This window comes from Salvelinus namaycush, chromosome 1, assembly GCF_016432855.1.
Source record: "Salvelinus namaycush isolate Seneca chromosome 1, SaNama_1.0, whole genome shotgun sequence".
NCBI lineage: Eukaryota > Metazoa > Chordata > Actinopteri > Salmoniformes > Salmonidae > Salvelinus > Salvelinus namaycush.
In genome coordinates this window covers 54,930,386-55,196,250 of record NC_052307.1, presented here as the reverse complement: position 1 = coordinate 55,196,250, position 265,865 = coordinate 54,930,386, and the positions used below count along the sequence as shown (strand labels likewise).

Here is a 265,865-nt window from a genome sequence, read left to right as displayed (position 1 = left end):
TCACTTGTCTTGTGACAAGGTAGGGGTGATATACAGAGCATAGCCCTATTTGGTAAAATACCAAGTCCATATTATGATAAGAATAGCTCAAATAAGCAAAGAGAAACGACAGTTCATCATTACTTTAAGACATGAAGGTCAGTCAATCCGGAATATGTCAAGAACGTTGAAAGTTTCTTCAAGTACAGTCGCAAAAACCATCAAGCGCTATGATGAAACTGGCTCTCATGAGGACCGCCAGAGGAAAGGAAGACCCAGAGTTACCTCTGCTGCAGAGGATAAGTTCATTAGAGTTACCAGCCTCAGAAATTGCAGCCCAAATGCTTCAAAGAGTTCAAGTAACAGACACATCTCAACATAAACTGCTCAGAGGAGACTGAGTGAATCAGGCCTTCATGTCACGCCCTGGCCTTAGTATTCTTTGTTTTCTTTATTATTTTAGTTAGGTCAGGGTGTGACATGGGGAATGTTTGTGTTTTGTCGTTTTGGGTGGTTATATGGTAAAGGGGGTGTTGGGTGTAGTGTATGAGTTTGTGTTGAGTGAATGTTTCTAGGTATGTCTATGGTTGAGTGAATGTGTCTAGGTATGTCTATGGTTGCCTGAGTGGTTCTCAATCAGAGACAGATGTCTTTCATTTGTCTCTGATTGGGAGCCATATTTAAGGCAGCCATGGGCATCATGCATTTGTGGGTAATTGTCTATGTGTAGTGTTTGTGTCAGCACTATTTATATGTATAGCTTCACGGTCGTCAGTTTGTTATTTTGTTAGTTTTTGTATAGTTGTTCGTTTCTTGTTTTTTCTCTCTTCTGAAATAAAAGAAGATGTATTTTGAACACGCTGCATTTTGGTCCTCACTCTCTTCGCAAGACGATCGTGACACTTCATGGTCGAATTGCTGCAAAGAAACCACTACTAAAGGACACCAATAAGAAGAAGAGACTTGCTTAGGCCAAGAAACACGAGCAATGGACATTAGACCGGTGGGAATCTGGGTTGGGGTTGGACGGAGGATGAGGGGGTGTTCAGAAAGGAATCTGTCCAGAGAGAGACTGGTGCCGCTGAGTTGATAAGCGTCTGTGATAATTCTGACAGGGGACAGAAGACAGACACCAGGGCATGCACTGACAGCCTCTGTCTGCTCACACACACAAGCATGCAAGCAGGCAGACTTGTGCATGCACACACACACATACACACAAAACACACACATACACACACACACAGCACAAAAACAAACACACAGACAGTGCCGACGACGTCGTCCCCACAGTGACTGTACGTACATATCCCAACCAGAAGTAATGGATTACAGGCAACATCCGCATCAAGCTAAAGGCTAGAGCTGCCGCTTTCAAGGAGCAGGACGCTAATCCGGACGCTTATAAGAAATCCCGCTATGCCCTCCGACGAACCATCAAACTTGCAAAGCATCAATACAGGATTAAGATTGCATCCTACTACACCGGCTCTGACGCTTGTCGGATGTGGCAGGACTTAAATAACATTACGGACTACAAAGGGAAACCCAGATGCGAGCTGCCAAGTGACGCGAGCCTACCAGACGAGCTAAATGCCTTTTATGCTCGCTTCGAGGCAAGCAACACTGAAGCATGCACGAGAGCACCAGCTGTTCTGGATGACTGTGTGATAATGCTCTCAGTAGCCGATGTGAGCAAGACCTTTAAACATGTCAACAATCACAAGACCGCAGGGCCATATGAATTACCAGGATGTGTACTGCGAGCTTGTGCTGACCAACTGGCAAGTGTCTTCACTGACATTTTCAACCTCTCCCTGTCCAAGTCTGTAATACCAACATGTTTTAAGCAGACCACCACAGTCCCTGTGCCCAAGGACACTAAGGTAACCTGCCTAAATGACTACCGACCCGTAGCACTCACGTCTGTAGCCATGAAGTGCTTTGATCCTCAACACAGGGGCCCGTCAGGGGTGCGTGCTTAGTCCCCTCCTGTACTCCCTGTTCACTCATGACTGCACGGCCAGGCATGACTCCAACACCATCATTAAGTTTGCAGATGACACAACAGTGGTAGGCCTGATCACCAACAACGACGAGTTAGCCTATAGGGAGGGGGTCAGAGACCTGGCCATGTGGTGCCAGGGTAACAACCTCTCCCTCAACGTGATCAAGACAAAGGAGATGATTGTGGACTACAGGAAAAAGAGGACCGAGCACGCCCCCACTCTCATCGACGAGGCTGTAGTGGAGCCGGTTGGGCCAAGAAACATGAGCAATGGACATTAAACCGGTGGAAATCTGTCCTTTGGTCTGATGAGTCCAAATTTGAGATTTTTGGTTCCAACCACTGTGTCTTTGTGAGACGCAGAGTAGGTGAACAGATGATCTCCACGTGTGTGGTTCCCACCATGAAGCATGGAGGAGGAGGTGTGATAGTGTGGGGGTGCTTCGCTGGTGACACTGTCTGTGATTTATTTAGAATTCAAGGCACACTTAACCAGCATGGCTACCACAGCATTCTACACCGATACGCCATCCCATCTGGTTTGCGCTTAGTAGAACTATCATTTGTTTTTCAACAGGACAATGACCCAGCATACCTCCAGGCTGTGTAAGGGCTAATTGACCAAGAAGGAGATTGCTGGAGTGCTGCATCAGATGACCTTGCCTCCACAATCACCCTACCTCAACCCAATTGAGATGGTTTGAGATGAGTTGGATCGCAGAGTGAAGGAAAAGCAGCCAAAAAGTGCTCAACATATGTGGGAACTCCTTCAAGACTGTTTGAAAAGCATTCCAGGTGAAGCTGGTTGGGAGAATAGCAAGATATGCAAAGCTGTCATCAAGGCAAAGGGTGACTACTTTGAAGAATCTCAAATACAAAATATATTTTGATTTGTTTAACACTTTTTTGGTTACTACATGATTCCATATGTGTTATTTCATAGTTTTGATGACACAACAGTGGTAGGCCTGATCAACAACAATGACGAGTCAGCCTATAGGAAGGAGGTCAGAGACCTGGCCGTGTGGTGCCAGGGTAACAACATCTCCCTCAATGTAATCAAGACAAAGGAGATGATTGTGGACTACAGGAAAAAGAGGACCGAGCACGCCCCCACTCTCATCGACGGGGCTGTAGTAGAGCAGGTTGAGAGCTTCAAGTTCCTTCGTGTCCACATCACCAACAAACTAACATGGTCCAAGCACACCAACACAGTTGTGAAGAGGGCACGACAAAACCCATTCCCCCTCAGGAGACTGAAAAGATTTGGCATGGGTCCTCAGATCCTCAAAAGGTTCTACAGCTGCACCACCGAGAGCATCCTGACCTGGTTGCATCACTGCCTGGTATGGCAACTGCTCGGCCTCCGACCGCAAGGCACTACAGAGGGAAGTGCGTACGGCCCAGTACATCACTGGGGCAAAGCTTCCTGCCATCCAGGACCTCTATACCAGGCGGTGTGTAACGGGGTGAGTGACTGGTTGCCGGGAAGTCAGGCGCAGGAGAGCAGAGATGGGTGATAACAGGAGAACTTTAATATACACCCTGGCCCAAAGGCACAGGCGAGGCAGCACAAAGCACAACCACTTTGACTTTGGCGGAAGTCGTGACACGGTGTCAGAGGAAGGCCCTAAAAATTGTCAAAGACTCAGCCACCCTAGTCATAGACTGTTCTCTCTGCTACCGCACGGCAAGCGGTACAGGAGTGCCAAGTCTAGGTCCAAGAGACTCCTAAACAGCTTCTACCCCCAAGCCATAAGACTCCTGAACATCTAATCAAATGGCTACCCAGACTATTTGCATTGCACCCCCCCTCTCTTTTACACCGCTGCCACTCTCTGTTGTTATCATCTATGGGTAGTCACTTTAATAACGCTACCTGCATGTACATATGACCTCAATTACCTCGACTAACCGGTGCCCCCCACACATTGACTCTGTACCGGTACCCACCTGTATATAGTCTCGCTATTGTCATTTTACTGCTGCTCTTTAATTACTTGCTACTTTTATTTCTTATTCTTATTTGTACTGCATTGTTGGTTAGTGGCTCGTAAGTAAGCATTTCACTGTAAGGTCTACACCTGTTGTATTCGGCGCATGTGACTAATAACATTTGATTTGATTTGCCGCCAACAAACAAGCTTTTTTTTACGCCAGCCTTTAAAATGGGCCTTGATGTGTACCTCACGTGAAGCATTATTTAGTTTCTGTTTGTGTTCATTAATCTTCATCCCAGTCTGTTGTAGGAAGCCTTCAGCTATGTCTGATACTGACAGAACCACAGCTGGTTCTGCCTTCTCCTTCTAGTGGTCTAGAGAGGCCAGCTCAGGCTCTGTTTAAAGAGAGTGAGTGGGACGGCCCATTCTTTCATCTATATTAGCAAAAGCAACCTCATAGACAACCTCAGGGTACTAGTACACGTTTCTCCCTCTGTAACCTTTAAAGAGGAAAACACGCACGCACGCACGCACGCACGCACGCACGCACGCACGCACGCACGCACGCACGCACGCACGCACGCACGCACGCACGCACGCACGCACGCACGCACGCACGCACGCACGCACGCACGCACGCACGCACGCACGCACGCACGCACGCACGCACGCACGCACGCACGCACGCACGCACGCACGCACGCACGCACGCACGCACGCACGCACACACACACACACACACACACACACACACACACACACACACACACACACACACACACACACACACTCTTCTAATTGAGTGCAGAGGACAAACACTTTGGAGATGCAGCAGCAGACTAAGCATCCAGTGTGGGGGGGGGGGGGGGGGGGCTTTCATAAATGAGTTTAATCGGGGCCATATGGCAGCATTTGAGAGCTAGTGTCTGGGAGAAATATGACTCGATGCTCCACATTTCACACGCCACTGCATTATCGCCCCCCCCCCGCCAACCCCATCACCATCTCCATCCCCTACGGGGTTAAAGACGCTATTTTCCCGACAGAGGCTGTGTGCGTGGTGTTTATGTTAATTTAAACATCCAAGCTGAAGCCAGGCAGTGAGACACACAACTGTTTATTTCACACAGAGAGGGAGAGAGAGAGAGGGGGGAGGGAGTGAGAAAGACAAAGACATAGTTCTGATTTTATAGAGAAGAACACCATGTTTGCAAATCTCTTTTTCTCTCGTAATGTCATTTGTTTTTTTTCTCCACTGTGTCTGGGAACCTTATCAGGTTATTGCGTGCATGCGTTTGTTATGGAATATGAGAAGGCTGCTCCTTGATTTGGCAGTAGTGCGGGGGCAAATGTCACTTGTATTGATGACTGGAGTGGAGTATAAACATGTCAGCAAAATACAGAAACAACATCCCCAGATGTTTTATACAAATCCTTCTGTCTGTCTGTTACACTATCAAAGAATAGCCCACCCAGTGTCCTCTCCACAGACCACACGGCTGATATTGCAATGTCCCTGTGTGTGTGTGTGTGTGTGTGTGTGTGTGTGTGTGTGTGTGTGTGTGTGTGTGTGTGTGTGTGTGTGTTTAGTCATTCATTGTGTTCTCCCTCCGACGTCCAACTCTACCGAGAGGAAAATAAGAGCAAATTGAACGCGCACACAGAATTAAAATAATAAACCAAAATGGCAGACAATTTGTGACCGCATTAAAATCCGCCATCTCAATAGGAAGGCTATTTTCACAAAATAATTATTTATTTCATCTCCCGTTGGGAACAAAAGCACCCGTTCAGCACGAGGCCCTACAACAGCAGCAATGTCACGTCATCTGATTGTAACTCTGGAACTTTCCTCTCTCTTCTCTCTCAGAATCACACCGCTCCTGCAAAGGCTCAGAGGGGGCCAGTGTCTGGAGTGTTCTAGATCTGCTCTTTCACACCTCTATGCTTCAAAATACATATTGGATTTCAATGCAGGTCAAATGCACATAAAACATCTAGTATGTCCAGGAGTATTCCAGCATGACTCGGGATGGAATGGGAGGTGGACTCTCCTTGGAACTATAAATCAAACAGTCCCTTGCCCTTCATATTGTCACATTAAATGCTACAGCTTACATAAAGGGCCTGCCTTCATTTTTCAGTAGGCTATAGAATAAAGTTTTGTAAGTGTAATGGAGAAAAGTATCGATTCCAGACTCACTGTCGGATATTAATACTGTGTACTCCAACAGTGCAGTGCTCATTTAGTCAAAAAAGATTGTATTGTATATCTGATATTTGTTCACATGATCAATTCCTACTCCCACACACTCAACCAACCGTTGCATCCTTTTCCTCCTTTAACTGTCCCTCTTCCCATCCCTCCATCTATCCCTCTCTCCCTCTCCATCTGGCTGTGTGTGTATCTCTCCTGGGCTCCCTAGACCAACAGTAGTTAATCACCTCTGGAGAAGAACATTCCCACGAGAGACAATGCTCCAAAAGTCTTTACTTTACCACCACTCCTCCCAGTTATTCCTTAAGCCATCCCTCCTCCTCCGTCTCTCCTCTTCCTCCTCCTCCTCCTCCTCCTCCCCTTTTTAAATACTGATTAACACCCTGCAGTGAATCAAGAGAGAACATCAGCCAAGTGTTTAAAGTCAGCCTTGCATTGGTAATTTGTGTTTTCAGAGCCACCAGTAACATGGTGATGGCTTGCTAAGTAGGCAGAGTAGAAGACTGGGTCACTATAGTTCTTCTGTTTTAATGAGTTAATGGGACTGTTTGTTTGGATGAAGGACCGATTCATTGGTTTTAAGTGGTTGATGGAATGTGGAATTGGAGAAGTGATCGATTTTGGATCTATGTTATAAGAGTGGGTGTCTGGGTGAGAGCGACTTGTCAATAAGTCACATTTAACAAAGTCCAAATTAAGTCTCAATATGTTGAGTCTCAAGTGAGTTTCGGTTAAGTCATCAGTGACTGGTGTGTCAGGTCTCTCTCTCCTCCCTTAGCTCATTCTGTTGCAGAGCCAGAGCTGCATATCATGTTGCCATGACAATGCAGCTTGATGTGAAAGAACTAAACTACACCGGAATGGCAGATTTAACTCTTCAAAAATCATCACTCTCCAAATCATTCACAACGGGAACATTCTCGTTTCGGCAATGACTTCTTCCAGAACATTTTATGACATCATGCACCAATTCAGTAGAGCTCATGTCCAAGTCGCTGATGCAAGTCTTCATTTCTGAGTTGAAGGACTATGAAATTGCTAATATGTCCTATCCGTAGCCTGGTAGAGTTTGTAGTACAGTATGTACTTTATGGAAGCTTGTGCGTTAGAGATATGTTGTAGAGTGCCAGAGAGGGGATACAGTGGAACCGTGCGAGTGGTGTGAATGAATTGCAAATAGATACAGATAAAGAAATAAACAGACCCCACAGTCACTCGTGTGGAAAAGCCGTAGACAGCCTGCGCGCGTGTACGCCAGCGCGCACATGCACACGGAAACAAAGTGCGACATGAGGTATTCATGACTCACTACCCGAGACATCATCTCATTTCTTTTTCGTTCCTCTCGCCTATCGTTACCAACAGTCCTCATCTTCACAGACTACTCTCTCGGCATGGGAAATGAGGGTGCTAGGTCATGTTTTCATGTGTTTAGAGTGACATGCGTGTGTGTGTGTCTGTGTGTGTGTGTGTGTGTGTGTGTGTGTGCGCGCGCGCGTGTGTGTGTGATTAACATATAGATCAGGACGTACTGGTATGTTAATGTCTGTGTTTTAGTGGCTAACAACAGTGACTGCAAACACTGTTGATTTACTGAGGAAGAGGTAAACATGGTCATTCTTTCCTCTGCACAGATAGTCTCATAAGTGACGTTGACGCGTCCATTACAATCTATAAAGAAAGCATTTCTGTGGCACAGCTCTGTAATAAATGTTTTATGCTCCTGTCGCTATCCTGGCTAAGTGACATCAGTAGTTTCACGATCCCATAACTCAACTCTGTGAAGACATTTAAGCCAAAAGTGTAAAACACATCATGCGATTGCCACTCACGATCAGCCTGCCACATGTACACGGTTTAGTGAAGGACTGTGCAACATGCTTTAGGTTCACAAACACTAACTGGAATTGTTATTACCGTTTTAGTTTCCTGTCTAGGTAGGGAAAACATAGCATTTATGCAAAAGGTGTGTACAATTCTGTGAGAGTGGCTGAGATGGAGTTTCCCAATATTACCCACTCACTGAAGCTGCATCACTGCAAATGGGCGTAGGGATCTGATCAATACTGAGAAAATGGATCTCTCTCGCCTTGCTGCCGTGTTTTCTTTATGGTCTGGTTTCTCCAGATGGCCAGATGGTAAATGCTGCCATTGCACTTATCAGGTCACTTGATGAACGGTCAAAATGGAAGCCTGCTCGCCAAAAAGTATTAGGTATTTTTCTTACCTTTGTGGAATGCCGCTATCTTTTTTTTTTGGTAAACTTGTATCAACAATGAGAGTCTTGTTTTGTGGTAATAACCACATCTATTATCTGTGTGGCATGATGGATGGCAAAGAGGAGGAAAGCAACTCCTGCAGCATTATGAATTAAAGTGCTTTTGGCTTCAGAGCAAGATCCGCTTTCTGGCACTGACTCTATCGCTCTCTCTTTCTCTCGCTCTCTCTCTCCCCCATCACCTCTCCGAAAAGCAAACCGCTATTCTGCACTGTTAGAAAAAACGATCATGCAGAGATACATCCACACATCCTAGTAGTCATTGGCTTTGAGCAGTGTGTGCAGTCCGTGCATGCGGACGTCGTTATAAGAATGGTTAACTGGTTGGTTGATAGCAATAACACTGTGAATAATAACCCTGTCACTAAAACAGGTTGTGGGTAATTGTCGTTTTAATTATCAACAACTATTCTCCCACTGGCGCCTTTAATCCCGGGCAGCCCTGAGGGTAACTGAAGAGTGTGTGTTCAAACTTCATGTTTAAACCTGCAGCAAAACGTTTAATCCATAGGTTTGAAATTAGAAGGGCACGACAGTCAAGTGCACAAGTGAGCGTATGGTATTACTAAAAGCTATAGCAGGTCGGGCAACATAATCTAACCCAATAAAACAATGACTGTTTCTGTTATTATATAGCTTCTATGAGAAGCTGAAAGGCCAACAGCACAGCAGGCGCCCCAGCATTCATTAGTTGTGATAACAGTAAGAGGGTCAGTGAACCGGTCTGTTCTGAGATCAGGGCTGTGACCACAACACGGCAGATAAACATCTGAGAAATCAGCTTACGCCCTGAAACAACACACATGGTGAGGGGTCAATACACACCCAGAGAGAGAGAGAGAGTGAGAAAGAGAGAGGGGGGGGGGGGGGACAGAGCAGAAGAAAGGGACTTTCTATCCCAGCTGGATGTCCCCACCAGCCAAACAGAGCAGCTTCAGTGTGTCATCTTCTCTACCTGAGATGACAGCCTGCTCCAAGCATATCTCCTCCTCTCCTCTCTGCTCCTCTTACCCCTGCTGTGTCCCTGTTTGTCACCCCCTAAAGCCTCTTCTAGCTTTGCGCCCTTCTTTTCCTCTCTGAAAACAGTCTCACTGACTACTACCCATCTTGATGTTCTGTGTTGCCTCCCTACTCTTTTCGGCAGAGAAAAGAGAACTTTGTGATACCATTCACGTCTTCACTGGCCTGTTCCACTGCCCATCTTCTGACCTTCACTATTGCTGTATGACGGTTACTCATTATTTCGTATTATCATTCAGGCCAAACGTTTCTCCTGTTAGTCAGGAGATGGAGTTGGGTAGCGTAATAGTTCATCCTCCACTCCTCCTCTCTCTCCCCCCCCTCCTCTCTCGTCTCTTCTGTGTGGTGAGAAGTGATGTTCTGATTGACAAGTAGAGTCAGGGACATATGGAATTCTGGTTGTGGGCAGCAGGAGCGTGTGTGCTTTTGTGTGTGTGTGTGTGTGTGTGTGTGTGTGTGTGTGTGTGTGTGTGTGTGTGTGTGTGTGTGTGTGTGTGTGTGTGTGTGTGTGTGTGTGTGTGTGTGTGTGTGTGTGTGTCAAATGGCAGTGCCCCAGGCGCAGGTGAAGTGATTAATCTGAATCAGGAGTAGCTCTTTTGGCCTTCCCAAACATCAGTCTGATATTTGGACTGGCTAACAGGTCCCACAGAGTCCAGAACGCCGAAACACAAACCCAACGCAGAGACCACGGGAACAGTCATCGGGGGCAACCGCAGACTGACAGTGACATCATTACAGCTTGTACTGATGTCGCTGTGTCTTTTAGCACTTTTGTTATTATGCGTTTCCCTTTCCTAGAATTTATCTATTTTCTTTCTCTGCATTGTGGGAAAGGACCCGTATGTCAGCATTTCACTGTTAGTCCACACCTGTTGTTTACGAAGCATGACGAATAACATTTTATTTGATTTAGAGGAGGTTTAATTTACCTGTCACATGCACGTGAGTGCACACACATGCATGCACACACACGCACGCACGCACGCACGCACACACACACACACACACACACACACACAAAGAACTGTATTGACACATACACACAGCAGTGTGTGAATGGACCTCCTCACAACAAAGACAAATGTAAACAGACGCCAAGCTCAGAAACACAGAGGCCACAGAGGACAAAAATGATACGGTGAATGTTCTCTGTGATGTTCAGCTTGCCTCAGGCTGGTTTGGGTGTACAGTGTGTAAGCAGATTACTCTCTGAAATCCTCTCGGTTGACATGGAGATTTATAGGAAGGAAAGGGGACCATGAAATCCCAAAATGTTTTGGCGAGTGGTGTATTGCAATTTTTAAACTCCCTGTTACATGCCATTCCACTATATGACTCAACTGGCCACTGCCTGCTTATCCACTCCTGGCATTCAGTACCATCACCCATCCACTGCTGGTAAACATTCAGATGCTGCAAGACCTATGAGATATCAACTATCCCTCCTTTCCTCCTCAACCACAGAATAAAAATGGAATAAAGTAGCGTGCTTCATCTCTGCGCCCCCAGAAACGGTCTGAGGTGGGATTGGTTTCCTCGTTTTCGATTAGAGGGAGTTTTAGCATGAAGGAGGCATTGAATATTTAATGGGCTCAACTCTGCAACGGTCATACTATTCTCTTCTCACTGTTAATGATCACTCTGAGCTGGGCTGGCTGCGGGGGGGGAAGGACACGGCAGGGAGAGGAGAGGAGAGGAGAGGAGAGGAGAGGAGAGGGGAGGGGAGGGGAGGGGAGGGGAGGGGAGGGGAGAGGAGAGGAGAGGAGAGGAGAGGAGAGGAGAGGAGAGGAGAGGAGAGGAGAGGAGAGGAGAGGAGAGGAGAGGGGAGGGGAGGGGAGGGGAGGGGAGAGGAGAGGAGAGGAGAGGAGAGGAGAGGAGAGGAGAGGAGAGGAGAGGAGAGGGAGAATAAGTGAGAGAATACCGGTGTGAAAGAGAAAGAGTGGCATATAGCGAGAGTTAACTCAGCACTTGTTGAAGGCAAGATGGCACAGACCTTTTCTTTGACATATATTGCCTATTTTTATTATAGTCACAGGGAGAAAGGACAGGTGTTTGATTAGTGTCTTGTGGAATGAAGATGGGAGTGAAGAGAGGTGTTAAGAAATATATATTCGTAATATATGCCATTTAGCAGACACTTTCACCCGAAGCGACTTACAGACATGTCTGCGTTCATTTTTCGTATGAGTGGCTCCAGCGGGAATCAAACCCGCGTTACCTGGCATTGCAAGTGCCAAACTCTACCAACTGAAAAGTGCACAGGACCACAAACATCACATTAGCAGTGACAGAACAAGATGTTCCTCCTTTGAGATGCTATAGTACCAGAGTGTGTATTTGAGTCTGTTTCAATTTTTAACCCCGAGAAACATCAAATCCTCTCCCAGCGCTGGAACAAACACCTTGATCGATACATCACGTTTCATATCGCAGAAGCGTTCCGTTTATCAGAGGGAGAGAAAGAGGAAGCCAAAAGAGATTTCAGTACACTGCTCAGAGGCACACTGAACTCATGCAACGGTGGCGGTCTGGCAGTGTTGTTGTTGTGCTTTGAGAAGATGAGTCAGAGAAACAACAGATAAATGACAGACCAGACTGAGGGATCACTAATGTCCAGGCTCTGAGGCAGGGGAAGACCATGGCTGGAGAGCCTGACACCACCGAGAAATTACAGAGGAGGACAAGAGGGAGAGGAAGGAAAGACAGGGAGATGAAAAGTAAACAGACAAGGGACGTGAAATAGGGAGGGAGAGAAGGAGAGAGGGGGGGGGGGGGGGGGGTTGAGAATAATCAGGGGTGAACGCCATCGTAGAATAGCCAGGGATCTGCCACAGCCTGCGGGCTTCGCCACCGAAGACAAGGCAATCTCCCACAAACATTGTGTGTGTGTGTACTACTGCCTACACAGACACTGACTGACAGGGAGAAAAGGTAAACCATCCACAGCAGCAGCAGCCACGTGAAATCCCCAAAAAAATTCACCGGGTCCACGACATCTATCTCTCTCAGTCCCCTTGTGTCTGTAAGTGGTGGACGGCATCAGAATTAAGAAAAAAACGTTGCCTACGCAAATAAAGTTATGGACAAATGGACAGCGGCTGTGTGTGGGGGAGAGAAAGAGAGGAGAGACAGAGGAAGATAAGAGGAGAGAAGTGGGAGGCTGCAGTGGTATTTAACCTAAGAGTCCGTTTAAACGGACAAAATAGGAAAATTTGCCTTTTTCTGTGTGCAGGAGATTTGTTTTAGCTCATCAGCACACTCGTGACCACTTTCTTCCCTTCCATAATCCGCTGGAGGAAGTTTCCTTGGCTAAATGGAAAAAGTACAGCTTGGCAGTGTGTGCGGGTGAATGAGGGCCCGGGGGACAAAGGCACAGGCTTAAATGGAAGTGGCACACGCCTCCCTGCTCCGCCGCGACATGGAACGAATATCAATAAACTCCCCAACCTTCCAGACAGCAAATATGTAAGCATTTCCCACAGGAAGTCTTCAGAGACATGAAAGTGCCATCTAACGGTAGCCAGGGTTGTTCATAGGGAACAGAGGAAACAGTAATACCTGTTCTGCTGTCAACAACATCAACTCGTTCTTCAATATTACATTCTCCATTACGTTCCTGCGGTCTTTGCCTTTCCTGCAAGTCTGTATTTGTCTTTACTTTCCCAGTGTATAACTGCTTTGAGGCTTTCACTCACCGTCCACTCGCTTCCTCCAGCCTGTCAGCACAGTGCCAGGGAGCAAGCGACCTCAAAGCACACTTAAAATGCATTTTTATCTCTGGACACGGTGCCGTGGTAATGTTTTTATTTCCATAACAAACAGTGAATTTTCTTACTGTCTGTCTGTCTGTCTGTCTGTCTGTCTGTCTGTCTGTCTGTCTGTCTGTGTCTGTATATCTATTTGTCTCTGTCTATCTGTCTATCTGTCTCTCTGTTTGTCTCTATCTATCTATCTATCTATCTGTCTGTCTGTCTGTCTGTCTGTCTGTCTGTCTGTCTGTCTGCCTGCCTGCCTGCCTGCCTGCCTGCCTGCCTGCCTGCCTGCCTGCCTGCCTCTGTCTGTCTGTGTATATCTGTTTGTCTCTGTCTATCTGTCTATCTGTCTCTCTATCTGTCTCTCTGTTTGTCTCTATCTGTCTGTCTGTCTGTCTCTATCTGTCTGTCTGTCTGTCTGTCTGTCTGTCTGTCTGTCTGTCTGTCTGTCTGTCTGTCTGTCTGTCTGTCTGTCTGTCTGTCTGTCTGTGTATCTCTCTGTCTGTCTGTCTTTGTCTGTGTTTTTGTCTCTGTCTGTCTCTGTCTGTCTATCTGTTTGTCTCTGTCTGCCTGTCTGTGTCTCTCTCTGTCTCTGTCTGTCTGTCTGTGTCTGTGCATGTGTCTGTCTGTGTCAGTCTGTCTGCCTGTCTGTTTTGTGATTCTCTGCTCTCAGTCCAATACTTTTTTGTATTTTGGAGAAATCTCCTTGCCTGTAAACCTTTCGGCCTTTCAAAAGACGCAAGACGTATATTTAATCACTCATCGATTTTTTCCTGAGAGAGGTGTTGAGGGGCCGTGAGAACGCTGACAGCCCTGATTCATGACCTGAGAACCTTACCTGAAACCCTGGGCCGGCCGGCCAAACATCTCCTCCTACTCCTACCACCACCCGGCTATGTTTAGGCTGAACTCCATGTTTGGGCTGGACTCTGCTCATTTCTAAGAAAAAGCGATGATGAGAGTGGGAGATACTGTACATGAATGTACTGTAAATCGCTCAGTGTATTGTCAGACTGATGTTAGATGTGACTCATGTGGCTTGGTATTGAACTATTCCTGTGTGTCAATGCTACTGTGCTGTTGGATCCTCCATGCATGTAGAATCTGCACCAGCAAGCACACCACTAAGACACTACATAGCCCACTCCTTGACTCCTCGAATCAATACTACATGGCATGGTACTCAGTATATAGAGATGGGGTAGGGCCCTCATATGCCCGTTGGTGCTACGTGTTATGTTCGTCACAAATATTAGACCGGTAAGGACACATTTTGCAGAGTTGTTCCGTATGCTAGTTTGCAACATTGCAGAAAATGTAAGAAAAACTGGAGGAAAAACTGGTTTCTGCTTTGCAAGAAGTGTGCTGTATACACAAAATTGATATACAGTACCAATCAAGAGTTTGTACACACCTACTCATTCAAGGGTTTTTCTTTATTTTTACTATTTTCTATGTTGTAGAATAATAGTGAAGACATCAAAACTATGAAATAACACATACTGAATAATTTAGGTCTTAAAAAAGTGTTAAACAAATCAAAATATGTTTTAGATTCTTCAAAGTAGTCACCCTTTGCCTTGATGACAGCTTTCATGACTGTCCTGTGATGATCCAAATAGGTCAGATCAGGTATGCAATGAATAACGTCAACCAGACCCCCTCTAAACCACAGAGGGGGAAGGAGGGAACTGGTGGGGGTTAACAACGTACGCCCTGTTGTAAATCAAGGAGAGAATATTCAGGTCTCCCTCACCAATGTTCACCACAAGAATGTGCCTTTGTTTCACAGACTTTCCCGCCTAAACTCTAATACGTTCTAAAGCGAACTAATGGAACAATATTTCTAACATAGAACGTGGGGAATGTTCAGAGGTGATCTAAAGAACACGAATGACATTGTATTTGTTATTTTGTGATGTCATTAAACATGTTATAAAGGAAATACTGTAACTTGGAAAGTATACCCACTACATGTGTGAAGTGTCCATCCTGTGTCCAATTGTTTCTATAACTGTGCACAGTGAAGTAGTCACCGCCCCCTTGAGTGAGGTCAGAGAGCATGTCAGCCTGAAGGAACCACCGCTTTCTAACAAACTGTGTAAAATGATGGGTTAAGAATTAACCTATCAGACCAGAGAGACGTAGAGCTGCAGCTCACGTTTAAAGTGGTTTGAACTCTGAATCTCAACACGAGGTAGAGACGATAAACTCACCTCCTGAACGATCACTGGTACAGCTGATTAGCTGTCTTAAGTAAAGTATCTAGAAAAGTGAATTTAAGCGGGACTATTCTACTACTCTTTTCAAACCATTGTATTATGCTACTCTCATCACCCCACTGGGAACCATCGACACGGCTGGCTAGCCTATCTTCAAAGTAGCATCTTTCAGGAGCGAAAGGAAGGAAAATCAACTCTGTAAGTTCAGGACTACACAACAAGTCACTGGATACCAGACAACTACAAAGAAGGACAACAGTATAAGACTTGTTGGAACCATTTTGGACAATCAGTGTAATCGTGCCTTACAATTGTGCCGCAAAAAGGCTCAACCCCCTTTCCAAGGTGGCCCGGTTCCGGAGAGAGATACGGCCTTTCAAGTAAATACATGCATGATTTCTTATTCCAAGCAGGCGGTGGTTCTTATGCAAAGTATAGGAGTACCATAAGTGAGAGTAGTTTCTAAACGTACCAATGTTAAGTGTCTCTGTGTCTCTGTCCCGCTCTCTCTCTCTCTCTCGCCCTCTCCATGTCTTTTGTAACAAGCAGCCATGTTGTTGTCAGTCCTGTTTTTAACATATTAAGTGTGTATGTTTATCCTGTGTTACCATTTAGTTAGCTAGTAAATCAATAATTAAACCAATTTGTGTAGTACTGAATCATAAGTAAGGCTCAGGTTTTTGCAGATGCAAGGAGGTTACGACTGTTCAGAATGATGATATTATATGAGATTATGGTAACTCTTTAAAGAACCACTCTCGTGGTAACTATTAAACATAGTTAGTTGATTTGATAAAGCCCAGTCTTCAGATTAATGTTATAAGACAAGTGACGACACAGCTTTGCACACTCTTGGCATTCTCTCAACCAACTTCACCTGGAATGCTTTTCCAACAGTCTTGAAGGAGTTCCTATCTGAGTTCATATGCTGAGCACTTGTTGGCTGCATTTTCCAACTCATCCCAAACCGTCTCAATTGGGTTGAAGTCGGGTGATTGTTGAAGCCAGGTCATCTGGAGCAACACTACATCACTCTCCTTCTTGGTCAAATAGCCCTTACACAGCCTGGAGGTGTGTTGGGTCATTGTCCTGTTGAAAAACAAATGATGGTCCCACAAACTAGATGGGAAGGCGTATCTCTGCAGAATGCTGTGGTAGCCATGCTGGTTAAGTGTGCCTTGAATTCTAAATAAATCACAGACAGTGTCACTAGCGAAGCACTCCCACACCATCACACCTCCTCCTCCATGCTTCACGGTGGGAAACACACATGCGGAGATCACCCGTTCACCTACTCTGCGTCTCACAAAGACATGGCAGTTGGAACCAAAAATCTCAGATTTGGACTCATCAGACCAAAGGACAAATTTCCACTGGTCTAATGTCCATTGCTCGTGTTTCTTGGCGCAAACAAGTCTCTTCTTCTTATTGGTCTCCCTTAGTAGTGTAATGCGATGCTACTGGCGGCAGAGAAGTCAGGCGCAGGAGAGCGGAAACTGATTTACAACGGTTGTGTTTAATAACCATAAACCACCGTCAACAGAACAATACAATAAATGGGTCAAACAAAACCCGGTAAATACCAGCATGTCGTGCACAAGCACTACAACAAACAATTACGGACAAGGACATAGGGGGGAACAGAGGGTTAAATACACAACATGTAATTGATGGAATTGGAACCAGGTGTGATGGAAGACAAGACAAAACCAATGGAAAATGAAAAGTGGATCGGCGATGGCTAAAAGGTCGGTGACGTCGACCGCCGCCCGAACAAGGAGAAGGACCAACTTCGGCGGAAGTCGTGACAAGTAATGGTTCCTTTGCCGCAATTAGACCATGAAGGCCTGATTCACGCAGTCTCCTCTGAACAGTTGATGTTGAGATGTGACTGTTACTTGAACTCTGTGAAGAATTTATTTTGGGCTGCAATTTCTGATGAATTTCTGATGAACTTATCCTCTCCAGTAGAGGTAACTCTGGGTCTTCCTTTCGTGTGGCGGTCCTCATGAGAGCCAGTTTCATCATAGCGGTTGATGGTTTTTGCGACTGCACTTGAAGAAACTTTCAAAGTTCTTGAAATTTTCCATAGTGACTGAACTTCATGTCTTAAAGTAATGATGGACTGTAGATTCTCTTTGTTTATTTGAGCTGTTCTTGTCATAATATGGACTTGGTCTTTTACCAAATAGGGCTATCTTCTGTATACCTTGGCACACCACAACTGATTAGTATTGAGTAGCTTGGATGAAAGGTGCACAGAGGTGCACATAGTAAACTGCCTGCTCCTCAGTCCCAGTTGCTAATATATGCATATTATTATTCGTATTGGATAGAACACACTCTGAAGTTTCTAAAACTGTTTAAATTATGTCTGTGAGTATAACAGAACTCATATGGCAGGCAAAAACCTGAGAAGTTCCACTTCCTGTTTGAATTTTTTCTGAGGTGGCAGATTTTCAACCAAGCTCTCATTGAAATTACAGCGAGATATTGAAGACTAGATGTCAACAGTCAATAGAACATTGTCTGATGACTCTAATGTGAAGGGGGGCCGAAGGAGACAGGAATTAGTCACCACTGCCACGAGCTGACCATGCTTTCACATGCGCGTTCACATGAGGAGGACCTCCGTTCCACCGCTCTTCTGAAGTCAATCTAAATCTCCGGTAGGAATGTTATTCAAGATGTATGTTAACAACATTCTAAAGATTGATTCAGTACATCGTTTGACATGTTTCTACTGACTGTTACGGAACTTTTGGACATTTCGTCACGTTATAGTGGACGCGCTATGTGACTTTGGAATTATTTACCAAACGCGCTAACCAAAGTAGCTAATTGGACATAAATAACGGACATTAAGGAGAGGTATATCTATAATTCCATGTGTATAACTTGTATTATCATCTACATTTATGATGAGTATTTCTGTTGAAACGATGTGGCTATGCAAAATCACTTGATGTTTTTGGAACTAGTGAATGTAACACGCCAATGTAAACTCAGATTTTTTGTTATAAATATTAACTTTATCAAACAAAACATGCATGTATTGTGTAACATGAAGTCCAATGAGTGTCATCTGATGAAGATAATCAAAGGTTAGTGATTAATTTTATCTCTATTTCTGTTTTTTGTGAAAGCTATATTTCGCTGGAAAAATGGCTGTGCTTATTGTGGTTTGGTGGTGACCTAACATAATCGTTTGTAGTGCTTTCGCTGAAAAGCATATTTGAAATCGGACACTTTGGTGGGATTAACAACAATATTACCTTTAAAATGATATAAGACACATGTATGTTTGAGGAATTTTAATTATGAGATTTCTGTTGTTTGAATTTGGCGCCCTGCACTTTCACTGGCTGTTGTCATATCGATCCCGGTAGCGGGATGCAGCCATAAGAAGTTATTAAGCCAGAGAGGCCTTGAAGTGTACAGTAAAGCATGCTTGTACAGTAGGTGTGTGTGTCCTTCATCCCACCAGGACCTTGAGTCTCCTGCCTTCCTGTCCTTGGAACCTGACATCAAGGCTTAGAGTTGAATTCCCCAATGGATAAGCACTGAGATCGCTTATATATTTATGCATTTATGTACAGTAAATGCACGAAGGGCACTGACATGGGCAAATGAAACAGCCTAACCCATTTTCCCCCAGCCTATAGTGTGAATGTGCTAAATCTGCATACTACTCTTCCTAAGCAAGAGAGAGGGCAAGAGAGGGAGAGGGAGAGAGCAAGAGAGAGAGAGAGGGAGAGGGATAGAGAGGAAGGGAGGCAAGAGTAAAGCAAGCAGGGGTGGGAATAAATCTAAGTAGGAGAAAACAGTCTTATATTGCCTAAAAAAACAGAAAGAAGTTGAAATAAGGACATGGCAGGACATTATTATGCAGCAGGCTGTCCCTGCCTCTGGGCTGGGGTGCTGGGACTAGGAAAATGGACACAGTGTGGAAGTTTCTGGGCCTGGGGCTGGAGGGTGGGGAGCTAGTGGCTGGGAGAGTGATGGAGATATAATGAGGAGGAAAGAGTGAGGTTCATTGTTACCATGCAGACATACACTACCGTTCAAAAGTTTGGGATCACTTAGAAATGTCCTTGTTTTTGAAAGAAAAGTAAAACAATTTGACAGAGGAACTCTGCCAGCATTCCGGAGTCGCCTCTTCACTGTTGACGTTGAGACTGGTGTTTTGCGAGTACTATTTTTAAAATGATAAACTTGGATTAGCTAACACAACGTGCCATTGGAACACAGGAGTGATGGTTGTTGATAATAGGCCTCTGTACGCCTACGTAGATATTCCATAAAACATCTGCCGTTTCCAGCTAAAATAGTAATTTACAACATTAACAATGTCTACAATGTATTTCTGATCAATTTGATGTTATTTTAATGGACTTGAATCTTTCAAAAACAAGGACATTTCTAAGTCACCCCAAACTTTTGAACGGTAGTGTACATTGTGCAGGGAGAGTAGGCCGTACGGCCTATATGAACCATAGGGTCCACTCACACAGTTCCCCTAGACCCACTTCTGAAATATTGAGTGACGTTGTGGCCTGCTGAGCCTTCTGGACCGTGAGCCTTTTGTAGGCCCTTGGGCTGAGAAATAATTGGCTTGATTTCCAGATGAGCATCCTTCCCCTCTCTTTTTCCCTCCCTCCATCCTTCCATCTATCCCTGTCTTACTGTCTGCTCTCTCCTTGCCTTTGCCTTGTTAACAGTGGCCTTGCTCTGTCTACAGTTGCCTATTTAGAATCTCCCCAGTCACATTTAATAACATTTACCTTGAACACAAGAGTTCTCCCTAAGAGAGGAGTTGCCAAACTTTTTGACTTTGTGACCCAGCAATTTGTCTTTTGAGGCGCGGCCCACCATAAGGGTTGAGTGGTGAAAAAACAAACACAGACCAAAGAATAAGTAAGAAAATATCATCTTGGCAGCAGAGAGAAAACGTTGCAGTTTTTAAGCTAATTCACTGCAATTCTACACATTTTGACATGGCTAATGCTGTGTTATTTTGCTCAAACATTATAACAACATCAATGGGGGCCTCGCTTTTAACTTGTTTATTGTAAATTCTCAAAGATTATAGGCTATTATAAAAATATATATAGGTCCGTTATCTTTTCTACATACTTTCTATTTGGTTTTAGTCATTTAAGTTTACACTGAAAGCGTCTTTCAATCACCCCACACCACCCACCCCCCCAAAATACACAGTACAAGTCACACATACTCATTCAAGGGTTTTTCTTTATTTTTACTATTTTCTACATTGTAGAAAAGTTGTGAATACAACAAACATATTAAATAAGACATATGGAATCATGTCGTAACCAAAAACAGTGTTAAACAAATCCAAATATAATTTCATATTTTAGATTCTTCAAAGTAGCCACCCCTTGCCTTGATGACAGGTTTACACACTTGTCGTGTCTTTGGCATCATTAAACTGAAGACTTATTTTTAGTTTATCAAATCAATTCTCTGTAATTATTATTACGTGATTAGTTAATCAGGTAGATGTAATTAATTAGGAAGTCGGGGCACCAAGGAAAATATTCAGATTACAAAGTTATAATTGTCTTATTATAACTGGGCTGGGAACGTGGGGTCCAGTCTTTTCATCTTTCGCCATGACGCAAGACAGACCTCTGGATGGCCTTCTGGAAAGCTACCGTTATAGGCCTTAGATATATCCGGCTCTGATTTTATTCGATATAGGTGTTAAAGACATCATAATGTTGTTATTTTAAACCGAGTTATATCAGTTTATATCAGTATATTGCGATTTTCGGTATTTTATTTGTGCTGCGTTATGGTGAGTTGGACACGTCTTCGCCACATGGCTAATGTTTACTGCTAATTCCAAAGTTGAAGGCGACAATCTACAACCGAGCAACGATTCCTCTGGACAAAGGACAACTTGCCCAAGATTCTGATGGGAGCTCATCAAAAAGTAAGAACTATTTATGATGTTAATTCGTTGTTCTGTTGAAAAATGTAAAACTCATATTCCGCCATTAATTTCGGTGCGGTCTCGCTTTAACGCACGCTGTATGTTGTAGTAACGTTAATTTTAAAAATCTAACACAGCGGTTGCATTAAGAACTAATGTATCTTTCATTTGCTGTCCAACCTGTATTTTTTAGTCAAGTTTATGATTAGTTACTGATTAGATTAGGTGCCTCTCCCAAGATTTCTCCCGACATATTGTTGGCAGCTTGGCTACTATTCTCATTGTATAACCACGATTTGTGCCGCTAAATATGCACATTTTCGAACAAACTCTATATGTATTGTGTAATATGATGTTATTGGACTGTCATCTGAAGAAGTTTGAGAAGGTTAGTGAAAAAATTAATATCTTTTGCTGGTTTATTCGTTATCGCTATTGTTGGCTTGAATCAATGCTGTTGTGTGGTTGGCTATTGTAGTAAGCTAATATAATGCTATATTGTGTTTTCGCTGTAAAACACTTAAAAATCTGAAATATTGGCTGGATTCACAAGATCTTTGTCTTTCATTTGCTGTACGCTGTGTATTTTTCATAAATGTTTTATGATGAGTATTTAGGTAATTCACGTTGGTCTCTGTAGTTATTCTAGTTGCTTTGGTGAGAGTTGTGATGGTGGCTGCAATGTAAAACTATGATTTATACCTGAAATATGCACATTTTTCTAACAAAACATATGCTATACAATAAATATGTTATCAGACTGTCATCTGATGAAGTTGTTTCTTGGTTAATGACTATTTATATCTTTATTTGGTCGAAATTGTGATAGCTACCTATGCAGGAAAAAAATGGTGGGAAAAAAAAGTTGTGTCTTTTGCTATCGTGGTTAGCTCATAGAAATACATATTGTGTCTTCCCTGTAAAACATTTTAAAAATCAGAAATGATGGCTGGATTCACAAGATGTGTATCTTTCATCTGGTGTCTTGGACTTGTGATTTAATGATATTTAGATGCTAGTATTTACTTGTGACGCTATGCTAGGCTATGCTAGTCAGCTTTTTTACTGATGGGGGTGCTCCCGGATCCGGGATTGTGACCAAGTAGAAGTTAAAGAAACTTTAAAAATTCAGGAAAATTTCCCGGATTGACTGAACCTCATGTCTTAAAGTAATGATGAACTGTCGTTTCTCTTCGCTTATTTGAGCTGTTCCTGCCATAATATGGACTTGGTCTTTTACCAAATAGGGCTATCTTCTGTATACCACCCCTACCTTGTCACAACACAACTGATTGGCTCAAACGCATTAAGAAGGAAAGAAATTCCCCAAATTAACTTTTAACAATGCACACCTGTTAATTGAAATGCATTCCAGGTGACTACCTTGTGAAGCTGGTTGAGAGAATGCCAAGAGTGTGCAAAGCTGTCATCAAAGCAAAGGGTGGATAATTTGAAGAATCTAAAATCTAAAATATATTTTTATTTGTTTAATACTTTTTTGGTTACTACATGTGTTATTTCATAGTTTTGATGTCTTCACTATTATTCTACAATGTAGAAAAAATTACAAATAAATAAAAACCATTGAATGAGTAGGTGTGTCCAAACTTTTGACTGGTACTGTATGTATAAATATATATATATATATATATATTTATATTAAATGTTTTGCAATGCACAAAAAAATGTAATCCAGCGACACACCTGGACCCCTACAGCGACCCAGAGTTCAGAAGTGTTTCCAGACCCATAGTTTTGAGAACCACTGCCCTAAGAGACAGGCTTACTCATAGGCGTGTAGTCTGCAGATCAGTTGCAGAAACAGAAAATACTCCTGATACTCCAGAACGTGTTATGTTATCTGCATGTCATACCTGTAAACAAAGAGCATGCACGTACGCATGCACACACGGGTGTGCACACGCACATTCACACACAGTTAACTATCAAAACAAGCAAGTAAAAGAGGAGGCAGTGAACAGGGAAATTAGTATCATAATGCAAAATGTATTAATTTATAATGACATAAAACAAAGGGAAATCACCCCTGCTGTGAAATACACTCCTGCGGTGGAGAGACAGACAGAATGGCACAGCTTCATTAGCATGGAGCTCCCATTCGGCAGGCCATTAAATGTGCAAATTAAGAGTAAGCACAGAAACAAATGCTATTTTACATGCATCGGGGGCAATAAAAGTGAAGTTTTTCAAATCCGAACTGTGTATTTCACATAACAGATGGCAAAACAGCATCATTTCTTCAAGCTCGGATGGAGAATATACTTGTGCCTTCCAGCTCAAAGACGTCTCCTGTTAAACACTCCTATGAGATACATTCTCATCCTTTGTTTTATGCAGAATTTGGCTCTCTCAAATACAAAACCAGGTTCTCTCTACCTCTTCCACAGCTCTATCTCTAAAATGTCACATCATCTCATAGCAACTAATATTTCCCAATTGAGTGATAACAAACGCATCTGTCACTTCTTGGCACACATCGTCTGCCATTCCACAAAGTCAGGAGCATAGCATCGGTAACGTTACCCAAACAATGTGTTCCTGCACATTCAGTACTTTACCTTGAACATTAGCCTTAAAATCAACAAGACGAGATTTGGAAGGATGACACAATACATTTCAAATGTGACAACCCATGGACCAATTCAGGTTTTGTATTAATACGCACCATGAGAGTCTGCTTTTGTCTGTTACCTTCCAGGAAAGGTAAGAAACCCCTCTCCTGTAGATAAGAGCCAATCATAAAGGATGTTTCCTTGACAAACATGGAGACCACGCCACTTAACTGCACTGCTGAACTGATTGGCCTTTTAAGCAAGTGCAAGTGATTCAGTGCTTGATCAAGACTACCGGGAAGGATAATTGGTATAGACCAAGAATCACAAGACTCATCCTCCAAAAATGTGACTCGTTTCAGGAAACTAGGCTTATGTTGCGCGTCACCACTTCACATTTTTATCAAAATGCATTTTTGGGCAGAAATGCCTTCTGGAACATGTGAACTTTCATGTGCCTTAATAACAAACTTGTATGCCATCTGTAAATATGAATAAATTGTTAAATTACGAGCCTAGTTGGTTTAGCCATGGGAAAAGGGAGCAACCGTCCTGCTAGCCATGATTGGCTGAGGTAATGAGTGGGCTGGTCATGCCGAGAGATGAGTTTGGATTGGTCTGCCATGTAGCCCGCTTCTGTCTATAATATGAGCTGGTCAGTATGTGTAAGTAATCCTTTCTGACGTGGCTTTTTTGAAAGATGTCACGTAGTACAACTGCATGTGTTGCTCTCCACTCTCTGGAGGACCAAGTTTTGAAATCAGTGGAATTAGAGTATAATAGCTAAGGACATGGAGAAAATTCTGGCCTTTGATTGCAAATATGCAGACGGAGTCGAAAAGAGAACACACAGAAGCCTCCGGATTACATCTTCAAACTAAGGTCAACCATGGCATCTGTGACAGAGAGGGAGAAGCGTCCATCCATGTATACAGGTAAGAGAGTCTAGCTAGCAAAATTTTCAGATATTACATGTTTCTAATTGTCAGAAAGTTGTTTTCATTTCAAGTTCTGTCACGACTTCCGCCAAAGTCGGCTCCCCTCCTTGTTCGGGCGGCGTTCGGCGGTCGACGTCACCGGTCTTCCATCGCCGCTCCATTTTTCATTGTTCCATTTGTTTTGTCTTGTTCCCCGCACACCTGGTTTACATTCCCTGATCAACTGCATTTAAAAAAATATATTCCTCTGTTCCCCCCATGTCTTTGTGTGGGATTGTTTTGTTACATGTTTTGTATTGACGCGCCTAGCTGGTTTTTCCCTGGGTACTATGTTTCAACCCGGAGTATGTTTAATTGTTAAACAATTGTTAAACAATTTTTGCTTATTTGTGACTTTGTCGCGCTTTGCACTTTTGCCTTTGGCTGGAAGTTTATTGAACACTGTTGTGTCTGTCCGTTGTTTGCTTCTGCTGAATAAAGTGTGCGCCTGATCACAACTCTCTGCTCTCCTGTACCTGACTTCAACACCAGTAGCGCATATGCTGAGAAGTTCAAGTTAACTGTTAGCTAGCTGGCTGGCTGGCTGGCTGGCTGGCTGGCTGGCTAGCTAGCTAACGTTACGTGTGTGATCTGTGTAGTAAAATTATTCGCATTTCAAAGTTATTTGCATTGCTAGTCATAGTGTAATGTTAGCTAGCTAACATTGAACCATTTGGTTAGCTACATTCATGCAGGGTAGTAACGTTATGAGTTGGGATTATGGGTCATTGTTTAGCTAGCTAGCTACATGTCTAAACAAAAGACTCCACTATGCAAACAACTATTTCAATAGAATGTTTATGATGTCACTGCAACAACTATCAATAGACGTAGCTGGTATTCGCTCTGGCTATCTACTCCGATTTCAGAGCACTCTTGTCTGAGCGTGCCAGAGCGCAGAATAACTGACTTATTTACAAACGCTCAACACCCGTTGAATACGGCCGGTGTCAGTAAACTTTGGCAAACAAAGTGTAAAATACTGTTGCCAGCAGCACAGTTGCAGTCACCAACGCTATGGATAACATAAAAGAGCTTAACCAGCTCTGCTAGTGAGAGTAAAATGGTCAGAGAGAGCAGTTCTCTCATTTGTGTCTGGAAGGAGCTACCAAGCTAGCCAACGTTAGCCAGTTAGCTTAGGTGCTTGACTGCTGTAGTAAGGTCAGAACGCTCGGATCAACCTTACTTTTCAGCCAGAGCGTCCAGTATGCGCTCCGAAAGCGAAACGCTCTGAATTTACAAATGGCCAATATGACAACACTGAGTTTACGAACGACCAGGGCACACTCTGGCACTCCAGATTACATTTACGAACACACCCGTAGTATAAACCAGCCTCTAGTCTTGAAATATTTGGTTGGTTTAGTACATAGACTCACATGTGAATCCTTAAAGAGATGGGTGGGGCTAAAGCTTAAAAGGGTGTGAACGATGCTGAATGGGTGTAGACAAAGAAGATCTCTCCAGTACAGTAGGTACCAAAAAATTCAAGGGTCATTTTCTCAAAAGTGAGGTTACAAGTTTATCAACTTTCAAATCAGAATTACTTTCCCATTGTTCCTCAACTGTAGTGTATGATATATCATTTTTTAGCTCTGAGTCTAATTTTATCCAATGTAAAAACTTTTACAATTTTGCTACGTAAGACCGAATCGAGCCGGGTGGTCGCAAAGTGAAAGCATTATACAAGACAGTACCTATCCCCTTCACTCAAAACACAGACATCTTGAAAAGAAGATCAGAACGGGGATGGGGGACTTTTATTCCAACAGCCATTAGGATGTACAGTGGATAGATAGTCTATTGGTCCCTTAACTTAAGGATCGGACCCTTTTTTTCATTTTCGCCAAAAATGGCATACCCAAATCTAACTGCCTGTAGCTCAGGACCTGAAGCAAGGATATGCATATTCTTGATACCAGTTGAAAGGAAACACTTTGAAGTTTGTGGAAATGTGTTTTCTTTTTTTTTAAATCATCTTTGAAATACAAGAGAAAGGCCAATATATAACTTAGGAATCTAGGCGCAATTTAGATTTTGGCCACTCGATGGCAGCAGTGTATGTGCAAAGTTTCAGACTGATTCAATGAACCATTGCATTTCTGTTCAAAATGTTGTATTAAGACTGCCCAAATGTGCCTAATTGGTTTATTAATACATTTTCAAGTTCATAACTCTGCACTATCCTCAAACAATAGCGTGGTATTATTTCACTGTAGTAGCTACTGTAAATTGGACAGTGCAGTTAGATTAACAAGAATTTAAGCTTTCTACCCATATCAGATATGTCTATGTCCTTGGAACTGCTCTTGTTACTTACAACCTCATGCTAATCACATTAGCCTACCTTAGCTCAACCGTCCTGTGGGGGGGGGGGGGGGGGGGGGGGACACCGATCCAGTAGAGGTTAAGTGTACAGCATATTACACTTTCACTGTAAATATGTAGGCTATTGCACTTTCAAATACATTTTTATTGTGTATTATTCTGTTTTTATGTTTTATGTACTGTATTTTTAAGCACATGACCAAATGAATTTCCCCCTGGTGGGATAATAAAGTTGATCTGTACTCTGTAGAAGTGCTCAACCCAACACCTGGTCACGCTATTATTTGAGTGTGCGCACACAACTGAAAGGAGAGGAGGAGGAATAAGAGGATGAGGGTCTGTAGAGCAGACCAAGAGACAAGAACAGTCAGCTCCATACATCAAGAAACACACACCACTACGCAACAAATAGTGGAGCTTGGACTGTGCGTGTCTATCACTGAACTCCAGCAGAGCATGCAGTCTGAACTTTACCTGCTCTCCTGGTGTGGAGGAAAAAGAACACCAGGCCACAGTACACGCAGACAGTCTGGACACAGCAACCTGTTTGTAAGCCACTTAGACACGGAGACACAATAAGTCATCTAACCTGAACCTTGACAGGCCCTTCAACAAGTTGTGACCGACCGCATTACACTGTACCGGCACCTTTTGTTCAGTGGAAACTGAACTCACATCAACTCTATTACCACACATCGCTTCTGAACTCTCAATCAATAGGAGGAGAGGAGGGTGGGGGGATGGGGAGGGGTGAGGAGGGGGGTGTTGGGTGTACACTATGACAGCCTGTGTCGTCTCTAATGGAGGGGTAGAATGGAGTCAAGTGACAGGACCTGTAATTACTGTCACTGAGACCAGACACTCTGTCTTCGTCTCCTCTCTCCGGGAGAACAAAAAGCAGCTGAGCGCTCTCCTCTCACATGCTCTGTGTCGTCACATGACTCACGGAGGTGTAGACAGTCTGCCCGCCAGTGTCCCAGGGGAGAGGAGAGCCAGAGGGGCAGGAGGGAGAAATGCTTTGTGCCTCTTAATCCTCCTAACACAGCTCTATGTGTGGCCAAACTGGGTCACCATGAGAAAGGACTTTTTTCATTTTTTTTTTCAAGCATTGTTTCAAGTACACTCTTTGTCCCTATAGGATAACCCTTTTTGGTTCCAGGTAGAACCCTTTGGTGGTGAAAAAGGTTATACGTTGAACCTTTTTGTGGTGAAAGGGTTACACATAGAACATTGTAGTAGTGAAAGGGTTACGACTTGGAACCAACATTTTTTTATTTTCAGAGGGGTCGCCAAGGGGGACAATTGAAGAACCCATTATGGTTTTATGTAGCATTTATTTTTCTAAGAGTGTAGTGGAAGTCTGCAAATCTTAATCAGGTGACTGTAGCCACCCTAAGTGCCTCTCCGTCATGCGCTGGCCTTGGTGCTATAAACCAAAGAGACAGACCTAAGATAGTCACACAAAGCCCGTATCCACAAAGCATCTCAGAGTTGGAGTGCGAATCTAGCATCAGTTTTGACTTTGAGATCATAATGAATAGGATTGTATGGACAGATCCTAGATCAGCAGTCGTACTCTGAGACACTTTGTGGATATAGGCCCAGGACTCACTGTGCACTGGATACAGGAGACTCAGCATCGACCGTTTTTTGTTTAACAGAGAAAACTGTAGACCAGAAGGCTCGTTTTTTATTTGAACACAAATAGCCGCTTGTTGACAGAAATACTATGTGACACAGAGCAAGCACAATTGATTTGTGTCTCTTACCCAGAGGTAAGGAACACAGCGCCAGTCAGTCTAAAGGCAGGTTGAGCCCTGAAAGTGGTCATGTACATAGTTTCCTGTCAACCATAATGTATCAACACTACACATTTATCAAATTGTTATGACAGTTGATAAGGTTACAGATTCTACCAAAAATATATTTTTTAAATCATTGATACCCCTACTACTAGTGCTAGTAAAGTGCCAAGTACTCAGTACTTCAGCAGAAAATAGAGCTATTCATTTCATGGGTGTTTTAATAATTCCTATTTTGGGGGGTATGGTCATTGGGGATATACAGTACATGGCATGAGGGCCATGTGACACAGTGTCTGAGAGAAAGCAAAAAAGACATGTGGAGAAATTAAATCTGCTCTGTGAGAAATCCCAGATGGAATGTCTTTCTGTTGGATATGTCTGTGTTGAGACAGAGCTTTGTGATGCTTGGAAGGGAAGCCAAGAACATGACGAGAAAAACGCGGCAGGACTTTGATGTACGACAAGCACATTAGAGGCAAAGTTAAAAAAAATTATGAAAGGAAAAGGGATGGAGTCTTTTGTTGCCAGTGAGGCAATAATGTCTATTTTTCCTTTATTTGCTGTCTGTTACTTTCTGGAATCCAGCACACAATTTTTTTCCCACTCTGACAGCAGTGAGGACTTAAAAAAAAAAAATCTTGTTCCTTTCTCTAGAAATCCCAACTGATTGTCCTGTCACCATTTCCTAGCTGCCTCCTCACTCTGTCGGGACAGATCTCTCACAAAATGGAATAAGAAATGACATATTTAAACTCACCAGATTGCCCCGGTTTTATTAAAATTGAAGATTAGAATTTAAAGCTATCAAATGAAATTTGGGATAAAGAAGATCAATTGATGTTTTCTCCATGCCTATGCACTTACTGTGTGTAGCCTTGTGATGATAACACATTACGTCACAGCTTTGAAGTACTGATAAAATCCTGTTCAAAATGATCACCTCAACCAATCCTTATACTGTTTGACCCCTCTTGACCCCTAACTAGCTCCCTGTTCTCAACAGTACCTGAGATGTCCAGTATATTCTCTCACAGATGCACGGGCAGATCTCACAGCGCATCTACACCAGTGTCAAACTCTCTCATTTTACAACATCTGCCATATTTCATCAAGCAGTAAAGGCAATATTTTTTAAGAGGCCTGAACTCTGGATTAGCTCCATCTCCTTCGCACAGCCAAATTGCCATTTGTGTGGGTGTGTGAGTCTCTAGCAAGTGGGGAAATAGATTAAAGACACATTCGAAAAATCAAACCTCTCAGTTTCATTATTCATTCGTCAAATCCAAGAGAAACAACTTCCCTGTCGACAATGTCTAAATTACAAATGACCTTTCAATCACATCCAAGTTATGAAACAAACTTCTGGCCACCAGCCAACTCCAACAACGTGTGTTGAGGACACAGTATGTTGATCTCACCTGTCAGTCTCATCGTCTCAATGGCAAGTACCAGCCCTACAAGAGTCAAAATACTGGATTGTGTGCGTGCGTGTGTGAGCGTGTGTGTGCCCCTACCAGTGGGCATCTGGATGTCACCTGGAGGAGTGTAGCTCCAGCTGTAATACCATCACCCTCTCAGAACACGCCTGGCACAGAGTAGCTGTGCTGTGATGTAGTGGGATGGCTGCTAGTCCCACACCTATGATTCAAATGTTAAACCTGTTAAAAACCTGTTAAAAACATAATGAAACAGTGAAAATAGAACAGGGAGGAAAATAACATGTAAAAGAGAAAATAATGCACCTCAAGGCCAGTTGCTTGTTATGCAGCTAAAAGTGAATGACACGGGCTATTTAAACATTGAAAGTCAAACATTCTCACACAGTAAGGGAAAATAAAAACGATAAAATATTCATGTTTGTGCACATGGCTTGGAGCAGAATAGCTAAATGTAACATAATATACTATACTGTACATATGCCGCACATAATGTCCACACACACACACACACACACACACACACACACACACACACACACACACACACACACACACGCACACACAAACACAGAGAGACAGACACACAGACACAGACACACGCGCATGCACGTACACACACACACGCACACACGCACGCACGCACGCACGCACACACACACACACACACACACATCCCCAGACAAAGGCGTGTGCTCTCACACATCCAGAGATTAAAGTGAATATCCGCTGGTCCCCAAGCATAATTATGCTCCGATCAATTTAATCTACTTCTTTCCTGCCTCAAACCCATTAGCTTCTTAATGAGAAAGGCTGAGTGATTACACAATGGACTAAAGGAACATAACGAACTATGGTCTGGGCTACAAACACTGACAGCTCTGCGATGACACATAGGACAGGTCTGTGGAGAGGGGGGGGGGGGCAATACACACTGCACAGAATACCCAGGCCTATTGTGAAATACCAAGACAAGGAGGGAGAGAGGGAGAGAGAGAGAGGGAGGGAGAGAGAGGGGGGGAGACAAAAGAGGCCGAGAGAAAATGAAAAGTGATATGAAATGATATAAAATGAACAAGTCCTCTGTCACATAATTGTGTGTCTGCTGAACACTCCCAGAAATGGAGCACTTACACACCTAGATGTACACACACATGCAGTGCCTTCAGAAAGTATTCACACCCCTTGATTTTTTACACATTTTGTTGTGTTACAAAGTGGGATTCAAATGGATTTATATCATTGTAATTTGTTGTCAACGATCTACACAAAATACTATATAATGTCAAAGTGGAAGAAAAATTCTAACATTTGTCAAATAAAATCAAAATAAACACTAATACAGTGGCTTGCGAAAGTATTCACCCCCTTGGCATTTTTCCTATTTTGTTGCCTTACAACCTGGAATTAAAATAGATTTCTGGGGGGGTTGTATCATTTGATATACACAACATGCCTACCACTTTGAAGATAGACAACAACAAAAAAAAAAAAACTTGAGCGTGCATACCTATTCAGCCCCCCAAGGTCAATACTTTGTAGAGCCACCTTTTGCAGAAATTACAGCTGCAAGTCTCTTGGGGTATGTTTCTATAGGCTTGGCACATCTAGCCACTGGGATCTTTGCCCAGTCTTCAAGGCAAAACTGCTCTAGCACCTTCAAGTTGGATGGGTTCCGCTGGTATACAGCAATCTTTAAGTCATACCACAGATTGTCAATTGGATTGAGGTCTGGGCTTTGATTAGGCCATTCTAAGACATTTAAATGTTTCCCCTTAAACCACTCGAGTGTTGCTTTAGCATTATGCATAAGGTCATTATCCTGCTGGAAGGTGAACCTCCATCCCAGTCTTAAATCACTGGAAGACTGAAACAGGTTTCCCTCAAGAATGTCCCTGTATTTAGCACCATCCATCATTCCTTCAATTTTGACCAGTTTCCCAGTCCCTGCTGATGATAAAACATCCCCACAGCATGATGCTGCCACCACCATGCTTCACTGTTGGGGTGGTGTTCTCGGGGTGATGGGAGGTATTGGGTTTGCGCCAGACATAGCGTTTTCCTTGATGGCCAAAAAGGAACGTTTTAGTCTCATCTGACCAGAGTACCTTCTTCCATATGTTTGGGGAGTCTCCCACATGCCTTTGGCGAACACCAAACACGTTTGCTTATTTTTTTCTGGACACCCTTCCGTAAAGCCCAGCTCTGTGGAGTGTACGGCTTAAAGTGGTCCTATGGACAGATACTCCAATCTCCGCTGTGAAGCTTTGCAGCTCCTTCAGGGTTATCTTTGGTCTCTTTGTTGCCTCTCTAATTAATGCCCTCCTTGCCTGGTCCGAGGGTTTTGGTGGGCGGCCCTCTCTTAGCAGGTTTGTTGTGGTGCCATATTCTTTCAATTTTTTAATAATGGATTTAATGGTGCTCCGTGGGATGTTCAAAGTTTCTGATATTTTTTTATAACCCAACCCTGATCTGTACTTCTCCACAACTTTGTCCCTGACCTGTTTGGAGAGCTCCTTGGTCTTCATGGTGTCGCTTGCTTGGTGGTGCCCCATGCTTAGTAGCGTTGCAGACTCTGGGGCCTTTCAGAACAGGTGTATATATACTGAGATCATGTGACAGATCATGTGACACTTAGATTGCACACAGGTGGACTTTATTTAACTAATTATGTGACTTCTGAAGGTAATTGGTTGCACCAGATCTTATTTAGGGGCTTCATAGCAAAGGGGGTGAATACATATGCACGCACCACTTTTCTGTAAAAAATAAATAAAAATAAAATAAAGTTATTTTTAAAATTTCACTTCACCAATTTGGACTATCTTGTGTATGTCCATTACATGAAATCCAAATAAAAATCTATTCAAATTACAGGTTGAAAAACGCCAAGGGGGGTGAATACTTTTGCAAGGCACTGTATATCTTCATTACATAAGTATTCAGCCCCCTGAGATAATACATGTTAGATTTAACTTTGTCAGCGATTGCAGCTGCAAGTCTTTCTGGGTAAGTCTCTAAGAGCTTTCCACACCTGGATTGTGTAACATTTGCCCATTATTCTTTTTCGAAATTCTTGAAGCTTTGTCAAATTGGTTGTTGATCATTGCTAGACAACTATTTTCAGGTCTTGCCATAGATTTTCCAGCAGATTTAAGTCAAAACTGTAACTTAGTCATTCAAAAATCATGTTAAACACTATTATTGCACACAGTGTTTCCATGCAACTTATTATGTGACTTGTTAAAAAAAAAATTACTCCTGAACTTACTTAGGCTTGTCATACCAAAGGGGTTGAACACTTATTAACTCAAGACATTTCAGCTTTTCATTTGTAATACATTTTTAACATTATGGGGTAATATGTGTAGGCCAGTGACAAAAAAAATCTAAATTTAATAAATGTTCAATTCAGGCTGTAACACAACAAAATGTGGAAAAACTCACAGTACAGTATTATATGGTTGTAGCATCCATGCTCACCGTACACCGTTATTACTTCCCTCCTCCACTGACAAACACCCATGGAAGCGAGCTGAGATCGCACATTCAACTACCTGTTGTTAGCAGATTGTGTGCGTGGGTGTGTTGTATGTGAAACTATGTGGATGTGCCTATCTGTCATTATACCTTTCCATAGTTATGTTACATGTGTATAATGTACACTGAGTATGCCAAACATTAGGAACACCTTCCTAGTATTGAGTTGCACCCCCTCCCTCAGAACAGCCTCAATTCGTCAGGACTCTACAAGGTGTCGAACGTTTTCCACAGGGAATGCTGACTCATGTCGACTCCAATGCTTCTCACAGTCGTGTCAAGTTGGCTGGATGGTGGACAATTTGGACCATTTGCATAGTGGAACATTCACACAGGAAACTGTTGAGCGTGAAAAACCCAGCAACGTTGCAGTCCAACCCACAATCCATGTCTCAAGGCTTACAAATCCTTTAACCTGTCTCCTCCCCTTCATCTACACTGATCGAAGTGGATTTAACAAGTGACATCAATAAGGCGTCGTAGCTTTCGCCTGGTCAGTCCATGTCATGGAAAGAGCCGGTGTTCCTAACGTTTTGTACACTCGGCGTATATTGGAATGAGGTGGGAATAGACACGAGGACGAAGAGATTCCGTCGCGTTTTTCAACTCAGTATCCAATCACATTTTGGTGCAACCAACTGAAGTGAACAGCATGTCAATAGGAGGAAGAATGCGGCGCCCTCATACATGACGGAGTGATATTTTGCCGTTGGGAGCAGACCAGGGGCTGGTGTGGTTGCAGAAGGGTTCATCTATATCCAGATGGGCGTCAGTAGCATGCAGCAGTGGGCAGGTAGGAGGAGAAACAGTGGGTTGGACACATTGGTTGAGTGAGTAGCCTGAAGACTGAGAATCAGAGATCTGCTTGAAGCTATGAAGAACGTTCCCTCTATGAACACTCTCTAGTCATGCAGCCTGGTATCAGTTCATCACAATGTCGTAATACCGAAGAACAGTCAAACACAGTCAGGGCATGGATGCCGTGTCAGTCTATCCCACCGCACTGTCCCTTTTCACACTTCTGCGGAGCCCGTTGTACTCGAGGGTGTTGAGAGCGTCTTGCTGAACAAAGACGGCGTGAGAGAAGAGAGAAGGGAGAGAAGAGTGAGTACCAGAGACAGATGCAGTCAGAGCAACCCACAATGGTGTGGTACTGTACCATGCCAGTCATCCCAGTGGAGGGAACAGTGTGGCCGCTCTCGGGAATAACAATGCAGCATATCAACAGGCACATTTGGGTACAGTTTCCATTTTGACATAAACAACGGAACGCGCACACCCACACATACGAATGCACGCACTCCCTCTCTTTCATTCGTCATACACACTGGCACACACTTGCTACACATTACACACACATAGGGACTAATGCAACAAATAGCCTTGCAGGCTCCATCAAAAGGAGGAAATGGTATTTGAGGCTGATCTATGATTTAGTCCTTTAACCTACATGGAGCGTTAATCAGAGTAGTATAAAATATTCATGAAGCTTCCCTGTCTGAGGGGGTTCATATCACACACTATAATTACTATCATGTCTGCCAGAGGAGAGCCAGAGCACACCATAGCCTAGTATTGTTGGCTGAGGGCTAAAAGTCAGGCAGAGTTACCATTGGTCTGTCTCCATCTCATTCAAGTTGCCACTGAACACTAGAGAGCCAGTGGAGAGATTCACCCAAGCGTGAGTGAGTGTGTAGGAGAGAGAGAGAGGGGGAGATACAGAGAGTGCACATGTACGGTACAAATATAGATTCCTATAGAATACATATAGGGATTATAATAACATGGATTTAGGCCTACATTATTTCTTACAGTATTCATACAGTACAAGCCATGCAGTAATACGGGATACTGAATTATTAGTGCGTGCCGGTAAAGCCTCTGAAAAAGTACGTGCAGGTCTTGCTTCAGTTGAACAGGGAAAGACAAAACCCAGCGTCAGCTTTGGTAACACTCAAGCAGGCATGGTGCAGCGAGGGCAGAGAAAGAGAGGAGACTTCAACAAAGAGAGAGGGACAGAGGAGGAGGAGGAAAGAGGAGCGTTGTCTCTCTCGCTCTCTGCGGTGTAATCTGGGTCCTCCTCCTGCTGTCGTTCATGCTAATGGTCTCTGACCGGGAGGGAAGCCACACAGCAGAGTAGAGCAGAGAATAGCAGAGCTGGGACTCTGACTGACGCAGGGACTGAGTGACTGGGGCCTCCTCAGTAATGGCCCAGCAACCAATGGGCCTGAACAGAACCTGACGCAGCATGAAGCTCAGACAGCCCCAGAAACACAGCCCCAGTGTGCTTAGAGAGAACACAACACACAGACTCAAACCCATACAATTACACTCGCATGAATGTGACCACACAAATGTATACAACATAGACTGGGCATAGAATTAGACAGAAGCAAAACAATCCCTGTTCTGCTTACTAACTGACAACAATGCCCAACCTGCAAATGGTTGGTATTGATGAACAGTCTGAAGCCTAATTCCAATGATCTGATCAAAGCTGTTAGACAGAACTCTCCCCTTCTCATCCTTTTCGGTCTGCTTGCTTCTATCTCTCTCTCTGTCCTTATGCACTGGGCTTAATGAGATGTAATGAATTGTCTTCAGTACACTGGACATCAGAGAGCCATCCCAGAGCCCTGGTCACATGAGAGAGGACAGAGAGAAGAGGCCAGAGAGGATAGGCCAGAGAGGAGGAGAGAGAAGAGAGGACAGAGAGGAGACGGCAGAGAAGAGAGGACAGAGAGGAGAGGACAGAGTGAAAAGGCCAAAGTGAAGAGAACCAGAGGTCTGCCCTGTCAATACCTCAGTGTCAGACATCAAAACATGAACAACCATACAGGTTTGAGGAAGAGGCGAATATACACTGATTGTATAAAACATTAGGAACACCTTCCTAATATTGAGTTGAACCCCCTTTTGCCCTCAGAACAGCCTCAATTTGCTGGGGCATGGCCTCAACAAGGTGTCAAAAGCGTTCCACAGGGATGCTGGCCGATGTTGACTCAATTGCTTCCCACAGTTTTGTCAAGTTGGCTGGATGTTCTTTGGGTGGTGGACCATTCTTGATACACACAGAAAACTGTTGAGCGTGAAAAACCCAGCAGCGTTGCAGTTCTTGACACACTCAAACAGGTGTGCCTGGCACCTACTACCACACCCCATTCAAAGGCACTTCAATCTTTTGTCTTGCCTATTCACCGTCTGAACGGCACACATACAGAATCCATGTCTCAAGGCTTTAAAAAAAAAAAATCATTCTTTAACCCGTCTCCTCCCCTTCATCTACACTGATTGAAGTGGATTTAACAGGTGACATCAATAAGGGATCATAGCTTTCTCCTGGATTCACCTGGGCAGTCCATGTCACGGAAATAGCAGGTGTTCCTAATGTGTTGTACACTCAGTGTACAATCCTATCATATGACTCATTACAGAGTTTGGGTGAATGTCACTTTATGTTACAGTACAACAGCCAAGGGGTGTTCAAGTCAATCCACTGGCACAAATAGAACAATGACACAAAATGTACGCCATGTTGCACTGTCGTACAGTAGCAACACGTTTGTCTGTGTGTGCTGGAGTAGAGTTGAGAGTCCTCCTGAAGCACTGGTGGCTTGTTTCGGGTCTCTGAAGAGAGGGATTACATTACCAAAGCCTGGCAAACCTCCCCTAAGTGACTGTACTGCATCATTATTCATCACCTAGAGGGAGAGGAAAGGAAGGAGATAAAAACAGGCTTGAAAGTTTAATGTGGGAGAACGCGAGAGTCCTGAGGAGGACGACAAGACCATGGGAGGGAAGAACAGGTCCTGTTCGGGGAGCTTCCTGTTTCGATACTACGCTGCTGACAGAGGGCTGGGAGATCCATTAGATCCAGACCTTTAAGAGGCTAGGTGTCGTAAGGCTGATGGAACTACGGGAAACGTCCCCGCAGTAGGCTGGACAACACCGCGTCCGTTGAGCAGATTCCCAATGAAATAACACAAGGAAGTAAACGACATCAATGGCGTTTCTCTTCTACCCCGAGACGAGGAAGATATCACATCCTGAGATAGACGTGTCTTGTTTTTGAGGGAAACACATCTGTCTGTCTTTCATTTCATGATTCACCTCCGACCTTGGCCCGAAGGTAATACTGAGCTTCTTTCATGGCACAGTAAGCATTCAAACGCTTACCCCCCCTCCACGCATGTTGAGTTCATGACGGCTCTGATGTTCAGATGACCCTCTGTCAAGATATTACGCAGTCTTACACGTACACACACACACATCTGAGACAATGCTCACGAAGAGAGACAAACAGCGCAAGGTTTATACGTACACTTAACATTTATAGAGCTAAATACAAAAAAAAACACTGTGGTTCACAGTACAGATCAATTATCAAAAACATCAACATAAATAATTTTCATGACCGTTACAAATAACTTGGTCCCCGTAGTAGCAGATGAGTAAGTGGGAGTGATAGCCGATGTCTTATTGCTTTCAGAATGAACTGAACAGAAAAGGCCTGCACACTGAATATGCTCCCAATTACCACATCGTTGACAACGTTTCGATCCATAAGGGTCTTGGCCTGACGAAGATCCTTCCGGATCAAAACCGTGCAGTGTGCAGGCCCTTTTCTGTTCTTTTCTAGTATATACTTAATTAGCCCGGCACCTACGCTTTATTTAAGGATGTGTGTGTTGACCACAAACGTCTCTTTCAGAATGAACAACCCACTAATGTCGAGAAGTTAATACTGTAGGTCTAACGGACCCGTCCTCTACACAAGCACCTTGTCCCTTAGTGGTTACGGTGAGGGGACAAGGGGACATAGAAGTGAAAGGCCTTCATATCCAGTCCCAGTCTCTCCCAAGAATACTGGGAGGATTTAGCTGTCTGACGCTGAGCCCAAAACACTGATGAACTAACGACGACCCCAGGTGCCAGGCGCCGAGCACACACCCATAGCACAGTGACCCGAGGGCTAAACTCCCTTACTGTACTGAACTGTATGTACAGCTAACGACACTAATCCAAACGCATTACATAACATTACCAGAACACTGCTGGAACGTCACAGCTAGGTCAACACCCCTTTCTTGAGTGTTTTTTTTTTTTTATACATCAGGAAGGATACTGTACAACATTCGCTGGGTGAAGTAACTCGGGACGCAAAGAGAAAGGGACGGAAGGGTGAAAGAGGAGGCGTGAGCTTTCGCCTGAGGAGTGCGACAGAGAGCGTTTTTCTTACACCGCGGGTGTTGAAGATATGGGAGCGATAGTAATGACGGTTGAGCTGTAGGCTCAGGCTGTAGTGGCTTGTAACCGCAGTGCACTGTGGGTTGTACTGGAGTGTGGTAGTGTAGTGTACTTTCAGTCGTAGTGTAGCAAGGGCTCCCTCTGGAACCCTGCTGGTAGCGCTGTAGTTCACAGGTGCAGGTGGGGACAGGTGTCCATGGCAACCATGTGCCAGTGTTAGTCTCTAACAGGCTGAGCCAGGTCAATGGAGATGAGTAGCCGTCAAGATCAAATCCGTCCAACTATCAGTCTGTCTGTCTGCGGGACTCGCACGGTGGGAAATGAAGAGGCCCTAAGTCAGAGTCCGTGTGTCCTTCCTTTGTTCATGGGATCTGGATCTGTAGCTCCTCCTCCTCTTCGTCTGGGTCGCTGGGCGGTCCGTCTGGGTTCTCCGGGCTGAACCGAGCTGACCTCATCTTCCCAAACAGGCCCGGGCTCTTCTGCCGCCGCAGTCTAGAACAGAGGAACACAGAGGAGAGGAAGAGTGAGTGGACTTGAGTGAGAAGGCTACTTCAGGTTTTGATCTCGATTTTTCACAACTGGCACTTAAAGGCCCAGCGCTGTCAAAATTCTGTTTTTCCTGTAAAAGTCTGATTATTCCCTCAACAACTAAGGTATAGCTCTTGCAGAAAATCGCTGTGGAGATCTCAACAGTGACCGAGTAAACAAAGGCATGTTTTAGGACTGCGTCGGCTAAACAAACAATGCATAATTCACCATTGCCTAAAAGCCCAGCGCAACGGAGCTGCTTCCGTTGCCAGGTAACACTCAGTTAGTCAGCAATGACCAGTTACTGAGCCACGGCTGCCATACTGGTGATCATATCACCTGGACAACAGTGAAATACTAAGATCATCTCTACAGAGGTAGAGCGGGGGAGAGGAAGAGAGAGGGCGAGAGAGAGAGAGAGAAAGGGAGGGTCTTCTCTCTACAACCCAGGTACATTTTTTGAAATTCAGCAGAAGGTTCCCATCGGACCTAGCTCTAATGAATCACTCTGAGACTCCGAGAAAAGCTTACATTATTTATCAGCCAGCCGTTTGCCGAATTGATCATCATTTTGAGATGATCCATCGCCTTAACTTGGGCCCAAAATCCTACCTGCGTGTTTGCAGTCGGCTCAGTCTGCGCCATAATGACAAAGACAAACAGGTACAAGAGAAAAGCAGACCCAGTTAATTCCTAAAACCAACAAACGCTCTATTTGCTGTCTGTTTCGCTCTCTCTTTACCTTCTCCCGCTCCCTCCTTCTCTCTCTTTTACTTTTACTTTCTCCAACTCCTTCCTTCCTCTGTGTCGCAGCAGGCTCCGTCTATCTGCTGTCACGCTTTATTAGGACACAACAGCTTAACCGTCAGGAAACTTGTGTTTAAGACAATGCCTGTCGTCTGAGTCTGGCCTGGGTAAACGGACCGGCTGTCCAGGTAAATAGAGGATTTATTAGAGATGAGAGGAGGAGCCCAGCCAAGCCCCCAGGCTGTGCAGTTACACTGCTGAACAACTAGAGTTTCTAGACAGTAGCACTTACGAACCTACGGTAGCTAACAACCCTGGGCCAGCCACCACTGTCTGCCTGGGACTGTCTGACTCACTGACTCACTGACTCACTGACTCACTGACTCGCTGACAGACTCGCTGACAGACTCGCTGACAGACTCGCTGACAGACTCGCTGACAGACTCGCTGACAGACTCACTGACAGACTCACTGACAGACTCACTGACAGACTCACTGACAGACTCACTGACAGACTCACTGACTGACTCACTGACTGACTCACTGACTGACTCACTGACTGACTCACTGACTGACTCACTGACTGACTCACTGACTGACTCACTGACTGACTCACTGACTGACTCGCTGACAGACTCAAAATCAAATCAAATCAAATTGTATTGGTCACATACACATGGTTAGCAGATGTTAATGCGAGTGTAGTGAAATGCTTGTGCTTCTAGTTCCGACCCTGCAGTAATATCTAACAAATAATCAAACAATTTCACAACAACTACCTTTTACACATAAGTGTAAAGGAATTAATAAGAATATGTACATATAAATATATGGATGAGCGATGGCCGAACGGCATAGGCAAGATGCAGTAGATGGTATAGAGTACAGTATATACATATGAGATGAGTAATGTAGGGGATAAAAACATTATATAAAGTGGCTAGTGATACATTTATTACATCCAATTTTTAATTATTAAAGTGGCTAGAGATTTGAGTCAGTATGTTGGCAGCAGCCACTAGTGATGGCTGTTTAACAGTCTGATGGCCTTTAGATAGAAGCTGTTTGAAACTGACCTCGCCTTCTGGATGACAGCGGGGTGAACAGGCAGTGGCTCGGGTGGTTGATGCCCTTGATGATCTTTTTGGCCTTCCTGTGACATCGGGTGGTGTAGGTTTCCTGGAGGGCAGGTAGTTTGCCCCAGGTGATGCGTTGTGCAGACCAGATTACCCTCCGGAGAGCCTTACGGTTGTGGGTGGAGCAGTTGCCGTGCCAGGCGGTGATACAGCCCGACAGGATGCTCTTGATTGTGCATCTGTAAAAGTTAGTGAGTGTTTTTGGTGACAAGCCAAATTTCTTCAGCCTCCTGAGGTTGAAGAGGCGCTGTTGCACCTTCTTCACCACGCTGTCTGTGTGGGTGGACCATTTCAGTTGTCCGTGATGTGTACGCCGAGGAACTTAAAACTTTCCACCTTCTCCACTACTGTCCTGCTGATGTGGATAGGGGAGTGCTCCCTCTGCTGTTTCCTGAAGTCCACGATCATCTCCTTTGTTTTGTTGACGTTGAGTGTGAGGTTATTTTCCTGACACCACACTCCGAGGGCCCTCACCTCCTCCCTGTAGGCCATCTTGTTGTTGTTGGTAATCAAGCCTATCACTGTAGTGTCGTCTGTTATCTTGATGATTGAGTTGGAGGTGTGCGTGGCTATGCAGTCATGGGTGAACAGGGAGTGCAGGAGAGGGCTGAGAACACACCCTTGTGGGGCCCCAGTGTTGAGGATCAGCAGGGTGGAGATGTTGTTAAATGTGTTAAATGCTGAGCTGTAATCGATGAACAGCATTCTTACATAGGTATTCCTCTTGTCCAGATGGGTTAGGGCAGTGTGCAGTGTGGTTGCGATTGCGTCGTCTGTTGACCTATTATGGCAGGAGGGTAAATTGGAATGGGTCTAGTGAGTCAGGTAGGGTGAAGGTGATATGATCCTTGACTAGTCTCTCAAAGCACTTCATGATGATGGAAGTGAGTGCTACGGGGCGATAGTTGTTTAGCTCAGTTACCTTAGCTTTCTTGGGAACAAGAAAGCTAAGGTCCCTCTTGAAGCCCTCTTGAAGCATGTGGGAACAGCAGACTGGGATAGGGATTGATTGAATATGTCCGTAAACACACCAGCCAGCTGGTCTGCGCATGCTACGAGGACGCGGCTAGGGATACCGTCCGGGCCGGCAGCATTGCCTGGGTTAACATGTTTAAATGTTTTACTCACGTTGGCTGCAGTGAAGGAGAGCCCGCAGGTTTTGGTGAGCAAAGAAGTTGTTTAGTTTGTCTGGGAGCAAGACATCGGTGTCCGCAACGGGGCTGGTTTTCTTTTTGTAGTCCGTGATTGACTGTAGACCCTGCCACATACATCTTGTGTCTAAGCCGTTGAATTGCGACTCCACTTTGTCTCTATACTGCTGCTTAGCTGGTTTGATTGCCTTGCGGAGGGAATAGCTACACTGTTTGTATTCGGTCATGTTTCCGGTCGCCTTGCCATGATAAAAGCAGTGGTTCGCACTTTCAGTTTTGCGTGAATGCTGCCATCAATCCACGGTTTCTGGTTGGGGAAGGTTTCAATAGTCACCGTGGGTACAACATCACCGATGCACTTGCTAATAAACTCGCTCACCGAATCAGTGTATACATCAATGTTTTTGTCCGATGCTATCCGGAACATATCCCAGTCCACGTGATCGAAGCAATCTTGAAGCGTGGAATCAGATTGGTCGGACCAGCGATGAACAGACCTGAGCATGGGTGTTTCCTGTTTTAGTTTCTGTCTATAGGCTGGGAGCAACAAAATGGAGTCGTGGTCAGATTTGCCGAAAGGAGGGCGAGGGAGGGCTTTGTATGCGTCGCGGAAGTTAGAGTAGCAATGATCCAGAATTTTGCCAGTCCGGGTCGCGCATTCGATATGCTGATAAAATTTAGGGAGCCTTGTTTTCAGATTAACCTTGTTAAAATCCCCAGCTACAATGAATGCAGCCTCAGGATATGTGGTTTCCAGTTTACATGGAGTCCAATGAAGTTCTTTCAGGGTCGTCGAGGTGTCTGCTTGGGGGGGATATACACGGCTGTGATTATAATCAAAGAGAATTCTCTTGGTAGATAATGTGGTCGGCATTTGATTTTAAGGAATTCTAGGTCAGGTGAACAAAATTACTTGAGTCCACTGAGACTCACTGACTAACTCACTAACAGACTCACTGACTGACTCACTGACAGACTCACCGACAGACTCACCGACAGACTCACCGACAGACTCACCGACAGACTCACCGACAGACTCACCGACAGACTCACCGACAGACTCACCGACAGACTCACCGACAGACTCACCGACTGACTCACTGACTGACTCACCGACTGACTCACCGACAGACTCACCGACAGACTCACCGACAGACTCACCGACAGACTCACCGACTGACTCACCGACAGACTCACCGACAGACTCACCGACAGACTCACCGACTGACTCACCGACTGACTCACCGACAGACTCACCGACAGACTCACCGACAGACTCACCGGCTGACTCACTGACTGGCTGACTCACTGACTGGCTGACTCACTGACTGGCTGACTGGCTGACTCACTGACTCATACTGGAGAGCAGGGAATATGTGAGGGTGAGTGAGCTGGCTACAGATAGTGAGATTTACATTATGAGTGAGATTTACATTATGAGCTGTCCAGGTTCATGAGTAAGCAATGTGAGCTGGGGGCGCTAATCAGTCAGTAATGATACTGTGGGACCCATAGTAATACTAGGCATAACAAATAGACACCCCCCCTTTTCATATTATTATTATGGGTAATATCTTTAGACATGTGGCTCATTCACATGGTACTGTAAAGCAGACTAGTATTTTAGGATATAAGATGGTTATTGTGGTTATTACTGAGTAATGCTCAATGTCAGCGGCATAGTTGCAGTCCCCAACGCTCTGGATAACATGAAAACAGCCTAAACAGCCCTGCTAGGGCGAGTAAAATGTGAGGTGTTCTCTTATTTGTGTCTGGATGTAGCTAATGTTAGCCAATTAGCTTGTGTGATTGACTGCCATTGTGACGGTCAGAGCGCTCGCTAGTCCTCGGCCTGAGCATCCAGTGTGCCCTCTGAACACTCCGAGAGGGAAACGCTCTGAATTTACAAACGAACAATCTGGCAATGCTCTGAATTTACGAACGCCCATAGCGCACTCTGGCACTCCAGATTGAATTTACGAACACACCTGAAGTGTCTAGCTAGTAATTTGTTATGCTAACAAGCTAGCACGAGGTTGCATAGCAACAGCATCAACTTCCGGTAGACAGGTGTAGTGCTAGTATCCTCAACTGAAAGGATACCGTTTGTTTACAGTATACTAAAATGAACTAATAGTATATAGTATGTAGTATATTTTCATTAAGCATGTAGTATACAGTATGTTAATATGGGTATTCGAACACAGCTCTAGTGATGATACAGGCAGTATCATACGACATGTATCATCATCTAGTGATGATACATGTCGAATGTTCCGTGTATGTTTTGTGATTTCAGGTGAGCAAAGATGGCCTTAAGTGCATGAAAGTGTTACTACACATGTTAAGTGCATGAAAGTGTTACTACACATGTTAAGTGCATGAAAGTGTTACTACACATGTTAAGTGAATGTATAAACAAGTAAGGGTATCAGGGAGATAAGCGATGCTTGTTTTAAAGTTCTCCAGGCACAGAGAAACACACCTACTGTGTTACTAACCGAGTGGCTAGCTAGCCAACTGGCAAGGTGGTGCGTCGCAGTGAGATATGAAATTAGCCACCTGTAACCTCGAGAATATGTGAATGTGTCCATAGTTTCACTTCTTCACTGTTTAATAATGTGAAAATGTGTTTTCTACACGTGTATGTCCTATAAGAGAACGAGAATGGACATATTTGTGATACAGAGACTATTGCCCATCATCAGAAGGAGACCTAGTGATGATAAAGGCAGCATGTCTGACGTGCCCTGTCTGTCTTGTGATTTAAAAAAAGAAAATGAAATGTTCTAAACTTCTACATGCTAGAAAGTCGGTGACATTATTCAAGTGTGCAACAATACCAGCAATAGAGGGGTGAGTGTGTTCAGTGAGTGTTCAGCGTGTGTTTAGTGAGTGTTCAGTACGAGTTCAGCGTGTGTTCAGTGTGTGTTTAGTGAACGTTCAGTGTGTGTTCAGTCTGAGTGTTCAGCGTTTGTTCAATGTGTTCAGTGTGTGTTCAATGTGAGTGTTTAGTGTGTGTTCAGTGTGTGTTTACTGTGGGTTTAGTGAACATTCACTGTGTGTTCATTGTGTGTTCAGTGTGTTCAATGTGAGTTCAGTGTGTGTTTAGTGAGTGTTCAGTGTAAGATCAGTGTGTATTCAGTGAATGTTTAGTATGAGTTCTGTGAGTGTTCAGTGTTTGTTCAGTGTATTCAGTGTGAGTGTTGAGTGGTCAGTGTGTGTTCAGAGTGTGTGTTTAGTGTGTGTTCAGTGAGGTTTCAATGTGTTCAGTTTGAATGTTCAGTGTTTGTTCAGTGTGTGTTCAGTGAGCGTTCAGTGTGTGTTTAGTGAGTGTTTAAAGTGAGTGTTCAGTGTGAGTGTTCAGTGTGTGTTCAATGTGTGTTTAGTGTGTGTTTAGTGAGCATTCAGTGTGTGTTCAGTGTGAGTTCTCTGTGTGTTCAGTGTGTGTTAAGTGTTTTCAGAGTGTGTTTAGTGTGTGTTTAGTGAGCTTTGAGTGTTTGTTCAGTTTGAGTGTACAGTGTACAGTGTTTGTTCAGTGTGTTCATTGTGAGTGTTCAATGTGTGAGTGTTCAGTGTACGTTCAGTGTCTGTTCAGTGTGTTTAGTGAGCGTTCAGTGTTTGAGCGTTCAGTGTTTGTTCAGTGTGTTCAGTATGAGTTCAGTGTGTGTTCAGTGAGCGTTCAGTGTAAGTGTTGAGCTGTGCCCCATGCAGCGTCCCTTTTGGGAGACAAAGTGACACTAACGTGATACGGTGGCTCTGCGGGGCCACCTCCGATCCCTCACCCGCAGGCTTCAGCGCCTCACTCTGCACATCAAAAGACCCAACACAGCCTCACATAATGAATCCACTCTCTCCTCAATTATGGAGGACCCTGGTCTGAGCTGCAGCTCAAGCAGTAAAGGAAACAGGCGAGAGTTGAACTATTTCTAGAAATGTCCAGGATAGATGGGCGGGCCTGTGCGAAGTGGACCTGCAGTAGTGTGCACTGCCGTGTGTGTTGTGATGACGCACGGCTAGAATGGCTCCAGGGTGAACTGAGCCTCAGTTTAGAAAGAGAAAGAACACAGCTTCCCACACAGCCAGAGATCACTCTCCGTCAAATTCGGTTATTCACCCAGGTAGAGAGAGAGTCAGCCTCTACGGTGTGTTCGCTACAGGGGAAAACTACTGCAGAATATACTATGTTATTTCCAAGAAGCTGTATCTGTGTTAGTGCTGCCCCCCCATTTACTGCTCTCTGTTCTCATCCTCTGTGGTGTAATGCTAGCCTGGTTCCAGGTCTGTTTGTGCTGTCCTGTCAATGTCTGTGGTCATTGACCATATACAGGAGTTAGCAAGACAACGCCAACAGATGTGGAATCAGGCTAGTATGATGGTGCCAGAGGCCTGGGTGGACCCTCTCTGTTCCCCGTGCCACATTACTCTACTGGGGGACTCACTGACAGGAACAGAGATCCTTTTAATGGCGCTAAATTACACATAGTGTTTTGACCACAGTCACCCACTAAACGACTAAAAGCTTTTCCATTGCCCAAACACTTAGCAAGGCCATGTTAAGTTGTGAGACAGTACATCTGGAGGAGAAGGGAGAGAGAGAGAGAGAGAGAGAGAGAGAGAGAGAGAGAGAGAGAGAGAGAGAGAGAGAGAGAGAGAGAGAGAGGCCGCCGTAGGCAGACCTGGCTCTGAGGAGAAGACAGACACTGCCCACAAAATGAGGTGGAAACTGAGCTGCACTTCCTAACCTCCGGCCAAATGTATGACCATATTAGAGACACATATTTCCCTCAGATTACACAGATCCACAAATAATTTGAAAACAAACCCAATTTTGATTAACTTCCATATCTACTGGGTGAAACATCACATTGTGCCATCACAGCAGCAAGATTCGTGACCTGTTGCCACAAGAAAAGGGCAACCAGTGAATAACATTGTTGTCACGCCCTGACCTTAGAGAGACGTTTTATTTCTCTATTTGGTTAGGTCAGGGTGTGATTTGGCGTGGGCATTCTATGTTGTCTATTTCTTTGTTTTTGGCCGAGTATGGTTCCCAATCAGAGGCAGCTGTCTATCGTTGTCTCTGATTGGGAACCATACTTAGGCAGCCCTTTTTCCCACTCCAGTGCGCCTCCACGGCCCAGTGCGTCCCGTGCCAGCTCTCCACACTCACGAGCTAAAGTGGGTATCCAGCCAGGATGTGTTCTGGCAGCTCCCCGCACCAGGCTTCCAGTACGTCTCCTCAGTCTGGTGAGACCTGTTCCGGCTCCACGTACGAAGCCTCCAGTGATGATCCATGGTCCGAAGCCTCCAGTGATGATCCATGGCACGAAGCCTCCAGTGAGGATCCATGGCCCGGAGCCTGTAGTGATGATCCATGGCAAGGAGCCTGCAGCTACGGTCCCCAGTCCGGAGCCTGCAGCTACGGTCCCCAGTCCGGAGCCTGCAGCGACGGTCCCCAGTCCGGAGCCTGCAGCGACGGTCCCCAGTCCGGAGCCTCCAGCGACGGTCCCCAGTCCGGAGCCTCCAGCGACGGTCCCCAGTCCCCAGTCCGGGGTCTCCAGCGACAGTCCCCAGTCCCCAGTCCGGGGTCTCCAGCGACAGTCCCCAGTCCAGAGTCTCCAGCGACAGTCCCCAGTCCAGAGTCTCCAGCGACGGTCCTCAGTTCAGAGTCTCCAGCGACGGTCTGCAGTCCAGAGTCTCCAGCGACAGTCCCCAGTCCAGAGTCTCCAGCAACGGTCTGCAGTCCAGAGCCTCCGGCGACGATCTGCAGTCCGGAGCCTCCGGCGACGATCTGCAGTCCGGAGCCTCCAGCGGTGGTTTCCAGTTCAGAGCCTCCGGCGATGATCCACGGTCCGGTTCCTCCGACAACGATTCACGGTCCGGTTCCACAGAAGCGGAGGGATCAGCGTAGGGAGCGGGGGCTACGTCCCGAACCGGAGCCGCCACCGAGGGTAGATGCCCACCTGGACCCTCCCCTATAGGTTTTGGTTTGCGGCCGGGAGTCCGCACCTTTGGGGGGGTACTGTCACGCCCTGACCTTAGAGCTGCACCTTGGTCTCATTCCGACGACAGCCGTAACAATTGTAAATACAACCCATATTTATGTTTATTTATTTTCCCTTTTGTACTTAAACTATTTGCACATTGTTAGAACACTGTATATAGACATAATATGACATTTGAAATGTCTTTATTCTTTTTGAACGTCTGTGAGTGTAATGTTTATTGTTAATTTTGATTGTTTATTTCACTTTTGTTTATTATCTACTTCACTTGCTTTGGCAATGTTAACATATGTTTCCCATGCCAATTAAGCCCTTGAATTTAATTTCATTTAATTGAGAGGGGTTTGGTGGGGGGGATAGAGAAACGATACCCACTGGGCAAAATGAAATGTGATTTGTAAAAGTCATCAGCGTAAGGGAATTTCGTCTTTTTTTCACGCAACTTTGAACTTAAATCCAATGGCTTGAAACGTTTTGTTGATTTCACGTTGAATTCACTGTAGCTGACAACTCAACCGAAATAAAATCAAAACTAGACGATTAAATTACGTCTGTGCCCAGTGGGTAGTCCATATTTTCATGCTGCTACTATAATTAATTGATCAAACTCAGGCCCAATTTCTTTCCACAACATTTCCGACAACAAAACCTCCGCAACAAACGCACGAATGCAAATCAATCTAATCTATAAAAGCCAAACAGCCTTGCTAAACTGGCTAATTTGTTATTTCTGTCTGTTCACAGCTGGTACAATATCAAATAGCAATGTGACACACTCTGTGGGAATATACAGTATAAAGGCTATATGATAGACTGAAAGGAGAGAAATCAAGGTTAGAAAGATCTCAAATGTCAATACAATTCTAAGCCCTTTAAATCTATAAATGAAACCAACATTTTTCTCCCCTCCCTCACTTTCCCTCTCTTTTCTAATCCTCCATCTCTTCTGCGTTGTAATCTACCTCTCGGATCATGTTAAACCCACTGGCGCGGCTCCTCAGAAAACACACAGGTTGGGAGGAGGAGAACCTGCTGTCAACATCCGCAGCTCCAAATTTGGGGGCTGTGCGTGTTAAGCCTGTCACTGTTCAGCCAGAGTCGTGCTAATAACGCTGTTGCTTTAACCACCTGCGTCCCATTTTGAAGTCTGAATTGGCCCCCTGATTGAGCTAAACAGACAAGGCTGCTACAGTGACGGGAAATCAATAGAAAAGAACATGCTTCCTTTGATCCACTTTCTACCTGCCTTCAGAGTGCCGGCTATTTAACAGAGATCTGAACGTCCTGCCGGTCCACCAAGAATGCCACAACACACAAAGAAAAACACCCCTTCTTACCACATGCACATGCATTACCATCACATGCACACATTTCCCTGAACAGTTCTTGTGGACCATTAAGCTGTCAGTCTTCAGACCAAAGAGGTATACTACAAAGCAGGATCAATGAGTTAGCCAGCTAACTTCGATAAACAACCATGAATAGCTATGGTTAATCAAGAAAGCTAAACTTAGATATGTGTTTTTGGTTGTTGAGTCATTTAGACCATGCCCATTTAAAGCTTATTTTCCCCCAAAAATGTAAAGTTATTTCGGGAATATTAATGGCTAACTCATTGATTCTGCTTTGTGGAATAGGCCTACACCTCAGCCTTAGTAGTGGCTAGTTGTTTATGCCCAGTGTGATTGGAGCGGTCCAGTATCACAAAACCTCACATGACATCACTACAACTCCGGATCAGGACCTTTCTGTTTTAACAACGTTCTGACAGCGTCATGGCGACAGCATTACAATAACGCCCCCCATTGTTAGAGACCTTTCTCATGGTGGCTAGCTTTGTCTGTCTGTCTGCCTGTATGTCTCTCTGTTGTGTTCACCTCTTATCTCCCTCTCCATGTCTCCCAGGCCATTATAGCCACACGCTTCAGCACCCCGCCATCTGCATCTCACCCCTGACCATAGGCCTGTTAACAAACCCGGGGGCAAAAGGTCATGTGTGTATGGGCTATGTGGAGTATGTTTGTATGTGTGTGTGTGTGTGTGTGTGTGTGTGTGTGTGTGTGTGTGTGTGTGTGTGTGTGTGTGTGTGTGTGTGTGTGTGTGTGTGTGTGTGTGTGTGTGGCATTGAGCGTGTGTGCACAGGATTAGATGATCCACAGAGAATTGATTGATAAATCAATGTGAAGAATGGACTTTTAACAAGCTACAGTAAAACAAGCATTTGGTAAGCTGGGCCCCTAACCACCCCTCCCCCACCACACACACACACGCAAACACACACACACACACACACATACACACACACACACAGTACTGGCTGTCCCAGAATGCAACAGAGGTTTTCCCGGATCACCTGGCCTGGTCTGCTGTATTGATTTAGACATTAGCTTTATGATCATAGACTGGGCTGGAGCTGGGAGACCACTAAACTATTTTATATCTCAGACAGACAGGCTGGGATGTGGTGGGAACTATTCCCCTGCTTAAAGGGATAGTGCGACATTTTAGCAATTCCTTTTTCAACTTCCCTAGAGTCAGATGAAGTCATGGATGCTATTTTATGTCTCTGCGTGCAGTTTGGTCGTTTCTGGAGCCATTGCTAACTAGTGTTGGTGCAATCACTGGAAGCATATAGGAACAGAGAGCATGCTAGTTCATCCGACTGGGTGAGGAGAAAAAGGGGCTTTATTGCCAAAAATTTCACACTATCCCTTTAACGAACCAAGGGGAGAGAGAGTGTGAGAGCGATCAAAGAAAGCATGACATTTGGTTGGAAAAGATGGGAGAGAAAGAAATTACAGAAAGAGAGAGAGGAGTGATAGGATAGTAAAATACACTTGGGAGAGGTAGTGTACAACCACTAAATCTCAAAATCCATTATCCATGAATATTACATTTTTTAGAACCATTAATATCCCCACTCCTATCCAGCTACGACCCGTGCATTAGGGTTAATGTGGTTTGAGCAAGTTCATCCACGTACAGGACAGTGTTATACTAGGAGCCTGGTGGGGCCTAACTCCCTCACTGTTCCAGGTCTGTCAGGGCTCCATAAGGCCGTGTGTGTGTGTGTGTGTGTGTGTGTGTGTGTGTGTGTGTGTGTGTGTGTGTGTGTGTGTGTGTGTGTGTGTGTATGTGTGATGTGTGAGAGAATCAGTCGTACCGGGACTGCAGATGTTCCAGTTGGACCTGGAGGTTCTCTGACTGCTCCACCTGCTCATCCAGAGACCGCTGTAGCTTCCTGGTCTGGTTATGGGCCTCATCCAGCTGGGAGGGAGGGAGTGGGGGGGCAGAGAGGGAGGGAAAGGGGGAGAGAGGGAGGGCGGGATGGAGGAAGAGAGGGAGGGAGGGAGGTAGGGGAGGGAGGAGAAAGTGTGAGAGAGAAATCGGTCATTGCAAATCACGGTCACACCGGACTACAAATCCCAGAATCAGTATTCTGCATTGAATACTTTGGATCAAAATCCTAAATACCCAACACTGACAGTATGTACTGTATCTACACTGTCCTCTGCAATTGTTGGGACAGTGAAGCGTTTCTTCTTCTTTTGACTCTTGTGGTGGTTCATTTCTTTACTATCAAATGAGGAGAGACAAACTTATCAGACAAGTCCGAGTTATACTTCAACTAAATATTTATTCACTTATTAATAAGGGAGCAGGTCAATACAACACAAACATATATAAAGTGAATCGATTGAGTGCTCTACGCTAATGATGGCTGGTCGACGAATCGCCCTCAGATGATTCGTTGAGAGCCCCGAGACAAAGATATTTTATAGAAACATTAACTCATGGTATGGAATGCGGTCTCTTTAGGTTTTATCACCCAAAAGACATCGTTAATCTTCTGTCAGTGTTAAATCTCCCAGAGGCCCCTCCTCAGTAGAACACACACAGAGTGTTCTAACAACCCCTTATTCTGTTGCATAAAACAACCGTTTGATGCAATCACAGCATTATAACATAATCTTGTGATTTCTGTTCCGACATTCTATACTCCAAAAGTTAGGATTTGAAATCAAACAATGACTATGAAGTTAAAGTGCAGACTGTCAGCTTTAATTTGAGGGTATTTCCATTCATATCGGGTGAACCGCTTCGAAATTACAGGACTTTTGCTTCATATTCCCCCCAATTAAGGGGAGCAAAAGTATTGGGACAAATTCACTTATATTTATATTAAAATTGCAAAAAGTGAAGTATTTGGTCCCATATTCATAGCACGCACTGACTACATCATGCTCGTGTCTCTACAAATCATGTTTTTTTTTTGGTTGTGTTTTAGATTATTTTGTGCAAATACAAAATGAATGATAAATAATATATTGGTCCCAAAACTTTTACCTCCCCTAAAATGGGGGGACTATGTAGAAAAAGTGCTGTAATTTCTAAACGGTCCAACAGATATGGGTCAGAATACCCTCAAATTAAAGCTGACAGTCTGAACTTTAACCTCAAAGGGATTGTTTGATGTAAACTCCAACGTTTTGAAGTATAGAGCCGAAATAACAAAAAGTGCTTCATTCTCCCAATAATTACGGAGGCAACTGTATATGTACCCATGTATAAGTGGATGTGGTGTGTGTTGGTGCTCACCTCGTCCTCCGCCTGACCCAGTTCTTTCTTCAGCTCCTCCACCCTCAGCCTCAGCTTCTTCACCTCTGTCTCGTGCTGCTCCACCCGCCGGTTGGCGTGGGCCAGCTCGGCCATCTTGTCCTGGTACTGCTTCTTCACCTTGGAGTGGATGTGGCGCATGTCTGCCAACTCCTGAGGAGCAGAGGGGTCGGGTCAGTCCGCTAGTCTGTTAGAGTGGATTTAAAAACGGGCCTCGGGCCAGTTAAGTACCGGCGCTTAAATGTCAATTTCAGTTACAAGCATGTCGGATGGGTGTCGGATAGGTGTCGGATGGGTGTCGGATGGGTGTCGGATGGGTGTCGGATGGGTGTCGGATAGGTGTCGGATGGGTGTCGGATGGGTGTCGGATGGGTGTCGGATAGGTGTCGGATGGGTGTCGGATAGGTGTCGGAAGAGTGTCGGATGCCGTTGGGTCAAATTAGAGTACATTCCCTAGTAGCAGATCCTCCAAGAGATTCCTTGTGAGTTGAGTGAGTTTCTCTGGTCTTTGTTCTGCTAGACGTCACCGCTACTGTTCGTAGCATTGAGGATCTGATCAATAATGGAAGCGCTTCGTTAGGAGCACTTTTATCACATTCCCACAATAGAGAAGCACAGACTCCCATTGGAAGTAAACATACTATACCAGGAAAAGCTTATGCCGAGCTGAGCGCTTACAAACCATTACCCATACGGCGAGAATAAAGAAAACAAAGAAAACAGAAAGAAAACCTTGAACCACTTGAACTGGTCTGACCACCTGTACTGACCACCTGCACTTGACTCTTCACGCCATAGCACAGATGCACTCACTCACGCACGCACACACCCACCCACCCACCAACACACCCACCCACACACACACACGCACGCACGCACACACCCACCCACCCACCAACACACACACACACCCACCCACACCCACACCCACACCCACACACACACACACACACACATTCACACATACAGTTGAAGTCAGAAGTTTACATACACCTTAGCCAAAAACATTTAAACTCAGTTTTTCACAATTGCTGACATTTAATCCTAGTAAAAATTCCCTGGCTTAGGTCAGTTAGGATCACCACTATATTTTAAGAATGTGAAATGTCAGAATAATAGTAGAGAGAATGATTAATTTCAGCTTTTGTTTCTTTCATCACATTCCCAGTGGGTCAGAAGTTTACATACACTCAATTAGTATTTGGTAGCATTGCCTTTAAATTGTTTAACTTGGGTCAAACGTTTCGGGTAGCCTTCCACAAGCTTCCCACAATAAGTTGGGTAAATTTGGTCCCATTCCTCCTGACAGAGCTGGTGTAACTGAATCGGGTTTGTAGGCCTCCTTGCTCGCACACGCTTTTTCAGTTCTGCCCACACATTTTCTATAGGATTGAGGTCAGGGCTTTGTGATGGCCCCCCGATGCCTTGACTTTGTTGTCCTTAAGCCATTTTGGCACACCTTTGGAAGTATGCTTGGGGTCATTGTGTCACGACTTCCGCCGAAGTCGGCCCTTCTCCTTGTTCGGGTGGTGTTCGGCGGTCGACGTCACCGGCTTTCTAGTCACCATCGATCCATTTTTCAGTTTCGTTTTGTCTGTATTATTACACACCTGGTTTCAATTCCCCCCATCATGTTCCCTATTTAATCCTCTGGCTTTCATTTCTGTTTTGTCCGTGATTGTTTGTGCATTAGTGGTTGTGGTTTATACGTGTATGTATTTGATTATTTCCATTTGTGGAATTTTGCCTTATTTTTGAGTAAAACACTGTGGTTTCGCTCAACACCTGTGTCCTGCGCTTGACTCCGAATATTCTCCGCACACAACCCTGACACATTGTCCATTTGGAAGACCCATTTGCGACCAAGCTTTAACTTCCTGACTGATGTCTTGAGACGTTGCTTCAATATATCCACATAATTTTCCTTCCACATGATGCCATCTATTTTGTGAAGTGCACCTGTCCCTCCTGCAGCAAAGCACCCCCACAACCTGGAATTGTGATACAGTGAATTATAAGTGAAATAATCTGTCTGTAAACAATTGTTGGAAAAAGTACTTGTGTCATGCATAAAGTAGATGTCCTAACCGACTTGCCAAAACTATAGTTTGTTAACAAGAAATTTGTGGAGTGGTTGAAAAATTTGTTTTAATGACTCCAACCTAATAGTATATAAACTTCCGACTTCAACTGTACATTCATGCTACACATCACAACTGCTGCTACCAGACTCCTATTATGATGGCTAAATACTGGACCGTTTAAACACTTGCCCCACAATCCCCGCTTCCCCAAAATATGTAAATATTGGACGATAAATTGTGCCCTCCTATATTATACTTATGCTAAAATGTCTATTCTATTCTACTGAGCCATTTACTTTATGTTCGTATTCTTAACTTTTACTATTTCTTATTGTTGTTGCATTGTTGAAAAGGAACCTGCAAGTAACAACCTGTATCCTGCCCATCAGACTAATAAAAACGTGAAACTTGAAGAAGAAAAGACAACCACCAAGAAAACCATGTTCACAGATCTCAGATGAGTTGAGCGTGTTCCCCATTTCTCTGCTTTTTGCATTGAGCAGTGTGCAACCTCCACTTAATCATCGCCGTCATCGTTAACATCAATTGAGTTCCCCCGAGGACTCTCCTGTATGATCAGGGCAGAACAGCATGTACTACTGTTTTATAAGGCCAGAGAAATCAAACAGGAGTGAGTGAGGGGACACAAGAAAGGGTGGGAAAGCGGGAAGGAGGAAGGGAAGTAAGGAGAAAGGATCAAAGGAGAGAGAGAGAGAGCGAGAGAGAGAGCGAGAGAGAGAGCGAGAGAGAGAGCGAGAGAGAGAGCGAGAGAGAGAGCGAGAGAGCGAGAGAGAGAGAGAGAGCGAGAGAGAGAGCCCTAGCTGCATATCGAAGCATTCGAGCAGCCCTGGCTAGATGAGCTGTCCTACTGAAACAGACGAGCCACGGGTATCGATTCAGTGCTCCAGCCCTCCACTTAACAGAAAGGGACAAAACACAACTGAAATAAAATAACATAGGTAGGAAGTTGAAGTTTGCGGTTGAGGTGATAAACTGCGTAAGCAATGCCTCAGTCCACCACTGGCAGTGTGATATGTGTCACGCCCTGACTATAGAGAGCCTGTTATTCTCTATGTTGGTTAGGTCGGGGTGTGAATAGGGTGGGTCATCTAGGTAATTATATATCTATGTTGGCCTGGTATGATTCCCAATCAGAGGCAGCTGTTTATCGTTGTCTCTGATTGGGGATCATATTTAGGCAGCCATTTCCCCTTCGTGCTTTGTGGGATCTTGTCGAGGTATAGTTGCCTGTGTGCACTACTCTGAGCTTCACGTTTCGTTTGTTCACTTTATTGTTTTGTTATTTGAGTTTTCTCTTCCTAATAAAAAGGATGGAAACATACCACGCTGCATTTATGTCCACTCCTTATGACGATAGTGGCAATATGACTACTACGTACGCCCAATCGATGTAGGGCCAAGTCAGAAAATAACTTTCCCAAACGTATTCTTTCCTACATCTAAGAATCATTGACGCCTTTAAATCAAAATGATAATCCACCACCGACACATTCATAAATGTGTTGTTTTTTAAAAAAGTTAAATGCATCGCATGCATGTGACCAATAGGGCCTGACCTATAGCATATCATAATAATCATATAAATAAAATCATGTGACAGCGAAATGGATGCAGATGACGTGACAAATGAACTCGAAACGGGGGAATGTTTGGTTGCTCGGGACGCGAAGGGGAAGTCAGATGTGTGGAATACATTAGACTAGTTCAAATCAAATCAAACTGTATTGGTGACATACACAGGGTTAGCAGATGTTAATGCGAGTGTAACGAAATGCATGTGCTTCTAGTTCCAGCAGTGCAGTGATATCTAACAAGTAATCTAACAATTCCCCAACAACTACCTAATACACACAAATCTAAAGGGGTGAATGAGAATATGTACATATAAGTATATGGATGAGCGATGACCGAGCGGCATAGGCAAGGTGCAGTAGATGGTATAAAATACAGCATATACATGTGATATGAGTAATGTAAGATATGTAAACATTATTAAAGTGGCATTATTTAAAGTGGCATTGTTCAAAGTGACTAGTGATCCATTTATTAAAGTGTCCAGTGATTGGGTCTCAACGTAGGCAGCAGCCTCTCTGAGTTAGTGATTGCTGTTTAGCAGTTTGATGGCCTTGAGATAGAAGTCGTGGAAAAAACTTTTTTTTTGTTGCTACTGCTTGGCTAAAGAAATCTAGGTCGACCAACAGTCTATCGACTAAACATTAGAACAGTCGACTAAATGGGGCCTGCCCTACTCTCTAACCATACTGTCACAGAAAACTCACATAGGTAGAACCAGAGAAGTGGAAGATGGGAGGAATAGTCAGGGAGGCCATGGACACACAACAGGGGAAATACATCCAATGCCACCCCACTGGTCTCAGCGGGCCGATTGAGTCCTTGATTAAAGGTGAATTATTGATGTGTTTCTGCGGCTTTCGTGTGTTCTGTCAGGCTGGATATGGCTCCCACAGTGACTGCCCCCTGACCTGTACACTAGCTCACACACAGAGACACTTTAAATAACACACAGCTAGGTTAGAGTGACAACAGAGAGGCTAAAGTGCTGTGTACAGGAGAAGAGAGAGAAAGGGAGAGAAAGAGAGAAATAGAGAGAGAGAAAGAGAGAGAGGGAGAGAGAGAGAAAGAGAGAGAGAGAGAGAGAGAGAGGGAGAGAAAGAGAGAGAGAGATTAGAGGGAGCACATGGTTCATGAATAATTCAATGTGATAATCAAGTGTCCAGACTGTGTGAAAACACATGCATGATGTGGCTCCCACAACTCCCAGTATTGCCAAGACTAGGACTGGATGAGGGGATACACACACACAAGAACGTGAACACACACACAAAAAAAAACTTGAATCCCCAGACCACCTGGAAAGAAAATGTTCCTTGACTCTTTGTTTCTAGGTCACATCAAATCGAGGACATGGCCTACTTCTAGAGCCTCGTCTGGGAGTCCCAGTATAAAATACAGTTAACCCTGGTGCATGACTACCAATGCATGACTCGAGGATGACTCACTACTTACTGTCCATTGTATGTTTATTTTGTTGTTGATGCTGATTTTCATTTCTAACACAACCCCACCCGCGATTATTGTTTTTACTGAATGTCGTTGCGTTGACAATCTTGATCATTTTTTTTGTTGAGGATGCTAACATGCTGACCAGACCGGACACGTCGCGTGCGCGAGCGTCGCAAAATACATTTAGAAATCCATGTTATTCAATTATTGCACCCACACTGCTTGCGCGCGCCAACAAGCGTCTGCGACACCAAGGGCTAAAATAGATGTCGTTCCTATTTCTGACACAGATCGCGCTGCAAGTCCTGCCTCTCCCATCTCCTCATTGGTTTATAGAAGCAGGTACCCACATGCCATCTCCTCATTGGTTATACCCACGTGGGTGATAGAAAGACGAACTGTTTTGCTGGTAGTCGTGGTAACACAATGAAAGTTTAGATGCGATCACCATATAATTTAAACGATGAAAAAGCCTGGAAGGAGGAGAGATGACTAGAAACGATTCGGTTGGCCGTTTTATGTGTGGATTAATTGTCGGAGTAGAGATCCTTGTGCATTTCAGGTAGAATAACAACTCAATGTTAATATCCCAGGACAAATTAGCTAGCAACAGCAAGCTAGCTAAATAGGACAAATTAACGTTAGCTAGCAAGCGCAAGCTAACTAGCTAAATTGCCATACATGTTTAATGCTTTTCGACCTGTCCCAAAATTAATGTCATTGGTTCAGAGTTTGTTTTGATATTTTAACCTGCGTGTCGTGATCGCGTTTGGTGTGGGGGGGGCAAAATAAATTTATGCACGATAGCGCACGATGGCGCACGCGTGCAGCCGGTTTGGGCAAGGTGTTGTACTGTTAATGAATCATTCCATTTCCAAAGTGCGTTTTGGCAATACGTACTGTACATTCTTATCTCATGCTAATAAAGCAATTTGACATTGAAATGGATTACTATTGTACAGCACGTAGAACAGCACTATCTGGCCCGGAGACCGTGTGTGTGGTGATAGTGGAGGAGCCCGCTGTAAAGGGGAAGATGATTTACGATACAACACCAAGGTTTTCAAAAACTTCGAAATGAACAATGCAACCACAAAACCCTGATCCACAAAACTGCCATTTGGTGTACTGTAGCCTTAATACTAATAAAACAATCATCATTGTATCTTTTTATCAAACTAAAAGGATCAGGCTTGTTCGTAGCAGCGGTGGTACAGTGGCAACATTAGTAGTAGATGGTGTACTTTGAGCAGGAAATCCCCGGTCACGTATGAACTCATGCAGATAATTGTTTGGTTGATTGATGTGAGATGTGATAGGGGTTAAGTGGAAGGGGGTCATAAGGTCTGGATAGATACTATATACATAGAGACACACAAGGACAGACAGGGAGAATGCCCTCATCAAGTGCCTAGTTTAGACAAAGGGAGAGAAGGAGGGGGAGACACGGGGGGGGAATGAGAGGGAGGAGAGGGGTAAGGGAGGGGCTGCGAGCAGGAATAAACAGGGCAGAGGTGAAGACTAAGAACAAAGGGAATTTCCCGGGAGAAAAAGCGACACGAAAAAAAGAGAAAAAGGGGAGAAGAACAAGAAGGCAAAGATGACAGTGCGATATCCAAGAGAAGAAATAAAGAGAGTACACTCGGAAACGCATGACATCACTGCATCGCATCATCTGACAAAGAACCGCTTCAGAGTTCGGATCTTGGAAGTCAGTGAGACGCCGCGGAATCAGACAGCATTCCCTACTGCTGGATCGAACGTTTCACTCAGCTGTAATGTGGGTCTGAGTGTCCTCCGTGAAGGGACCGCTTCGATAGAGAGAGGAGGGAGAGTTGCCGGGCAAAAGAGCTGAGTCTACATAAAACACGAGGGAGAGACTGATGAATGATCTATGATGATGAAGATACTCACTGGAGGTGAGGTGAGAGATGGAGATTTCGCACTCAAACTGATTCACAGACACACTGCTGGGAGTGTGTGCGCGCGCACGCACGCACGCACGCACGCACGCACGCACGCACGCACGCACGCACACACGCACGCACACACTGGAAGAATTCTGTCCAAAAGGCACATCAAATGTAACACACAGATGAAGAGCCATGGAATGACACATGTAGGAAACATCCTTCCAGATAAATTTTTCACACCAAGCTTGACAGAAACACACATGAGCAGTAAGACAATCCTGCCCCATAGCCAATTAGTAAATAAATAAAGAGAGGTAGATTGGTTGGAGGGAGCTAGATAAAGGAGGGTGTCACTCAAGGCTTGCTGTTAAATGTTTCTCCTTGACTGGCTCCAAGACCCTGAAATCTGCCGTAACATCTGCTGGCACTGAAACAAAGACACACACTAGACACAATACACTACACACTCTAGTCAAAGTAACCACACGCACACTAACATTAACACGAAGACAAGACACACAAAATGACCAACACATACTGAACAGCCAAACCAGATACAGCCTGGTTCGAATCCAGGCTGTATCACATCTGGCCGCGATTGGGAGTCCCACGGGCGGCGCACAATTGGCCCAGCGTCGTCCGGGTTCGGCCGTGGTAGGCCGTCATTGTAAATAAGAATTTGTTCTTAACTGACTTGCCTAGTTATATAAAGGTTAAACATTTTTTTTTTATTAAAGCCAAGATGGAGAAAGACTAAAAAGCTTTATGCAACGCAGACATTATTCACACATGATATCTTCCACCCACTCCCGTTTCCCCTCCTCCTCTACCCTTAGCATATTTTCATACATGTATATTGAGACCCACACATACTGTGGCCATGCATACAGCACATGCACACACGGATGCACAGCCAAGACAGAGATACACAGACATCAATGATTGTTCAGGAATCTCGCTTACACACTCCACTTTCCCCTACAGGTTTTATAAAACGTAATATAGTATTCATTTAGACCCACACACTGCACGCCCACCCAATCCACACACAGACACACACACACACACACATACCCTGGATAGTAGAATTGGGTAGATTATGAGGCTGCCTGAGGGAACGGAGCCTATTGCTATGCTCCAGCACGATTGGTCAGGATTAGATCAAGTCTATGGAAATGGGAGAGGCGGAGGGAGAGAGAAGATAGTGACAGAGTGATTCATCAATGGGAAACTGGGGGCACTGGGGTGGTAATGGTTCCACAGTCAGCTAACGGCTCCATAAGCCTATCTCTACTGAGAGCCACTGAGCCAGGTGTGTGATTCACAGTGGCCCCCTAGAGGCACCAAAGAGCTGCCAGAGGGAACACCTACCCCCCAGTCTACACCTCCGCCAGACAGCCTGCTCACACAGTTCCCCGGGGTGTGTTCAGCACAACATTTTGGAACGGTCGACAATGTTTGGCAACGGAACGTGTCCATGGGTACTGTCTATACCTGCCATTCTACAGACGGATCCAACTGGGCTGGTTGAATGCAGTGTTAAAGGCTCGACAGCCTCAACCAGTCTGCCCTGGACCATACCGATCACAGTCTAAAATTCAGTTTGCAGGCTGCAATGTCCATAATTAAATATCTGTAATATTTTCAAAGCAAACACTTAGTCATAATATAGCTGAAGCTCTCCCTCTGCCTAGGATGTAGAGCCTCCCTATAGGCGATAATAAACACACACACCACCAAGTAGACCTGGCCACGGCCAGGGTTGCCCCTGTGTAGGATAGCAGAGCCCAACGACAGTAATTGACAGAGCAGGTGCATGGCCTTGGGGTCACCAACTGCAACTGCCGGAGTTCATCTCCCCACGCACCTGGCAACGGAGCAAACTCATTACCCTGGCCACGCCCCGGCCCTACGACACCTGCCCCTGCCGCCCGCTCCTTGGCCTACCCTCGCCTTCCTCTCCTGCTTCTCTCTTCAATACTGGTGCTCTTGCTCACCATCCTCAAAGCGAGTGTTTAACTTCTCTACAATGCCACTGCTCTGCTCTGTTCTCGTCCACATCCATACAACTATGACTGCCCTCTTCCATACAAACCCATACCTTTTTCCTCTAACCTTCCTTTCACCTCTCCTTTCCCTCTAGTCCTGTTCCCCTCCTCCCTTTCTCATAAAGATATTTTGCTGACCCTCACCCTGTAACGTACCTCTCTCCTCATAGCCGAGAATAAATGTCAGGTTAAAAAGCTGCTCCTTGGAGAGAGAGAGGGAAGGAAGCTAGGTCTGTCCTGTCAGAAGCACACATCAGGGCAGATTTTTTGCTCTCTCACTGTCACACACACACACACACACACACACACACACACACACACACACACACACACACACACACACACACACACACACACACACACACACACACACACACACACACACACACACACACACACACACACACACACACACACACACACACGTTTATCTCAGTCCTCCAGCCTGAAAAGCATGTTCCCTCAAATTACCTCCGTTTCTGCACGGTATCAGTAAAATGCCTTCCTCTCTGTTTTCCTCTCTGCTTCTCCTGCCGCACATTTATAGTATAGCAGTTATTTTTGCCCTTCACACACACAGGAACACATAACACACACAGAGACAAACACCCCCCCCCCTCTCTCTCTCTACAATCTCCTGTACCTGCTCTGTGTCCCTTGTCGGACTCAGTGCCACTCCAGCTCTCTCTCTCAGTCTTAATGACGTCTCTGGGCTGCCTGCGAACTGCTGCATTAGCGACCAGGCTCATAAATAAGCCATTCAGGCAAGCAGTAATGGAGTCATTTACACTGAGCACAGGCCACATGGCCTACCTGCAACTAACAGGCCTGCTTAGGCTGAATGGACTTCAGGGGAGAGCTGCGTCACACTGACTGATGTCCACTGGTTCTGCTCTGACACACTGGAGACGGTTACGTCCTGTGCACTGTAGCATGATTCCTTCCCCTCCGTCACACAGCGCGCGACAGCACGTTCAACATTCAGACGTCCTTGTCACGCAAGGCTGTGCACGCTACGGATTAACAATGAGCATTCATGGAGGATCAGAGGGAGGAGGAGAGAGAGGAAGGGGGGAGGGCGAGGCGGTGAGAGCGACGGGGATATGAAAGAGAAGACTCCCTCACGGAAAGCACAGCAGGTCCAAATGGAGAAGTACTGAGACAGGAGACCCTGAATCTGAGGCACAAGACAAATCATTTCACACTAATTAACCCCAGATGTTATAACCACACACCAGGAGAGCTCATCTACATACGCACGCACACGCGCGCACGGAACGACAACAAAACAATGAATGTGGGTACAGGTACACACACACACAAACACAAACACTGCCACAAACGCAATTTAAATGTATCACCCTCAATGAAACGCACACATTGCAAACCCATGCGACAGACCCTGTGATGACAATGAAGCTAACTAACTAGTGTAACCTGTTAACCAGCAGCAACAGTATGAGAGAGTCAGTCCATTATTCAGGCAGAGCAGATGAGCAGTGTGTATGGGCTCATTAATCAGTGTGATTGGTGAGCGGTCAGGTTTTATTCCAGGAGATGGGAGGGGCCTGGGGGTGGGGGGCATCGCATCTGCAGGGTAGAGCAGGGGCAGCTGTTTCAGGAGGGGGGGGGGGGTGGAGAGGTTTGGTTGGGTTTACTTGTGTTTGAGAAAGATAAAGAGAGAGCGAGAGAAAGAGAGAAACAGAGACAGAGGGTCAGAGAGAGAGAGAATTGAATTGAGAAAGATAGAGAGAAGAGAGAGAAGAGAGAGAAGAGAGAGAAGAGAGAGAAAGAGAAAGAGAAAGAGAAAGAGAAAGAGAAAGAGAGAGAGGGGGGGGGGGAAACCTGTACACTTCAGAAAAAAACTCCAAGGCCTATTTCTCACCAAACATGATGTTCTATTCACTGTTACACAAGGATTTCTGTTATCTGGCTGGGTCTGACACAAACCCCTTCACAAACCCACTCAGAGAGGTGAGAGGCTCCTCACAGCCAAGGTTCCGGTCCTTGGTGAGAGACTGGGAGGCTTGTCATTAAACAAAGCTCTCTTTATTTTTCCAGTGGGCATATCCAGAGGGAGTAGAGGGGGAGACAGAGGGTGTAGAGATAGGAAGCAAGAGTGGGAGAGAGAGAGAGAGAGGGAGAGAGAGAGAGAGAGAGAGGAAGGAGAGAGAGGGGGGTAGAGAGAGAGAGGGCAAGAGAGATAGAGAGAGGAAGGAAGGAAGGAAGGAAGGAAGGAAGGAAGGAAGGAAGGAAGGAAGGAAGGAAGGAAGGAAGGAAGGAAGGAAGGAAGGAAGGAAGGAAGGAAGGAAGGAAGGAAGGAAGGAAGGAAGGAAGGAAGGAAGGAAGGAAGGAAGGAAGGAGGCGGATAGAGAGGGCGATAGAGAGAGCGAGAGAAAGCGAGTGAGAGAAAGAGAGAGGAAGGAGAGAGAGAGGGGGACAGAGAGATGGAGAGTGAGAGATGGGGGAGAGAGAGAGAGATGGGGAGAGAGAGAGAGAGAAAGAGGGAGAGAGAGCGAGAGAGAGAGATGGGGGAGAGAAAGAACAGAGTGAGTGCATTACCTTGAGCTCCTTACTCTGTCTTTCTTTGATGTTTCAAACAGCTGATGTTTGAATTCTGCAGCTTGTACAGGGTTGACCTCAGGGGAGGCTGGTGGAAGGAGCTATGGGAGGATGGGCTCACACTAATGGCTGGAATTGGATCAATGGAACGGAGTAAAACACGTTGTTTCCATGTGTTTGGTACCATTTCATTGATTCCATTCCAGCCATTACAATGAGCCCATCCTCCTATGGCGTCTGTCTCCAAAACCAGCCTCCTCTGGTTGACCTGGTGATCGATCTCTCTCGTCTCTCTCTCTCGTCTCTCGTCTCTCGTCTCTCGTCTCTCTCTCTCTCTCTCTCTCTCTCTCTCTCTCTCTCTCTCTCTCTCTCTCTCTCTCTCTCTCTCTCTCTCTCTCTCTCTCTCTCTCTCTCTCCTGTCTCTCCTGTCTCTCCTGTCTCTCCTGTCTCTCCTGTCTCCTGTCTCCCACACTGCCGCTTCACACAGTACTAGGAACTGTGCTTCCACATTCATCTTTAACCTAAGATTTGTTTACGCACAGATGTCTGGATCTGTGTATGAAGCTGAAATAGAATCCCGCTGCGCTCTAAATTAAATGTCATTTCTGTACTGGCATCTGAACATGTGTCACATCGTTTACTAGGGCTTCATAATGTGGAGGAAAGCAGTGCTGGCAGAGACATGAGAGAAACGTGTGAGTAAGTGTAAGTCCTTGTGTGTGAGAGAGATCGGGGTTAAACTGTACATGTGCTGTGTGTGTGTGTGTGTGTGTGTGTATGTGTGTCAGTGAGGGCAGGGGCTTGTCTCTGCACATAGGGGGATTCATCTTATTCATCGAGCATCAAAGATGAAGCCAGGTGTATAATATTCTAATATATAGCCGAGCAGTTCTCCTTGTCACCTTCAGCATATGCAGCAGTCTATAATCATCTACAGAGGCGTCATGATTAACTACCTGCAACGCAGACACACACACACACCCACACCCACACACACACGCAGGCACGCGCACAGACACATATGCATGAGCACACACACACACTCACACATGCGCAGATGGTGAGACAGTAGGGTAAGCCAGATCTCAGTGGGGATGCTGGCGATGGTAAAGGGTGTGTGCTTCTTGGCTGGGCCACAGTTGGCTAGAGGGACGGCCCATTGACGGCCCATTGTTACAGACTGGCACTATGAAGAAGGGACTCACCTCCTGGAAAACAGCATGGATCCAAGTCAACAACAACCAACAAACAGTCCACAACCACCTCTTCAACAAAGACAACCTACAGTACCAGGACAATTCCAGTTTAAAGGATGCTGTAGAGTTAGTACTGCTGATAGGCTCACACACACACACACACACACACACATCACACCACACATGTACAGTTTAACCCCGATCTATGTCTCTCACACACACATACTGATACCAAACTGCATTCACGACAGACAGACAGACAGACAGACAGACAGACAGACAGACAGACAGACAGACAGACAGACAGACAGACAGACAGACAGACAGACAGACAGACAGACAGACAGACAGACAGACAGACAGACAGAACGCTATCTCACATAGGGAGACAGGGCTTGGCCTTGTACGAGTCCTCTGGGAGGAGGAAGAGTAGAGATAGCCTGTAGGGAACACAGGGGTAGTGTGTGTCAGACAGCTTCGACAGCACACTGATAAACCACCACAGGATGTGACTGGCACTGTGGCTCTCAGCTCAGCCTCTGATTAAATACATGTATCAAACCTGTCTTTACCTCTCTCTCTCTGCACTTTACTTTCTTCATCAATAGGCTGCAGTTTAACTTGTCTTCAATGTGACCAATGGAACCAATACATGCACGCACGCACGCACACACACACACACACACACAGGGGGAACAAACCCACAGTAGCCTACACACCAAGACGGATGACAACACACAGAAACACACACAAACACAGTCCCATTCCCCCTCTCTCTCCTCAGGCCATCTGAATTGCACCGCGACAGAGGACATCAATCTCCTAGCTGGCCGTGAGTTGCTCAGAAAGCCTGGGCTGGGGATGGGTCTGATTTTGGTATCAATCACACTTTGTTCTTTGTCGGTGTCGCCACAGTGTCTTAATCGCTCTGCGTGTTTCTCTGCCCCTGTCTCGATCGATACCCTGCCTCAACAACACACAGGGAAGGACATCCATCAGCCACACAGTCTCAGTGTCTCCAGGCCTGGCCTATTTGTATACTGGAGACACACACACATCCTATTCCTTATCTGGTGCTTGGCCTCTTCTTTTCAGGTCTTCTACTCTCCACACTCTCACTTACTCCCTGTTGTCCTCTATCTTTCGCTACCATCCTTCATCGATCCATCGTTTTGCTCCTCCTCCCTCTCGCCACCCCACCCTGGCTGACAGAGAGTGTGTGAGAATGACTGGATGAGAGAGGGAGGATGAATGAGTGAGTGGGTAGGTGGGTGAGAGAGCGCGCGAGAGAGAGAGAGAGAGAGAAAGAAAGAAAGAGAGAGTGAATGAGTGAGTGGGAAGGTGAGAGAACGAGTGAGTAAGTGAGTGAGTGAGTGAGTGAGTGAGTGAGTGAGTGAGTGAGTGAGTGAGTGAGTGAGTGAGTGAGTGAGTGAGTGAGTGAGTGAGTGAGTGAGTGAGTGAGTGAGTGAGTGAGTGAGTGAGTGAGTGAGTGAGTGAGTGAGTGAGTGAGTGAGTGAGTGAGTGAGTGAGCGAGCGAGTGGGCGGAAGAGCGAGTAAATAAGTTACTAAAGGAGAGTGAGTGTTGAGTGAGAGTGCGGGAGAGAGAGAGAGAGAGAGAGAGAGAGAGAGAGAGAGAGAGAGAGAGAGAGACTTTGACTTTTGACTTTTTGTCTTTCTTTACTGAAACATTCTCATTTCATTTCAAACTCGCCACCCCCCCAAAATAAAAAAATAAAAAAACAAAATATAGCCTGTACTGCATACATGTACCATACTCACCTTTCCATCTACCAAATGATACAAATCACCATACACAAAAACGATACCCACTACTACAACCGTATATCCAAAACATCTTCCCCAGCTATACAGACAGCCCCCCCAACACACCATATCTCTTCAAACATCTCCACACATTTTATCATTTTATAGAACTCAAACTCAACCCTAAGGCGCGCAGAGACCATCCCATTAAACAGTAGTAAAGGGTCTGTTATCCCCCCACCTTTGACCCTGTTTCTCCTTGTTAGCCAAATAGCTAACTTTGCCTGAGCAAACAGAAAATTCAACAACACACATTTTGCTTTCTCCTTACTCGAATACCTGTATCCCATTATAAACATCCCAACAGCAAAAACCACCCCCAACCTCTCACACAGACATTCCAACAGAGACATTAATGGCATTAACCTGGTGCACACAGAAAACACATGAATCACAGTTTCTTTCATTTGACAGAAAGGACACCCCTGCCCAATTCCCGGATCAACCCGTGCCAACCAGCTGTTAGTGGCCAGGGCTCCATGAAGAACCCTCCACTGGAGGTCCCCTGACCTCTTTGGTACTGGGGGTTTGTAGAGCGCCCTCCATCTAAACCCCACCATACTCTCCACCCCACATACCCCGTGCCACTGATGTGCCTTCACTCCTGTTAGGCTTCTAATGTTCCTAACCTTAACGCAGAGGTTGTAGAGGGCTTTACCTCCCACCCCCTCAAACTCCCCCAGGCTCGGAGTGTTAAAATCTAACAAGTCCTCCAGACCCCCTTGCCAGTCTCCAGTCTCTGCCGTCACCTGCAGTGGCGGAAACATTGGTGGCCCCTCTCCCTTTGGCCTCTCAAACACCCCCCTTACCTGCTCAGACAGTGCCTCCTGGACCTCCTCCAGGAATCTCTCCAGCAGCCTAAGAGACGTTATTCCTGTTTGTTGAGCCAAGACCTCCGGGGTTTTCCACCCCTCCTCTCCCAGCATTCTCAGGTCACCCTGAACCGATCTCAAAGGGATGGCTGGGTTGTGGAAAATAGGCTCCTCCCACACCCACTGCCCAGGCTCCACACCCCTTTCTCGTGTGGGCCTTAATAGCTGCCAGGTCCTCAGCACCGCAGAGTAAAACTCTGAGAGACCTGCTGTACTCAGTCTCTCCAGCTTCATGAGGAACAGCTGCCGGTCCAACCCTAATCCGCCAGCTCTCCTCAGCAGCGCGCATGCTGGTTCCCTCCAGCCAACATCATTATGGTACAGCAGTCTCTGCACCGCCTTTAGCCGGAAAGCAGCCATCCTGCTCTCCAGTTCCACCAGGCCCTGTCCTCCTTCGTGGACGGTCATGTACAACACTGCTGCCTTCAGCCAGTGATGTCCCGACCAAAAGAAGTCCACCAGCTTGCGTTGCAGGTCTGCAAGCAGACCGGCGGGGGGGTTGAGGACAGCCAGTTTATGCCACAAGGAAGATGCCACCAGGTTGTTAATTATCAGCACCCTCCCTCTATATGACACTTGAGATAGGAGCCACCTCCACCTGGCCAGTCTTGACACCACTGCCTGTGACAGCCCCTCCCAGTTCTTCCTGACCCACCTCTCCGAGCCCAGGTACACCCCCAACACTTTAAGCCCTTCACAACCCCACTGCAAACCCCCTGGAAGGAGAGGAGGAGCCCTATCCCCCCATGCCCCACATAACAGAGCTTTGCTCTTTCCCCAGTTTACCTTAGCTGATGAAGCTCCCTCGTACACCTTCAGACTAGTCTCTAGTTCCTGCATATCTTGCCCCTCCCTGACCATCACAGAAACATAATCTGCATATGCTGAGACTGCTATTCCTGTCACCACACCCATGCCTGTCCAGCACACTCCCTGCAGTCTCCTGCGTAGCAGTCCTAAAAAAGGCTCAATGGCTAGTGTGTATAGCTGCCCAGATAGAGGGCATCCTTGTCTAATGCCCCGTCTCACCCAGACTGGCCTACTGAGCCCCCCTCCCACCTTAACCATACATGACGCCCCAGCATACAACAGCTTCACACAGGTCACAAAACTCTTCCCAAACCCAAACACAGACATCACATTAAACAGATACTCATGATCCACTCTATCAAAGGCCTTCTCTTGATCTAAAGAGACCAGTCCAAAGTTCACATTAGAACCTCTCGACAAGTCCAACATGTCCCTAATCAAGAACAAGTTGTCCGTGATTGAGCGTCCCGGTACACAATATGTCTGGTCCTTGTGTATTATAGAGTCCAGATGGGACTTCAGTCTGTTAGAGAGGACCTTGGCAAAAATCTTGTAGTCCGCACAGAGTAATGCCACAGGCCTCCAGTTCTTAAGTTCACACAAGTCCCCTTTTTTGGGCAGGAGAGTCAGAGCCGCCCGACGGCAGCTCATCGGCAACTCTCCTACCCCGACGCATTCACGCAAGACGCAAAAGAAGTCCTGTCCAATTGTTCCCCAGAATTTTTTGTAAAACTCCACTGGGAGTCCATCGACCCCCGGTGCACGACCGGGGGACATCTGGGTTACGGCCTCTGCCAGTTCATGTGACAACAGAGGAATGTCCATTTCATCCCTCTGTGCCCGAGAGAGCTTAGGGAGTCCTGCGAACAAGACCTGAGCACACATAGGATCACACATTTCTGCCCTATACAATTCAGTATAAAACTCCACAGTCCGCTCCCGCATCTCCCCCACCACAGAGGTCACCCGCCCATCAGAGAGCCGTAAACAATGCATACCCTTGGCTTCACTGCTCTGTCTTTCCAAACCAAAGAAGAAGGAGCTGGGAGCATCCATCTCCTTGAGCATGGAGAACCTAGCTCTTACAAGTGCTCCCTTTGCTTTAACCTGGAAAAAACTGCCCAGGTCCCTACGTAATTCGGCTAAATTAGCCTGGAGGCCTACATTGCCTTGCCCCACCATCTCTACCTCCATCTCACTAATACACCGCTCTAGTTCCCCCAATACTCTCCTAGCCTCTGAGGATGAGAGAGCTGTGTACTGTTGACAGAAAAGCCGAATTTGCACTTTCCCCACATCCCACCATTGACTCAGAGACTCATACTCCTCTCTTCGCTGCCCCCACCTTTCCCAAAAAGTCTGGAAACCTGAGCAAAAAGTGGCATCTTGTAAGAGCTTTACATTGAACTTCCAATAAGATGCCTGCCGGGGCCCTGGTGAAATAGACAGCCGAGCCATGGTTATGTGGTGATCCGAAAACCCCACTGGGAGAATGGTAGCGCCCAGCAGCCTATTGCTCTGATTCCTGGACATGTAAAAACGATCAAGTCGAGCTGCACTCACCCTAGCCCCAAAGACCTTCACCCATGTATACTGTCTTGTGTTTGGATGTTTAGTTCTCCAAACATCCACTAGGTCAAACTGATTAATGATGTCCCCTAACACTCCCACTGACACTGAATGAGGCTCTTCCCCATTTCTGTCTTTTGTAAAATCCATTGTACAGTTCCAGTCACCTCCGATCACCAGCGTCTCCTCAGGCGCTACTTGTGAGAGTTCCTGTCTAAGACTCCCAAATAGAACCCCTCTTTCTCTCCCTGTGTTAGGCGCATACACATTTATAAAAACAAAACCCATGCTGTTAATTTCTGCTTTAACAACAAGCAACCTGCCCTTACACACCTCCTTTGAGGAGCAAATTTTTACAGACAGACCCGGTGCAAAAAGGACTGCCACCCCTGCACTAAGATTTGTCCCATGGCTCAACACACTTGCCCCTTTCCACCAGAGCCCCCAATCAACTTCATTCACCACATCACTATGCGTCTCCTGCAGAAACAACGCCTGTACTTTTTTTTGTTTTACATATTCACCCAACACACTCCTCTTTCCCGCATCTCTGGCGCCATTTATATTAAGCGAGCCTACCCGAAGAGTCTCCATAAGAAGTGGGAGAAAAGCCAGCAGAGAAATAGACCAATAGCAAAGCTCAAAAAGCCCCAGTGTCAGAAAGAAATTAAACATTTAAACAGTGTCTGAAGGTAAACCTTTACGCACTGTTGTGACCCACTTCCTCAACCTAAACCGTTTCCTGGGTGAGAGGACACCATGCCCCTCATTTCTCATAGCATGTTGTACTGATCTTACAAACTTTCTAGGATCAGGAAAAAAAGCCTCAAGATTAACTTTTTCCCCCTTAGTCTCATTCAGGAACCTTGTCAGTTCTCTCAACGTGTACTTAGACCCCTCTGGTTGACTGGCTGTCAGCTCCGGGCCAATTGAAGAAGAGTCTGAAAAAAATAACTCCTCATCCTCTTCCTCAGACTCACTTTCCTCCTCTTCTCTATCTCCCACCCTGACCACCTGCCCTTTCTCTCTGGTTAGGGCCTCACCCACAGCAACAGGCAACATTTCCATGGTGCCTTTGTCCACACCCTTTTTCCTTTTCCGCTTGACACCCTCCTCCTCCCCCCCTAATCTCTTACACTTCCCCACTATACTCTCCTCATCCTCTAGAATAACCTGACTAGACCCAGTATCATCTACACCACCCTCCATAGCATGACTAGGCCCAGCATCATCTACACCACCCTCCATAGCATGACTAGGGCCAGCCTCAGCTACCCCACCATCCATAGCCTGACTAGACTCAGCCTCTGCTATACCACCATCCATATCCTGCCTAGACCCAGCACCCTTTACACCACCCTCCATAGCATAACTAGGCCCAGCCTCAGCTACCCCACCATCTCTAGCCTGACTAGACCCGGCCTCTGCTTCCCCACCATCTCTAGCCTGACTAGACCCAGCCTCCACTACCCCACCATCTCTAGCCTGACTAAACTCAGCTACAGCTACCCCACCATCTCTAGCCTGACTAGGCCCAGCCTCTGCTGTCTGCATCTCCTTACCCCCTGCACTTTGAACACGATTTCCCCCACTGGCGCCTGTACCCTCACCTTGTCTACGGCCTTTGTGTGGGCACGCAAAACTCTTGTGCCCCAAATCCCCACATTCAAAACACCGTAGACTATCTGTGCTGGCAAAACCTGCATAGAGCCCCTCCCCATGTCTCACTTTAAAGTGCACATTTAGCTGTTGCTCATTGTTGTTCAGAAACATAAACACTTGCCTCCGGAACGAAACAACGTGCTTAACGGAATCTGCCTGAAACCCTGCTGATAGTACACGGAAACCGCTAGCAAACTTACCAAAACGACTCAGCTCTTTCCTAATTTGATCATCCGTAATAAACGGAGGCAAATTTGCCACTACAACTCTTGTTGAAGGGGTAGACAGAGGTGAAATTGACACCAACACATCCCTTACAAATATTCCGCTAGCAATTAGCCTACCAACCAAATTAGCCCTTTTCATGAACACAACCACAGCTTTGTTCATTCTAGAAGCAGAATGTATAAACTCAGCTCCTACCTGTTCACCGACCGCGAGCAGAACCTCCTCCACCTTAACTCCATTCTCAGGAACACACCTGAATCCATGCTGTATCGACAGCGTCTCCTCCGCGCTGGGCTGAGAAGCCATTGCGCGCACCACACCTTCCAAACCCTAGGAAAGTTACTCTGTCCTCTTCCACCCTAACTTTGAAAAAAAACTTTGGATACCGCTAAAACAAATACTACATTAACCCTCCACCATAGAAAATAACATGTAAAGAAAAGAATCAAGAAAGTTAGTTAGGATAGAGCTTTCCACACCAAACACTCAGCCTCCAAAAACACCCAGCATGCACTGCGAGAGAGAGAGAGAGAGAGAGAGAGAGAGAGAGAGAGAGAGAGAGAGAGAGAGAGAGAGAGAGAGAGAGAGAGAGAGAGAGAGAGAGAGAGAGAGAGAGTGAACGAGTGATGCAGGGTGCTTTAGGCCCAGTCTATAAATCTGGGGATCCTGGAGAGAGACGGACGGTGCTCATAACGAGCCTACACCGAATGTTTTTATTCCTCCATAGATTCCTCTAACAGGGCACAGCTGGACCCAGAGATTACACCCAGACAGAGATAGATCGAGAGGGAAGAATGGCGGGAGGGAGAGACAGATGGAGGGAGAGCAACATATCCTCTCGTCTCCTCTATTCTCTCTCAGTGGTGACCCGAGCTGTCGCCCGTGATCAGTTGCCACAGAGTGTGACGCTCTCATTCCACAACAGCCAGCTAGAGACCCTGTCTGATGAACACATGCTTCGTACGTGTCTGACGAGAGGCATATTTCCTACGTGTCGAACAACCAGGCAGAGACCTAACGACTAGAGATTATTCACAGCTGTACAGCGTGTAATGCGTAAGCACTGGTGGGAGGCTGCATGCCATGCAGTGCACTGAGCCCAATCCAACATGATGCATTCATGTCATCTAGTGCACAAGGACACTACCCAGTCGGAACAGGCCACCTGCTCTTGATGGATAAGGGTCCTTAATCTCTGTGACATGGGCAGAATTTATGGACAGCACGGGATAATTGGGTCCTGTGGCAGTGTAGCACTGTGCATGGAGGAGACAGATTTGAATTGAAGATTTCAAGGTTCCACCATCTCCATCTGCCTGTCTGTGTGCTCCCCACATTCACTTTCCTTTCGACTCCTCTCTCTGTCTCCCAGTTCATGTGAGACTATTTGCAAATAAGTATCCCTCGGGGTGGAAGGCATGACGTGTGCTAATCCTATAGCCTAGAGGTTAAGTGTGTTGCGCCAGCAAGCGAACGGTCTCTGGTTGGAATTCCTGAGCCGACGATATACAACAACAACAAAAAGCTGTTGATGTGCGGTTACTCCTGTATTTCATTTGGGATAAGAGTGTCTGCTAAATGACTCACATGTACATGTCCTAGTTACAGGTAGGGCTGAGAATTGCCACAGACCTTATGATATTATCATGATGCTGAGGCGATTTGATGTTCTGAACATATTGCTCACTGAGTGTACAAAACATTAGGAACACCTGCTCTTTCCATGACATAGACTGACCAGGTGAATGCTATGATCGCTTATTGAAGTCACCTGTTAAATCCACTTCAATCAGTGTAGATGAAGGGGAGGAGAGGTTAAAGAAGGATTTTTATAGCCTTGAGACAATTGAGACATGGATTGTGTATGTGTGCCATTCAGAGGGTGAATGGGTAAGACAAAATATTTCAATGCCTTTGACCGGGGTATGGTAGTAGGTGGCAGGTGCACCGGTTTGAGTGTGTCAAGAACTTCAACGCTGCTGGGTTTTTCACACTCATCAGTTTCCTGTGTGTATCAAGAATGGTGCACCACCCAAAGGACATCCAGACAACTTGACACAACTGTGGGACGTATTGGAGTCAACATGGGCCAGCATCCCTGTGGAACGCTTTTGACACCTTGTAGTCCATGCCCTGACGAATTGAGACTGTTCTGACGCTACCTAGAGTATTTTTTATTTATTTACAAATTGATACATGGTGTCAAATATTGAGGGTGGCAGGGTAGCCTACTGGTTAGAGCGTTGGACTAGTAACCACAAGGTTGCAAGATCGAATCCCTGAGCTGAAAAGGTAAGGTAAAGGTAAAACCCACTGTTCCTAGGCCGTTATTGAAAATAAGAATTTGTTCTTAACTGACTTGCCTAGTTAAATATAATATTGTTTCATGAGCCTAGGACCTAAAGGCAGCCTTTAGCTATTATTCCCCCAGCCTCTGGAATAGCTTGCCAGAGACCCTGAGGGGGGGACAACACTGTGGACATATTTTAAAGAGATCTTAAAACACACCTTTTTAGCTTTGCTTGTCTTTGGGGTGCATTTCCGTCGTTTAGTTTTTAAGAAACGTTCATCAAATACAATCGCAGACTGTTTCCTCATTGCTGTTGCTGTAAGATGGCAACTCGGTGCAATTGCACATGTGCCAATTGAATCTCAACAAGGAAACAGCCCGTGGTTGTATGTGATTCACGTTTATTGAACGTATGGATTTCAGCAAACAACGAAAAAGCACGCAAACTAGAGGGCAAACATAGGTACAAGGTTAGCGTTTCATCATTTACATTTTTGGAATTATTGACATTGGGCGAATCGATGTAGCTGAATTCCACAAAGCCTGGTCTCTGCGGCACTCCCTTGGTGGAGTTCATCAGAAACTCCATTCACCATGAAGTGGAGTTTAGTCAGCTACATGAAATGGTAGGTACTTAGGTAAAGGCCGGGGGGTGTATGAAACCACTCCTGGGTAGACCACACTAGTGAACCTCCCATATGTGCCTTAGTCAGAGGTGCACAGAAGGGTGGAGTCAGAGGTGCACGGAGGGGGGGGGTTCCTGCTCTCTGCGCTCACCTTGTTCCTCTCAAACAGCTCAGTCTGGATGGTCTTGAGGTCAGTGTCTAGGGCACTGGCCGCCTGCCGCCGTTTACGGGCCAGCTGTTCCTCCAGGTCCTCCGTCTGCGCCCGCAGCTTCTTGTTGTCCCTCTCAAGCGCCAGCTTCTCGGTCTCCAGGCGCTCCCGCCGGCCCCACTCGGCAGCGTTCTCCACCTGCAGCCGCTCCATCTGAGGAGGAGTGGGAGGAGGAGGGAGTGGGGGAGGAGAGGAGGGAAAACCATGTCAAATCAGAGGGAGAGGACGAGGTCAGAGGGAACGTTGAATCAACCAATCGCTGTACCAGAGGGGAATATAGAGACGCCTCCCTGCAGTCAGTCGGTCAGAGCACCAGTGTCCAGGTCGTGACAGTAAAGCCCTTTGTAAACGCTCTACAAGTGAAGGGGCTCTCCATTAGCATTTTGATCATACTCTCCTTTCCTGCAGCCCGGCCTGCCAGCCACCACAGCAGAGCCATTAAACATGCTCAGGGTGTATTCTCACGGCTGATATCCGAGCGCCGTTGAGCGGGGAGGATGTTGCTGCTGGGGCAATGAGGAAGAATACAGGAGAGGGAGAGAAAAGAGAGGAGAGGCGTGAGGCACGTGGGGCTGACAGTGGACTGGTGTCGGGCCCCCAGGGGCCGCTGGGACAATGTGACCCGCTCCTCTGAGGGGGGACAGGCGATGGGAGGAAGGCGCTCTAAAGAACACTTCAAAGGAGAGGACTCGTTCCACTCCACCATAAGCCACAGGCGTGAAATATACTCTCCAAAAATAACAACTTAGTACGTGAGTGACAAACTGACCACCCAGCCAGCTCCCACTTCCACCATGTCAACTAGTGGGTCACAGTTAGAGACAAGTGTCAACTTGAGTTCAATTGATGTTGAATGGGCTGAAATACCCCCATTAAGTGTAAAGGGATTTGAGATCTATAAAGCTATCTGAGTCCAGTCCATTACAACCCATTATAGATGCTTAAAAGCCAACTGGCTGTGTGTTTAAGCCTCACCTCTGCTCGTAGCTCGGCCAGTTTCTTGTCCATACTAGTGCGTGCTCCCAGCTCATCCTCCAGGTCCTCAGACATGCGACCCAACTCATCCTGGTGTACCTCCTTCAACATGTTCAGCTGAGAGAGAGAGAGAGAGAGAGAGAGAGAGAGAGAGAGAGAGAGAGAGAGAGAGAGAGAGAGAGAGAGAGAGAGAGAGAGAGAGAGAGAGAGAGAGAGAGAGAGAGAGAGAGAGAGAGAGAGAGAGAGAGATGGATACAGCCAGACAGCAGGAACATCTACAGGTGTTAAGCTCCTTGGTAAAAGTATCGGCATCCATGGTCTTAGTGTTAGTTCGCTCTCCTCCTATAAACCGAGCCACCTTCAAGGTTGATACGCTCCCATACAACATGACGTTCTCACTCAGCTGTGCAGGCTACAGCGGTTTCTCCCTTTAACCTCGGCGTTCCCACAGTGGTCCAGGCACATGATACGCACACGCCACAGCTCAACCTTCACCTCTCCTCCTCATCAAACATTCATTCCCGCTCTCTCTGTTCTCATCCCTCTTATCTCTCCTCTCTCTCATCTCCTCTCTCCTCCACCACCTCTTCTCCTCGCCTCTCTGCCCTTGATGATATCCGGAGAGATTCTTCAGTCTTCACTGACTACCCTGCCAGTCCATTCATGGTTTTCCAATAACATCGACAGACACACGCACACACACACACACACACACACACACAGAGCTTGTCTTTACTGAGCACAGAGTGCCTCCTAGTGGCAGTCTCCTGTAAACACACTCTGAGCTGGAGGCTCTGGCTCTTTGAAGCTGCTGTCTCAGCAGGTGTGTCTGTGTGAGGTGGATGTCTGCCAGGCTCTATTGACGTAGGTACGCGGGGGGTATATGTCCATATTCCTATGGTCAGTACGATGTCAACACTTCTAAGAGCACCAGGATGAAAGGGCTGACGTTTGATGCCTTTACCCCGTTTGATGCGTGGCCTCAGAGGGTGGGCCTCCCCTGGACGGGTGTTGGGGGGTGTTGGGGGGATCGGAAGGTAAAAGTGACCCTCAATCTCACCTGTTTCATGGCTTCCTGCTTGGTCTTGTTCTGCTCCTCGTATTTGAGTTTCCATTGGTTCAGATCTGTTTCCAACTTTTCTATGCTCTTACTGAGTGCATGCTTATCCCTGGGGAGAGAACATAGTTGGTTACATACTACTCTAGCAACATAGGTGATGGCTATTCCACAGAGATAGATCCCAAACCTTCAGAGAACAATCTAACACACGCACAATGCTAGTTCTGAATGTTTAATACAGGAAAATAGCTGTGCCTATTCAACATGTTTTTGAAGGAAGAGACTTGACAGAACCTGTGTCCCCAAAATCCTATGTATCCATGATGCCATCCAAACCGAGTTGGATAGATGTCGTGGTTAGCTAAAAGTGACAGCTGACTTCAACATTCTGGGCGAATACAAATGTCTTCTCCTGAGGTCAGCAGGGTGCCTATGGCACTGACAGAATGAATGGTCCAGAATGTTCCAGAATAGCCCTACAGAAACCAGTCTTACAGACAGACGGGCTCTGCCAGATTGTTGGACCTGAAGACGCAGACCCAATCGCCAGCGGAAATCAGCAGCCTCCAGAGAGCTCATAAAACAGTTATGATTCTAATGTTAAAGATCATGTGGCTGATGGTAGTGTTGGCGAGAGTGGGAAGCTGCAGCGGTGCCAGAGCTGAGCTCAGGCAAAAAACAGGAGGCTCTGCTTGTAAATTATGAGACTGGCATCTCAGCCAGGGTGGAACAGAGAAGAGACCGAGCAGTTACTAGTCTAAACTTTCCACACACTCAACATTAACGCTAATCTGATAATGAAATATGATGGACGGATGCATTATGAAAGGTGTCTCGTACGGCTCCAATTCCATACGAGCCATAATATGTCTGAGGAAAGCACCTTCACATAATCGAATATTCCTCAACCTCTCTAAATATTGTCTTCCTTCCTACTCCCTTGATCCCCTCTCCTTACTCGCGTTCCTTGAGCAGGACCTTCTGTGATTCGTCGAGGCGGAGCTGGAGGGCATTGATCTTGCCGGGGTCCTCCTCCATGGCAGTGATGTCATCCCAGAGCAGCCGGCTGCGGTCCTGTCGACTCAGGGCAGAACGCAGGCTGCTGGCGCTACGGGCGTCCCACGAGTCTGGACCTTCCGCCTTGGACCTCAGCACTGACTCCAACAGCTCCAGCTCCTAGGAGAAGGGAGGGATAGAAAGAACAGAATGACAGGTTATAGAGAAAGTGGAAGGGAGTGAGGGAGAGACAGAGGGCGTAAGTAAACGGGAGAATCCGGGAGAATGACCAGAAAGGAGAGAGGAAAAAGGAAGAGGGGATATATGCAATTTCATTCACTGTTAGTCTACACCTGTTGTTTACGAAGCATGTGACAAATAACATTTGATTTGATTAGATGAACCATGCAGTGGAGTCACCCCACTCTGAAACCCTGAAGTCAGCCATCACAGCTCCACTCCCAGCGAGAAGGCCGGAGAGCGACGCGGACTCCGAGACTCAAATATTTACTTTTCTTAATTAAACCCCACCAGGGAGCCAGGTTTTTTCCTAGCTCAACAGCGCCGGTACAGCAGCTATCATATTACCCCCTATCCCAATTTCCTGTCTGTAAAAATTTCATTCCCGGGACGTTTCACGGAGTAATCAAACACTGCCTTTTTTTCCTGTCTCTTCATGTCTCTGGGAGCCACACAGGGCTCCGGACCCTCTGCCAACTTCCTGTTACTGAGAGAGCTGATTCAAGAGCACAAACATCAGACAGGAGGAAAAACACAGGCTGTTACCAGTGGTGGCCAGCAGGGGGACCTAGAGGCTAATGTATGAGGTGGAGGTGAGCGGGTAGCACCGCTCCTCTCACTCAGCCCGCCACATGTGGAAGCAATCAGTGTGTCTGTGTAAGACTGAGGGAGAGAACAATGAAGGGGCAGGAAATGGGATTGTATGTGAGCATCCCCACAATGCCCAGCTCAGCTTCATGCTGCTGTTTATCCAACAGTGATTTATTACAAATGGCCAGCTGCTTGCCTAGGGAGAGCTCAGTGTGTATGTTGGCCCATGGTGAGCCACTGAGGAAGAATCTGACTGGACATTCTCCTCCAGGTTGTGTTGTATGTCTTCTCATTATTCACTTATTTTCTGTTTCCCCTTTGGCTCCAGACTGGGAAACTGAGCACGGTTATCGCCATTACCTTTCATGCCTGAAGTGAACCTCCTGCTCTGTACGGGTGTGGAAGTGTGTCTGTCGAGTGTTTCCATGGAAACAGCAAGCCCCCCATCTGTGAGTTGGCTGAAGGTCAAGTCAGATTGCTAATGACACTGATCTGCATTCACTGCTGCTCGAGCTGCATACAGCTGAACACTCCTTGCCACGATTCACGTTTCCTAAAAACAGAAACCTCATCTTGTCCAACTCTCAACGACGAGTTCCAAATAGGACTTGAATACACCTGATGAGCCAGCTCAGGGAGTTTTCTTTTCTATTTTGACTTGTGTCTAATTGACAACGGACATCCGAGGACACCAACAGCCTCAATGGCTTCCAATCACGCAAGATGACAGGCTTTTCTGTGACAGAAAGCTTGTTTCATTCCCTGTGTCTAACAGGGAATTTCCCTTCCCTTCAAAATGTCTGAGAATATGAGGCTCGTAGAAAGGGAACTGGGTTCCAATGCTGCAGTACCCAGTCTGTGCCCCCTGGGTAGAAGATAGGGTTGTGCAGGGGGATTCTATTTTAAGAAAAACAGCTACACTTCAGCAGAGCTCCCACTGAGGCACAATGCTGGAGGTTAAGCTCTGAGACATATCTGCTGCTGGCTCTTCATTAACAAGACGAAACGCTGGCCCAAATAAGTGACTGGTGCTCTATCTTCTACCAAGACCTCCGACCAACCTTCCCCTGGCTCTGATCTGTGCAAACTATTCTCTGACTGTTCTGGGTTATAGAGTACTGGAGTGTGTCTCTTACTGACATTGTTTGGTTCTAGAGTGTGTGACCATTCTCCCACCTTCTGTCTGTCAGGTTTCTCTGTGTCCACATCTCTCACTGGTTCCTGTTCTGGTGACCCGGGCCCCTCGTCCACCCTGTCCTGCTTGCTGTCCACAAGGGGCTGTGAGGAGGAGGAGGATGGGGTGGAGGAGGAGGATGGTGGTGCTGAGGGGGCGTGGGAGGGTGAGGCCTGGTCAGCACGGAGACGCAGTGCTTCCTGTCTGAGTGTCTCGTTCTCGGAGGCCAGTTCCTGCCGCTCCCGTCTTGCGCCTGTCAGCTCCTTGGTCAGGGCGTCCAGCCTCTGTCGGAGCTGCCGCACCTCGTCCCGTGCCCGGTTCCTCTCGGAGCGCACCTTGCTCCACTTCTCCCTCCAGTTGGCCGTGCAGTCCGACCACCAGCGCATGGTCTTCTCCATCTGGGCAGCTCGCGCCCTGGCCTCCTCCAGCTCCCTCAGACGCAGCTCCTCACGGCTCTCCCAGTCCCCAGACTCGCCCAGGCCAGGGGAGAGCAGCAGGGGAGGGCTGGAGCTGGGGGTGCCCCCCGTGGGGCTGGGCGTGTGGGTCAGGCTATCAGGAGAGCGGACCCTGTCCGGCCCCAGGCCCAGGCCACAGAGCAGGCCCGCCCCGGACTTAGCGGCCTCGGCCATGTGGGGGCTAGGGGTGTGGTTCATCACTGAGCCGATGATGATCCAGGAAAAAGCAGGAAACACGAGCGATGCTGTGCACTCAGGAGTGCATGGTCATCTTTACTCAGTTGGCTACCTGCAGATTCAAACACAAAACAGAGACACTGGTTAGTTGGACAGTACTAGGGCTGTTGCAGTGACTGTATTACCGCCACACCGACAGTCACGAGTCATGAAGGCAGTCAAATTCCACATGACTGTTGAGTCACTATAATTAGGCTTCTCCATGCTCTGATGCTGCTGCTGGTCATTAGTAGCCTGCCAAACTTGCTAACTGCCTGGTACTCAGCACTCTATTGTTCCTCTAATCACTCTGACATCAATGCAAATCGAATCGAACATCTAATCGAACACTTCATGAGAGCCCATGAGCTCATGTTGCGCAACATTTCTATAGGCTATGCAATTGCGGGGAAAAACAGAGTGATGGTCTCTACTAAAAAAAGGAGGATCAGCTTTCTATAGGCTAGGCCTACTATATTTATTTCTCAACTTTCCTAATATTAAGCACATTGCTTATATTTACAACAGGAGTATAGCCAACCTGGCTGGCATGAAAATAAACCATGGGGAAAAGCGTCCTCCATTTACTATTTAAGTGCATAGATGACAAGTACTTTTCCCCGCATAAGACGCCCAGCATAAGAAACAATGCCTTTTTTTTTTTTTTACTTGTTCGAATCATAGTCGCACACCTCATGCAGCCTAGCCCATAGGCCTATATGTTTTAATAAGCTTTGTATCACAACTAAAGTGGGCAAATAACTTCTTAAAATGAAACACATGAATCCGCTTTACAAGGGGTGTAGAGCCTAACTGGCATATATAAGCAGCACGTGAGTTTCAAGTTTGGGGAAGATCATTTTCATCATAAAAATGCACCTTTATAAAAAAAGCATTACATGCATAATTGCATTTGCGGCCACTTTCGATTATGGTCTTTTTTCCGCTAATGGAACATTCGCCTACTACCATGTGCGCAATGCTGCGCTTATAATGTGAAGAAATAGCCTAGTTTATCAACATTTTAAGCTAAACATTCTGATCTGTTGCTGACATTTCATAAAAAGGTTTGTATTAATTTGGGATCTATCGCATCCCACAACTGTCCCAGACTATGTTTGGAATAGTTATTTATCGCACAGAATAGAATTGGTCAACTTTTGTACTGTGGGGGATAGTAGATTGACATAGGCTAGTGCTTTTGCTGTTCGTTAAGCCTACTCATCTTGTTGGCTGACGAAAAATATCTTCAATATGCACCTCGGAATTGGATTAGGACACACGCGTACAGATTTGTACCTTGGGGATTCGAACTTGCAACCTTTCGGTTACTAGTCCAACGCTCTAACCACTAGGCTACCCTGCCACCCAAGGGTTAGGGTTGCACAGCACACACACACCGAGAAGGGCACAATGCAGCCCCGCGGGTCGCAAAAGGCATGGATTTTTTTAGGGTGCATTACGGCCACAAAGGGGATGCCGTCGTGAAATTCGAGGAATTATGAAGTGCTTGTCAAATTGTGAATGAGAGACTATTGTATGTACAGCCTGCGCAAAAAAAACAAAGCAGAGCTCATGCCTTTCAAGCAACTTTTTTCAAATCATCATTAGTCTCATCATGCAGCCTTATAATATATTAAACATCAAAACATATAGCCCAACATTTGAAAAACAACTAAAGTTACATGAATAACTATAAATTAAGCATATAGGTGTACCTGTTTCTTTGTTAACCGCTCAACACAGAAAAGCCACATGTGTGCACTCCCCCAAATCGTTTGGAGAAAATATTCATATTTTATTCAGCTTTGCTCAATTGTATTTTGAATACTATAAAATAATATAAAATAACGCCACGGAATTAGAAGCAAATCTTGTCTGCTAAATGAACTAGCGTAGCCCACAGCCATTTGGCATAGCCACATCAGGACTTAACATAAAGACAACTCAGAGTGTGCTATTCTGTTCTTCTGAAATAGACTACATTTCCTTCATTTCATGCTTCTTTAGACCTGTCTAAAATAAATAATGAACTTTTTGTGAAGTTGTAGGCTATATTACATGGATTTATTCAACTTTTGTGTGGAAGCCAGGAGATGCTAAATGTGTTCATGTTAATTAACGGTCAATTACAGTGAGACCGAAAGTTATTTGTTTGCCAATCACCAGCTGATGAAATGATTTCAATGCTCTAGTCTACTCCTATCCTATGATCATCAACTGCCACAGCAAAACAGTCTGGTCGATAAAAAAGTAACAAAGTCCAGTGTCCCTGTGGAGTTCAGAAATATGTTCTGGGACCAGTCTGCGTAGGCGAGATACAATGGGCCATCCTCTTCAAACTGTTCTGGTGCCAGTTACAGGAGGCTACAGATGAATGGTCACACGTTAGAGATTACCTAGAGCCCAGTGCATCTTGGAGAAAATTGCAAAGGTAATTTGTAAGCAGCCAATGATGAGAAACAGCGCTTCAACTAGCACCATGGCAACCCAGTAAACCCATTGACTTCAAGCATGTCCAGATTCAGACTTCGGCTTAACACCATGGCAACTTGCAGTCCCAAGACACCGATGAATCGGTTACCATAAAGGAAAGTATGCAGAAAGACAGAATTAGAATACTCTACAGATAGGTCATCACTAGCATACCACACAACCCAACAGTCCCCGGAAGGTGGGGGCCCCCCAGATAGCATTTGAATGGCATGCCATTGCAAAAATGTTTAGAATTACAGGAAACCGTTGTCAACCACATCAAGAATACATTTGCATTTGCTGACAGTGAGGGTAGATGTGACAAACAGAAAAAGAAGAGAGGATAGTGAATTTATTAAAAAATGTATTTAACTAGGCAGGTAATTTAAGAACAAATTCTTATTTACAACAACGGCCTACACGGCCAAACCCTAACGATGCTGGGCCAATTGTGCGTCACCCTATGGGACTCCCAATCACAGCCAGTTGTGATAAAGCCTGGAATCGAACCAGGGTCTGTAGTGATGCCTCTAGCGCTGTGTGAGAGAGAGAGAGAGAGAGAGAGAGAGAGAGAGAGAGAGAGAGAGAGAGAGAGAGAGAGAGAGAGATAGAGAGAGGGGGCTGGATGAGACCGTTTGAGCTGGTTTCTTGTGAGGGCAGAAACCGAATCTCAGATAATTAATTTCCGATTCCCAGAGGCAGCGACAGCATGGTTTATATATGTTTGAGAATGAGGCGAAAAGTCTGAGAGGACTTTGGTGTAAAAGGATATGAATTCTCAAATCAACACCCCAAACAAACTCTCTGGGGTGTAAAACACGAGATGTGCTTGGAGTCCAGTACAGAATCCCTTGGCTGATCACCCTCAGGGCCTGTATCTGACATGTTTACTGCAACTTAATCACACCAGACTTATAACACAGCGTGTGTGAGGGAGACTCATTTAACGGATCAATTGCATGGCTGAGCCATAATTATTTGCTCTGGCTTAAGGGAAGGTGTTTATATGCTGATGAGAGAGACTAAATATAAAAACACACCCACCGTAGGCTACTAGTGTGTGGCACACCAAACATACAAAGATGCAAATAGCGGAATAAACATAGCAATGATTCTGCAGTTATAGGCCAACACATTAGCCCCAAACACTGAGCAGCAAACTCACCAGTTCCTGTGAGTAACACATTTATGAGGAAAGCTCGTACACCATGCTTTCGCTCAAAGATCTTGTCGAAAATACCATCTCTGTCTCTGACTTTTCTCTGCCTGGTCTCTGTACAAGTGGATATCTTGAGGAATCTCAAACACAAAGGAGATGATATGAAAGACCGGGAGCAGTGCCGTCAGAGATGTATTATGTATCTATGTAACACCTTCACTGCCTGCATTATCCTTGTGATGCATATTCTCCATTTCATATTCACTAATATTTCAAGGGGGGAGCCAATGAGCAACATACACAGAGACACACACGCCGGCTCCGTCTGGACCACAAACCATCTCTGTTGTCCTCTCGCATGGAAAGGGAATGCTTTTATGGAGAGAAAAAGTGAATATATATAAGTATGTGGAAGAAGATGAGAACAGGTGAAGAGACTGATCGAGAAGATAAGACGATAAAGTGTTCAAACGAGACACAACTCTTCTTTCAGCTAACTGTGGATGTAATCTGAACTGAATCAAGTGAAGACACATACGAACCGGGACTAGTAATACAAGAGGGAGACAGAGAAAGCAAAAGAAAGAGAGTGAAAGCAGAGAGGGGGAGAGTGAGGGTTGGCGGCCCCCCTTGGGTTGTGCCGTGGCGGAGATCTTTGTGGGCTATACTCGGCCTTGTCTCAGGATGGTAAGATGGTGGTTGAAGATATCCCTCTAGTGGTGTGGGGGCTGTGCTTTGGCAAAGTGGGTGGGGTTATATCCTGCCTGTTTGGACCTGTCCGGGGGTATCATCGGATGGGGCCACAGTGTCTCCTGACCTCTCCTGTCTCAGCCTCCAGTATTTATGCTGCAGTAGTTTATGTGTCGGGGGGCTAGGGTCAGTCTGTTATATCTGGAGAATTTCGCCTGTCTTATCCGGTGTCCTGTGTGAATTTAAGTATGCTCTCTCTAATTCTCTCTTTCTCTCTTTCTCTCTCTCGGAGGACCTGAGCCCTAGGACCATGCCTCAGGACTATCTGACATGATGACTCCTTGCTGTCCCCAGTCCACCTTGCCGTGCTGCTGCTCCAGTTTCAACTGTTCTGCCTGCGGCTATGGAACCCTGACCTGTACACCGGACGTGCTACCTGTCCCAGACCTGCTGTTTTCAACTCTCTAGAGACAGCAGGAGCGGTGGAGATACTCTCAATGATCGGCTATGAAAAGCAAACTGACATTTACTCCTGAGGTTCTGACTTGTTGCACCCTCGACAACTACTGTGATTATTATTATTTGATCATGGTCATTTATGAACATTTGAACATCTTGGCCATGTTCTGTTATAATCTCCACCCGGCACAGCCAGAATAGGACTGGCCACCCCTCATAGCCTGGTTCCTCTCTAGGTTTCTTCCTTGGTTTTGGCCTTTCTAGGGAGTTTTCCTAGCCACCATGCTTCTACACCTGCATTGCTTGCTGTTTGGGGTTTTAGGCTGGGTTTCTGTACATCATTTTGATATATCAGCTGATGTAAGAAGGGCTATATAAATACATTTGATTTGATTTGAGGGAGAGAGAACGGAAAACAGAGGTTCTTGTTAAGTATGTAATCTGAACCTCATCAGACGCAGACAGGAAGGTAGAATGAGAGCAGGAAAGAGAGAAGAATGAGAAGGTAAGAGAAAGCATGAAACAGAGAGACAGAAGAAGAGTGCCGAAACCTGACTGGAAGAGATTGCATTTTGGGTATAGAGGAGATCAGAAGGGAAATGTTTGGTCTGTGTCTGGCTGGGAGAGAGAGGTTTTGAAGGCTGCAGCTGGACAAGACACCTGGGTGTTTTCGCTGTAAATCCACAGTGGTTTAGACCTAGGTCTACATGGAGGGGGCAGTACCGTATGGCTTCAATGAATCAATCAAGCACTAAGTTGCTCCTCAGTATCAGGATTGCAAAGAAGATTATCTAGAACTCCTGCGTAGGAATGGTCTATTTAGCAACTGTCTACTTTGAGTGGAAAAGGAGGTTGAACAGTCTGCTAAAATGCATTTCTTTCAAACAGACAGACATTGCACCTAAATGTGGTTTCACAAAGGAAACATGCATACATTTAAATGGAGCGCAGATGACAAAACCACAGCTACAGTACTCTATCTGTAGATGACTGTTGTCAACCACATCAAGAATACATTTGCTGATAGTGAGGGTAGACGTGACAGACAGAAAAAGAGAGGATAGTGAATTTAACTAAGCAGGTCAGAACAAATTCTTGTTTACAACGACAGCCAAACCCTAACAATGCTGGGCCAATTGAGCGCTGCCCTATGGGACTCCCAATCACAGCCAGTTGTGATACAGCCTGGAATTGAACCAGGGTCTGGTGTGATGCCCCTAGCACTGAGATGTAGGGCTTTAGACCGCTGCGCCACTCGACAGCCCTAAGAAAGAGAGAGAGCGAGAGAGAAAGAGAGAGGGGGCTGGATGAGACAGTTTGAGCTGGTTTCTTGTAAGAGCAGTAACCGAAACTCAGATCATTAATTTCCGACTCCCAGAGGCAGCGACAGCATGGTTTATCTATGTTTGAGAATGAGGCGACAGACATTGCACTTAAATGTGGTTACACAAAGGAAACATGCACACATTCAAATGGAGAGACAGCAGGCTCTTCCTGTCACCTCATTTCAAAGGTCAGGGGTGAAGAGTGTATGTGCCTGTTTCTGGAATATCACAGAGTGTGTATGGGTGCTGAGATAAATGGCGAAGCTGTTGCGTCTCGCTACATAATGATCAAAGACCCATCTCGACAATATCAAAGCCGACTGACAGACTAACATTTGTCAACATGCCAATCAAAAGTTCAAGTTGATCTTCGGACCCATCCATGACCTATAAGGTCAGCTGCTGTTCTATGAATTATTTCATTGGTTTGAATGGACTATCTGTTGTCTCCCTCTTATGGCTCCAGGGGGTATTTGTTCACCTTCCCTGATCTGAATCTTGTAGGGAAACATCAAAGTATTGGACCGGGAAGTGATCCTAATACTGAGTGACTACTGCAGACAAATACAATAAGCACAAACAAAAAGTCTAGTCAATGAACTTCAAGAGAAAAAAAGTGGGGCAAATCAATGTGGCTCTACAACGGGTGAGTGAAAAAAATTGTGCAAGAGGGAGCTGGTTTCAAAAAGACTCCAGATGGAGAGAAGAGATGGACAGAGACTGTAAACGCTGGAGCTGAGTTTTTGCATTTCAATACAATCTGCTCCAAGACAGTGGTATCATGGGTCAGCGATCCCAAAATGAAATGCCTCTATAAATAAGCCGATTACTTTGGGGAACTTCCTTTGGGAACTGGTTCCAGCTGGAGGATCCAAGCTCATGTGGGATGTGTGGAATCCAGCCGATAGCTGCAGGATACTGAGAAATTAAACACAGAAAGAGAGAGTAGAGTAGCCTTCACTGGAACCTAACACAGAGACGCACCACCACTCAAAGTAACAGAAACAAATATGAATAGATGTTTTACTATAAAGTGTGTTGCAATTTTTAATGCACTTGAAATAAAGTTGGATTCGATATATACTGTAAGACAACCATAACATTTACTGTATATGCAAATTCTATTCCATCTAGACGTGTATCTATAATAGAGGAGAGACAGGGATGTAAATTGAGAACGAGACAGTCAAAACTGCCAGTGCTATTTAGAGGATGCAGGCAGAAAATTCTAACCACATGGGAAACATGCTGTCACGGATCCCCCCCGGTACTGATGCTCATTCTGTTCACCAGTTCCGGAGGTCTACGTCACCGGCTTTCTAAGCTTCACTGAACGGGATTCATTATCATCAACCCCGGACTGTCTTATCTGATTACACACACCTGGTTCCATTAACATCAACCCCGGACTGTCTCATCTGATTACACACACCTGGTTCCATTAACATCAACCCCGGACTGTCTCATCTGATTACACACACCTGGTTCCATTATCATCAACCCCGGACTGTCTTGTCTGATTACACACACCTGGTTCCATTATCATCAACCCCGGACTGTCTTGTCTGATTACACACACCTGGTTCCATTATCATCAACCCCGGACTGTCTCGTCTGATTACACACACCTGGTTCCATTATCATCAACCCCGGACTGTCTTGTCTGATTACACACACCTGGTTCCATTATCATCAACCCCGGACTGTCTCGTCTGATTACACACACCTGGTTCCATTATCATCAACCCCGGACTGTCTCGTCTGATTACACACACCTGGTTCCATTATCATCAACCCCGGACTGTCTCGTCTGATTACACACACCTGGTTCCATTATCATCAACCCCGGACTGTCTCATCTGATTACACACACCTGGTTCCATTATCATCAACCCCGGACTGTCTCGTCTGATTACACACACCTGGTTCCATTATCATCAACCCCGGACTGTCTCGTCTAATTACACACACCTGGTTCCATTATCATCAACCCCGGACTGTCTCGTCTGATTACACACACCTGGTTCCCATTTCCCCTGATTAGTATGTTATATATGTGCCCTCTGTTCCCTCTGTCGGTTATTGTTCCCATGTCCGTTGGTCGTGTGAGTACCTATGCGTTGGTGCAGCTGTTATGCTGCGTGCTTTATATATTGTGTACTACGGGTATCGTCCCGTGTCGTTCAACAACTTTTACCCTCGCTCTTTTGTTTGGGTGCTGCCCAGTGTTTTGTAGATGTTTTTTTGGGGGTGTGTTAATACACCCCAATTGTGTATTCCTACGCCCGTCTCCAAATCCTTTATACCTGCGTGACGCATGCTCGGTTTACAGCTGTACAAGTGGAAGAGGGAAAGGAACAATATGATTAGCTGCTGCATTGCAATGCACTTTCCTGTGTTTAACAAGACACACACAGACAGTATCTTTCTATAAAAAGCACAACCGCTTTAGTTGTTACAGGCTGTATTGTGCAATGTCTAAAAAGCACATGTCCCATTTGGCTACACTCCAGCACCTCGCGGTTTTACATCTGAAACTGCCAGAGGTAAGATGGAAGTCAAACAGGATGTGTAGCCTCGGGTCTACAACCAGTGTTTTTATCTTTCTTCCATCTTGGTGAAGCGGAAAGCATTTTCTTTTGTCACTGCGCCATTCGTTTTGATCTGAAAACAAAACATGGAGCTATTAACCTGAGTGCGTGTCTCTGCATCGCTTTACAGTGCAGTGCAGAACGCCACGGGAGCAGATCTGAGATGGTAAACACAGACCGTGACGCTATCACTTTCTCTAAGTGCTTTGAGCTGTTGTGTTATTGGTGCTACTGTAGGTAAAGACAAGACTAACTGGGGCAAACACTTACAGTAAATCAGCATAGGAGGAAACAGTTCACTTCACTACATCAAGGGACCTAAAAAGTACCAAACAATAGTCTCACCGAATATATATGTAGGAATGATTACAGAACTTCTGGTTTATTTTAATCTAGCTCATGTTATTCAATGGAGAAAATCCTTGTACTGTGACTTCGGGCTCACTAACGTTAAATCCAGCACCATCAGGAAAATGGGTCATGATTTGGTCATCTTGGTCTCATGATGTTAAATCTTCCGACAGCAACAGCAGAGGGAAGCGTTTTGCAAAACGTAAGTACTAGAGACTTAAACAAGATGGCCGAACATATGAACAGTCTCTGATCAATCTTTTTTCAGTGAAGTTTGTCCAAATACTGCACACAGTGTCATAACTCATTACAATCTCTGTCTGTAGTGCCTAACTGCATTGGCAAGCAAAAAAATCTCAAAATTCTAGACAGTAAAACAACAACTCATGGATTTTAGGGCTTGTTTCCTGTTGGGGGCCTGGATAATGGAGAGGGAGGGACAGGAATTGGGATCTGAGTATCACACAGCTGGCATAGCAGTCTCCATCTTCTACATATCAATGATCTGAACAACCTGCCCTGGCTGTGACTGTGCTCTTAATAGGGTTTCCACCCAGCAGGATGAGGGGGGACAATAAGAGGGTCAGGGCATAGCTGACCAGCAGAGAGAGGGGTCTGCCGGGTTCATCTCAAATTAAAGCTTGCTTTCACTGAGGACATAAAGGTTAACACTAATGTGTGACATTTTATTAATCCCCACAAGGTCAACTGCTATATTTAGGGGGTTTAGGGTTAACGTTAGAATTAGGGTTAGGAGCTAGGGTTAGTTTTAGGGTTGAGGTTAGGTGTTGAGATTAAGGTTACGGTTGAGGTTATGGTTGGTTAGGGGTTAGGGAAAATAAGATTTTGAATGGGACTGAATTGTGTGTCCCCACAAGGTTAGTTATACAAGACTGTGTGTGTGGAGGGGGCCGGTGACTGCGGGGGAAACTGATAGAATAGAAGCTGACAGAGGTGTGAGGCTGACTGAAGAAGCTGGCCGTTTTAATCCTGTTAGCTGGCGTCAGAGCACAAGAGGGACACGGCACAGAGACGGGATGTTTCAACACGAATCAGCCATCAAATAAAGAACCATGACCTTCAGGGGCCCTAGGTGACATAAAAGTATCAGAGACGTATTTCTAACACACACACACACACACACACACACACACACACACACACACACACACACACACACACACACACACACACACACACACACACACACACACACACACACACAAATATACTAACCAGAAACCAAACCACCTGTGGCTTACACACTCTCACACATGTATTGACACATAAATAAATTATGTTCATGTACTCACTCCCAAAGATGGGTTCAGCAGAAAGAAATCCCATATTTTGTCCCTGCCTGTGAGTTTGTGTGTTTTTGAGACACTGCCCACAGACTATTTGGTTTCCGCTCTGACTCACTACAACAATATGAGAGCTGAATGGATTCCCTCGCCAACCCCTTCCCTCAGACTGGAGGTAGGCAGTGAGTAGAGGGCCAGGTGCATGGTGCTAACCATAGAAATATGACTAATTCTGTTTTTATGGTGCTAACCATGTGGAAGTGGGTGTTTAGGAGGTGCGGCAGAACTTCCCTGTGTAAATAAATGAACACCAGCATAGTGTTTCCTTCACTGGACACCAACTCCACTGTAGTGTATGTACAGTGCCTTCGGAAAGTATTCAGACCCCTCGACTTTTCCCACATTTTGTTACGTTACAGCCTTATTCTAAAATTGATTAAATAAATGTCCTCAGCAATCTACACACAATACCCCATAATGATATAGTGAAAACAGGTTTTTAGACATTTTTGCAAATGTTTTATAAATAAATAACAGAAATACCTTATTTACATAAGTATTCAGACCCTTTGCTATGAGACGTGGAATTGAGCTCAGGTGCAGCCTGTTTCCATTGATAATCCTTGAGATGTTTCTACAAGTCCACCTGTGGTAAATTCAATTGATTGGACATGATTTGGAAAGGCACACACCTGTCTATAAAAGGTCCCAGAGTTGACAGGGCACGTCAGAGCAAAAACCAAGCCATGAGCTCGAAGGAATTGTTCGTAGAGCTCTGAGACAGGATTGTGTCGAGGCACAGATCTGGGGAAGGTATACCATAACATTTCTGCAGCATTGAAGGTCACCAAGAACACAGTGGCATCCATCATTCTTAACTGGAAGTTTGGAACCACCAATAGTCTTCCTAAAGCTGTCCGCCCGGCCAAACTGAGCAATTGGGGAGAAAGGCCTTGGTCAGGGAGGTGACCAAGAACCCGATGGTCACTCTGACAGAGCTCTGGAGTTCCTCTGTGGAGACCATACGGTGAAATGGTGTTGGCAGCATATGGGGATGATTTACAGTGGCAAGGACTGTGAGACTAGTTATGATTGAGGCAAAGATGAATGGAGCATAGTACAGAGAGATCCTTGATGAAAACCTGTCCCAGAGCATTCAGGACCTCAGACTGGGGCGAAGGTTCACCTTCCAACAGAACAACAACCCTAAGCACACAGCCAAGACAACACCGGAGTGGCTTTTGGACAAGTCTCTGAATGTTCTTGAGTAGGCCAGCCAGAGCCCGGACTTGAACCCGATCGAACATCTCTGGAGAGACCTGAAAATAGCTGTGCAGTGACGCTCCCCATCCAATCTGGCAGAGCTTGAGAGGATCTGCAGAGAAGAATGGAAGAAACTCCCCAAATACAGGTGTGCCAAGCTTGTAGCGCCATACCCAAGAAGACTCAAGGCTGTAATCGCGGCCAAAGGTGCTTCAACAAAGTACTGAGTAAAGGGTCTGAGTACTTACGTAAATGTGATATTTCATTATTACATTTTTTTAAATTAGCAAACATTTCTAAAAACCTGTTTTTGCTTTGTCATTATGGGGTAATGTGTGTGGATTGATGAGGGGGAAAAAAATATTTAATACATTTTAGAAAAAGGCTGTAACCTAACAAAATGTGGAAAAAGTCAATGGGTCTGAATACTTTCCGAAGGCACTATATTGTTCGCTCAGAATGTACCGACCTTGCCGATAATGAGTCTCAGTAGAGTTTAAGAATGAAGTATTTAATGGCGATCAGGAATTTCCTGCAGTCTCCCTCTGATGTGTCTAATCTTATGTGATTTATATTTAATTTGTTAGAAAACGTGTCATACACCATTCATTAAAAACCCAATCAGTTGCGCCTCAGTCACCCTGGAGGATATTTGTTTTATTTATTTAACTAGGCAAGTAAGTTAAGAACAAATTCTTATTTACAATGACGGCCTACCCCGGCCAAATCCTAACGACACTGGGTCAATTGTGCGCCGCCCTATGGGACTCCCAATCACGGCCGGTTGGGATACAGCCCAGGATCGAACCAGGGTCTGTAGCGACGCCTCTAGCACTGAGATGCAGTGCCTTAGTCCAGCTGCGCCACTCGGGAGCCCCAAAAGAAGATTCAAGAGAATTACACCAAAGCTGTTCATACCATTTACGTGTCAGCCAAAGGTAAACCCAGAGAGGGAATCTTAATCTGCAGGAAAACTGCTGTGTCTTGGAAGTTTCTCTTCAGGTTGACACTAGGGGGCAATAGGAGGTGATGTGCAGTGCCACCCTGCAGCTAGCCTGAATACATGAATGACTAAACAGCAGCAGCCAGCTAATTAACACTGGAGCTGATCATGCTAATGACACAGCATCACAGCACCTGGCCACAGGGCTCTGCTCTACCGCCTACAGGGATTACATCACGTTGTCTCCATTGCTAACAATAACCAAGGATCTGAGGGGGAGAAGCTAGCTGCCTCCAGGCTACGTTGATCTTGCAGTGTTGTCATCCCGTTCAGCAAGTCTGACAAATAATTAATGAAGAGAAGCAGAGCTGTCTTTAACTCAATATACAATATGTTAACCGTAATCTCCCCCTTCCCTTTCAATCATTTACTTACATGTGTAGTTCTCTCCTCCCTATGACCAGGGCTGTCTTCCTGAAGGGCAGAGTTATTCTGAGCTCGAGTTTGTGGTCAGGTGGTCATTTCCCTGTCCTGAATCTTCCTCACTACACTTTATCATCCTGTCACTGTACAGGACATAGCGCCTGTGGACACCTGGCATCACCGCTTTAACAGAGTTACAACAGCTTCCCAACAGTCACATCTGGCACCATTACAAGGACACACAGTGGACTGTAAGATAGAGGGTTGAGGAAGAAGAGGGGTGGTAAACAGTGAGGAAATGGTAAAGCAATAAAAGACTGGAAAGCTTAAAGAAAAGCTTGGGCTGAGGGTCAAAATAGCATGGGGTGACGGGTCAGTGCAAAATGCAAACGCTGAACCCTGTGTGCTTGATTAAACGCCTTCTATGGATTGTATGACGACACGTGGATCATTGTTAACTTGCCGCGTTAAATATGTTGTACAGTATGAATCACTGGTGCCTCGCAATGGGAAACATATGTGAAGGATAATATATGACGTGAATAACGATGTGCATTGCCTTAACTCCCTCGAGCTATGGAAAGGGATTTTTGCAAAGACACAAAGATGGAGAACTGGAGAGAAGTAGAATTGCCAGTATTCACATTCGCAGACCGTGAAGCCTGGCACGCCGAGACTTGTGAAGGAAATGGACAGCTTCAGTGGCTGGATAGACCATGTGGTTACTGAGATCCGAGTGACGGAAGAGCGACGGCCTTGATAAGGAATAGGGAAAGATGTGGTGAGTGAGAGACATTTCAGTCAGATAATTAGGGAGGGAGAAGAGCAGACCATGTGAGGCAGTAGCTGAGGGAGAGGCGGAGAAGAGGAGGGAGGAGGCCTTTGACAGGGCAGCTGACTCAGCCGTAGATGGGGGGGAGTGTAACAGGCTTTTCAGAGGGCAGCAGATGGGAGAGTAGAGGCCTCTATTGATGGGGTTCCCCCTCTGGATATAAAAACATACAGGTCATTTAAAGCTCAGAGTCACCCTGTCCTTCCGCCATCCACCATGCAGGCACAAACACACTCATTTGATTTACTACCGGCCCCACTACCCATTAGAGAGGAGAGGCAGATGAGAGATGGGAGTTTAGGTGAAAGGAGAGCAGGGGAATGAATAGGAGATGTCACGGCTGTGTAAGTATGAGGGTGTACCATGGAGGAATGTGTGAATGAGTGTGTGACTCATCGTGTGAACGCTTGTGGTAACGTGTGTTGGGTTGGAGTGCAGAGCGAATGTTCACTTCCTTTCACTACCTGTTCCGACACTATGGGCTCTTATGGAAATCCTTTTGTGTGTACAAAATGTGGGTGTAAGGCGTGTGTTTTGTGTGCGTGTAGTTGAATGACCCGACACGTTCTCTCTTTTGCTGAAACTAAATGAAGCTTGTTTGGCATCCCAATGAACACGCTGTAAAAGTTGTTCACCAATGGGCCACGGCTCTGTGGCTCTTTTGTTCTGGGGGAAGTTTGGGCAGCAGCAGAGGGGAAATGGCCACAGCCATGTAACCCATGAAAGAGACCCAGGAGCTATGGAGCAAAACAGACAGGGTTGACTTAGATTGTTTACAATCTTGTTTGCACTTGTTGTCTCTCAAATTCATCGTTACAGTTGTTTGTTAGCTAGTTAGCAGTTTTTTTGCCATATAAGCATAGACGTGACATGAGTCAAAACACCTCAAAGCATCAAGAACAAGATAATACTGACTGAAACGAGCCACTTACGATTCCCCACATGGCAGTTTTTTGCCATTGTTGCTCGGTATCTGGCCATCCAGAACAACAACACACGGCCTTCTGCCCCATTGAAGCGTGTACATCGTTTTCTCAGCTAAGGATTGGTTACCACACACGTATACATGCCTGCATAAACAAATGCATGCAACACAACACACATATTGAACATTTTTTGAAGGCTTCACTGATATGTAATAATAATTTGGTATACATATATTTGTCTTATTTCACACGTACAAGAATGTATTACACACGTGTGAATTGGAAATGTGTATTTTGTGTATCCCAACTCCCCCTGAGACACCCTTGGAGAGTGGGGTCACAGCCAGCCACACCCTGGAGCAATTAGGGCTACATGCCTTGCTCCAGGGCACAGCGGCAGATTTTATACCTTATCGGCTCAGCGATTCAAAGTAGCGACCTTTCGGTTACTGGCCTAACGCTCTAGGCTACCTTGCGGCGGTGTTGTTGCAATGATGTGCTGTGTTCAGCATAGTGACCTTGCTCTGTCTCAGAGTTGTCTCTACCTGTGTATTGCTGACTGAGTGTCCAGAGTCTAAAGCACCTCTGCATCACATTGTGGTGCAGTATCAAATAGCCATCATTTATTCAGCAGCCAGCCCAGAGCCCAGGCAGGCCAGGAAGTGATGGAGGGCTGGAGAGATACTGTTTGACTCCATGTTTCACTGCCTGCTCTCTGCAGCTTGGTGAGAGTATATATCTTTCAACCCTGTGTTACAGCTCCTAAGCCAAGAGTAGATCACATCTGACTGCAGGGCATGAGCTTCAAAGCGTGAAACAAATGAATTCATTTTGATGGGCAATTTCTGCATAAACGTTAAGGTTAGGGTTAAGTTTAGGCATTAACTTCGAAATCTTAAGGTTAGGCATTCTGCCTCTGATTCAAAGGTTGCCAGTTCGAATCCAGCAATAGAAAGTTGTTTTTTAGATTGTTGTATTAAGCCTATCCCAAACATTAACCCTTACCTTAAGGTTAGGCATTAACTCGGAATGGTTAAGGTAAGGGTTAATGTTAGGGATAGGCTTAAAACAAAAAATGTAAAAACGACTTTCTATCACTGGATTTGAACTTGGTACCTTCGGGTCCTATGCTTCACCATTCCCGTCCACAACACCCTAGCCAAACTGAAACCTACTTGAAGGTAACGGTGCTCACTGTTGCACCTAGTGCCCAGTTTCCACATCATCTCCCGACGTCCTCAGACATGGATGGACGTCGAATACTGACATGGCTGGTTTGGACGCAGTACAAACCCGGATTTATCGCTCCGCATTAGGGGGGGTCAAACTTTCTGGGATTAGGGGGTAGAGAGGGAGGGGCAAATCACCCATACAAACTCCAACAGAAACACATAAAGTTGGTTGTAAAGGCCATCTGGTGCGTTGTTGGGTTATTTCCTTGCTGGAGCAGAGTGACACAAGGCTCAGACCTGTCCTGTGGGCCGGGGGATGAGACGACTTAACCCCCCTTACAGGCATCTCCTACATGCACTGCAATGACCCAAGCAGGATTAGGAAGTTTGTTTGAACGAAGCTGGGGGTGTAGGGAGAAGACACCCGTCACAGTAGGTTGTCAGGAGGTGCATAAGAAACGATTCCAATATAGCCACTATCCCTCCGTTTAGTCAGTTTCTCCTCTCTTCTACCATCACCTCATTCCCTCTCCTTGTCCACTCGTACCTCTCCTCTATTCTTCCCACTATCTTCCCCTTCCTCCGCCTGCCTCTCTGCTGTCACTACTGGGGCTACAGTGGTTAGAGCAGATTCTGATTGACAGAGTGAATCCTGCTGCTCCTCTCTGCAGGGCCTGTCAGCTCAGTGAGGAGTCCTGCTGTTTCAATCAGAGGAAAACACCACCAGTCCACCACACCCTCCCATCTGTCCCCCTGCCTCTCAGCTCCCCTTCCCTTAATCATTCCTGTCCCCAAAACAGCATTTATTTTCCATTCAAATAGTATCGATAAACATGCCACCACAATCAGGAATCATTTGTAATAAGAACAATTTCAGCTTGCACGGTTTAATAAGAATTGGAAATGTACCACCTCACATGTTGGGAACGATTACATAAAAGCCCCAACTCACTCCATGGAGCAGACAATATTATTAGTCATGGGAGGACTTGACCTCCCCGGATGGGTCTCAGTGTTCCTTCACTCTCAGTGTTCCTTCACTCTCAGTGTTCCTTCACTCTCAGTGTTTCTTCACTCTCAGTGTTCCTTCACTCTCAGTGTAAAGTGTGCTCATGAACACATCAGCCAAGTGGATGAGTGTACGAGCTGCCTCTAAACAGCCATTGTTTACACACAACTTAAAGGTTAAGTCAATCAATTGTTTAGGCAGACAGGTGTCAAGGAGAGCAAGGGAGAGCGGGCGAGAGAAAGAGCGATAGAGACTCTCAGTTAGTTCGCTTAACTCGCGGCAAGTGTTAAAAGGAGTAAGGGAAAAAATCCAATGGGATGGTAAATACTGTGGCTGTAACATCAAGCAGGCACCTGGCTATGCTTTGCCGCTAAGTGCAATACGCCCAAACCCTCACCACAGGATTGAGTCCACACTAGTTCTATAACACAGTGGGGTGGGGTAAAAGAAGTCCATCACTAACGCTGGGGTGGGGACAGATCCTCAGTCCAGCTAATAGTAGGTGTTAAATTGCAGTAAAAGGATACAGGCTGTGCTGTTGAGTATGATTAAAGCACCTTCAAATCAAATTTCATTGGTCACATACAGGCGTTTAGCAGATGTTATTGCAGGTGTAGCAAAATGCTTGTGCTTCTAGTTCCGACAGTGCAGCAGTATGAAACAAGTAAGACCTAACAATTTCACAACATATACCCAATACACACAAATCTAAGTAAGGAATGGAATTAAGAATATATAAATATATGGACGAGCAATGTCAGAGCAGCATAGACTAAGATACAGTAGAATAGTATAGAATACAGTATATACTGTACATATGAGATGAGTAATGCAAGATATGTAAACATTATTAAAGTGACTAGTGTTCCATTTATTAAAGTGGCCAATGATTTCAAGTCTGTGTATATAGGCAGTAGTTTCTCTGTGCTAGTGATGGCTATTTAACAGTCTGATGGCCTTGAGATAGAAGCTGTTTTCAGTCTCTCGGTCCCAGCTTTGAGGCACCTATACTGATGCCTTCTGGATGAAAGCAGGGTGAACAGGCAGTGGCTCGGGTGGTTGTTGACCTTGATGATCTTTTTGGCCTTCCTGTGACATCAGCTGCTGTAGGTGTCCTGGAGGGCAGGTAGTTTGCCCCCAGTAATGGGTTATGCAGACCGCACCACCCTTCTGGAGAGCCTTGCGGTTGTGGGCGGTGCAGTTGCCGTACCAGGAGGTAATACAGCCTGACAGGATGCTCTCAATTGTGCATCTGTAAAAGTTTGTGAGGGTTTTAGGTGACAAGCCAAATTTCTTCAGCCTCCTGAGGTTGAAGAGACTCTGTTGTGGGTGGACCATTTCAGCTTGTCAGTGATGTGTATGCCGAGGAACTTAAAACTGTCCACCTTCTCCACTGCTGTCCCGTCGATGTGGATGGGGGGATGCTCCCTCTGCTGTTTCCTGAAGTCCACGATCATCTCCTTTGTTTTGTTAATGTTGAGTGAGAGGTTATTTTCCTAGCACCACACTCCCAGAGCCCTCACCTCCTCCCTGCAGGTTGTCTTGTCGTTGTTGTTGTGTTAGTGTCTGCAAACTTGATGATTGAGTTGGAGGCGTGCTTGGCCATGCAGTCATGGGGGAACAGGGAGTACAGGAGGGGGCTGAGTATGCACCCTTGTGGGGCCCCAGTGTTGAGGATCAGCGAAGTGGAGGTGTTGTTTCCTACCTTCACCACCTGGGGGCGGCCCGTCAGGAAGTCCAGGACCCAATTGCACAGGGCAGGGTTCAGACCCAGGGAGAGATAAGGAGATAGGGAGAGATTGAATATGTCTGTAAACACACCAGCCAGCCGTTCTGCGCATGATCTGAGAACGCGGCTAGGGATGCCGTCTGGGCCGGCAGCCTTGCGAGGGTTAACACGTTTAAATGTCTTACTCACGTCAGCCACGGAGAAGGAAAGCCCACATTCCTTGGTAGCGGGCCGCGTTGGTGACACTGTGTTATCCTCAAAGCGGGCAAAGAACGTGTTAAGCTTGTCCGGAAGCAAGACGTCGGTATCCGCGACGTGGCTGGTTTTCTTTTTGTAGTCCGTGATTGTCTGTAGACACTGCCACATACGTCTGAGCTGTTGAATTGCGACACCCCTTTTTTTTTAAGTGTTACTTGTTCTTACTTTTCATCAAATAGAGGGTCCTATTCCTGACAGGGGGCCCAACCCTGTTAGCCGGGCATCATGGGTAAGTGGTGGCGGCTGTAAGGCAGAAGTAATTGAGCATTAAAGCTCTCTAAATCTGTCTGCACATGGGCGGACGGACAGAAACTACAGGATCAGACATTATGATAGGCTCTCCCAGAAGGAATGGTTTTACTGTGACGCCAACTGCCAAGACAGGGAAACAGAACACCTCCAGGAAGCTCAACAGAGGCTGGCTGACCAACGTTATTGTCTGAGACTCACATGTTGTCCCAGTTGGTGGCGGATGTGTTGGCAGTCCCCCACATCACAACAAAGTCCATTCAGTCAGTGTGGTCAGACTACCTGTGGGTATTTCTGTGTAACTGGCTTTGAGATCAACCACTGCTGCACAGCAATCGGATGAGGCTTCAGAGACCTTCATGTGAGGAACATAGGAACATAGTCCTCCCTCACATCACTATGAAAGGCCGAACTGACGCCAGCCCAAAATAAATCCCTCTCATGGTCTTCTCATCAACACACACAGAGGAAACAGGACGACAATAAAAGAAGGCATACCAGCATTTATGAGCTCATATTATAGCAATCGTTTTTGGCTCCGTTGGCGCCAAATTTTGTCTGGTCAAGGCTGATGGCAGACTTGGTCTCCACCAATGAAAAGTTAAAGAGAGGAATTAAATTTCAATAAATTATCCATAAACACAGACTGCCTATGACTTGTTTTTCATCAGTGCTTTTATTACACACATGTACCACCATTTGGTTTGCATGACACACTTGTGTCTTTAATACACACCAAACACACTCATAAATACACAGCGCCCAATGGAATCTGGGCTGCATAACATTAGGGAGAGCAGAGCTAGGTTCTTTAATGTAGCCGAGGCCTGGTCCTCCTCACCATTCGTTCCACTGACGGACCAAACCAGGTCTGATGTCTGCGCTCTGTGGACGTAAATAGGGGCCTCTTTCTCTAATAATGAAGCGCATAGCATGCCACAGTCCCTCTCAACCTAAAGCCACTAGCAGCTGCTTCTGGTGCATCTGGCAGACTGCTTAGAGAGGCACAGACCGTCCAATGTTGTCAGTCCGTTTGTCCCACCCAAAAGGCCACAGGGTGACTTACGGTCACTCCCTGGAGAGAGAGCAGCCAAACTTGTTTCCAGGTTGGAAGGAGAGGGAAGAGAAGAGGGGGTTTGTCAGTGGTGGTCAGTCAATTCCCCAACTATGCTGTCTCCTCCACCCAAATCTCCTTCCTGTGGTCTCTGGACAACAACATAACAATCTCTGAAAACAACGTTAAAGTCACTCTCTCACAACACACACTCGGGGTAAAGAAGCTGGAGTTAAACAGAAGGTTGCTTTAACGGCAGCAACCACAGCAAGATTGCCCGATAGTGATGCTCCATTGACAGACCTGAACAAAAGCATTCCATGCCTTGCTCAAATGTAACATTACTGCCAAACAGTAATTACAATGTCTTATATAAAGCTAAAGTTAGACATTCTGTCAGATTCACATGGAAAGACTTGCAGGCAGAACTGAGTTCACATCAATAGCCACTGAATCAGAGCGTTTTGTAAACTGGTGTGATGCTCTATTCTTTTTCATGCTTAAACTCGAAAAGGAGCAATATTGAGACAATCCACTACTGTCTGTAGCAGCTGATGCTATGTCATCAAAACGTTCACAGGAGCCATGTGCCCCTGAGCCCATATGCATGGCAAGCAAGGTCATTCTTCCACTTTGTTCCAGTGAAATATGCAGTCCGAGTGTGTCTTGGGGGATTTGGGATCTGCAAAAAACACACTTCCAATTCACACATGCGTATAATACACACTTGTACATGTGTGAAATAGGACAAATATATTACTATGCAAAGGCCAGCAAATTCCTCCTAGATCCTCACATCGTTGATACAGAGCCTTTTCTTCCCTCCGTTCTCCCAGGTTTGGCCCTAGCTACAGAATGACAAGGCCAAACAAGTGTTGAGAAGGCGCTTTTATTCTGTTCAAGACACCCAATTAAGATGGCAGGTTACAGGAGAGAGAGAGAGAGAGAGAGAGAGAGAGAGAGAGAGAGAGAGAGAGAGGCAGACAGGCAGGCAGGCAGACAGACAGAGAGAGGCAGAGAGAGAGACAGCCAGAGAGAGAGACAGGCAGAGAGTGAGACAGGCAGAGACAGGCAGACAGGCAAAGAGAGAGACAGAGAGCAACAAAGAGAGACAGAAAAAGGGAGAGAAAGACAGAGAAAGAAAGACAGACAGACAGACAGAGAGAAAGACAGACAGACAGACAGACAGACAGACAGACAGACAAACAGACAGACAGACAGACAGACAGACAGACAGACAGACAGACAGACAGACAGACAGACAGACAGACAGACAGACAGACAGACAGACAGACAGACAGACAGACAGACAGACAGACAGACAGAGAGAAAGACAGACGGAGAGAGAAAGACAGACGGAGAGAGAAAGACAGAGAGAGAGAGAGAAAGACAGAGAGAGAGAGAAAGACAGAGAATGAAAGACAGGCAGAGAGAGAGAGACAGAGAGAGACAGAGAGAGACGCGAACACTAAATCAATATCTGGCTTATCACAGCTCCTCATCAGAGCCACAAGTCTCAATCTGACAGACAGCAAGGGTAAACAGCTCACCAACCTAGCTGCTCATAGCATGGACAGACGCGACTGACTGGACAGCCAAAAGCAAATTACACAAACCAACCCTAACTGTCTCAAGATCTCAAGTAAAATAGTGATGGATGCTGGTTATTGATATGATCCTCTACATACAAGATAATATCTAAATCTGTGAGACTGTGCCATACTGAACACTATGCAGATCTCTGCATGTCAGCCATATCATTCTTTATCACAGTGGTGTGTCACAAGTTAGCTCTGCAGAAGGCTAATAATTCAATTGAGCGATTAAGACACCATCAAGCAAACAAAAACTGTCTCTTATCTCTTAACCTTTTCAAGTGTGAGTTCCAAATATCTCTAACGGTCGCCCCCAGCATGAGTTTCTTTACGCGCGAGATGTCAGAATACACTCACTGTTCCAAAATGTGATTGTTTACGCAACCGGACAGTTAACCCGCGCTGCCCTCAAACCCCGGCACACGCCGGCTGCTAATTATATATAGGCTATGTTTCAACTTGTCAATTTCTAATTATTTTCTAAAAAGTTTTATTTTCTAACAACAGTTTGAATTGAGGTGTGTTCCGCCTCCTCATTCATTCACATAGAAGTAGCCCACTTCACTGTTGCAGACAATTTATGTTTGAGGCTTTACAGCTATACAAACTTCTCTCTTTGAAGAGAGCCCAAGCACTTTCCCCAGTGTTTCCACAGATCAAGTATGCAGACATTTGCACAGTCTTGCACAAACTTTTTCCCCCTGGCACATTTTCTGGCTGTCACTCGCATTGCCTTTATTGTTGTTTTCCTTACAAATAACTTTGGACATGTGTGCGTTCCTATCAAAGTAAGTGCCTTATTTTCTATATATCATGTTATAGTTTCTACTGTAGCATACCGTATGTATGGAGCATAATGTATTTACTGTGTTATTCACATGTTTTCAAGTGCTGGTGACAAATCATGCATTCAGATTTTTGCATAGATTGTAATGAACACGTATGTAAAGTACTTTTTTGAAGGTTATACTGATTATGATCAGCTTATGCTAAGCTATTTGCCAGCTATGTGTGGTGCCATTTTTCTTGACATTATACAATGCATTTTGGGGGTCACGTCTGTCAGACCAAAGATGTTATAACAAAATGAGGTGAAGGGATAGTTCACTCATCTTTCGAGTAAACTTCCGGGAGTGAATGAAGGGAAGTGAATGATAGTAGACGACACACCCCCTTCAACATGCATACTGCAAACAGACCAAACTCATCTTGTCTCCTCTTCCTATCTTTGGTTGACACGAAAAAAACTAATATGGCGCCGCGCACAAACTACCCATCGGCGGATTACTTTCGATTTTTCAAACGTTTTTTACTCAATTATTTTGATCAATGGTGAGCTCGCCCGTGATGTGATGAATTGTAAATAGTATTTGCTATTAGCTTATTCCTATTATGGTTTCCGTCAGCCGAATGTCAGCTAAATATGACCGATTGTGTTCTGTAAATGTCTGAACATTACATCCAAAAATAAACTGGTCACATTCAGGACATAATGTTGTAACGACTGTGTTTATGCCAAATGTTTCCGTGAAAAAACAGTGTGGCCAGCTCAAACGCTGACTGTTGCGTCAATCGAAACTGGACATTCTAAATAACCGTTCTAATCACACCGGTTTGAGCGTACGCTGCAGGGACCACTTTAGAATTTTCACACCCGTGTGTTGGTAAGTGTCAAAGCGTTAATGAGCTTCTGGATCAGTCATTAAGCCAAGCCTCAGACTGTATATCCATCCTAAGACTGATGATATGACAATAAGCATGGTCATGGGGCTGAGACAGCACTGCAATAGGAGCTTCTAGACATCAATCGGTCATAGGGTCTCTGTCCCTGACCATGAACTTACCAGCCCAGAGCTGATAGAGGAAATGGCTCCTGTAATAACAGTCATTACTTATTACACCCAGTGCCACAGAGTTCTACTGACGTCAGCTCTGATTGGTCACTTGTTTTTCTTCTGGACACGTCTTCCAGTCGGGAATAAACAGCAATATTTATGGATCTCCTGTTGACAGCAACTTGACTTCAAAGCCCAAAGACATGTCAGTCAAATAACTGGATTAGAGAGAGGTAGGTTAGAGGGGGGAGCGAGAGAGCGCGAGAGAGAGCAAAGGGAATAGAGAAGGGGTTTTGAGGGGAGAGCAAACACTATGAGAGGGTAAAGAGCTGGGTGTGGAGGAATGGAATGCATTTAGCGAGGATGATTGTAGGTACACTGTCAATTTGGCATGCAGGCTACATACCAATTGCTCTTGATTGCACCAAAATAAACACAATATAACCTCCAGTATTTATCCTGGACATTCACTAAAAGAGTAGCCATGCTACACTTAACCACCAGTACTCTATGAGCCATTGTTATAGTCTGACATTGTTTATGTAAGTGTTGAGATGGGTGGAGAGGTATTGGAGGATGTTGATATTCCACACAGGACGTAAGACATATTTTCAAAGCCAAAGGCATAGTCTACTCTACATATAGCGTAGAGTCTTTGGGTTTTCAGAAAAGCGGTACATCAATCCTGTGTAGTTATTGTTATTACGCACACACACACAGAGACAGATTCAGAATGTCAGTTCACAGACACACAGCGTGCTGCATGTGGCAGGCAAGCAGATGGGGCTCTGCCATCCTACAAATGTGGTGTTGCCGTGACAACCACACACGGTGGAGTTGTCCATCTGCGTGTGTGTATGTGTGTGTGAGAAGAAACCCACTCGAGATGTGAATTATCTCAGTATTTGGGTCTGTCTGTTTAGCTGACCCAAGCATCACGTAGCCATTAAGTAGCTTACCAAAGCAAGCCCAGTTAGTGTTCGGACATTCATTCAGGGGGTTATGTGCCTGAATGTGGGGAGTAAGGTTGTAAAGAAAAGATCAGTTGGACTCATCCCCATCATCCTCATTCTTGTCATCTTTATCAACAGTCATCCAGTAGGTAGGCAGACTATCGTAGGCTAAACAGGGACATCACTGGGGTGGACTACAGCCAGAGTGGCCACGGTTTCAGTGAGCATGTCTCACTCAGCCCCAAGCCTGGTTAGTCAAGACCGGAGCATTGAGAAAAGAAGCGGAATAAAGGGGACAAGAGGCCTCAAGATTATTTTGAAAAAAGGTGGAGGTGGAGAAAGGGGAACATGGTGAGAGGTATAGGGCCGGCTGTCCTATGAATCCATTTTCACTTTTCAGCAAGACATAATTATTTAACCGCTCTCTATTGTAACTATTTTAAAAATGGAAACCAATATGCAAAGATGACAACCTACCATTATAATTTAGAATGGTGGGATTTATGGTGGAAGAATATTTGCTGCGGCCTTGGAGTTGCTATTACAAGTGTGGAAAATGTGAGAGTGACCTGGGCTTAATGAAACTTGTCTGACCTCACATTAACACTGTTTTGAAGTGGATGACCGAGGGTGTTTTTTATAAAAGCTGGGTGTAAAGGCAGATGGCACAGACCTAGACCCAGCCTGGAGGAAAAAATATGATGTTTTTAAAAACCCAAAGGCTATGTCTATTCAATCAAAACCGCTCGGTATGTTTGTGAAGGGGTGAAGAGACGAGGGAATGACAGCTGAGCTGGATGAACGAGAGAGGATAGAAAGAGGAATAGAGTTCACTTGAAAACAAACCATAATAAGCATGTCCCCGTTCATTCAATGTCACTTTCACAGTATTATCGAAAATATAACAAAAACATGTAATGCAGTACCCTAAAATACGATTTTACAGAATAGTAGGCTACAGAGCTGGCATCATCTTCTGGGAAACACCCATTCATTACAAACAAAAACAACTAAAAAGAAGGGAGAAGTTGCATGCAAGCCGTGTAACAATGGAATTTTCAACAAAGTAGGCCTAGACAAATTTATATTTAGAAAAAGATCATGCAAAGATTTCCAGTCCTGTAGAACTAACTAACTTCCATGCTGATGTTAACACAGTAGAGTTAGTGCTGCGACAACAATGATGGCACAATACTTTCAGCAGATGGATTCACCAAGAATGATGCCACTGAATGTCAAAAATGTGTCATTCCACTAACCTATATTATTCAGCGGTCTCGTTCAACAGTCCTCTAAACTTGTCGTAGCAAATACTGTAGTGTACTGATTGTTTCTTCAATAAGAGGTACAGTATCAATCACAACTTTGTTGTGAGATTGTAACACACGCGCCTCGTTAAAAACGAGTTATAAGTGCGTCATTGCAGTTCAATAAGCAAGGCCATTTCACAGGGGAAATTACGGTCAATTTAAACAGAGAATAATTCACCCCTGACAGCTACAATACTAATAGCAAGCTAGGTGGAGTGACGAAAAAATGATTCCATTATATCAACTTCATGGTGTGGTGATTCTGTAGTAAAAGCGAGCAACAATGTATAAACATTGTCAAGTTAGTCAACATACAGACAGACGTCTGTATTATATTTATTCACGAATGTTGAATAATGTCCATGCACACACAAGGACAGAAAGGGATCAGACTGGGCTTTCCTGCATGGAATTCGACCGTGTTGTCTGTCATTTGACACCCCACAGCAAGCAAGCTGTGGCTTTCAAGTGAAACTAGCTGTCCACAGCAGAATAAAAAATACATATATGCACATACCTTTATGATGGCACAATTCCAGCTTATTCTAAATGCCACTTGATGCGATATGTGCTGGGTAGAAGTCGCTATTCTCTCTTCGATAGTCTTCACGTCATTCTTCCTACAGGAATTTTTCCTTGGGAATTGGAGGTTCGTTAGCGGAGTGGGGAAGCGAAAAGGGTGGGACTTGGAGATGAGGGCGGTGCCAAACACGGGCTCTTTGAAACCATCCATCTAGCCTACTGACAGCTTGAGAAGTTGCTGAAAAGGCCAATCGAATTGTGCATTCACACTTTGATTGGGCATAAATCACAAACGTGTGCAAAGGTTGTAAACCGTTTAATTCCGTCCTTTTTCATTAGCAGAGTAACTGTATCACTCACATTTTGCAACATTGTACTCATGAGTCAGGGATACTTTGTTACACTGTCAGGGAGATAAGAGACAATAAGTAAGGACATAATGCAGCCAACTGTGAATATCTGTAGCCTACCTCTTGAAGTATGGGAAGAATAGCCTTGATTATATAATCATATCCATGGTTAAATAAACAGCCAATGTAACTGTAACACGTTTCACTGAATTCCAAATGTCTATTACATATCAAAGAAAACAATGCAGATTAAATGTGTTTTTCTTTAAAAAAAAATTTAAGGAAGAGGATCCAAGCTTTCTCGCTTTATGTAGGCTACAACTTCACAGAGCAAAACCTCTATGGCGTGTGTGCTTTCTCACCAGTAATTGGTTTTTCAGTGCGTTACATCAGCTGCACTGTTGGAACTCAAACATCTTCCTTTGATAAATGATGTACGTGATCTCCGTTCTCCAGAACATTTGTGGCAAACACATGAAGTGATGCTAACATTTCGACACATTATGCACTCTCTCAATGGATGTAACATATATCTCTACCAAACTGTTAGATCTTAAATTACCCCAAAAATTGGGCGTATCCATTGAGATAACACTTACCAGGGTGCTAAATCCACACAAAAAATGCTTCAGTTGATTGATGATGGCAGGCGTGGATTACTCTGTGCACAAACTCTGCAGTACAGAGACAGGGCCTGGTGCCAAAGTAACTCTCTCTCCCTAGTCTATCATTGTCTGTGGGAGCCTGTCCATCAGTGTGGAGTGGTCTGCACCCCCTCCCAGGGAGACAGAGAGAGGGTAAATGAAACCAGAGGGACTGAGGAGAGACTATGAAACCCCTGCCGGAAAAGTATTGTATCAATTTAAGAGGAGTGTTTAATATTTCGCAGAAATCTATTCCATGAGTAATGCAAAGAGGATACTAGCCTCTATTACACTATACTAGAATATTAGCGTGTTCCTGGTTGGGTCAAGTGGTCAGGAAAAACACCTGACTCTACCTATAAGGTGTGATATTGAGCGTACCTGGGGTTAGAGGTCAAGGACGAGGTGAGAATGTAAGTGACGGAAAGAGGCACACCCTTTCAAATCAACGATTTCATTTTGTTATGTATAATCCTGTCTAACTGTTATCTGTTATAACAATTGCAGCTTTTCTTCACCCTGTGGGGGAAGAGGGGGTGGCGAATAATGCTTCAGAGACGGGTTCAACAATATGGAGGCCAAAGACAGAATGACATGTGCACTGTAGTGGGCACTCTGACTGCACTGCTCTCTCACAGCACTCTCTCCCATGTTCCCTAGGGAGCCGAGCAGCCCCCCCACACAGGCCCTCTCAGGATAACTGGTAATAGCTGATAATGAGGTCACTTCCTTTGGGGTTTCCTCTCAGACACAACACAGCCAGGTGACTCACATATCTGTGGTCTGGGTGGGGGGACTGAGGTTTTGAATTTGAGATGGTATGGGCAAGGGGAAACACATTGTTCAAAACTCTGAAACTAGGACACTGATAGAAATTATGAAAGGGGGAGTGCCTCCTTTTTCTAACCCATTTTTACTACTGGTTCGCGTTGCTACTCAATTTACCTACGTTTTGTTTGCCTGGCTGATTTTCGGTTTTTTTCAAGTCTCGGCTGGACTGTACAGGAAGTATGTGCATTATTAATTTACATCAGCAACATGTAAAACATAACAGGACATACAATTGCTCTGTCACTTCTATTCAGTCATCAGCTTTGAACCAGGGACGGGAGAAGACCATCCACACAAATCAAGCAGGGGATTCTTCAGGCAGAGAGCCTAGTATACCCCGTGAACAGCAAGAAAGGAAGAACCCTGTGAACAGCAAGATAGGACGAAAGAGTCTTTCTTGTTCTCCCCTGCCTACCGCGGCACAGCCAGCAGCTCTCTCAGATGTTTGGGAAAACGCATGTAATACAATCGCACTTTCAGTCGAGCACATCAGCACGGGCCTAGTTCATACAGTGTGGAGCAGGATGGGGCTAGGCGGAGAGGGAGGGAAGGGTAAATGGGGCCAGGGGTTTTTCCTCCTGTTCTTCTCCAGTCCAGCAGCTAGTCTCTGGGGCTCGCTGTGCTGAAAGATCAGCATGTCTTCTGTATATCTGGTTCATAAAAGAAGTCATACAAACCACAGGAGGAGTCATCATCACGTGTACATGAGTGAATATTCCACCCACACTCTTACTTACTCAAACATATCAAATCAAATGTTGTTTGTCACATGCTCAGGTGTAGACCTTACGGTGAAATGCTTACTTACAAGCCCTTAACCAACAATGCAGATCAAGAAATAGAGTTAATAAAATATTTACTAAATAAACTAAAGTTTTTTAAAAAAGAGAGAAAAGTACATAACATTAACAGGGCTATATACAGGGGTAACCGTACCAAGCCAATGTGCGGGGGTACAGGTTGTCGAGGTAATTTGTAAAGTGACTATGCATAGATAACAAACAGCTAGTAGCTGTTAATGTAAATAGTCTGGATGGCCATTTGATTCGTTTAGCTGTTCAGCAATCGTATGGCTTGAAAAACATACACACAGAGTACACACACACAAACAAGCACACACAAAGCAATGCAAAAAGGCATGCACAGATCGCTTCCAAAGAAAACAAATGAATGCTACTTCACATTGTGGAGCCCTGGAGTAGGTTTTCAAAGCCAGGAAACTTTCACTGAAGCTCTGCCCAGCCACAGCAGGGAGACATCCAAGAAGAGGAGGGACATGCAGAGGAGAGAGAGGGGGCAGATAGAGAGAGAGTAAGAGAGAGAGTGTAAGTAGAGGGGACACCTCAAAGTAGAGCGCGTAGAAAGAAGCCTCTGAGTTGTTTGGATCAACGTGGTGGTGGTGTACACTTCAACAAGGATTCCCGAGAGACCACACAAAAATAATTCACACAGATCTACAGCAGAGTACAGGGACTTTCCAGGGCTAGCTAACAAACTTAGATTCTGCTCCCCACCCAGTTCACTTTAGTTCACTTTATACCAGTATTGCAGAATTGGGGCATAAAATAGGAAGTCACTGGGCCTCCCGAGTGGCGCAGCGGTCTAAGGCACTGCATTGCAGTGCTTGAGGTGTCACTACAAACCTGGGTTTGATCCCCGGCTGTGTCACAGCGGGCTGTGACCGGGAGTCCCATAGGGCGGCGCACAATTGGCCCAGCATTATACAGTATCTGACTGTGAGTCAGTGTATCAGAGTGCATATGCTGTCACATCAATTACTCTGTTCTCAAATGTTCCACACCATCCCTCTTTCTTCTGTCTTGCAGGGGAAAAGCTGTGTTTGAAATCTCTCTCTCTCTCAGCTTTAACTTCAAAGAGGATGTTGAATGTGCAGAGAGACGGAGCTCTCTTATGTAGGCCATGTTTGGAATGTGAGAAACTGGAGGAATATGGTTTTGCAGATAATAAAATAATCACTTTCTGCACAATCAACTCTTTCCCATCCTGTGGGACCTGGAATTTTGCTCTCCTTCCTCTGTATCACTGGACACCACATCTGTCAGCTGTGCTTTACCTACAAACACACTGTAGGGTAGGACTATATAAACATATAAATCAAATAACAGTAGACAAGCCTTATGTGGAATGTTGATCTCTGTGCTTTCCATAGTTAATTACATGCAATATGCATTTTGTCCAAACGTGGCACTATATATTCAAGTTCACTGCAGCCTCAGTGCAATTGCTTCGTTCACTGTGTAGACCAGGCCTGGGCAAAGGCCGGTCCGGGGGCCGTATGAGGCCGGCGACCTGATTCAATACGGCCTGAGGAATCATGCTCAGTTCACATAAATAATTTGCGATAGTAAAATTTTGAAAAACGTATTTGCTATTCAAATTAAAAGCCCAATGAATACTCGCCTTTGTGTAATGATTTAACTCCCAACGCTTGCGGGACATTTATTTTGAAGGCACGTATAAATAGGAAAGTTGACAATGAATGTAGGGTGTTCCAGCAAGAGTGGACATCGAAATATTTCTTTATTGAGGTATCAGGGAAATATGTGTCCTTAGTGTGCAAAGAGAGCATCGCTGTCTTGAAAGACTACAATTTGTCCCGACACATCCAGACGAAGTATGCAGAGAAATATAGGAATATGTCTTCTGAGCAGAGGGCAAGGGCATCGATAGAGTTGCTTTCTCAGTTGCAAAAGCACAAAGGACTTTTCACAAAACTGCATTCAGCAAACGACGGAATTGCGAGAGCTAGCAATGTACTGTCCCACAAAATAGCTAAACATAGCAAGGCATTCGCTGAGGGCGAATTCATTGAAGAATGTTTAATTGACTCCGCAGCAATCCTTTTCCCCGAAAAGAAAGATAATGTTTACCTGTCAAGAATAACAGTGACACGGCGTGTTGAGGACATTGCAAAGAATATGAAACAACAGTTGAAAGACAAGGTAAAGGATTTCACCTATTTCTCCTTGGCCCTGGATGAGAGCAGTGATGCACGTGACACGGCACAGTTCTTGATATTCTTATGAGGCATAACCACAGACTTGGAAATTACAGAGGAGCTTGCTTCAGTGTAGTCAATGAAGAGCACAACCACAAGGAAATATTTATTGGAGGAGGTTAATAAGTGTGTGGCAAAGCTGGGACTGAGTTTTGAAATGTTGTCCAGTGTGACCAATGATGGGTGCCCAAACTTGACAGGAAAAAACATTGGCCTTTTGAAAAGGATACAAGATCAAGTAGCTGAGCTGAACCCAGATCAGAAAATTATTTTCCTGCATTGTATTATTCATCAGGAGATGCTCTTTCAATGTGTTCTGAAAATGAGACATGTTGTGGATACAGTCACTAAAGTGGTAAACTTCATAAGAGCAAAATCTTTAAACCACAGGCAGTTTGTCTCACTGTTGGAAGAGACAGTCAGGTCATGAAGATCTCCCCTACCACACAAACGTGAGATGGCTGAGTTTGGGGAAGGTGCTTAAAAGGGTGTGGGACCAGATTGCTGAGTTTTTGCAAATGAAAGGAAAATATGTGGATTTCCCTCAACTGCAAGATAAAGAATGGTTGGCTGATTTTGCCTTCACCGTGGACATCATGGCCCTCAAACTACAAGGGAAGGGCCTTTTTGCACATCAGATGTACAGCCTTGTCAAAGCCTTCAAGGGAAAATTACGCCTCCTGACCCGCCAAGTAGAAGCCAACAATCTCACCCACCTTCCGACAATACTAGTCTGTTCCCTATCAGATGACCAACGGGAGAAGTATACAACGCTGCTGCGTGCGTTGAACAGTACGTTTTCTCGTCATTTGGAGAATTTCAAAGTGTTGGAAATTGGTTTCATCTCCTTTCACCTTCAATGTGGATAACGCTCCCACTGACCTGCAACTGGTGCTTATCTATCTTCAGTCTGATGCAGTGACTGGAGAACTATTCTAAACAATGTCACTGACGAGGTTCTATGCAATGAACAAAACTTTCCAAAGATTAGGAGTCATGCTCAGAAGATGTTTGTATTGTTTGGGTCAACCTATGTATGCGAACAGACATTTTCAGTGAGGAAATATAACACGTCAAGGCATAGATCATCTCTTACTGACTCTCACCTCTCAGCAATCCTGCGCATAGCGACGTCAGAAACTATATCTGACTTCACTGCTCTAGTCAATGCCCATCAGAGACTTCACTCCTCACACTGATTGAGTAGTTTAAATGTAATGTTGAGCTCTCTCTCTTTCTTGTGTTTTTGTGCATACCCGTTAACAAGAGTTCTGTCCGTGGTGCTGAATGCACAGTGTACTTTTCCCTCCGTGTAGTTCATTGCCTGTTTAATAATGAAAATACCTACCAAAAGTAGAACATGGATGTGGTTTATTTCTGTGCTTGTTAAAAAAGTAAAATAAGTATCATATCTGGACGTGATTTACAGTAGATATTTCTGTCAACACAGTCATACACATGATGTATAATCCTGTAATATGATTCTCGCCGCGATGGCAAAAATATATTCTAATGTGGCCCTCCATGGAAAATAATTGCCCAGGCCTGGTGTAGACACACATACAGTCGACACCTCAATACTGTTTCTAGGGTCGGAGGTTAATCTGAGGCAATCTTTTAAAGTCTATAATGTATGAAAGTATGAAAACCAGCCAAGAATACGTCATATCTGGTACTGAAACATTCTCAATGGTGCTGTGTTCACATTAGAAAACCATGAAATGACTCAGTGCCCCTACCTAGTATGATGAGCAATATCCAGTAACATCTGAGTCACAATGATTTGTTTGTAATGAGGAACAATATTCCCATTACATATTGAGGGTTCAAGTTAAACTTGAAACATACAATTTATTTGACTGTTAAGGATGATTTAAACACATTTCTACTCTTTCACTATCATATGAGAACGGAAATAATCAAAGTCAGACACACGCCTGATCACACCGATATGATTGGGAGGAAATGCTGAGGGGATGCAAGGGGAGGAGGAGGTCAGAGGTGATACACACTGACCAAAAAGAGATTAAATCCCAGCTGAATCAGAAAGAATGTATTTTATTAAGGCACAAAGACTTTACATTTAGATCAATTATTCTGCCTCCCCATCCCCCTCTACCCCATGTGACTTCCTGTAAAATTGATGTCCCTTACAAAAAACACGTCAAATTTGCATTTTCACATGTGAAATATCTGTTTTGACACGTTGAGCTTAAATTTGACATGTGAAACCATATTTTCATATGCATTACATTTTTCACGTGAGGAGAATAACACGTAAAATACAATTGTATTCGTCACATGCTTTGTGAACAACAGGTGTAGACTAACAGTGAAATGCTTACTTACGGGCCTTTCCCAACAATGCAGAAAGAAAGAAAATATAGAAATAACAGAAAAGTAATAACACGTAATAATAAAAGTAATAATAAATACACAATGAGTGATGATAACTTTTCTGTATACACGGGGAACCAGTACAGAGTCGATGTGCAGGGGTACGAGGTAATTGAGGAAGATACAGTATGTACATATAACTAGGAATAAAGTGACTAGGCAACAGGATAGATAATAAACCGTAGCAGCAGCGTATGTGATGAGTCAAAAATGGTCTAGCAGATAGTCCAAGTAGCTATTTGGTTAACTACTTCAACTATTTAGCAGTCATATGGCTTGGGGGTAGAAGCTGTTCAGGGTCATGTTGGTTCCAGATTTGGTGTATCGGTACCGCTCGCCGTGCAGTAGCAGAGAAAACAGTCTAAGACTTGGGTGGCTGGAGTCTATGACAATTTTTAGGGCCTTCTTCAGACACCGCCTGGCATAGAGGTCCTGGATGGCCAGGAGCTTTGCCCCAGTGATGTACTTGGCCATACGCACTACCCTCTGTAGCGCCTTGCGTTCGGATGCCAAGCAGTTTCCATACCAAGAGGTGATGCAGCCAGTCAAGATGCTCTCAATGGTGCAGCTGTAGAACTCTGAAGGCCCATGCCAAATCTTTTCAGTTTTTATTGTCACATACACCAGATAGGTGCATGTGTTGTTTTACAGGGTCACCCTGGAGAAAGTTAGGGTTAAGTGCCTGGCTCAAGAGCACATCTACAGATTTATCAACTTGTCGGCTAGGGTATTCGAACCAGCGACTTTTCTGTTACTGGTCCGATGCTGTAACCACTAAGCTGACTATGTTGGTGTGTGTGGACCATGATAGATCCTTAGTGATGTGGACACCGAAGAACTTGAAACGCTCGACCTGCTCCACTACAGCCCGTTGATGTGAATGGGGGCATGCTCAACCCTCCATTTCCTGAATGGAGGTGTGCTCGACTCTCCGTTTCCCTCCGGCCGTCCGTTTTCAGCTCCTTTGTCTTGCTGATGTTGAGGAAGAGGTTGTTGTCCTGGCACCACACTGCCAAGGTATCGTACCTCCTCCCTATATGCTGTCTCATTGTCATTGGTGATCAGGCCTACCACCATCATGTAATCTGCAAACTTAATGATGCTGTCACACCCTGATCTGTTTCACCTGTCTTTGTGCTTGTCTCCACCCCCTCCAGGTGTCGCCCATCTTCCCCATTATCCTCTGTGTATTTATACCTGTGTTCTCTATTTGTCTGTAGCAAGTTTGTTTTGTTTTGTGAAACCTACCATGGTTTGTTCCTCTGCTCCTGTTTTCTTGTCCTTCACGGTTTTGATCACTCTGCCTGGTCTGACCCTGAGCATGCCTGCCGTTCTATACCTTGCCCCACCACAGTGACTGTACGTACATATCCCAACCAGAAGCCATGGATTACAGGCAACATCCGCATCGAGCTAAAGGCTAGAGTTGCTGCTTTCAAGGAGCGGGAGACTAATCCAGACGCTTATAAGAAATCCTGCAATGCCCTCAGACGAACCATCAAACAAGCAAACCGTCAATACAGGATTAAGATTGAATCCTACTACACCGGCTCTGACGCTCGTCGGATGTGGCAGGGCTTCAAAACTATTATGGACTACAAAGGGAAACCCAGACACGAGCTGCCCAGTGACGCGAGCCTACCAGACGAGCTAAGTGCCTTTTATGCTCGCTTCGAGGCAAGCAACACTGAAGCATGCATGGGAGCACCAGCTGTTCTGGATGACTGTGTGATAACGCTCTCGGTAGCCGATGTGAACAAAACCTTTATACAGGTCAACATTCACAAAGCTGCTGGGCCAGACGGTTTACCAGGATGTGTACTCAAAGCATGCACAGACCAACTGTCAAGTGTCTAAACTGACATTTTCAACCTCTCCCTGACCGAGTCTGTAATACCACATGTTTCAAGCAGACCACCATAGTCCCTGTGCCCAAGGAAGTGAAGGTAACCTGCCTAAATTACCGCCCCGTGGCACTCACGTCGGTAGCCATGAAGTGCTTTGAAAGGCTGGTCATGGCTCACATCAACAGCATCCCGGACACCCTAGACGCACTCCAATTCACATACCGCCCCAACAGATCCACAGATGACGCAATCTCAATCGCACTCCATACTGCCATTTCTCACCTGGACAAAAGGAACACCTACTGTATGTGAGAATGCTGTTCATTGACTACAGCTCAGCGTTCAACACCATAGTGCATTTGAAGCTCATCACTAAGCTAAGAACTCTGGAACTAAACACCTCCCTCTGCAACTGGATCCTTAACTTCCTGACAGGCCGCACCCAAGTAGTAAGAGTAGGCAACAACACGTCTGCCACACTGATCCTTAACACTGGGGCCCCTCAGGGGTGTGTACTTAGTCCCCTCCTGTATTCCCTGTTCACCCACGACTGCGTGGCCAAACACGACTCCAACACCATCATTAAGTTTGCTGACGACACAACAGTAGTAGGCCTGATTACCGACAATGATGAGACGGCCTATAGGGAGGAGATCAGAGAACTGGCAGTGTGGTGCCAGGACAACAACCTCTCCCTCAATGTGAGCAAGACAAAGGAGCTGATCGTGGACTAAAGGAAAAGGTGGGCTGAACAGGCCCCCCTTAACATCGACGAGGCTGTAGTGGAGCGGGTTGAGAGTTTCAAGTTTCTTGTTGTCCACATCACCAACGAACTATCATGGTCCAAACATACCAAGACAGTTGTGAAGAGGGCACGACAAAACCTTTTCCCCCTCAGGAGACTGAAAAGATTTGGCATGGCTCCCCAGATCCTCAAAAGGTTCTACAGCTGCACCATCGAGAGCATCCTGACCGGTTGCATCACCGCCTGGTATGGCAACTGCTCGGCATCTGACCGTAAGACACTACAGAGGGTAGTGCGAGCGGACCAGTACATCACTGGGGCTAAGCTTCCTGCCATCCAGGAGCTATATAATAGGCGGTGTCAGATGAAAGCCCATAAAATTGTCAGAGATTCCAGAGACTGTTTTCTCTGCTACCGTACAGCAAGCGGTACCGGAGCGTCAAGTCTAGGACAAAAAGGCTCCTCAACAGCTTCTATCCCCAAGCCATAAGACTGCTGAACAATTCATAAAATCGCCACTAGACAATTTACATTGACCCCCCCCCCCCCCCCCCCCCCCTTTTGTACACCGCTGCTACTCGCTATTTGTTTGTTACCTATGCATAGTCACTTCGCCCCCACCTACATGCACAGATTACCTCAACTAGCCTGTACCCCTGCACACTGACTCGGTACTCGTGCCCCCTGTATATAGCCTCGTTATTGTTATTCTTATTGTGTTACTTTTTATTATTCATTTTTATTTTAGTCTACTTGGTAAATATTTTCTTCTTCTTGAACTGCACTGTTGGTTAAGGGCTTGTAAGTAAGCATTTCACGGTTAAGTCTACACTTGTTGTATTCGGGGCATGTGACAAAGTTTGATTTGATTATTGACCCCTGCCTGCCCTGACCCTGAGACTGCCTGCCATTCTGGACCTTTTGCACACTCTCTAGATTACTGACCTCTGCCTGCCTTTAACCAGTCATTTGCCTGCCCCTGTACTAAAAATAACATTTTGTTTCTTAGACACTGTCTGCATCTGGGTCCTACCTGAAGCCTGATGATGGTGTTGGACTCGTGGGGGAACAGGCAGTACAGGAGGGGACTAAGCACACAACCCTGAGGGTCCCCAGTGTTGAGGGTCAGCATGGCAGATGTGTTGTTGGATACCCTCACCACCAGGGGGCGGCCCTTCAGAAAGTCCAAGATATAGTTGCACATGTGAAAATCACATTTGCCTTTTCACATGTATAACTCCACATGAAAAAAAATCTAATTTGCATGTTAACATGTAAGAAACCTCCACATGTAAAAATCTATCAATCACATGTGAACTTGTTTTTTTTAGATATGAAAAGTTTTTCACATATGAAACAAATTGAAATAAATTTGATTTTCACATCTGCTTGTTTATCACATGTAAACTTACAATTCCACATGTGAAAGTGAGATTTTCCACGATTCTATACTTTTGATATCATAGATGGTTAGTCCTTGCATCCATAGCATAGTCTATGGATTTGAGAGTGGTTGTATTTCTCCAGCCCCCACCCTCAGCTTTTTACCAAAACTGTGTTAATGTTTAAATTAAGGATTGCCTCTTTAAACACCTTTAATAGAGTAATAGTGTTATTATATGGTGCAATCCTCTTGTGATTGAGTAACTTTTGTGGCATTAATATCAAGCAAAGCCTCAGAAGTCGAGAACAAAATTCTTAGTATTGCAAACAAAAATAATGATATTGAAAGAAATACAAAGATAAACCCCAAAGTATTGATAGCAAAAAAACATATTGCAAGGAAATCATTTTTAAATGCCAGAGCAAATGAATTGTAAATGCCAGAATTTTTTTTTCAGTTATTTTTTTTTAATGAAAACGCAATTAAATAAAACACGTTCCTCTTCCCTGCAAATTTCCCTATCTTTGGTTATGTTACCCTGGCCTTTGCATTCGCTGCCTTTTCTCCAGGTGTAAGTTCTGGCATATTAATTCCAGCAACATAGCAATTTGCATCCCACTGCTGGTTTGCCTCTGAAGCTAAGCAGGGTTGTCCCTAGATGGGACACCAGATGTAAATGGAATTGGTCAAAAATTATCATATGAAAAATAAATGTGTGGGGAATTTATTTTTCAAATGAGGAAAAAACACATGAAAAAATTTACATGTGTATCTTCACACAGATCTGAAAACATGTTTTTCCACAAGTTTTTTTGTAAGGGGTGTCAGGATCCTTATCAAGTAAGGCCAGGGAAATGAACATAATTGATAATTGATCAGTTAAGCACAGAATGGAATGTTTTTCATCAATCAATCAATCAAGTTTATTTTATATAGCCCTTCGTACATCAGCTAATATCTCGAAGTGCTGTACAGAAACCCAGCCTAAAACCCCAAACAGCAAGCAATGCAGGTGTAGAAGCACGGTGGCTAGGAAAAACTCCCTAGAAAGGCCATATAACCTAACTAAACAGCATACTACAGTGAGGCAGCTGGGAAAGATGAGGAAATGAGTTCAGTGAGTGAGTGAGTAAGTATGGAGTGATATAATGGAAACCTTTGCATGTTTACTCTGTAATCATGTAGACTTTACTCTCTTACTAGCAACAGAGCTGGTCTCCTCACGTTCTTACATCTTCCTCCGGGTCCGATGGTTCTGAAATATACACACTACTCAGTAGCCATAAACCATAGCATTGGGATGTAATTACTCCTTTATCATAAGGACCAAAGTAAAATCCTATCAATATGACTATTTTGTGAGATTCGTTTTTTTATTATACAGTACTCTAGTATAAGTGATAGAGTCATTCAATGGCTAATCAAGCTCTATCTATATGGTAATTGCTGTAATGAGGCAGCTCAGTGTCTGACTGACTGCAGAGAGAGAGCCTGGGGGAGAGGCAACACTGACAAGCTAGTCCCTGGGCACCCACCCGTCACCTTGGTGACAGGACACAGCAGATGAGGACCTTATGTAATCGCAGGGTCGTTCAGGGTCCTAGTGAGTCCCTCTGTTCAGTTAAAATCGTTTTAATAATGCAGGGGAAGTCTTTGCCAGCCCAAGCCAAACCCCTGCCATCTGTCTACAGTGGGTTGTATTGTGAGAGATGCCACTGAACACACAACACGGGGCGAACCACACCAGACAGTCAGTCAGCTACAATGTTACTTCCCTCTGTGGGCAGACACAGACGAACCTAGAGAAGGGGGAAAGACATAGAGAGGGGGGGAGAGAGAGAGTGAGGGAGAGAGAGGGGTGGGGAGAGAGAGAGAGAATGTAAGAGAAAGACAAGGCATATCCAGATGATGGAGAAAGGACGGATAGGGAGACATGGAAAATGAGATGCTAGCTACTGCCTCAGGACAGAAATTCTCAAGAGGAGATGGTGGGGAAGGGGGAAGAACATTGTTATTCTGCTTTTAAATAAGATAACAGGGGCGGAAGAATGGAAGAGAAGAAAAAAAGTCAGCAACCTAATGAAAACATCAAATTACCTGTCATTGGAAATTCTTAAACCTGTGCTTGGAAGCATGTTGGAGCAGAATTTAGGATTGTCTTTCTTTATTCAAATGTCATATCATACCAGACACATATCATAAATTACACACAGATCATGTAGACTAGAGGGGAAGTCTTTGCATTCTATCTAAAATAAGAGATTCTTATCAGCACATGACTGTTTAACTCCACCTGCCAGGAACTATACAAACAGCCCCCAATAATCAGTACACACTCAACTACATTTTGAAGAACATAGGCTACAGTCTGGGAAACACTACAATATGACCTGTAACTGTGTGGAGTCTCTCACATAAACAGATATTATCTCTCCTTTGAGGCAACCACCTGGATTTCCCCCACATTCTATCACTGTGGGTAGTAGGAGTTAGGCAAAACATGCGTGGGAGTAGGGATACAGGCGGTGGTTTTAAGAAGTCTGCTGGCACCTCATTGGCAGGCAGCCAGTCTCAATGTTCACCACCCTGGAATAACAACTACAATACATACATATGTAGTCATCATTGGGGCTGTGGTGACAATGAGGGCACATAAACTCAGAAATGCCAAAAATGTGTGATACCAAAGTGTAGTGAACTCAGTATTACGGGTCCAAAATACTGTTACATCTTTGTGTTTGCTGTGAATGAGGCTTTAGTGTGGTTTTAGGTGCTATAACCATTGACTGGAGTTAGTGGTTGAGGCCCCAAATCACCCAAATTGCTATGAAACCATTGACTTGGACAATAACAAGAGGAGGTCTCAGAGAAGGGGAGTCCAAGTGTCTTGGTTTGCATCTATCAAATCTTTAATAGGGCAAGACCTAAGATACATTTGTGTGTGTGTGTGTGTGTGTGTGTGTGTGTCAGTGGCGGTTCTAGACCATTTCAACTGGGGGGGGCCAAGCTGGGGCCAGTTGTACTGTTAGAGGGGCCAGTTACATTAGACGTTATTGTTGTCATCGTTTTCTTCACTGCATTGCAGGAATTAGCGGGCAAAAGACCATGTTCATAATCATCATCGTTGCCACTGTCTAATAACGGATGTAAAAAAAGAAGATAGCAAACATTTGTTATGTAAATAAAAAAAAATATACTACACATTTAGGGGGGCCACAAGGGGGTCCAAAATTGTTGTCACAGGGGCACTGGCCCCCTCTGCCCCCCCCCCCCCCCGAACCGCCACTGGTGTGTGTGTGTGTGCGTGCAACCATAGGCACAATGGATCAGTGTTATTACCTTGGGGCGCCACGGTATTCCAGGGGTGAGGGAGGGAGAAAGGCTGTGAGGAGTGTAACAAAAGTATCTCGGAGCACAAGGCACCTGCTGTATTTGAGCCATAGCTGTGGGTGTGCAAGTGTACGAGGTAAATCTACCTGATACTGTCTGAGGTGATACGGGATGTTTTAAACTTTGAGCTTCAGAGCATTAACGACTGAATGAAACCTCCTACAAATGACATGATGTTCAAAGAAAGCACCAAGTTCACATCTTATTTATGCATTTTTTGAAATGACAGACAATATTTTCACAAGCGAGTAAAAGCAAAGCACATTTGTGTTGGATGTTTTTTTAATGACAGGTTGAAGGTGAAAACCAGAGTTGCAGGATGTTGGAGTCCAGACAGAGGCCGCCAAACCTATGAAGGCTTGTAGCTGAGCTGACTCATCAGTACCTACTGGTCTCCCGGCGAAAACTACACCAACATGCAATTTTAACATTTCACAAAGACCATTACTGTTTTACAACTCTTTAACAAATGACAGACCTTCTAGAACAGATGATAGGCATGTGTGTGTGTGTGTGAGCGCTGAGGAACCATTGTGAAGTTGTTACTTAACTGACTGGCACAGTTAATAGTGAAAAAGCCTAATCATCAACCATCATAACCACTGTCTGTTTAAACTTCCTCTTTGTCTCTCATATGGAGACGTGACACATTTCTGCTTCCTTTTTTAACTCCTGGGGTAGGCTGGACAGTTATTGGGGTGTCAGGGTGCATGCAGTGCTGGACGGACGGCCAGTTGTGACTCTCAACTGTAGCCCCCTATGCCTATATGTATTCTGTATGGTCCTATTCCCGATACCAACCCCCAAAAAACAAGCCACAGAGAATCAGCAGGCTTCTTTCATCACCAGCGAAATGGGACTTATCCGTATCTCGTTGAGGGCAACAGCCATATAATAAAACGGTCAAATACTTCCACTCCACATATCAGACAAGTATCCCTTTGTTAGCTTTTTTTTCTTCCCATGCACGCGTGCGCACATCCTCTTGTACAGACACACAGACAGCTGAAGACTCTACATCATTCTCTCTCCCAGTCTTGTGAAAAGGTTTTTCATTGAAAAAATGTGACTTGCCAAAATGTCAAATGTCAAAGTCAAAATGTCTACATGTAATTGTTACCCATGGTTAAACATTAACTTGGCACAATATCACAGTTGGCTAGCCTACTGCTGATAACCTTGGGGAAATAACAGAGCATAATAGAAACGTGTACATTTTACTTACAGATAATGAAATTCTCTAAGAAAACGTACAGAAAGCGAGAGCTAGGAACACGTTACAGCCTAAAATAGATTGTATAGTGAATAGCCTATTTTCTATTCTTCTAGAGAAAAAACTCACAACAGCCGCCCCTCCTCTTGCCAAACACCCACAGGCAGTCTGGCGCTCACACCTTGTCCGTGCTGACAGCTATTCTCTAAGGGTTATATGCAGGGTTAGGCAGCTCAAACAACACTGGAACCTTTTCTATGTGGCTGTACTGTGTAGCACGGGTGCCGGTGCAGTGTCTGATGTTCTGAAGTGTCTGGTCGTTGCCAAATGACATTTAAAAATACCAGAGTCTTTGAAAGATAAACTTCCAGTCATGCATGACTGAGCTCATTTTCACACGCTGCTGTGGCTGTCTGAGTTACTGGGAAGAATCCGGTTTCTTTTCGCCTTCCACTTCACACGGACAGTTTCTGTTTCTGTCACTATCGTATAGCAAGCCTATAGTCCGCGTGGGCAGTTGTGAAGAGCACCGTTTATAGGAAGACAAACCTTTTTAGACATCGACGGAAAACCATAACCAACACTTTTAACAGAGGAGCAGACGGGTTCCGACTGTTTAAAGGTAAAACAACTTTTTTTTTACTGGACTAATCTGTGATATTCTATTTCTTTCCTAATTTCACCATAACATGTGTGTAGCCTACCGGTTAACACATTCAGTGTGGAGACAATGAATGTATTGACAAAGCGGGGGCAGGTGTTTCTGTTTTAAGGTCTAATAGTGAACCTCAGATTTGGCCTGCTTCACATTGTGCTAAATTAGGCTACAACCCGTTACAAACCAGTTCTTACATTTGTGTTGTTGATAGTTATCAAGTCAAGGTAACATTAATTTCTTTGTCAGATTGACCGATACAGTAGTCAAAAATAACTTGCTCTGAAGTATGTGACAGTTGATTTTGGCTTCATTTCTACAAAATTGTATCTGTTCTTACTTTTAGTAGGCGTAATTGTAATGGTATTACTTATTACTATTATGAAATGCAGAATCAAAGGATGAGGTGCTGCTAGTATTTATACCAAGGCTTGGGTGATGGTTTTGGTGTAGTTTAATGTTTGCCCACTTCCTTGACAGGTTGGCAAAAGAATACAGTTCAGTATAAGCCTTTTAACCAGAAGATTACAATTGTTGCTATAAACATGGGGACAAAATGCCTTGCAAAGACTGCAAAGTTCAATAACTATTGTGGTCAACTAAATGCACCTTAGGAAAGGGGATATCTAGTCAGTTGCACAACTGAATGCATTCTACCAAGCTATATGGAATTGTTTTATGAAGGTCATACCAAGGATAATTTAGCTATTTGAATTAGAATTTTAAGTATAAAAAAATATATTAAAAAAATTATTTGATGAAAAATAAAAATGCCATTAGCCCATACAAATGCATTGAATAGCAGATTCACTACATGGAACAACAGATAGTCCCCCCCCCCAAAAAAAAATCTAAAGGAAGTTTGTTCTGAAGTGTCTATCCTATATCTGTAAGAAACATCAGGAAAAATATAGTTAATTTGTAAAGTATACAGACCCCTTGACTTTTTCCACATTTTGTTACTTTACAGCCTTATTCTAAAATTGGTTAATACGCATCTCTCTGATTCAGAGGGGTTGGGTTAAATGCAGAAGACACATTTCAGTTGAAGGCATTCAGTTGTTGTTACGCCCTGACCTTAGAGAGCCTTTTTATTTCTCTATTTGGTTAGGTCAGGGTGTGATTTGGGTGGGCATTCTAGTTTTTCTATTTCTTTGTTGGCCGGGTATGGTTCCCAATCAGAGGCAGCTGTCTATCGTTGTCTCTGATTGGGGATCATACTTAGGCAGCCTTTTGCCACCTTTAGTTTGTGGGATCTTGTTTGTGTGTAGTTGCGGTCTGCACTGCATGTAGCTTCACGTTCGGTTGTAGTTTATTGTTTTTTTCGTGTTCCTCAAATAAAATGATCTACGCTTACCACGCTGCACCTTGGTCTGATTCTTCCGTCAACGAACGTGACAGTTGTACAACCTTTAATATACATTACCAGTCAAAAGTTTGGACACACCTACTCATTCAAGGGTTTTTCTTTAATTTACTGTTTTCTACATTGTAGAATAATTGTGAAGACATCAAAACTATGAAATAACACATATGGAATCATGTAGTAAACAAAAAAGTGTTAAACAAATCAAAATATATTTTAGATTCTTCAAAGTAGCCACCCTTTGCCTTGATGACAGCTTAGCACACTCTTGCCATTCTCTCAACCAGCTTCACCTGGAATGCTTTTGCAACAGTCTTGAAGGAGTTCCTACATATGCTGAGCACTTGTTGGCTGCTTTTCCTTCCCTCTCCGGTCCAACCCATCCCAAACCATCTCAATTGGGTTGAGGTTGGTTGATTGTGGAGGCCAGGTCATCTGATGCAGCACTCCATCACTCTCCTTCTTGGTCAAATAGCCATTACACAGCCTGGAGGTGTGTTGGGTCATTGTCCTGTAGAAAAACAAATGATAGTCCCACTAAGCACAAACCAGATGGGATGGCGTATCGCTGTAGAATGCTGTGGTACCCATGCTGTTTAAGTGTGGCTTGAATTATAAATAAATCACAGACAGTGTCACCAGCAAAGCACCATCACACCTCCTCCTCCATGCTTCACGGTGGGAACTACACATGTGGAGATTATTCGTTCACCTACTCTGTGTCTCACAAAGACACGGTGGTTGAAACCAAAAATCTAAAATTTGGACTCATCAGACCAAAGGACAGATTTCCTCCGGTCTAATGTCCATTGCTTGTGTTTCTTGGCCCAAGCAAGTCTCTTCTTCTTGTTGCTGTCCTTTAGTAGTGGTTTCTTTGCAGCAATTTGACCATGAAGGCTTGATTCACGCAGTCTCCTCTGAACAGTTGATGTTGCTTGAACTCTGTGAAGCATTTATTTGGGCTGCAATCTGAGGTGCAGTTAACTCTAATGAACTTATCCTTTGCAGCAGAGGTAAATCTGTGTCTTCCTTTCATGTGGCGGTCCTCAAAACCGCAAGCTTCATCATAGTGCTTGATGGTTTTTGCAACTGCACTTGAAGAAACTTTCAAAGTTCTTGACATTTTCTGGATTGAATGACCTTCATGTCTTAAAGTAATGATGGATTGTCATTTCTCTTTGGTTATTTGAGCTGTTCTTGCCATAATATGGAATTAGTATTTTACCAAATAGGGCTATCTTCTGTATACCACCCCTACCGAGTCATAATTGGCTCAAACGCATTAAAAAGGAAATAAATTTCACAAATTAACTTTTAACAAGGCACACCTGTTAATTGAAATGAATTTCAGGTGACTACCTTATAAAGCTGGTTGAGAGAATGCCAAGAGTGTGCAAAGCTGTCATCAAGGCAAAGGGTGGCTACTTTGAAGAATCTCAAATTTAACATATATTTTGATTTGTTTAACACTTTTTTGGTTACTACATGATTCCATGTGTTATTTCATAGTTGTGATGTCTTCACTATTATTCTACAATGTAGAAAATAGTAAACAATGTAGAAAACAGTAAAAAATAATACCCCATAATGACAAAGCAAAACCAGGTTTTTAGACATTTTTGCAAATTTATTCAAAATAAAAAACGGAAATATTACATTTACATAAGTATTCAGACCGTTTACTCAGTACTTTGTTGAAGCACCTTTGGCAGCGATTACAGCCTCGAGTCTTCTTGGGTATGACGCTACAAGATCGGCACACCTTTATCTGTGGGGTTTCTCCCATTCTTCTCTGCAGATCCTCTCAAGCTCTGCCAGGTTGGATGGGGAACGTCACTGCACAGCTATAATCAGGTCTCTCCAGAGATGTTCGATCTGGTTCAAGTCCGGGCTCTGGCTAGGCCACTCAAGGACATTCAGAGACTCCTGTGTTGTCTTGGCTGTGTGCTTAGGGTTGTTGTCCAGTTGGACGGTGAACCTTCACCCCAGTCTGAGGTCCTGAGCTCTCTGGAGTAGGTTTTCATAAAGGATCTCTCTGTACTTTGCTCCGTTCATCTTTCCCTCGATCCTGACTAGTCTTATGCTCTGTTTTCTCTTCTCAGACAAAAGGTGGTGGAGTAAAGCTTGTTGCATGTCTGTCTGACTCTCACTTGCTTTGACTGCTTTGCCACTCCTAGCTATACTACTCTGAAGTGATATACAGATGCTTTCAGTGACAGACAGGGTGAATCACTGATGTTGAAGACATCAAAATACAGCAGCTTAAAGAAAGTTTGAACAAGAGTTCATTGGATAGGGCAAGTTTCAATTGAGGCCACAATGTCACAAATGCAGCATCTTTGAAATTAACGGGTGAAAAGAGTGGGGAAGTGTGAAAAATTGTGTGTGCGAATTTACCCGTCTCATCAGAATGATCAAAATGGAAATTTGAGTTTCTTACACAATGGTATGTCTCATTTTTGTCACCAAGCTCATGCATTATGTGGCTAGCTACTATACAACATGCTTTGGCCTTGAGCATTTATAACTGTATGAACTGTGTCAACACACACACACAAACACGCACACACAAAGTTGAGAAGTGAAAAGGGACATTCTTTCATTGTGTTGAATTCCTCGGCTTGAACAATGGAGAGGGGGTGGGAGCAGAGACTGGGTGGAGGTCGGGTTTACCCTTCTCAAACAGAAGAGAACTGAGCACCTTGTGTGAACTTGTTGATTATGTGAAGTCTGATTATGCGATGGGGAGAGACTGCGGATTTCTTATAAGTATAGTCCAACGAATTCCTAACTGGTATTACACAATGCACTACTTGAAAAGTACAAAACCGTAGTATAGCTTATCAGTAGTATGATCTGTTTGCCAAGGGGGCCACGCTCAGAGAGGAAGAACGAGTGGTTGGAAATGGAGAAGAGTAGTATTGCAGACTTGTGTGACCGGACCCCATTGTGTGAGATATGTTCTGAGCATAGGACAAATATTGTGTAGGGAGGCAGGATAGGTAAAGACTTGGTTATAAACTCCACTCAGATGAGAAAGTGTGTGGAAATTGAGATGTTCCTCAACACCTGAAACGGGGAACTCGGGGAAGTTACGCCTTATACCACGGGGAAGTCACGACTTAATAAAAATACACTTTTGTTGCTACTCTCTCACCACATAGGGGAAATACAGAGACCACAATCAAGACATATAGAAAGCGTAATTCACTGTTCTGTTTTTGACATCTCTCATATGATATCATCATATGTTGCTGTTTTTACAGTACGCCTATTGTGGGATCGATTGATGTCTCACTCGTGTTGGTGCTCACGCTCATGACATAAGAAATAGATTTTGGCATAGATGAGAACAGGCCTTCATCCGTAGGAAACCTTTCTGTGTCAACATTTAGCTCAGTGCTTGTTTGTGTGTGTAGCATTTGCGGGTGACAGGTTTCTGATGTATGCTGTACATAATCTGTGTCCTCCACAAACCCCACTAGACTGTGGTTCAACGGCTGCGTGCAGTTGTCTGACTTCTCTTATGGAGGAGTGCAGTTTTCCCACAGAAACTAAAGCATGTAGCTAATAGCTTCATCGTGGGTTGCACTGCCATCATTCGTTTGTGTAATGCCATTGTTATAAACGTTCTAACGCTGCTGTCCACCAAATTGGTGCCCAAATGTTGACTGATGCCCAGTCATTATGAAAGGGAGTCTAAATTACAATGGCATTGCTAAAGTAGGCAAATATTTAGTAGGAAACAGCTTTGCCATCATTATCATGTCGGCAAATGTACTTTATAGAGATGGCAATGTTGCCATTAGCTAGCAAAGTTTGTCAAAAATAGCTAGCATTGTTAACGTTAGCTAGCTAAAATTCCGTCCTGTCCCCTCAATCTTAGTCCTCTTTACACTACACTACTTTGACGACGCAAACTAGTCCCAGGAAATATACTTTTGTATATTTAGACAGGTCTCTATTCAAATCAGACTTCCTCCTGAGGTCGTGTGGGAGACATACACACCACATACCCCCCTCTGAGTCATATAGCATAAAGATAATGTCCCTGCAAGAATTACCTTAATTAACTTAATACCAGTAGACAGCATTTTTTCTGTTAGCCAAATTGTAAAGTAAAGGCTTTAAAAATATCCACAAAAATAGTTGTGAATAATATCATTGGATTAATCAAGTGTGCAACACTATGCACAATATGGTTTAAATGAGAAGCTCCTGTATAGTTTGAATTTGTTTCCTTATTTTGTTTGTCTATACACTATGGTATAGTGTATAGAAGTAGGCAAGAATCTACTTTATTTTTCGCCATCAGACCTGCATAATTCTTACATGAAACATAGTTGTGTTGATTAGGCTAAATTAAACATTTTGTTACATTTTACCCAAGTGATCTGTTCTTGCAATTTGTAGTCTATGAAATTTCAGATTTACATATGATAATTTTTCACAAAGTAGTTTGGATGTAGTGAACTACTTTTCGCAAGTAACTTTAAATAAGTAAAATATAATTTTCTTTAAGGTAGCTTTAATGTAGCTTCATTTCTTACAGTGTGACATTTCTATACACTCTTAGAAAAAAAGGTGCTCTCTAGAACCTTAAAGGGTTCTTTGGCTGTCCCCATAGGAGAATCCCCATTGAATAACCCTTTTTGGTTGCAGGTAGAACCCTTCTGGATTCCATGTAGAACCTTTTATACAGAGGGTTCTACCTGGAACCAAAAATATTTATCCTTTAGGGACAGCTAAAGAACCCTTTTGAAACCTTTTTTTTAAGAGTGTAGCTTCACTAACACTTTAAATTGTACACATGTAGGTCATATGTCTGCTACTACAGCTCAGTTAGAATTGAAATTAAAGACTGTGGTGTGTGTCTGTGGGAAGATACTTCGATCACCATGGCAGCAGCCACATGGGTTGTACACGTCTTCTGCAGAATAGCTAATGTGATATATTTTCGTTCTCAGACAGGGAATTAGTGTGAATACAGTGAATTAGCATTGCATTCATTGGTAAGTCTGCATCTGTGAGCCCTCAGAACACACTTGTCATCGAAGACAGTGAATACAAGACACACTGAATGGTGTCTGTGTGACTGATGGAAGGAAAATTGTGTTCTCATTGATAAGAACTCAAGAAAGGACACCAAATGTATTTTTAGGACTGAACAAATGTTTTTATTGATAAGGAAATAGTTAATTATATATATTTTTTAGAATAAGTGTATCTAAGAAGAGGAATGGTGTCTAGGAGATGTGTTGTTTAGAGAAGACAGGATAAATAATGAGATAATCGCCACTGGAAGGAATGGTACAGATATGTGTTTGAAAGAGTGACTGCAATCACCTTGGGACAGATCTATCCTGCTTTTCACGGAGAGAAGTGTCTGGAACACTAATTAAAGTTGAGCAGTACTGACGTTTTACAACTGTGTTGTTCTTCTTGCCATTTTATAGAGGTCAAAGGTCAAACCATACAGTAACAATGGTGCCCAACCAGGGGTTTGGAGGGACCCTGTGGATGATCTTTCGCTTTACCCTTCTTGCATCAGGTAAGTGAACATTTTATTTGGTCTACAAATGAAGCAAAATACTGTATAAATTGAGAGGGATTCCGTTTCTTTAAAATTCCAAAAGTAAAACATAAATAATTCTCAAAAACTGTCCGAACAGGATCAGGGGAAAACGACAGGAACTTCAAAATGTGTGGAACCTGGCGCCATGGCAACGGGAAATTAACTCTGGCTCACGATTTGAAAAGGGGCTGTGGCAAGATCACCATCTCAGCCAATGAGAGCTCCCTGTCCATCCATGGTCAGATAACGGCCCAATGTCAGAACTCTTCTGTCATCGAGCTGGGCCCTAGCCCAAAGGCAAGAGAGAGACCCTTCTGTATGTACTGGGAGCCACTTCTGGACCACCTCTGGGTAGAGGTGAATGGAAAGAACCACACTCTGTGCTGGTCGTCTGGTCTACAGGGGAACTGCTGCACTGACCTGTCCCAAGGCAAAAAATACGGGATTGCTATGTACGGGATACTCAACGCGACACAACAGGGTGATATCATAAGTTACCAAATACACCCAGCCTATGGGTTTTTTGGCGGAATGATCAACTGCAGTAAGCAAGCCTTTGAGTTATCTTGTCAGTTATATTGTCTGATGAGGAAATCAACTTTAATAAGTAATTGTTAATCTAAGTACATTTTGGGTGTGTTATACAGTCTTGAAAATATAAATACTAGACTGCTTCTGAATGGATTCTTTGCCTTTCAGAAAACAAGTTTTGTGATGAGGCGAGTCAGGGATCTGGTGATAAAGTGAACATGTAAGTTGTACCTCTTTGTTTTGAATTACACCCCTCCATGTCATATCTCATATCTCTATGGCTATGCACATCCTCTTGAGTTGACTCACCAGCATGACAAGATGTTGTTGTAAACATGTTCGGGCAGTAGTGAAGTATGACGTCATCTATTATGAGTGAGCCGCAGAGCTTAGGCCACAAACCCAAAAATTGAGCTCAGTGTGAATAATGGGTGGGGTCTGGTTTGTACACAAAACTTCCGTCTATTGTACAGCAGTTTCTATATCACCATCACATGCCCAAAAGTAATGCCTATATGTAATGCATAGAAATTACCTGTATGAGATAGATTGGGTTCTAAATACTGTGTCTGTATTGGTCTGTAGGATAGAGGAGACAGTGATGAGGTCCAAGGTGCTGGGGAACGTGGTGCTGCCCTGTGCCATGAGCACTGTGGTGGAGATGGAGGAAGGCTTTCAGGGCTACAACATCACTCTGCCTGTAAGACCATAAACGCACACACAGACACACAAACACGTAATGTTATATGATTATTATAACTAACTTGTGTGTTGGTGTTATGCAGGCGCCTCGAGGAGTTCCTCCTCAAAGGATTCCATCAGTTCACCTGCCTTCTTATCTGAAACCTCGAGGAAAGAAAAAGGTCAAGGTTGTCTGCACCTACTTCAAAAACAGCACCCTTTTCCAGGTAAGAGCCAATGGGGTTTTCCACTTGGCTGCTACCCTAGTCTGTGTAAGCTGTACATTACAGTTTACACTAAAGCGCCAAAACATTCGTTGTCCGAGACTGGGTTTAATCGTTGTCCATAGACTATGAAGTGTAGTTTGGCATTCTGGTTGTTGTGTGTTCACAGTGGAGTTCTAAGGCAAACCATCATGTCATCAGGATTCTAGAAGATGTGGTGGGAATCACTGTGGAGAATGAGATCATCACCAACCTTACAGAGCCAATCCGGATTGGTTTCCATCATTCTGTCATACCAGTAAGTGTGTGCGTGTGTGCCTGACTGCATGTGTGTGTGTCTTAGTTTGACTTGAAGTGCCGCCGTTTTTTTCCCCCTTGATGTATTTTACTTTCTCAAACTCTCCGAGCACAAACCCCTTTCAGAAGCAAAAGGAAACAAAAGGGAAAGTTTTGTAGAAAAAAATTGTCTGCTTCATCTCAGAATGAGTCACTCTAGCAATTGTACTGTAGCAAGTAGCTTTTTATTATAGTATATTTATTAGTATATTTATATTCTTAAACAGTTGTACAGTTAGAGTAAAGTTAACTTTCTGTTGTGTGGTTGTAGTGTTTAGTGTTTCTGGACTTTATCTCAGCATGGCCTTAGTGTTATCACTTTTAGATATTTTGAATGATACTGGTGCATCAGTTAAATTGAAAATGTTTTATTCAGGTCATTGTACACTTGATCCTTTCTGTTCTGACTCAACGTGTGAGTCGGTCAACAGTAACACTTGTAAAATATGATTGCAGCTAATCTTGCATGCCAGACAGATATACAGTATTTGGTATGTGTTGTTGTTTAGTATCCAGGTCGCCATCTAGTGGTGAATTGAATATGTTTGTCCCTACTTGCCTCTCACCTCCCCTTTGTAACTTTTCTTTTTCAGACAAGTCACTCAAGAAAATGTGTTTCTTGGGACACAAAGAAAGGTTTGTAAAGAAACATGTTTAAACTTGGTTGCAATAATAGCGTACTTATTTGTATTATTATTATTTGTATTGAATACAAATAATAATAATGTTGTTTATTAATGATTATAAACTGGGTCTTTCGAGCCCTGGATGCTGATTGGCTGAAAGCTGTGGTAAATGAGAAATTATAAACCGGGTAGTTTGAATCCTGGATGCTGATTGGCTGAAAGCCGCGGTATATCAGGCAATATACCACAGGTATGATGCGAAATTACTTGTTTACTGTTCTAATTATGTTGGTAACCAGTTTATAATAGCAATAAGGTACCTCTGGGGTTTGTGGTATATGGTCAATATAGCATGGCTAAGGACTGTATCCAGGCACTTCTCGTTGCGTCGTGCGTAAGAACAGCCCTAAGCTGTGGTATATTGGCCATATACCACACCACCTCGGACATTAATTCATAATTATGCAGGGTTAGCATTTCCAGGTCTTGCTAAGGCTATTGGTATGGGTTTAATTGTTGCAGATCCAGCAGAGGTCACATGGAAAAAGGAAGGTTGTGAGACCATACAGAAAGGTGCAGAGGACACAGAATGCCGCTGTAATCATCTCACATACTTCGCCATCCTAGTGGTGAGCTATAACCTCTATCTAGAATATTTCATGGCCAATCATTTGAATAAATCAATAACAACTAATCTCAAGTAGATTGGTAATAGTAGGCCTAAAATTGGTTTTGTCTTCTATTCACCTCAGCAATTGGAACCACGACCAGTGCGCCATCTGGAGGCTCTAACGGTCATTACATCAATTGGCTGTGCCGCTTCTACGTTGAGCTGTGTTGTCATCATGATCTTCCTTAACAAACAGAGGTACTTCTCCTCATGTGCAAGGGTCTGTCTCCCTGCAGCCTGTCCTACCCATAATATCTGGGGTTACCAGGCCTCAACATGTGACAATACTTCCTAATCATGTTGTGCAAATATCTCAAGAGATCATGGGAAATTCCTAAATGTCTTAAAAAAAAACAAGATATGAGTGATATTCGTTTCATAACAGTTACCCACTCTTTCTTTGTCAATCTATTTCTCTCCCTCCCTCCAACCCTCCCTCTCTCTCAAACTTTCTCTCCTCTTCTTGCACTGTGGCAGGAGAGGGATGAACCCGTCCACTGCGGTCCATCGAGGTCTGGCCATGGCACTGTTCCTTCTTAGCTTCCTCTTTTTCCTGACAGGGATTGTGGCCAACGTGGGAGGGAACAAGGCATGCTGGGTTTTTGGGGCGGCTCTCCACTATGCTCTGCTCAGTTCCTTCTCCTGGATGTCTATTGAAGGGTTACACACCTTTTGGTTGGTCTACGTGGTGTTCAGCCCCTCCCCCAGTCCTTACGTCTGGAACCTGGTTGGCTTTGGTGAGTGGAAACATACACAAATAATTGGTTTATATTCCACTGCTCATTGTTGGTAGATGAATACAATTGACTTGAGTACAACTTTAAGCCAATGACTGTTACTGTACCATCATTTTCATCCTCTGTCCAGGTCTCCCAGCTATTCCGGTCATTGTACTGCTTGCCATTGGAAAAGTCTATGGTGTGAAAGAGGTTGTGTCCAGTGATGATGTCGACAACCCCTTCTTGATGTGAGTACACGTTGGATCTACTGCACCTGTAAGATGAACAGTAGTTCAAGTTTTGACATTTGACTGAGGTGGTGAGTAAGTTAGCCCAGTGATTCATACTTTTTCACCATGGTCTTCTAGGTGCTGGATGGATGTCTCTCCAGACTCTGTAGGCCTACTAGCCCATTACTTCATCAACCTGACCTTCCTGGCTGTAGTGGTCGTTTCTGGTCTGATCATGCTCTTCCTGGTCCAGAGAAAGATCCAGAACCGAGACGAGTGGAGGAAGAACAAGGTGGCGTTCATCAGTATCTGGGGTCTCAGCTGCCTATTTGGGACCTCATGGGGCCTGGAATTCCTGGACTTTGGACACCTCTCTGTGTTCATCCTCTTCCTGTTCTGCATCCTCAACTCCCTACAGGGTAGGTACACCTCTGTTGAGTCTAACGTAAGGTTAATATGGTCACATGACCAGAGGAGGCCGTCGGAGCCAACCGTCCATTGTGTTGCTTTGAAACATTGTGTTGCTTTGAAACGTATCAGGAGAAAACCTCCCTGCAACCAGTCTGCTAGAAGTTCACAAAAAAACTGCACTTTATTGCTGGTGTGACCATTTTCAGATACCTACAGTTGAAGTCGGACATTTACATACAGCTTAGCCAAATACATTTAAACTCAGTTTATCACAAATTCCTGACATTTAATCCTAGTAAAAATTCCCTGTCTTAGGTCAGTTAGGATCACCACTTTATTTTAGGAATGTGAAATGTCAGAATAATAGTAGAGAGAATTATTTCAGCTTGTATTTCTTTCATTACATTCCTAGTGGGTCAGAAGTTTACATACACTCAATTAGTATTTGGTAGCATTGCCTTTAAATTGTTTAACTTGGGTCAAACTTGTCGAGTAACCTTCCACTAGCTTCCCACAATAAGTTGGGTGAATGTTGGTCCATTCCTCCTGACTGAGCTGGTGTAACTGAGTCAGGTTTGTAGGCCTCCTTGCTCGCACACGCCTTTTCAGTTCTGGCCAAAAATTCTCTATGGGATTGAGGTCAGGGCTTTGTGAAGGTCACTCCAATACCTTGACTTTGTTGTCCTTAAGCCATTTTACCACAACTTTGGAAGTATGCTTGCGGTCATTGTCCATTTGGAAGACCCATTTGCGAACAAGCTTTAACTTCCTGACTGATGTCTTGATATGTTGCTTTAATTTATCCACATAATTTTCCTCTCTCACGATGCCATCTATTTTGTGAAGTGCACCAGTCCCTCCTGTAGCAAAGCACTCCCACACCATGATGCTGCCACCCCCGTGCTTCACGGTTGGGATGGTGTTCTTGGGCTCCCCCTTTTTCCTCCAAACATAATGATGGTCATTATGGCCAAACTGTTCTATTTTTGTTTCATCAGACCAGAGGACATTTCTCCAAAAAGTACCATCATTGTCCCCATGTGCAGTTGCAAACCGTAGTCTGGCTTTTTTTATGGCGGTTTTGGAGCAGTGGCTTCTTACTTGCTGAGCGACCTTTCAGGTTATGTCAATATAGGACTTGTTTTACTGTGGATATAGATACTTTTGTACCTGTTTCCTCCAACATCTTCACAAGGTCCTTTGCTGTTATTCTGGGATTGATTTGCACTTTTCGCACCAAAGTACTTTCATCTCTAGGAGACAGAACGCGTCTCCTTCCTGAGCAGTATGACGGCTGCGTGGTCCCATGGTGTCTATACTTGCGTACTATTGTTTGTACAGATGAATGTGGTACCTTCAGGCGTTTGGAAATTGCTCCCAAGGATGAACCAGACTTTTGGAGGTCTACGATTGTTTTTCTGAGGTCTTGGCTGATTTCTTTTGATTTTCCCATGATGTCAAGCAAAGAGGCAGTGAGTTTGAAGGTAGACCTAGACATACATCAACAGGTACACCTCCAATTTACTCAAATGATGTCCATTAGCCTATCAGAAGCTTCTAAAGCCATGACATCATTTTCTGGAATTTTCCAAGCTGTTTGAAGGCACAGTCAACTTAGTGTATGTAAACTTCTGACCCACTGGAATTGTGATACAGTGACTTATAAGTGAACTAATCTGTCTGTAAACAATTGTTGAAAAAAATGACTTTTGTCATGCACAAAGTAGATGTCCTAACCGACTTGCCAAAACTATAGTTTGTTCACAAGAAATTTGTGGAGTGGTTGAAAAACAAGTTTTAATGACTCCAACCTAAGTGTATGTAAACTTCCGACTTCAACTGTATATGGATTTGTTTCCATGTCATTTGTTTCACTACTGTTGAAATAAGTGACATTCAATACGTGTTTAGCTGTTACAGATAGCTTAGAATGATGTTGATTATAGGCTGTTTTGAATTCAGAATCTGGAATCTAATTCTGGAGCAAAGATCCTAGCTTCTGTAAGGTGTTATTGGCCCATCACAGAACTAATCTGAAACATTCTGTGGTCTGTCCCATAGGTTTCTTCCTGATGCTTCGATTCTACATTCTTGATCGGATGCGGAAACAATCGGGGTCTAGTTTGGATGGTAGCAGTAGCACAGCATCTTCCACCAGGCAACACATGCTGCAGAGCTGAGCTGAGCTGAGCTGGGGTACATGGGATACCATATTCTTGAAGGGTAATGGAGGAGCAATATACCAAACTCTGTCACTCAGAACATTCCAACTCTGGCGTTGAGATTCAGAATATTGTACTGGACAAGCCATTTCCATACACATGTCTGAGTGACTGTAAAAAAAACTACTGTCAAAATGAAAGCTTAAAGCTAAAATCTGCATAAGATGAAACAGCGCCACTGGTCGCCCCAGGCGCATTTATTAATCTTTTTTTTTTTACAGGGCAGACATGCATCCTGCATCGTGGTAAAAAAAAATGATATAGTACTCTGCTGATCTATCGCATGTGCGATGATGTCAGAGGCAACCAAAAAAAAACGGGTGTTTGTTGTTTGAAGTAACGTCTTTGTTGTTGTAATATTGGAAACGGACGTGGCAGTTTCACCGCTATGGATTCCAGCTTTAAGCCCCAGGGCGACCCTTAAAAAGGTTGTTTTATTCTGTGTAAGCTTATTATTTCATAGATGTCAGTCATTTCAAACTTTTGAGCCTCGTCGTTTACCCATTCATCATGTTGTAAAATCCCACATGTAAGACACTTTCATACATAGTTTTCCAGAGAATGGCAGCCCATACATCAGTCATACGAATGTTAGAAGAAGTTAGATGAAACTGAAATGTGCTGTATGGGAGACAGTCCAATTAAGATTGTGGATAATCAGTAGGTGATTTGTAATTTACAACGTCTCTAAAACTATGTACTGTTTCAGTGATTTTTTCCCATCTACTTTACTCAGAAAGGGACTCATAGAAGTGTCACTCTGGAGAATGTCTGCTGAGTGTTTTTCAGATGATGGCCTATGACATTTGGTTGAAGTTGGCAACTTGCTCTATTCTGTGACCGACACACTGTACATTCAGATCATAGTTACTGGACTATGTTTTGCACTTTATTTTTTCACTCGTACAGATATTTATTTTTTAGAAAAGATGACTGGTTGTGTCACTCACATCATTGTGTGTATATATTTTGCAACTTTTGAAAACATATTGTAGTATTGTATTTGTATATTAGTATGAATGTAAATGTGTATTGCTTCAATAAAAGTTTACTGTATAAGAAAAGAACACCAGGACCTTAGTTTGAATGTGTAACTACAAAAATATGTAATAATTGATATCTATACAATCCATAAGCAAAATATCTGCACTGTATACAACTACCATGACATAGACTGACCAGTTGAATCCAGGTGAAAGCTATGATCCCTTATTGATGTCACCTGTTAAATCCACTTCAATCAGTGCAGATGAAGCGGGGGAGACAGATTAAAGAATAATTTTTAAGCCTTGAGACATGGATTGTGAATGGGCAAAACAAAAGATTTAAGTGCCTTTGAACGGAGTATGGTAGTAGGTGCCAGGCGCTCCGGTTTGAGTGTGTCAAGTAATGCTTCGCTGCTGGGTTTTTCACACTCAAAAGTTTCCTGTGTGTATCAATAATGGTCCACCACCCAAAGAACATCCAGCCAACTTGACACAACTGTGGGTAGCGAAGCATTGGAGGTAACATGGGCCAGGATTCCTCTGGAACACTTTTGACAACTTGTAGTCCATGCCCGACAAATTGAGGCTGTTCTGAGGGCAAAAGAGGGTGCAACTCAATATTAGGAAGGTGTTCCTAATATTTGTACCCTCAGTGTATGCTGTAGTTTTGATTTACAGTAAATTGCAGAGGTTCAAAGGGAAAACACTGAGTGTATCATGATTGCTTAGTTGCAGGATGATTACAGTGACAGTGTGGAAACTTGCACAACAGGGTTTTTACGTGGCCACACACTGGGCTACTTCAGAGTGACAGGGAGCAGGGTAAATGGACTGTAAAAACACATGGTGGACAAGGGTGAAGGAGAATGAGGAAGTAAGCCATCAAACTGATACTTATGTCTCTTTTAGGCTGTCAATGAGATGTCCATTCTTAAGTAGAGGATTGACTATATTTAGCCTACATTGGAATTTACTGTTACCAGACTTAGATACAGCAAACCGATTGTGTCCACACTATCTCCCTGTGCTTTTAATGCACAAAGGCAGGTGTGAGTAAAACATAGTGTTTAATAAGACACAGTCCTCTTTTCATACCCACAAATATTTCAACTTACCCATTGTAAATAGCGTAACACCCTAACCACATCTTAAAGTAAATGGAAACAAGAATAAAGAGACACATATCACTTCCTTTGTGTCTGAGTCATCAAGGCCAGTCATAAACTCATCATATTGACACAATGATGATCCAAGTCAGATAGATTCAAATCAATGATGTGTATGATGAGCCCAGAGATGACCACGTCCATGGGCATTGTGACTATAGCGCGCCATTTCCCAAACTCTCTCACCTTGCTGAAGACAGTCGGACACCGACTTATAAAACATTGTAAAAGTGAATGTCTACACATTGGCTGAAACATATTCATGTCTCAGCCATATCCACTCCCAGGTAGCTCATTACAGTAATGTCGGTATTTTATCTGCCTTTGAGTATTTTAGTTATTGAGGCTATTAAGGCTGTACCACTTCCCTGTTCTCCAGACCAGAGCTGTTTTCGAATAACTATACTAACATACTGTATACTACATACTAAAAGGATCATACATAAAAAAAAAAAAAAATGGCAGCAGTGTGTGTGCAAAGTCTCAGACTGATCCAGTGAAGAATTACATTACTGCACAATATTTTGTATTAAGTCTGCCAGGAGTTTGCCGAAATGTGCCGAATTGGTCAATTGATACATTTCAGGTACATAACTATAGAGAACATACAAAAAATGTAGTTTACACTCCTAGGAATTGTCACGAATCCCGCCGAGGATGGTGCCTCTTCCTGTTCGGGCGGCGCTCGGCGGTCGTCGTCACCGGCCTACTAGCTGCCATCGATTCTTTTCTTTTTGTTTCTGTTAGTTTGGGCTGATTGGGTGCACCTGTTTTGAGTTTAGTTTGGTGGGTAGGCTATTTAAGGGCAGGTAGCCCGCTGGCTTTTGTGCGGGCTTGTTTATCTGTTATTTGGTGTTGGATTGTGATGTGGATTTTATTATTTTCTTGGGACAGTTTAGTCCGGTGTTTTTGGACTCGTCTTTTCATGCGCCTGTGTGTTTAGGGCATGATCGTTTTCCCTGTAATTTGGAAAATAAATCCACTTTCTTGAAACCCTGCTCTCTGCGCTTGACTCCTCCACCCAGTACTCCTAGCAGCTCTGACAGGAATGTCATACATGATGAATCATTAGCTTATACACTAACTTTCACACATCTAGATGGCCGGGGCCGGGGTGGCTGTGGTGCCAGAAACAGCTGTGGGGTCAAACTGTAGACACCAGGTCCTACATTTGAACATAAAAATGTATTTTATCAAACGAAACTATGCTACATTTTATCTCTGGGACCCTCAGGATGACAAATCAGGGCAAGACTACTGAATGTAAGTACATTATTTACCTTCAGAGCTAAATGTATCAAACCAGTTGCCTTGATAAAAGTTTTTGTTGTTCTGCACTCTCCTCAAACAATAGCATGGTATTTTTTCACTGTAATAGCTACTGTTAATTGGACACTGCAGTTAGATTAATGTGAATTTAAGCTTTCTGCCCATATAAGACATGTCTGTGTCCCGGAAAGTTGGCTGTTGTATACAACATCATTCTAGTCACATTAGTGCACGTTAACAACCGTCCCGGTTTAGGGACACCGATCCCGTAGAGGTTTTTAATGAATATATACTACATACTCAATTTACGTCACAAATAGTAGGGTTAGTGCGGTATGATTATTCGACCTCAGCTCAGGAGATTGGCTAAAACGAATGGGGGCAAGAAATGTGAATTGTTTTGCTCTCAAGAAAAGGGCGCCATTGAAAGTAATGATTACTGGGGTAGCAGTAAATGTAAAAGTTGACCAACTGGAGGGGAAGATTCCCAGTGTTTGTGATGCTCGTCGTGTGGTGCAACGCAGACAGGATAGCGTGAGTGGTGAAACAGAAGAGTCATTGTCTGTTCTTTTGAGTTTTGATGTTGAGTCTTTCCCCAACAAAGTGATGTTAGAATATAATTTATTTTGTATGAGCTTTTGTGCCGAATACATTACTTTGTTACAGGTGTCAAGCTTATGGGCATGTGGCAGGAGGGAGGTTCCTAGGTGAGAGAAGTGTGCAGAAGGGCATGAGACAAAGGAATGTGTAGCATTGGGGAAAGTAGTGGTATGTGTTAATTGTAGGGGTGCCCATGGGGCTGGGGATCAGAAATGTCCCGTGCAAGAGAGGCAAGTTGAGGTTTCCAGGGTTAGAGTAGTGCAGAAGTTGTCATATGCTGAAGCAGTGAAGAAAGTAGAGGAAGATGGGTCAAGGAGGAGGGATCCTGAGAGGAGTGGTGTGAGTAGTAGATCTGTACCAGTACAGAGGGATAGGCCAACAAGTGATTTATGTTTCAGTAAGATTGGATTTTTTGCATTTATAGCAATGGTTATCAACTGTACTGCAGGGATAGAATGTAAATTGTACAAAATTGAGACTGTGTTGGCAGCTGCAGAGAGGTATTTGGGTGTGCGAGACTTGACATCAGAAGAGTTACAGGGTGGGTTAAGTGGTGGTGTCCCATACTTTCAGGTTGTTGGCCTGAGGTAGGACTAAATAGATTTAAATAGTGGAGTAGGGTGCTGTTATTTTTTATTATTAGATTATTATTTATTCATTTTGAGTGTTGTGTTAGATGGTAGGCTTTTTGTTTATGTATTTATTTTTTCGAGCAAAGTATAAGGGAGTTGTACTTCAGTCTGTGGCGGTAATGCAACATTTATTGGATGCCAACCGCCGTTAAACCTCATCGAAGAAGAAGGAGATTGGATAGGCCACGGCTCGTGTACACTTAGCACACGCTAAATTGCTGCGATCCGATTAGGCCGCCCAGAGTGGCTCGCTTGTGGGCGTGCTGGTAGCACGTTCGATTGTACGTTAAGAATTCAGCATAGCAAGTTATTAAATGGGTAAATCGTTTAATCCATTCTCCATTTCATGAATTTATTCACAGGTAAATAGTAATATGCTCTAAAACACTCGTGACAAACTTTGCTGCCCTGTTTCCAATCATCCACATGACTGGGAGAACCTATTAAAGTAAGTAAATACATTTCGAAAACTATGTATTATTAGCTAACTAGCTAATGTTTTTTAGTAAAAAATAATTTACAAAAATTGCTATTTAGCAAGCTAGCTGACTAGCTAACATTAGCCAGCTAGCTGGCTAGCTTTATGGGTGTTGTGACATGAGTATGAAATTGTAATTCTGGTTTAATGTTTTAGGGACTCCTGAAATAACCAGCTAACCAGGCTGTCGTCTTGTGAAACAGTGGATGTAAAAAATCTAGCTAGCTAACGTTAAAGCTTTTACTGCAAATGTAATGTTACAATTTTGTAAGCTTGCCTTGCTGATATTTGCCATGCAATGCAGCTGAAGTAACGTAGCTAGCGAACTATTTTCTTGCTTATTGTGCAGTGGAGGAATAAAAAAAATACCTGTATGCCTATGGATGTGTAGCTAGCTATGTAGCCGATCTGTACGGACCCTAAAATGTGTGGTATACACATTAGTTCAGAACCTAGCTATGAACCTCAGCTATCATAGCCAGTTGCTATGCTGAATTCTTGACGCACAATCGAACGCCAGCACGCCCACAAGCGAGCCACTCTGGGCGGCCTAAACGGTACGCGGCAATTTACAGTGTGCTAGTGTACACGCGCTGTAAGGAGCGCGGGTTTGAGAATGAGTGAATCCAGAGAGAAATAACAATGGCGTCTTTTTGTAGGCACTAACACCGCCATGGTTCGTTGGACAAAGCCTATGTGGAATGAATTATGTTTTTGTAGGATTTTGTGATAAACGCCGAAAATAAGGTATGAGGTCAACAAGTTTAGGAGATCTTATACGTTTTGTTCTATGAGAATCTTCATCAGCTAGTCACATTTTGTGAATTATGTAGTATTTATGTGATTCCGAAAAGAACATAAAGGCTTCATAATTCATAAAGGTCATGTTAACTTATTGATATTATCTCGTAGAACAAAATGTATACAATCTCCTAAGCTTGTGTTAACCTTATACCTTATTTTTGACGTTTATCCCAAACCCTGTTCTTTTCCCATTCATTTTTGCCATAGGATGGCTGAACGAGCAAGAGGTTAGGACTACAAGCTGGCTATCTCTGTTAAGGCACTGACATAAAGCGCTCGGAGGACATGGTGTCCCATCCATTTTCATTGAAGCCTAGGCGGTGATGATATTCTATCCAGGTGGAGAGGAGAAAATGACAGTGTTCGAGAGCATCAAAGCGACTGCCGACTGACTGATCAACAAATCACCTTGCATCATAAATAACGACTCATTATTATTTGTAGGTCAGTCAGTCACAATTTACCCATGATACCTTGCTGTTTTGATCCTCTCCAACACAGCCCTTTGGCTTCTGCTCTACATTGTTGACCAATCACAGTACAAAACGTGGCATGCGTGGTGAAACGTCAGGCTATGTGTAGCTGAAGAAGCTCATTCATATTATCCTATCATTAGTTGGCTAATTATTAGGCCTAATAGGCTACTGCGGTAAATTGATCATCACCAGTCAATGTCATCACACCATCGCCCGCTTTATTTCCTTTCAAACTCCCCACCAGTTATTTTCTAATTTCCTTAATTTTGTGGCTAGAGTCAAATACTTTCTGTGGCACACACTACTGGTCAATTCTGGCAGGGGGGAGCTTTTCGGCAGCACACCGGCTTTGGCACACATTAAATCATGATCATTCTATAGTTGTCTGACATCAAACTTTTCCCTGTCAATCACAAAGCTTAACAGAAAATGTTTTTAAGGCATTTATTCTCACCATTTAAATACATTCTCACTTAAACTACAAATCTGTCTTCAGCCAAAATAACTGGTGGGGCGTTTGAAAGGAAATAAAGCGGGTGATGGTGTGATGAAGACAGATTTGATTCTGATTTACTGCAGTAGCCTATTAGGCCTAATAATTAGCCAACGAATGATGGGTTAATATGAATGAGCTTCTTCAGCTACACACAACCTCTCTTTTTTAGATGAGCCTGTGCGCAATTCATTCAGGTTAGATTTCTTAACATGATTGGAAAGAGCAGATTCTAAGTTACAGATAGCTACAAACAACAACAAAACACCTCACTTTTTTGTTATATGACAGCGGTTCTGTTCCCGTGACACTTAAGTTGTTTTATTCTGTTATATTCCATTATTTTCTTACTTTAAAATATGTGTGTTGACTGTGATCAGTGCAGGGGCATGGGTGTCTTGTTTGTTTAATGAACATAATAATGAACTATTGATTTAATTTGCATGGCACAGCCTATAAGCTGCACAGACCAGTAACATCATTAAACTCAAAATATGCTATTTTATTTTTCTTAGTCTTATAATGTTTCTTAGAACCTGCCTAAAATAATTCATAATGGATTGCTTTGAGATGGTGTATATTCAATGGATTTATTAAAATAGACTCCCACCCACAACAGCATATACTCTCATTGATAAACAATAGGTGCCGGCATGCGAACAGGATGCATAAAAGGCTTATGCTGGCAAGAATGTGGTAAAAATTGAACTGTTTGGAAGGTGCTCATATAAACATTGGCCCCAAAAAATGTTTAGCGTCAATTCTGTCTGAACAGTGTATAAGAGAAAAGTGGATAGACTATTGGACTACTTACCCGAAGCCCCCTGTTTATATAGGGATAGATGGTATATTCCACTAGCACAGGCTTCCTGACACAGATGGTATTTAAAGTCAGTTGGTTGCAGCCCTCCTGCTTGGAAGGAGGGGAAAAGTAGGCCTATGTTAGTTTTATATTATGTAAACTTTTTTTTAAATGTTGCTATTAAGCACATGAATGCCAATGCAGTCATCAATGATTACTCTAGGCACATTTATTCAATCAATCCTGCACTTATTGGAAAGCATCTTGCCTCCTGTGTCTAGTAGTCTTAGCCTATACTAATCTCTCCCTTGACCTTGAAACAGTGCCCATCAGCTTTTCATTTAGGGGCAAAAAAAAGTTACAAAAAATAAAAATGTAAGTGCTTTCCTCACCATCTTAAATAAGCATGCCCCATTCAAAAAATGTAGAACTAAGAACAGATATAGCCCATGGCTCATCCCAGACTTGACTGCCCTTGACCAGCACAAAAACATCCTGTGGCGTACTGCATTCGCATCGAATAGCCCCCGTGATATGCAACTTTTCAGGGAAGTCAGGAACCAATTTACACAGTCAGTTAGGAAAGCTAAGGCTAGCTTTTTCAAACAGAAATTTGCATCCTGTAGCACTAATTCCAAAATGTTTTGGAACACTGTAAAGTCCATGGAGAATAAGGGCACCTCCTCCCAGCTGCCCACTGCACTGAGGTTAGGGAAGCACTGTCATCACCGATAAATCTACGACAATTGATCATTTCAATAAGCATTTTTTTTTTTACAACTGCCCGTGCTTTCCACCTGGCTACCCTTACCCCGGCCAACAGTTCTGCACCCCCTGCAGAAACTTGCCCAAGCCCCCCCCTGCTTCTCCTTCACCCAAATCCAGACAGCTGATGTTCTGAAAGAGCAGTAAAATCTGGATCCCTACAAATCATCTGCGCTAGACAATCTGGATCCTCTCTTTCTAAAATTATCCGCCGAAATTGTTGCAACCCCTATTACTAGCCTGTTCAACCTCTCTTTCTTATCGTCTGAGATCCTCAAAGATTGGAAAGCTGCCGCGGTCATCCCCCTCTTCAAAGGGGAGACACTCTAGACCCAAACTGCTATAGACCTATATCCATCCTGCCCTGCCTTAAAATCTTCGAAAGCCAAGTTAACAAACAGATCACCGACCATTTCGAATCCTGCCGTACCTTCTCCACTATGCAATCTGGTTTCCGAGCTGGTCATGGGTGCACCTCAGCCACGCTCAAGGTCCTAAACAATATCATAACCGCCATCGATAAAAGACAGTACTGTGCAGCCGTCTTCAACGGACCTGGCCAAGGCTTTCGACTCTGTCAATCACCGCATTCTTATCGGCAGACTCAATAGCCTTGGTTTCTCAAATGACTGCCTCGTCTGGTTCACCAACTACTTCTCAGATAGAGTTCATTGTTTCAAATCGGAGGGCCTGTTGTCCGAACCTCTGCCAGTCTCTATGGGGGTGCCACAGGGTTCAATATATCAATGATGTTGCTCTTGCTGCTGGTGATTCTCTGATCAACCTCTACACAGAAGACATCATTCTGTATACATCTAGCCCTTCTTTGGACACTGTGTTAACAAACCTCCAAACAAGCTTCAATGCCATACAACACTCCTTCCGTGGCCTCCAGCTGCTTTTAAATGCTAGTAAAACTAAATGCATGCTCTTCAACCGATAGCTGCCCGCACCTGCCCGCCCGACTAGCATCACTACTCTGGACGGTTCTGACTTAGAATATGTGAACAACTACAAATACCTAGGTGTCTGGCTAGACTGTAAACTCTCCTTCCAGACTCACATTAAGCATCTCCAATCCAAAATTAAATCTAGAATCGGCTTCCTATTTCGCAACAAAGCTTCCTCTCATGCTGCCAAACATACCCTCGTAAAACTGACTATCCTACCGATCCTTGACTTGGGCGATGTCATTTAAAAAATAGCCTACCACACTCTACTAGACTACATCCAATTTGCCTATCACAGTGCCATCCGTTTTGTCACCAAAGCCCCATATACTACCCATCAATGCGACCTGTATGCTCTTGTTGGCTGGCCCTCGCTACATATTCATCGCCAAACCCACTGGCTCCAGGTCATCTATAAGTCTTTGCTAGGTAAAGCCCCGCCTTATCTCACCTCACTGGTCACCATAGCAACACCCACCCGTAGCACGCGCTCCAGCAGGTATATTTCACTGGTCATCCCCAAAGCCAACACCTCCTTTGGCCGCCTTCCAGTTCTCTGCTGCCAATGACTGGAATGAATTGCAAAAATCACTGAAGCTGGCGACGTATATCTCCCTCTCTAACTTTAAGCATCAGCTGTCAGAGCAGCTTACTGATCACTGTACCTGTACACAGCCCATCTGTAAATAGCACACCCAACTACCTCATCCACATATTGTTATTTTTTTTTTGCACCCCAGTATCTACTTGCACATCATCATCTGCACATCTATCACTCCAGTGTTAATGCTAAATTGTAATTATTTCGCCTCTCTGGCCTATTTATTGACTCCCTAATCTTACTACATTTGCACACACTGTACAGTACATAGATTTTTATATTGTGTTATTGACTGTACGTTTGTTTATCCCATGTGTAACTGTTGTTTTTGTCGCACTGCTTTGCTTTATCTTGGCCAGGTCGCAGTTGTAAATGATAACTTGTTCTCAACTGGTCTACCTGGTTAAATAAAGGTAAAAATTTAAAAATTCCATGGGAACAGAATTACGCCGAGACTCCATTTTGTCACTTAAAAATGTATGCGAAACAAAAACCATTTATTTAAAATGTTAACAAACCATACAACTCTATGCAGAATGACTACTTTGAACAAGTTACTCAGTAAAACAAACAAACAAAAAACATTTACTGGAAAAACTGTCCAGATGCAAAGTTTGGTAACAGAATAAAACTAATTATGTTACCAAACGTTGTATCTGCACAGTTCTTCCTGTAAATGTGTTTTTGTAAAATGTTAAGTGGAAATTTTTAAAAGTAGTCCTTGTGCATAGAGTTTTTTCTATTTTTTTATTAACCCATCCACCACCACACATCTTGTTTGTTTTTTTTACAGCTTTTCTCCTACATATACAGTACCAGTCAAAAGTTTGGACATACCTACTCATTCAAGGGTTTTTCTTTATTTTTACTATTTTATACATTGGAGAATAATTGTGAAGACATCAAAACTATTAAATAACACATATGGAATCATGTAGTAACCCAAAAAGTTTTAAACAAATCCAAATATATTTTATATTTGAGATTCTTCAAAGTAGCCACCTTTTGCCTTGATGGATAGCTTTCCACACTCTTGTCATTCTCTCAGCCAGCTTCACCTGGAATGATTTTCCAACAGTCTTGAAGGAGTTCCCACATATGCTGAGCACTTGTTGGCTGCTTTTCCTTCACTCTTCACTCTCCGGTCCAACTCATCCCAAACCATCTCAATTGGGATGAGGCCAGGTCATATGATGCAGCACTCCATCACTTTCCTCCTTAGTCAAAAAGCCCTTACACAGCCTGGATGTGTGTTGGGTCATGGTCCTGTAGAAAAACAAATGATAGTCCCACTAAACGCTAACCAGATGGGATGGCTTATCGCTGCAGATTGCTGTGGTAGCCATGCTGGTTTAGTGTCCCTTGAATTCTAAATAAATCACAGACAGCAAAGCACCATCACACCTCCTCCATGCTTCACAGTGGGAAACACATGGGGAGATCATCTGTTCACCTACTCTGCGTCTCACAAAGACATGGCGGTTGGAACCAAAGATCTCACATTTGGACTCATTAGACCAAAGGACAGATTTCTAATGTCCATTGCTTGTGTTTCTTGGCCCAAACAAGTTTCTTCTTGTTATTAGTGTCCTTTAGTTTCTTTGCAGCAATTTGACCATAAAAGCCTGATTCACGCAGTCTCCTCTGAACAGTTGATGTTGAGATGTGTCTGTTACTTGAACTCTGAGGTGCAATCTGAGGTGCAGTTAATTGCCAATTTCTGAGGCTGGTAAATCTAATGAACTTATCCTCTGCAGCAGATGTAACTCTGGGTCTTCCCTTTTCTGTGGCGGTCCTCATGAGAGCCAGTTTCATCATAGCGCTTGATGGTTTTTGCGACTGCACTTGAAGAAACTTTCAAAGTTCTTGAAATGTTACGGATTGACGGACCTTCATGTCTTAAAGTATTGATGGCATGTCATTTCTCTTTGCTTATTTTAGCTGTTATTGCCATAATATGGACTTGGTCTTTTACCAAATAGGGCTATCTTCTGTATACCACCCCTACCTTGTCACAGCACAACTGATTGGCTCAAACGCATTAAGAAGGAAAGAAATTTCACAAATGAACCTTTTAACTCGGCACACCTGTTAATTCAAATGCATTCCAGGTCACTACCTCATGAAGCTGGTTGAGAGAATGCCAAGATTGTGCAAAGCTGTAATCAAGGCAAAGGGTGGCTGCTTTGAAGAATCTCAAATATAAAATATATTTTGATTTGTTTAACACTTTTTGGTTACTACACTTCCATATGTGTTATTTCATAGTTTTGATGTCTTCACTATTATTCTACAATGTAGATTTTACATATACATTTTACATATACATTTTTGCATACATAAACCATGTGCCATGGAATCGGTACATCAAATCTCTGTATTTATTTTGTAACCGGTATTGCGCAGCTGTCAACATTTTTGTCACCTGAAACTGGTATATTTTCTATTTACGCAGATTCCTTTCAGCAAATTTGTATCTTTAGAGTTCTCTAGTTTGTTAAACTTTGAAATCAATGGATTTTGTTTGGTGTACATTTTAAAGTGACAACATCTCAGCGTAATTCTGGTACCATGGAATAATTGCCTTAAGGCTACTTTGTTCCCAAAACTACTTCATTCTTGACTGACAGATGCAAAAGTGAAAGGGCTGAAAAGGATTTCCCCATGCCTCCTGTAAAGTGCTGTTAGGGGTCAGAGTTGGGAAATTCCCAGTTTACTTCACACATTATCAGCGGAATGAGTTGTTCAGGAGTCAGTACCCACTAGGCACAGAGGTCAGTTTAACGTCTAGTTTTGATTTACATTTAGTTGAGCTGTCAACTAACATGAATTCAGAGTGAAATCAACAGAAATATTCACTGTCATTGCATTTAGGTTAAACGTTGGGTGAAAAATGACGAAATGCCCTTATATTGATGACTTTTTGTTTGATTAAACGTTGATTAAACATTGCCATGTAGATTTTGGGGGGTTGAAATCACGTAGAAACAACGTTGATTCAACCAGTTTTTGCCCAGTGGGTAGTTGAATCAGGAGTTGTTCAAGCCTATTTGTAGCCTAGCTGTAGATCTGTCTGGTGTGATGTATTGTATTCCCCCTCTCTTACTCTCTCTCAAATTGAAGTTATGCCGCCGCCTTTATCCGTTGTTACATCATTGACAGTATAAAAAAAAAAGACTTCATCCCTCATTTTATATTTCCTACGTAGCTAGCCAGGGGATTTCCGTGAACAAAGCAGCCAATCGTGTAGATGTAAACACACTGTCATTATAGCACACGCGGCAACTCGCTGCTTGCTGTTCAATTTGTCAGTGCAGTGAAAGACAAATACATTAACCCCATGGCAGAGCAACAAGCAAGATAAAATAAAACTAAGTTATATTATTATTGAGTCGACTGGTTTCTGTTCCTATCAGATGGCGGTGGAAACTGTTCGTGAAGAGGACGTGCTAAATGTGATCTTGTGCGGAACCAGCGCAGGCGGGTGTCTTCGGGGTACTTACCGGAGAACAGAGCTACAGGTATCAATCAAGCTCCTGTCGTCTCGCACTGCAAGTCGAAGGTAAAATTGGCATATCTCAAACTCAAATGTAATGACAAAGTCTCTCTCTCAAGTCAAATGGCTTTATTGGGATGGGAAACATGTTTACATTGCCAAAGTAAGTGGAATAGATCATAAACAAAAGTGAAATAAACAATCAGAAATGAACAGTAAACATTACACTCACAAAAGTTTCTAAATAATAGAGACATTTTAAAAGTGTTATTACTAGCCATGTACGTGTTGCAACAATATGCAAATAGCTGAAGTAGGCAACGAAAGGGAAAATAAATAGACAGATAAATATAGTATGTATTTACAATGGTGTTTATGCTTCACTGGTTGCTCTTTTCTTGTGGCATCAGGTTACAAATATTGCTGCTGTGATGGCACACTGTGGTATTAAACATAATAGATATGGGAGTTTATCAAAATGTTATTTGTTTTCAAATTCTTTGTGGGTCTGTGTAATCTGAGGGAAATATGTCTCTAATATGGTCATACGTTTGGCAGCAGGTTAGGAAGTGCATCTCAGTTTCCACCTCATTTTGTGGGCAGTGGGCACATAGGCAGACCTGGCTCTCGAGAGAAGACAGGCTATAGAGGCCTCTCTCTGATGTGTGTGTGTGTGTTTTTGAGGGTTTGTGTGTTTTATATGTGTTTACTGCATATGTGTGTATATTCTGCACAGTGAGTGGACTGAGTGGATGGGAGACGTGGCTGTGGTCAGAAAAGTCCATTCAGAGAGGGTTTTGGTTCCTCTGGGTGTGTACAAGGCCTGGTGTCTGATGGGCCTGCTGTATGACTGGATGCCTGAGGGCTCTCTACACTCTCTACTATACCAGGTCAGTATAATATATGAGCACTAAGTCGAACTCAAATATGAATATGCATGTATAGTGTGTGGCCGTAGGCTAATTGATGAATCTAACTTGGTTCTGCAACTTTTCCCTTGGTTGCGGCCTACAGTGTACAAACATTAGGAACACCTTCCTAATTTGGGGTGGCAGCCCTCCCCCCTTTGCCCTCAGAACAGCCTCAATTTGTCAGGGCATGGACTCTATAAGGTGTCAGAAAACGTTACACAGGGAATGCTGGCCAATGTTGACTTCAATGCTTCCCACAGTTGTGTCAAGTTGGCTGGATGTCCTTTGGGTAGTGGACCATTCTTGATACACAAACTGTTGAGCAGGAAAAACCCAGCAACGTTACAGTTCTTGACAAACCGGTTTGCCTGGCACCTACTACTATACCCCGTTCAAAGGGACTTAAATATTTTGTCTTGTCCATAAAGGCTTAAAAAATCCTTCTTTCACTGGTCTCCTCCCCTTCATCTACACTGATTTAAGTGGATTTAACAATTGACATCAATAAGGGATCATAGCTTTCACCTGGATTCACCTGGTCAGTCTGTCATAGAAAGAGCAGGTGCTCTTAAAGTTGTGTACACTCAGTGTATATCAACAAACTGCTGGTCAGAGCTTCGATAGACACATATAAAGTGAATCAAATAATGTACTTTTGATTGCTTTATTTACAATTCCTGTGTCTTCATGGAGAACAATGCTGTGCTTGTCACCCACATGCTGTGTCTGGAAAGCCCCTGGCTGATGCAAAAATAGATCTATCTGTCATCAGCACTATCACTGCCTTATTTACACAAAGAGCTTTTCCTGGTTCAGGAGAAAGTGCCCTGGCTGAAACATAACTTCAGACAGTAGACGTGTGACTTCAATCCACTGCACATGACTTAGACTGTCTGTGGTTAAACTGTGTTTACATACAGTAAGTTGTGTCGTGATCATGTTGAATTCTTTAGTATTTTCAGTTCACAATTTCAACTTTGTGTTGTCATGTGCTTTTTTCCCCACAAGTCATTTTCAATTCCCATTTATTTATGATCCATTTTACGGAAGTGAATAGAGTTCATGTTGAATGATTGTAACCCTTGTTATCCCTATCAGACCCAGCTGTATCCAGGTCTACCCATGAGTTTCAGGCTTGGCATCCTATTAGATGTGGCAGAGGGGTTGTGCCACCTCCACTGCATACCACTCCCCCACCAGGCCCTGAAACCCACCAATGTTCTCCTGGACCAGCAGTACCGGGCCAAGGTAGAGAACAGTGACTGATAACTGACCCAGTCCTGCAGTACAGAAACAAAAATCTTCTCTCTGAGTAGTGAAACTAATGTGAGAAAGAACTCCATTTGATTGATGGTATATGATCCATGGGATATGGTGTATTGTGAACAGTTACAGGTGTAAGCTTTACAGTGTACATATGTAGGTTTGAGTCTGTGTTAGAGCAGATGTTTTTGTCGGTTTGTGTGTGGATGTTTATGTTCATGTTCCTACCTCCAGGTGAGTGACTGGGGCCTGCCCAGGGAGTGGAGGGTTGGCTCCTCTCTCTCTGCTGGAGGAGGGCCCTGCTTCAGGGACTTGGTGTACCTGTCTCCTGAGACTCTGACAGGGACCGCACCCTCTGTGGAGGCAGACATGTACAGGTGAGGTCACCGTTCATGATCCTGCCACTTCAAACAGTCATATTCACCAATTAAATTTACCAGGTGGGGAAGGAGGGGTTTACCACTTCTACAGATGCCTTTACTAATGAACATGCAGCTACCCAATTAACATCTTCTCTCTTTAGCTTTGGTGTGCTGCTGTGGGAGACTTTGAACAGAAGACAACCATGTGGAGGTGTGTTTCTATTTATTTCCGTCTGTTCAAAGAACAGCTCTTGTTTCTATCAGCGGAGCCTAGGCTATACCTGGCCGTATATCATACAGTCTCAATATTGTATTAAGTTTAGTACTTGTAACACATCATGTCAATGTCTATACCCAAGCAGATTTGCTCCAGCTGCTTTCAAGTGAGGATGGGGTTGGTTCAGGCCTGGAGGATGAGCTGCTACCCAAGCATGTACCCCACTGCCATACACTCTCCCGGCTGATGACCAGCTGCTGGAGCACTAACCCACACAGCCGTCCAACAGCAGAGGGTAAGTCTGTCTGTGAGGGTGAATCAGAGTATAGATATACAATGGTGAAGAGAGCAGCTGTGCCTGGACTTTGATCTCTCCCTACAAGACCCCCGTCCTTGACTGGTTACCGACCTGCCTGTTAAGGACAGGTGACAGGCAGAACCACTTGCAGCACCCACTTCCTCTCTGTTCCACATGCCGAGACTGAGAGATCCAATCCCATGCCCTACTTCTGCCACTTAGTCAATAAGACTCTTTGAGTTTTCTCATCTAAATTGTGTGTAACTGTTTATTTTCTGATGTTAGTCCATATCAATGTATTTCATTGCCTATGACTGTCATGTGGGTATTAAAATAAATGTGAACTTTTGGTGCGTTATGGCCAATGTGATGTTTACTTTGTCAGGACATCTTTCTCATGTCCTCTTCTTTTCTTGCTCTCTGTCCACAGACTGTGCACTGGAACTGAGGAGTGCCATAGCAACCTTTGATCCCGATGAAATGACAAGGGCTACCCTCAGGGTGAGGGAAAGCAAGGTACGGATCATCCTCATTTAATAAGTTCTATTACACTCCGAAGTCCGATATTCTCCATGTCCACAACCCTGATCTGCTATCAGGGGTTTTTTTTGACTGAGGGAATCAGGATATGTTTCATGTGCTTTTAATCTGTCAACAGTTACTACTGAAAACAGTAAATAGACCCGTCACTAATCATGAGCAAACATGTGTATGTGATTTCTGTCCCTTTACCAGGAGAGGGCGCTACATGACTCTAAAATCCATCCTGTAAAGGATATTCCCATTGAGATAAACAACCTAGAGGTGAGCTTGGTTCACATTTTTTCTGATATTCTGATTGTACTTAATGCTTGTGATGTCTATTACATTGAAAACAATATTTACATATCTCATACTAGGCCTGTGCTGGTTCCGGAGACACTAAATGTGTGGGCAACAAGACACTGCCCTTACCACAGACTTCCTGCCCTAGTGAAACACTCCCTAGTCCCCCTACAGCCATATATACAGGGGAAGCATCCCAGAGGAGGCACTGTCAGGGTAAGAACTTAAAACTGATCGATAATGAGAGCAGTTTGTGAATGTGCTCAGTTTGTTGTCAGCGAAACCACCCTCTTATTTATCCTCTTTATTAAGTAATGATTCATTTATACCTTATCTCGGACAGTCTAACAGCAACGTGTCTCTCCCCAGACTGTGTGACTGGCTGTGTGGTGTCTTCCACCAGTCCCAGCAGTGGCCCGGGTCCTGAGCATCCCAGAGGGACAGGAGGCGTCGCCCAGAGACAGAGCCCACCACCCCCACTCTCCTCCAGCCCCTCCAAAGCCCTCAGACAGAGCCCTCTCAACCAGCCCACTGCCAGCTCCCATGGTAGGAAATGTGTTTAAGCTTAGACCTCCCACCTATTACCCCGTTTTGTCTGCAAACTTATGTACAGTCTCAGATTGTAGCTATCTAGAATAGACTTGTCTTTTTCTCGCATGTTTCTTAAATGTTGCTGAAAAAGGTGAAGACAAAGTAAAGCAATATGAAAATGAGTAGACGTTATAAACAGTGCCTCCCTCTGTGTGTTTGTATGTGCACAGTAAGCAGTTTTGGGGATTGCTGGTTTCCTGCATGGCCATCCTTTCAAAGTCTTATCTTTACCCAATGCGTTTCCTCCCTTGAGGATCTTTGTTTCGCTCTAAATTGTCTGTTGTCCCAGTAAATGCTCGGAGTCAAATTATTATATATATTTTTTAAGCAATACATGGCTACTAGACATTTATGATGGAGATTTAATGTGTTGAATAAGAGGGTAACTTGTTCAGTAGGGCTATGAATTTCAGTCTTCAGTGAAATGATCTCCTGTACGTATTACTGTCTTTCATATCAGATAGCTACTACATCTCTCTTGTACTCTTTCTCTGAGTTGTCCCAGTATTTTTCTCAAGGTCCCCTCTACATGATTTGTGTTTTATAAGTGTGTGTGAGAGATGTGATATCATCGTGTTTGTATCATCCCTGAAACTTCCCCCTCCCTTCTTGTCAGCAGCTGCACGGTGTGTGTCTCCGACTCCGATAGCGGTGAGCTGCTGTCGTATCCTGCGCGAGAGGCGTGAGGGCATCATTCGAGGCATGACGGAGGGACGACTCAACAACCTGCTGGATGTGCTCATCTCACGGCGGGCCCTTCCCCTGGAGGCCTATGAGGTCATCTCTGCCTCTCTGACACTGACCGCTCGCACACGTTCCCTACTGGACACCTGTACCTGTTTAGGGGAACACGCAGCTTCCCTGGTAGCTTCCACCCTTGGTATGATGTCCGTTGCCACCAATCGTGGCCCTTCACAGATGTCTCACTGAAGGTGGATGGATGGTTAATAGAATGGGGGTTGTGTAGTGAAAGGCCCCTAACCAAATGTATCAAATGTCAATTGAGACTCAAATGTCAATTGAGCCTTGGTGTGAAAAGCTGAGGAACCCTAACCAAATCTAATCTATACTCACTCAGGTTTAATACAGACCACGGTCAGTCAGAGTGACTATACATTGGAGAACCTGAGATTCCTAATTTCATCAGAACAGCTGCAATGACTCATCTATATCCATAGAGATCCATGTTGGGGACACACCTGTCCATGCCTTTGATAAGTCTGAGTATTCAATCAGTGGTGCTATCTCTGAAGTTGATGTCAATCGAATGTTTGATTAGAGGAAGCTTCTGTGACAGTCAAATGATAGAAACAATAGTGTTGGAGAGAAACCAATGAAAGTGAATAGCTGTGTGGATGATTCATCTGCTTTGATCATGTTTGACCCATCACTAGCGATAATGAGGGTTAACATACTGAGCTAGCACACAGAAAACAGTTTGTTCAATATTAGATGCTACATTTTCTGTGTTGTCATGACTTTTGGCCCTCTGCTCTGTGGGTTAATGTGTGTTGCCACAATGTGGCTTGTCTTTTGACAGCCTGTTTGTAAAGTACATATTGTACAAAACTATATGTTCAACATAGTTTGGATTGTCCTGTTCAGCAGTGTCTGACTTGGTATCTTGTAACAAGATTATTATTTGTTGGTTTATCAGATAAAATAACTGAACTTCAGTCTCATTTTATGCCACTTTTGTTGGTGGTTTGTGTTTGTAAATCTGTTCAAGCCTTGAACCTATAGGTCATTGTCACATTCCCCTCAGGGTACCCTTTGATTTTGTTGCCTATCTCGCGCAACACGCCTTTTAACAGTGCATGTCTAATTGCATGTCTGGTCTTCACACACTACCAATTGTCACACATTGTAAGTACAGTCTAAAGACGTTTATGTACTAAAAGGGTAAAAAAAGGGGTCTTGTCAAATGAGAGGCCCAGTGAAGTTTTGGCCATAGTGTACATATTTTCTTTTGTTGGTCTGTTCAACATCATACTGAGAACAGAAGACAGTAATTTCCTCAAAGCACTGTCTGTGTGTGAATAGCCTAATGATCTGAATATTTGGAGTTGTATAATAAAGTAAATTAATCTATAACAACATTAGATCAAGACTCGTCCTTGACACTCAAGCAGCTCCTTTCTTGTTGGTTTTTGAGTTCATGCACTCAGAAACAAAGGAAGATGTTTAATAGAGGCTGTAATTTCCATCCAGTGGTGTAAAGTAGGTCTTACTTGTAGAATTGTTGCCTATTACTGTTGCACTCAAATATATTGCCCACTGGGCACACACACACACTTGTTGTATCAATGATGTTTCCACACAATTTCAATGAAATTACGTTGAACCAATGTAGAATATACGACTGTCATCTGTGCCCAGTGGGTGTTTTCTCGCTTCAAAACTGGTTGAATTTTTCACCCTGAAGGCACCTGCAAATTACCACCGGTGAGATAAATTACACAGTAAATGAGAATCAGTTCATTTGCCTCCAACCAAATGAGTTTCATTTGAATTCTGAATAATTCATTCTAGGTCATTTTTTTCATTTTTGTTTCTTGGTCCAGTGCAGTTGTAAATTAAACACATACACTGTGAATACCAAACGTGTATGTGTATATATTAAAACTTATTTTTGAAGAAAATAAATAGTGAATTAGACAAGTGTTCCAGTATACTGTATTTGACAGGGACTGTATCCATTCACGTGATCATTTATTGCCGCCGTCACGTGACTATGATAATTTAGTCTGCTGTGTGTTCAGTGAGGATGCCGCAACCACACATCTTGGCAGGTCGTCAAGAGCGATAACCAGAAAACAAGGAAAGGTAAGACAATTAGCCGATACGAATGTAGCTGTTACTACTAATTTCACTAGTCAGCGTAAATGCCTGATTCACAGCCTACCTGCCATGTAGGACAAAGGGAGTTGTTATTTCCTGGCAAGAAGATGGAAAAGATAACTGGTCCCTTGCGTTTGCATAGGGTTTACTGAACATTACAGTAAACATGTCGATATTGATTTTGGTCTGTTTCTAAAAAAAAATCTCATTAAGGCTACAAATTAAAATCCACGATTTCCCTGTAGGGAAGACCGGGGTTGGTTGTCACAGTGTTTACTCAAAATCCAGGGCTGGCTGTGTAATACTTTCAAGATAAAAATGTGATGGGTCAAGCCATATGGTAACGGACATCTAATTGGCATGGGGGTGCGTGTCACAATCGTGACAACCATCCCCAGTGTAACAATGTACCCAGTAAGCTAAATTACGTTGAAAAGACACCTAAATTAATTATTTTCCGAACGTTGAAAAGACTGTTTCACAAGTTTGGACAGCACAGTCCAGTTTAATTAATTGAGTTCAGTAAAGTGCACTACAGCAGAGAGAGTACCGTACAGTTGAGTTTAATTTTAGTAGAGTAACAGTACGTTAGAGCAGTAGTTTTCAACCGGTGTGCCGCAGTTCACCGATGTTTATTTAATTTTATTTAACTAGGCAAGTCAGTTAAGAACAAATTCTTATTTTCAATGACGGCCTAGGAACAGTGGGTTAACTTGTGACTTGAGGAACTCTCAGGTGTGCCGCAAACTTTTGCGGAATGCACAGGTAATTTTGACTTAAGCGCCCTAGTGCTGGTCAGATAATACATTCAAAGGAACATGGTTACATCTGTATCCAGTGCGCTCAGGCTGTTGTTTAATTTGTATAATTTTACTTTGTCTGTGAAAACTATAAGCACAGGCAAATCTGATTTAGGTTTAGCCAGAGTAATTTATTTCTTAATATAGGGCTCTGGGATAACTGTAGCTATTCCACAGCGCCTGCCATATAAACAAACTGAGCATGGCCTTGTCATTTGTAGCCCAAACCGATTTTACCTGAGCTACATTTTCTTCTTTTGGGCAGGACACTCTTAAAGGGGTATACACAAATTAACCATCACCAGTAAGGAACTATCAAAACTATGAAAATATTTCAAATAAACCCTATGTAATCAATCAACAAAAAAATTGTCACAGAAAATAGATTGCATTATAGATCAGATGAGATGGAGGTCATTACCACTAAATAAATCAGGGACATTTTAGGTGTGCTGCATAATTTTACATCCAATCAAGGTGTGCCACAGTTCAAAATAACATCTGCTAACCATGTGTATGTGACCAATACAATTTGATTTGATATATGGATCTGTGCCATTCACTTTGAACTGGACTGTGTTTATAGCATGAGCGGTTGCCAGTAGATGTACTTGTTTTGATAACAAAGCGAGAGCTGCATGTAGCCACCTGTTCACATTTGTTCATATTCTTTGCTAGTTAGTGAGGTATTATCCCAGTTATAGCTAATTTTTAGTCAATAATGGGGGAGTGGTTGCTTCCTATAAGAGCACAAAATGTGTGCTTTTCTAGCCATCTTTGAAAAGCGAGTCAGGTAAAGAGCTTTTTTTATGTCTTAAAAGGGCAGTGTTGTATTTTTGAGACTGTCTTGAATAAGCTAAGTAGCCAATAGGCAGAGGGTAGCATAATGTCTGTTTCTCTATAATAATGAGATGGGATAATAATGAATTTTATTTTGTAAAGTGGTTTCTTGTATCAAACAACACATTTTCAGTCATCTCCTTGTCTGAAGGACAAGTGGATAAACAGGTTAATGATAAACCTTGCATATTTTTATTAAATGTCTAATGGAATGTAGGCCTACATTGAACACCACACATTTGCGGCTACTGTAGACTGAATGACAGAACAGCTATTTTCATGTTAAAGTGTTATGGGATGCATTTTTCTTCATTTTGTTTTGATGGCAGGCCACTGGAAGGCCTACATTATGATCAAATGGCCACAACAACCTTCAACCATTTTTAGGGCCTTCCTCTGACACCGCCTGGTATAGAAGTTCTGGATGGCAGGGAGCCTGGCCCCAGTAATGTACTGGGGCGTACACACTACCCTCTGTAGCACCTTGCGGTCGGATGCCGAGCAGTTGCCATACCAAGCGGTGATGCAGCCAGTCAAGATGCTCTCAATTGTGCAGCTGTAGAACTTTCTGAGGATCTAAGGGCCCATGCAAAATCTTTTCAGCCTCCTGTGGGGGAAGAGATGTTATGCCCACTTCATGACTGTGTTGGTGTGTTTGGACCATGATAGATCCTTAATGATGTGAACACCAGGGAACTTGAGGCTCTCGACCGTCTACACTACAGCCCCATTGATGTGATTAGGGGCGTGCTTGGCCCTCTGTTTTCTGTAGTCCACGATCAACTCCTTTGTCTCCTTTGTCTGACTTTGAGGGAGAGGTTGTTCTGGCACCACACGGCCAGGTCTCTGACTTACTCCATTTAGGCTGTCTCGTTGGTGATCAGGCCGACCACCGTCGTTTCTGGGCTGACTGGGCTGTACTGCCGTGGCATGGTCTTTCCAGGGTGATACACCATCCTATAGTGCTGGGCGATATGGCCAAAATACATTACTTTTGTGTATATGTGGACACCCCTTCAAGTTAGTGGATTCTGCTATTTCAGCCACACTTGTTGCTGACAGCTGTATAAAACCGAGCACACAGCCATGCAATCTCCATAGACAAACATTGACAGTAGAATGGTCTTACTGAAGAGCTCAGTGACTTTCAACGTGGCACTGTCATAGGATGCCACCTTACCAACAAATCAGTTTGTCAAATTTCTGCCCTGCTAGAGCTGCCCCCATCAACTGTAAGTGCTGTTATTGTGAAGTGGAAGCATCTAGGAGCAACAACTGCTCAGCCATGTAGTGGTAAGCCACACAAGCTCACAGAACGGTACCACTGAGTGCGTAGCACGTAAAAAATTGTCTGTCCTGGGTTGCAACATTCACTACCGACTTCCAACATCAGCACAATAACTGTTCGTCGAGAGCTTCATGAAATGGGTTTCCATGGCCAAGCAGCCTCACACAAGCCTAAGATCACCATGCGCAATGCCAAGCGTCGGCTGGAGTGATGTAAAGCTTGCCGCCATTGGACTCTGGAGCAGTGGCAACGCGTTCTCTGGAGTGATGAATCACGCTTCACCATCTGGCAGTCCGACGGATGAATTTGGGTTTGGCGGATGCCAGGAGAACACTACCTGCCCGAATGCATAGTGCCAACATTAGTCTTTGGAGGATGAATAATGGTCTGGGGCTGTTTTTCAAGCTTCTGGGCCCCTTAGTTGCAGTGAAGGGAAATCTTAACGCTACAGCATACAATGACATTCTAGACGATTCTGTGCTTCCAACTTTGTGGCAACAGTTTCAAGAATGCCCTTTCCTGTTTCAACATGACAATGCCCCTGTGCACAAAGCGAGGTCCATACAGAAATGGTTTGTATGGTTTGGAAGAACTTGACGGCCTGCACAGAGCCCAACCCCATTGAACATCTTTGGGATGAAATAGAATGCCGTCTGCGAGCCAGGCCTTATGGGCCAACATCAGTGCCCAACCTCACTAATGCTCTTGTGGCTGAATGGGTGCAAGTCCCCACAGGAATGTTCCAACATCTAGTAGAAAGCATTTCCAGAAGAGTGGAGGCTGTTATAGCAGCAAACGGGGGCCGAACTCCATATTAATGCCTATGATTTTGGAATGAGATGTTTGACACGGGCAGGTGTCCACATACTTTTGGTCATGTAGTGTATCATATCACAATATTTTACTTAATTTTTCTGAATAATACAATTTCTAAATATGTTTAAAGAGTACTGCATGACCCTAGGATGTCACATTTATTCAAAGTGGTTTAAATGGGCTTTCTCCATTCTGATTTGTTTTATACTCAACCAAATCAACCAAAATAGGACAAAAATGAAAGTGAAGTTGTCCAACTTTTCATTTATTTAGCACTGTATCAAAATAACTTTATAGACTGAATTGTAAAAATCCATACTGGTTTACCTCAAAATTCGATATATTGCTCAACCCTTCCATTATATAGCACTAGGGTTTGATATGTCATTGATACTATACACACCTTATCGGAGTGAGAATCTGTACATTATTTCATGAGGAGAAACAAAAGCAGAGCTCCTTCTAGACAGGGCAGTTCAGAAACACAACCCCTGTTTTGTTCCAGGTTCAAATAACCACATGTGGATATTGACATGTCTTTTTCTCTCACAGTCCGCATGTATAGTGCATATCTTAGTGGAATGACAGTCAATGTTCCCTCAATTTTTTTCAGCACAGAAATTTCAGGTCTGCTGAGCGCAAACTTGAATGTTGTGAAAGTTCTGTTCAACTTCTGGCGCGTGTGAACACTGAGGCTGTACCTGCTTTAAGTTAGTTTTAACAGTGACCGAGTAGGCTACTGTGGCTATTTGATCCTAATGTAGGCCTACCAGAGTGGCCTACAATCAAAAACAATGGAGAAAAATGCATCCCATAACACTTTAACATAGAAATAGCTGTTCTGTCATTCAGTCTACAGTAGCAGCAAATGGGTGGTGTTCAATATAGGCCTACATTCCATGAGGTTAATGCAGGGCTTGACATTAACATGTTTATCCACTTGTCCTTCAGACAAGTACAGTAGGTGACTGAATGTTCTTGTTTTCATGCAATAAACCACTTTACAAAATGAAATGCATTATTATTCCCATACCATTATTACAGAGAATCATACAAATTATGATTCCTTTATTATTTTCCCCTAACCCTACCACCCCTCTCCTAATTGTAGTAAACTAGTAGCCTATTGGCTACTTAACTTATTCAAGACAGTCTCAAAATACATAATTGCCCCTTTAAGACATTAAAAAAAGCTCTTTACCTGACTAGCTTTTCAAAGATGGCTAGCAATGCACACATTTTTGTGCTCTTGAAGGAAGCAACCACTACCCCATTGTTGACTAGAAATTTGCTATAACTGGGCAAATAACTCAAGAACTGGCAAAGAATATGAACAAATGTGCACAGGTGGCTACATAATCTCAAAACAAGTGCATCTACTCTCAGCCGCTCATGCTGTAAACAGATATTTCAAAGTGAATGGCACAGATCCCTATATGGCTATTTGAATATAGGCCTACTACAGCTCTGATTGGTTATGGCGATAGTACAGGGTTGAGTCATGCCTTTCAATGCAATAGATTCCTACTCTGATGCGCTCTGCCTACATGCAAATATCTTGCACAGTTAGATTTGCATACTAAATCTTGCATAGTTCGTTTTTGTTTCGGTATGTTCGGTATGAAAGTGGCTAATTGGTTGACTTGAGTAATTCCCACAGTTGAGCGAAATGTCGATGGTGTTAACCAAAGGGGAAAGGTTGAGTGAAATTCAATCTCGTGCTGATATTACTTTTCGTGGAGGGTCTGAGGGGAGCTGCGTACCCGCGCAGTTTAGAGGGAACATTGCAGACCGTCTCATGCAAATATGGCAACTCTATTCCTGGAGGAGCGAACTTTACATGGCTCTGTATTTGAAGGTTTCCTAGAAAGTAGGGCAGGAATTTCTTAGAACATGTTCTTAGTTAAACAAAGGCGCTCAATTTCAGCACATGGGGCTGCATGGGGCTCCCACCCATTCACTCACGTCTCACTGCACCTTTCTGAGCAATTAATGTATTTAATGTCACTCGAATAAGTCTGTTTACCTCTCACATGTCTTCATCAAAATGATATGGTAAAAAGTAATTATGCTTAATGAACAATCTCTTGACAAGCAGATGGTATAATTGCAGAATAAGTCATGCCTAGTTATTGACAGAGTGCAGTTATATCAGAGGTATTTGTCCTCATTGACGCAATCAGTTAAGCATTTATTTTTACCATTTCACACATTCATCACATGTAATGGACAGCCCTGCCCCAGCACTGACTACACTGTAGAGGGCATTAGAGCCAGGATGTGATGTTATCATACATACCATGACTGCATTTCAAACAACTCAAAGTAGACCGCCCTCGGCCCTAAACACACTGTTCTATGCCCTTGGGGGAATTCCCGCGGCCATATTTGTCGTCGGTTTGTAATGTAAGCCCCTCAGCCCTCGTTTTTAACGGAGTTTACAAGTGTACAATTATGTTCACTTCGAGGGCCTGAAACGCCCCATGATTCAATTTGAAGGCTAAGGGAATAGGGTGTGTCTTTTTAAGTGTTTGGAATGCAACCCATGACAGTGGGCCCACTGGCCGGAGTCCACTCTGGTCGGAGTTTGCGTCAGCCACTCAAAGTATAGACTACCGATCGCTCACCATGGATCTGAAATTGTGACGTCTACGCTGCTGCCTATCAGTTTATGTGGTGCTAGTGTAACGGATGTGAAATGGCTAGCTAGTTAGCGGGTACGCGCTACTAGCGTTTCAATCAGTTACGTCACTTGCTCTGAAACCTAGAAGTAATGTTGCCCCTTGCTCTGCAAGGGCCGCGGCTTTTGTGGAGCGATGGGTAACGACGCTTCGTGGGTGTCAGTTGTTGATGTGTGCAGAGGGTCCCTGGTTCGCGCCCGTGTCGGGGCGAGGGGACGGTTTAACCTCTAACGAGTCACAACCCCGGATCCGGGATCCCCCCATCAAAAAAGCTGACTAGCATAGCCTAGCCTAAAGCGACAGGGATATCATATAATAAAATTTTCATGAAATCACAAGTCCAAGACACCAAATGAAAGATAAACATCTTGTGAATCCAGCCATCATTTCCGATTTTTAAAATGTTTTACAGGGAAAACACTATGTATTTATATTAGCTAACCACGATAGCAAAAGACCCAACTTTTTTTTTTCACCATTTTTTTACTGCATAGGTAGCTATCACAAATTCGACCAAATAAAGATATAAATAGTCACTAACCAAGAAACAACTTCATCAGATGACAGTCTTATAACAGATTTATTGTTTAGCATATGTTTTGTTAGAAAAATGTGCATATTTCAGGTATAAATCACAGTTTTACATTGCAGCTGCAATCTGAAATAGCGCTGAAGCAGCCAGAATAATTACAGAGACCAACGTGAAATACCTAAATACTCATCATAAAACATTTCTGAAAAATACATGGTGTACAGCAAATTAAAGACAAACATCTTGTGAATCCAGCCAATATTTCAGATTTTTTAAGTGTTTTACAGCGAAAACACAATATAGCATTATATTAGCTTACTACAATAGCCTACCACACAGCCCCATTCATTCAACATAACGTTAGCGTTAGCGAATAAACCAGCAAAAGATATTAATTTTTTCACTAACCATCTCAAACTTCTTCAGATGACAGTCCTATAACATCATATTACACAATACATATAGAGTTTGTTCGAAAATGTGCATATTTAGCGGCACAAATCGTGGTTATACAATGTGAATAGTAGCCAAACTTCAAACAAAATGTCGGGAGAAATCTTGGGAGAGGCACCTAATCTAATCAATAACTAATCATAAACTTGACTAAAAAATACAGGTTGGACAGCAAATGAAAGATACATTAGTTCTTAATGCAACCGCTGTGATAGATTTTTAAAATTAACGTTACTACGACATACAGCGTGCGTTACAGCGAGACCGTGCCGAAATTAATGGCGGAATTATAGTTTAACATTTTTCAACAGAAATACGAATTAACAGCATAAATAGTTCTTACTATTTGATGAGCTTCCATCAGAATCTTGTGCAAGTTGTCCTTTGTCCAGAATCATCGTTGCTCGGTTGTAGATTGTCGTCTTCAACTTTGGAATTAGCAGCAAACATTAGCTATGTGGCGCAGACGTGTCCAACTCTTCATAACGCAGCACAAAGAAAATTCAGAAAATCGCAATATACTGATATAAACTGATATAACTCGGTTTAAAATAACTACATTATGATGTTTTTAACACCTATATCGAATAAAATCAGAGCCGGATATATCTAAGGCCTATAACGAGAGCTTTTCAGAATGCCATCCTGAGGTCTGTCTCGCGTCATGACAAACGTTGAAAAGACTGCACCCCCCGTTCCAAGAGCTTTTATACGGCCTCAGATCTACCTAGCAACCCCATTCCAATTCTCACTGCTTACTGACATCTAGGGGAAATCGTATGCAGTGCATGTCGACCCATAGATTACATGCAAATTAATAAACTGACCCTGGAACAGAGTGCCCGATTTCAGATTTCTCACTTCCTGACAGGAAGTTTGCTGCAACTTGAGTTCTGTTTTACTCACAGATATAATTCAAACGGTTTTAGAAACTAGAGAGTGTTTTCTATCCAATAGTAATAATAATATGCATATTGTACGAGCAAGAATTGAGTACGAGGCAGTTTAATTTGAGAACGAATTTTTACAAAGTGAAAACAGCGCCCCCATATTGACAAGAAGTTAAAGTTATACTGTTACATTGATGCTGTTGATCCGGGTCACGGCACCAATGTAACAGTATAACTTTAAACCGTCCCCTCGCCCCGACACGGGCGCGAACCAGGGACCCTCTGCACACATCAACAACTGACACCCACGAAGCGTCGTTACCCATCGCTCCACAAAAGCCGCGGCCCTTGCAGAGCAAGGGGCAACATTACTTCTAGGTTTCCGAGCAAGTGACGTAACTGAATGAAACGCTAGTAGCGCGTACCCGCTAACTAGCTAGCCATTTCACATCCGTTACACTCACCCCCCTTTCAACCTCCTCCTTTTCCGCAGCAACCAGTGATCCGGGTCACGGCACCAGTGTAACAGATGTATAATGTACTCTCCATGCGTTGTGTTTTCTCATAATAAATCACTTCGGCCAGTGGTCCCAGTTGAGTATCATTTATTTCTGTTGCTGTTGTTAAATGGGAAACAGCACGTTAGTTGTGCAGGGCTTAACAGTGTTGATGGCTGTCGATGGCAAAATCCCTTGCATCACATTTTCATACTGGGCGAACAAAATACAAAAATACAATACAAAATATAACATGTGTAAATACCTGTTGTTAAATGGGAAACAGCACGTTAGTTGTGCAGGGCTTAACAGTGTTGATGGCTGTCGATGGAAAAATCTGTAGCATGAAGACAACTGTGTTAGCTGTGGCTTATGTGACCATGACATCGGTGTATGCTAGCTAACACAATTATTTACAGCAATCATATGCCAAAGCACATCCCAGAAAGCCCCTCAATCCCTAACAGGTACCATATACCCACACATGTATAAAATCAGTAACATACAGCAAACTTGTACACATTGTAAAATAGAGAACGTGACCTACCCCTTGCATCACATTTTCATACTGGGAAGACCTGACGTTCGCGATCTCCCCCTATCTGCAAGCGGGGCCAATCACAACACCCCTTATTGTCATCAGAGTTGAACTAACCAATAAGAATGCTTGAACATCAAATACACATTTCTTTAGAGGCAAGTGGAAACATAACCACCCCTGTTACACTAGGGCTTGAAGTAGCCAATAGCTTTGCTTTAATGGGTACATTGTTTATTTTATTTAATTGGTCGTCATTTTCTAATGTTAAGCCTAACGTTTATGTTTCACGTAGCTATAGGCCTACGGTATCGCAATGCTGCTATTTAGAATGCAGGCTGGCGGCAATAATGTATTTCATTTTTATGTAATTAAAGTGGGAAATTCAAACATTGCAGATTCAGAGATACATGGAAGGGGTTGATGGGATTAAAGGATGGGATTTAAAAAATAATGATTATGAAATACATTGTGTCTGTAAAATGTATATAAACTCAGCAAAAAAAGAAACGTCCTCACTGTCAACTGCGTTTATTTTCAGCAAACTTAACATGTGTAAATATTTGTATGAACATAACAAGATTCAACAACTGCGACACAAACTGAACAAGTTCCACAGACATGTGACTAACAGAAATGGAATAATGTGTCCCTGAACAAAGGGACACATTAATCAAAAGTAACAGTCAGTATCTGGTGTGGCCACCAGCTGCATTAAGTACTGCAGTGCATCTCCTCCTCATGGTCTGCACCAGATTTGCCAGTTCTTGCTGTGAGATGTTACCCCACTCTTCCACCAAGGCACCTGCAAGTTCCTGGACATTTCTTGGGGGAATGGCCCTAGCCCTCACCCTCCAATCCAACAGGTCCCTGACATGCTCAATGGGATTGAGATCCGGGCTCTTCGCTGGCCATGGCAGAACACTGACATTCCTGTCTTGCAGGAAATCACGTACAGAACGAGCAGTATGGCTGGTGGCATTGTCATGCTGGAGGGTCATGTCAGGATGAGCCTGCAGGAAGGGTACCACATGAGGGAGGAGGATGTCTTCCCTGTAACGCACAGCGTTGAGATTGCCTGCAATAACAACAAGCTCAGTCCAATGATGCTGTGAAACACTGCCCCAGACCATGACGGACCCTCCACCTCCAAATCGATCCCTCTCCAGAGTACAGGCCTCGGTGTAACGCTCAGTCCTTTGACGATAAACATGAATCCGACCATCACCCATGGTGAGACAAAACCGCGACTCGTCAGTGAAGAGCACTTTTTGCCAGTCCTGTCTGGTCCAGCAACGGTGGGTTTGTGCCCATAGGTGACGTTGTTGCCAATGATGTCTGGTGAGGACCTGCCTTACAACAGGCCTACAAGCCCTCAGTCCAGCCTCTCTCAGCCTATTGCGGACAGTCTGAGCACTGCTGGAGGGATTGTGCGTTCCTGGTGTAACTCGGGCAATTGTTGTTGCCATCCTGTAGCTGACCCGCAGGTGTGATGTTCGGCTGTACCGATCCTGTGCAGGTGTTGTTACACGTGGTCTGCCACTGCGAGGACGATCCGCTGTCCTTCCTGCCTCCCTGTAGCGCTGTCTTAGGTGAACTCACAGTACGGACATTGCAATTTATTGCGCGGCCACAGCTGCAGTCCTCATGCCTCCTTGCAGCATGCCTAAGGCACATTCACGCAGATGAGCAGGGACCCTGGGCATCTTTCTTTTGGTGTTTTTCAGAGTCAGTAGAAAGGCCTCTTTAGTGTCCTAAGTTTTCATAACTGACCTTAATTGCCTACCGTCTGTAAGCTGTTCGTGTATTAACGACTGTTCCACAGGTGCATGTTCATTAATTGTATATGGTTCATTGAACAAGCATGGGAAACGGTGTTTAAAACCTTTACAATGAAGATCTGTGAAGTTATTTGGATTTTTATGAATCATCTTTGAAAGACAGTGTCCTGAAAAAGGGACTTTTCTTTTTTTTTAAGATCCTGTGGAGAGCCCTGACATTTATCTTTCTGACTCACCTACTACCCATGTAGATTGGACAACACAAACGCATCACTTTAGGGTTGGCAGATGTCTGGAGTGACACATCGTCCCATCCTCCTGTCCAAATATTGTGGAGATTCAATCGTATCTTTTTTTTTTTCTCTCTAGGGGGTGCACACGGAGGCGTCAATTGGCCGGTGGGAAGAACAAAATATATAAAGGACACATTGCTAGGCCTAAACAGTGTTAAACCTAGTTCTTTTTTTAATCTAGTCTAGGCTGAATTATTTTCAAATTGGTTGGGCCATGTACTCTTGTCCATAAAAATCCTCATATCAGCATAGCCGTGGGAAGTAGGGGTGTGAGGGTCCCCCCACAAAATTAGTGAACTAGACCTTTATTACTCCTGTATAAAAAAATACTCTGGGCTAAGTATTTGCAAGTCCATCATCCTGCTGAGTTCGCCACTGGGTGAACATGCTGGTGTTCCTTGCCAGAAACCTTTTACATGGTAAAAAACAACTCAACCTATTGGTTCCTCATTGCACTTTTTTAACATTTAATTTTAAATGTAGCCTATATTCAAATTCAGATTCATCTTAATCGAAAGACATAGCCTATAGGATAGGTTGGAATATTCTGTCAAACCTTGAATGATTTATTTGCACAGGTTTTTTTGCACTAATTTAGGTTATTTTTGTACTTATTTTGTTTAGGCTACTTTATTTATTCTCTAATTTGTAGGCCTATATGAAAGGATTTTTACAGTTTGATAGGCAAATTAGGCCTATTTGTTTAGTTTTTTTGCCTAAATCAATGTTCATTCAAGTGTTATAAAAATTGTTATAGGCTAAATAATGTATCTGATTGTTGTTGACTTTTATATAAAATGCACAAATTCAAATAGACTAAACCTGTTGTGTTGTGACATCGCAATGTCGCCAACATCGACGATGGCTGTCAAACATTGCCATAGACGATGCAATTGGGTTATTGTCAAAATAATTTATAATAAACATTTTAAAAAGTAATACAATTTAGACATAGGTGTGAGATGATGGACGCATTGGCCCACAGAGCTGCGGGTGTGTTCGCTACACCAGGGAGTGGGTCTAGAGAGTAGATGGAATACATTTGGATTAGACCACTCCACACTCTCTGCCTGCTTCAGAGGCATTAGCTACGCCAGTTTTCCTTCTCTCTCTCTCTCTCTCTCTTTCGAATCTCTAATTCTCCATCTTCCCCTTTCTTGTCTCTTAAGGCAGGTGGCACCCAATCAGAGGGGACCCTCTTCCCAGAAGTAGCCAGCCAGCCAGCCAGGCCCCCAGACAAGTCCCAGCATGGAGAACCGGGACGAGTCCAGGAAGCTGAACGAGAGCTCCTCGCACCCCGACAACACCGAAGCCGTGGCCCCCGAGCAGGCTAAAGAGAGCATGCAGATGAAGAAGGAGATCTCCCTGCTCAACGGAGTCAGCCTCATCGTGGGCAACATGATTGGCTCGGGCATCTTCGTGTCTCCCAAGGGCGTGCTCATCTACAGCGCCTCCTACGGCCTGTCGCTGGTCATCTGGGCCGTCGGTGGAATATTCTCAGTGGTCGGCGCTCTGTGTTACGCAGAGCTGGGCACCACCATCACCAAGTCCGGGGCCAGCTATGCCTATATCCTGGAGTCCTTTGGTCCATTCATTGCCTTTATTCGCCTGTGGACATCACTGCTCATCATTGAGCCCACCAGTCAGGCGGTCATCGCCATAACGTTCGCTAACTACCTGGTGCAGCCGCTCTTCCCCACGTGTGAGCCACCCTACTCAGCTTCGCGCCTCATCGCAGCCGCCTGCATATGTGAGTAAAACCTTGTGACGCGCTTAGGCACTCTCTGCTTCACTTTATCCTTCTCTCACGAATGGCAAACAAAGGATCAAAGGACACTCTCTGAAAATGCAAATAGGAGATTAGAGAGATTAATTCCAGTTGAGTCACTAGAATGCTCTCAAATTGCTCTTAGTAGGACTTGCTCTTCAGGTTTTCCAGTACCTTCCTACCTCATACCCATTTCAGTAATCCTACGCGACTTCAGCAAACAGAACTAGTACATACTGTTCCTACGTTACAGGGTACATTAACTGATTCCAGATCTGTTTTCATGCATGTGTGTGCACTCACTGCGCTGTGCGTCTGTACAGACAGCAGCCCAACAGAACAGGGCAGGGCAGAACTACTCTTGAGTTAAGAAGCTTCGAGTCCTCTCTTCATGTGACCTGTGAATTGTAACATGTAACTAATTGAATGAGTACTCTGTGATTTGAAAGACTCACAGCACAGTAAAAATATTTGGTCTTTGATCTATAACAGTCCTCTGCTAAGTACTAGTCTTCTGATGTCGTGTGAACACTCCTGTCTTTGGTTGGCCCCAGGTTTGCTGACGTTCATCAACTCGGCCTACGTGAAGTGGGGCACCAGGGTGCAGGATGTCTTCACTTACGCCAAAGTTCTCGCCCTCATCGTCATCATCATCACAGGCGTAGTGAAACTATGCCAAGGTCAGTGACACTAACGCTGCTGCCAACACACTACTGTTGATTCATTTTCATATCTGATTTTTATCCCATTGCATGAGAGGTTGTATAGTAATTATTGTCTGCCTCCTCTCAGGATACACCGGGAACTTTGAGGCGTCATTCCAGGGCTCTTCCACAGACCCAGGAGACATTGCCTTGGCCCTGTACTCTGCCCTGTTCTCCTACTCGGGCTGGGACACACTCAACTTTGTTACTGAGGAGATCAAGGACCCAGAGAGGTACTCATGACGCCCTGACAACACGTACCAAACATACCGCTATTGACCTGCTTGATTTCCGCCTCTATGGTCAGTCATTAACTAGCCTGACCGACAACGAATCCAACCGAGGGGTCGGCTGAAGCACAAACTGCTCCGCTCCCGTGCTAGAACGGTAACTGGGTTCCATTACTAATTGGAGGAAGCTTTGGTAACAAGGATGTGTGAAAGCAGTGGTAGATAATGGAGTTCCATGGTGAATGCTGGTTGTTATTCCAAAGTAGAACCTACTGTATGTACATTCACACATTAACGCCAGTGCCATGTAACCTTACCACCATGTTGCACTGTGTGTTTAAGTTAACTCCGGTAAGAGTATATGCCAAGCAAAGAGAGACGTATACTGTGTGAATGATCATGTTTGACCTCTTTACCCTGTTCCCATAGGAACCTGCCCCTGTCCATTGCCATCTCCATGCCCATCGTCACGATCATATATATCATGACTAACGTGGCTTACTACGCTGTGCTGGACATGAGTGCCATCCTCGCCAGTGACGCCGTGGCTGTGGTGAGTTCAGAATTAAGAGCGCTCACTTTTATATCATGGAATAGGTTTTATTTAGTTTATTGGGCCAATGGGTCTCTGTTGAAGGGCAGATGACTTACTGCTCTGATTTCCGGGAATGTGCCGACCCACGTGCCACACGTTGAAGTAATTACCATGCGATTAATGCCCTTGCTTGTTTAAAAAAAAAAAAATATGTATACATTGAGTTGATGTTCAGTTCTGTTCTTAGGCCTGTTTGTCTTTGTTTCGATAAGCACCTGCTCACCCTCAGGCGACTGTGTCAGGGCTGGGCTGTCTGGCCCGTTGACAGTCAGGATGTTTAATTGGAGTCCGACAGACTCTCGTTTTAGATATGGATCTTTCTTTAGCAATGTGCGAAAGTGCCCCCCCTGGAAAAGTGTGCGTTTTTTGATATTCTGTGTAAAATATGTTTTATCTTCTCCTCTGTAGACGTTTGCGGACCACACTCTGGGAGTGATGAGCTGGACCATCCCCATCGCTGTGGCTCTGTCCTGTTACGGAGGGCTAAACTCATCTATTATCGCTGCATCCAGGTAAATCCTGTGACACGCTCGCGCTCCCATACAATGCCCTAAGCTTTATGGTCTTGCTGTACAGTCTAAGGCCTCGATTTCATGTTCCATCTGGTTATGTTGTGCTCCGATGGTCTTTACAGTGACCTTCTATAATAAACACCAGCTGGAGTTGTTTTCTGGTAATGGCTATGGAGGTACACTAAAAGTATGTGGACACCTGCTCGTCGAGTGTCTCGTTCCAAAATCATGGGCATTAATATGGAGTCGGTCCCCCATTTGCTGCTATAACAGCCTCCACTCTTCTGGGAAGGCTTTCCACTAGATGTTGGAACATTGCTGCGGGGTCTTGCAGCCATTCAGCCTCAAGAACGTTAGTGAGGTTGGGCACTGATGTTAGGCCTGGCTCGTAGTCAGCGTTTCAATTTATCTCAAAGGTGTTCGTTGAGGTCAGGGCTCTGTGCAGGTCAGTCAAGTTCTTCCACACCGATCTCGAGAAACCATTTCTGTATGGACCTCGCTTTGTGCACAGGGGCATTGTCATGTTGAAACAGGAAAGGGCCTTCTTGAAACTGTTGCCACAATGTATGAAGCACATAATCATCTAGAATGTAATTGTATGCTGGAGCATTAAGATTTCCCTTCACTGGAACTAAGGGGCCTAGCCCGAACCATGAAAAACAGCCCCAGACCATTATTCCTCCTCCACCAAATTTTAAAGTTGGCACTACGCATTCGGGCAGGTAGTGTTCCCCTGGCATCTGCAAAACCCAGATTTGTCTGTTGGACTGCCAGTTGGTGAAGCGTGATTCATCACCCCAGAGAACGCGTTTCCACTGCTCCAGTCCAATGGCGCCGAGCTTTACATCACTCCAGCCGACCCTTGTCATTGAGCATGGTGATCTTAGGCTTGTGTGAGGCTGCTTGGCCATGGAAACCCATTTCTTGAAGCTCCCGACTAACAGTTATTTTGCTGATGTTGCTTCCAGAAGCAGTTTGGAACTCAGTAGTAAGTGTTGCAACCGAGGACAGACGATTTTTACACACTACGCGCTTCAGCACTCGGCGGTCCCATTCTGTGAGCTTGTGTGGCATTCCGCTTCGCGGCTGAGCCGTTGTTGCTCCTAGACATTTTCACTTCACAATAACACCACTTACAGTTGACTGGGGCACCTCTAGCAGGGTCGAAATTGACTAACTGACTTGTTGGAAAGATGGCATCTTATGACGGTGCATGTTGAAAGTCACTGAGCTCTTCAGTAAGGCCATTCTACTGCCAGTGTTTGTCTATGGAGATTGCATGGCTGTGTGCTTGATTTTATACACCTGTGAGCAATGGGTGGGGCTGAAATAGCCAATTCCACAAATTTGAAGGGGTGTCCACATACTTTTGTGTATATATAGTGTATGCTGTGTGCCACAGATTTACCATTATGTTGTCCAGATACTCGTGGCTGCTAGTGCTGAGTGATTAACCGAAATGTCAGTTATTTTTCAAACAACTAATTGACCGACATCTGTTCAATTATTTGAATTCCATTTTGTTCGTTTTTTTTTTTTTTTTCCTGTGAGCTCAATGCACACATTGGCTGCAGTTTCACTAGTCATAATTTCAGTTCATGCCTGGACTGTGCGATGTAGCAGTGAGTTGTAGTTACCAATAGGCCAATGTTCTACATAGTTTGGCGAATAAAACGTGATAATTAACTACAATGACCATAATCCATTGCGCGGCTACTTGTCCGGTTTGTGTGGGGCAGAGAGGGAGAGAAGAGACAGAAGAGGCGCGATTGAAAGGGATAGAGAGCAGTTGGGTCGAGGTATCTCTACCTGAAAATACATAATCTAAGTGATTGATAGTTGGTATTTAGCCATCATAAAAGTAAACCCTTATTTACATAGAAGTAAAATAATGTGACTAAGTGATAAGCAGTACTGGGCAGTCACTATCATCATGGGACTTGTATTAATTGTTTTATTCTGTGTTGTTCAACCCACATAATGCATAGTGCATTTAATGTAAAAAATATATATATATATATATATATATATATATATATATATATATATATATATATATATATATTTTAATAATCTACCTGAAACTGAACCGACCAAAAAAAGCACTAATCGCTCAGCACTAAGTGATACCTCTGCCGTTGGCAGGCTGTTCTTCGTGGGAGCTCGTGAAGGTCACCTCCCGGACGCCTTATCAATGATTCATGCGGAGAGGTATACTCCTGTCCCTGCTCTGCTCTTCAACGTAAGCACCCCCTTTCCTTACATCACTTACATCGCACACCTTAGAACAATTTCATCAAATTTTATGCCAAACAAACAAAGTAGAAACATCTCCACTGTCCACATCAACTCAAAGCTGCTGTCAGTGCTGACACCTGCTGGATGGACATGCCCAGTGCAGCTTTCTATCTGGTGTGGATGATGCTGATGAGCTATGTCTCTCCCTGCTGGTGAGTCATACGTCCTGCCTCTGTTGACCGGTGTATTTTTTGTTGTTGTTGTGTGTCCACAGTGTGCCATGGCCTTGGTTTACCTGACTGTAGAGGATGTCTTCCAGCTGATCAACTACTACAGCTTCAGCTACTGGTTCTTTATGGGTCTGTCTATCGCCGGGCAGATCTACCTGCGCTGGAAGGAACCAGACAGACCCAGACCACTCAAGGTGAGAACTTGACTGTCTCACCTGTGAACTAATATGTTCATACTTTATCAATTAATAGACTGAAGATTGAATCTCTTGGAAGATAATTAGTTACATGTAAGGCAACAATTAATGTTATTTTCTCCTTCCTGCCATGTCTGTGCTTGTCTCCCCCTATGTGTTCCTGTGTGCAGTTGACCCTGTTGTACCCCATCATCTTCTGTTGTTGCACTGTGTTCCTCGTGGCAGTGCCACTGTACAGTGACACCATCAACTCTCTCATTGGCATCGCCATTGCCCTCTCCGGAGTGCCGGTCTACTTCCTGGGCATCCACCTGCCCGAGTCCAAACGGCCACCCTACATTACCAAGTTACTACGTGAGTTACCCTCTCTCAATAAGACCATTTCCTCACCCTGTTTCCAAATGAGGACTGATTTTATATTCCTGTCTTGTATAATAGTTGAAAACATTTCCATTGAAAGATGTGGAAACAGTATTTTCATTTTTAGTAATTTAATGATTGCTCTAACCTCTTTCTTTCACTTGTGCTAGGTTCGTTCACACGCTTTACCCAGCTCACCTGTTTCTGTGTGCTCACCGAGATGGACATCAGTGAGTAAACCTCACTCCCAACCATGACATAAAGTTCTCACCATGTTACCTACCACTCTTTGCAATTCACAAACAGACACATGGGACCAACTCATGGAAATTCACCTCTTTTGCAAAGACAAGGGAATATTTAATAATTTTACCTGAATGTCTCACTACTATGTTAGTCTGTAGTTTACAAGTTGGGACACTATACACACGTTTTACACGCACAGACAGGTATAGGGTGGTGACAGTGTGGGACTCCACTTACTTTTCACTGCCGCCAACCTGGTGCCTGATGTTTCATGTGAAGTTAAGCATTTGGCAAGGACAGATCCCAAGGAAAGCCATGGTCATCTGGCCAGTACTCTGGGACATCCCCTCTCCTTATGCCATTATCCTACTCATAGTTTCACTTCTCCTGACATGTCATTGTCCCCTGCCTGGTGTATGGGGTGAGATCCACATCAGAGCCTATGGAGTTGGTCTCTCCTTTCTCAAGGGCTGGAGATCCATGTAAGATGGCAGTACATCTCTTATCTCGTGATGGAATGACCTAGAGAGGTTGTTTTGATGTCAAAGGGTATAGGTATGCACTTTTTAATATGCTGTCCCTGTCAAATACATATACACAGTGTACAAAACATTAGGAATACCGGCTCTTTCCATTACATACTGTCCAGGTGAAATCTATGATCCCTTATTGATGTCACCTGTTAAATCCACTTCAATCAGTGTAGATGACAGTTATGAGAAAGGTTAAATAAGGATTTATTTTTTTTAGCCCTGGGACAATTGAGACATGGATTGTGCATGTGTGCCATTCAGAGGGTGAACGGGCAAGGCAAAATATTTAAATGTCCTTGAATGGGGTATGGTAGTAGCTGTCCGGCGCACCGGTTTGAGTGTGTCAAGAACTGCAACTCTACTGGGTTTTTCACACTCAAGTTTCCCGTATCAAGAATGGTCCAACACCCAAAGGCCATCCATCCAGCTTGAGACAACTGTGGGAAGCATTGGAGTCAACATGGGACAGCATCCCTGTGGAATGCTTTCGACACCTTTTAGAGTTCAAACCAGACAAATCGAGGCTGTTCTGAGGGCAAAAACTCATTAGGACGTCGTTCCTAATGTTTTGTACACTCAGTGTATGTCTGCATATCCCGAAGGGACATGCAAACAGACCGATTTTCATAAATATTCAAATGTATTTCTTAAAGGTGATGCTACGGTCTGTGTTCTCTTGGAGCTTAAGTTATGGATGATAGTTTATTGGAGAAAGGGAACAAATGACTCAACGTCTGCTGCTACATGGTTGTTCAGTGTTTTTTTCCCAGCCCTCCTTTCTGGTGTTACTTCAGTTATTAGATGCTCATTTTTCTGTGAACTGCTGACTGACCTCAGTAAGGTTAATGTAGTATGCAAACTATTCATCCATACGCACATTTTCTGTAACGGGGCTGGACCTCTAATATCCATAAACCTGAACCCAATCCCACCCACAAAGACATTCTTCTGTACTGCTTTTGAAAATGTGCAATAGCCGACTAAATGTCATCTCAGCAATGGCAAATGTAACCCTCCAAAGACCATGGTGACTGAGGCCATGTCAGCTTTACCAACCGCTGGGATCACTTGATGGGCCTATTAGGGCAGCAGCAGTAAATTAAACAGAACGTTAACTTTATTGCACCTGTAAGTTAACCATGCAAAGGATCTCCTGGGCCAATATTTAATGAAGCCACTATAAGAAGTTATTCAGCGAATATGAAAGACTGTTACCCATGAACAAGTTGGCTCTGTCATCAGTTTGCCTGCTAAATTCTAATTCTAGTTTCATGAAATGCCCCATGGAAGATAAGTTTCATTTGTGTTGTAGTTTTATTAATAAAACTTTTCTTAACCAGTTTGCAGTGTAATTTAAATCATTACAGCAATAATGCACAATTTCTTTGGGAAGTCTTACATTTATTTTGAAAGCTTTATTTTATACACATCTACATATTTACAGAAGGGATTCAGAGTCAATCTTTCATCAAACGTCTCACACATCAAGAGTACAATCTCCCGTGTGACAGGGAATGTAGACCCAAACATAGTATCACACAGACACACACAATGCCCCACACTTTCAGATTAACAATCACTACCATACGCTTACACGTACATGCAAACACGCAGTCCAAACCATCTCACCAACATACAAGTTTAACAAGAAGCACACCATAGTTATGTGCGACACATCTACCACACATTCACACCAACACTTGCACAGTAAAAAAAGGAAAAACAACCACCAATGCTCAAAGTTGGAGATCAGTCGGAGTCATCCTTGTCTCCATCATCATCATCATCATCATCTAACTCCTGCATCACCTCGCCCTGGTACTGGTCCCAGGATCTCCAACTGTACGAGTGCTCTTCCCAGTACCCTTCAGGATGAGAATGGCAAAATTAGGTTTCGGAGAGAAACTAGTAATGCAACTATCCTTACTATGGGAGCTTTGATAATCATTGCGTGAAGCTTTTGTGAACTTTGTACAAAAAACAAATGTACTATCCTACCTCCATAGCGCTCCTCTCTGTCACTGCCATCCTCATCGGGGTAGTCATTCCTCCAGTTCCCCTCTTCATTCTCATACACTTCCTCATTCACCACCAAGTCAGGCACCTGGAAAACCAAGATAAAAAGGTTTATTCCTCCTGCATCATTTTATGTTATTCAGATACTAACCTTGTCCCATGCTCAATTGCTACCGCGTATAGAGCCTGGAAACACTGCAACAAAGTGGGACTTGAATTGAAAGTGGCGTGGGTGAAAAATCGAAACAAGAGCCTGTCTTAGCTGTATTCTATTTTATATATTTTTTTTAAGTTCAAACACAGCAACCATATTTTTGAGAAGCCCAATTGATTGAGTTTGGGCACAAAGTTTGTACAAACTAGTTCTAAGATACACTTTTGATCCTTACCAACTCTCCCTCGTCTGAGTAGGGCCTGACGGACAGGATGTCCTGGATCCAGCCTGCAGCGACTGTTTCCTGGTAGTAAAGGTCATACACGTAGTCGTCCTCCCGTTCACGATGCTCAACACCCACACCCTCTCCAGACACACTCAGCTTCTCACGGAGCATCTTCATTGAGTTACACAGGATAGTCTCTGGGTCAGGGGTCAGCAACTGGGAAACAGTCACAATAAGCATCAAATTCAAGCCATCCAAATACTAGTCCTATGTGTCAGGTAGGCTACAATCTAGATCAACTGAATTCATCATATGGGCACTGATACATTTACATGGAACGTTTCCCCAGTTCTAGCTAGGGGAGCCCAGCTCACACTTACCTTGCTAGGAACTTTGTCCTGGTCCCCATCTTCCTGGATGATGTCAAACACCTGAACTTCACCCAGGCTCCAGGCATTTTTGCCTGGCTCCTCCTCTGTGGGCTCTGGCTGCGTTGAGGGGGGCTGTTCTGCAGGCATCCCTGCTCGATGGCTGGAGAGGATCCTGTATCGCTCCTCCCGCCTGGTGCTCCACTTTACGCTCCGCAGATCTCCCACAATCCTCTGGGAGCTGCCTGAGGGGCGCAGGGCATGGGCCATGCGGGGGCGGGCCAGTGCTTCACGAACCTGTGTCTGGACTGGGGCATCCTAAGAATAGTGACAATGTAGGGAAGCAGTTATCCTAACAAAGAGGGTTGAGACTAATAAGACTGGCAGTGCATTACATGAAAGGTTCGCAAAATTAAACTTCGCTACCATAACTGTTTGAGTGCTAAAAAAACATTAAGATCTATTTTACATTGAAAATAAAACAATAGGTTATGAAACTAGCTATGACTGACTCAGGACCATGACCAGCCAACTCATCTTTTTATTTATTTAACCTTTACTTAACTAGGCAAGTCAGTTAAGAACAAATTCTTATTTACAATGACGCCTACCCTGGGCAAACCCGGACGACGCTGGGTCAATTGTGCGCCGCTCTATGGGACTCCCAATCATGGCCGGTTATGATACAGCCTGGAATCGAACCAGCCTCTGTAGTGATGCCTCCAGCACTGAGCTGCAGTGCCTTAGACCGCTACGCCTCTCGGAAGACAACAAAACTTATTTTCTACCCAAACAGGTGTTGCGAAAGATTATCTCCTCATAGCTAGCTAAATATACAAATTAATAATTGTCCCATGATCTTGAAATGGCAGGTGTGCAAGAGACAGGTACACCAGATAATGGTACTGTGAAGTTAGCGAGAACGTAGGCTGGCAGGCTAGCTCGCTAGTTTGCGAACGATAGTTACCTGGCTATCTGTGTTGTTAGCCAGTTAGCTAGCTTGCTAATCAACACAAAGCGAACTAGCCAGTTTGCTAAGTAAGGATGACTTGAGCTGGAGAGAAAATACAATGTATATAGCTAACGTTAACTAGCAATAAACAATGTTCGTTAACCAGCTGATAAGCTAACTACAGTTAATTTAACATCAAATATATTAGGTAGCTAGCTAGCCAAACTAAAACAGCAGACTTGAGTGTCTTGCACAGCACCAGCCGATTGTGTACAGCGCCCACGAGAAACCGTGGTTTGACAGCGGCCCATACCTGTGACGCTACAGTTGCCACGAGTTTGAAGACAGAATTCTCAACCGCTGTATCATCGGGCTCAGGCACAGTTTCCCCAGCGGTCTGGGATGTGGTCTCTGGCCGAATACGTTTACAGGCAAGCAGCAACGCATCGGCAGGATCAGTTCCTCTCTTTCTTTTCACCCGGAGAATAGTGGTGCTTGGATCCATGGCTGCTCCAGCTGGCGCTACCGTAACTAGCTAGCTATAGTCGCACTTGTGAAAGGGGAGGCAGGATTCTTCTACTGCTATGTTATCTTCTTCGATTAGGTTTTACGGCGGTTGGCATCCAATAAATGTTGCATTGCCGCCACCTACTAGACTGGAGTATACTCCTTATACTTAAAATAAATAATCATAAAATACATAAATCAACATATACCCTACCATCTAACCCTACACTCACTAAAAACCCGCCACCCTACTCCACTATTTAAATATTTTTAATCCTACCTCAAGCCAACAACAGCCTGAAAGGATGGGACACCACCAGTTAACACCTTGTAACTCTTCTGACCCAAATAACTCTCTGCAGCTGCCACCACAACCTCAATATTCTGTGATTTATGTTCCATCCCTGCAGTACAGTTGATAACCATTGCTATAAATGATAAAAATCCAATCTTACTGAAACATATATCACTTGTCTGCCTATCCCTCTATACTGGTGCAGATCTACTACTCACATCACTCCTCTCAGGATCCCTCCCCCTTGACCCATCTTCCTCTACTTTCTTCACCGCCTCAGCGTACTACAACCTCTCCACTACTCTAACCCTGGAAACCTCAAACTGCCTCTCTCGCACAGGACATTTCTGAACCCCAGCCCTAATGGGCACCCCTACAATTAACACATACAACTAATTTCCCCAATGTTACACATTCCTTTGTCTCATGCCCTTCTGCACACTTCTCACACCTAGGAACCTCCCTCCTACACACTCCTGCCACATGCCCATAAGCTTGACACCTGTAACAAAGTAATGTATTCAGCACAAATACTCGTACGGGATAACTTATATATCCTAACATCACTTTGTTGGGCAAAGACTCATAACCGGCCATCAAAACTCAAGGACAGACTCTTTTGTTTCACCACTCACGCCACCCTGCCTGTGTCACAACATATGATGAGTATCACAAACACTGGGAATCTTCCCCTTCAGTTGATCAACTTTCACATTTACCCCAGTAATCACTCCTCTCAGTGATGTCCTTTCCTTGAGAGCAAAATAATTAACTTCTCTTGTCCCCATTTATTTAATGCGGAGCGCCTGCTCCCTCTGACCAGCAGAATCACAAACAATTATCTCAAGACCACTTCTGGTTACCTTCACCGATTCCACACCACTCAACTCTGTTTTCACCCACCCTGAAACCACAAATTGATCAGCCAAAAGGCAAGGGTGCACTTTAAAAAAAAAAATGTCACTCCTACTGTCACAGACTCATCTTCATCCTGACCCTTGGTGCAAGCCTCGGGCTCCGAGAACTTCACCACACCTACTACCTCCGATATTTCGCCCTCATTCACTTCCATTTCTCCTCGTCTACGATCCGACGTAAAGCTCACTCTGCTTACACCTTCTTCCATTCTTCTTTAACAAACGATCTCCCTTATTTCTGCCATTTTTAACAGACTCAAGCTCACCCTCTTCCTCCTTCTCTTTCTTCGTCCTCCTCTGCCTCTCTTTTTCCCTCAATTCCTTCTCCGTATTCCAAATATTCATATCCTTATGATAATACTGCACTTCTCCTGACATACATCTTGTTCTTGCCCTTTCAAGGGACGCCATTTTACCGGCTGTCACAATCTCTGTACAATCAACATGAACCCCTCGGGATGTAGAGCTCAACAGTTCATCTCACTTGTAAAGCAGCTGCTTTGTCTTGCTGTTCTTCTGTGTCAGTAGCTACCGAGAAGCTTTTCCATTTCAAACAAGCGCACTCTTCCAACCATCATCCACAGACGCTTCCTCCCCCTACAGCCTCTCACGGATCTCTCCTCCAGTATCCTCGCTTCTATGGTAAATTGGCGATAGCACAATTTAATGTGCACCCCGCCACCTACTGTGCGGGATGGAAACAGGGTTCCCCCGAAAACTGAACAAACTACCAAAGAATGTATAATCTGATCCCTACACAGACTCAAGGGGAACCTGGGAGGGCAGGTCTTTCGGCGCCAGTACCCCTTAAGTCCCAAAAACTTTTCTGCCGCAGCCACAATAATATCCAGTTTCTTAGACTTCTTTGAGACTTGTGCCATATAGTTTAGAACTACAGGCTGTGGTGCGTCCACTACCATATCTTCACTAGCATCACCTTTTTTCTCAATTATTTTAATCACCTTCGCATAGGAGATTCGATTGACCGCTCTAACTTTTGCCACCTCAATCTCATTCACCCTTACAGGGCACTCCAGGAACTCGGGATCATGATCCCTACCACAATTGCAACACGGTCGTTCTTCTACACACCATTCTTCAGTATACTCTGTCTGTCTGCACACACTTGAAACATGGCCAAATACTTTACAATTCTTACACTGCAATGGTTTGGGGATGAAAGCTCTTACAACGTATCTTACATAACCAAGTTTCACATGCGTAGGTATTTTCTATTTTTCAGAAAATAAAGGGTCAGACGCCGGGCACCAACCACACCAGGAATTCTCTTCAGGTATTCAACTTGAACATTCGTCGTCACCCCTGAGATGACTCCTTTGACGGGTGCTCTCTACTTCAGAACACAAAACTTCTGTTGTCCGGATTATTTTGTGGCTCACTGCAACCTTCCTCTGTTCTTCAGAAATACAATTCATCAAAATAAGACCACTCCTGGTCACGCTGACAAACTCTACTTTTCCCAGCGCATACTTCACCATTTTACACACCTCTAACAGGTCTCCCACATATGCATCCTTACTCAACAAAAGCATCCCAACAAGAAGCGATTCATTATCATTCATACACGTATCCTCCGCTCCAATTTCAGACAATTTCCTTTTTGTTCCAGTTTTCAATACTACTGTTGTCCATTCAGAACATTCAACATTGCTCGAAACGCTCTTTGATTTGAACTCAGCATCCACTTCCGCCATCTTTCCCTCCTTCTCGGGAAGGGACGTCAGAAGATCTTCCAGGAGGCAGGGTTGCCTGATCTAGCTAAATTTCTAGCCCCAATGACTACTCAGAACCTGCCCACAAGGCCTGAAAACTAGCCCCAAATAGTTTTTCACAGCAAGAGAGGAGTTGCCACATTTAGCCAAATAAACTTTTTCGATAACAGTATCAAGCGAATTAAAAAGGAATATCGACTTAACTTCTAACGACCTAAGAAGCAAAATTAGGTTTTCCATCAAAATAATAATTATGACCTAATGTGAATAATAAAGGAATTTGAATATGTCGTGAGAGAAAATGTCATTTGCCCTTATTAAACGAATGTTAGACTATTTTCTGGCAATTGTGCCGTTATGTGCCAGACGTTAAGACTACAAACCATTACAAATGGCCTATTTGCGAGATTGACTTATCATTTCAATGGGCATAGGCTAGTCTTCCTCACTAAAATCTGGGTTTATGATTGTAATCATACTTTGCCATGGTTTGGTTAGCTAGATACAGGTAGCCTATAGCCCCTGGTAGGCCTACATCTAATTTCAGATATCCTTCAGTAGCCTAGGCAAAATGTAGACAAGATGTAAAATAAAAAATGTAGCTGCTTGCTTAGTTCAAATTGACTGACTCATTTATTAACCATGAATAGCGAGGTGATTTTGAGGTAAGTGCTTCCCTTACCCAATAGGCTGCTGGAATAGGCTACTGAGGATGGGTCGTAATTTCAATCACTGAATCAAATATTAATAACATGGATACAGTGGTGTAAAGTACTTAAGTAAAAATACTTTAAAGTACTACTTAAGTCGTTTTTGGGGGGAATCTGTATTTTACTATTTATATTTTTGACAACTTTTACTTTGCTACATTCCTGAAGAAAATAATGTACTTTTTACTCCATAAATTTTCCCTGACACCCTAAAGTACTCGTTACATTTTGAATGCTTAGCAGAACAGGAACATGGTCCAATTCACGCACTAATCAAGAGAACATCCCTGGTCATCCCTATTGCCTCTGATCTGGCGGACTCACTAAACACAAATGCTTTGTTTATAAGTGATGTCTCAGTGATGGAGTGTGCCCCTGGCTATCCATAAATACATTTTTAAAAAGTAAGTAGTGCTGTGTGATTTCCTTAATATCAGGAATTTGAAATTATTTATGCTTTTACTTTTGATACTAAGTATAAGGGCACCAAGCGAGACCCAAATGCAGACACAGGAGGCAGATGGTAGAGCTCTGATATTTATTATGACATAAGGGGTAGACAAAAGGCAGGTCGGGTACAGGCGAGAGTTCATAAACCAGGTCAGAGTCCAAACAGTACCAGGCGATAGGCAGGCTCGAAGTCAGGACAGGCAGGGGTTCAGAAAACCAGGTCAGAGTCCAAACGGTACAAGACGATAGGCAGATTTGAGGTCAGGGGCAGGCAGAGTGGTCAGGCAGGCGGGCTCAGAGTCAGAACAGGCAAGGGTCAAAACCAGGAGGGCGAGAAAAGAGAGACTGGGAAAGCAGGAGCTGAGAAACAAAATGCTGGTTGACTTGAACAAACAAGACAAACTGGCACAGAGAGACACAGTGATAAATAAACAAGGGAAAATAAGCGACACCTGGAGAGGGTGGAGACAAGCAAAAGGACAGGTGAAACAGATCAGGGCGTGACACATAAGTATATTTTAGCAATTACATTTACTTTTGACACTTAAGTATATTTATGATTTATGATTTAGGGCTCCCGAGTAGCGCAGCGGTTTAAGGCACTGCAAGAGGTGTCACTACAGTCCCTGGTTCGAATCCAGGCTGTATCACATCAGGCTGTGATTGGGAGTCCCATAGGGCGGTGTACAATTGGCCCAGCGTCGTCTGGGCTTTTCCGGGGTAGGCTGTCATTGTAAAAAATTATTTGTTGTTATTATCTGACTTGCCTAGTTAAATAAAGAACATTTTTAAATCAAATACTTTCACACTTTTACTGAAGTAGTATTTTATTGGATGACTTTCACTTTTACTTGAGTCATTTTCTATTGCATCTTTACTTTTACTCAAGTATGACAATTGGGGGACCTACTTTTTCCACCCAATGTCAGCTCCAGGTAGGCTACACAAGTGGCACAAATTGATTTGCAATGACTCCAGTGATATCGTCATTTCAACATATTTATTTTATAACATGGTAGGCTCCAGTAGCCTCCAGATGCAAATGTATCATTCTCTACATTTAATGTCAGTTTCATTGTGGACTTTTTCCTATAATGGATGCATGCTAGGGAGTTCCATAACTTAGTTTTCACTCGTGCTGCGCTCGAGACCCAAGACCTGAGCATACGTAAGACCCTTTTTTCTATAAGTAGTCCACATTAGAATGCAGTTTAAACCACCTCCGCGCTAATTTATCTAATGCACTCTAGAGCGCCTAAAGTAGTTTTCCTGTTGTCTCCGGTTATTTCTCGATGCTCATCAGTTCTAGCGTGTTAGCCTATGTTTTATGGAAAAAGAGTTGGAAATATGTGTCTCCATAATGACCATTTAAATAGCCTACAAACAACTGGTAAAAAGTTGTCACAACGTGCAAGCATGCTGTTCTGTCTCCTCTCACTCAAGTGACTCCGCTGCCTGCTTCAGTGCTCAGTCGCAACACCCCCCTCCCCCCATTTAAAAAGTGATCTTATTTCGATAAAACTATACTAAATATATTCACGTCACCTAAATAATTGATTAAAACACATTGTTTTGCAATGAAGGTCTACAGTAGCCTCAACAGCACTCTGTACGGTTGCACCATGGTGTAGCCGGAGGAAATCTAGCTTCCGTCCTCCTCTGGGTACACTGACTTCAATACAAAACCTGGCAGGCTCATGGTTCTCACCCCTTCCATAGAATTACACAGTAATTATGACAACTTCCGAAAGACGTCCTCTAACTGCCACCACAACATCTATATTCTGTGATTGATAGCCATGGCAATAAATGCTAAGAAGCCAATCTTACTGAAGCACAAATTCATTGGCCTAAGCCTACTACTCACCCTTGACCAATCATCCTGTCCTCTCTTTACTGCCTCAGCATAAGACATCTTCTATTCTACTCAATCCCTGGCAATCTCAACCTGTCTCTCTCACACTGGACACTTCACCGGACACAATTGACACACAGTTTAACTCCACCGACACTACACATTCCTTTGTTACATGCCCTCCTGCACACTTCTCACATCTTGTAATCTCCCTCCTACACACTGCTGCAACATGACCTTAACTTGGTATCTGAAACACTGTAAAAGGTTTGGCACAAAAGCTCTCACTGGATAACTGACATATCCCAACATGACTTCATCAGGTAAAGACTCTGCTTTAAAACTCAAAAGGACAGACAATGTCTTCTCGGTTTCACCATGCTCGCCACCGGGTCTGTGTCGCACCAAACGTCGGGCATAACAGACACATGGAATTTACAATTTCAGTTGCTCCAAAGCAAGTCACAGATCTTGTCCCTAGTCGTGTGACACGAAGCACCCACTCCCTCTAGACAGAAGAAATACAGAAAATCATCCCAAGTCCACTTCGAGCGACCTTCACCAATATCACAGTACACAACTTATTTTCTACCCAGCCTGAGACTACTTCTATTGTGTTATTGACTGTACATTTGTTTATCCCATGTGTAACTCTGTGCTGTTGTTTTTGTCACACTGCTTTGCTTTATCTTGGCCAGGCCGCAGTTGTAAATGAGAACTTGTTCTCAACTGGCCTACCTGGTTAAATAAAGGTGAAATACATTTTTTTAAATAAAAACATATGGATCAGCCAAAAGGCAGGGATCCACTTTCTCCAAAAATGTCACTCCCACTGGGCCAGATTCTTTGCATGACCATCGGCGCGAGGCTCAGAGGTCTTCACCACACCTGTCACCACAGGTAATTCATTCTCATTCTTGTCTGGTTCAATTTCTGAGCCAGCAGAGACAGCAGAATATGGTTTATACTTGGCGCAATTCTTCCTCAACACACATCTTTCCACTACACTCAGCTCTTCTCCTTCTTCCTTGCTGTCCATAACCACATCTATCCATTCACCACACTCTTGCTGCGCCTTCATCTGCTGTATTACTTTGATTTGATTGGATGTATTACTTGCAGAGCACGCACCGATGGCATTTCTCCAAAACCCATCTTCTGTTCCTTAGCCCAATTTACAAGTCTGGCTGTCTCTGTCCTCTCCATGCTTCACCTCACACACCTCCCTGCCATCAATACTTTCGAGTCTGTCACACCCTGATCTGTTTCACCTGTCTTGTGCTTGTCGCCACCCCCCACCAGGTGTCTCCCATTTGTTCCCATTATCCCCTGTTTATTTGTACCAATGTCTTCTGTCTGCCTGTTGCCAGTTTGTCTTGTCTTGTCAAGCCGACCAGCGTGTTATTCCGTACTCCTGTTTTTTCTAGTCCCTGTTTTCTAGTCCTCCCGGTTCCAACCTTTTCTGCCTGCCCTGACACTAAGCCTGCCTGCCATACCATTCAGCCTGCCCTGACCTCGAGCCTGCCTGCCGCCCTGTACCTTTCAGACTCTGACCTGGTTTACGGACTTCTGCCTGTCCTCCACCTGCCTCTTGCCTGCCCCTTGTATTTTAATAAATATCAGATACTCAAACCATCTGCCTCCCGTGTTTGCATCTGAGTCTCATCCTGTGTCGTTATAGTACGAACTCCCATGACTGACTCAGCGGACATGGACCAGCTCCACAACACTGTCTCCATGCATGGAGCCATCATTGGAAAACAAGAAGAGCTACTCTAGAACCTTATGGAAGGACTCCATATGCTGGTGGGATGCCATGACCAGGGTTTCAAAACCTTACTGGAGCAATCCCGTGGACTATCTATCAGGCAGCATGCCCCAACGGAGACCTCACGGATGCTCAGTGGGGATTGTGTACAGCCTAGGGAGCAACAATCCACCATTTCCCTACGTCTGGAGGACGTAGGCTACTTAGGCTATCAAAGGCTATCAAAGCTACTTTGATTGCGTCAAGACCCCTGTGGTGTGGCAGACTACGCGGTAGACCTTCTCACGTTGGCCGCCGAGAGTGTCTGGAACCCGGAGTCCCTGTTCGATACCTTTCTTCGTGGATTATCGGAGGAGATTAAAGATGAGCTCGCAGCTCGGGAGTTTCCCCTGGACCTCGAGTCCCTCATAGCCTTAACCATGAGGATCGATGGACGCCTACGGGAACGCAGGAGGGAGAGGAGGTCTGTTCTTGGCCCCACTCGTTCATCCACGGCTGCTTGCTCACCCTCGAAGAACCCCGGAAGTCCCCGTAAGACTCCTAAACCCCGGAAGACTCCTAAATTTCCGAGTGGATCCGAAGTCACACAAGTCCCCTCGGGAATCATCGGGAACGGGCGACTCGCTTACTCCAGAGCCTATGCAACTGGGCAGAGCTCGATTGTCGCCTCAGGAACGATTATGCAGGCTTAACTCCAACAGTTGCCTGTATTGTGGTGCTACAGGACATTACAAATCCACCTGTCCAGTTAAAGACCAGACTCATCAGTTAGGTACTCTAAAGTTTCTAAAACTGTTTGAATTAAGTCTGTGAGATTAACAGAACTCATATGGCAGGCAAAAACCTGAGAAGTTCCACTTCCTGTTTGTATTTTTTCTGGGGGTGCCATATTTTCAACCAAGCTCTTATTCAAAATACAGAGACATATGGATGAGTTTTCACTTCCTACGGCTTCCACTAGTTGTCAGCAGTCAATAGAACTAAGTCTGATGACTCTAATGTGAAGGGGGGTCGAAGGAGACAGAATTTAGTATGAGGTGCCATGAGGTGACCATGCATTCAACAGGCGCGTTCACGTGAGAGGCAGCTCTGTTCCATCTCTCAATTGAAGTCGATGTAGTTCTCCGGTTGGAACGTTATTCAAGATGTATGTTAAAAACATCCTAATGATTGATTATGTACTTAGTTTGAAATGTTTCTTCAACCGGTAATATCACTTTTTGAAGTTTTTGTCCGATATAACGCTGACCAGAATTAGCGTTTGGATATGTAAACCAGACGCGCTAACAAAAGAAGGTATTTGGACATAAATAACGGATTTTTTCGAACTAAACAAACATTTATTGTGGACCTGGGATTCCTGGTGTGCTTTCTGATGTAGATCATCAAAGGTAAGGGAATATTTATCATATATTTTCTTGTTTATGTTGACGCCATCTTTGCGGCTGTGGTGTTTTACTTTTGAGCGCCGTCTCAGATTATAGCATGGGTTTCTTTTTCCGTAAAGTTTTTTTGAAATATGACACAGCGGTTGCATTAAGGAGAGGTATATCTATAATTCCATGTGTATAACTTGTATTATCATCTATATTTATGATGAGTATTTCTGTTGAAACGATGTGGCTATGCAAAGTCTTGATGTTTTTGCAACTAGTGAATCTAGTCGCCTCAATGTAAACTCAGATTTTTTGATATAAATATTAATTTAATCAAACAAAACATGCATGTATTGTGTAACATGAAGTCCTATGAGTGTCATCTGATGAAAATAATCGAAGGTTAGTGATTAATTTAATCTCTATTCTGGTTTTTGTGAAGCTATCTTTAGCTGGAAAAAATGGCTGTGATTATTGTGGTTTTGTGGTGACCTAACATAATCGTTTGTAGTGCTTTCGCTGAAAAAACTATTTGAAATCGGACACTTTGGTGGGATTAACAACAAGATTACCTTTAAAATGATATAAGACACATGAATGTCTGAGGAATTTTAATTATGAGATTTCTGTTTTTTTAATTTGGCGCCCTGCACTTCGACTGGCTGTTGTCATATTGATCCCGTTAACGGGACTTCGGCCATAAGAAGTTTTAAGGCGGCACAGCCTGCCATGGGACATCCTCCTGCGGGCTCTGGTAGAGCCTCGGATTTCTCTGCCGTTCCCACGGAGTACCAGGACTTCCTGGAGGTTTTCATCAACGCTCGCGCCACCTCCCTTCCTCCGCATCGTCCCTACGATTGCACTATTGACCTCCTCCCGGGCACCAAGACCCCGTGTCCATGTATCATCTACCGGGGGCCTCAATGACATCACGGTTAAGAATCATTACCCTCTACCACTCCTCTCCTCGGCTTTCAGACTTCTCCAGGGGGCAACCATCTTTTCCAAGCTCAACCTTCGGAACGCCTACCACCTAGTTCGGATACACGAAGGAGACGAATGGAAGACAGCCTTCAACACAGCTAACGGAGGCCCTGGTCAACAATGTGCTCTGTAACATGTTGAATCGGTTTGTGTTTGTCTACCTCGACGACGTCCTTGTTTTCTCCCATTCTGCTCAAGAACATGTCCTCCATGTTCGACAAGTCCTCCCGCGCCTCCTGGAGAACCAGTTGTTTGTGAAAGCAGAGAAATGTGAATTCCATCACTCCACTATCTCTTTTCTGGGATACGTCATTGCCGAAGGGAATGTTCAGATGGATCCTGAAAAGGTGCGAGAGCAGTAGTGGATTGGTCACAACCCACATCCAGAGTGCAGCTGCAACGTTTCCTGGGATTTGCTCATTTCTACCGCCGCTTCATTCGGGGCTACATCACCCTGGCTTCTCCCCTCTCTGCACTCACTTCTCCCAAGGTGCCGTTCACATGGTCCTCAGCTGTTTACAGGGTGTTTTTGGACCTTAAGCATCGGTTTACTACAGCCCCCATCCTCATCCATCCGGACCCGTCCCGTCATTTTGTGGTTGAGGCTGACGCTTCTGATGTTGGAATGGGGGCCGTCCTGTCCCAGCTGTCTGCCCAGAATCAAAAGCTGCATCCCTGTGCCTTTCTGTCCCATCCCGCTGAGAGAAACTATGACGTAGGAAATCGGGAACTTCTGGCGGTCAAGATGGCTTTGGAAGAGTGGAGACACTGGTTTCAAGGGGCAGAACATCCATTTTGGTGTGAACGGACCATAAGAATTTAGATTATCTCCACACCGCCAAGCGCCTTAACTCTAGGCAGGCCCATTGGGCTCTGTTATTCACTAGTTTCAACTTTACCATCTCCTACCGCCCAGGGTTCAATAATGTGAAGCCTGACACTCTCTCGTCTGTATAGTTCCGCTGCCACACCTTCGGACTCTGAGACCATCCCTCAGACCATCCTCCCTTACGTCTCAGCATTCGTCTCTGCATGCACGGTATGTGCTCAGAATAAGACCCTGCGGCAACCTCCGGCTGGCCTCCTTCAACCACTCCCAGTCCAAAGGCCAGTCGGAGCGTGCCAATCATTACCTGGAGACTACTCTTCGGTGCCTCATCTCTTCCAACCCCACCACCTGGAGCTCAGCTCTCACCACCTGGAGCTCAGCTCTTCCCTGAGCAAGAAGAGGAGGTCAACATACCCTCGGCCCAGATGTTCATCCGCCACTGTCAGTGTACCTGGAAGAGAGCTCTGTCCACTCTTCTCAAGAGCGCTTCCAGTTATCGTCAAAAAACAGACCACCACCGGACTCCTATTCCCCACTATCATCTCAGGCAGAGGGTATGGCCGTCTACATGGGACCTGCCCCTCCGGGTGGAGTCTCGTAAGCTTTCCCCCATTTTATTGGTCCTTTCCCCATCTCTAAAGTACATACATACAACTCTCCTTCCGTGGCCTCCAATTGCTCTTAAATACAAGTAAAACTAAATGCATGCTCTTCAACCGATCGCTGCCTGCACCTGCCCGCCTGTCCAACATCACTACTCTGGACGGCTCTGACAGAATATGTGGACAACTACAAATACCTAGGTGTCTGGTTAGACTGTAAACTCTCCTTCCAGACTCACATCAAACATCTCCAATCCAAAGTTAAATCTAGAATTGGCTTCCTATTCCGCAACAAAGCATCCTTCACTCATGCTGCCAAACATACCCTTGTAAAACTGACCATCCTACCAATCCTCGACTTCGGTGATGTCATTTACAAAATAGCCTCCAATACCCTACTCAATAAATTGGATGCAGTCTATCACAGTGCCATCCGTTTTGTCACCAAAGCCCCATATACTACCCACCACTGCGACCTGTACACTCTCGTTGGCTGGCCCTCGCTTCATACTCGTCGCCAAACCCACTGGCTCCAGGTCATCTACAAGACCCTGCTAGGTAAAGTCCCCCCTTATCTCAGCTCGCTGGTCACCATAGCAGCACCCACCTGTAGCACGCGCTCCAGCAGGTATATCTCTCTGGTCACCCCCAAAACCAATTCTTCCTTTGGCCGCCTCCTTCCAGTTCTCTGCTACCAATGACTGGAACGAACTACAAAAATCTCTGAAACTGGAAACAGTTTTAGATTTAGATTTAGATCTTAGGTCTTAGATTTTATTTGATACATGTGACCATATCATAGTAACGTATGTTTTTTCAATATAGTTTTTTTTTTTTTGAAAACTCTGTTTATTAAGTTTTACACACACACAGACAAGACAAAGCAATATAAATAATATACTCAACTAGAAAAAAATACAAATAATACATATAAAAAAAATAACTTTAAAGATACCATACTTTAGACAAGTTAAACACACCAGGCAGAAGGCTACAAAAGGTTAAAGGGCAATCTATAGTATAGGGACAGAGCAAACACCTCACCATTGTTCCTGTAAACAGTCAAGGGATGGGGTGGAGAAATGCAACCACTCACAGACAGTCAAGGCCACAGACCAACCATCCACTGGACCAAAAATAAAAAGTTTACAATGCTTTAAAATAAAAAATGAATAATAATAATTTTATGTAGGCGTGAACAGAATTAAAAAATAAAAATAACTGGGAAAAACAAGCTCACACCTTAGTCTCTGCCCGGGCAAGATGAACAAGGCATCCGCAGGTCACAATCAATAAGCACATCAACCTTAATGCCCCCCACCCCCACCCCAGAAAAAAACACAGAGAAATGCTCATCCAACCTCTAAGTCACAGGGTGGTCAAATACAGACTTATTTTGGTTTTAATAGGAATGCCATCAGAGGATGGACTGTTTAAAGTAAGACCGGAATGGAGCCCAAGCCTCATTAAACAGTTTGGGGTTCCCACGTGAATTTAATTTAATTTTTTCTAGTTTCAGAGAGCACAACACATCTCTCACCCAATATTTATAAGATGGGGGAGCTGCCATCTTCCAGTTCTGTAGTATTAGCCGTCTAGCTAAAAGAGTTGTATAAGCAACAGTGTCCGACTGGATTCTTGACAGGGGGGTGCCTATGGGCAGTACTCCAAAAAGGGCTGTAAGGGGAGAGGGATCTATAACAGTGTTATATATATCAGAGAAACATTTAAATATTAATTCCCAGAAACCTGACAGTTTATGACAGCCCCAGAACATATGCAACAGTGTGGCTGGTTCAATTTTACATCTGACACAGGTAGGATCAAAATCAGAGAATATTCTTCCAAGTCTGGCCCCAGACCAGTGGATACGGTGAACCACCTTGAATTGAATGAGGCTGTGTCTAGTGCTAAAAGAGGACGAATGCACCCTGCGCAGCACAGATTCCCAGGTGTCTTCCCCAAGTTCCTCCCCCAAATCCTTTTCCCATCGAGTCTTTAAAGGCACCAAAGAAGGGTTCTGTAAGTCATGAATGATTGCATATACATCTGAAATTGCGCCCCTAGGAAGCTTGTTCAGCTCCAGGATGCTCTCTATAGCTGTATTCACAGGCCTATGGGGAAATTCAGGTGTGTTAGCTCTGACAAAGTTCCTAGTCTGGAGATAGCGGAAAAAGTGGGATTGGGGGAGGTTGAACCTTTCCTGTAGCTGAGCAAAAGAGGCAAATGTATCATCAAAGAATAATTGGGCTAGTGAGGAGAGGCCTAGTGAGTGCCAGATGCCAAAAGCCCCATCATTCAAAGATGGAGGAAATAAAATGTTCTGATTGATTGGGCCTGATAGAGAAAAGCCTCGGAGGCCAAAGGCTAAACGGAACTGATTCCAAATTTTAAGAGACTGCTTTACAATTGGGTTGACACACCTTTTGCCTAGGGACACTGGGAGAGACGAGCACAACACAGAAGAAAGTGCAGCAGGTTTACACGATTCAGACTCCATCTGGACCCAGATTGGTCTAGGGCCAGTAGGATCAGTCTGCAGCCACTACAGAAGGGCTCTGAAATTTGCAGCCCAATAGTATGTCTGAAAATTTGGTAGAGCTAAACCCCCCAATGACTTAGGCTTCTGTAAATGTTTTCTACCAATCCGTGGTACCTTGCCATCCCAAATAAAATGCATGAATGTTTGATCCAGTGAAATAAAAAAAGATTTTGGAATAAAAATGGGTAAACATTGAAATAAATATAGAAATTTGGGCAACACACTCATTTTAATGACATTAATCCTTCCGATAAGAGAAAGAGGTAGCGCATTCCAAAAAGTAAAAGATTGTTTCAAACTGTCTGCTAGAGCAACCAAGTTTTCCTGAAACAGATTTGAATATTTCCTTGTCACTTTAACTCCCAAGTAGGTGAATTGATCCCGGACAATCCTAAACTGAGAACTTGTAAAAGAGCACTTTAAAGCAGCCTTGTTTACAGGAAAAAGCTCACTCTTGCCTAGATTCAGCTTGTACCCTGAGATTGATCCAAACCTTTTAAGAACAGATAAGGCGCGTGGCAATGAGGTATCAGGGTTAGAGATAAACAAAAGGAGGTCATCCGCATATAGCGAGACTTTCTGCTCTGAGCCCGTCCGGATTATTCCTTGAATGGCATCATTAGAGCGTAGTGCAATGGCGAGAGGTTCGATTGCCAAAGCAAACAACAAGGGGGAGAGTGGACAGCCCTGTCTGGATCCGCGGTGCAAGGGAAAATAGTCAGAGGACAAGTTGTTAGTCCGTACCGAAGCCATGGGGGAAAAATAAAGAATCTTTATCCACGCAATGAATTTGGGGCCAAAGCCAAATCTATAAAGGGTAGCTGTTAGGTAATCCCACTCAACGCGGTCAAACGCTTTTTCTGCATCAAGTGAGACCACCACCTCTGGGTCCTCCGACGCAGGGGAGTACAGTATATTCATAAGGCGCCTAATATTGAAAAACAAATGCCTATTTCTCACAAAGCCAGTCTGGTCAGAGTGTATTACTTGATGCAGCGAGCCTTCCATACGGATGGCTAAAAGCTTGGCTAGGATTTTGTAATCACAGTTTAAAAGCGAGATTGGGCGATAGGATCCACATTCCAGGGGGTCTTTGTTTTTCTTTAATAGTAATGAAATTGAAGCCTGATAAAGACTAGGCGGTAGCTTTGAGGTATTAAGGCACTCTGCAAATAGTCGAGACAAGAATGGGCAAAGCAGACCAGAAAACGTCCTGTAAAATTCGGTTGGAAAACCATCCGGACCCGGTGATTTACCACTTTTCATTGCGGACACTGCTGTTGCAATCTCCTCAGGTGTAAATTCTTCTTCTAGACAGTCATGGGTGTCTGTATCAATTGAAGGCATATTCAGGCCATTAAAGAAGGAATCAATCAGCAAAGGGTCTTGAGGGGATTCAGAGGTGTATAGCGCAGAATAAAATTGTTTGAATTGATCATTGATCTCTTTATGTATAACTGTGGTGGCACCAGACGGGGTCCTTATTTGTGGGATTAAACGTGAGGCCTCAGATTTACGGATCTGATGTGCAAGGAGTTTACTGGCCTTGTCGCCTTGTTCATACACTCTGTACCGAGCTCGCAAGAGTAACTGTTCAGCTTGCCTGGTAGAAAGCTCATCAAATTCAGATTGGAGTAGTTGGCGCTCTTTATGCAGATCAGAGGAAGGAACCGTGGCATACTTCTCATCCAATGTGGCTATGGATTCGCTCAGGTCCCGAAGTCGCTGAGAGCGAACTCTGTTTTGGTTGGCTGTATAAGAAATAATTTGGCCACGTAGGTATGCTTTGAGAGACTCCCATATGGTAGAGCAGGACATACCTGGTGTTGAATTAGTTTCTAGGAATAAGGTGATTTCAGAAGAAATGAAATTGACAAACTCCTTATCTGAGAGTAAAATGGGGTTAAGACGCCATTGATAACACATAGGAGGTCGCTGGGGAAACTCTAGTTCAAGCACTAATGGTGAATGGTCAGAAATAACAATACTCTTGTAAGTACACTGCCGAAGGTTAGGCAGAAGTTTTTTGTCCAAAAAGAAGTAATCAATCCGGGAGTATGTTTGATGAACATGAGAATAAAAGGAATACTGTCTATCTGTAGGATGTAGGAAACGCCAGGCCTCAAACATGGCATATTTCTGAAGAAAGGCTTGAATAAGTAGGGCACATTTAGATGGGCCTGTAGTTGTTCGTGAGGACTTGTCAAGAACTGGGGACATTTTGCAGTTGAAATCCCCCCCTAAAATCAACAAATGAGAATCTAAATTGGGTATAGCAGACAAAAAGGAAGAAATTAAACTTGTGTCATCCCAATTGGGAGCATAAACACTAGCCAAAACAAGAGGGGTAGAAAACAGTTTACCGGTTACTATGACGTATTGTCCCTTAGGATCAGCGATAACCTCAGAAGCTACAAAGGGAGTGGCTTTATCAACCAAAATGGCAGCCCCTCTTGATTTACTATGAAAGTTAGAGTGGAACACTTGACCAACCCAGTCCCTACGCATCCTAAAGTGCTCACCAGTCCTCAAGTGAGTCTCTTGTAGAAATGCAACATTTGCATTCAAACCCTTTAAGTGTGTCAACACCCTCTTACGCTTCACTGGGTTATTAACCCCTTTGGTGTTCCACGAAATGTACTTGATCGCATTGTTTCGGCCCCTCTGGGCATTCCCGTTATACAACCCTGTCATTAGAGCATAGAATGGAAAAGCAATGAGCGCCCAAAAACCCCAGAATAACTTGTCTCAGAGTAATAATGTACGGTGGTAGATGTTTGGAAAAAGTACAGAAAAAAAAACAAAAAAGACAGAATGACAACATTAGAACTGAACAATTCAACCCCTCCCCCCACCCCCTCCCCCCATCCCAGACAGTACCTCCCCAAACGAGGTACAAGCCTAAATAGAACATGTTCTCTTCGCACAGTATGTCTGTGAGAGTGCGGTCTTAAACCTAACCCCACAGTCCCGCTCTTTAAAGTCGTGTTTTGTTAGTGGATCAAACAGCAAAAAGAGATAATCATTTTTTAAATAAAAAAAATTAAAGTGAATCCCTTGTGCAGACGAAATTACAAAAGCACCACTTGTAGATGTATATAATTATATTCCCAGTCTCATAACAGGCATTTGAGAGAGAAAATAAAGAAAATAAATAGAATGTATAAAGGCTCTCAGCCGAAAACCTAATTTGAAGTAAGGAAATCGTAGTAAGACAATCAAAAATAATAATAATAATAATTATTATAATAGTTGTCTAGTTGAATGCTGAGACAGCTTACAACCAAGACCAAAAAACTACGTGTGCGCAACGTTGAACGCTTGCTGGGCATAAATGACGCTCAGAACTTTTAAAATTTAAGTGAAGACCCCAAAAAACGTGTCGCCTCGGGAAGCATTTACTGTTTACTGGGTCAATGCAAACGGATGCAGTAAGCAAATAACCAAGAATATTTTGAGTCACTGAGACACTATGTAAACAAACTGAATAGGTGAGCAAGACAGCCTAGAAAACACAGGAGTATAGTAAAACCGCAATACAATGAAATTAAAATGACTGAATGCTTGTAAGGCAAGCACACTAGATGATCAAAACATTAGATCACATCAAATAAGCCTGAATGGGTACGCCAACTCCCCAACTATACAAAATTAGCATGTTGTAGCTAAACATAATTGTACCACAGGTGGGTTACTTACTATCCACAGTTCGCAAGCAACAGTTGCTGAACTATGAGCAAGTTCAAGACTTCTTGATGTGACGTTGAATGTGAGAGAGAGCCTCATCCGGAGATTCAAATGTGTAGTCTTTACCATCATGAGATAGCCATAAACGGGCCGGGAATCGCAGTCCGTACTTCACACCTGGATGGTCCCGAAGTAGTCGTTTGGCCTGTCCGAAAGCTGCGCGCTGCCTGGAAACAGTGGGGGAGTAGTCCTGGTAGATGGAGAAGCTCTGTCCTTGAAAGCTCAGAGTGGTATTGCGGGCTCGTCTGAGAATCTCCATCTTCTCATGGAAAAAGTGCACTCGAAGAATTATGTCACGGGGCCTCTCCCCATCCCGGGGCTTTGGGCGCAGCGACCGGTGGGCACGATCAATCAGGGGCTTTTCATCTAAGGCAAGAACATCCTTCAGCAGCCCAGAAACGAAATCCGTGGCGCGAGGCATTTCCGCTGACTCTGGGACTGATACAAGTCTCAGGTTATTGCGGCGAGAGAATCCCTCCAAACTTACACAGCTCTCCTTCACCTTTTTCAAATCCGCAGCTAGGCGTTTCACGTCAGCCTCCAGGGATGTAGTTAAGTCGGAGACATTTGTAGCGAAGGTCTCCAGTGCTGCAATCGTTGTAGTGTGCGACTCCATTGTTGTTTTGAGTGATGCGATTGCCGGCACCGTCTCGTTCCGCAGGATGGTTAGATCTGCTTTTAAAGTATCAGAAACCTCCTTTATTCGGGCCTCAATCGTAGCAACCACCTCCGTTTTCATTTCAACTATCTCAGAGCGTAGTAGTTTGATGGCCTCGAGAATGTTCACTTCAGCGCCGCCAGGCCAAGCCGCCCCCCCGGGTAAAGTATCAGTCCCCGGGCCGTCAGGCTCAGGGGAGGGCGGTGATGAGAGTGTGTCTTGTAGGCCGGGTTTTCTCAAAGTCATGCTTTTGGCCTTATGTTTCGTCGACATGCTGATATTTGGAAGTAAAGTAGTCTTGGTTTTTACGGGAAGGGATCACCAAAATAATATATGAAAATAAATACGGTTCTGCTGCAAAATTCACATAAACTTTAAAAATACCACGGGAGCAAACGGAAAACACGTCAGTCGCACATGGCGTCCCTCCAATCCCCCTTTTCAATATAGTTTAATCAGATTATTGAATTTTTTTCGGGAGTTTTGCCGTGTTCCGTTCTCTGACTTTGTTTACGTTGGAGAGATCCGTACCACTTGGCAAGTGCCCATGCTAAATGAAGAGGGATATTTGCCGTTCCAGATCAAAACAACGACTCTTCTGGACAAAGGACACCTTGTCCAACATTCTGACGGAAGATCACCAAAAGTAAGAAACATTTTATGATGCTATTTCTAATATCTGTCGTGCATGTGAACTGGTCGTGGGCGCCCAAGTGTTTCTGGCTATTGTGGCTACGCTAATATAGCGCTACATTTTGTTTTCGCTGTAAAACATTTAATAAATCGGAAATATTGTCTGGAATCACAAGATGCCTGTCTTTCAATTGCTGTACACTATGTATTTTTCAGAAATGTTTTATGATGAGTAATTAGGTATTTGACGTTGGTGTCTGTAAATATTATGGCTGCTTTCGGTGCAATTTCTGATTGTAGCTGAAATGTAAACTATGATTTATACCTGATATGCAAATTTTTCGAACAAAACATATGCTATACAATAAATATGTTATCAGACTGTCATCTGATGAAGTTTTTTCTTGGTTAGTGGCTATTTATTTCTTTATTTGGTCGAATTTGTGATAGCTAGTGATGGAGTAAGAAACTGATGGAGTAAGAAAAGTGGTGTCTTTTGCTAACGTGGTTAGCTAATAGATTTACATATTTTGTCTTCCCTGTAAAACATTTTAAAAATCGGACATGTTGGCTTGATTCACAAGATGTGTACCTTTCATATGCTGTATTGGACTTGTTAATGTGTGAAAGTTAAATATTTAAAAAATATATCTTTTGAATTTCGCGCCCTGCACTTTGAGCTGGCTGTTGTCATAAGTGTACCGGTGTCGGGCTTGCAGCCCAAACAGGTTAAATAAAGGTGAAATAAATAAATAAATAAAATGTCCGTAGCCCCTCTGCTGTTCATCTTCTGTTGACCCATACCCTCCACATGTGTCTAGGATATTTTTTATTTAACCTTTATTTAACTAGGCAAGTCAGTTAAGAACTAATTCTTATTTACAATGACGGCCTAGGAACAAGCCATCTTGCCTTGTTCAGGGGCATAATGACAGATTTTTACCTTGTCAGCTCAGGGACTTGATCTAGCAACCTTTAAGTTACTGGCCCAACGCTCTAACCACTAGGCTACCTGCCGCCCCTTTGTTTACCTGCCGCTATCTGCCGCCCCTTAAGCCTTTGTCTCACAGCCCTTTGTCTCCTGTTTCCAATAAATTACATTATATTAAAGTTCAAAGTGACATTCTATTATGTATCATTAACGTGTTGTGGAAAAGGCTGAATCATAGGTCAGATAGCATTGGTAAATTATTTTTATGAAACAATAAGAAAGCATTAAATTATTAAATTATCTGATTAACACCACAACACCAAACACCATTTTATTCAGTAGATAGGCTGTGTGCTAATGGCTATTTGCTCCATGTGTCACACTTTATGTGTCATATCATAAATGTCATGTTTACACCAGGGGTGAAAGTAAGTTGGTACGGTCTGGTACGGTGTCCCCACAAAATAAATAGTGAGGGTTTTCTGTACCGGTAAAATACAATATATCACAATAATTGAAATTAAAATGTAAAAAAAACTGTAGGCTATTACACCACTTTTTATTATTACCGCTTGTCAGAGGCATGAACATTTTGCAAATGGACATGAAAACAGGTGGTAAGCCTATGCTCCAAAATGTAATGTAAAAACACTGAAATTATGCCACGGCAGAGATGAGTGGCCGACACCAAGACGCACGCAGACAGCAGTGGACGCATATATTCTGGCCTAAATACAAACTCCAAATGTCCTGACACTTTTTGGTGTTTTGTGTAACAGCTGCCTCTTTCCATTCACCATTGTTTGGGGGCTGGAAATATGTTGTGAGTGGATAAACGTGCTCGGGTAGCCTAGTAAAGGAGCCCTTGTTTGACAAGCTGATGATAACATCATGACTGGTTTTGTTTATGCCATAATAAAAGGTCATACATTTTAAAAGTTACATGTCAAATCTTTACCACTAGGCCCAGAGAAATGCTATTGAATTGATAGGGATTTTATATGCAATTCTATATTTAGGCCCATACATTTATTTTCGTTATAAGAGGTCTGTACCAGGAAGAAATGAATTATACTTTCCCCCCTGTTTTATACTCAGGACTTGGTCTGCAAACACTATTAAAAGGTATGCTGGAAGTCCCACAGTATCAGTTGAAGTTTGTCTCCATCATCTTTTGACTGGAAGAGTCTTTCACAGAGGAGTGCTCTGGGCGGCCCTTACGTGAAAGGGCAAGAAACCACAGGAACAAGAAGACACCTGTAGTAGGAATAATTTTGGAGGGATTGAAAAGCAACAAATCACTCAGATTTAAATCAGTCAATCATATATCTTTCCTTAGAGAGGTTGTGTGTGATAGGATACTGACCCTGGAAGCAGTTGAATATACTGAAGAGGTACAGTCCAGGGAGAGAAAGGGGGCCGTAGGTGCAGAATGCCAACCCCCATGGTACTCCTAGCACACAGCTTAGCCCCAGGACTGTGGCCCAGTCCTTCCACATCCTACCCTTCCCTCTCTGCCCCCACAGCTTCACCACCACCACACCTAGAATGGCTGTGTTGAAGAGGAAGACCAGGCCCAGGTATCCACTCACTGTGATGTAGCTGACCACCACTCCAGAGCTGTCTGTAGCACTGCTTATCCAACATCTGCAGTTAGACAAGAGTCCATTTGAACCTTTGCTTGTTTTCATGGCTACGTATATATTTAAATATTAGCTTCCTATGACAAAATACTGTGAATTGAACCTCACATGTCTGTTGATGAGCCATTATTGGCCCCCGTCATGTAGAAGCTATGTATGCCGTAGACTCCTGAGAAACAACAGGCCATCACAGTTGCAGTGGGTATGCCTGGAATCAAGGACTGCATTTAGACTATACATTGTATGGTGTAGAATATCGCTCAACTGTCAAAGAAAAAAAAAAGACTTATGAGTGGAACTTGTGATCTCACCCCATCCAACCAGGCTCAGTTTGAGCAGGTATTTCCTGACATAGATGTTGAAGACGCGGACTAACAGCATGTAGAGATGGAAGCCTTCAATGGCCAACCAGGTGAAGGTGGACAGGAGAGCCCAGTGCAGTATCAACCCAAAGGCCAGACAGACATGTCCCTCAGCCCCATCAGCCTTATGCCACACCCACCACTCGCTCAAGAGGTAGGAGAGGTGCAGAAACAGGAGCGCTCCTGTCAGCTGCACATGAATAGATATTGACTGTTCAAAATGCCTCTTCCTATGGGGACAGAAAACAAGAGGCTCAGGCCCACAGAGATGTTTATATAATGTATACCATTTATGCTCTATTTCTGTGATCAGGCCTTTGTCTGTGTACAGATTACAGGGCTGAAGTGAGGTCTCTTGCTTACCTCTACTTTGAATTTTATCGCTCGATATTTTTGACACATACATTTGTGAATGTGTACTATTGTGTAGCTGCATTGTGAATGGTTTACCTACTCTGTTTATTTTCAATGAAGAGAGAATACTTACCTAAGACAAGTGTACATGACAAGGGTTACTGTGGTGAAAACCACAGAGAAGGATGAACCAATGTAGGAGATGTAGCCGAGGTTGGCGGCATTCACAGGGTCTAACGACAACTGTGAGTTCTGTCAGTGAGAAAATAGGATAAGGAATCAAGAGTATGTTACCAGCTCGGACTTACCATACACAACAAAATTATGTAATTATTAAAGTGATAGTTAACGTTTTAGCATTGGCGGTACACATCCAATGCAAGTTAATGGTACCTATTAGCATTTTTTAGCATGTCCAAATTATCCTAAAGTATCTAGAATTGATTGTGTAGCGCAATTAAGTTACTTGTAGATGATTTGGACATGAAGCGCAAAATATGCTAATATCTGTATCGTTGCCTTGCATTAGATTTGTGCCAAAACATTAGCATTTGGTAACAATGGCCAGGTAAACAAACCAAAGCATGGATTTCTGTGATACCTTGTCGATTTACTGCTTATAGAGTAAGGAAACCAACATGACATTTTGTCATTTCAGTGAACTATCCCTTTAAAGTGAGCGTTTTGAAGACTTCTATATCAGTCTTTGCATGTATTACACAGTTATGATTTGTATAGAGTTATTCAAATAACTGAAGTAAGGACATATATAACAACTGTAGCACGTATTTACCACGAGCACTGCAAAGAAGCTGAGATGGTTACAGCTGCACACAAACTCTCCGTGAATGAGAGCGGTAATACAACCCTCTGAGCTCCAGTCCCCTGCAGACAGAAAAGCCACAAAGGTCACAGACACACGTATAGCGAAGGTAGAGTAGTTCAACACCCAGCCACACACACATACAAGCACCCACAAATGCCCACACACACAGGAAAAGAACATAGTAATCCACAGCAGCGGTTCAACCACTAAAAGACGAGTCAAGACATAGCCCCCACCTTCGCCATTCTTATTTTCCGAGTCCTTCCAGAAAACACAAGTCCCTCTCTCAGTCTGAAACAAAGACAATGTAAAACACACACACTGTTCATTGAAGTATAGACTAGACTAACATTTGTCTCAGAGATACAGTAGGTGCACAGTCACAGTCTTATTCCGCCAGTGAGTGTCGAAAGTTCAAGTGGACTCCATTCACCCACCGCATTTGTGTTTCTGAAGGCGATTCTGACAGGCTGGTCAAGGTTCCTCACACCGTGGTCCCCCACCCTCACAGCCAGCACAGACTGCCCCAGGACTTCCCCTGATCTAGAGCCTCGAACTGGACCAAGCTGATGGTAACATTGGAGGGAAGTGCAACAGAAAGCAGCAGCAGAGGAGCAGACGTCATTCAGAGAGGTCTTATGTGCCTTTCACTTTCATAAAATCCTTCCTCAATAAATGACTTCATGATACTAAATAAAATATTCATTGTTTTACTGTAGTGCTAAATTGTATACCGGATATGGCAGCAGTGACACTATTTTGTCCATTTCCATTGGTTGGTTTCAGCTATAACTAAGAATAGTCTACTGTTTGAGTCAGTTACCAACCTTGAATAGAGAGCTGTTGAGTACAGCCATTGTAATGTGCACATAGTCCGTGCTATTAGAGTCGTTCCTCTTGCTTCTCTGGAGGGCATGTGCAGGAATGTGCACTCTGTGTCCAGAATTCGTTCTTTCTTCTGCCTATGGTGGAATTAATGGACATAACAGTTTTAAGTGCAACACATCCATCGGAAATACAAAAAATTGCAATATGCAACAGTAAAAAAAAAAAAAAAAGAGATTAGGCTGTGTCTGAAGTCTTTGTTGCTGCACCCCGGTATATATTGCTGAACCAGAAGGTTGTGAGATCAACAGCAATGAATTCATGATCTCACCTTATTGGATGAGTTGACAGACCATCTGTAGAAGTTTGGGATGGGCATTCTGGCCCTTGGAATGCATATTGTAATTCTATCCTCATAACACCTACCAAAAACACAAAGCATCTTACATGATTTGAACCCTTGACTTATATTCAACTTAATCAATGTGATGAATGGATATCAAATGGTTATCAAATCCCATATAGCTCATTTGGTAGCGCATGGTGCTTGCAACGTCAGGATTGTGGGTTTGTTTCCCACAGGGGACAAGTATGTAAAAGTACAAATATGTATCCACTCACTACTATAAGGTGCTCTGGATGAGAGTGCTAAATGACTAAAATGTCAACTTAATGGACATTCCCATATGGACTAGCTAGATGTTTAACTGTGTAGTTAAAAGGATAAACAGGTACTGGCTTTTATGTAATATCCGTGGCACGTTAAAATCCCATTGCAATAGGGGATAAGGACTTTTATTGGAGTACCTGGTCCATACCACTTCTTGGTTAACACAATCTTGGAGAGCATCTTTACAGTTTGGAAGATTGTCTGGAAACGTTATTGACAAGGTTAGCCATGATATCACTCTGAAAACGACAAAAATCCATACAAGGTACCAATGCTTCATCTCAAGACAAACACATTCAAAACAACCAGATGAAAAACTACTGTAGGCACTAAAGCCAATGATGGTGGCAAAAACTCAGTGGGGACCACGTCAATCCGGGGTGGCAAACCCTGGTCCTCGAGAGCCGCAGTGAGTGCAAGCTTTTTTTCAGCCCTGTTGAGACACACCTGGTTGAACTAATCGTGTATATCTTTTAACTGACCTTGATTAGGTATCTTATTTGAAAATGACAGCTCTCCAGGCCAGGGTTGGCCACCCCAGATATACAATTAACTGGTCCACCCCTTTTCACTGATGTCCATGTTTGTTCAAAAATGTTTACATAACCTCGACCTAGGCTCATCCACACGTGCCATCCATTTCAACACTTGCTCAACACATAGAAACAAACAGGAGCTTACCATTGGTTCTCAGGGTTGCAGGGATGCATATCAATATGAGAATTAAATAACTGGTCTTCATCACTCCTTCCCTCTTTCAGTCTGTGACCTCTGATGGGTTAATGGTCTGTCTTGTTAGTGGATCTTTGCTCGTGTGTTGTTGTTTCCTGGTTTCATATCATTACTATAGTTAGAGAGGGGGTTGGACATATTTGTTTGTGTACTGTAGGTTATGGCATTACAAAACTGGGCGAATACAAGTAGGCTATTGTGAACACAGCATGTAATGAATACAACACTTATATTAGTGATTGATTCAATTTATTAGACAATAGAAATAAAAAACATACTGCTCATAAGACGCCTCCACATACATTTTTTTTTAAACGCATAAAGAATAACACAATAAAGCTTGAAAGCTTATGTCCTTTGTAGTCCTTTGGGTGGTGGTGGGGGGGGCGGGGGCGGGGGCGGGGGGTTAATGTCAGGTAGATCAATATAATCAAAGCATTTCAGTGAGAATCAAAAAAATCCAATGTGGTGGCATTTCTCAGCATCTCTAAGACTCATTCTGCCACTCACCAGAAAATTCCTAGAAAAGGGGATGTCTCTGTTTCACAATCATAAGGAAATGGTCAATCGTGCGTGCATTTGAGAGACCTACTGCTCCCAGTGAGACACTTTCTGCAGAAGTGATATTAGTTAGAAAGCATTAGCAGATTGCAACACACTTTCCATAGTTGAGTTAGAAAATCAAGTGATAGATTGCGAAACCAATAACGATGAGGCGGTGTGAAAATGTTTATCACATCAGAGTGGTTTGTCTCAATGTGTTGAGAATGTGGGCTTTATCCCCAAAATTGTGAAAAACCTAGGTCACAGTTTACGTCTTGTTGCACTATGCCAACAAGATCTCACAAACTCACTTTGATGGTACATGGACTTTCTTCGTGTAACACAGTATAGTAACTCATTTGAAACAGAATATTGACAGTATATATATTTTTTTTAAATATGTGTGCCCTATCAGTACACTTGAAAATCTCATTTCATTCTGCTTTACCACAGCAACCATAGAGAAACATCATAGTATGCAGGAAACTAAATCCTTTGGTGTGTATCTGACTAATTACGCAGTCAGTCAGTTCAGCAACTTGAGATCGGATATTTAATGAAGGTTGATAATCATAAACAACGTACACTTCAAGTAAAATTATTCCCTCAAAGCACTTTCCCAATAAATACATTGGAATGATACAGAAGAAAATGCATGTCACGATGGTATAAATGGATTCGGGAAACAGGCGCAGGAATGCGTAATAGTTTTTTTATTCAGCCCCAAATTACCAAACAAACACGTAACAAAGACACAGGGTTGAAACCCAAACAAAAGAGCGAGGAGTACCTCGAATAAATAACACACGCGCACGATGATTAACACACGGGACGAGACCCGTAATCATCTGCGCAATCCACAAGGGCGCGAAAGCCCAAAACACACAGCACAGGTACTCACACGCACCAACGGACATTGTAACAATAATCAACCCCACCATGGTGAACAAAGGGCACATATATACAAATACAATCAGTGGGAATAGGGGCCAGGTGTGCGCAATGAAATTCCAGAGGGATCCGTGACAATACATCAACACAACCGGTGTAGAAACCATAACTCAATTTGAAAGAGAAAGAAAGAGACAATGCATATGCCATTAGACACAAAGCCAAAACTCCCCTTGCCATCTAAGAAGATATGGGTGATCTCCATTGTGGACAGACATTGTTTACTGGTAGAGGTTGTTGCTAGGGAACATCTCCTCCTTGGGTTTGGCTGTAGAGGTGTTCAGAGCTGCTGATGTGCTCTTGGTATTCGCCGCCAGCTCCCTGTCTTTCCTGGCAGTGCCACAGATCCATAGGAATATAAAGAATCCTTAGAGAGAGAAGCACAGACAGATCATCACTCAGACTCCACCCACATAGGTGCTCAATAATAGGTGCTTTCAAACTATTCAAGATCATAGGGCCACATTTTCTCTACATAATCTTATTTGATCTCCATTCTCTTCCCTTCCACCCCTCTACATCAGCTATACTATCTCTTTCTGTCCCTGTCTTTCGTGATGTTCCCTGTGTCACCTTGGAGGGAGTTGAAAATGCTGAACAGGTAGAGGATGGGAAGGTTGACATAGCCGTAGCTGAGGAAGGCCAGGCCCCAGGTGATACCCAGCAGGCAGGTCAGACCCAGGACGGTGCCGATATCCTTCCAGGCCAGGCTTGCCTTCCCAGGCTTGCCCTTACTGCCATAGCGCTGCAGCTGGCAGATCCGGGTGGTCACCGTTAACAGAATGCCAGAGTTAAGGACAAAGATGATGGTGAAGTAGGCCAGGTTCATACTGTAGAAGAAGGGGATGTCCATGATCCAGCAGCTGGGGTGGGGAGAGAGCGTTGGTTAAAATGCAGTGACGCAGTGATTAAACTGTGATTCTATTGGACAAACTGCATCTGGTCTTTACCAAACACATAGTCATATTCACCTTGTCCTCAACATTCACTTATTGATCTCCACATGGAACGTTCATTAGGATCATAAATATGCTGTACATTGGGCCACCCCTGAAATTGTACTGGTAAAAAGTGAACATTCAAAAAGAGAAAGATAACATTTACTCACATTGTATTTGTCTGGTTAGTGTCTGCCATAGTCATTTCTGTAGGTCCATATAATGGTTTGATATCCTTGACTGCCAATGAAACTCCCACAATGATACCGGGGAGTCCTGAACAGTGCACACACAGGATGAGTGTTCCATGTCCGCAAACTCTTGTTCCACTGTATCTCTCACCTGAAAGAGCATGTTAATAACTGATTCACTTACCCCAGCCAATGGCAGACAGCTTGGCCATATAGTGTCGGTAGTAAGTGTTGAACACCTTGACCAGGAGGAGATACAGGTGGACAGCTTCAATGGCCATCCAGGTGAAACAGCTGAGGAGGCTGTAGTGAATGGCCGCCGCAATGAAGATACACACGCCCCTGATGCCCAGACCGGCCCCCCACTCGTTGAGCAGGAAAGAGGTGTTGAGCAGGAACAAAGCCCCGCTCAGTGACACGTGGATGCTGTTGGCGTTGTCCACCCTGGAGTTCCTAAAGTAAGGGTACAACCGTATCAGACAACTGATAAAACAGCGTGGATAGATGACTAGTACGGGCGCAGTCATCTATACAGACGCAGGGATGACTACACGGGCCATGCTGAAATAGACACGGGGTGAAACATACAGCAGAAGAGATCCAATTCAAAATTGAGAACGAAGGGAAAAGTGGGCAGGCGGCATTTTGGTGAGGTGGGGGTCGCATACGTGGTAATGACGTAGGTGAGGAAGGATACGGCGGTGAAGAAGGCAGACAAGCCACAGCCAATGTAGCTGATGTAAGACAAGACCCGCCAGTGCACACCGTCAATAGATAGGTCGGCGATCTGGAGGGGATAAGAACGGATAAGGAATGACGACTATCACCAGATGACATTTATGAGAGGATGATGTAGATGAATGGATGGATATAAATTGCTCACCAGCAGCACGGCAAACGGCGTGGCGTGGTTACAGATGCACTCCACCACGCTGTCGTTGATCTTAGTAACGCATCCGTCCGTTTTCCAAAAGACAGTGTCTGGGAGGTTTATGTCCCCTGTTTGGAAGAGAGTGCCCTTTTTTAGTCACTCACAAATGCAGTCAGTACGTGTACAGCTTATATTGCCATATGAGGCAACAACAAAATGTTATGCAAAGCACTGTGGTGTGCAATGGACTGTAGTTTTATGTAAACACAGTTCCTGTAGGCCTACATACTGTAACAGAAATCAACCCACCATAGTCATTGAAATATTGACATGACAGGCTGTAATTCACCTGTAGAGAAAAAAAACACTGATACGGTAATGCATGAATTGAATCAACTGTAAACTACAGTGAGCTACGAAATGATTGGGCCAGTAACACATTTGTTGTTGTTTTGGCTCTATACTCCAGCATTTTGGATGTGATGACTATGAGGTTCAAATGCAGACTGTCCGCTTTCATTTGAGGGTATTTTGATCCATATCGGGTGAACCGTTTATAACACTAATAAGGACGAGTTACAGATGCACTAATATCATACCCCCAAGACATGCTAAACTCTCACCATTACAATAACAGGGGAGGTTAGCATATTTGTGGGGGGAATGAGACTTGTGCGTCTGTAACTTTCTCACTCAACATTATTCACGATTCATTCAGGACTATCCGTAATCATGGTAGCATCCACATTAATGTGTTAAAGTGTTAAGAAACATATTATATTGTTATTTACAATAAAAGTGACTCCAGAATGAAATAATACATTATTTACCATTCATTTATATTGGGCACAAAGTAATCTGAAACACAACCAAAACAAACAAGAAATGCATTCCAACAAGTTTGTATTCACAAGCTTGACGTAATAATTGCGTGTTAGGAATATGGGACCAAATACTAAATATTTTGACTACTTTAATACACATATAAATGAATGAGTTCCAATACCTTTGGTACGCTAAAATGGAGAGACTATATACAAAAAGGCCTGTAATTTCTAAACAGTTCACCCGATATGGATGAAAATACCTGAAAATGAAGGCTGACAGTATGAACTTTAACCTCATAGTCATTGGCTCTGTACTCATTTTCCTGGAGTCCAGATCCAAAACAACCAAGAATGTGTCACTGTCCCAAAACATTTGTATGTCGCAATTACAGGAACATCCTAAATCTTATGACGACAATTTACAATTTACTGGTATTATAGGGTCAAACAATTTGAACTTCATCTTCAGTGGAGTGATCAAGTTCTCAAGTTGTCTGCCGCCATCCACCTCTATCCGTATGACCATGGTTCTCACGAGTTCCTCTTTAAACTGGATAGAAGAGGGTGATAATGACATAGAGGATTATGAGGGTTGCGATATCATGAAAGCCCAGTCCATCAAATCACAAAATGTTTGATTTACTTTAATTTATTGAATTGGAAGAATGATTAAATTTAATTATAGAATAGATGCACAATATGAGAAGTCCTACCAAGAACTGATTGGGTGATTTATAGGTGACCACGCCCACTCTCCTCTTTTCCTCTGGGATGTTCTGGAGTGCATCAATAGGGATCCATGTTTCCGGAATGTAAAAGTTGTTCTCAGAGAGGAGCTGAATGATTTCAGTGAGAAAGGAAAATACCTAGCTGACACACTATACTCATTATCATTATTGCTTCTTTAATCTTTAATCAGAACAACAGTTTTCAGCTGTGCTCACATAATTGCAAAAGGGTTTTCTAATGATCAATTAGCCTTTTAAAATAATAAACTTGGATTAGCTAACACAACGTGCCATTGGAACACAGGAGAGATGGTTGCTGATAATGGTCCTCTGTACACCTATGTAGATATTCCATAAAAAATCATCCGTTTCCAGCTACAATAGTCATTTACAACATTAACAATGTCTACACTGTATTTCTGATCAATTTGATGTTATTTTAATGGACAAAAAATGAGCTTTTCTTTAAAAAATAAGGACATTTCTAAGTGACCCCAAACTTTTGAAAGGTAGTGTATACATTTGGCACTTACACATGTTCTATAGGTTGGGTGCCTCTCTGACCTCAATCTGAGACAAGATGCCCAAACACAAACCCAGATAACAGCAACCCTACCTCTGGTGCTTTTATTTTCACCATCTTGTCATCAGCACTGGTTAGGTTGGTCAGGTTGAACACAGTCAGAGTCAGATCACTGAGGTCGTAGTACAAAGGCTCTCCAGGGATTGAGATGTTTATCATGTTGTGTACCAGGCCCCGTTCAACGCTGCAAGTACAGCACAGAGACAGGGCAGGTTATCAAAGTTACGTCTCTGTCAGAAGTCAGTGGGAACATGTTGGCGGGTTACTTACCCAATAAACATCATCCTTATGGTCTGATTATTTTCAAAGAGGTTTGCACACATATTTCGCATGTTCAGGACCCTTTTAAGATCCTTTGGACCCTCACTGGGATGGTCTTGTATCTCTCTCATCAGGGCAGTGATTTCTGGCCCAGTACACTTGGTGACCTCACACGTGGATGAAGCTGAGGGACAACAACAAAAAAGAGCCGTTGTACTAGCGTTACAGGTCAGTAGGGGTTATTACTGTCATTTTGTTATGAATATATAACACCTCTGACATCACAGAGGAATCACAGCGCCAGTTTCACGTTTCATTCAGAATTTTTGAGCTGACGAATAGACAAAAAAAAGATTTAGGTTTATTTGCTCACCTATGTTGAAGATCAACTTGCTGGTTGAGTTCTCGACTACAGAAATCTTCACCGTCTGACACTCAGTGAGGTTAATTGAGGTCATATTCATTGGGGTGCACTCAACATAGCTTTCAATGCACCAAAAGCATTTCAGATTTTCCTCAGCTTTATCGTTGATGGTGATAGTCTTGTTTAGCATGTTTATTGTCATTGAAATCTCCCCAGTTGTGGTGTTTAAATAAAAGGTATCATCTATGAAAATTAAATAGCAAAAGATAAACAACGCTGCCGTGCATAAAGTTATTATTATTTGGTTGATACCCCACAATTGAATTTATGAGTTACAACAACCATGAATGGGGTTATTTACAGCTTTTTGCCTAATAATTACAACAGCATAAAATAATGCGCCAATTGTACCAATATCAATCCAAATCAAGTGTACTTAAGTCCTCCATATCAATTGGGGAGGACGGCATCGTGGTAATGGCTGGAGCTGAATGAGTGGAATGGTATCAGATACATCAAACACATGGAAACCATGTGTTTCCATGTGTTTGATGCCATTCCATTTGCTCTGTTCCACCCATTATTATGAGCCGTCCTCCCCACAGCAGCCTCCACTGATTTGGTCCCACAGTGCATTAAAATGAAACACAGTTTGAGCTCATTAATCAAATCAAATCAAATTGTATTTGTCACACGCGCCGAATACAACAGGTGTAAGACCTGTAAGACAGTGAAATGCTTACTTACAAGCCCTAACCAACAATGCAGTTTTTAATACAAAAAAAAAAAAGAAGACCTACAAAAATATAAGAATAAGAAATAAAAGTAACAAATAAGTAAAGGGCAGCAGTAAAATAACAATAGCGAGGCTATATACAGGGGGTACCGGTACAGAGTCAGTGTGCGGGGGGCACCGGTTAGTCGAGGTGTGCTAGTACCTGAATTTGAGCAATTCATAGCCAGTGTTCCAGATATCAGTAGGAGTAGATGCAGAGGAAACATTGTGGCTGTTTTAAGGGTAGAACAGTACAATATACGAATGACAAAAACATACATTACAAAGCAATCCTTATTTCCAACATTCTGTCATAGCCCTTACCACTCATTCAACATTACACTCAGTAAAGTGCACTATACAGCCTGAGAATTTCATTTCAGCTTGACACCTAGGCGAACACTACTTAATGCCACAACGTATACCTAACACATTCTGTTTGTTTTCAACAATGTTTCAGCACTAACAAAACCTAGCCATGCGTTCTGGTTATCAACACAGTGATGTCTGCTTATTCCCAGACATATCATTCTGCCATCACTCAGGTAAGATAATGACACAACATTATCAACACAATAGCTGAACTTTACAATGACAAAATAGGATGGAATCATATTCCTCACACACAAACACATACACTTACTTACATGCTAGGAGTTGATTTCACTCACATTTGATGTCCTTGTGGGGTGAGCAAATGATCTGTGAAACCGCTGTGTGCTTTGTAGACATAATTATTGAACACAGTAAACTCCCCTCCAATTTGTATTTCCAACTGTGCCGTTAACAAACGTCTATTCTAATGTTTGGAGCTGTTTTTTTTCATGACTGTGCATAGTCAAATTTTATAACTGCAACATTTTAATATGTAACCTTTAGAGGAACCTGGTGGCATTGCATTTGTTTTATGCAAATCTAGTCTGAACTTCAGCTTGCTCGAGCGAAGCATCAATGAATAGGCTACAGTTCTGCTTAGGTTCAACTTATTTATCTTCTGTTGCAGGTTAATCAACTAGTGAGGGATAGGATCTCACCACATTACATCAGATCCTGTTGGCTCACATGATTTATAATTGAACAAACCATATATGAAAAGAGTTCTGAAAACACCTTCCTTCATTCCATAACTAAACAATTGCAAAAAGAAAAAAGAACAATATGACATGCTATTGTATTGGTAAAAAACAAGTGGGTGGTTTGTAGACATTTTCGAAGGTCTAGAGTTTAGAGGAACCTGGTGTATTCTCAAAAGAAAAAATCTCAATAAAGTTTGAAATGAACATTGATAACAACAGTGCTGGATTGGTTGACAACAGACTTTTGTCCTCAGGCAGATCTGGTATTGGTAATGTGAGTGTCACTGTCAGGTTGGCTGTCCTCAGTCTTCCATTTGAACACACAAAACCAGAGGAAGATGAAAAAACCTACAAAAGAAGATGAGACATATTACCCTTCGAGACAGAACTTCATTACAGTATTCAGTCAACCTCTCACAACACACACAATATATTCCAAATGTCAATACTTATTCAAAGTTGGCATTTTCTGTAAAAAGCTGTTCAGCACTGGAAACAACTTCCAGAATGTTTAACATGTGTTGCTAGTGTTGGTGAGTTCACAAAAAAAGATACCCTGGAACAGCTGGGTATGAACCCTTTTTGTTGCTGTTTGTATAATGTGGTTGTTTGTATTTTATGCTAGTATTTTATACGATGTGATTTTTATTTTTCACAATTAGGCCTATTCTACTTTTTTATTCCTATTATTTTTTACTTCTTACTCCTATTATTTTAAAGAGCCACTGAACACGCTGATTGGCGCATGTGTTTTTCTGTTGCTCATTAAAAAAACTAGATTTCAGTCTTGGAGGTGTTTCCTGACTGATCCCACATTTGGTTAATATTTGTCCACCACGAGTCACTGTAGACGCTCTAGCCTATTTCACTTCCTCAAAATCCCCAGAATGAATCTAAGATAAGTCAAGAAATCCGTAACTAATTTTGACGCTTTTGCAGAGGATGTTTTAGTTGTGCAATTTTATATCTAACTAAGGTGTTTGGTGCAGTATTTCTCAAGTAAAAACATATCAGAGCTGCTGGGCAGGTCTGTCTCACTGTCTATGCTACTGGATCGAGCAATCACCACAGCTGTTCACCCCATGTTAGTGGGCAAATGGACATTATCAAATCGAAACCCAACCTTCATTTATCCGTCGTGATGTTCCAAACTCAGTTTTAGACGAGACTGACTTTATGACCAAAATGATCCTATTTACAACTTCGTAGTCAATTTTGAGACTAGAATAAATGTTTTTGGCTCATATCGATGCCACTGTTTTCAAAGGAATTCATCGTTTTTTAAAGGCAGTCGCTCTTTAAGACACATCTAGGGACTGGATTTGAAATAAATAAGAAATATGTGGAATGTTGTGATGCTAAATGATTTTATCTATCTGCCCAGGGACTACAGATAAAAACTAGCCAGCTAAATTTGGCACATTTCCAAAAATGTTAATCGATGTGTATTGTTTCAGTTTGTTTTCAGCAAAAAATGCATAGAGTAAGTCAATGTGAAGATAGGCTCCCGAGTGGCGCAGCGGTCTAAGGCACTGCATCTCAGTGCTAGAGTTGTCACTACAGACACCCTGGTTTGACTCCAGGCTGTATCACAACCGGCTGTGATTGGGAGTACCATAGGGCGGCGCACAATTGGCCCAGCGTAGTCCGGGTTTGGCCGGTGAGGCTGTCATTGTAAATAACAATTTGTTCTTAACTGACTTGCCTAGTTAAGTAAAGGATAAATAAAATAGAGGAGATTATCCTGTATGTTGACCTACTGGTCATTCTTGCATTACTGCACAGTTGTTATGATGTTAATGTTCCTAAGACAAGGAAACAACATTATGTTTAACCCTTCACCTACATAGCACACTGGTTGCATACACACGATGGCAGTAAAGTTTGTTTTTTGCATCAAAATGAAGTACCATTAGGTTACTACTAAATAATGAACACAGTCAGTTTGACCTGCGTCCATAAATGAGAGTCATGATAATGACTCTTACCTTGTAGAGAGTTGAGGACACAGAAAAGGTAGAGGCCAGGCGTGGTAAGCTGGCCGAAGGAGAAGAAGATGATGCCCCAGGTGATGCCCAGCAGACAGGTGATGCCCAGCACAGTGCAGGTGTCCCTCCGGGCCCTACCCTTCTCCCTTGACGTCTGCTCAGTGCGCAGAGACCTGAGGCGCCTCATAGTCACAGCCAGCATACCGAGGTTAAACACAAACACCAGGCCAAACAGACCCACCGTGGTCACCAGCTTCATCACATCATTAGAGAGGTAACACCTAGTTAGGCGAGTTAGAGAAGGGGTAGGGAGAGGGAGAGTCAGATAGACAGAGAGAGAGAGAGAGAGAGAGGGAGAGAGAGAGAGAGAGAGAGAGAGAGAGAGAGGAGAACCTCTTAACCTCTATGGGGGGTCCTCATATTTCAATACAGACTCTAATAATAAAATGTGACATGAGGTTTTGGGGTTTAAACATAGCAGCCACAAGGGTCAGTCATTTAAGAAGTACAACGGTCTTACATCTCCACAGCTGTGCCATTGGTCTTAGAGGGATGAAGAGTCACACGGCTGTATGTGTCTTTGTCAATGATCGCAATCACGATGACAATGACAGCAGGGAATCCTGAAACAAAATGAGACATTAGGCTATCTATTATACTGTATGCCCGCTCGGATCAACAAAACTCAGAGGACAGACAGAAGGTTGGCCCATCACCCATGCCTCTTTTAAAAGATCCATTTTGTTTTGTTTTTGTTTTGCTTACTGTTTACAGTCATACGACCAGTTTCAGGTTGTAAAGTGCAATCTCACCCCATCCTACCAGGCTCAGTTTGAGCAGGTATCTCCTGACATAGATGTTGAAGACACGGACCAGCAACAGGTAAAGGTGGAAGCCTTCGATTGCTGTCCATGTGAAGGTGGCCAGTAGAGAGTAATGCAGAAGGACAGCAACATAGATACATGGCCCTGAGGAGGATAATGCTGCTACCTGCTGGCTGGGCAGGAAGTGCAGGTTGAGGAGGATCAGGGCCACAGACAGGTTGATATGCACCTTCAGGGAGATGTCTGTGCCTTTACCTCTGAACAATGGAATAGAGAGAAAGCGTGTGGTGAAAACAAGGTCAGTTGCTATAAAATGTTACATCTTGATGTCACTTTCTGATGATGTCAAACTTATGACAAACCAGCGGTTCCTGTGAAGAGCTGACCATGATGCCCAGAGAGTGACATACCTTTGAGTGGCGTACAGAACGATTGTGACCACCAGGAAGAACAGCGACAGACTGCAGCCAATCAGAGTGATGTAGCTTAGGATCTTCTGATCGCTTTCAGAGATGGAGGGAGACACCTAAACGCAGGAAAACACAACTAATGCTAAAGTGTATTTTTGTAGATGGGTATACTTTACTGACTTTGTTTTTATTCTCTTCCATTTGACTTTAAATCGTTTTTAAAAGGTGTGCTTATGCTGTGATAAGGAAACGAAGGAAGCACTGTGGTAGTTGTAAAGTTGCCTACCATCAGCACAGCAAAGTATGTGAGGTGGTCACATGAGCACACCACACGGCCCTCGTCTCTCTTCCACTCTGTGGTGCAGCCATCCCGGTAGAACTCTAAACATTAATTTGTACAGAGAAAACGCAGTAATGCGACATCACATGAATTGATACCTCAAGGGTATTACAAGTTTCATAACAGTATTATAATCCGTATTGTAACATTTCATATTGGCACTTACTATTGGTTGAAAAATTGAAGAATTGACAAGATGGTTGTTTGTCAGCCTATGAAAAACCACACAAATGACGCATCTAAGTTTATATTCTTGCCCACTAGTCATAGAACTGGTGCAGGTAGCAGAGAGTTGATATTGCACTCACCTGACTTTCCAATGTGGGGCGCTGTAGAGGCACGGAGAAGTTGACCTTGTCCCTCAGACCTGACACTCTCTTCTTGCTTACAGCCAGACCTACTATTCGGCCATCAAGAATCCCCAATTGCTAGAGGAACATTTCAAAATATGGCTTAACTGAAATAATTAAGCAAGGTACTAAAAATCCACACAGGAACACACACGCACGCATGCATGCACGCACCACACACACACACACACACACACACACACACACACCTACCCCATATTTTTCTGGTGAGGTAATCATGCAGAAGACAATGGTATTGTTCTCGTTGGTTTTCAAGAGCTCTTTGGGCAGGTGGACCTTGACCGTAGTGTTGGCCACATGGTCACTGTCTGATGTTACCTAGGTAACAGTACCATCAGGGATAATGACACCAAGGATAATGATCAGGCAGAGTTCACTATTGCTGTAAAATGATGTCCTGATGTCATCCCCATCTCAAATCACCCTCCCACCCCAAATGTCATACCTCGAATATACCATTTGCATTTCCATTCAAATGATCTATTTGCATGTGATGCAGGTTGGATGTTTATTGGGATGAATCTTGTCATGGAGGCGGAGCTGAGCAGTTTCCACAAGATGGGCCCGCCGCAAAATCAAAATTGTCTGTATCGTAAAATGTTTCTTGATAACAAACAAAAGAAATTGGGCTTAAATTAAGGTTAGGGTTAGGCATAAGGTTAGCAGTGTGGTTAAGGTTAGGGTTAAGATTAGGGTTAAGTTTAAAATCAGATGTTTTGACTTTGTGGCCAGTGACTACTCTGCAGAGCTGCCTCCAGGACAAGATTCATCCCATTCCCAATAAATGCCAAACTGTACGTAGTTTACAGAAGACTGTGTGTCAACTTCCTCAAGCATTTCATCGTAGGTCACTGTCATCTTACCCGTTCTTGGCTGGCAGATATATTAAGCCCAGTAAAGTTGCCCTCGGCCCTGAATATGTGGGCCACAAGCCTCTCAACAATGATTGAAGTCGTCTTATTCAAAGCTGTATTTTCAAGAAACCTTTCTAGCATCTCCACAGATCTGCGAGGAAAGCACAGACAAACAGAATACATATTCCTTGAGGTTTGGCAAACATACAAATGTCAATACCAGATTTGGAGTGTATGAAATGTATATGATATATAATCTATATTATCTTGCAAAATAATTTGATGCATACTTAACAATAGTGCTGAGGTTCTCCGTCTTAAACTGCTCATTGACAACTTCCATCCAGCATCTTGCACCATCCACATCGACTACAGACGGAACGTAAGATAGAACTGTACTAACAAACAATACGATTCATGAAACATCTGAGTCCTTATATTTTGTTTCAAATAAAATGTACATTTGATGCAAACTCAGGAAATCAAAGTGCTAAAAGTAGGCAACAGAATATCAGTAAGATAATAATCAAGTTCATGACAATTTCACTTTTTAAGTCAGAAGGTTAACTCGTATTTTTTTTTTTTCATCTACCTTGAGTGTAGTTGGAGCACGAATATTTGGTTCCTTCGTTCATAGAGAGACCTCCTGTGAGCAGAACCATGATGTAAAACAACCTGGACTTCATCCTAATTGGGTAAAAGTCAAACACGAGGTGGAAAGACATCCCTTACTCCATTATTCTGACTGTTTATCTGATATCACATAATCGTTGAATCAATCATCCAGGTGCTGCAATCCCCAAATATTCTAACTCCATTTCACACTGTCTCTGTAGTGCACCAACAGAGTAGCCAATGTTTTAAGGACCTATGATCCAGTGTAAATGCTCAGTCACAAAATGTTTGTTTACCTTTAACATCAGAAACACTAATTTTAATAAAAACAAATTCAATCTCATTGCCTACGCATTTTTGATGTGACCTAGTAAAGAGGAAATGCTGCTATAATTTTGCAAAGAACCCACCCACATGAGCCTGTCACCACTGAATACTGGTTGGATATGCTGAAATTGATAAAAAAAAATGTATACAATTATGATTATTGTAGAAATACATATTTGGATGTAGTAATAACAATATGTCTCAAAGTCAAAGTAGAACTCACCTATCAACCTGGGAAGTCAAGGTTCAGGGTAAAATGTTTTCAATATTATTAGAACAGAACTTGGGTCCTAACGACGGAACTCAAAGAGGCGCAGAGGATGTCAGTGCGGTTATATGCATTCTAAGGAAGTAATGTGTGTGCAAATAGAATTTACAGAGGAAGTACATGCAGTATATGACAGATACTGTGTTACACAGTTTGACTCTGTTGTTGCAACTTATACCCTTGCTGTACACTTACCTGTGCGTTGACATTGTGCCATCACTGTCATGTGGTCTACGAGGCACGGGAAACGCCAAACAAACTTAAACAAAGGGAAATTAGTTTGAGTGATTAGAGGACTAAACCACTGGAGAGATATTATGTTTTCCAAGAAAATGACCAGCCCTTTCACTTTATTGAGGCTCAATACAAAATCCTGTAATGCGTTTTGGCTCGCATTGGTCATTGCAAAAGGCTTTGGCTGACTTGTAAGTGTGAATGCTCACTTAGGAGCGGACGAAAAGAAATCCTTCTATGACAGTGAATTTGATCATCGCCATCATCACCATCACAGCCACAGAGTCTACATTTTACACTGCTAACCAACCAGCAAAAACCTCTCCAATGCATAACATGTCTACCTATGACACAAGACAGCCAACGCAGATGATGCCGAGCCATCACTCATGGATACTACCATCCAATGGCACAGGTTACATCTGACAGAAAACATATATTTAAAAAAGGTATATACATAACATCTGACTAAAATCAATGTCAGTAGAGGGCACCCAGAGATAAGAAAATCTCTCTCAACTCTACTGAAGCCATTTTCAAGGTAGAGTTACATGGCCGCATTTACCAAGTGTCTCAGAGTAGGAGTACTGATCTAGCATCAGGTGGTCTCTGTCCATAATAATCAAATGAATGACGATCTAAAAGGCTAAGCTGAACCTCTATCAGCACTCCTACTCTGGGAGGCTTGATTAATACAGGCCCTATCGTATCAGTGACAGAAACACGGTCCTAGTCCTACCCAGTAGCCATACATACCCAGGGCAAAGCTGTGCCCATTCATTCTACATACATTCCAGCCACATCTTTGTTTTGTCACTTAGTCCACTCTGGACACCGCTTTATCAATCAGCCTGTTTAGCGGCTGGCTGGACACATGGTCGCAGTTGTAAATGAGAACTTGTTCTCAACTGGCCTACCTGGTTAAATAAAGGTGAAATAAAAAAGGAAATACAAAATAAAAAATGGAACAGGAGACCCACATTCTCAGGTGGTGGTGGTGCATATGCAAACCAAAGACATAGAGGTCCTAGATTGCTTCCTACGATTCTACACATATTGCCATGGGGCAGAGAGAAAAATATGCAGTTTTATAGCTAATCTCATGCTATTCTACACATTTTGCCATGAGGCTGAGAGAAAATGTTGCAGTTTTACAGCTGATGTCCTGTACTTCTAAGCTGCGGGGATGTGTGGTACGCCAGCGAGCTTCAAATGTGATGACACTTTGCCTGTGTACTCTGTGGTGAGGCTGAGGTAATATCCAATAAAGGTGAACTTCCTGTTATTAGGCAGTTGAGGATATAACCAGCCAGGTGCTGTAGAACAGATGATAGACACATAAGAAGGTCACAAGTTATTGATAGTACAGGGATTCAAAATCCCCCCCCCCCTTTGATCTCACTTGATAACCAAATGCAAAAGCTGTTCACCTAATCAGATTGTGCCTCCTTTGTTGGAAAGCACCCTTACTCGTGGAGAGGAGGTATTGGGCTGCTTACTGAGGTATGTCTCCCCTTCCTGTGGAGGGGACTGCTCCATTGACCCTACAGATATGTCTGTCCCCAGCTGCCATTAGCCAGGTGTCAGGACAGGACATAGGCTAGACATTGGAGTTGGCTGAATGTGACAGAACTAATGAGAGGGCTGATATACACTCACCTGTCTCTTTCCAGCTGTTGGCACACATTTCCTCTGCTACTGGCTTGTTGTTGACAAACATGAGTGCTCTGCCTGGCTGCTGCTAGTCCTTTCCTGAGGCATTCTATTGAGGGATAGACTATCAATAAATAAGATATTTAATGAGAGAGGGACAACAACAAAAATCATTAAGTAGGCCTACTAAGGTGTTATCTCGTTCACCAAGATCCTTCTGTCAATGGCAATTAGCCTAGGGAGGTGAATTGAAGTTTTTGAGCTACCAGGCAGTAGACCTACAATATAATCATTTTCAGGGCTAGGCTATTTGTTATTTCCAACTATGAAGCAGAATGAATTCAGCCAATAACAATATTAATAGGATGTTTTGTGAAACCTCTGAAAACGTAAATGACATCAAAATACTAATTCGTAGCCTATACGAGCTCGATAGCATCCAAAGGGGTGGGGGGCTACATCCGCTAATGGGGTGGGGGGGGGGGGGGGGGGGGGGGCTACATCCGCTCTCCTTACTGATTTGATAGCTGGAGGAACGACTTTGACGGCGACGCACAAGGTACAGAGTTACTGATGAAGCAGCCAGTCCAGCTTCGAGTTGCCCCGCTACATAAACCGCACTTAAATCGACCCGGGAGAGGAACAGAACAGAGTGGACAGAGTCCAGGGAAACTGGAAGAAGAATCTGGATTTGAACGGAAAGAGAACCATCATATTAAATAATCACAAGAGAATCCGCGATTCAAAACAGGCATCGGGGACACCCGTTCTAGATTTGCGCGAGTGTTGGACAGCTGCATCCGACTTCAACTTCTTTGTCGGGTTCTGTAAATAATTGTCAACAAACTTGGACCCGTTATTTAACCTTCAACCGTTTTCCGTTTCTCTGGGCTTTATTCTGTCAATTTTAAGCCTGTTACACAAAGCAGTTCAGTAAATGACTGACATATTACGGTTAAAGTCACTATGCGTGCTTTGTGAGCTGGCTTCTGGTGCAGTGACACCAACATGCCACTTCCATAAAGCTGGTTGTTAGGAAATTACTTTTTATCGGCTAATCCTGATACGGAATTGTGAGTAAAATTGGGACACGCCCGCAAGTAATAATAGGCAACCTAAGCGTTTTAGAAATCTTGGCAACAGTGCCAGACTTCTCTGATCCCCCTCCTGGGACTGTGGTCAATTCAAACAGAACTGTGGAGAAGACTTGTAGTTTGGCAGTCAAAAGGACAACCTTTCGAACAGCTGCAACACCTCTGGCTACTCGAGTGAACCTTTGTTTCTGGAAGCGATACTGACGGAGTTGATGAATGTCATTGTCTGTATTGATGTCCTCGCCATAGCAAATGTAAAATTAGTTCCTCTTAACATTTATAGTATTTCTGAGGAACTCCTTGGAAGGTGACCAACATAAACTATTCTTAACAACTTGAAGCACGTCTTTGTACCCAGTGGCACAGTGGACAATTGGACAAGGTATCCATTTCCTTGTCCGGGGTTTTGGCAAGCCAAGAGTAGGCTATGGCATCCTCATGGGAAAACTGGATTTGCTTACTCTGGAGACGGACGTTAGTTCCCTCTCTCCTCGTGCTTTGGGTCACCTGTCTCGGGACACACGGAGGAGAGGATGACGCTTTTAATGCAGAGGTAATTGGATCATCGTCACTGAAACTGTCAATGTTCAGAAAGTTCCATGTGGGACAACAATGCTGTAGTGTTTATAGAAGAACACGTTTTAATGTATCATAATATGCTGCAAAACACATACATATATATTTTTTTTAACTCTCACCAAAACTCCAGTTAATTTTTGCTGACATTGCTATTTGACGGCCCATATTTCAATACAGATGGTCGCGTGTAACATTAACAACCTTGCGCCCAAAATAACAATTACCCAAAATAACAATTATGTGTGCTGGGGACAGGTCTTCCTAATCATTTTGCATACCCTGCAAGAAAACCAAAATATTTGTTAGGTCAAGTCTGTTCCAGTCTTGAAACAAAAAGTCAGATCATTATTATACATGTTGCTTATTCATAAGGCAAATGGGGCACTTTTACACACGTTTTGAACTTAATGACCCAGCTCATTCGGTCTGAGGAACTCGATCCAGCACACCAAGCTGCATATCCTGCTCATAACTAGCTGTTCCAATATTAACAGGACTATCCCCTGTGTGCCGCCAGCAGGGTCCTCCTGGGTTGGAACTTCTCCCCAAAAAGGCCATGCTGCTAGCCAAACTACACAAATCTTACTCAATTCACTGACACACTGACACACTCTTGCAGGCAGCACCATATGTGGAAAGCTGCTGTTCCTAGAGGAGATCTGGGTCAGGTTAAGTAATCCCGCTGTTATAACCACATTCTGTAAGCGCATATCCATAGTATTGGTCCACCACTTTACCTTCCTACAGGTAGGGTTGTTTTGCTTTCTTGAAATACTACAACAGTACCTGAAAAGATATATGCGTCACTGACCGAGTCATGCTCATCTCACTAGTTGCCCCCTGCATTGGACGTACAGTGTGAATCAACTGAATGATTAAATGTGGGGGGGAATAGGCAAATGCTTTCGCAGTTCATTTCCAGACCATCACGCTTTCTGTCTTCAGCAGCAGGCAGTACTGATTTCCGACCTGCCCCAGATAGGTGAGAGTGAGCTGAGATGTAGGCTAATGTTTGGGGCGAGATAGGTGAGAGGGAGCGAGATGTAGGCTAATGTTTGTGGCGAGATAGGTGAGAGGGAGCGAGATGTAGGCTAATGTTTGGGGCGAGATAGATGAGAGGGAGCTGAGATGTAGGCTAATGTTTGGGGCGAGATAGATGAGAGGGAGCTGAGATGTAGGCTAATGTTTGGGGCGAGATAGATGAGAGGGAGCTGAGATGTAGGCTAATGTTTGGGGCGAGATAGATGAGAGGGAGCTGAGATGTAGGCTAATGTTTGGGGCGAGATAGGTGAGAGGGAGCTGAGATGTAGGCTAATGTTTGGGGCGAGATAGGTGAGAGGGAGCTGAGATGTAGGCTAATGTTTGGGCGAGATAGATGAGAGGGAGCTGAGATGTAGGCTAATGTTTGGGGCGAGATAGATGAGAGGGAGCTGAGATGTAGGCTAATGTTTGGGGCGAGATAGGTGAGAGGGAGCTGAGATGTAGGCTAATGTTTGGGGCGGCGAGCTTAGCAATAAACATGTGTGCCAGAGGGAATCAAATGTCCCAACAAATGTGTAGAGACGAATATACCCCTCTAGTTTATCTTTACAACACACCAACTGAATGTGGAGGGCCAGTTTCAATCCAGCAGAGCAGTATTGAATGTTTGTAATGCCCTTTCTCCTTTGTTATTGTATCGGTCTGTGTTTTTGTGGACTTTGTCCCAGCTGCACCCACTTTACCATGCTGTGTTGACTCTAGTGCTTAGCCTCTCCCGTCAGGTCAAGGCTTAATGAAGGGGTCAGTTATGCACACGGTGTTTCTTTCTGTCTCACGGGCCGCTGCATTTGAGGTCGGTTGCTGTGTTGTGACTATCCAAAAATTGTTAAGCCACTTTGAAGTCAGAGGAGTAACACGTAGCCACGCGAGGCAGTCTGAACCACCACAATCTGCCTGGATCCTTTGCCAACCCATGTGTATACACATTTCTCCCACCTGTGGGGCCTGTGGCAGATTTAACGTCTTTACCGTAGCACCTTTGTGCTAGCTGGAAGGTTCCGGTGCCGTGAGAGATCGGGAGTTGTTCTCCTGCATCGTCATGGATGGGAAACACCGTTTTTTTTTTTTTTCAGACTGCCAGATGAGGTCTACTTTTTATTGTCCCAACTTTCACCCTGGATTTACCACTGCCAAATAGATATATATATATATTAATGTGATTTTATGTGGCACTAGACTCTCAAAGCCCTAGTGACCATGACAATGGTGTTCGGCCTATGGGACTCCCAAGGTATATTACCAATATTATAACTTAATAATATAATTAGAATACTATAATATGGCATATTTAGGAGAGACAATGTAAATGTAAGACAAACCCACAAAGGAGTATAAAACATCCTTGGGTCATAATAAATCATCCACTAATGAATGTAGTACAGACTCTTAGATTGAAACACTGTGCTGAGGAAAATCAATATTGTCATCATTCAGTTAGTCAATACTGATTACATCAGTGATGGGTCGGCCAATGCGTGCCCATGCATTCTTACCGGAGTTGTGTTTATGTTTGTGTTTTGGTTGAGTGCACTCTGACTGAGGCAGATTTGTGACTGGCTAGACTGAAGGATTACGATGAGGACTGAGGCTCACACACAAGTAGTTACTGCTGAACCCGGCAGCCATTGTTTACCAGACAAAAAGACCGGGGGGCCTTTCTTGTCCCGACGTGCCACATCCTGGCAGAGTATTAGCATTGTAGTGTTTAGGTGGTAATGGAGTCTTTAAGTGTGGTCAGGGAGACCTGTTGACCGAGGGAATGTTTAAAAAAAATATGGGGCGGGGTGGAGACTGACGAGAACAGACAGCCTGTTAGTTAACGCCTATCTACCAACATCTGTCCTCAAGGTGTGGGTTGGTGTTTACTTGAGAATTTCACGCTTTGTGTGTGTCTTCACTAAACTGTTACACTTAGCCCATAGCTGATATTCTCTCTCCATTCAATTCAATATAACGGGGTTAATCAGCATGCATGAATAATATGCATATGAGCTCAGCTGAGATCTGTCTTGAATGGATTCTCCCTTTTGCGTTTTTACTGAACTTTCTCACCGACGCTATGGACATCAGCTCCCTCCCTGAGCCTACAGCTTAACCTATCACAGGAGACTGGACTCCTACACTGTCCGATGAACAGAGATGGAGTGGGAGTGATAGGGAGCGGTAAATGATAGAGAGAGGGAGAGAAAGAAAGAGTGAACTAGGCGGCTTGCTCAGCTGTGCCGCATGTGATGGGTAAGTGTGACAGCTTTTTCTCTCTCCAAATGGGACACAAACAGTGGGGAGACATTTAGGCCTGCAGGACTCCCAGGCAGCTGAGGAGCAACAATGAGAGCTCTTGTCTGGAGAGGACTGTTTCAGAGTGAAACGAGGGAGCAAGAGAGACCAGCATAGAGAAGAGGTGGAGAAGGGGGAGGGGCTAGGGTTGATTAAGTCTGCAGGACACAGGCCGACTGTTTGCTTCTTGAAGCCTTATCTTTATCCCCAGTTTAACCCTTAACGTTGGCAGAGCCAGCCTCCCTCTATTTCTGCTTATCCATGGAATCTGCAGCATGCCTACTGCATGTATTCCAACCAGTTCCTTTGTGTTCCCCTGAGGTTGCCCGTCGCCATGGGCACAGTGAGGTTTCATCGCCATGGCGAGAGGTAATGGGTAGTGATGAGAACGGGAAATGCCATTAACCTCTAATGGTGTCTGTCTTCCCTCCGGATCTCTCTCTCGTTTTCTCATATTTTTTTTTATCTCTCTGGATCCCTGTTTCTCGCTCTTCTCTCTCTCTCTTTCTCTCTGTCTCTAGCGCTCTCTCTGTCTGTCCATCTCGCTATCTCTCTCTCTCTCTCTCTCTCTCTCTCTCTCTCTCTCTCTCTCTCTCTTTCTCTCTCTCAAGACACTCCCTTTACAGAGTAGGACAGTGCCTGTGTGTGTTTTTTTATTTCCTCCCCCTGTCTCTCTCTCCTTCATTTTTATTCTCTCTCTGCTGGAGGTTAGGACCAAAAGATGGCAGGCTACCAAGTCCAGGGAATAAAAGCATTCTCCATTTGTTAGTGTCTTGGCTGACATTGTGCGGGACGCAGACACACACGCACGCATGCACACACACACAAGCACACACACCGAGTGAGGCTCGTTTTACAATTCTTCGTGAATTGCTGGATCCAGGAGGCCTTCGTTTTGGCAGGTAGGCTCAAGGTCTTATTGAAGGAGCTGCTGACAGGGTGGCTGATTGGACTAAAATACGTCCTGCGCTTCACTCCCCCCTGGAACCATAGCCTTGCTTTGTATTCAGTACAGAGGATTCTGGGAGGCTAGGGTACAGACTGAAGCACTTTACTTTTTAAAAGGGTGCTTTCATATATCTATAACGTGGTGCAGCCTATTTCTCTTGTTCCAACGCCCTTCAATAAATACCATCCCGAACGATGCCAGAGAGAAAAGAAGCCTGGTTGTTGTGTATTTTACAGGCTGGGATCATATATTTTCCATCTTGTATGAACACTCCCCTTCATCTCCTATACCCTCCAGAACCCCGGACTCAGATTGTGTGATCGGGCTCTTATCTGGAAGATAAGGTGGGTCCCACCTAAACCAGCTATAAACCAGCCATTCTCCGCTTCCACCCATATCCAATGAAAATATAGGGAAAGTATCTGCCTGAATTTGTATGAAAGAGAGAGAGAAAAATGTAGAATGAGGGAAGCAAAAAGAGGTAGCCAGCCAGCAGGGGGTTGAGAATGTGACAGGAAAGAGAGAGGAAGTTGATATCAGAGCGAGAGAGGGAAGGGGAAGAGAGTAAGAGAGGCTGGAGAGAGTGCCGGCGGAGAAAGAGCAGAGAGAGAGACAGAGCAGTGTTTCAGCTCTCTGTAAGGCTCTCTCGTCAGCCGTGTTTCCAGAAGCAGCAGCAGCAGCATGGGATCTGGGGGCCCCAGTTGGTGCCCTGGAGAAAGAGGGGTTTACATTCAGCCTGTGCCCAGAAACAGGGCCGGCTATTCAGTCCTGCATAACAGCAGAGGGAGGGGACCACAAAGGCCTGTGTCTTCTGTGAGCAGGGGGGTTGGAAGGGGGAGATCATGCCAGCCAGAAACCAGAGGGAGCCCCTTGCAACTAGGAACAGCTACCCAGGCCTGGTCCTTAGCTAGAAGTGAAGTGGCCATTATAGCACTCCTCTCTGCTCAGTCCGGTGCCTGTATGGTAGGGATAGGTCCACTTCTAATCACCCACCCCCCCCCCTGGTAATTCACTAATTTACTGCTCTGGGAGGAGGTGTGTCTTTAAGAGTTTCTCAAGATGTCCATGGTTGCTTGTGTTACAGGGTCAGAGGTTGTTACTATTCTTGTGTAAATCATGTGGCCGCTTCGCACACTCAGTCACACGGGGCAGTCTTACAAATATCAGAGGAGTGGCATCAACAAAAGTGTGGCCATTCACGTCTCCCTCCACGAGGCTTCTGAAGATTTTCTAACAGTTGGAAGTGGTTGAGAATGATTCAAGGCAGAGAGGTAAAACATCTCACTGGATGTTAAATGGCTCTTCGGAAGATGAGGAAATGTATGCCACGTGTTTCCCGTGTCTTTTTCTTCAGTAAAAATATTGCTTTTGCCTCACTGGTTCATACGCTGTGATTTATCATCTCTCGGACACAAACTGCTGTCAACAAAATGGTGTCTCAGCGCAGCTGTGTGTAATCAAACTCGGAGATGCATAAAGTTAACCCGCTGTGTTAACCCTGCTCTCAATCACTAGCCCTGTTATTGCCTCCACGTTGGTTACAGCAGGCAGGGCGATGATTCGGCAACCACAGTATAGGGTTAGTTGTGTTTTTTACAGTATATGTGTGGGGGACGTCTTATTTAATTAGCGCTAATGATGTAATTAAAGATCAGTAGCCTCCTATACAGTAGCATGGGCTTCAGAGAAAAGCCAACCCCTACCTCTCCTTATCCTCCGCCTCCCAGGCATTACCCATCAGCTGAGGGGTGGTCATTTTGGTGCGGCTGGTTAGATCCTGATCTCTCTCTTTCACGATGGTTTAGCTGATAGAGTTCCTTGGCCACCCTGTTGAGTGTCTCCATCTGTAGATCTATCTGCCGTGACGCTCTGGCACAGCCTGTGGTGGTATTAAATATCCCTTTAACAGGTGGAACGGTCAATCTGAAGTCTGTGATTGTATCAGGTTTCTCCCATCATGTCTTCCTCCCCCACACGGCAGTTTTTTTAAATTTATTTTTTACATTATTTAAAATGTAACCTTTATTTAACTAGGCAAGTCAGTTAAGAGCAAATTCTTATTTACAATGACGGCCTACCAAAAGGCAAAAGGCCTCCTGCGGGGACGGGGGCCTGGGATTAAAAAATAAAAAATACAATATAAATATAGGACAAAACACACATCACAACAAGAGAGACACAACACTAAAGAGAGACCTAAGACAACAACATAACAAGGCAGCAACACATGACAACACAGCATGGTAGCAACACAACATGACAACATCATGGTAGCAACACAACAAGGTAGCAACACAAAAACATGGTACAAACATTATTGGGCAAAGTCAACAGCACAAAGGTCAAGAAGGTAGAGACAACAATACATCACACAAAGCAGCCACAACTGTCAGTAAGCGTGTCCATGATTGAGTGTTTGAATGAAGAGATGGAGATAAAACTGTCCAGTTTGAGTGTTTGTTGCAGCTCGTTCCAGTCGCTAGCTGCAGCAAACTGAAAAGAGGAGCGACTCAGGGAGGTGTGTGCTTTGGGGACCTTTAACAGAATGTGACTGGCAGAACGGGTGTTGTATGTGGAGAATGAGGGCAGCAGTAGATATCTTAGATAGCGGGGAGTGAGGCCTAAGAGGGTTTTATAAATAAGCATCAACCGTCTTGCGACGGGTATACAGAGATGACCAGTTCACAGAAGAGTATAGAGTGCAGTGATGTGTCCTATAAGGAGCCAATTAGTTACGCTGTTCTGTATGCCTATTAAGCTGCGTTTACACAGGCAGCCCAATTCTGATCTTTTTTTCCCACTAATTGGCCTTTTGACTAATCAGATCAGCTCTGAAAAAGATCTGATGTGAAAAGAGCTGATGTGATTGGCCCCCCCCAAAAAATCAGAATTGCAGCCTTAGAAGTGTACACTCTGTATGGTGTTAAGTTTCTCTCTGTCCCTCTCTCTCTCAGTCATGGCTGCGGATGTATGGCTACCTACCTCAGGCCAGCAGACAGATGTCCACCATGCGGTCAGCTCACATCCTTTCCAATGCCGTCAGCGACATGCAGCGTTTCTACGGTCTGGCGGTCACCGGCGCCATGGACCACGGCACGGTGACGTATGTCACACTTCCTTCCCTGTTGTGTCATTACTGCCATCCTAATGCTATTCTCCTGAACCAGACCTCTCTCTCTCTCTCTCTCTCTCTCGGATGCCTAGGGGTCCAATCATGTCAATGGATTCATTTCCTAGTTTGTAGTGGATTTGTACAGTGTGAGGGAGATGGAAGGATTTGAGCCTTGGAGTGATGGGAGTGTGAGGCGGTCTGGGGTGTAGATATCAAATCCCCAACAGGGAGCAATCTTTCTTTTTTTTTTTTTCACCTTTATTTAACTAGGCAAGTCAGTTGAGAACAAATTCTTATTTACAATGACAGCCTAGGAACATTGGGTTAACTGCCTTGTTCAGGGGCAGAAGGACAGATTTTTACGTTGTCAGCTCAGGGATTCGATCTAGCAACACTTTCGGTTACTGGCCCAACGCTCTAACCGCTAGGCTACCCCGCCGCCACGTCTTGAACCCACAGATCAGTTACTGCACATACAACGCATGAACCCTTTCAATGGTACGGCACCACATAAAACCCCAGTGTGACACTGTGTAGAGGAGTGGGGAGTGTAACCCTGATGTCCTCCCCTAGAGCCATGCGGAGACCGCGGTGTGGAGTCCCAGACAAGTTTGGGGGTCAGATCAAGACCAACGTTCGGCGCAAACGTTATGCACTCACTGGCCACAAATGGAACAAGAGCCACCTCACCTACAGGTAAATAACAGGATTTACTTCATCTTGGTTAATCTTCGTCCATAACCAAATTCCAAATGAGTTTTCATTTGGATTCCTCCTCTTCCCTTGCAGTATACAGAACTACACACCAAAGATCGGGGAGTACAACTCGTATGAGGCCATCCGTAGGGCCTTCAAGGTGTGGCAGAAGGTGACCCCGCTGACCTTCGATGAGATCCCCTACCAGGAGATCAAATATGGCCGCAGGAAGGAGCCTGACATCATGATCTTCTTTGCCTCGGGTTTCCATGGAGACAGCTCACCCTTCGATGGCGAGGGCGGGTTCCTGGCCCACGCCTACTTCCCTGGTCCTGGTATGGGTGGTGATACTCACTTTGACTCTGATGAGCCGTGGACCATCGGCAATGGGAACTTGCAAGGTAGGTGATGGATGTGGATGGACACCGGTCTCTTTAGCGCTACACCAGAACTGTTACTTCTTGTACATTCTTATGAATTAAATGCAACGTCCCTGCTTTACTCTCTCCTCACCTACTTCAGCTGGTTTGTCCCCGCCTTCCACTTGTTCAACCATAGTTGCCACGACAAACCAGATCGTCACTCATTTTGTTGAGAATCTGTCGAGTTTCACTCCTCCATTAAACTTCAAAGTTAGATGGATGACGTCATACTGCTCTTGCAACTCCCACCGGCTCTCAAAGCCGTGTTTTAAGGAATGGTAGAATTCTTTCGTTCTAAATCCCCCCCTCTTTTCCTCCTTTCAATCATTAACCAAACTGGTGTTGCCCAGAGTGGTCTTGGTGAGGGACTGAGGGTTTTCCCTGCCTTGTGGAGGTGAACGTTGTCATTTCCTGAGCCAGTCAGAGCAGAGGCAGGTGGCTGGCTCTGCTTGGTGAGGTCAAGAGAGTAGGAGGTGTTACTGGACAGATCGGAGAGAAGTCTAAATGCCACAGCGAGGGTGTTGAGGTAATTCCACAGTGGGAGACCGGTTTTTGAGTTGACCCCGTCTTTAACACTGTTGTTTCCTCGTGTAGCCTGGGTCTTTAAAATTCTCTTGACACATGACTTTTAACGGTCTTTTAAACCACGGAAATTCTTAAAGCAAAGGTCAACTAAGTTTTCGTGGCACATTAACGACATTGTTGGCAAAGCTTCAACACGCTTGACAAGTGCTGTGGTTATTACACACTGATATCCAACAAAGCTGCAAGTCTATTCATTAGGCTCGTAGATGGGGATATGTGCTGCTGTGTTCATTTTAGTGAGGGGGAAGAGAGATAAGTTGGCTCTTCTCCTGAGACGTTTGAAGTCTGTGAGCCGCACGGTTGTCAGGGTTACCTTACAGAGACTTCTTTCTTCCCCTCCCTCTCTCTCTCTCCCTTTCTTTCTCTGTATCCTGTGGTATATTTTTTTAGAGTAACTTGGTTGTGCTGATAGCTTGCTAAGTCACAGGTTGTGGTTGGAGGAGAAGTTGGAAGGGGAGGGGATGAGAGCATGGAGCTGGCAAAAGGAGGAATCCTGAACATCTCAACTTCCTCAGATGACAGAAGCCATATGACATAATGCTGTCAGTCAGTATAATAGAGTGATCCCTACAGACATCTCACCAACCACCCTCAGCCTTTCAGACAGGATGGCCCACAGATCAGGTTAAATGTCAACTAATACTGGAATGGAATAATGTGTCATTTGCTGGGAAAGTACCATGCCATAACTTGGAACCAACTTAAAAGGTGAATGGATGTTCTTTGTGGAAGGCGGTTGAAGTGGCGGTCACTGTGTCACAGATGTGTTCTCTGTTGCAGTGACAATGCATCACTGTCAGTCTGTCTGGGACAATGGCAGGCTTTGATTAGGGTACGAGGAGTGCGTGTCTTGATGCTTATCAGAAGACATTAGACCGACCACTTTAGCTACTGAGAGCACCATTAACACCATTAAAAACCCTGAACAAGCACATTTTTCTGCTTTGACTTCATAACCCCAATGGGAGGAGCTTACTGTCTGAACACGTAGACTACTGCCCCACCGCCATGTAGTCTCAGTTAGAATGACGTAACTGTGTTCCTCACTTGGCCAGCTCTGGGGAACAATAATCAGGGTCAAAATGGGAAAACCCCTTGACTTCCCCACCAACCCCCACCTCTACCTCCAACCCAACCCCCAACTAAAACCCAAATCCCCAGCTCCAACCCCAGGTCAACCCCAGCTCCAACCCCAGCCCCAGGTTCAGCCCTAGCCCCATCTCCAACCACAGCTCCAGCCCCAACCCAAGCCCCGAGCTCTCCAAGTCAACTCTATTTGCTAAACTTGCCAAATATAGCTGTCCTTCATTTCACACCAACCATTTTAGAACCATTCGTTTGGAAGCGAGGTACAGTACATTTCTGTCTTTCATTCCGGTTCCTAAGGCTACACTACTAGATTGTCGTGGTTTCAGTGCCTTTTTGCTTTACATGTCTGTAGCATGAATGAATGAAGTGTTCTGGCTCCTGAATCAACACACGGTCAGTTAGCATGTGGAGAGAGAGGATGAATAAAGACACGTCGCGTGAGATGCTGCCTGAATGGCCCGTATCGCTCGTTGTCTGCCATTCCCTCCTGGGTGATCCCAGTAACTCTGTTAACACTTCCTGCTTGTGGCCACAGCTCAGGTCATTGCGCTTCTGACTTTACTCACTCGCTGTCTATTTTAGGTTTAGTCGTGACGAGGTGTATACTTCTTAAGTGCCTTGAGTATGATAATGACTATCCTCCTTTCTCTCTCTCGCGCTCTCGCTCTCTCTGTCTCTCTCTCTATATATATCTCTCTCTTCTCTCTCTCCAGGTAATGATTTGTTCCTTGTTGCGGTACATGAGCTGGGCCATGCCCTGGGCCTGGAACACTCCAACAACCCAATGGCCATCATGGCTCCTTTCTACCAGTGGATGGAAACGGATGACTTTCAATTGCCTGAGGATGACCTCAGAGGAATACAACAGATCTATGGTGAGTTGGCCCTCTGCGACAAAACTACTGGTATATGGACCTGATAATGCTGGCTGTAAGAGCTTTTGTTTTCAGTGTTTTACTCTGATTTGGGCACTGCAGTATAGTCTGATTTGCAGTATAGTCTGATTTGGGGACTAATTTGGCCACTGTATAAGAGTGGGGAGTTCCAGCCCTGGGCACCCCTGTGTTTGGAACCCTGATTGAAGTTGGAATAGTATGAGGTCTGTGTTTCCACTCTACATGCCTCCTTCCCACAGCTCTAAGTGGGAAATCAGCCTGCTGACTCACATATCCACTTATCTAGCTTGGGCAAAACCAGGACCCAGCTACCAATTATGAGATCAGTTGGAGGACAAATCTCCGAGCCCTTGATTTCCTTTTAGGATTTTGGAGTGGAGAGTAGCCTCTAACTGCTTTTATTTAATGTGTTTATCACTTTATCTTCTGCAGGTCAGCCAGGCGGTACACCCACCCAGGCTCTTCCCACTGTCACTCCTCGCCGGCCAGCCCAGCCAGACCCCAAACCCCCCAACGCTCCACCCAACTCTCCCCCCAACTCTCCCCCCAAGTCACCCCCCAACTCTCCTCCCAACACTCCCCCCAGATCTCCCCCTAACTCTCCCCCCAACGCCCCACCCCGGAGGCCAGACAAGCCCCGCACGACTGACCGCCCAGACCACTACGGCCCAAACATCTGTGAAGGAAACTTCGACACGGTCACCATGCTCAGGGGAGAGATGTTTGTGTTCAAGGTGAGGACCTCAGACTGCCCTCTACACATATGAATTGAGTTGATTCAGTCTCAGCGCGGCTGCAAGGAACAGATGCTCTTGGATGGCTGCATGACCTACATACAGTACTGTCACTAGCTGGCTACCACCTGGTTACTCTACCGTGCACCTTAGAGGCTGCTGCCCTATGTACATAGTCATGGAATACAGGTCACTTTAATAATGATTACATACTGTTTTACCCACTTCATTAGTATATACTATATTCTAGTCAAGACCATCCTATTTAACTATTGCTGTACATACACTATTCTTCAGATATACTACATATTCTATCCATATACTGTCTATGGTCTATACATCCCGTCACATATATACATGTGTATTTATATTTATACTCCAGACTCCGACATTGCTCGTCCTAATATTTCTATATTTCTTAATTCCATAATTGAGCTTTTTAGATGTGTGTGTATTGTTGTGTATTGTTGGATATTACTGCACTGTTGAAGCTAGGAACACAAGAATTTTGCTACAGACATCTGCTAAACATGTGACCAATACAATTTGATTTGATTTGATCTAGCAGGTCATTTGATCAAAGGCTGGTCTCATTGCAGCCGGTGGGCGTGATAACCATGACGCTGTCTGTCTGTGTCTCTCAGTAGTGCAGTAAAATCTGCTATCCCCAGGTTAGGATCATCTGGAGAGCCTTATGGGCAGTTGGTTCAGGGCCTGGGTTCAATTGGGCCCTAAGCAGGCTGTAAAACCTCAGAGCCCTTCTATTTTATGACATGGAGCCCCATAAAGAGGAGAGGAGCAGCACTCTCTAGGTCTCAGGTGTGCCTTAACAACTGCAGGACCAACCAGTCCAGGGCTGCGTCGATGGCTCTCATTTGAACCATTTGTTAGGCCATTTGCCGACAGCTGGAGAGAATTTCACTGTTTACGCTTCAGTTGATGTGGTCAACTCTTCTCTTTTGTATGAAAAGAGCCAGTGCTTGACTTGGGCAGGAGCTCGCCGGAGCTGAGTACCGGCACCTAAAATGTTTTACTGCTTAAGCTCCTGCACTTCATTTAGAATATTAGCTCAAAGATATCTTGCACCTAAATATAAATATAAGCACTTATTTCAGTCCAAGTCAAGCACTGAAAAGAGCCACGTTCCCTCTACTGCACTCCTCTTACTTTCGGCTGTATCTACATAAGTTGTATGTCTCTTTTTCCCAAGAACTGCCATTTGCCTTGACTTCAGTTATCTGTCTCTCTGTCCAACTGTCTCCGTGGGAGAGGGCAGAGGAGGTGTACACGACAGACACCATAGAGTTGGAGGGGTGTGAAGATATGAGAGCAGGGGGAAAAGATTCATCTTTGACTGTGCTGTGCTCTTTCGCCGTCGCGCTTTATTTGAAGTGGTATACATCAGCTTACGACAGACTGTAGCTTCACAAAGCCGTCTCCTGCTAATGCCCTCAGCCTGTTTTAGGAAAGGTACCATCGAGCCCAGACTGTCTCTGACATTGAGTAGTGTTCACAGAAAGTCATATCTGGTCAGTTCTCTTTTCTCTCGTGCGCCTGTGAGGCTCCACAGTACATTTGACCAGTGCGGGTGGGTTTTTTCAGAATCGTAATTACACTTCTGTCATCCCTCTTCTCTTCCTGCCTCTCCGTGTTGGAGTAGATTGGATGCAGGGCAGGCCTGCTTTAAATTATGTTCTGTTCACTAACAGGCTGCGCTTCCCCGCTTGAAGGACAAAGACAAGAGCTGCTGCCAGGAAGATGCAACTCTTAGCTTTTACCATTAATGCTGACAGCCAATGCTATTAACTTACCGCTAATGAATGAGATTGCAGATCTGTGAGGTCGTTTTTGGAAAGCACTCCTAGTCCTACACTGAGAGGGCGATTTCCCTCTTGTACCATTTCAGGCATGTTTTGTGCTGACGTAAAACAAACAGAACAGTTCAACCAGTTGAACTACTTAATTTAAGTCCAACTCATAAAACGCTCCTCGTGCAACATGCAGCAAGCCCAGACCAGTTCCTACAGTAATTGGACACGCGATATACTCAGTGCTGTGGTCGTGGGTATTAATAGCCTTCTAGCATTGCCTTTAGTTATTTCATTGTCCGTTCTGGCAGGCTTGTCATGTAGTGCAGGCCTTCGGATGCGCTTGGGAGCCCGACCACCCGGCAGCAGGCTTCTCCTGAACCCCAAACGCTGAACAGAGCCTGTGTTAAAGTCAGGTGACAGAGAAAGTACTGGCTAACAGCTGTTTCCCTCACCTTTTAAATGGAACTCAACGTGCCCTCTCTTTCTCTTTCTATAGACGGGACCCTGCCCTCTCTTTTAGACGCTGCAGAGTGTGCCATGGTGGTGAAATGAAAGGGGGGGAGTGTGTGGCGTGGAGAGGGGTGGGGTGGGGGGGTTAGTGGATGTAGAGGAGGAGGAGGGGGTGGTGGGTGTTAGAACAGACGGTTTTAATTTAGAGGCCCTTGGCTGCGTTCCTGGGTCTGGTTTCTATATTCGACAGATCTGAAGTAATCTCAAGCTCTGGGCCTGAGCCAACGAGATGGAGGGAATGTGAAGGTCAAGCTCGGACGCCCACCGCACCATGTGACTCGGGACTTACTGAGGACACACTGGCAGAGAGAGAGAGAGAGAGAGAGAGAGAGAGAGAGAGAGAGAGAGAGAGAGAGAGAGAGAGAGAGAGAGAGAGAGAGAGAGAGAGAGAGAGAGAGAGAGAGAGAGAGAGAGAGAGAGAGAGAGAGAGAGAGAGAGAGAGAGAGAGAGAGAGAGAGAGAGAGAGAGAGAGAGAGAGAGAGAGAGAGAGAGAGAGAGAGAGAGAGAGAGAGAGAGAGAGAGAATGTGTGCGCAGATGTGTATGTAGTGTATGCGTACATTATTGAAGTATTTCTCCTATTGATTGATCCAAACTGTTGAACGTGGCTGTGAAGACTTCCTCCTGCAGGCAATGTGCTGAACAGGCTCTGATAGAGAGGAGAGGTTCAGGAACTATCGGGCACATGGCCCATCATGTTTGGCACTCTCTGTTCCTCTCTCCCATATGTTTCTGCAGTTTAATGATTGCATGATGGTACTAAACTGCTGATACGCAGTGTTGCGTCCATATCTGGTGTGCAGGCAGCAGCTCCCAGCTAGGTCTGGAGCTCCAGAGAGCCATGTCACAGGCAGGCAGGGTCAGAGGTTAGAGGTCAGGCTGAGCAGTAGAGCTCCAGTGGATGTGCCCTCTAACGTCTCTCCCCGCTCTTTTCTGACAGGGTCGCTGGTTCTGGAGGGTGCGGAGGAACAGGGTCCTGGACAACTACCCAATGCCCATTGGTCACTTCTGGAGGGGACTGCCTGGGGACATCGATGCAGCCTACGAGAGACACGATGGGAAATTTGTCTTCTTTAAAGGTATTTGTACTCTCGTAATCGTTGTACCGCACGTGCACGCAGGCGCGGAGGCGTACATACGAATGCACGCACACACGCGCGCACACACACACACACACAGTCAGTCATTGTTTTTTTTTTTTTTATTAGGGTTAAACAGAGGAGAAATAGTCCAACTCAGAGGACTGGAATAGTGGTTGCTAATGTGTTGAAGTAGCAGCAATGACAAAACAACTGAAAGCTTTGGTTACATTATAATGAAGCATTGTTGCTGATACTAAAATAGATTCACAAACATTGTTTCAGTCCTCTGTGTGTGTAGTGTGTGCATTTTCTTTTTACGCTAGTGTGCCTTGGAGATTAAACCTAAAGCTGTTAGTGTTTTCCACATGACAATTTAATTACAGTTGAGCAGTGAGTAAACAATGCTAATTCCACATTAACACTTGTTTTTGCAGATAGTAAGTGTTCCTTGATCTCCACATTCACTTTAGCATGGATCCCCAAATGTATTGTAACCTCGAGTAGTATATTACGGACAAGCAGTCTTTGGATTGATCGAAGAGATTATGTTTCTGTCTAAATGGAAAAGATAATGACATCGTCAAAGTTGAAATGGGAGGACTGGAGATCCCTAGAGTTTTGCGCTGAAATGCAATTCGGATTGGGCTAGACATGAGATCTCCTTGGTGGCAGTGAATGCCCATTGGCTCGAGCTGTAATCCTCCCCAGACTCCTCATTCGGTCACAGCTACCTCGTTCCTCCCTGCACCGTTGCCATAGAAACCGTCCCATGCCCCCAAACACTTTAGGTTTTTAACTTTCATTTAGATCATTTTCCCTCATTAGGTTGACATAACAAGTGCTTTTGCTGCTATACGATTTTTTCGCCCAGACTTCATTGTGGTTTTCTATTGATTTCCCCCCCACCTCCTCCTCAATTGTTAAACCACAAATGTAATAATATCCTTAGGAGAACCTACTCAATATGATTTTGTCTGTAGAGGTTATTTTAGATCCCACTGGCATCACTTTGTTCCATGAATTTTGTAACCAGAAACAGTGAAAGACAGATGGAGATAGCGAAAACTCCTTCTGGGGAGACATTTGAGCTGTAGCTTTTTAAGACAGCTGGCTCGCCCTAAAGAAAGTCTTCAGGGCAAATGATGTCATTGGCAAGGCCTTCTGAAATTTGGATGACAGCCATAGCGTCGAAACTAAGGGACCAAAAGTTGGCCTGCAACATCTGGCAGATGTGAGTGAGAGAGTTGCATCAGCCGTTGGTTTCCAGATGCTGACTGCGAAGGTTTTGTTTTCAATGTAGAACTGGGCCAGGAGAATAGAAAGCAGGGCACGCGGATGGTGCCTCTGTGTCTAACATACTGTAAAACAATTTTTAAAAAAACGACTCGCCATGTCCTCGACATTTCCACTCCAACCACTTCAAATGCATTATATCTAACCAAAGCTGTGCATAAACACAATTTCACTCTCTATAATGTCCATTATTGGTGCACGCTAGCCAGCAAATAAACAAGACTGTAATGTAATGGCGGGTTAACAGTTTCCATAGCGATCTCCAGGTTCATGAGTGGTAGTTTGTTGGAAATGGAAAGTCCCTATGCTCCACAAAGGACCGTTAACCATGAATGCCTTTCTCCCTCCCTCTTTCTCTCCATCCCTCCCTCCTGAATTATTATGTCCCACCCAATATCTGTCTTCCCTTTTCTGCCATCTCCTTGACGTATCTGTTCCCCCACCCCTCCTATACCACTGTACTTCTCCTCTCCTCCACCTGTAGGGAATAAGTACTGGTTGTTCCGGGAGGCAAACCTGGAGCCTGGTTACCCCCAGGAGCTGACAGACTACGGCAGGGACATCCCCTATGACAAGATAGAGACAGCCATCTGGTGGGAACCATCAGGTTTCACATACTTCTTCAAAGGAGACTGGTAAGGAAGGGACTCTCCTAGCTATCTGTGAATTGTTGCCCTTTTCCATGTTGACAGAAGGAGTTTCCATCATGTGTTCACTACTGTAAATTGTCTTCTATTTTTTGGGCTACGGAATATGTTTTTGCACGATTACAATCACGTAATCTCTTGGCGTGTGCTGACTGCTTTTTTTGGGCTTAGAAGACAAATACACCCTGAGTTCTACATTAATGCCTGATTTAACATACGTTAAATATAGTATAGTGGTTTAACATACTGTTATTCTCTCCCTCTCGTCTCTAGGTACTGGCGCTTTAACGAACAGTCCCGTGCGGTAGACAAGGACTACCCCAAGCCAATCAGTGTGTGGGGCTCTGCGGTCCCGTCCTCTCCCAAGGGGGCTTTCCTCAGCGATGATGGAGGTGAGAGAGGCGAGAGTGGGGCCAAGAGAATGCTAGTAATGAACACTGAACAAAGGAGAAGGGTGGGTCTGGTCAATCAGAGAGAGAGAGAGAGCAAGAGGGGGAGAGAGGGATGGAGAGAAAGAGAGGGCTTAGTGTAGGGAATATGAGCAGAGTAGGGAAAAAGTGACATTATCTTGACAGGATGAAGAAAAATAAAAGTTTTTTTTTTGCTGTCGTTCTTTTCCCCAGAACCGTACTGCGTTTACTGTCTCAATCAATGCCGTGGATAAGTATTTGATTATCATAAGAGTGTATTTAGTACTTAACATCCTGCCCCTGTCTTCCCCTCCCAGCTTATACGTATTTCTACAAGGGATCCAAGTACTGGAAGTTTGACAACCACCGGATGAAGAGTGAGCCGGGCTACCCGAAGTCCATCCTGAGGGACTTCATGGGCTGCAGTGTGGACCTGGACCCAGACAGAGACAGGGACACCGACGCGGGCCGCAAGGTCCCCGACGTGGATCGCCCGCCCTTCAACCCTGACGCAGGCCGGGACAAGGAGAAGGACAAGGAGCGGGACAAGGATCAGGACCGTACCAACGATGTAGACTATAAGGACGAGAGAGAAGAGGAGACCAACGAGGTGGACGTGGTGCTGAAGATCGACGAGAGCGAGACGCGCACTATGAACATCATCATGGTGACAGTACCTCTGGTCCTGGTGCTGTGCATCCTGGGACTGATCTACGCCATCATCAACACACTGAAGAGGAAAGGAACTCCCAAACTTCTGGTCCACTGCAAACGCTCCATGCAGGACTGGGTGTGACCTCTGACCCACTTAATAACCCCCCCCCCCCACAACCTGAACCCTACCCTCATTCCTCTATCTTCTCATCCAAAACATGCTAGTAGAGACATATGTGCAAATACATACACGCACACGCACACGCACGCACACGCACACACACACACACAAACACACACACACACACACACACACACACACACACACACACACACACACACACACACACACACACACACACACACACACACACACACACACACACACACACACAACAAACATAAACACATACACCTAACTTGTTCCCCTCCCATGGTGCTCTACCCAATGAGTTGACAGTAGTCTATTTATATCAGAACGTTTGCACATTGTTTTTTGTTTTTGTTTGGTTCATGTTGTGTGTGAGTCTTTTTTTCTAAACCAGGAAGTGTCTGCATTATTCTCTCTCTCTCTCTCTCTGCCCGTTACAGCGGGTTTCTCTGAGATAACTTCCATCTGGTCCTTGGATTAGCCTTTGAAAGGCAAACAGAGACAAAACAGAGCGATAGAGAGAGAGACTGCAGCACAGAATGGAGGGAGTGAAGGATGGTTTGATTCTGTGAAAAGCAGAGAGCCCCCCCCCTCCCTCCCTCTCCCACCCCTCCCTCCCACCTCCTCCCTCACTCAGGACTCCTTCAGCTGAAGCAGGCCTACTGCACGTCAGGTATCAACAGGAGAGAGATCAGTGTAAATAGTGTCACTTTTGAACTGCAACTCACCCAATGCCTTTTATTACTAGACCTTCCATGTTGAACAGCCACTAACTTAACTTTTGGTTTTCTCATCTGTTTTTAATTCAAGGGCACCATGGATGATATTGGAAATCTTGTCCATACTTTATAGACAACTTTCACAAATGTTTGGCTTATTCAACCAAACATGGTCCCGTGGTGCCTTTTTCATTTCTAACCTTGTTTCGGTCCTATTAACCATGGCAATGAGAGTTTGAGTTGTTATGATAGGGAAGGGTTGGAAAAGAAAGGTGCTTGTTTCCTTTTTTTATTTTTTTTAAGACAAAGGCAATTCACTGTGAAATGACTCTGTGTGGGACTTGGAGGAGCAGTTGAGGTACCGAGGTAGGAGAGAGACAGGTGGTATTGAACGAATATTCACTGGGCAAAAACGAATTGAATCAATGTTGTTTTCACATCATTTCAATGTGAGGATGTTGAATCAATGTGCAACTCCAAAATTGGATTTGCAAAAAGTCACCAACGTAAGGGAATCAAATTTTCCCACCAAACTTTTAACCTAAACCCAGCTAGCGCATTTGGTTCCTTGGAAGTTGTGGGAACAGAAGTTTTTGGTTATCCATTGGTTCTGGGAAAGAAGCCATACATTTCCTGAATAGTAAAACGGAATGTCTTTTAAACGTTCTGAGAATGGAAGTGAACATTTTGCCTGTTCTGGGAACGTTCATTTGTAGGTTGCAGGGAGGTTGTGAGAACGTTTTACTATGGTTCCCTGAAAGTTTTCCTGTGACGTTTTATTAATGTTCTGAGGTGGAAATTATAGGTTATTTGAAGGTAATTAAATAAAGTTCTGGGAATAAGACTTTTAATACTACTGCTAGCTTAGGTTAACTGTTATGAACTCCAAGCACAGATAGGACACATGGAAATTCACCTTCTTAGGAACTTATGATATTCTGCTCTCTCTCCATGGACTTAGTCCATTGATGCTGAGAACAGAATGTATGTTTTTAAATAACATTCTTAGAACGTTCTTTAAACGTTACTAATGTTTTATTGTGGGATTTTATGGAACATTTTATGAATGTTTCTGAGAAAATGACTTTCAATAGAACCATGAGGAAACCTGCAGAAAACTTTATGCTGAAGTACTGAAATTCCCACGGAAGAACGTTGTTTCTTAACGTTCTCTGGACGTTCTGAGAACATAACTTTAAATAGAACCATGAGAAAACCTGTAGAAAAAGTATTCTGAAGTACCGAAATTCCCACAGAAGAACTTTGTTTCTTAACGTTCTCTGAACAATTGGAGAACATTACTTTAAATAGAACCATGAGGAAACCTATAGGAAACAGTACTGACATTCCAACCTAAGAAATATATGGTTCTCAGAACTTTATGTGCTAGCTGGGTACCCTGCACCATTCCCAGAACATTGTGGGAAGGTTTTATTCAAAATAACCATAGGACAACCACGCTCTCACCAAGCTCAAAGAAATGTGATTCTCAGAACATTATGTGCTAGCTGGGAATGACATGCTGAAATGTTTTGTTGATTTCATGTTGAAATGAAGTTAGTTGACAACTCAACCAAAATTAAATCAAACTAGAGTTTGAAATAACGTCTGTGCCCAGTGGGTAAGAGATTGACTAACACTTTTCATCTGAGAAATACTTGGAACAAGCGATACTTCAGCCTCCTGAAATGTTTTAATAAATATAATTCAAGTAATGCACCACACAATGAGCCCTCTCTCTGTAATACCCTACTCCCCTAGATTTAAATAGATTGGAGGGCTTCTCTCTCTCTCTCTCTCTCTCTCTCTCTCTCTCTCTCTAACTCTCTCGCTGAGCTTGTTCTAGAGAAGTATTCCTCGGAACATACTCAGAAAATGTCAGCACATCCTCTCGTTTAAAAATAGCAGGTGTTTTAAAATATTGTTAACCCCCAGCCCCGAATCTTAGGCCTTCTCTGTACCAAAGCAGGCTTCTTTTCATTATCTGAGAGGTCCAAACGGAGAGACAGACTTTACCAGAGAGGGAGAAGGGGAACAAGAGAGGGCGTGAGAGTCTAGAGAGGCTAGAGATCTACATAAGGGAGTTCAAAGACAGAAACCTTATCTGTTAAGTGTTTGGGAAGGCTTACGGTCTGTTCCTGGATTGTTTTACCCAGATGTTGGTGATTTTTGGAGGGGGTTGGGAAGGCTGCAAGGCAGGCTGAGTGAGAGACCAGAGGTCCCTTCCTACAGCTGAGTAAGGCAGTAGGGGGAGTGAGGGAGAGGAGCTCACTGCGGGGCTCTTCCTGTAAGGATTATTATTGGCACTGTATCCCATGACCCACATTCACTAGCTCCAGAGAAGGAACTGTGGAGTCTATTCTCTGATACCAAAGGGAAATAGTAGCACGCAGTGTATGTGACTTCTTTATTTCTCACATTGTTATGTATTCCCTATGCTCTTGTCTTCGACCACAAAGGCCCATGTACAGTATGCATACGTCTGGTAGATTTACTAGCAGCCCAAAAGATACTGAGAAAGGATTTGCTGTAAGGTAGAGATAAGTCATTTTATACTCAGATACCTGACAGTGTTCACTGTTTACCATCCGTCAAACAGTAGTTGTGATGAACATGTCTGTCTGAGGCATCGACGGGGGTGGGGTAGGTGCACAGAGGATGCGTGAGATGGTTCCATAATACCACTGAGATGGGGGAAGGCCAGTTAAAAGGGCTATTATAAATATTATTGACAGCGGAGAGGAATCACTGTCATGAGAGGTCCTGCGTGTGTCAATGCTGGATCCCGCTCGATGGGGTTGCTAGGAGACCGCCTCCGCCCATTGCCCTCTCATTGTGCTGCGAGGTTGAGAGGGGAGTTAATCAGAGGTAAAAGCCTTCCCTCTCTCTTCTCCCCCCTGACTCCCCCACCCGTCCCCATCCACCCACCCATCCTGTACAAATCAATGGAGAAATCACCATCAGCAGGCCTAGAAGGTATCTGGACAAACTCAAAAAATGCTCACTCATTGTCTGAGACACAGTCCATGCCTTACTCGCTCTCTCTTTATCTGGGATAGCTAGTATCTTTGTGCCTGTATGGAGTAGACTATCACTGCTAGTCCCAGACCTTTGTGGCCTGTGTGTCTGTTTGTGTTCCTAGTACGTCTATCTCTTAGTGTGGATTTATTTTCCAACTGTTTCTCGGTGTGCCTGAGACGTCTCCCCAATAAGACACTGTAGTCCCCAACGATGCCTGCCTAAGAACTAGCTCAAGCAGATGCAACGGAAATGTGGGAAATTTCACAAAGGAACTGCCTGCTTGAAGTCAACTAGAGCCTTTATAAGAGCACTCTGGGACTGAGTCCAAGACTGCTTTGTTTGTTTTCCATTTTTCTTTTGTTTTTCATATGAATTGTTTGGAACACTACAGCAATGAATAATACAGCAATGAAAAATACAGCAATGAAAAATACAGTTATGAAAAATACAGTTAAGAAAAATACAGTTATGAAATATTATGTCAGGGATTGATTGAGGTATCAACACCCTGTGTGTATGTGTTTTGTGTGAGTTTTTCGAGTGCTATTACTCTGTAGTCGCCTGTAATAACTTGACTCTAGTCTTACAGTATCACTACTTCCTCGCTCTCTCTCTCTGTTGAACACCACTCTACTCTTCTGCGCTCGTCTAGTCTTCTCTGCAGCCCGTCTAGGCCCTGCCTTGGCCCCAGGGGGACTGTAACAATGGGCTCTCTCACAAAGTGCAGCATTGTCCTCCATGCTGTCATTGCTCCGGCCCAGCAGGAAGGCAGGCTGAGCCCTAGGCCAGGATCCGGAAGCTTCTTTCCTCCCACAATGCCACTCTGTCCCTCCCTGCAGCTCTGTCATGGCCAGGGAGGGAGCAGAGCAGCCAAGGCGGTCTGATGTTTTATATCCAAGATAGAGAGGAACCCAGCAGACTATGTTCATTCTATATATTCCCGTTAGTTGTTGTTTGTGGCCAGTGCATTTCACAGGCATCCTGTACAGTTGCTTCATATCATGTCTCGCGGTTAACCACTAGCTTGACAAAATGGTTTTTGTTATTCATTGCGATCAACAACCACACAGGATGCCAGACTGCTCTTCGTGGAGAAAACGAGAGATCTGTTAGAAAGATGACACGGAAGACATGTCAAGAGAAAGGGGTTCATTTTGATCCCTGCGTTCGATGTCGCAATCCTCTGTTTGATGTCTGTCAGATCCAGAGGTTGGCGGGGGGGAAATGGTCGATGCACTTCAGTTGAGTCTCGACGTCTCAGCTCCAGACACACTCGGTGGGTGTGCATCCCTATCCCAGAGTGCATCTCACCTTACTCACTCAGCTGAGCTTGAACAACTGACACCACATGCTATTAACTCTCGATTGACTTAGTAGACTGCTCCTCCCAGGTCCTTGGGAAACCAGGCAACTAAAAGCCTACCAGGCTATGGCAGCGTAGCGTTACATCTCACAAATGTTTTAAAAACTTTACAGCAATGTTGTGTGAAAGTTAGTACCGGGGTAATGCTTCAGTGAGTTGTTTTTTTTCAAACCTCACCACGCCTATTAACATTGATGGGATGAAAATAAAAAGTTCATTTGTCTGTATGTTTATCATGATTATTTTTAATATTCATTTAGTTTGTTGAATTATGTGTCGTTTTTCTCCGAATTTGTCTTTGAACTTCGTAGGATTTATTTGTTGTACTTTCAATAACATTCCGTATGTGTTTTCGTTTTATTTTGCTGTAGAAAGTGAAGATTTTATACATTTGTGGTGTGTGTGTGTGTTCACCTCCTGTTGAGTGTGTTAACGATCCATGCTGGACATGTACACAATAAAATGCATTTAAAAACAAAGAAGTCTAGTAGTCCAAAGTGATACTGCATTTTTATGAACTATCTCAATTACCTATTCATGATGCGACGTTGGGTTTTGATGCTTGGCACTACACCAATACAGAAGCTGTGGGATCGTGATTTATTGTGTCCACCATAATGTCAAATTCCCAATTGAGGACTTCAGTAAACAAACAAACTATATTCTGACAATGGTCCCACCCCTTCTTCAAACTGTCCCTGAGCTAAGATCGCAGTCCGTGACCAGGGCCCAGGAAACATGGACCATGGGAAAATGGGAGGGAGATTTGACAGCAACAGCCCAAATACTACAGCGATGAGAGGAAAGCAAGTACAGTTGTTTGGTCAGAGCAGGTGCCCTTCTATACAGTAGTAACCTATATCCAAATCATGACACAGAGAATATACTGTAGATTCACAATCCTATTCACTTAGATATCTATATTCAAATATCTACAGCGCCTTCAGAAAGTTTTCACACCCGTTGTGTTTTTCCACATTTTGTTGTGTTATGGCCTGAATTTAAAATTGATCAAATTTAGATTTTTTTTGTCACTGGTCTACACACAATACCCCATAATGTCAAAGTGGAATGATGTTTAGAGAAACGTTTCCAAATAAATAAAAGATAAAAAGCTGAAATGTCAATAAGTATTCAACCCCTTTGTTATGGCAATCCTAAAGGTTCAGTAGTACAAATGTACTTAACAAGTCACATAATAAGTGTCATGGACACACGGTGTGCAATAATAGTGTTTAACATGATTTTTGAATAGCTACCTCATCTCTGTACCCGACACATACAATTATCTGTAAGGTCCCTCAGTCGAGCAGTGAATTTAAAACACAGATTCAACCACAAAGACCAGGTCCAATGGCTTTCAAAAAAGGGCACATACAGGTTTGGTAGAAGGTAAAATGAAAATGAAAAAAAAACAGATTGAATATCAGGTGTCCTTCCTAACTCAGTTGCCAGAAACTGCTCAGAGATTTCACAATGCGGTCAATGATGACTTTACAACAGTTTAATGGCTGTGATAGGAGAAAACTGAGGATGGATCAACAACATTGTAGTTACTCCACAATACTAACCTAATTTACAGAGTGAAACGAAGGAAGCCTGTAAAGAATCCAATAAATATTCCAAAACATGCATCCTGTTTGCATCAAGGCTCTAAAGTAATACTCCAAAAAATTTGGCAAAGCAATTCACTTTTTGTCCTGAATACAAAGTGTTATGTTTGAGGCAAATCCAATACAACACATTACTGAGTATCACTCTCCATATTTTCAAGCAAAGTGGAGGCTGCATCATGTTATGGGTATGCTTGTAATTGTTAAGGACTGGAGAGTTTTTCAGGATAAAAAATTAACAATGGAGCTAAGCACAGGCAAAATCCTAGAGGAAAACCTGATTCAGTCTGCTTTCCACCAAACACTGTGTCACGCCCTGGCCATAGAGAGGGTTTTATTCTCTATTTTGGTTAAGGTCAGGGTGTGACTTGGGTGGGCATTCTAGTTTCCTTATTTCTATGTTGGTGTGGTTGATTCCCAATCAGGGGCAGCTGTCTATCGTTGTCCCTGATTGGGGATCATATATAAGTTGTCATTTTCCTTTTGGGTTTTGTGGGGTCTTGTTTTCTGTTTAGTGTCTGTTACCTGATAGAACTGTTCGTTTTCGCTTTGTTATTTTGTTTGAGTGTTTTTGATAATAATAATCATGAACACTTTCCACACTGCGCTTTGGTCCACTCCTTTCGACGAGCGTTACACACTGGGAGATTAATTCACCTTTCAGCAGGACAATGACCTAAAACACAAGCCAAATCTACACTGAAATTGTTCACTAAGAAGACAGTAAATGTTCCTGAATGGCCGAGTTGCAGTTTTGACTTATATCGGCATGAAAATCTATGGCAAGACTTGAAAATGGTTGTCTAGCAATGATCAACAACCAATTTGACAGCGCTTGAAGAATTTTGAAAAGAAAACGGGGCAAATATTGTACAATCCAGGTGTGCATAGCTCTTAGAGACCAACCCAGAACAACTCACAGCTGTAATCGCTGCCAAAGGTGATTCTAACATGTATCGATGCGGGGTGTGAATACTTATGTAAAATAGATATTTCTGTATTTAACTTTCAATAAATTGGCAACAAAAACTATTTAACATGTTTTCACTTTGTCATTATGGGGTATTGTGTGTATATGTGTGAGATTTTTATTTATTAATACATTTTGAGTTCAGGCTGTGGAACAAAATGTAGAATAAGTCAGGGGTATGACTACTTTTTGCAGGCACTGTAAATACAACCTCTCATCGGAACATGAATAAATATGCAGTTTTAATTACATGTGACAGTGCAAGATAACAAACCATAGATCTATAAGGAATGCATTAGTGGTACCGTCGCAAAATGGCTACATTATTTAAAAAAAATTTTAGGTCACCTTTATTTAACCAGGTAGGCTAGTTGAGAACAAGTTCTCATTTGCAACTGCGACCTGGCCAAGATAAAGCATAGCAATTCGACACATACAACAACACAGAGTTACACATGGAGTAAACATAAACATACAGTCATACAGTACATATTGTGGCCTAATGCGACAGACCTCTTTGTAGCTCCGCTAATGCATTCCTCGTAAGCCTTGTCAGGGCTTTGATCCTGCTGAGCTCTAATCATTTCCCGACCTCTACCTAGAATTGAGACCTGGCCTTGGCGTTGTTAAATTAGCTTACTTATACTGGCTGCTCCCCTGAGCAGTGGACTAATTATTACCAGCAATACCTAACCACAGCTAGAAACAAACCCTGTCATTAACCTCACGTACACACCTGTTAGGCCTACATACTGCACATACCACCTGTTACTGTACTACTGTACCTACCATATATACAAGCAGTAAGTTCATACCTAATATTCTGAAAAAAGTTGCAAATGGTATATCCTTACCCTGTCCCCTTAACCACACTTTATATTTCTTCATGTCTGTCTTTGTCGAACCGTATGGAAGCCCGTATCCTGCCACCAAGAAAATCAAATCTGACTACGAGTTATGAGATAGTAAGTCATAATTATGAGATAGTAAGTCATAATAATGAGATACTAAGTCGTAATTATTAGATAGTAAGTCGTTGTCACATAAGTCACACATTATGTGTGTGTGTGTGTGTGTGAGAGAGAGAGAGAGAGAGAGAGAGAGAGAGAGAGAGAGAGAGAGAGAGAGAGAGAGAGAGAGAGAGAGAGAGTTTGTGGTGATATTCATCCATATGAATGGATTGGAGAGTTTTGTTGATGTGAGTTGGTGCACGTTTGATGACTGGTTGACATCCGATTTAATTAATTGATTAATTCAATTCAATTCATTAAAGGGGCAATCTGGGATTGGTACATTCATTTTGTTTTTACTTTTAAATGATTCATATATAGCCATTGATTCTTTAAGAATACAACTTAGAAATGCCCCATGAGCAACGGCCTTAACCCATCAGAACCCAAAATATATGCTTTTTACTCCATTGTTTGCAAACAATGTAATTTTAGACAAACGTATAGCTTCAAAACATGGTATAACTGTCATTTTGATGTCATGGATGGTCAGTCCTTGCATCCAGTTCTTGCGTCTATGAATTTGAGAGTGGTTACATTTCTTCTGCCCCATTCTTCAGCTGTTTACCAAACTAAGTGGCGTTGAGAATCCCAGATTACCCCTTTAAATAGTGTCGACCTGCAGGGCTATTCAATATCCATGATCCAGACTTACTATCCCATAATAATGACTTACTATCCCATAACTCCTAGTCAGAATTTGGAGTGTGACGGGAATGGACCGACCCTCTTAGTGTTAAAAAGTGAGGTAATGGTGTAATGTACAGAACATCTGCTATAGCATAATATGTTTGGGCACTTGGCAAAAACAAAGTAAAGGGAGAAATGTCTCAATTCATAGCTGGACCCACCCATTACTCATAAACTACACATGCATATGGAGTGTATGTTAGACTTTGAGCAAACAGACTGCACATATGGAATGGGAACATTAGATGGGTTTCTATCAGTTTGTGGCCTAAATGACAGCTCAATACACTTTCTTTGTAGTCCTATTTGCTTATGTCTAGATTGCTTGATGAAATGGGTAAATCGAGGGAAATTCACTTTGTTTAATGTACTGAAATTTGTGTCCCTCTTGGCTTTTTAGGCATCGTGGCTTTGCAAGCTGTGACATCTGGCCCATGCTTGCTCATGATTAGACTCCACCTGCTTTAGAGCAGCGAGGTGATTGTTACCTTGTAAACAGTCTGCGTCTCAGTGGGGCACCAGCTCTGTTTCTGCTGGCATGGCCCGCAGTAAAAACACCAACCTCAGTGCGACGCTTACACAAGTCCCCCTGGCTCAACATGCAGGCATGCATGAAGGTCTGCACGCACAGGGGAGAAACAAGACTAGAAGGGTTCAAGGGAGGATGATGAATGTTGATTTTAGTCATGGTGGTCACCAGTGATCCTCAGTACATCCGTAGCGTTTTCCTCATCAGAGAATTATTGTTCCCCACGCTTGTGTGTTCGTATACAGTCCAGGGTCAGAGGAAGTGGCTTCGTTACGGTCACATGATCCATCCGGGTCACTCTTTTTCCCGAGAGAAAGTTCTGCCCTTGTTGCCAGGGCAACAGGGTCCAATGGACCCTGAGTTCTAACTCTAGTTCCAACAACCCCCCCCCCCCAGCTGTTGTGACATTTGAGTGTGGAGGACTCAAGAGAGACACGGACCTCACAACTGCATTGGAAGTTCACAGATAGAGACTGTAGCATGTTTCATATTACACAGATTGTGTTTCCCTAATATTATCACGACATACCACATTTTTTATGAAGTCCCAGATTAACTGGAAGGCCGCACGAACGTTGTAATCTGTCAGAGTAATTTAGTGTTTACACCGTTTAAAGTACAAAGGGCTCCAGATGAGGAAATACGTGGTACACCTGATGTGTAGGTTTTATGATGTAGGCTCCTTCTCCTCTGTGTAGTAAAACCTTATTACAACCCTGTTTAATCTGAGGTCTATGTTTAGGAGAGAGGAGGTAAGTCTTCCCCCTCAGAACCCCATGTCACGTTAAACACAAGCCTCACAACCCTACCTCAGGGATCAGCCTGGAACACGAAGGGCAACAGACCAAGTGTCTATTAAACACACATCCTCTGATAGTGGAACCTGTAACACTGTGTGTGTGTGTGTGTGTGTGTGTGTGTGTGAGTGTGTGTGTGTGTGTGTGTGTGTGTGTGTGTGTGTGTGTGTGTGTGTGTGTGTGTGTGTGTGTGTGTGTGTGTGTGTGTGTGTGTGTGTGTGTGTGTGCGCGCGTGCGTGTGTGTGTGTGCACATGTGTTTGTGTGTGTGTGTGTGTGTGTGTGTGTGTGTGTGTGTGTGTGTGTGTGTGTGTGTGTGTGTGTGTGTGTGTGTGTGTGTGTGTGTGTGTGTGTGTGTGTGTGCGCGCGTGCGTGCGTGCGTGCGTGCGTGCGTGCGTGCGTGCGTGCGTGTGTGTGTGTGTGTGTGTGTGTGTGTGTGTGTGTGGTTATGTGCATGCTTGTGTAGTTATGTGGGTGGGTGTGTATGTTTAGTTATTGTGCAAGCGCGTGTGTGTGATACACTTAGTAAGCCTGTATATAGAACAGGTGTGTGTTGGACCCCTGGGTGATTGAGTGAGCAGAACCAGACCGTGGTCTGACTGATGCCAAACCTGTTACGGTAATAAGGAGGAAAGGCTATAAAATGACATGGTGTGATTGAGTTAAAGAGGAGAGCACCATGAGGGAATCTTACTGCTCACGTCATAAGGTGGAAGAAGCTATCACAATGTGCATGCGACTGGGCCAGGGAAGTAATGGTGCATTTAGTGTTGTGAAGATTGCTTGGTGACCCGTCAAAACAATGGCCGAGCCACAAAATACCATTGGGTTTAGTAAAATGGGCATTTGTGGTGAAAATAATACATTTGTTTTGTAGTTCATCTAGGCAACTGATGTTGTTTAATGTCTTAGTATAGGGGACCATGGCAACAGATTCCACACTTGCTCACATGCCCTTCACCATGTCCATGACAAACGCCTTTACTGCTCCTACCGCTCCCTCTATCTGTCTTTGTTTATCTCGCTCTCTGTCTCTTTGTCTCTTTGTCTATCTGTTTCTGTCTCTCTCTCTCTCTCTCTCTCTCTCTCTCTCTCTCTCTCTCTCTCTCTCTCTCTCTCTCTCTCTCTCTCTCTCGCTCTCCGAGGTGAAGCAGAAAACAACAGACAACATCCTAAGCAGATAACTTCGATAGGTGTGTGCTCGCTTCTCTCCGTGTGTGTGTGAGGGTTAGCACTAGACCTGTGTGTTTACAGAGAGTCACTCCACAGACTCAGCAGCAGCACACTGTCTGTTCGGTGCCCTGGAGAGGAGATTAGTCAGACATTCCCTGTCAGTGATGTCTGGTGATCCTGCTGCAGCTGCTTGGGCACCAGCCCCGGGGACCCCGAGCGGGGAAGCCAGGCAGCATCTGGAGCGCACACTGCCCAGAGAGAGGCTATATTTGTGGGTCACCCAGGAAGGGGGAGCCCTGAGAAGGTGGTGCTCTGTAGATGGAGTCATTTTTTCCCCCACCCAGATGAGGTAGGGTGCAGAGGGCCTCGTATAAAGTACAGAGAGAGACAGAGATGCACATGCCAAACAGAGACTCACGTCCCGGGCTTTGTTTACAATGGCTGCACGCTCAAAGCAATGAAGGCAATTGTGGTTTCAGCCCTGTCAGCGGCTTTTCAATGCCTGCCACGCTCTCATTTCATGTCAGCATCTACTTCTCTCTTCATCTCCTCAATGTTCCTCCATTCCCGTTCCATTCCAGGGCACTTGATGATTGAGTAGTTGCACTGTGCTCTGACTGTGCCGTGAGATCTGTATCTGGAAGGTAGGACAGTTACTTTGTCTGAGTGAGCGGCGATTCCATCTGCGGAACGTGTAATACGGACAGAACGTAGATAAACTAAGGCAATGTATAATTACTATTGACTGGCCGTAATCTCTATTGACTGGCATCGAAGAGAATTAGAAGGATGGATTAGCTGTGTATAAACAAGTACCCAAGTCTGCTCCCCACAAGAAAAGAGGAGTCCGAGTATCTTTCCTTAGCAGCACTCCTCAAAAAGCACTATATCAGCAGAGAGACGGAGGGGATTACAGGGAGAGAGAGAGTCGGACGAAAGGACTTTGGAAGGCCAGACAAGCCAGACAAATGACAGAGTTGCACCATGTCTCCCCTGTAGGCTGGAATTGGAAGGGAGGAGAGAAGAGTGGAAGACTGATTGAGATCATAGAACTGCTGTGTCTACTTCAGCACGGCGGTACGGAGAACCTCATGGGGGAATGGTGGTGGAAGTGAGAGCAACACTGAGTGAATCTGTGAGTGAGTGAGGGAATCTGCACGATAATGTGTCACACATGGTGTTGTGGCTAGAACGGAAATGATAGACCAACAGGGCAGAAGATGGAGAGAGAGAGAGAGAGAGAGAGAGAGAGAGAGAGAGAGAGAGAGAGAGAGAGAGAGAGAATGCGTGCTTGAGGACAGTTAAACGACATTCCTCTGGGAGAGCACGGTGCCATCTTTGGCACCTCTCTGCCCGTCACACTCCCGTCTGATTCCCCTGCCTTGCGGGCTGTCTTGGTATGTGTTGATTGTGTTGTTGTGTGCCACTCTGGAATGCAAACAGATAGCAACCTCCCCCCGTCCCTCCCCCTCCCCGCCACAGGAGACAGCCAGGGCAGATTTATAGACCTATTTATTCTATCCACTCTGCTTAATCCACTCTTGTCATGCACCCTTTGAGCTAGGTGGAGATAGAAACCCACTCAAGGATACAACACACCGTGCACTGCATTCTCTGCTAATTACAGGTTAGTTTGGGCCAGGCATGTTTCCTTGAAATATCAGGGACACGCAGACATGTTCTGGCTGTGTGTACTGGACATGCCCTGTTGGGGGGGGGGGGGGGGGGGGGGGACGATGACTCTCTGAGGCTACGCTGAGTCTCTATCTGTAGGACTATCTAACCTATCTGTCACCATGACAGTGAGAGCAGACCTGTAGATAGGCGCTCTACTTTGGCAGGATGACTGGTGCCCTGTTCAGTGTCAGATAGGACAGAAGCCCTGGTACTGACCTCTGACAACCTAAAGGTGTTAGGCGCTCTGGCCCCATGGACTGGACCACACAGAGACCCCCCCCCCCACATCCCTTATATCTGTGTGTTGGTGGACTTTCCCTCTCACTGGAACAGGGATATGGATCATGCCTTTGGAATGGGCACTCCCAGGCACCCCTCTGTCTCTCCGCTCTATGTCATAGTCCAGGAGACATGCCATGGATTCCTCACTAAGGCTTTCTATGACAAGTTCTGGGAAACGCTCGGGAGATCCCGTCAGGAGACTGTCTCTTAGTTCAAAGGGTAATCTGTAGTTCAAACAACGACCAAGCAGACACCCAGCCAGCTTTTTTTTGGTAAGCAGCTGAGGAATGGGGCTGGAGAAATGTAATCACTCTCCAATTCATAAACAGAGCTATGGATACGAGGACTGACCATTCACGGGATCAAAATGATCGTTTTAACCATGTTTCCAGGGTATATAGTGTTGGTTTACATTTACATTGTTTCCAAACGTCGGAGTAAAATAAACGTATATTTTGAGTTCCGACGGGGTAGAACAGTTGATCTTAGCTCATGAGACATTACGTAAGTTATATTCTTCAAGAATCAATGGGTAAATTCAAAATGGCTCTATCGATCATAGATTTCGCCTTTAAAGGACTGACATACAAGCTGGGCATGCACAGGTCCAAATGGACTCTGAATAAACTGTATGTAAACTCTCAACCACATGTAAACAACATGTAAGGTCAGAGTGTGTAGTAATAGAGTTTGCGTTTGTATGTATCCTGCCTTGTTTTCCCCTTGTTTGTCTCATCTGATAGTTCTACATTACAGCTATCACACAATGATACATGGATATGCTAAACTGAGTACGGTCACATGCACACAATAATATGATAATTGTGAATAGTCAGATGAATATAATAGTTTGATTTAAACATTTACATGCTTTGCAAGAAGAACGATTTTGCTAATAATCCTGTTTACATGGACCATCTGGTTGGACTTTGATACATGCAGAAAATAGCCAATCAAAATAAACGTTCCACCGCAGCGGCCATGTTATTTTTCTGAAGCCTATTTGAGTTCGGACATATAAAGTTTGGATGTGAAAACTATTTCTAAGACTTCCCTGAGTTTGTGCCGCTTTCGCACCAAGACCAAGGAGATCTTGCAGGAGGAGGAGGATTTGGCTGAGATTGTACAGCTTGTAGGCAAGGCATCTCTCGCTGAGACCGACAAGATCCCATTGGAGGTTGCTAAACTACTCAAGGATGACTTCCTGCAGCAGAATGGCTATACTCCGTATGACAGGTTCTGCCCTTTCTACAAAACGAGGACGTCCTTTCCAACACAATTGCGTTCTACAATGTTTTTCTGCACTCACTTCACTTGCACAAAATAATGAAGCGTGCGCTGCTCGTGCTAGCACATTCGCAGATCAAATACACCTCTATAACTCCGACTAAGGCATTTACAAGTCCTACTAATTCAGAAGATTGCTCAGAAAACCAGGTGTTTTAATCGGCGTATACATACTTTATGACTGTACGCCGTGCGCCGGTTAAGATAAGCAGAGTAAGGTGTTTGAATGAGTAATGCCATACTCGGCCTAATGCCATAATCAGCTGAATGTCAAATGATTCGTGTGCATGTAAATGTACTCACTGAGCACGCAACTTGCTATTATGAGCTCATGAAATCATACCTCCAGCTGGAAGTTGACTCTGACTATGTGTCTCCAAGTCATCTGGTGCATTAAAAACGTGTAACTGCCACCCACAGTCCCAGACTGTCACCTGACCACCCAACTGACCTGGAGCCCCCCCCCCACACACACGCACACACACATACACACACACACACACACACACACACACATGCACACGCACACATACACACACACACATTTACCAGACCTGGTCTTCATCACTGTGCCTCTCCCAGGATGACCACACACCCATTTTAAGACCAGGGTCAGGTTGCAAGACAGACAGAGATACCCCTTTACCCCCTTTTTTTCTGAATGTCTGGTCAGTCGTTCGTCCCAGAGATATGTCAACAGGTGCTCACATCAAAAAGCTTTTCATAATAGCCTCCGTCCATCATGTTGGATGTAAAACTGTAACCCGTATCTGCTGGCTTTAACAATTGTTCCCCTCTCGTATATGTTCTGTTATCTGTGTCGTTGGTCCAGAGTTAAGATACTGTGGGAGTGAAGCTGATAATCTGTCAGAGGCCCTGTTCCGTCTACGTGTCTTCTAAACCCGCCTAACCTCCAGGCCACTGTCTGCCTGCCGCTTCGTATTCACAGGGATGTAGACGCAGCACTCTCACAGCCGCCGTGACTCTATAATCAGCCCCCCCCCCCCCTACCTCCAGCAGATCTGCCTCTCTGAGCCAAAGGAATTGGCCACATCTGCCATAACCTCAACCTGCAGCAGTAGACATCGAGCTTTTAATAAAGACGCACTACCCCCCCCCCCCCCCCCCCCCCCCCCCCCCGCCAGCCAGCATCTCTCTAATGCTCCGCAGATACACCGAGCGGTGATCAGACACACACCCGTTCCTCATATCCGCCTGTCTAAAGCCAGACAATCAGACAGACACCACCTCTCCACCCCACCCTGCCGCCAGTATCCCTGTCTGCACTGTGTTCTCCTATAAAACTGTCAAGCGTGTGCTGAACCAGCAGAGCCAGACAATGCGATACTCCCAGCGCAGGAGACTTTCAAAAACCTTGGGGAGACAGTGAGGACAGGCGGGCACAAACAAGTACACACGCATAGGTATACGAATAAACACGCACACACACACACACGGTAGAGACACATGGAGGAGGACTAGACTACAGTAACCCCTCCATTAGATGCCTTGTTAACCCCGGGTAATTTGGTATAATTTAGCACTGGGTGGGGGAGGGCTTCAGTCCCGCTGACTGCTGGCTCCATCAAGTTCAAACTCCCACTTAATGTGAGTCCACCAGAAGGTCAGCCAACACGACTGGCACAGTGCATTGTGGGAGCTGGGCCAGAACGTCTAATTCTCTCAGTCCTATTATCACATGGTCTGTTAAACGAATTCAGTTAATATGAACACATGCGTGGTTACTGTATATAAATACATACACCAACGCAGTATCACGTGTAAACATTTGCTGCATGGGAAAACTTCTTCTTTACAGAACCTATTCATCCAGTCCTGCTGACATCCGAGGGTAGAGTACATTGTATGACTGTGAGAACTTGGGCTAGAGATGTGGTTGAAAGGGTACATGACTGTGGGCCTACAGTAAGTGGATACAATAGTCTCCCTGTCTCTAAGCCTCTGTCTCCTACATCCACCAGGCAAGGTCTCTAATGATTGGCTGGCCAGTGATCCCGATAGTGGTCTATAATGCATGAGGTAATTTACATCTGCCAAAAAGAGCAAGGTATTGACCTGTACTGCACTTTTGTGCACAGTGAAAGGGGAAAACCTTAGAGTTAGGTCACCCCCAATCTCATAATTACAGCAGGACTTTTCCCCCAGCCTCTCTGGGCTCTCGGCTCCATTGTTTGGTGTCCCCGGTGCAGCCACTGTGGTTAGGGTTTTGGGCAGGTTATTACTGCAACCTATGATGTCATCCACCACATTGAGGGGCAAGGGCTCATGGGGGAAGTTGAAGTGAATACAGGACCAAAACAGGACCGTGATAAAAGACTAGGCACCAGAAAATGACCTCAAAGGACCAGCACAGCAAATAATGACGCCATTGGCAGTGGTCCTACACCATGCAGCAAGAGCTATACCATATCCCAGCCAACTGTACCCTCCCTGAGAGCTGTGCGCATGCATAGGCAGAGTTCATTAAGGCAATCCCAGCAGGGGAAATTGTTTAGCTTAATTTCTCTAATCCTTGTAAGCAGGAAATGAGTCCGTGTCACCACGGAGACCAGGGACAGAGTGGGGGGGTGGGGGGGTGGTAATGTCAGAAGTGAGGGCTCACTGGAACACAGGCACACACACGACGCACCAGCACACATCTGGTTATAGTGGAAACGGAGCAGAGGACGCTGACTAAACTGAACTCCGTCATACTCATTCAATTTAACCTCATCGTCAATGTTGCTATGATAGTTGTCATTATTATAATTTGACCACAATAGACTGAGGATCGGGCAACTACGTCAAACGGAACGGAAGAGCTCTGGGTAACAGACAGTCTATGACTGAAATACTGGCAGTGCTGATGCTCCTCTCTGTCATCTGTGAGCTGTCTTCCTCTTTCAGGACATCTCTCTCCTCCTCGGCCACCTCTCTTCCCCTCCCCCTCCCCCTTACCCAGCGTGGCTTATGCTTCCTGCAGTTGTTCTCAAACCCCTCCTTCCTTAGATCCAGCAATCTGGAGGAGACGACGAGAAGCAAAAGACATTCATATTCCTTTTCAAATCCCCCAATTATGTAAATTACAGCATACAAATAAAAATCTGCACAAAGCTGTCTCTCTAAACATGTCTTTGATTACAGTGGCTAGAATCTGTTGTTGTCTCCAGTATACAAATGAGTTCAGCAATTACGCCTGTTAGGGGGCCTACTCTGAGGAAAATGCATTTACATAGCTGACATCTGTATTGCCAGTACAGAATCAGTAGAGTTCAGACAAAGGTCAAGTCGAGGCCAGCATTCTCCCTTCATCTAGTGTAAATTAATACTTTTGTATGTAATAGTGGTAGCTCCTCTCGAGTCACTTTGATGGGAATTGATCAATGCAGTGGTGACGATCACTGCCCAGTGAACCCCCATTATTGTTTGTGACCTTGTGTTCCAAGGTAATGGGCATTTCCCGATTACTGATCAATAAGTGAACGGGGTCCTGTGACATTATATCTGTCACTAGACTAGCGGGGGGGGGTCACACTGACCCTCTCCAATGACATAGGGAGAAGGACTGTAGTGGAATTGATGTAATGCTCTCGCATGTGGTCTGGACACATACTGCACAGTATGTGGCATAGTAATTCAACACTGACAGCTTAACCACTGAAAACAACAGAGTAGCCTCAGACTGGCGCAGCGTGTTTGTTTGTGTAGGGGGTCAATTGCAGGGGAACCAAATGACGTACAGTAGATCTAAATGGGAACGGGAGGCGGCATGGTACGACAACAACAAAAACCTGATTATGGAACAGCAATCAAATGTAAGGACGGTTCCACCACCTACAAAATCCAAATCTAAGCCAGGTACGTGCGTCGTTGATTGGAGCGTTGACACACCTCAGTGGAAAGGGGAGCGAATGTGGTCTTGCCTATCTGCTGTGAGGGGGTCGCTGACTTAGCTCGCTAGTAATTGATTGGGTGGGAGGATTGGTTGGGAGGGATTAAAGTGTGGTTAATATCAATGGAATTCACCAGTGTTTGTCTCTATGAGGAGGCGTTACAAAAAAATGTTTTAATCCCCACACCACAATGACCATGCTTGTCCCTCTCAGACAGCACTGGGCCAAAGAGCACCAGACGTGATTGATGGAAGTAAAGATGGAGGGAGGAAGGAGGTCGACACAGGCTCATTGTGTGACCACCCGTCTCCAGTCCCCGGGGCCTGTTTGTAAATACAGTCATCTGAGTGCCACGGCACGAGCATGACATCACTCAGTCTCAATGATCCAATGAGAGAGAGATAGAGAGATGATGGGGATGAATTTCCTACGGGCTTGTATATCACGCTGTTTGACTGGTAGGGCTGGAATCTGCCTTGTCATGAGCGTATGGTCTCTCATTGACCTTTCAGACCAAATGCATTGTGCTGAAATTCAGGTTGGTCTTTTTGACAGTTGTGATTTTATATAGATTTGATTAAAATCCTACCTTTGATACACACAAAAACACCTTCCCTAATGACGTTCCAACTCACATCTCACCCATTGCAGTTCAGGGATCAACAGTTCACACCACTCAGTCCTTATGAGTTCAGATAATGTGTAAATGAAACAATATACTCAGCTCACGTCCACAAATTCTCTATTTTAAAATGTTATAAAACCTGCCGTTTTCCCCCTGTGATACAAGTCATTTCAGCTAAATGATTTACTTGGCACTGATGCACAAAGTCACAAATCACCATGCATGATTCCAACGTGTATAATTAATTTGGTCAAAGGTCATGCCTATTCATCGTGATTCAGGGGCATACAGTAGATGATGGAGCAAGGCCAAACGCTTGGCTGTGAGAAGCTCTCTATTGTCACGGTCCATCCCTCACTGATGCTGGTTGGACAGCCTTGGCCTTTGGAAATCTGTAGTCCACCTGTACATTTGCTGAACACAAATATAAATGCAACATGTAAAGTGTTGGTCACATGTTTTGTGATCTGAAATAAAAGATCAGAGAAACGTTCTATACTGATCTCAAATTCTGTGCAGAAAAGTGTTTACATCCCTGTTAGTGAGCATTTCTCCTTTGACAAGATCATCTATTCACCTGACAGGTGTGTCATATCAGAAGCTGATTAGAAGCTGTCTGCTGGGGACAATAAAAGGCCACTCTAAAATATGCAGTTTTGTCACAACACAATGCCACAGATGTCTCAGGTTTTGAGGGAGTGTGCAATTGGCATGCTGACTGCAGGAATGCCCACCAGAGCTATAGCCAGAGAATTTTATGTTCATTTCTCTACCATAAGCCGCCTCCAACGTACATCCAACCGGACTCACACCCGCAGAGCACGTGTAATCATGCCAGCCCAGGACCTCCACATCCGGATTTGTCACCAGCCACCCGGACAGCTAATGAAACTGTGAGTTTTCACAACAGAAGAATTTCGGTACAAACTGTCAGACACCGTCTAAGGGAGGTTCATCTGCGTGCTCCCTGCCTTCACCAGGGTCTAGACCTAACTGCAGTTCGGCGTCGTAACCAACTTCAGTGGGCAAATGCTCACCTTCGATGGCCACTGGTACGCTGGAGAAGTGTGCTCTTCACGGATGAATTACGGTTTGAATGCACAGAATTACCTTGACGAGATCCATTGTCATGCCATTCATCCGCCGCCATCACCTCATTTTTCAGCACGATAATGCATGGCCCCATGTCGCAAGGATCTGTACACAATTGCTGGAAGCTGAAAATGTCTTAGTTCTTTCATGGCCTGCATACTCACTAGACATGTCACCCATTGTGCATGTTTGGGATGCTCTGTATCGACGTGTACTACAGCGTGTTGCAGTTCTCGCCAATATCCAGCAACTTTGCACAGCCATTAAAGAGGAGTGGGACAACATTCGACAGGCCACAATTAGCAGTCTGTTCAACTCTATGCGAACGAGATGTTGCGTTGCATGAGGCAAATGGTGGACACACCAGATACTGATGGGTTTTCTGATCCACGCCCCTGCTTTTTTTAAAAGGTATCTGTGACCAGCAGATGCATAATCTGTATTGCCAGCAGGGGGGGCTTCTCAGAGGAGGAAGGGGAGAACCATCCTCCTCAGTGAATTTCTTAAAAATAGAGAAACATTAAAAAGTGATCCTTGTTAGATAAAAACTATACTAAATATATTCACATGCCAACAAATAACTGATTAAAACACACTGTTTTGCAATGAAGGTCTACAATACAAAACCTAAGAGGCTCATGGTTCTCACCCCCTTCCATAGACTTACACAGTAATTATGACAACTTCCAGAGGACGACCTCCAACCTATCAGAGCTCTTGTAGCATGAACTGACATGTTGTTCACCCAATCAAAGGATCAGAGAATTAATCTAGTACTGAAAGCATAAGCTACAGCTGGCTAGCACTGCAGTGCATAAAATGTGATGAGCAGCTGACTCAAAGACAGAGAAAGACCATATTTGAACAGTTTTGAACAAATTAATTCCTTCAAAAATGAAGAACAAGCAGGAGAGAGAGAGATAGCTATATTTGGTTGTATTTTTTAAAACTTTCACTTAGCTAGCGAATGCAGCTAGCTAGTTTA

The 265,865-nt window shown here is 44.2% G+C and overlaps 9 protein-coding genes across 10 annotated transcripts; 4 read left to right on the top strand and 5 right to left on the bottom strand.

The window, feature by feature from the left end:
- Positions 1-38,365: 38,365 nt before the first annotated feature.
- Positions 38,366-108,655, bottom strand: LOC120055896 (coiled-coil domain-containing protein 102A). Its single transcript, XM_039003939.1, has 9 exons — positions 108,536-108,655; positions 81,445-82,186; positions 79,400-79,617; positions 78,442-78,550; positions 77,382-77,498; positions 76,350-76,559; positions 53,452-53,622; positions 52,016-52,119; positions 38,366-39,774 (listed from the first exon to the last, which is right to left on the bottom strand). Exons 2-9 carry the CDS (start codon positions 82,093-82,095, stop codon positions 39,645-39,647), a joined length of 1,710 nt encoding a protein of 569 aa, XP_038859867.1. The 5' UTR covers positions 82,096-82,186; positions 108,536-108,655; the 3' UTR covers positions 38,366-39,644.
- A 23,210-nt stretch (positions 108,656-131,865) lies between these two features.
- Positions 131,866-138,564, top strand: LOC120052229 (adhesion G-protein coupled receptor G5-like). The gene is made up of 10 exons (XM_038999055.1): positions 131,866-131,932; positions 132,054-132,408; positions 133,073-133,187; positions 133,273-133,395; positions 133,574-133,690; positions 135,107-135,222; positions 135,502-135,761; positions 135,892-135,991; positions 136,112-136,392; positions 138,446-138,564. Exons 1-10 carry the CDS (start codon positions 131,866-131,868, stop codon positions 138,562-138,564), a joined length of 1,653 nt encoding a protein of 550 aa, XP_038854983.1.
- A 13,359-nt stretch (positions 138,565-151,923) lies between these two features.
- Positions 151,924-158,273, top strand: si:dkey-181f22.4 (receptor-interacting serine/threonine-protein kinase 2). Of its 2 annotated transcripts, none has more exons than XM_038990999.1 (11): positions 151,924-152,190; positions 152,861-153,014; positions 154,134-154,283; positions 154,533-154,675; positions 154,822-154,871; positions 155,023-155,172; positions 155,606-155,691; positions 155,911-155,979; positions 156,075-156,216; positions 156,370-156,546; positions 157,211-158,273. In XM_038990999.1, the coding sequence occupies exons 1-11, from the start codon at positions 152,045-152,047 to the stop codon at positions 157,519-157,521; spliced, it is 1,578 nt and encodes a 525-aa protein (XP_038846927.1). In that variant the 5' UTR covers positions 151,924-152,044; the 3' UTR covers positions 157,522-158,273. The 2 variants fall into 2 exon arrangements, with proteins under 2 accessions (XP_038846927.1, XP_038846917.1); XM_038990989.1 differs by having other exon boundaries at positions 157,208-158,273.
- A 13,753-nt stretch (positions 158,274-172,026) lies between these two features.
- On the top strand, positions 172,027-178,603 carry LOC120055887 (Y+L amino acid transporter 2-like). Its single transcript, XM_039003926.1, has 9 exons — positions 172,027-172,591; positions 173,164-173,289; positions 173,402-173,546; positions 173,973-174,096; positions 174,547-174,650; positions 176,796-176,892; positions 177,163-177,312; positions 177,486-177,669; positions 177,846-178,603. The coding sequence occupies exons 1-9, from the start codon at positions 172,090-172,092 to the stop codon at positions 177,911-177,913; spliced, it is 1,500 nt and encodes a 499-aa protein (XP_038859854.1). The 5' UTR covers positions 172,027-172,089; the 3' UTR covers positions 177,914-178,603.
- A 1,231-nt stretch (positions 178,604-179,834) lies between these two features.
- Positions 179,835-182,741, bottom strand: LOC120046054 (probable RNA polymerase II nuclear localization protein SLC7A6OS). Its single transcript, XM_038990975.1, has 5 exons — positions 182,484-182,741; positions 181,231-181,536; positions 180,860-181,066; positions 180,453-180,558; positions 179,835-180,319 (listed from the first exon to the last, which is right to left on the bottom strand). The coding sequence occupies exons 1-5, from the start codon at positions 182,673-182,675 to the stop codon at positions 180,204-180,206; spliced, it is 927 nt and encodes a 308-aa protein (XP_038846903.1). The 5' UTR covers positions 182,676-182,741; the 3' UTR covers positions 179,835-180,203.
- Positions 182,742-203,206: 20,465 nt separating this feature from the next.
- Positions 203,207-208,185, bottom strand: LOC120055879 (adhesion G-protein coupled receptor G5-like). Its single transcript, XM_039003917.1, has 11 exons — positions 208,069-208,185; positions 207,049-207,139; positions 206,720-206,854; positions 206,330-206,458; positions 206,129-206,183; positions 205,860-205,951; positions 205,200-205,318; positions 204,662-204,942; positions 204,459-204,558; positions 204,074-204,354; positions 203,207-203,964 (listed from the first exon to the last, which is right to left on the bottom strand). The coding sequence occupies exons 1-11, from the start codon at positions 208,095-208,097 to the stop codon at positions 203,855-203,857; spliced, it is 1,422 nt and encodes a 473-aa protein (XP_038859845.1). The 5' UTR covers positions 208,098-208,185; the 3' UTR covers positions 203,207-203,854.
- A 1,433-nt stretch (positions 208,186-209,618) lies between these two features.
- On the bottom strand, positions 209,619-211,269 carry LOC120052220 (adhesion G-protein coupled receptor G2-like). The gene is made up of 4 exons (XM_038999046.1): positions 210,927-211,269; positions 210,722-210,827; positions 210,187-210,476; positions 209,619-209,980 (listed from the first exon to the last, which is right to left on the bottom strand). The coding sequence occupies exons 1-4, from the start codon at positions 211,267-211,269 to the stop codon at positions 209,835-209,837; spliced, it is 885 nt and encodes a 294-aa protein (XP_038854974.1). The 3' UTR covers positions 209,619-209,834.
- Positions 211,270-216,123: 4,854 nt separating this feature from the next.
- On the bottom strand, positions 216,124-221,689 carry LOC120055872 (adhesion G-protein coupled receptor G5-like). The gene is made up of 12 exons (XM_039003904.1): positions 221,607-221,689; positions 221,305-221,407; positions 221,024-221,165; positions 220,353-220,478; positions 220,098-220,217; positions 219,956-220,001; positions 219,736-219,830; positions 219,450-219,565; positions 219,028-219,296; positions 218,736-218,838; positions 218,216-218,496; positions 216,124-216,575 (listed from the first exon to the last, which is right to left on the bottom strand). The coding sequence occupies exons 1-12, from the start codon at positions 221,674-221,676 to the stop codon at positions 216,478-216,480; spliced, it is 1,569 nt and encodes a 522-aa protein (XP_038859832.1). The 5' UTR covers positions 221,677-221,689; the 3' UTR covers positions 216,124-216,477.
- Positions 221,690-224,651: 2,962 nt separating this feature from the next.
- LOC120046047 (matrix metalloproteinase-15-like) lies at positions 224,652-246,324 on the top strand. Its single transcript, XM_038990964.1, has 10 exons — positions 224,652-225,758; positions 233,006-233,154; positions 233,737-233,859; positions 233,953-234,260; positions 236,669-236,830; positions 237,284-237,585; positions 240,845-240,983; positions 242,764-242,914; positions 243,200-243,318; positions 243,654-246,324. Exons 1-10 carry the CDS (start codon positions 225,633-225,635, stop codon positions 244,130-244,132), a joined length of 2,058 nt encoding a protein of 685 aa, XP_038846892.1. The 5' UTR covers positions 224,652-225,632; the 3' UTR covers positions 244,133-246,324.
- Positions 246,325-265,865: the final 19,541 nt, after the last annotated feature.

Coding starts and splice junctions, on each gene's coding strand:
- LOC120055896 (XM_039003939.1), bottom strand. CDS start 82,095: ATGAACCACACCCCTAGCCCCCACATGGCCGAGGCCGCTAAGTCCGGG. Junction 79,618..81,444: donor AGAAACCTGACAGACAGAAG/GTGGGAGAATGG, acceptor CCCTTCTCCTAG/GAGCTGGAGCTGTTGGAGTC. Junction 76,560..77,381: donor TGGCCGAGCTACGAGCAGAG/GTGAGGCTTAAA, acceptor ACTCCTCCTCAG/ATGGAGCGGCTGCAGGTGGA.
- LOC120052229 (XM_038999055.1), top strand. CDS start 131,866: ATGGTGCCCAACCAGGGGTTTGGAGGGACCCTGTGGATGATCTTTCGC. Junction 135,223..135,501: donor ATCTTCCTTAACAAACAGAG/GTACTTCTCCTC, acceptor GCACTGTGGCAG/GAGAGGGATGAACCCGTCCA. Junction 135,762..135,891: donor CTGGAACCTGGTTGGCTTTG/GTGAGTGGAAAC, acceptor TCCTCTGTCCAG/GTCTCCCAGCTATTCCGGTC.
- si:dkey-181f22.4 (XM_038990989.1), top strand. CDS start 152,045: ATGGCGGTGGAAACTGTTCGTGAAGAGGACGTGCTAAATGTGATCTTG. Junction 154,872..155,022: donor CAGAAGACAACCATGTGGAG/GTGTGTTTCTAT, acceptor ATACCCAAGCAG/ATTTGCTCCAGCTGCTTTCA. Junction 156,217..156,369: donor CCAGAGGAGGCACTGTCAGG/GTAAGAACTTAA, acceptor GTCTCTCCCCAG/ACTGTGTGACTGGCTGTGTG.
- LOC120055887 (XM_039003926.1), top strand. CDS start 172,090: ATGGAGAACCGGGACGAGTCCAGGAAGCTGAACGAGAGCTCCTCGCAC. Junction 174,651..176,795: donor TCTATTATCGCTGCATCCAG/GTAAATCCTGTG, acceptor TGCCGTTGGCAG/GCTGTTCTTCGTGGGAGCTC. Junction 177,313..177,485: donor ACAGACCCAGACCACTCAAG/GTGAGAACTTGA, acceptor TCCTGTGTGCAG/TTGACCCTGTTGTACCCCAT.
- LOC120046054 (XM_038990975.1), bottom strand. CDS start 182,675: ATGGATCCAAGCACCACTATTCTCCGGGTGAAAAGAAAGAGAGGAACT. Junction 181,537..182,483: donor TGGCAACTGTAGCGTCACAG/GTATGGGCCGCT, acceptor CACTATTCTTAG/GATGCCCCAGTCCAGACACA. Junction 180,320..180,452: donor CAGAGAGGAGCGCTATGGAG/GTAGGATAGTAC, acceptor CTCATCCTGAAG/GGTACTGGGAAGAGCACTCG.
- LOC120055879 (XM_039003917.1), bottom strand. CDS start 208,097: ATGCATCCCTGCAACCCTGAGAACCAATG. Junction 207,140..208,068: donor TGCAACCCTGAGAACCAATG/GTAAGCTCCTGT, acceptor TGTTTTTGGTAG/GTGTTATGAGGATAGAATTA. Junction 204,355..204,458: donor AATGGCTCATCAACAGACAT/GTGAGGTTCAAT, acceptor GTCTAACTGCAG/ATGTTGGATAAGCAGTGCTA.
- LOC120052220 (XM_038999046.1), bottom strand. CDS start 211,269: ATGACTGCGCCCGTACTAGTCATCTATCCACGCTGTTTTATCAGTTGT. Junction 210,828..210,926: donor GCTGTCTGCCATTGGCTGGG/GTAAGTGAATCA, acceptor TGCACTGTTCAG/GACTCCCCGGTATCATTGTG. Junction 209,981..210,186: donor CATTTTCAACTCCCTCCAAG/GTGACACAGGGA, acceptor TCTCTCTCTAAG/GATTCTTTATATTCCTATGG.
- LOC120055872 (XM_039003904.1), bottom strand. CDS start 221,676: ATGGTTCTGCTCACAGGAGGTCTCTCTATGAACGAAGGAACCAAATAT. Junction 221,408..221,606: donor GTGCTCCAACTACACTCAAG/GTAGATGAAAAA, acceptor TTGTTAGTACAG/TTCTATCTTACGTTCCGTCT. Junction 218,839..219,027: donor ACTGAGCCTGGTAGGATGGG/GTGAGATTGCAC, acceptor ATTTTGTTTCAG/GATTCCCTGCTGTCATTGTC.
- LOC120046047 (XM_038990964.1), top strand. CDS start 225,633: ATGGCATCCTCATGGGAAAACTGGATTTGCTTACTCTGGAGACGGACG. Junction 240,984..242,763: donor GAAATTTGTCTTCTTTAAAG/GTATTTGTACTC, acceptor CTCCACCTGTAG/GGAATAAGTACTGGTTGTTC. Junction 242,915..243,199: donor TACTTCTTCAAAGGAGACTG/GTAAGGAAGGGA, acceptor TCTCGTCTCTAG/GTACTGGCGCTTTAACGAAC.